The 222,482-nt window shown below is 39.0% G+C and overlaps 5 long non-coding RNA genes across 9 annotated transcripts; 3 read left to right on the top strand and 2 right to left on the bottom strand.

Moving 5' to 3' along the window:
- Window positions 1-25,325: 25,325 nt before the first annotated feature.
- Window positions 25,326-27,019, bottom strand: LOC145977352 (uncharacterized). Its single transcript, XR_014440485.1, has 3 exons — window positions 26,794-27,019; window positions 26,355-26,458; window positions 25,326-25,744 (listed from the first exon to the last, which is right to left on the bottom strand). It is a non-coding gene; the product is annotated as an uncharacterized LOC145977352 (long non-coding RNA).
- A 68,209-nt stretch (window positions 27,020-95,228) lies between these two features.
- On the top strand, window positions 95,229-222,266 carry LOC145977511 (uncharacterized). Its single transcript, XR_014440518.1, has 3 exons — window positions 95,229-95,256; window positions 221,170-221,381; window positions 222,156-222,266. It is a non-coding gene; the product is annotated as an uncharacterized LOC145977511 (long non-coding RNA).
- LOC145976939 (uncharacterized) lies at window positions 116,376-118,744 on the bottom strand. Of its 3 annotated transcripts, XR_014440350.1 has the most exons (4): window positions 118,502-118,744; window positions 117,901-118,104; window positions 117,216-117,827; window positions 116,376-117,112 (listed from the first exon to the last, which is right to left on the bottom strand). It is a non-coding gene; the product is annotated as an uncharacterized LOC145976939 (long non-coding RNA). The 3 variants fall into 3 exon arrangements; XR_014440351.1 differs by having other exon boundaries at window positions 117,216-118,104; window positions 118,454-118,744; XR_014440349.1 differs by having other exon boundaries at window positions 117,216-118,104.
- On the top strand, window positions 159,133-169,149 carry LOC145976944 (uncharacterized). 3 transcript variants are annotated; one of them, XR_014440354.1, is made up of 4 exons: window positions 159,133-159,274; window positions 159,501-159,612; window positions 159,761-160,012; window positions 169,041-169,149. It is a non-coding gene; the product is annotated as an uncharacterized LOC145976944 (long non-coding RNA). The 3 variants fall into 3 exon arrangements; XR_014440353.1 differs by lacking the exon at window positions 169,041-169,149 and having other exon boundaries at window positions 159,133-159,253; window positions 159,761-161,046; XR_014440352.1 differs by lacking the exon at window positions 169,041-169,149 and having other exon boundaries at window positions 159,761-161,046.
- Window positions 176,368-177,829, top strand: LOC145977435 (uncharacterized). The gene is made up of 3 exons (XR_014440502.1): window positions 176,368-176,559; window positions 176,728-177,061; window positions 177,434-177,829. It is a non-coding gene; the product is annotated as an uncharacterized LOC145977435 (long non-coding RNA).
- Window positions 222,267-222,482: the final 216 nt, after the last annotated feature.

The raw sequence follows: 222,482 nt of genomic DNA, 5'->3' as shown, positions 1-222,482 counted from the left end.
CAATAACAATAGACGAATTTAAAATCTTGTTATTATATATCGAGAATGTATAAAAGTGACTTTTTTTATATATAATATTTCTCTTATGTTATGTAAAGATGTTTTCCGAAATAATAATAAAGAGAAAAAAAGGGAGAAAATAATGGAAAATACTTTGATTTTGCAAGATCAAATGCATTTCGCGCTATCTGTAAATTTGTAAATCGATTGATGCATAGTAAATTTCAAAACATCGATTCTTTTAACTATATTAAATATACTTTTTTATCTGTTTTCCCTGTGTTGCCTTGTCACTATTTCCCTAGACATTTGATAAGATGCAATCACTTATCGAATACAAGGTACAATCCCGTTTATACGTACGATCGATCGAGCGAACCATCTGAGAAATTAATTTCCTCTCTCTCTTTCACGCCGCATGATGGAATATTAAGCGTCATATTCATGATCGTTGCAGGAACGTATTATATATTGAAATAATATGAGAATAGAACTCTCTCTGAAGATGACGTTTGCCGAATGTTATGCATGACGGCGTGCAAATAAGTGAAATGTAAGTTGTAGAAACAATGGGCGAATTTTAATTAACATATAATTGAATTGATGATGTTGCTTATTTCGTTTCATTTAAATTAGAATAATAAAAAGTGTCAAATAGAAATAAAGAAAATTGAAAACTTTTAGGACACTTAGAATTTCCATCAAAGCCTATTTGACACGTAATGTTGCAAACGCGTGCCAGAAAGCATTGTAAATAAATCATGTGGCACACCTGAGAAGGATACGAATGTTGGCAGAGAACGTACATCGAATTTCGACGCGTGCCAAATCCTAATCCTACGAATTTCCCAGCGGGATACTGAGAACACGTGCGACAATCGCTGTATATCCGTCAGTCGAATTCTAGATTAGTGCAGCGTGAGAGGAAAATGTAAAAAGATTTCCTCAAAAGTCCGGAAATAGCATAACACACAAACCGTTTATTGTGTTAATATTTTTGATCGTTTAACAATTACGCCTTTCATCTTCGATTTTATAATATAAATAACTTATTTAATGTATTAATGTTTCTCTCTCGAGTTGATAAAGATATATACGAGTTATGTAAAATCTATTACATAAAACCTTTCTTGCGAGATTCGAATCTTCACGTGCCGCAAAATATCATCGCGCGCTCGTATAAAGCACACGGGCTCGACGATTCGCGAAAGAACACCCTATACATGGCGGAGCCAATAATTCTCGTGGAAGGAATATGATCGAAGCAGATGCGTCTGCAGGCGGTTATACGCACACGTTTGCGCGCGTCCCTCTCGGTTCTCATACGTGTATTTCCACGTGCGCGTGTTGGTGACGCTTTACGTCGTAAACGCGAGGGTATTACAGGTCTTCGAAGATGGTAGATGGCTATGGCAGAGGAAAGGACGGAAAGAGATGTAGCGCACGGGCCTGGGGGCCTTAAAGCGGAGGCCGGTTTGCGTGGGCCGTACGGCACCTCCGTTCGCCATATCTGGCCCACCTGGACCCTTCTCGTTCCTACAGTCACCCTCATCTCCGCACCACTATCTCTCTCTCTCTCCCTTTTTCTTTCTCTCTTCTTTCTTTTTCTTTCATCTTCTTGAAGAAGCTCTCTTTTCTCGATCTCACACAAATATCGCATCATGCATTCCATCCTCTTTCAACGATATCTCGTTTTCTGGCTCCTTCTGTCTCTTTCCATCTTCGTCGTCACTTGTCCCGAAATCCTTCGTTTTTTGTATTTTTTTTTTCTTACGTATGTACACTACTTGCCATCATAAATGTATTCTTGGCCATGATGAGCGTCAACGCGATGGCGCGTCTGTACGCTTGGCGAGGACGTCTACCCCCCCTTCTGGCGGGGACGAGAAAGTGCCTTCCAATTTTATTACCCACCGTGGCACGATCTCGATAATGAAATACTTCGGGGAGTATTTTGGCCCCCGAGTGAACTCCATTCGACTATAATCGAGATAAGAATGAAGCGCATACTCTCGGAACGCGCGCTGCAGTCCCGCGGTCCTGTCGATGATCGAGGAAGAACGTGGGCGAAGCCTCCGGGCGCGGAAGGTGTCGGCAACTTTTTCATGACGGTGACGATCCTTTATAAATTTTTCAGAGAAACAGCCGTATTATCTTAAAGTCTATTTTAGATAACTCACAGAACGAAACTCTCCCTAGAAGAAAAGTGGAATTTTATAGGAATTAAAGATACTATAAAAAATTTGAAAGACTTTAAAGATAGAAAGTTTTATATGTGCAAGACTTGGGAAATTGTTGAATCCGCAGACATTTTAAGATTAACTATTATATTGATATATATGTTTTTTGAAAATGTATTTCATCTCAAAAAATTGCACTAATCGTATTATATTACGATCAAGAAAAGTATATATAAGTTTATGATTAAATTTAGTTAATTAGTTACAAGTTAAGATTAAATTTTTCCATTAAGTAAGATTTGATTAATTCATCTGATATTCCAAAATATCGAGCATTATACGATGTTAAAGATTTATTTTGCTAATGAGATAAATACATCGAGAACATAAATATATATCTCACGTTTATTTAGATCTCCAACAGCCATTAATCGGCTTTTGAATGTTGTTTTTCGATGCTAGTTATTTAAAACTCGAAACTCGTTAATTATTTCTACGTTACCTCAATAGGACCTTGTTAGAATCAGCAAACATGCTCTGTCACGTCCAGCAAAACTCATTATGGATCCCTTTCGACAAATATGGCTGCATTAATGATTAAAAACAGCCATGTTATGTGCAAAAATACCGAGACGGATAATAAAGTCGTGATGTAAAATTAGCGTTAACGTTATTCGCATTGATTCAAACGTATCGCCATCGACACATCGTTGCTCGGTTTACTTCTGTTTCGCTGCAAGCTTAGCAAACACGGCATTGTCCGATGCGCGGCTGATTTCTCTAGAGATTATCCAATCAAACTTGGTAATTACATTTCCATGATAGATTTTGCAAATTCTCCCACGCCACGCTCGTCCTAACATCAGCCGCAAATTCGAAGTCCTCCGGATTCGCGGTATGTTTCGTTTGTCCTGTCTGTAGCTCTGTTTTATTAGTTTCCCCGCGATCTCACCGGATAGCCGTCTAACCCGGAAACAAATACGACCATGGCAAATTAGTTTTGGCGGCAAAGTTTCGGCTTAAACATTTTATTACCCACGGGGTAATAATGTTTGATAGTAACAATCTAAAGTAAAGTATCACAGCAAGCATCAATACATGAGATTGTAATCAAATGTCGGTGAAAGTATACGAAACCAGCAACTAAAAAATAAAGCATTAGAGTATTTTAAAAGTATCTCGAGTATTTAATAAAAGGAGCATCTCGCACGAATATGATTTTTCGCTTACTCGCCTCTTTAGATTATGCTCTTTATGTGTGCAGAAGTTATCATTAAATAAAATATATTTTTTTCAGCTCGAGTTCAACCATAATTATGTATGTTAATTCGACGTCGTCGTACGTATATAATGAGCCAGTACACATATATCGGCGCTTAAAGTAACTGCGGGTAGCCTTTTCAAACCCACATTATCGTTCAATCAGAAACACCCGCGCGTAAGTACGTACTTTTTATGTGTAAAAAAGTTGCGATTAACACGAGGCCAAGATTTTCGCGAAATTACGCGAATCGCATGCGCTGTAAAATACGCGCGTTATAGTGATAATAAAATCGCACCTTGTTTGGTACGCCTCGTCGTCGTGCAGTCACTGCTCCGAAAATAGACAGGCAGGTCGAACGCGACTTAAATTAGATTCTTTAAAGATACTTCGAAAATGCAATTATGTCAAATATGAGACTTCATTGAAAGTAATCAGGTCGCAAATTAACGAGACCCCAGTCGCTCCACCACCACGTCCCCTGTACTTTCGACCTCGTTCACCGCGATGGCATCTCGAGCAGGCAACGATCAAGTTATTGATCCTCGCCGGACACATTAATTCCTTTAAACGAAACAAATCATGCGAATAAAGCATTGCAATCGGACGGCCGGGCAGCTATTGGTCCGGCCTAAGAACGTAATCCGTACTCGCTGTCGTGCGACCCCCCGGACTACAGTTGTCCGGGCCGTATTCCGGTCCTCGAAGCGGGCCTCGTTACACGGTGTAAAGATCTCGCCATATTTGATGTCATAATTATAATATTTACGAGCTGACACTCGCTACGCTTAAATCGTTTATACGTGATGGACGACGAGAGCCCACCGGGGTCCGAGGGTTCTCTCTCCCTCTCCCCCTCCCCCTCTTGGCCGCACGACCGTCCCTGCCCTGAGAGAGACCCGAGGCTCGCTAGCGCGCAATTTCAGGGCACGTTAGAGTTCGTCGAACTCGCCGCGATTCCAGGGAGATCGTCTTTCGGAGCGATACCGGGCGAGTCATCAAGTGTCATTATGGCGGAATAACAGTTTGTCCATACCGCGAATATCAAACGCTCGTTTAAAGCGGTTATAGGATACTAAAGCGCGCGGTTATTTCGGACAAGTCCTATGAACGCAGGCCGCTGTTTATCGTCGGATAAAGCGAGTGTTTACCCTCTCCGTTTGCCAGCGATACTGTTTCGCATAAAGGCCAACTTACACATTGAAGGAATCACGTTCTTAAATAACTACTCGTGTCTCACATATATATTTGTCAGATGCTTAAATTAAAAGACAAGATCTCGTCAAAATATTCCTTCGCGCAAAGGTTTTATCCTCTCAGATGCTTAAATTAAAAGACAAGATCTCGTCAAAATATTCCTTCGCGCAAAGGTTTTATCCTCTCAGAATCTTTATTTTCTCACCTAGAAAAAGTCTACTATCGCAAGAAATAATTCCGCGGAGTCGCTTGCGATGATGGCTAGCTATCCTAAATGAGACATTGGCCGCGAGATCAATCCTGTCTCGTGCAAAAGTCTTTGCGAGCAAACACGCGCGGCGAGGATGTATCCGGCCTCGCGCGAAATGATAGGATGTGCTCGTCCCAAGAGAGAAGAGAGCTCCCCCGCCGGTTATCTCGAATAACTATGGAAATCACTACGAGCCTCGGTTCTCACACCGTCGTTGCTCGCTTCCTTCGTCGGCTGTTCCGTTTCCACCTCGCACCTCCGATACCACACCATACCGATGATGTGTGTGCCGTCGTATTCTCTTCTCTTTCGCCGCCCTTTCGCGTGCGTCCGAAGGTGAAAAGTTGCACATGTACGAGCGGATACGTGAGAAAGCGAGCGATATATCTCGGCTCTCGTATGGTTCTCTTTTCTCGAGCCGCGGGACCTTTATGTTTCTCATTTCTCTCTTAATTCTTTTTTAAATCATTTTTCTGGCACCTTCGTGCCGAGCGCAAGAAAATCTCTGCGATATATCGTTTAAGTCTTCTTCGTGCGGAATAGAGTTGCATACATAATACAAGTATAGCCTAAATAAGTATAATGTAATAATCGCACCGAATTGCAAAAATATAATGAGCTGCCGTTCCGGGATAGAGATAAATCATTTCGTAGTATATTAACGTACCATTTGTCTCGGTACATCATGATTCATGTTGCGCGCTTGCGAAATTTGTTTAATATCGCGGCTAATAAATTTCACGGCTGAATAAATTGTGAGATCGATGGTCGTTATATTACGGCAACTATCTAATTGCTAACCATTAAAGCGGCATTTCTCGCGCGAGCGTTTATACGCCACTCGCATCGCATCTGAGCTTTGGCGCGCCATGTAACGCGGTGAACGTACAGAAAGTTATGAATCCTCGATCAAAAGGTATGAATAGAGCTCGACTAGAGAAGTTGTCCTAATTGCTGTTGCACTGAATTGCGAAGTCGGATTATGCTCGGTCACCGACCATCGGACCGCTCGCGATAGGGCATTCGCCCGAAACGTCAGATGGAGAGAGATTTCGAGGTCGAAGAATGTTTCGCGATACTTCGGCCTGGCTGGCGCGGCCAGATATTACAAGGCGTAATTACTCCTAAAGCGCGACGAACCGTTGCGAGCAACTGTCACAGCGCCGTTGCGTTTCGTTCGCCGATGAAAGTTCGAATTATATCTTGTGCAACGGAGAACGCCGTCTGTCGTGCGGCTGCTCGTAAAAGCCGTCCATAAAATGTCGCGAATTCCGCGTAATTATCTGTCTCCGCAGAGAGTACAACCGGAAGCATAATACAAACGTTGCTTTCAATTCCGCTTTCGGCGATGTGTCCGCGAGAATTGGGGGAGCTCTTTCTTCGCGACGTTTGGCGAGATAGATGTTTGCCGCTCCAAATGGAAGCTGTGTCTGAAAAGTAAACTTGAAGCAGTCACTTAAATTAGTTAGTACTAAAAAGTACAATGCTTGTGACGTTTGGTCGCGTCATCACTTGCATAATAATGTTATCAACATCAAACAAATACATTACTAATCATCTTTGCTAATAGTGTTAAAAAATATTTTCGCATTGTATATGTATTATAAAAATATATTTATGGTTCCACATTCTTTCATAGGAGAGAAAATATCTAATTCTGCAAATATAAATTTTTAGACTTGTAATCAGAATCTCGTAAATCATACGATATATATGTATATATATAGACTTGAAATTACAAACAATCATTTCTACCACTGCCTCTCTGTTGCATTATATATTGCACGTATCGCTGTAAACAAAATATCGAAAACAAATGATCTGTTCAAACATTGACGATGCTCTTTCGCTCGTATCGTTGCGGGAACTATTGTGAAACTTTCTGCCTACTATTTATTTAACGCACTTCATTTATTCTATTCAGTTGTCATGTTGCACGAGGATTTACCTATGTCATTGACTCAAGTTCAGATTACAAAAGGTCAGTTACATTATATCGCCTACGTACAATACATTTTGTGTACCTGAATAGATGCACAAACGACGTTGGTTGTTAATGACCAACGAATTGGCGCATAATGGGTTTCGAGTATCGGTATACATTTTCTTGAACTGTCTGCGATCTTGATCTTTTCATGGCAAATCTGCATCGTTTGTCTTGCCCGAGTATTTATAGCGCCGACATTACACGAAATCTGTTATGTTCGTAAGTCAATCATCCGCGTCGCGCGCGAACGTTATTCACGCGAGAGTCATTCATACGTTTGCTCACTATTCGACACACGTGACACGCGATATTCTCATGCGAAATGAATGTTAAATGTCGACCTGGCTTAACGCGATCATTTCGGAGCTCACCAGACGTCCCCTTCGAATTGTCACTCGAATTGTCGGTCGCGCTCTACGTCGAACAGCCTACCTGAAGTATTTATTGCTCCTGGTGTCCGTACAAAGCCCGTTACGCCCGATCGCTCGAATTGTACGACGTAATGAGATCGCGTGTTGCCGTGATCGCGTTTCGTCGTATGTGCCGTTGAATATACCGCGTTCAGCAATGTTTGATCAAGTATGAGATATCATTCACGGGAGGCAAAGCGCTCACGGAAGCTTCCAAGTCGATTCGATCCTGGCAAATTAATGCGGCCGAGATATCTCATTCAGTAGGTACTTACGGCATAACATACTTAACCGCAGAATGTGCTTGCCCGGTATCCCGATGTATTGTAGATTCAATACGACTGCGTATACATTGAGCTGGCAAATCGTGTATACATGCATCTATTGGCGTGTCGATCTATGACATTGTAGAACTTTCTATTAAAGCCGCATTAAATTCCCCATTTCGCGTGTAAATTTTTTTATATTCAATAATAATCTTAGAATATATTTATTGCACAATTTTAATATGATAATTAAATTGAAGAATTATAAATTAAATATTTAATTATAAATAAGTAAACTCATGCTTCCTTTCTCATGCCTCCAATTTTTTTTATTCTGTTTACGGTTATCCTTTTTGTATATTTCTCTCCTGTCTGTGTATTTTTATTTATATATTCCATGTTGTCTTAGTACTTTTCAATATTATATTATTTCTGTATTTCGTTATATTTTTAATTTATTGTTTTTATGAGAAAAAAAATTTATATTTCTAAAATAAAATTAACTACCTACTATCAACATTGCTTCTAATATGCGATAAAAAATCATATATCATCTATCATGTATATCTATAGGACTGCTTCGCAAAGTAAGGCAAAGATGGAGAGTATCCATAAATTACAACAAAAAATAATTATATAAATATTTAAGAGTATGTAAAAAGAATACAAAAAGTACAACAAACACATAAAATGCTATTCTCGAAACGCAAATCCAAAACATATCTTCGTATCTTCGTATTTCTTGCCTGCTCTTTCATCGCGGGTGTCTTTCGATCCATGATCCAGTTACAGACGTAAAATAAAGCAGGTCACGACTTAACGTAACGGGTAACAAACTATTCGCTCAAGATAAAAACGTTCCATCGTACATATGTAAATGCTCTAACAAAAAATCTCATTTAAGTAAAAGATTTTAAGCACCGAGTACATGTGTTTTTGCATCGGACGCTAAACGCACAATTATCGCTTCGGAAGCATCAATTAGGTTTAGCGTCTCGGATCGTGCAAATCGAATACGACCGCGTCGCAGACAAATGGGAATTCAGGTGCGCACGGTCGATTACCTGCAAGCGGATATGTCGCTTCTCCTAGGTGGTGTGTGCGCAGGCGGCGAATGTGCGCGGGCAAAGCTCGGACATATCACCGACATTCGTAGGAGCTCAACTAGAGGCGGTGGGTGCCATTGCCGCGCTATGTACACTAATTTCCGGGCTGTTTGATAGATCTTGGGTGATTGTTAATGATGTTTAGAGAGGCTGCCGACGAAGAGGAATCTCGTGGAGTGCTATGACGATGGCTCGATACGCTTCAAAGCGGTATTAAATGTACGGTCACCACGTACGGGTGCCTCGGCTGCGACAGGACAAATTAAACAAATACCGTTTAATCGCAAACGATTGCACGGCAAATGTTAAGCCTGCTGTCATGCTCGTTTGTCAAGGTATCTTACCGTGCAGTCGAGGCACGTCTGAGAGACCAACGGGACTAACTTTGATGCGCCGAGTTCGAGCGTAACGGCAAATTCGCTCTCAAGTCAAAGAGCTTAACGTGAGCTTAGTGTTTTCGTAATTAATTAGAGCGCTCATTAGCTTCAACGATAAATTCAGCAAATACGGTTTGGCTAAATCGACATATTACGCTTTAACGAAGAAAATCATGAGGCGATAAAATACAATCTAAAATGATGTAACAAATACTATTTCTGAACTTAAATTCCCCGCAAGAAACCAATAGACAAAGTTGCAATAGTTGCATACTATCGCGGGAGATCTGTATACCTGAAAATACTTTGCTCCATCTCCTAAGTATCTTCTCATTCTTTTTTCGTATCAAGCACATATCACGTGCGAACGATCGATGCGTGCAGCAGGTATATGCAAATAGAAGCAGCGAGACAATTGAACACTAGCGTCGATTCGCCGCGCTGCGCTTTCGATCTCGTAAAGTCCCATCGCGCGGTCGACGTGCAGAAGATATTATTGTCGGATGGGTAGGTGAAGAGAAAGAGAGGAAGGGAGAAAGAGAGAGTCCTCCTCGGAAGAATGCAGGGAAACGAGGAGGCTGCGTGTTACTACCGAGGTGCTATCCGGGCGCGATGGGTTATATTCCCGAAGCCGGTTTTACGAGCGGCAGACGCGTACGGGATGGAAGATAGGTTTCCAACGATCCACTCTCTCGGCTTGCTACGTGCAGCATTCGAGAGAACCAGCAGCGAAAAGCGGAAAGAGTATAAGGCGCGAGTAGCGCCTGTATTCTTATACAGGAAGTATATCCCGATAGTCTGCGCTCGAGACTTTGTCTTCGCCGACGATGTCTATGAGTCCCCCTCCCTCCGCCTCCCCGGGGACATTTTTACGGTGGAAAATGTCTCGCGATTCGTTGAACCCCACGGAGGCATGTTACGACTTAAGAGAATAACGCTATAGAAAATGTTGCGTCGCCTGAGAAAAACTTGGTCCAAGAAAGATTGCCTTGTTATATATGTATATTATATCGCTTCTCGGTTTTAATAATGATGGTAAAGGGTTAAATCAAATTATATATATACAATTTAGTGAAATGTATCACATACACATACAACACAAATGTTTGAAGACAATTAAATATAAATATTTTATATGTAATAATGAGCAGAGATTTATTAGCCTGCTACATTTAAGGATTAATTTATGTTATTTAGGTGTTTTATATATATAGGCCACCGTATTTTTGCCATTATTATACCGCATTATTTTTCTACTCCAGATAATACCTCCATCTTTCATAACGGCAAGGTACCTGTTTGGCAATGTATGCGCACACATTTTAACTTTTCGGTTAACTTTATATCGCTTTTCCGGGCGCCTCTCCCACGAGAAGAAGTTTTATCTACGAGCTCTTACACACATTTATCAGACATAAAAATGCCAGAGGGAAATACGTCAGTGCAGTAAGCCAAGCTCTATAGCTCTTTTCGACACGCTTAACGAGTCACTAGATCATTTTCCGAGGATACTGTTTTTGAATTAAAACGAAGCTGAAATAGGGAGATGTACAGAAAACAGAGAAAATAATTTACTATATATGCTTTAAAATCTATAAAAGTACAAAGTAGTCTTCTTGATTTAAAGCTCGATAAGAGACCGGAAATGTGGATATTTCACGTATAAATTTATTGTTAGCGTTATGGTCAATATTCTTATTCGAAAATATGAATAAATCTGCCGTGAAATTTTACACAATTTTTATTTTATGACAGATTTTTGCAGAGCACTATTCTTACCCAGGCACAATGAGGCACTCTGTACACACCGAGTATTTAAAAATTCGCTTTAAATCCCGTAATCTCGCGGAAGCTCGCGAAATGCAACGTAAAAGTGGATTAAATCGATGTCCTTCGAGTACTAATAATTAAAACGCTTCCTCTCCCTCGCCCGACGAGGCAAGCCCAGGGGTTCGAACATTCCGCTTCCACCATATCTGGCGCGTTTCTCCGACGCGCCCTTCGCGCGTACGGTAGTCGAATGAGGCGCCATTGTCGCCCGCGCCCAGAATGACCATAAATATTCCACACCTCATCTCTCTCCGCCGCGGCCGGCTTTCCCCTCGCACAAAGGCACGCGATATGCTCCCCACCGCGTTCGCGCCAACTCCCCATGGGCAGACGGGAGCGTCGGCGCAGCAGGTGCAAACGCGATATCTCTCCATCATAATCGTCGCGGATAATGGGGCCTTAGACGCCTCGAATTACCGAAAGAACGAGGCCGGAATCATTCAAAGTCAGCTGCGGCGCATCCGTTCGCGCGGCGCATCCTTCTGCCCGCCGCGCGTAGCAACGCTATCTTGTCCTTTGTGCGCGAGAGAAAATGATCCGCGAGCACGAATCACGAGGTATCAGTCGCAATTAATCGACGTCGGAATCTCGAATGCTCATCGGATCCGACCGGCTTTGGGTAGGTCGGCGCGATGCGGCGCGACGCGGCGCGGCGATTAGTTACCTTCGTGACATTATCGCGGTATTAAACGCCATGAGACGTAAAAAATCGCCGGCCGGAGGAAACGGTAATTAATGTTGGAGGCTCGCGTGACCGAGGGCGATTGCGTTCGCGTTACTCACGCGTTCGCGCGTTTCCGCCAGAAAATTCGACAGCGCGCGCGAGGCGGCATCGAGAGCGACGCGAACGCAAATCGCGAAGGGCGCACGCTCGTTTGCAGGGAAGGAACTTCATCGTGTTACTGCCAGTATCATTATTTCGTTTAAGACGAAAACGATGTTTCGTGCGGCCACGGAGACCGTGAAAATTGCCTCGAGGAGAATCGTCTTATCAAATAAAAAGACGGACGCTGGGGTGGGTGCCGGTCCTGGCGCGAGGAGAGACGAAGCGATGCGAAGAGAAGAAAGGAGGAGGTGCTCGGCCGCGCGGACGTGCGAACTGACAGGAGTCCATCCCAGATATCCAGCGGGATGGTTCTCGTTTTGCGGCCAGGCGGCCAGGCGGCCGGCACCTTTTTTCGTCTGTTTGCACCTTCACCGAAGGTATACTTACGCTGGGCGTACTCATTATTTCTCATCCGTTCCTCTCTCGGTACAGACCTCTCCTTTCATATTTAACCCGTCCGTCGCTACGGAGCTTTCGGCGTGTTTAATTTAATCGGTATCGACGCCCTCGACCGAGTGAACCGTGCGATCGATCCGCTCCAGTCGATAGCCGCGTATTCCGCTTGCGAAACGACCCTCTCGCTGAGGGCAATTGTTTTAAAACGCATTGCGAAAAAGACTCGCCTTGCTCGCATCAAGATCCGGGATAACGCGACATACCGTTCTCTCTGCTTTGATATACAAATTTTTTTAAATTAATATCGAATAGCTATTGTCGGCTTGATTTCGGCCATTTGATTTATTTTTAAATATTTATTTACGATAACGTTGACATATAAATAAAATAGACCCGGCGGTGCGTGGGCGTCTTTATCGTAATTGATTTAATCATGTTTTTTTACGAGCGCATTTAAAGGATAATGGAACGCTCTTATTTTCCACGAATATGTCGTATATTAAATACATGTGTTTTTCGATTTTAATACTCCGTAGGCCAGCTGTCCTCTTTCATGGAAACGACAGAGATGAAATCTTTTATCTCGACTTGTGCATAAAGCACCGCCTTTTATGACTGTCACTTTAAGGCCGAGGCTTTACGGCCCGGCCGCTTGCATATTTTACTCTGATCCAGCGCAGCAGTGCTGGGTCGCGCGAAATTGAAGAGCCGTATATTATAACGAAAGCCACTTTTGACATTCTTTCGCACGTTTCCGGAAATTATACAAACCGTTCGTTTTCCATATTATAACTCTCGCCTCTTGCGATTCGCGATACAACGCTTCCGTTGCATTAGATGTTGTATATGTAAATTATATTTAATATATATGTCGATTATATGTTTCATAATTACATTAAAAATATTTAATAAAATAATGCAAGTGTATACTACACATGCAGATTATTTATTTATAATTATCTATTGCATTGATGAGTGTCTCTTGTAAAATATACGTATTTTATTTTACACTCGCATATAATATTCACTTGTATGAGTAGAACGTAAAGATTCCATAAAAGTCCGGAGAGTGTATAAAAGATTGTCAAATAAAATCTATAATCGAGGCGGAACAAATTGCGAAATTTTGTCGCTTGAGCGCAACGTTATTATCCTGACATCGCGTAATATTCACGAGCTACGAGCGGACTTACGCAGCACTTATGAAATAGACGGCAGATTCGCTGTTCCGGAGAGGCAAGCGGGTTTGAAAAACGTTCCGGCGGCGCGGCAGTTATTACCGGAAGAGAATTCCGCGCGGAAGTATGTTACGTTGTGCCATCCAGGGGCATTACGATTAATGAGTTTGGACGAGAGCCATCCGAGGAATCATATAAGAAACATGCCGCTTAAACGGCAATTCCTAGCTGTACCGTTTGTTACGGATGAGGAAGTGGAAAGGAGAGGACTTGATAGAAAGCGAGCGAGAAAGGACTCGACAATCGCATTCTGTTATATACGTCAATTTATATCGAGAAATATCTCTGTCATCTGAATTTTATTTAATTTTATTAAATTCTTAGATCATGGTATAATGTTATGATTATAGTTCTTTAAATTATTATTTTTAAATGTATATGAAAGAAGATGTATATATCTATTTTTATTCACGCGCGCAAGAAATATCTCCATTTTCGGCAATAAAATAAAATTGCATAATTTACGAAACTATGACGGAATGAATTTTTATAAAAACTTCTAATTGACTCCGTGTAATTGAATACATTATACGGATGCCATTCAATCGACAATTTCGCAAGCTAGCTGTCGGCTAGCATGCCTCGCCTTTTTATTTTCCTGCCTCGAATGTGTCGGCGCGGAAACGACCATGGCTCTCTTTGAAGAGGAGAGACGGGATGGGGCATAAGAAAGGACATTCTCGGTTTTTAATAGGAGAGAGAGGGGAATTCTTTCCGATTCTGGCGCGTCGCCAGCTCGCACACGCGAGTTCGCCAAGACAGGAAGGCAACCTTGCGTGTAACTCGCTGCGACAAACTCAAATATATCCCGTTTGTGCGCGTACGGTTAAACCGTTTCTCGACCTATCTCGACGACGATTTTGCAAGCCCCTGTAACTGCCGCCACGATAGCACCGTAGTTTCAAGAGAGCTTTCGCAATGCCCGCGGGACTATTTCGAGATTTAGTGGCTTCGGCAAAGTTCGTTCCTTAAACCGCGAATAATGTCGACTTCGATGTAAACTATTCTATGTAAGAGGCGCGTTCCAGACGTCAAATTCGATCTGACGCGTGCGAGAAAAATTGCGAGATTCCCCGTTCGCGCAAAAAGATGCTGCTCGTTACCGATCGCAGTAATATTCTACGCTGTTGCGTAGAAACTGGTGTAAGAAATATAAAGTTGTCGCGGGAAATCACTCAGCCGGTTTCGTCCCACGTCCTCAAAGTTACTTGATCGCTTTATTAAGTTAACCCTCCTACGACATGGGGCAGCTATGTAATTATTCTCGCGCTAATCGCCGAGGGCATCAAATGTAATAGGAATTTTCCCTGACGTAATATACTTAAGAGAACGGAATGGCCTTACTATTTCCTCGCTCGCTCTGACGATTACCGTGTAACAAATCGTTAGTAGATTTCTGTTTCGAGCGTAACGCACTTAATTACAGGCTACTCACTCGAGATTATGCGTTAGACTTTGTTAGCTCACGATGTTAAACATGCGTTACTTTCAGTTGCAACATCAACAAACATATCACTCTCAACATACAACACATCTCTCGAAGAATGGCACGAAATGCATACGAGAAGCACGTTTCCAGTTAATTGTATCGACATACGTGAAATTCGTGACAAAACACGCTCAGACGAACATATATAATACCTACTTGGCCGCATTTCAATGATGCATATCCAGTATTTGAAACATCGGCCAACCGTCCAACCAGATATCGCATGGTCCGATGGTCCTCGGTCCCATCGATAGCACCCCACAACGATACACACACACACGCACACACACACACACATACGCGTGCTCGAGCACGGGGCCACTTCTCGAGTATAGCAGATATTTTGGTCCGGCCCAATATCTCCGCCATGCATCATTGCCGTCGTCGTGTTTCATACAAGGCTCGTATAACAAATGGAGGCCAAGGTGCGGCGGGAGAGGAAGGAGTCCCCTTGTCTCGCGGTGTCTTGTTCCATTTTCGCGCGCACCAATCATTTGCATTGACAGGGCCCTGTTCCGGGCAAAAACTCGCTTAAATTCTGCTGCCACCGGCCCCGGGTCCGCTTTCTAACCCGCTCGGGCATCTCGGGGCGAGCGCGACGGACGTTGGCCCCGAGCTTTTCGCCCGATGGATCGAAGGATGCAAACGACAGGCGACTGATTTACTCGCGCGTGATTTTTACTCGCTCTCGTTACCGACGTTCCGATCGTCGTAACTCCCCTTCCTCTTCCCCCCTCGATGGAAACGGATCGAACTCCGATGCAGAAAACTTTTTTCGTCGCACGGCCACGATCTCCCGACAGATCGCGAGCAATAAAGATCATTTGCGAATAAATTCCTCTCTCAGCGCCGGACAAACATTTGAGCGTACTTCTCTTTTTCGAATCTGGGATATGAATTTTATCATTTATCGTCTGTAAATAAATTGTCTATAAAATATTCCAAGGACTGACCAAGAAGAAACGAGCGAATAGCAAATATTTGCGAATTTGATGGCGTGCATTGTGGAACGACATCGAGAGCTCCGCTCGGGTTTCCTCTCACGCAACTTCCTTATCACGATCCATTATCAAATTTCGCTGATTTACCGATGCTGCAGACGTGCGCTAAGCTCACGTAGTTTCACGCAATTACGCTAAGAAGTAACTTGATCCATTTGATAGCGGAGTACACGGTCGCGGCAGATCGGACGGCTTGGTGAGTCGAGATATTTCCGAACTAATTGGTGGAGAGCGTCCTTCGCAACAGTCCGGATGGCCTCCAGTTGCTTTCTTCCTTCATTCTCGTCTCACGCTCACGCCGGTTCGGCCCGAGTTCTCGCGTAAATCCTCAGGTAAGAAGGAGAGATATCAGGAAGGATTTTTTGTATCCAAACACAGAAAGATACGCGTGATCGTGAATCATACCAGTTAGTGTCGAGAGTCTTGCTCGCAGCTCGTTAGATTTATCACCTTTTGCACTCGCAACGGATCTAGTTTTCCGCGTGTGCCATGATACGACGATAACGGTTGGACATACACGTTTTGCGTGTGCTCCCTCGTGTGTACGCGTGTGTGTGTGTGTGTATACGTACACAAATGCCAATGTTTATATGTCTGCTTCTCTTCTACTTCTCCCACTATTATCAGCGTATATAGTTGAATCTTTTGTTACGCCTGTTGTACCGATCTCTCCTGTAGGATCTTTGTAACCGGGTAGTGAGGAACCTAAAAAAAGAAGAAGGAGGTGTGCCTTGCTATCGAGATATCTCGGAGAGTACAAAGTATATAGCAACAAACCCGCCAGCGAGCAAACACCGTGATTCTCTCATTTTCTGCTTTTCTACATTCAACAATCCCTTCTCTCTCGATTCTCGTCGACCTGTCTTTAAACGAATTCAATCGTTGGCTACGATTTAACCGCGATTCGTGAATTGCCTTATCCAGGCAGATCCGTTGATCGTATGACATGAATCGCGATCGTGAGAGCAACGCGGAACAGACTGCAAGTTCTGTCAAAGAAGATGGTGAAGAGGATCCAGAGTATCTAGCGTGTATGGAGGGTAGAAAGGCGAGTTGAATTAATAATCGGCAGATTGGCCGGATAGCGGCCTCCCCTCGAACACGTCGGGGCGAGAGGAAAAAGAATAGAAAGGTAAAAAAGGAAGGTAAGCAATATGGGCTTAAGGGAGGCTGAAGCTTCTAAGAGTCGAGCATTGAGTTGATTTATACCAGATGGTAGATAGCTGCGGTGGCCATGGCTGCTTTGCCTCAGTACAGTCACTCGTTGAAGCAGCGAGAGCGAGCGAACCACCTTCAGGGCCAGGATATATTTGAAGCCTCTGTAATACCAGAGAGACGAGAGATCGAATCGAGGAAGAGGAGTAACAAAAGGAGGAAAAAGAAGAAACATAGAAGAAGAGTCCAGGAACGAAGGAGAAGAGTCCAAGGACGAAGGATAAAGCGAAGAAGAAACAGAATCGCGCCTTTGAGAATCGCACTTGTAGAAGATGCCGATGCCAAGTGAATTCTTCTTAAGAGGTCATTCGGTCCATGATTTCCTACCTCGATACATTTTCATTAACATCATAGAACCATCACGTTTCTCTCTTATATTGAAGCATTACTTAATCGCGTCGGTCGTTTAACATTCATAAAAGATAAATCGAGAAAGTGCGAAAGTAACAAAGTTGACTTGATCTTTTTCCGTTTTTCGCTCATTCGGCTTCCCGTCAATCGTGCTTTCCATTTATCCTTCTGTTTCGTCGCGAAAATATCATTTTTTTCGATTTTTATTTGAGAATTCTTTTCAACGATATCGACGAGAAAATGCGTGCGATATCGGGGCGCATTTAACGTATAAGTCTTTGAAAAGCGACTCAACTTGGAACCCGCTTATAGGTCGACGTCGAAAAAACGCCGACGAATTCAGGAAAGGGAATGCCGTGCACGTTATCGGGCATTCATACGTGTATATCGTCCCTAAAGACGAGTATATGACGGCTTGGCTTTTTGCGCGCATGTTCATTCGCAATAAAAGTCTTCTTTGTCATTTTCAAGAAAAGAGAAATAGAAAAAGAAGAGATTCCGACACATTTATCACCCCACGCTAGACGTGTTTGCGCAGCTAAAATTTAATTAAGTCGATTGACGCGTCCCTACTGAATGCGTCAAGCTACTTGGCTATGCGGCTATGCTAAATATTAAAAGAACTCGGAAAGATCCATAACAACTCCATAATAAAAGAAATAATTATACGTCACCTACAAAGATAAATAATATCAAATGAAGAATGATGTAATATTTTTGCATATTTTATGTGACGATTTAATATTATCATTCGAAAATTTCGCCTCTGATAAAATCCTCTGATAGATAAATGCAGTAGCAGAATATTTAGACGTTTAATAAACATCTTGCACGCAAACGTATCACTTGAAGCGACTTTATAGAACCCCTATCGTTTGAATTCGCTAATTCAATAGCATTTGTCCGCAGCGGCGAGACGGCAAAGACAGCCGGACAAACTCCCGCTCTCACGGTTTTCTGAAGCGTCGGCGTGCGCGAAAACGCGCCCTACTACTAGTGTCGTCATCCTTCGCGAATAGCGATGTATAAGTGGTGGAGAGAATTGTCCGTCGTGTCGGAACGGCGGCAAAAGAAGGCGAATGCGTCGAAAGTGGAGGAGGCGCGCGAGAGAAGCCGAAGAAACGAAGAAGCGGGCCGGATAGACGGGCGGGGGAGGTGGCAGTCGAGCGAAGGGGAAGATCGGGATAGCTGTCGACGGGCATTGAAAAATGTGCTAAGTCCAGAAAAAGCGGCTCCCGTGCCCGCAAGCGCCGCGCGGGCTCTCGCTCTCTTCCCTCTCTTCGTCTCCTCTCGTTTTCTCTCGCCGCCGTTCATCTTCCTCCGCTCTTAACTGGCCTCCTCTCCGTGCCCCATTACCTCGCGATCCTCGCTTCTTGTCTGCCTGTTAAACCGGCGGATACAGCAAAACGGTACAGGATCGGAGAATGTGGCGGAGCGGCCAAGGCTACTGTCGCCATTAACATTTGCTTGAGCTCGGTTCTTAACGCAATTTCGAAGTGTCTATATGTATGTAAATAGGAACGATGTATTCGCGTGTATGCAAACGATGCGACCTTGTTTCCTCCCTCTCTCTCTTTCTTTCTCCATCTATCTATTTATTTCGCTGCGACTAACTCATCGAAATAGACAAAGAAGATTCTGCAACTCAGAATGCTTTGAAGTCGATGAAATGCGATTTTTTCATGTAAATAAGAAACTATTTATAATAAAAACTACTCTACAGACGTTGCTGAAGCAAAACTTTTGGGAGGAAGACTCTATAAAAGAAAATGGCTCAAACAAGATTCTCTAATTAATACATAAAACTCATTGTATGCACGCATAATTGTTGCTCTCTCTTCAAATAATTTGCTTTTTAAAAATGAAATAAATTGTTTGAGAATAATTTTCTTCCAAATTTGGATGAAAGATTCAATTTTATTTTGGTTTAATATTTTGTTATACTTTGAAATTTTAATTGAAAACATTGATTATATATATGTGTTAAAATAAAAAAATTTAAAGATAAGCGCCGTTTCTTTGCAGCCTTAATGCACGTCGGCGTTATCTTCTTGATATTTCTTTCTCGACAATTAAAAGATCCGCCTAATCAGCCGCGAATTCTTGCTATGCCATTTTTTCGAGTTCCTTGCGCGACCTGATCATTATTTTCGATAATAATGCTAATATACAACAGCATGCATTAAAAGAAGATACGGCAAAGATCGGTGTATGTTTTTCGATATTCGTCAGTTATGCAGTTTTTCGGAAACCTGTTGCGATACTGAAATCACACATATTTAATTCTGCAAGGGAAGATAAAGTTCCAAGATTCTATTATCGTTAAATTTAAATAGCGATAATCTTAAATAAATAATTTTCACTTTGCTTACACTAATGTACATTTATTTTTTCTGTTTTAGGTAAGTCTCGATAGTCTTTTTTCGTTATAAGACATATCGGCATTTTTGTCTACATGGATGGACTTTTTGTAAAGATATCTAGGAGTGAGTAAAAATTAATTAATATAACATTATATAGAGTGACGCAATCTGCATGACATTTCATGTTTTTCCTTTTTTGCTAATTGCTCTACTTTATCATACTTCAATGATTGTTTTATTATCACGATTGGCGGAAATTGAGCTAATATAATTATTTATTTTGGATAATTACATCATTGTTTATTATGTCATAAATAATAAAAATGTAATGATGAAAAGATAGATAAACTCATTTATCTGTTTCTATCACGAACTTAATTTATAAAGAGATCAGAAAGAGAAGATACGCGGTCAGACTAAAAAAATGCATGTAACATGACTCGAATGCAATATGGCAAGAGTGATTAAAATCGATGGAGTTTTAACACGCGCAAGATAATGACGAATCATTACGAATGAACGTCAAAAGAGAACCGCTTTGAGATGGAGCTAAATAAGATAAAAATTTTACGAAATAAAGATTAGATCTTCCTGAGATAATAATAATTGCTATTTTTTAATAATTTTTAATTTTTACACGTACGATAATAATTATATTATAGTGAATATTAATTTTATGTATAATCTATGTTCACACATATTAATGAAAGATATTTATCTTATATTTCACTATTTTTTACATTAAATAAAATTGATAAAAGAAAGAGATAATTCATTGGCACAATTATGGATATGGAAAGTTACCCGAACGTGCTAAAAAGATTATTAACATCAGTAAAATTAATACACTTGTAAGATAATTACCGATCGCCTTTGGCGATCCATAATAACAGCTTCAAGCACGATTACACGTTCGTTTAATCACGAACGTGGCGCATTTCTCAGATATGCGCACCTACTTAATCGCAAAATGTAAAATATTATCTTAATATAAACATATAGAGATTTTTATCAATATATGTTATATTTATATAAACTACACAGGTATTTATATATATTTTTCTTATTGCATTGAAAAAGGATTGATAGGATTTTTTCAATTTATCTCCCTTACGATACCGATTATAATGAAATAAAAATTAAAAAACGGACTTATCTTTTTTCATGAAAAAGAAAAACATTGTCCGTTTGCTCGTATCTTTTATCGAACATTTGAATATGTACAAAACTCGAGTACGGAGCAACGATGGTAAGGGAAGATATGAGAGCAGATTTTCGATCGGCCTGAAGAGACGATTAACACGAACGGACTCGACGCGTTAGGGTAATTACGGGCACCTTCGTCGGCGAAGGTGCCATAACCGTTCGGCCGCGCAGCAGGGCGCCAGAAGAATATTGCCAGCGAATCCGAGGCGCTAACTAACCGACTGGTTAGCGTACGAAAAGGTCCCTCTCGCTCTCTCCTTTACCGCCACTCTGCTTCCCTCGGCTCTTCCCTGCGGCAAATGCGTGCAACGTACGCACGCACACACGCCCGTCCGATAATTGAGTCACAAATTTAGCGGCCAACGCGACAAATGATATATCGTTTCGGCGATTCGTTTCCGCCGAATATCAGGGGCGGTAGACGCACAGAATGCGCAACGTCTCGGACGATTTCGCGTTTGTCGTTGTCATCTACAAATTAAGAAACGCATTTCGCGATAGACAACTAATATCTGCGTCAAGAACGGAGATGTCTTTTTAAGTTAACTTTGAATCCATTCTCGATAACTTGTAAATAAAATGACATTTGAGACTCTCTCTCTTTTAATATCTGAGAGAATCACATAAAGAGTGATATTGATAATTTTAATTTCAGAAAAAATAATATTTTATTGATAATTTTAGTTCAAAAAAATACAATAATAATACATCGCACGACACATACATAGTAAATCATCCTCATATTTAAAGACAACTATTTAACTCGCTTTACATGGAGAACGACCTTATACAAAGACGGTATTAAATTAAACGGCATTACGCATGGCTCGTAAAATGTGCGCGATGTGCACCGCGAAATTTATGTTCGATATGCAAATGCGCAAGTACTCGCGGCATCTGAAATAATTACGGGGCTCGCGCGGAAAGTTTGACGTGGCACAATTTCCGTAAATCTGTCATTCTACGTTTTTCTCGCTATCATCGTCCGTGCCTCGCGGCTCCACGCATATGCGTCGATCTGTGCACGTACATCCCCCTGTCCGCATATCCATACACGTACATACTGGTGTATTCGATAATTGAGTCACAAGTTAGCGCTGAGCGCGACAAATGATGTATCGGCCGGCCGATTCATTTTCACCAGATATCAGCTGTAGTAAATGTAAATGTACGAGTCTCTTCTTGTCTCGCCGTAATTCCGCGCATAAATAATGACACGGCGATTTATTAACGACCGGCACACGTGATCGCCAACTCGCCACTGTCGCTTTAACGCGAAGCGCAATAATTATGCTAAAAGACGAGTCAACCGTCCGTTGAAATATTGACGGATAGATAATCCAGAAGCGATAATGTAATACGACGCGCGTCTGACCGTTGGTTAAACACGAATGATTCAGAATCTAAATGTAATAAACGCGTATTCTATCGATAACGTGTCATTTACACATTTGTCTATTTCGAGCTCTCTTTATTCGCCCCAAGTCGCACGTGCGGAACGACACATGCATAAACATATCGCGACGACGAAGAATGCGTCGGGCACGCGAGCGGCATACCTCATATGACGTGCGTGTTGATTATTCAAATTCTAAACAAATATCCCGAGTTTCCCGAGCGAGACTATTAGCTCCAACATCACCGTTAAACATCTTTCCGCAGCTTTCCGCTTATCCCGCAGCTCTCGCTCGCGCGTAAACGTATGCGGCCGCACGTTCCTCGGTAATTGAGAGAGGTATGAATTTAATGCCCAGGTGACAAATGATGTATCGTCGAGCCGGTATATGTATCAGTTCGAGAGACGATTCGTTCTCTCTCCAGATATCAACTATAGAAGATGTATGACACGTTGCGTTCTTCGTGCACTTGGCCGCGAGCTGGTAATAGCAGTGTCGATAGTGTATGAAGGATTGATAAGCGCAATTACAAGGCTCGTCGCGATTTTTGCCGCGATACCCCTGTCTCGCTTTATTAATCGCAATAAGCATTTTTTTCGAGCGATAATCGCGCGAGCGATCATGCATGTAACTTGCCCTAGAGAAGCTCGAGTTTGCGCGGAAGAAACGCATGCGAGCCGTTATGTACCTTGGCAGATTTTATAACGATCTTTCCAATATACGCTCAAATGTACGAAACGCGCGATGATTATCGCGAGCCCCATCATTTGTCATCTCACGTGTAAAGCCGCGGCTTGTTCCGTCTCTGGCGGGGAGGTCGCTCGAATCTCACAAAGAAGGGTATGCATCGCGCTAGACACGTGTACACATATGCGCTATAACAGAAACGCTAGTTTCGCGAGCGCAACGTGACAAATGATCCGTACACGCCGGATGATTCCAACTTAATAAATAATAAATCAGACCAAGGAGCGAGGGAGAAAGGGGTGCAAATGTTTCGCGCCATGGCGTGACTCCTGCCATGTAATCTGACTCCCGCAGAAGTTGTATTACAGCGCTAACCGCTGGTAAAACAAATTATGGTTTCTTGCGTGCGCGCGAGATAATGACGGGCAATTACGTCGAAATAAAACTTTTGTTTTCACTCTCGGTAGCGAGGCTAAGTGGTGTGTATTTACGCGCGTCGCGAAAAATTAATTTCGATAACATGTGTACGAAAAGTTACGATTCGCGTCAACTATATCGTTTTTCTTTTAATGCGCGAAAATGGAACATGTGCGCAAATATGTAACGAATGCACACGAGTATAAAGAGATTTACCGTGGATCGCTTACCGTGGGTCACAGTATCGCAATCTGCTGTATTGGTCATCGCGCGGTGATTTCTATTTCTGCATATTCAACATTGGCCTTAACCACTCCGGGCGATCGCGCGCCCACACATTGGAAGTGCACGCAGGTGCAAGACTGTCGGCACGCATGCCATACGTGTACGTGATCAGTCAGCCACGAATTCAACGTGCCAGGCGACAAATGATACATCGACCGGCTGATTCGGTTCCAGCTGATGGCGGATCGATAATAGGCTCTCTGACTAACTCGCAGATTTTCCTTGCATTATTCGCTCTGGTCAAATGCATAGAACGTTACTGTAGTATATTAGATGCCTGGATAATTTTACACGACGAAACATATGACACAGGTATTATTTCGCAAAATGCAAATTTGAATTTCGAGAAAGGCGTGTACGACATCATTAAGAATACTATTGTAGATAAATGTAAATGTAGTGTCGGCGGAAAAGGAAAAGGACGAAAATATAGGTTGCATCCTTAAATTATGCGCAAGTTTCTAAGTAGTGTGTATATATTTGATAAACACATCGTGAAATACTTTAACGAGATTTTAATTGAAAATGTTGCTACACTGTTTTATTAATTCAGTAAGATATATAATGCATATTTCTTTTTAGACTTTTTTTAATTGTAATTTCAATTAAGTATATTTAATTATGTATTTTTATTATATAAAAGTCATTTTATAATTAAAAATGTCACAAAATTTATATATTTATATTTAAAATTAATCAATTCATTTTAGAAAACTAATGAATTCGAAACTCAATTTACAAACATATTATTATCAACTCGTTATCGAGACTGATTATGCATAAAATAATTAAATAAAATAGCATGTATATATGTATATAAAGATTTGCCAATTTGCGCCTCGCGTTATTCCATCCGAAATTAATCGAACCATCATGAAACCGGTTCGTATCGTCCGTATGTCAATTCCTTAAAATCCCCCGACGCTAATGTACACGCGCACGCACACGCGTACGCACGTATTCGATAATTGAGCCACAACTTTAGCATGCGTGACGCGACAAATAATGCATCGACTGGTCGATTCGTTTCCCTCAGATAGCAGATCTATTCAGATGTACGACTCTGCGGTTTGCGCTCCGTATCGTATATGCGACTTCCTATCGTGTATATATACATGTATATGTATGTACGCGCGCATCCAGCAGGTGCATATCGTCGCACTCTCACTCGCCGATGCCCGCGCAAGCGGATACTATTAAATCGGCCGCTTGTCAACTCGCGAAAACTAACTGCCCGCATCTCGCATCTGCATACTATCGAGATACGTTCTGCAGCAGCACCTCTCAATTTGCTGTTTTGAGTTAAAGCTGCTCATGCATTTCTCTTCATCCTTGTATACACATATTTATATAGGCATTTTGATGATTGCTTCGATGTAGCGAAATAATCGACAATTGACAATTACGAATTTGGTATAGAAAAATAGAAAATTTTTATGAATATTGCTACAAAAGACATTTTTAGAAAACAGTTTTTGATTAATATTAAAGATTGTATTTTTTGCGAGGAACAAAAAAATTCTTGTATCTCATTTGCCAGAATTATAGCAATGATTTTAATTCAATTACAGATGTGGAAGAATTCCGTCAGTCAACGTATTTACTATTAATATATATGTATATGATAAAGAGAAAAGTATCTCTGCGAGACGTTATTTTATTTTACATACCGTGCAAAATCTTTCACGTACGAGCAAACGATCGTTCAACGAAAAAAATATATTATATATGCTTATACATCGTATTCTCGATGTGTTCCGTTATCGACACCTTTCCGATTCCATGAAAAATTGTTATGGACATGCGACATGTTTCAGACGATGATATCAAGCCGTGGCAGTAAAAGAGCTTAGTCGCATTCGCGTCACCAATCGTGGTCGAAAATATAGCGTGATGCTTTTAGCAGAAATCACGACGCCCACGATGATCGCAACGGCAAATGATCGTTCTTTCTTCATTTCGATGTGCCATATTCCACGCCTCGTATCAATCGTATTAATATTTCAAGCCTAATAAAGAATATTAGTAAGCTTATAAAAATATGTGTGAATTAATTTTATCTATTCTAGAGATTTTTTAATATTTTCAATTATTTTTGCGCATCTATCTAATGAAAAAAGTCATTGTAAAACTGATAAATTATCGTTAATTTGAAAATCAACACTGCCAGAAGATTTGACAGAATATGCAAATTTGATGCCTCGCATCTTTCGATCGAGAGACTAGTCAATATTATCACTATATATCGCTTCTGGGAAACGAATTTTCTACAATATGCAAAGTTGGCTGATGGAGATTGTTTCTGAGAGACGTCAAGGAGAGAGACACGGGGAATGACCGCATATATCTCGAGCAGCGGGTTAATGACAACCGTAAATACGTCGCAGCGAAATCTATAAAATAGTCATAATGATAGTAATGCCATTATTGTTATTATTGAATATTGCTCAATCGTAAAGCCCGGCCAATTTACGGAACGCCACGAGGCCGATCGCGCAAAAGGTCATTTAACCTTCGCGCGAAGAGCAGCGAGTCGAGGAGCGAAGGACGCCTCGTTGTATATTCGCGCCATTAAGATAACCGGTGGATCGTGAGATCGAAAACTTATCGCACGCGCACCGTCTGCTATCCTCCATCGTCCTCTAGCCTCTCGGACATCCATCCGCGAGAAACCCGTCCTGATATGTTCCTGGCAGAAGTAGGCACACACAAAGTAGTAGATACTTGAAATAGGAAATAAAAGTATTTATAAGCTATTTCCTTCTTGCTGGATTATGATTAATGTAATGTAAAATAATTTATTTAATATAATTTATTAAAATAATTTATTTAATATATAAAATATAATTTAATTTATAAAATAATTAATTTAATATATTAATTCTTCAATTCTTTCTTTAAAGAAATGTAACAATGTATATCGCGCTATTACGTATCATGAATACATATGTAGCACGTCCACGAAATATAAACGGCATATATTTCGATTTTCTACTGAGACTTCCTGTACGTAAATCTTTCCTGTTGTACAGCTATATCGCATAAAAATGTCGGTTACCTCCTGAAGCGATCGATCGTTCTTGTCTCGGATCTCGAGATCTCTCTCCGCTGCCAAAGTCGGCCATCTTTTTTGGCTCTTTCTTCGACTCCATCCAGCTCCCCGGGCGACGTAATAAGGTAATTCCCTTACATTTATTGCCACATCGCTCAGAGAACACATCGGACCAGCTGCTTAAGTTTCATCGTTGGCAGGTGCGGTTATCTCCCCGCAAAACCATCGCAAACTGTCATGATCGTCACGTATTTCGGCGGCTACCATGAAGATTCGCTATATCGTCTGTTGCACGATGATCGAATCTCGCGGATATATCAATCGTCGCAAAAGGGACGCGTGACATTTGTATAGAAGTGACGTAATTATCGTGAAGGAAAAGAAATAAACGAAGGATGATACTTGGTCGACCTGTGCGTTTTTGCGACCAGGTAAACGGCCGGTTCATTAAATAATGCGTCCATTAAATAAAATGCGGCCGCTTTCTTCGACTTATCGCGCGTCGAGGAGTGAAGTCTTTTCGATTCCTTGGATCTCCTTTATGGTTGCGAGCCTTTCTCCAGATCTCTTAAAGATCTCGTCGACAGTATGCGATCGCGATAACTTGTTCGCATACCTTTCCGCGTTTCTTTCTCTCTCTTCGTCTCGTTTTGGATCTTCATGGTATATTTATACAGCGATTCTTTATTCGCGAATTTGTGATCGAATGCGCGTGAGGCTTAAAAGACGCGTTAATGATGTTAAGGATATTCAAGAGAGAGATAGAATCTGCACACCCAAGAAACTGTCAAGATTTTTAAAATTGCGAATTGTAGATTCTAGGTTTGTGAAATATTCTTTGTAATATATCGATTATGATAATGTCGGAAAAAAAATGCACGAAACACTAATTATCTCCAACATTAGCAAACTAGGAGTTATAACAGCTTCTAAATTTTCTCACACTTTCATCGATACATGCATACATATATATATATATATATGTAAATATTATGCAACATATGTATGAGAACTAAATTTTGCAATTCACATCATTCTTTATTCAAAAAATAAATATAAATTTTACTATAGACATGTGCAGATATAAGAAACCTATAATTATTAAATTTTATTGAAATCGGCAACTAGACTTTCGAGAATTAACTTCAACAAATTTCTTTCTCTTTCGAAAGGACAGAGTAGATTGCTTTTAATTGAAATGAGAGAAAAGTTCGACGCCAATGGCAAGAACTGCGCGTTTCATAATCGCAATAGATATAGCGTTTCGTGCCATCGAGTTTCATGCGGCCCCAACAATGGCATCGCCGTGCCTTGCATGGCGCATTTTAAACCTTAGGCTATTCGTTGTATTTCGTTGCCGCTTGCGCTAGGTCGCCGAGTTCGCGGGAGGTAAGCCGGGTATTTTAGATATCGCTAAGTAGATTCTCACGTACGTTTCTCCGGTTGAGATAATTAGAGTTATTTGCACGATCCCATCGCGCGGCAAGTGCGATAATATTTTTCGCGAACTTTTAAATCCACGAATCACGTAAAAATCTTGAGAGGGAACAAGAGGTGTTATATATATCTCTTTAAATGCAGATTAACCGATAATCGAAAACATCGCCGAGCGTGTTCGTAATCTAGATAAAACTTCTATTTCCAGTACAATGATCGCGCTGAAAAAGCGAAACTTAAACTATTTCGGTATATCTAGCGAACCATTCGAACGTATTAGTACAATTGCCAAGGGAATAGTCCCGGTCGTGCTACGTGCACGCTCGACCTTTGGGCAACTAGACGAGACGAACGGCATCCTCCGTTGCAAGAGGTGTGTCATTACATGCAATGCTAACTGCGCGTGCCTAATAGCACCGCAACTAGGATTGTACTCGTGCTGCAATGCTCACCCGGAGCTCGTTCCTGTATAATCGATGTCAGGGTCGAGCATGCGAACATACAACGTTACTAAACTCAGAGAAAAGATGCATTCCTCTCCATGAATTTAGTAGGTAATTGGATTAATGATCCGCGTTCTAATTTAAGTATCGTAAATGTCGCAAGCTTTTAAATTTTTCTATTAGCAGCTCTCTCGATGGTCCGTAATAATTTACGCGAGACATTTGTAGATAATTTCTCACTTGTAGAGAAGACGACCCGATAAATTGAATGAAACGAGGCAAAAAGCACTCATTATATTCGCAGCATAATGTGATTAATAATAACAACGGTAATTTCGCGCGAGAGAAAAGAGAACGAACGTAATGATTATAAAGATTTCCATAATTGAAATCTGAGGCAAGTAAGCTCCGGAGCGTAAGCGCGGAGGAAATACGATAATGCGGAGGACAATTAACGAAGATGGAGCAGATATGTATAACTAACGATAATGAGAATAGAAAAAACGCGGGCAATGCGTTTATACAGGTCGTAAAACTCTTTACACTGCAACGAACGAGCGATTAACCGGCCGATCCGCCTTTCGATTTCCACGGACGTGGCATTCGAGATCGGGGCGCGGTGGCTTTATGCAACCGCGCGCTATAGTAAATCTCGGGATAGTAGACGGCAAATAGCACCTAGGGACCAAGTTGAAATTCCCCGGAGGAAGAATTGCGGAAAATTCGACTAACTTGGCACTCGGATGCGGAAAGGGCGGAGTCAACCCCGGCTGCGGAGTTCGTCTAATTTATATCCGGCTTACTGGCACGCTGTTTCTACCCGCGCGGATCCGCGATATAACGCCGGCAGATTCAATTCCCGCAAGTTTCCCCCCGCGCGCTTGTAAATAATATTCGATTATATAAGATATTGGATGTGCGCGTGTGTGTATAAGTCCGGAATGTCCGAGGGAGCACCCTGCGCGATACGTGATGTATGGGACTTCTGTAGAAACTCCGTCATAAAATCGCGCGTCGTACGCGCCGTGAAAACGAATCGAGGAATCATGCGATCGCCATAAATCCCTTACGCAAAGTTCATTCGCGTGATTTATCTCACGGTTAAATCTACCTTGATCAATTGAATCGATACATCGTCCGGTATTTGATAAGACTCACTGGTATGTTCATATTATTACGGTACACCATTCGAAGCATCGAATGATTTCGAGATTTTAGAGAGAGAAAGAGAGAGACAGTTTATAAATTAATTTAAATTCTATTGCATATATAGCGTTTTAATAAATTAGCATCTGAATTACACAAAATTTTTTTAAAATATTCTTGTTCTTTTTTAATTATTTTATACGATATTTTATATATTTCTTTTATCTTTAGGAAAAAGACTGAAAGAATTAATGGCGAAACATATTGAAGCTTTAGAAAGGGATGGAACATTTTATGTGTTTCTTAATGTTTCTTTCCGTATACACCGAATTGCTCGGATAATTTCGCAAACTGCAAGGACAAACGTACACTTCCTGCAGCCAGATTTACGATATGATTCTAATAATTCTGTCGCGAGGCATAAAAGTATCTCGGGTATAAGGTTAAAGCACGCTCCGGGAGTGCATCGCTTTCTGGACTGGCGATAAAAGCGGACTCGACATTGGGATGGTCGTGCGGAAGCCACAGAGGAAAAGACGTCGGCTCCGTAGAGAGAAGCGGTTTTATTGGCGTATTGGCACAGATCCAACGGGAGAGGCAAATAAAACACCGTCGTGATTCCCGGCGGAACGGAGATGTACAACAGAGCCGGCACGAGGGTCGGCCTTAAAGCGCAATTTAAACGTCGCAACTGAATTTTTGTATGGGTCTATCAAAGGTCCGGTCTCTCGACATGGAAGAAAAAGTCTCGTTCAATCTCCTGCGAATAATTGTGTGAATTTTCTTTCTCCTTTTTATTTCTAAAAATTTGCATGGATTATTGTTCCGAGTAAATCGAGCGTAAAACATTAGCTTGAAAAAAAAAAGCTTTTTTCCCTCTATTTCCTTATTTAATATTTTTCACTTGTATATGTTTATAGTTATATACTACGTGGTATATATAGTAGGTCACGCTAGTACCGTGTAGCCTATCTAAGAGATGATATAAGGATCCATTAACTCGCGCTGATGCATCCAACATAATAATCAGGTCGTATGTGCATTAATTACTATCACGTTTCTATTCATCCCCCAGCTGTTACGAGACCACACTTCCATTAAGAAACTATGCCTTGAGTGCACTCTCTGCTCTGTAAAATGTATTTCAGCTCGTCTTGAATTCAGATGTGATGATAAGAATCTAAGGATTCTATTACGAAAAGCGCACATCAAGATATTAGTTTGTGTTAATATTTTTTTAAATATATGTTCTACGAATATATGTAATTTTCTGTGTACTAGGTATATTAAAAATGCATTTTTATAGATGTATATTTCTCTCTTTTTCATAGTATATTTTCGGAAAAATCTATAGTTGCGTTTATATAATGATGCTATATTTTTAAAAAGATAGATTCGCTAAAGTAGATTACTTCTTAAAAATTTATCGTATATTTCGAACGAACATACTTGGACTATATGGGATGAATCAAAATACGGGACGAGCACAACTTCAGGCAAGACGCTAGAGGTCGGCGAGGTCAGCCATCGGCACCCGTGGCTTCTTAAGAACCGACAATGAGTACCCGAAGGCGCTAAGAAATCTCCTCCCGCCGTTCGTTGCTAAAGAAATTGTCTTGGCTCGTCCTGATACCCGGAGATGTACTCGACCGCTTGAACATGACATTTGTTCCCGAGACGTGCCAGTCGAGTCTCTTTGCCCCATTCGGACGTTAACAAATGACATCTCTTTGCGCGTTCATCTTTTAACTATATATGTCACGAGTTGAAGAAATTCGCTTAAGAAGATCTCGAACCTGTCTATTTTATCGATCAAATGCGATTTTTCTTTTCACATAATTCATTTTCACTGACTTTATTTATTCATTTCATCGTCAATATTTATATGTATTAACACAATATACGTTGAAATCATACAATCACAAAAATATTTATTTTGATATATCTCTTGTACCTTCTCAAAATTAAATTCCCAAATAAAATATTTTATTTATTTATTTTTAGCGAAACGCTATTTTTAAAAATAATTATTTTCGGTCTGCGCTTGAAATGTGCATCTCTGCCACTGTTTATGTATACGTGTATCGTGTTGAATAATACAAAAGCGGCGTTGCTAAGTAAGCTCATAATCGTCGCGTCGCATTAGGCTCTATTTTCGACGCTAATTTCTCCGCCGCTGCCAGTAAGGTTCCGTACAGTCTGGCTCACGATATGTTCCGGGGGACGGCTCTTCCTTTTTCACGTTCCTTCGTCTTTCTTTCTGGCTTGATAAATTCACCCGATGATCGAGAGGCGTGACTAACCGGTAGACGTCCGGCGAACACGCGCAATGACTTTGGCACGGGCACCGGGCCCCCTAATTAGACGTTTGCTCTATGGTCGCGAAGGGGATGGTTCGTAGTGAGGCGATTTTTCTGCGCAACCTATTCCACAGGGCAATTCATAAGCCCTCTTAACGACTTAGCGTGGTAACAACGTCCTTAATTGGCAAACGATTGCGCGTATCAAATATTCGGTCGGAGTACGATAACGCTAATTATTAGTGCAACATATATGCGTCCACTTAACGGCGATTTACCGAAACAGGGAGCTCTCATTAAACCGCATCTCAATGCACTTCCATGCATTCGTGTCTCATTATCAGTGTTCAGTGTATTACAGTTTATCAAAGATAAAATTATAAGTTAAATTCTACATTAACTTGTTAATTTATGTAAATAGAGTTTTGATTGCATACATTTCTATATATATATATCGGGCACAAATATAGCGATAATATTTATTTGTAATTAAATAATTATATAGTTATTATTCCCTTGTTCCAAAATATTTACACATTAAACATTTTTTATTAATTTTGTGTGTATGATATTTACTAGATGGAGATTAAGTGGGTCTTGACAATTTATAGCGAATATATTTTATACATTGATACGAGACAATTTTATATATGCGAACACACTCTCTATTATTTTATCCATGATATTAAAAGCTGGCACGCGATCGCATCTCATCGTCTTCTTTGCACCTCCTTCGGGCGTCGACCGTTCGATCCACGGGGCGTTACGTAATTAATTAGACTGCGGCGGATCTTCGATTTAACGTCTACGCCGACAAAAGGCGCAGCCGGGCGAGCTCTGTGTGCGAACGGCCCCGCAAGCCCGAGAAATGCCGAGACGGTCCGTTCTCCCTCGCCTTTGATCGCTGACAGATTTGCGGCTCTATTTTGCATTCCACGTGGTCTACCACGCGGCAGCGTTTTCCCTCTTCCCCGTCCTTTCTCTTTCCCGACCTCTTCTCTCTCTCTCTTTCTCTTTCTCTTTCTCGTTCCTCTCGCTCATCCGCCTTTAGAAAATTAAAACGAGCCTACAATGGCGTCGGCGACGACGGCAGCAATGGCGACAGGCGGACGCATTGTCAAGCATTGCCCTGCCGAGCAATTAGCTCTAGCCTTTACCACGAATGTGTATCTTTGTTCTCTCTCTGTCTCTCGACTTAAACAGTCGCTTCGCGATCTCTCTCACATTCTGTGTAGATTGTACAACACGGAGAATCTAGCGCCGAGAAACCTAGACGAGACGGATTTACTAGTCCGTTACGTCCGTGGCATTTCTCTTAGCGTCTCCTCTCGTCGGCTCTTACGGGTACGATCCCGGTCGTCGAGCGTACCCGACCGAGAAATCCCGCATGCACCTAGAAGCCGGCCTGACGCGGTCCCGACAGGAAATAGATTCGTGGACCGCGTGGTGTCTACGGCGCCCGACGAAATTAGAGTCCACGCGGATTCGCGACGCGTATTTTCGGCGCGAGCGCGACCGCTTCTCTCCCGAATCGTCGGACAAACACGCCGATGCCGGTGTACACGTGAATTTCAAACGCGACCATCGCTTGGCAGGGACGAATAACGCGAATAATCTCGCACCCCGAGAGAATAATTAATCAGATTGAACGTCAAAACTGATGAATGACTTCGCGCTTTTGCAAGCGCGTTTCGTTTGTGATTAGTGACTTTAGAAACCTTATAATCCGTTTAAAATAATGCGCAAGGAGACGTGCCAGATGATTTCTGTTTTTGCTTTTGAATTTAAGTCGGATGATAAATAAAATTAACATGATTTTTAAATTTATATGGCGCGTATAAATTGTGGGAGGGCAGTGACGTACTGGAATTCATGGAAGTTTAAATTGTAGCTTCGCTCAAGAGAGAAAGAGAGAGAGGATAGTAGGTTGAGACTTAAACTTGTCGAGACTTAAACCGTCTTCAAGTTTTTCCATAATTCTCTCATTCTTGCAGATCCCACATTGTCGTCAAGCCGAGTTCGCTTTTCAACTTTGTCTATTTTCGCGAATTCCTCCGTATCTTTCTCTTCGTGATCGTATTTCGCAGGTATATATATATTATATATATAAAATTCATGTGCACAAATTCGCGTATGTGGCTATTATGTGTGCCAACATGCGGCAAAGTTCCATTTACAATGGGACTCGGCGACGATATATCCCGGATGGAACGCGATGAGATTATTGGCCGCGAACGTTGCAGGAACCAGCGCTTTTTCTAATTACGAGATAAGGTGTATCGTGATATGGTTTGTAATCGCGCCCATAACCGATTTTCGCGAGAAAATTCGAATTACGGCGCAGAAAATATGAGACGCGCGGTAAAAACCGGCGGTCCGGCTCGCTATTAAGTATAAATTACACGTCACCCGGGAAAAATAGGACCAGCGGGAAAGCTAAAGGTGCGATCGGTTGGAAATACGATTCCCCGTTTAGCGGTGTTCCTGGAAAATTTACGATCGGCGTAATAGATATTGGAACTGCGGATTCCTTATTACGTACTGCCGTTAGATGAAAGATAATGATGATTCTCAGCCGCGAACTCTAGCATCGTATAAAACCGTTTTCTCTTATGCAACACATGCGTTTCGTTTTGATATATATCGGACGTAATAGATTTTATTCCAATATCGTCTATGACAGCCGTCCATTTGCTTGTAATTACATCGCTGATTAACGAATGTGCGATTGAACTCTTGCGATTTGCAAGTGAGTAAAGTGGCCAACTATCGCCCTATCTTATCGTAATATCACGAAATTATTATTTCTCACCATAATTTTGTTAATAACATGGGTCATAAAGAGAAAGCTACACGTAAATGTCGCTGTAAATGCAGAAATAAACAAAATAAATATCGAGATTTCTTATATTTCTAAATAATTAGATAAGCAAACATGCAGAATTTCAATTAAATGTCTTTCGTCAGCGAATAAACGAGCCTCAATCTGCTTTTCGCATTTTATAAATGGAAATTGCAAAATCGTAAACATATAAATGTCAAAGATATTAAATTATTTAAAATTAAATTATTTAAAAAATATCGCTGCTCAAGTCTCACACTTATCTATCAAGAATCTTATACTTCTGCGATATATATTTATTCTCTTGCGATACCATAAAACATATGTATAAATTTTTTTATGAAGACACGTATGAATTTGACTGGAGATGTCCAAGTACACTAGTCTAGGATTAAATTGGAAAATGATTGATGGCATCAACTCTTTTATCTCTGTCACGAACGTATGCATTTGAGATAAACATTTGAGATAGAGTTTCGATGCATCTTTCCCACAGTATATGATTCTTCAAAGATTCTGTCGATCGATTTAATAGAAAGTTCCACACACGAATCTTTACCAATCAACTTGCAGTTCCTCGGAATTCGCGAAACAAGAAGAAGAAGAAGACAACCACGGTACGATGGCGCCAACGTGTCGATGCACGCACACACCCACACTAGCCACTACCGCATTGCATCGCGTTGCATTGACTTAATGAGAATGCCGGTGAGAGAGTGAGAGAGAGAAAGAGAGGAACGAGTATAAATATATATACGGTGGCTCGTCAGAGTAGGCTTCGGTGCGGTTCAAAGGGCGGCGAACGATTTCTCGTTACGATCGAGCCGCGCGAGAAATGTATTATTTATTTGTGGTCTCTCGCGAGTGCGCTCCAGCGTGTTGGTTGCGAAAGAGAGAGATAGAGAGATAGAGAAACATCTTCCTGCACTATAAAGGTACCGAGAGAGGGCCTTGTTTGCAGGCACTACGTCTCGTGTGTACTCGCGATGTACTCGCAAAGAGAATCCGCGAGCGCGTTGCAGTGCGTCTTTCTCGCTGTAAACCAGTAAAGCACGATCCTTCCCGGAGGCCGTTATACGTGTTCGTGAGACGAATGTTCCGATTGCATTTCGCTGGTATGTCGTTTGTATGTTGAATGACAAACGCGCGAATGTTTTTATTAATTAGTTGGAACGTAAACAGTAACACATTAATTTTTTTCTACCAATTTGTTGTCTTTGTATTTAATCAGAAAACGTATGCAAAGCTATCGAATTTCATAAATAAATATACATACCTAATTATCCATTTTCACGAAAATATTTTTCTTGATGCAGCGAATAAATATTATGCAGAGAGCAACCACGCGAATCGATATCTTTCAATTGTTATGCGAACCCGAAGGCTTATTACGGCGCATCACTTATATAAGCGATCCATGTAATGTCATCCATTGTGAAAGCTCGTAACTATTTGTCACGAACGCGATAAGAAATTGCACAGTGATTTTCACGTGCGGCCGACGACGTATATCGGATACTTCCCGCCGTAACTTTGCCGCTATTACACGCGACGCGCTTTAAATAAGCACGGCAGTTCGCAATTCTTCATCACGCATAGTTACTAAACCATCGTCGAGATGGGATCGTTGCTCGTGTAGTTCCCGGGGAACTCGTTCTTCCTATCAACGAGCTCGCTCGCGAACGATACTATATGTCGTGGATATTTTCAACATAATCCTAATAATCTAACTTGACGAAAAAAATCAGTCACTACGCGCATAATGATAGGAAAGAAACGCCTCGTTTCGCTCAACCTTCGCATCAGGATCACCCACGCGACGCCGGCCAACCGCGGAAGTGACCCACGTGTCGGAAGCCACATGAGAGAGCCTCGTCGGCAACCTTCCTGGTGACGGTGCATAATTCCGCAGAGACGGTCGCGTGCACTCTCGTTGACATTTAAATACATTATCATAACAATGCGCGCGGGTGCATGTTAAGTTAATATCATCACTTTTTCTTTTTCGTCGACGACCGTGCTTGCGGTAGTCCTTCGAGGAGCGAAGAGACAGCAGCATGTGATTCTCTTCCCTGCGCTCGCCGATGATGCACTTTTTTTCGATGCACACATTCGCGATATCTCAGTGTGACGATGAGAATAATATATCTCACTTATCGCGCTAATTTATTTTTATTGCGAAATAATTGAACACGATTCTATACTCTAAATCTATGCATAATATATTTCCGAGAGAAACGCTTTATTTACTTGTCAATCTATTATTTATGGAAATCTATTATTTATGGTAATTTTATTGTCTTTCCAACTTTCTTTCGATATGTATTCTAAATTAAAGATCAATTCGTGAAGAATGCAAATTTTATCGTTTTGAGAGTTATGTTTATTTAAATTTCAATTTAATGCGGCAGAAAATTGTAGGAAAATTTCTTCTATCACATATGTTATTAAGTATTTTCAGCAACTCTCTATAGATATATATTTCAAATATTTTATAATACATAATACCTTTCTAGTTTAATTTATTATACTCTAGTTTCGAAGGCTTTGATATATTATTATACATTCCACTCGCTACCTCCATTTAATCCTCGCAATCTCTTCGCTTTAATTCACTCGGCGCGTCTTGGATTTGTCATCCAGAACAAGAACCGCGCGGCTCGTTTCGTTGGTTAGCAAAAGAATTCTCGGGATAGACGATACCCCAGGGCTATCTTCACCCTGTGAATGGTGGGAGGAGGAGAAGCGACTTTAGGTGCGGGGAAATGGTGTAGGGAATAGAGCAAAGAGAATGTACAAGCGTCTTGTAGCCGGACAAGCTCGGACGTCCGCAGCGGTATGCGTCACAAAGAGACCGCAAACAGCCGTAGTAAGAGAAGATTTTTAGTGCTCGGACAACGAGAGAGAGGATGACAGAGAATAACGAGGGGAGAGGGCAGTATTAAATCCATAGGAAATATATTGATATTTATTTATGACTGTAATAATAATTGATCTTACAGGTGCGTCTCTATAGGTTTCAAACATTCCTTCATGATTGGCTTATGATTTCTCTATTTTGCTTGACCATATATCAAAGCGTCAAACGAAACGTAAATTGTACACTAAATAAATACGGGCCTCAACTTTTAATCTTGCGCCAGAATTTTTCGGAACAGATGCCTCAGAAAATATAGAAATAGAATTCTTGAATAGGTATCTTATTTACTACCAAACGCTAATTTCAGTCCACAAAAAAATACAGCGAACTTTATTGCATGTCATAAAGAATAAATAATAAAAATAATATTTATGATATTTATGATCAAAATAATTTATATAATATAATATTAAACTATACATTTTTCTAAAAGTTCTTATAATAAAATGAAATCGAATAAATATTATTACAATTTAATTATTATTATTTATTATTTATTTCTCAAAATATGTGATATTATTTAAAAAAGAAATATCTAATTACTTTTATAAAATTTATATATATTTTTGTCTTAATTATCTATTATGTATGTGTTTTCGAGAACGTAATATTTTTATGCTTACATCACACCATAAGATCGCAGTAGATTGTCGGCGCAAAAAGATGATATTTAGATAGATGGCAACATTTCATATCATCGATTTGACGACTCCCCAGTGTCGTATAAAATCGCGCGTCACAATCGTGTTTATTTCGTGCTCCGATAAGTGTATTCGCCAATAATTCGTCAATAATGCCGCTCGTTAGTCAGAGAAACGTTAGGGCTTTAAACAGCGTCGTTTAATAAATATGTCGATCGTAAACTACTTCGCTAGCGAGATCATTAAATAGCAACATATTACAAAGGAGCCTCTCCTTCATCACGAATTCCTTCGCTTCAATTTTGCTTTTCTCTTTTCTCTTTGCTATTACATTCTCTATGCGGCACATTCGTAATAAATCTGCACCTTATATGTGTACACAAGGTACGAAAGTCATACATTACTTTGAACTCTAATAAATAATACATACAGAGACAAAATTAAAATAAACAATGTGTTAATATCACCGAGATTATTGCTAAAACTTTAATCTACTACGAAATTGAATTTGGTAAAATAAATAATAATCTAGCTATATACATTATTTATTATTAATTAAATTCAATTTCAATTATTTGGATGTAAATTAAAATATCTTCAAGAAAATCCTTCAAGGAAATATCTTTAAGGAAATAAATTAAAATAATCATTATATTTCAAGTATATAAGTTTATCCTCTTTTTATAATTTAGGATGCACAGATTTGATTACGAACGAAGTTTATTCTATTATAAAATCGAATGCAAAATAATAATTTCGCTCGAGACACATAAGTAGCGTCGAGATATAATCACTGATAGAATATCACAAAAATTCTGGCTCGGGCCCATTTGGTCGCACAGTGCTTCCCATACATTACGCGGAATTTCTCGAACGCGAATGCTTCCAGGAGGGTCGCGTCGGAGACGGACGAGTCGGTATATATCGCACCTGGATCTGGAGGGCGCGGTCTCTCGCCAGAGTTAAAAAGTCTGAAAAAATAGTCCCCTCCACATTAGAGAGTTATGTGCTCGGACACTGATAAAGCGGCGCGAACGCGTGGTGGCTCGCGGCACTCTCGCACATAAGTTTCGCCTCGCAATTAATGCCCGCGAGGATGTGCGATGGTACGATTCCAGGACAGACGGGCGAATAAATTGCCTTGCTTTAATAAAACTCCGTGTCTCTTGCGCGCGTTTGTCTACACGATCCAATTCCGCGTGAGCGGAAATAACAGATCGATGAAAGTTTCGTTAGATTTACTATTAATAGGACATATATAATATAGAGAAACAAATAATACTATTGTTTTTTGCTTAAAATTTTTTGAAAAGTTATGAATTTTCTTGAAGATATTTTCTATGAGATATAATTGATTTTTATAAAAGTGAAATATGCGATATGTGATTTTCTGAATTTTCACTTTAATGCACTTTTCATTTTAATGCAACTTTGCTTTGACTGATGTAGTCAAGTTATCAATCCATGGATTGATCGAATGACAACAGACGACTATGTATTTTAATAATAATATGCTGAGAAAAAGATTGTGTATATCAAAAATACTATGCAGTAATTAATTTGTTACATTGCCTCGAAATATTTAACAATTTGTAATATAAATCTAAATATTTTCCGTCATCTTGCATTTCAAATTAATTTCGATGATTGAGCCAACATCGCAAATAAAGTCTAATACACACACACACATTTATTTAAAAAATAAAATTTATCCTAGTTTGATCAAGAAATTATTTGTGTAAATTAATTTAATGTTATCATTTTACGCTAAATCTTCATATTCCGAGGAGACATTTGTTTTAGGATTTTTTATTATATATTATTAAATAATATATGACATAAGAAAGTAAATAACGCACGCTTTATAATATTCCAATGGTATAAAAATGCGAAGTATCTTCTAGTCAATTATTCCCAACCTTTTGTATTTACACGATATTCGTGTTGAAATATTATATTCACGATATTCGCGTTGAAATATTGTCGAGACATACCGTATATTTAAGCGTCATACTTCGCAATGCTATCTCTCGCTATTAACATATTATATTTTCGCGCTGTCTGGCGCATCGTCTTCGATCCCGCGCATTTTAATGCCATAGCGTCGAAGACAGCCCTTATATTCTCGGTATCGAGCCTCGTGCACAGCTGCGTTGTTATTGCAATAAATACTTGTGTACAACATTGTGCGTTAAATCGAGAGAGGGTCGCAATAAAAGTATCAATGCTTCGTGCTCTCTCACCACCTGCCCTTGGATCCTGGATTGAGACCATCGTCTCTACGTCGATGCTCTTCGGAAGAGCGCGTGCATTCTCGCAAGGTCGACGTATAACGTCTGTCGCTGCCGTTGCTGCTGCAGTCATCGTGTTGCATCGGCTGACGGCCTAAAGCGGACAATAAAAAGGTACCGCGCACGTGCAGCGCAAACTCCAGCGCACAAATCAAAAAGTAATGGCTAGTTAGTCGCGCTCGGCGCGTAAACGCACCTCATGGATGACCGAGGGCGGATATTTAACCCCGTGGCCGAGGCCGATTAGTCGACAAATTGGACGCGCCTGGTGCCTCCTCGCCGGCTGCGCGAGCGTCGACGCGAGGAAAGTTGAGTGCCGATGTTGAGAATGTCGATCAACCATAATAGATTAGGGTGTAAGCAATTACAAATTTTCTTAAGTGTAGCTCGAACTTATTACATCTTAATCGACAGAGTTGCTGAGTATGTGAAAATAAGTGCATATGAGAACGAGATTAAATGTACAGTAGAATGTAATGAATTATGTACATGGTATTGTACATGTAGCGAGAAGAAAATAAAAGTACGATTAAAATTAATATGAAACAAATAAGAAATCAAATTTAGATTCATTATTTTTACGATTTTAATAATTTATCTTTCATATATAAAAAAGATGTGAAATAAGGAAAAAAATGATCTTCATATTATAATTCTCATGTGATTTATTTAATGCATTTTGGAAGCGTAATGATGTCTAAATATTATTTTAGAATATATATATATATCTATATTTCTTTTGCATCAAGTATAAAAAAGAAATAAATATAACATATAAAACTTTCCCATCCCATTTACAATCACAAGCAAATTAATAATCTCTTTCTTTTTTCTCTGTTCTAGGTAAGTACAATATGGCTACAAATTTTTTTCATCCCTGCAAACCAATTTTTTCATCACATACGTAAGTGTAGTACAAAAATACTTAAAATATGCATAGTATCATATATACTTACGATTACGTTGTTAGATAAAAAATATATTTTTATGTTTAATAAAATATATAAAAACAAAATATACTGGAATTTAGATGAATAAATCAATAGATACGATTAGTAGAAAATATCTCAATTCTCATTTTGCAAAATATTTCTACATTCAAGCCCATAATTTATTTCTAAAAGAAATAATCTCTTAATTAATCTCGTGTAATTCTTAAATCTCGAATAATTATCGTACACGCGAATATTAATTACTGATATCGAAACGCAAGAACCGAGCGCGTTAAAATTTGCTCTCGGAGCATAATTCCGAATCGTGAATACGAATTAATACGCGAACGAAGATTCACGCCTCGCCGCAAGTGGTGCAAACGACGAGCGGACAGATTTTTCTTTCCTTCGTTAGCCTAGAGCTGATCATGGATGTCAACTATCGGCACTGTATTCACATACCGTTAAACTCGCCCCGATAATATTTTCATGATAATATTTATCATATCCTTGTGTCGCTTCAATAACTCCTTCGGGCTAACGACTAAGCGCCTCAAAGGCTAGAATGCATATCGAACTCAATCGCTAGGAACGTCTTTCCTTCTCTTTTCTTTGACGAATTTACAATCGGGAAATTGAGGAAAGAAAGGAAGAAAATAGATACTACTATGTTTGACGTTTTCACGCTCATTAATCCTCTATGTGAAAAGATTAAAATCGAATCCTCCTAAAATACTAATTATTTATCGGCCGTGTTTCGACCAGTTACAAACCAACAATTTCCACGGGACTTTCAATATGATCACATACATCGTCTTCCAGTGACAATCGAGACGATCATGCGGGTGTAACACAGTACGAGATCTAATCGTGATAGCTAGTGTATTGGTTAAACGTAATTCGTTTCAAAGACAGCCGCAATTGGACGCGTCCGGAAAATAACGAGCTGACGGAGAATGAATTAACTATTGCACGCAAGCGGCAAATAGGATAAAGCGTGGTGTATTTTTGATAAATATAGTTGTGAGATCATAAGACTTTCGAGGTTCCCCGTCTTCCGACTACTAGAGATGTACCAGTTCACGTTCATGGATCTTTAATGAATACCTAACGAGATAATCACATATCACGAATAGCTCGGGAACTCGACTCAACTTTATCACGATCAAATATTTCACGTTATATCGAATGATGATATAAAATATAAGTATAATATGGTAATCGTGGATTCTGATTGAATTTCTCGTTTCTCAATTTTAATATCCGACTATCGAAAGATAAATCGCGCGAGAAATATTGAATAAGGAACGTTCATTCGTATCGCTGAAGGCGTTTAAGCTGTGAAAGGTTGTTTAATTTTAATTGCTTATAACTTGGAAAATATTTACATCGCAAAAATCTTAAAATCTATAGATAAAAGTTCGAGTAAAGCTCTGAAATAATTTATGCGATATTGAAAAGCGTAGACAATGAGTTATTTAATCACTTGTTTGTAGAAACATATCACTAGCTTCACTGCACAGGTAAAAATATTCACGTAGCTGCGTATTCAATAAATATACCCATTGCTGGCCGACCTCGTAAATACGCATATTATGCTTCGTAAAATCGGATAATCGTTTACCGATACAGGACGAACGAGAATACAGCGCGTGATAACGTTTTATCCACGGTCAGCAGATTGGCGATTGGTACACGCTGAGCCATCGTTTCTATCTGCGAAAAACTCGCTACTATTTCCACACGTGGTCGCAATCAAAATCAAAGGTTATAACGCGAAATTTTTTGCAATGGTCGCCGTGTGCGTTAATCGAATCCACGTGCATCGATCGATCTCGCCGTCCATTGTCATCCCCCGGGCCGTACGAGCGTGTCATTTTAACATTTACTAGTTCACAGACTATATTTCACTCACGCTGTGTAGTAATTTTATGTGCCAGTTGTCTCACCTATCTTCGGAAAGCCACGACCACGTCAACCCGTCACGACAGACATCCAGAGTTTATTACCGTTTGGTGATAACTCGTGAAATGCTGCCCGTAGAAAACGGATATAAGCGATAGCACAAAGCCATCGTAATCTGCGCTCGATCGCCTCGCAAAGATGCAGGCAAGAAACCGATTTTGTCGGTCTGGCACTTGCATTGATTGGTATATGGAATCAATCTTTGCATGATCATAGGGTTCACTCATGTTAAAGCATTGCTGTATTCTCCATTCGCAAGGTCTCTTATAGGACTGAAGAAATTTAATCAGAAGAACTTGCGTTGTAAACAATCAAATTAAAATAGAATTTCTCGATAGTAGAAAAATACTGTCATTTATCAATGTATCAATGATATATTAAAAGTTTCAAAGATTTAAAGTAATACATTTCAAAAATTTAACAGATTTCACTGAAATATGCATAAAATATAGGATAATATAAATGTAAATCGGAAATCTAATTTGAAAAAGTAAAATTAATATGAATTAATAGCGAATTGTTGTAAGTTGTCAACGCTTCAATTATTAAATATTCAAAGATAATATTTGCGATGAATAAATATGAATTAATGAATCCAATTGCAGAGACGTATTTATTTTAGATTATTATAGAATTGATTCGATTTGGCAATGTTGGCCCCCAACAATTATTTTATGGCATTGAAGAAGGCTATTTATTCGCCGAATTAATCGCGCGCGAATGGTAAATAGGTTCGTTGCGAAAATTTTGTGAAAAAACGAGATAAAGCTGACGCGGGAATAATTAAACGATGAAACTCCGGCGAGTTTCCGGATTCGATTTGACGAAAAAATATGAAATATTGCTTTATTCCGTTTGTATTCATCCTATTTCGTTTGTATTTATTTTCAAATGTTATATGTATATGTGAAACTAGGGAGATGATAATATTTTTTATGAATTTTCGATTATCTAAATTGAAATTTTTCGATAATCTTTCTCCACGAAATTTTCTCTATTTTATCATTAATTAAATATGACGGGATAATTTGTTTCATTATTTCACTAACCAGATATAGAAGTTAAATATGAAAAATGTTCGTCGTTTATCTCCTCGCAATATTTTAAGCATTCCTATAATTCATTTACATTCAGAAATATGATATATGTGTAGTGTGTCATCGTGCAAGTTTTTTTCATTATACATATTTTTACCATAAAAAGATTAATCTTAAATTTATTACTGGAATATAATATGGAATTAATATGGAATTGAAATCTACATATTGTTAACCTAATTAATACTTCTACACAAAAGTATCTGAGATCTCAGATAAATTCAAGATGATATATACACATATATACACATTAAAAAATAATTTTTATTCCTTGATAATGCGTAGAATTTATATTTAAACATAATTATTTGAAACGAAATATATTGTGTACAAACGCCTTCTAAATTTTTCGTTATTTAACGAACATTTGACGCATCATGGATGAATTTTATTGCGAAAGCTCAACGATCGAATGTGTAATCGACCAATATGCGAGACACTTGACCCAATTTTATTAACGTCGTCGATTAATGACTCGGCTGGATTTAACTTGTGCCCATCGTTCGCCAATCAGTTCCACGATAAATCGATCGATCCCTGATGCCGTTGGCTCGTTCACGGAAATACGCATACGTATACGCGTCTGTACGTCTCGTTTTGATAGCATTGGTGTGATCGTGCATAGCGTATAAATTTTCATCCATGCATGCATGCATACGTCGAGATGTTCCTTAACGACGGAAATATATATCGAGACGATTGACACAGGAATTCGACGAGCGCCAACTCGAGGTGTCACATCGATCTGAACACGCACGTGCAAATGAAATGACAGAGTCGCAGATAAAATAAACTAGCGAACGCCGATGGTATATACGCTCGAGATTGATCAAACTTTGATCCAGAACAGCGTGATATTATGGACGATCTCTTTGATTTTAACGGCAACGCAATCTTCGCAAAACTGCATACATAGAAACGAGAATTTTATTCGCATGTAAATAATTCTATTTTTCATCAGATCAAGCTTTGTTCTCGTATGTCTATCCATTTTCGCATCAGTGATGATCACTACTTTAATGACTTTGCCAGTTTTTTTTTTGCAAAGATAGCACACGCGAAACTCTGATGGAGTTTCGAAGCGTCTCATTAAGTCGCAGCGCGCGCGCAAATTGTTTTCCTTTGCACAGGACCGTCCAATTAACGAGCAAATTTGCTTTGAGAAAAATAGACCACGTGTACCGGCTGGACAGGGATGAATAGCGAAAATAACGAGAAATCGCATGCGCGCGATATCAACCCGGGACAACCGCATTTCATGCAGCTAAAGCGTCATAACTACGTGTATACGCGGCTGTTTATGAAGGAATTTTCAAGCGGATGGCGCGCGCGCATACCGTATCGAATAATTTCGTACGTTCCAGAAATAACTTGGCTGACGAATTTCGCGTCCGACGAACTGACAATAACACGATGCGCAATGCAATTTGCACCTGCTCTGTCCCGACACGACTAGATTTTAATAATTTGTATGCTCATAGTCGCCGTCATGGCCGCAACAGTCGCGGCTCTTTAGTTGATTGTCATTACACTAATTAGTCACGATGACTTTCGCGAAAATTATGCGGCCACGGTGCGAGCACGATTTATTCCCTCTCCTTTTCTACGATTCGAATGTGCAATGCACATTGTGCATGGGTCGCTGACGAATCCTCTAACTCTCTTTTTCTCATCTATGTAAACACATGCGATGCATCTAACGCGCAAAAGGATACAAGAGAAACGTTTACTCCTTTTCATATGAAACTCCTGGTACATCATCGGTTGAAGGACTTGCAATATCTGAATATCTTTCGTGCTATTCTCGTTTTTTATTTTTTTAATATTTCCGCATACAGTTTTATTTCGCAATGAAAATTGAATTTAACGCTTTTTTTATGGCGCGAAAAATTGTTTTTTTATTTTTTTCCAAGTTTAGATTCTGAGTTATTGTAGGCGCGTTGGCCTCTCTGATTTCTATGAATGTAAAATCATTTTTCCGCATCGCTTGATATAGCCTCCTCTTGAAGTACGTAAGAAAAACTGCTGCTTGCATACTGAATGCAATTCAAGGGGATTTCTTCTCGCCGAGAGTTGGGATATGCGAAATGTCAAAACGAAGAACAGAAACGGATGTAGCTGACAGTCTTTGCCTTTTTTCATTCCGTCGAATAACAGCGCATCTAGCAATCAAAACTCACGCGCGATATGAATGTCTCCAAAAAATGTTTTATGAACGATTATGCATTTCCAAGTGCATCGCGTTCGTATGCACTTGGTCGATGTGTAATCTCCTCGAGGGCAGTTATCTCAATGTGGGGTTGCAGCCCGGTGGTACAGATGGTGCTACCAGTTTCAGGCGGTGGTTAAAATTCCACGGTTCTCAGCTGTTTCCTCTGTTTTCGAAGAGAAAAATAAAGTGCGATTTTTTTGGCATTCGTGAGAGAAACACAATTATCGTGATGTAAGCAAGTTATTACAAGTAGATACAAATGCGAGGAATTTTAATGTTTAAGAAAATCTAAATTTTACATATTATATTTTTTTATATTGTAGAGTGTCTTGACATTGTGATCGTAGCATATGCCATGCTGCTTACTTTCATTATTTTTATTATCATCATGACTATCGTATCATCATTATAGGCTGTTATCGTAGAAAAGAAGAAGTAGGCTAGATACATAGCTAGAAATATAACTTTAATGAATTGCACAGCTATTATCAAGTCCCGTTGTATTCATGACATATATGTACATGCATGAATGTGGTTATCCTCGAATACTGTTACACAGAAAAGTTACAATTTTGTTCCATTTTTTCATAGCAACATACATGACAAGAGACACATCGTCCGTCACCCTTTTCGTCTTTTGTTTGTGGCGAGAGAGTGCTCTTTCCCCTTTTTTTATCTCGTTATTACAATTAGACATAATTACACATGCGTCGAGTATTCGCTTTTCACGTGCGTAAGAGTACGCATCACCGGAATAACATAAATGCAGACCGTAGTAAATTAAACCCTCACGATGATTGCTTCATATATTAAAGAGACAGCCGTTTATTCTTCGCACTTGCATCTCATGTCATATCCGATATTTTTTTACTGTCATAAGCATAAAAAAATTTATCTCGAAATAGACTTAAAATAATGCTTAATATAATTGCATATGCATGTGTCATTCTCTTGTTGATTTCGTAATTTTTATATTTTAGATATTTTAGAATATTAAATAATTAAAAACAGAAGAATTTTTTATATAACGTATATACATATTCATATTCAATGCTATATTAATTTATAAATATTATTTTTAAATGAAACTTAAAAAAATATTAGGTTAAATATTAGAATTTTATTTATCATCGCATTTTTTGAATGATAAAAAATAATATGATTCTGTGTACATTCTTTATTGTAAAATTTTCTGTTCCTTTAATTTTAAAGTCGTTGTAAAATCGTGATTTTTTGTTTCTTCATGCTATCATTCGATGCTTTCACTTAGAGTATGCAGATCAAATCATATGCTTGCAAATCATTAAGCTTTGCAAATTTACAGAACTGTTGAATGATGGCGGCGTGTGTTGGTCGCACACGACACGTTTTTCATGAAACTTTTTTTGCTTCTCACGGTAGTATTTTAATGCGCAAGTTTCATTTTCTTTTTCCCTCGATGAAAGATAACGAATTTTTTATCAAAATAACGTTAACGATGTTTCTTAAACGTCAATTTTCCACTTGGAGGCGTTTTGCATCGTAATATTTGCATTCAAAAGATAATTAGAGCAAAAAGAAAAATTTCTCTTATTCACTTTCATGATGTAATATTTCCCTTTCATGATGTAATATTTTCCTAAGCTATCGATTAAAGTGCGAACTTAATCGATCTAGGCGTTAGTAAAATAATCTAAAGTACTCGACTAGAGACAAGTCGCGTGTGTATAGATACACGATTTGTCTTGCTGTTCGCTGCGCGTGAATTTGCGAACTTGGCATGAGACGCATGTCTCTCGATTGCGATCTATCTGGATTACAATCTATCTTGATTACTTTCTATCTGAAGAGATAAATAGTGAAAAATATGAAGAAAATGGCTTTTCAACAACTTATACATATATCCGGGATACATAGAAAGTACATGTGCACGCATGTGTGTATGTGTGTGTGTATGCGAGCATACTTCTCTCGATATCGACCGCTTAACAAACTTTTCCCTCACACCCTCAGGTTCGCATTGTTGACAGGGAGAGATCAATTAGACGAAATCTCGATGATGACATTTCGTCGATTTCCCTCGTCCCTCCTCTTCCTCCCCATGCATCATTGGGAAACCGTAAAGACGCCATAGACGAAATGAGGAGACATCAAACATGAAATAAGAAAGCGTGCATGTATCTCTGGCAAAGAGCGGTCGATTCTCCGCGAGAACAAACGAGAAAAGAAGAACTCGCTAATGTTATGGCGAATTACACCATAGTATCTAATCTCCTAGTAATGCCGCCGCGCAAGCGGAATCGTATGTACGGAGGGACAATAGGACTCCGCGACCCTCTTAAAGGGAGGTTAATTGGATCCCATCGATTTCGATCGCACAATGAGTCGGGATCAAATCCTCGCCGATTCGGAGACGGTCGCGTAACGGTCCTTCCCCATTCTCCTGTTCCCGGTGTCCCTTTTCCACGTTTTACTCCCCTATAACCTCGGTCCTTTTACCTATCTACCTACCCACCGGTTCGCTCCTTTTCACCGTAGTCTTGGTAACTCCCTTTCGCGCGAGTTTCGAGGGTCCTTGTCCCTCGCAATTTTGGTTTTCTACCACGACGGTCGGGCGCGCACTTCCAGGGATGCTACTCTCCTTCCTGCTGGAGGAGGACCGCCACCTTGCAATGGGCTCGATATTTATAGGATTCTGCAAATTAGCGAAACTTTACTGTATTCTTCCCATGTACCGCGATTGGATGAAATTCTGACGCTAGACGCGTTTCTTACAGATTGTTCCACGGATACGAAATAAGGAGGGATCAAAATAGTTCGTTAAAACTTGATCGAGAATGCTTGCGATTTCTCCCTCTAGCTGCTCGTCTGAAATTTAACGATGCACTCAAGGATGCTCGAAGCATAAACGAAGCATCGTTATACCGTTATGAAAACTTCATACGTTGTAAATCTGCGTATGTATTCTACGTTGGGGCTTCGCGATTCACCCAACTTGAACCTGACAAAACCGATAACTCGCTCGCAAAGTTATACGCAATGCGTGCAACGGTTTGATTATTTTTGAGCAAACAATGCGAGACGGTATGCCAGTTGTTTCTGGCTAAACTTTCGACGATAAGCTTCAGATTTCACGAGCTTGTCATGAATTTCGTCCGAGGGTACTAAACCGAGAAGATTGTTTCTCAAACAATCAGAAACGTTGATTTTGGAAATTGCCTTAATCTTCTCTTATTTTGCTTTTGAAAAATTAAGGAAAATATATGCTAGCGTTGCTTTAGATTTGTGCTTGTGTAAATATTAATTTTACCACTTTCAATATTTCGTAATATTATTTGATAATTCCAGGATAATTCGGTATTCATACGAAGAAAAATAAAATGCAAAAAATATTTCTTCTTTATCATATGATTAATTTCGAAATTAATGTAAAATTTTTAAGAGTAATTAAGTAAGTGCTAATCGACGCGCGTGATCTGCGACACTACGGTAATTTGTGCAATCTTCACAAAACAAAAAAGCTATTTCACGTTCTACGGCGCTTGCGATCGATAAAAGATACATTGGTTCCGACACGGTCTCGGGAGACACCGGGAGATATACCTCGCACGCTCACGACTCTAATTAAAGCCTAACTAACGTACTTTTAGTACCCTGCTACTTTCACTACTCTGCTAACGTATCCAGTTCTATAAAGTCATCTCGATTTCAAAGTAACGCACGACAGTTGGCAATGTTATACGACGGCGACCGAGAAAAATGAGCGCTCCTAAATCGTATCGGTCACGGTCCTTAAGTTCGCCATGCCCACTTTGTTGTGGTTAAAGTCGCGAGTTCTTGCCGCCAAAGAGGAAAGATGGAAAACGAGAAGGTACACGAAGTGGCCTCCAGAGAGTTGAAGAAGAGAGGAAGGAGGGCATTGTGGAATGGTGGGTTGCGGCAATTTTTACCTCGTTTCTTCGCCTTTTTTCCTCTCTGCTCGAACCTTCTTTAGTCCAAGACGCCAATTTTCTTCTTATGTGGATATGCGAGGGCACGCGGAGAGGTTCGCGTGTATATATCCCTTGTTCTTTACGTTCATGAGAAATGCGGGCGCATTTTCTTCTCGTTTAGTGTACTCGATCTGATTAGCACGCTCGTAGAATATGTCAGAGAATATTATTAAGGTCAGTAGGCAAATTACAAGCGGCATTATCTAAATATAAGTATGTAAAAAATGAGTGTATTTTCTCAGTATCAACTAGGTATCTTTAAAATCACTTTCCGAAAAATAAAAGTAACTTGCAAGCATGTAAACAAGATATTTAATATTTATATGTAATATTTATTAAGATATATTGAAATATATTTATTAAGATATATTGTAACAAGAAAAGTTTCTTTTTACATAATCTATATGATACATAGCATACTATAGTATCCTCATATCTTTTTCTTTATGGGAATAATTCAGGTTTAGTACACCATAATTTATGTTATGTATCATATCGCTTTATGAAACTCGGACATCATAGTACAAGAGAGCTCTCTTCTCAAATTTTATAAATTTTTTTCTTTTCTCATGTTATTTCAATTTTGTGGAATGCAAGCATACATTCATCATTCTCAAAATGTCACTTTTATAACTAAGCACATGTGTTTTACAGTTATGTTATCATGTTACGATATATATATATATTCCGAGATATAATATATTATATATTCGTTCAACACATCATTAATAATCATTATCTTAATGTCCTTCTGTCGACAGCTCAGTGAGTAATTAGAAATTGAAAATAGAAATTCCGATGAGATGAGATTATTTGAAATTCCAGAATATTTAAAGCTTCGTATAAAAAATTGCAGTCTAAAATTTGGATTTATTTTTGTGCTTCTCACGTTCTTTTTAATTATATTACACAATTATTGGGACGTTCTATATTTCGTTACTCTAAACTTACTTTTGCTAATGAACTATCAATATATCAATCACAAACTTTATTAAACTTCAAAGAATCAATTCATCAAATATTGGCATTCTAATTGCTTTGATGAAGAACTTCTACAGATATATCTAAATGAATATTATTTATTGATATCTTTTATACCTTTTTTAAAACTTTTTTAGAAACTAAGTTATAAAAAAATTTATTCGTAAAAAGAGAAAGAGAGAGAGAATGAGAAAGAAGGATATATATAAAATTCTTTTAAATTTATTTTATAATTATTTTATAAAATCATCGATAAAAAATGTTATAAAAGATAATGTAGATGTTATATATTTAAGAATGCAATTAATTTTCAATGAACAAATTGAAAATGATGAAATAGTACTATTTTAAAGCTGATAAAAGCTTATTATGATATAAACATCGTTTTAACATTGAACAACGCGCAAAATCGAGACAGCTACGAAAATGAAAGGGTCCGGAAGCGCGTCCCTGCGTCTCGTGTCTGACGACACGACGTCGCAGCACGTGCCAGACGACACGGCGGCACGTGCCGCGCACACGTGACCGAGGAAACCTATCCCATGTGGCATCTGGAAAATGTAGTACGTAAAGAGTAACATGACTATTCTCTTCTTGTTGATCGGGACGCTTTCGGGCTGTTACAAATTTATCGTCCCTCAATAGACATTTATATTTTTTAAATCGCATATTGCACGAGTATTATTGTGGAAAAAAAACCAATTCGTTTCGTCGTCTGCATTTTTCAGAATAAAACGTAATACCTTTTACATTTATACTTTGTACGGAAAGAAGATTTTTATTTATATATTTCTGTTTGATCGATCTACTTTAAATTATTTTATTTGATACTGTGTCGTAGTCTTGTCAAATTATATCAAGGGAATATCAGAATGGAAATATATTTTACAAAATGTTATTTCGATTCAAATTGTGTCATAACTTTTTTTGGTCAACGAAAAGTAAATGAAAGTAGAAAATTAATTTAATAAATTAATATTAATGATGTGAGAGAAGTGAAGATATAATCCTGGTTTATTTTTATGCTTTTAAGTTATACATATTTTCTCCTATGGAAATTTATCTTCAATCTGCGATGAAATATTCTTTTGCCGTGTTCCGAATATAAATATTCTATTATTTCGTTTCTTATGTTTTTTATGGCATTTTATCAGCGGTTAATGATGTAAAAATTTTATTGTGTTTTAATCGGCGTTTTTCGATTTGACATGTCGCGATTGCTGTTTTATGGTTTGAGATTATGGCGAAGGAAATTTGCACTTTATGACGACACTAACGATTGCACAGATTCGCTGACGTAGACCATTCGAACTAACCTTGGCTCTTCTCTTTCTCTTTTTCTCTCTCTGTTTCTTTAATGATTCCGACCATGCAAAGCTACTAAAGATAAATGCATTATAAGACTGTACGTACATCTTAGCAGCGGATCTCCACTTGATCCTGCGGGATTACAATCCTGATTCAACGCCGACTTAACGACTTACTTATCACTAACGTTCTGGGAGGTCACGATTAGAGGTGTTTCTCGAGATTGTAAGATTCTTGCAAGCCTCTTCAAATAGTGTGTGCAGCAAAAGAAGAGAATGCGTTAAGTTAGGCTCATTTTGTAAATCGAAATCGTCGGCGTCAAGATTGTCATTAAACGAATTGCATGAATATCTAATTAGTGAGTAATTAAAAATTTTAATTTTAGAAACATTTCGATTTCGTATTTTACGAAAAATAGATTTTTATTAATCTCTGTGTATTAAAGTTCTTGATAGGAATATTAAAAAACAAAATAATAAAATAATAACAAAAGAATAATAATAAAATAATATAAAGTGGAAATTTAGAAATATCCTATCCTACTAAGAACATTGACGCAAGTAATTGGCATGAAGTTAATAGACTAAATGATTATTACCTGTCGCTTATTATCATCTATAATTTTGCATTTTATTACTGCTATTTAATTAGTCAAGAAATTACGCCTTCTACGTGTTTATATGGAGACATTAAGAAAGCGAATTATATGTCTTATCCATGGATCATTATTTCGCGTTTCACTGCCTGGATGTCTGCCGGAAATATCTCATTATATCTTCGCGAATCAACGATCACGATATATCTGCCTACGGCCAGTAACCAAGCAATAAAAAAAATGCAAATCGCGGTTTACGACATACCTGTCGAGTTCTTCATCTACCTCTGACGATCTATTGATGGATGTTTCATAACGCGTATTCCGGTTTTGATAGATAAATACATACTGACTTATAGATGCAGCATACATCCGTTGTATGATGCTCGATAGATATACGAGACTTATACACATTTTACATATGTTGCATCAAGTCTTACATATGTGTTCCCGTTATGTAAAATAGCGTGTCAACAATTAAAAGAATCAGCGCTTGAGAACATTCGATTGATAAGGTCTCTCTTCTCTCTCATTGTCTTTGTCTTTTCTCGTGCATCGGTCTTCAAATCATAGATCAATGAAGATGGATCTGAGAGATTCGTGTGGGTGTCTCCATGTTTGATCATTAGACAGATACTATCGAGATTGAAAGTCAATCGTTCGTTCGCCCGATTATCGTGAAAGAGCGTATCTTGTCGAGATCGAACTTTGCTTTTTGGTTTGTCGCTACCGAAATTTCGCCAAACGTATGTTGGTATATCTAACGGATATCCAATGAAACTTGAAAACACGTTGGTGAAAGCTGTATTTCGATGTTTTCAAACTCACGTTATCAAAATGTCAACGAATTCGATGTCATAAAGATTTTTCTATTTAAATAGTCGTGCAAAAGTACGGAATCGTGTTTTAGTTTTTTCATTAAAATTGGCTGTCGTTAACCGTATATTTATATTTCAGTACGTAGTTAGCAGACAATTTGCACAGAAAGAAGTTCTGTAGCGTTTGCATTGCGTTCCCATTCCCTGAATGGGAATCGGATATACTTCGACTTTGGAAAGTGTTACGATTGTATATATGACGGTCAGTATTTAAGTCCCTTGCGGTTAATGAAAACTTCGTTACACAGTTTTTCTTTCCTCTTTAATTTCCTCGTAAATTCACCCACTTTTATCGCGTTTGTCATTTTCAATTAACAAGCGAAACGAAAGATCTACATAACGTGTTATTTTAAAAGAAAACACTGAAGAAAAATAAAACATTACAATTTTAATCTAAAAGTTTGATGAAAGAAAAATTATTTGGTAATCATTAAAATGTTTAACATTACAATTGTTTTTAATAGTTATATTATTCAAATTCTACAATGTTTCAGCAATATATTTTTGATTGAGTAGATCATTTCTGCTTTCTTTTAATAAATGTATCATAATACGAGCTTTTTTGTGTTCATCAGTTTGAATAAAATCATTAGCAACAAAGTAGTCTGAGGAAGCATGCGATTCGATCGCATATATTTCAACGCGAGGACCTTATTATTATTTCGGTAATTACCTATCATCTGTTATTTATCGGCGAATTAAGGGACAACAACACTTCATTGTGGCAAATATATGGGCAAGTAATAATTACGCAAATTGACAGGTTGCCCAAAACGCAGCACGTTAATTCGCGTTCGCTCTTCTCTCCCAACCTCTTCTTCAAATTTAAATTTCTAATTTAAAACATACATGGAGTAACAAAATTCAATTTACTCATAAATATGCAGCGTTCCTCCTTAATCTCCTAAACATTGTCGGTATCGTTACTTACGAGGTAAATGACTCACGACATGCGTGCATTAATCGTCATCCGTCATGATACCTACCTAGTTATTACGCTACGTTTATTATCATTTTATTGTACTTATATAGATAATATTATATATAATCCGCAAGCAATTACAAGTATTTAACAACTTATTTGTATTCGATAAGATAATCATTAATCATTCGTTAAAGAAAATTTAATGCAATTTTTCCTTAATCCATTTGCGCACGACGATTAACTGATTCAATAAATTATGAGATGCTTAATACTTTATAAGTACGTGAAAAGTTCATCTGCTTATTTCTCTTTTCTTAGTAAGATCGACAATTAAGTTCGCCATTCGCTCGTAATACGGATGCCGATCGCAGAGATTAAGCGCGTAAAATGCTCATTTGCAAGAAGTCTTAATTCACTGTCGAAATTAGCGCGCGTAATGGCTCACGGAATTAAATTTCGCTTGCGTATCTATGTCTGGTGTGCGCCTTTACGGGGGAATAATCTTTTGCCAACGAAATCATTAACATCGGCGCGGGCATGCACGTCGGGTATGCAATTTGATCGTCGCACATCTCAACGCGATCTCTTTTATTGTCGTAATCATGATTCTGATTATTACCTACCATCCGCTATTTATTGGCAGTTTAACAGGCAAAACAACACTTCGCGACGGACTTAATAATTACGCGAATTGACAGGCGGTATACAGAGTGTAACCATCTCCATTGCAATAAATTCTACTGTCAGCTTCCCGAGAGATCGTCATTAGGCGAGTATTTTTATTTGCTGACGTTAACTGTGTTAAATGAGAGAAAATTTTTTTTTTAATTTTTAATTTGCAGTTTCATGTGAAATTAATACAATATATATATACGATGTAAAAAAGTTTTTAATTACTAATAAGAAAATTTTTGTCGACAGATTAGATATGTCAAGGTCAGTCGCTAAAAGTTGACTCTGTATTCGAGATTGAGATAAAGTGAGGTTTGCGATAAAGTGCAGAGAATATTTCGCCGTTGGATATTGTGTGAGCGTCCCTAAGGGTGAGATATAACTCCCTAAAAGCGCTCGCCGTTATTAATCCTCGATAAAAGCACGTGGCAAGATATCGTGATTGCTGATCGTCAGTTGTCTATGTGATTTTTCGGAATGAATCATCGTGGCATGTTGTCCGTAAAAATTACGATCACACGATCCTATCCCTCTATCTCTTAGTCTCTCTTGTTTGTTTGCGGACTCATTTCGAAATTAGCGGTATGCTTTGCGGTTTTCAAAGCGAGCGAAGATCGAATCTAAAATCTACTGTAAAGCGAAATTCGAATGAGGTTTCGATGGGATTATCTTCCACGATATTTTACAAATAAATTGCAAAATTTCTAGATTAAATGTATATGAAGTTAAAGATATTAATAAATTAATGCTTAGAACAAAGTATGAAAACATCCATCATGTACCGTGCAATAACGAGCTCTTTGAAAGTTACTTATTCCGTAAGCTTCTCACTATCAAACAACTACGTCTGACTACAGGATACTCTACTTTGTAGTTTGATGTAAGAGATTGGTGGATCGCGTGCTTCTCTTTTAACTCGTTTTAAATTTCTAGCCTGTTCCTCTCTTGTCTATCGAGTTTTCTGACGGATACTGTTATGAGAGTATCCAGACCGCGGGTTTAATGAGTATACGCCATTATTTGCCTCAAAGAAAATTGTAATGTCTAAACTAATAACTGGGTTAATAAAATATGTAAACTCGGTTCACTCTCTTTGTAGCTAGTAAATCGACAAGTAACCTGGCGATTCACGGTTGATGCAAATAGCCATTATAGGTATTCGCGTATTAATTTGCAATTCTCAACACGACGTCAATATCGCGTATGTGCCCATCCGAATAAAGAAGAGCACATCCTTTTCGCGGCGCACAATGACTTTCTCACGTATCTAAAATTCCAATAAGCGGCGCTTAGTAGCGCTCTGACAGTGTCGCGCTAAAAGACTCAATCTGTTCGTGACCGTTCACATATGCACCTTAGGATGTTGCAAAATGGGAGTTTATCTCGATTTAACATGCATGTATTTTAGAAATCACCGGCGGCATTTATAATGACAGTGTTGTTTCGAACAAAGTGTAGAAAGGAATCTTGTCGGTGAAGTTATTAAGGCGAGCAACAATCGCGAAATTAACTTCTTTCAAGGCAGCATCGATGTAAAGCGCTTATATTGCATTGGACTTTAAAATGTGCCACAAGCTCGATACAAAGTATCAATGCGAAGCAAAGTATCCTTCGCAGAATCATCTGCATGTCTAAAAAGTCTTTGGCTGAGATAACAATTCATTACTGTTCAATTTTTTCCCTGTCTTTAGACAGTGCAACCTCGACGTTATTTTAGTTTATGTTATTTTTAAATAACTCCGAATGTCAATCTATTCTTATGATTGATTTGATCAATGCGATCATGAAACATGTAAAAACTAAATAACAGCATAAAATTATACACTTATGCGCTTATTTCCTCATAAAAGTGTCATTATATAATTTGACGTATATGAGATATGTTGTGAATTAAGTAAAATTTTGAACAGGATAATAAGATTTGCGATGGATCAAAGGTAGTCACAAATAGCTCTTTGAGCAATGAACCTCAAAAGCGCAATATAATTTATCGACTTGTCTATTAGATTAATATCAGCATTATCCTTTATTGCATGATAATGTAAGTAATGCACGACAATTTATATTATTTCAGAAATATATTCACTGCTCTCTCGAATAAATTGAGACTTACAATTAGTATAATAAAAATTCTTATTACTCTTAATATAAAAACTACACACATGTGTTTCTAGTGTATATCACGTACAATATATCTACGGGAATACTGCACAAGATTTTCGATAAACAAAATACAGATTTTGCAGGATAAATCAACGACTCGAGTACATTAAAATACATATTTGAACGATATTTTAAGCCAGTTGCAATATGCGATTTTTCCATCGATTTTTATATACGAAAAATAAAAAAAAATATTGGCGCTCTCTGCAAAGTCGATTGTTCTCCAATCATGATATTTTGATATCACATCGGCAAACGATCGGCGCAAATTGCGCACTATCATGATTCCAATTAAATTGCCAAAGGGAGGAATGGATTGTTTATTTCATCTCAAATGCTCGCGCGAGCGGATTTTACCGATTTGCGCGCGCCGGATGTATTCCCTTCCTATACTTTTTCTCCTTCTATCGTCACTTCGCACGGGGAATTATTAAAACCTGGTAGGACGTATATTTCGCGATGTCGAACCGGAACATACCGGGTGGCCGCCGGGCAGAAAACAATAAAGTCCGGGTATCGTCCTTCCCGGCGCTTCCATCATTTCAGCTCCCTTTCCCCCTTGAACCCCCTTTTACTTTGGTCTACGTATGGTCGGTATATGCTCTCCATTCAATTTAGATCCCACTTATGGTTCTCTCCGACCCATCGACGGGCCGCGCCGTACGTCATATTTATTCTATTTATTGTAAGCCGATCTCATCCCACGGCTTGAGTTAATATTTTCCTACGGGATCGCGCGCTCTCTATGCCGTATTTCGTTTCGCTGACGTCACTTCCGCGCCGTGATATTTTTTTTGAAAACGATAACCCCGTATAACGTATGTGTCGGATGTGGCAGCGTTCGTAATACCGGAGATGAAATTATTCGGTTATCGTTCTATCGACTGAATCGGTGAAACGCGGAGAGTTGTTTGCCTCATCGAGAACGAGATGTACTTAAAACGGGAAACGAACGCGCGAGAAGCGATATATTTATTTATATAAAAGTTATCTGCGTTTGCCGTAAATCGACGATTCGATGATGTGTTGCGGGTATTATGAGAGGAATAGAGTAGTTACGCTCTGCGGTTTTGGGAAATATTTGTCTAAAGGTAACCGCATTTAAATGGGATTGGGCAATCGTTCGGCTACGATTCGGTCAACGATATCGTTGAGTGCTAATGTTATCAAATGCCATCAACATCATTGATTTTCGAAATTGTCGAAATAATTGTGTCGATAACTTTCGTATTGGGAAATAAAGCTGGATAAACGTAACATCATTAACGATAGCGGTTAATTTTATCGCTTTCATAATTTGCATATAAATAAAGCTCGTATTTATATTTCATCAATTCTCTTGGATACAAATTAAAAATCGATTACTTATTTATCTATTACAAATTGATATCTCGATTGAATATTTTTATATGTATATCTAAACGCGAAACTACTTTGTCTATTTTCCTGATTAATACTTGCCTTGCTTTTCTTTATTGTAACTTAAGCGACTAAGTCATGCGTGTAATGTGAAACATGCATTTATTTCTTTTGCGATATGTTAAACGTCGCATGGTCCACTTATGATGTTATGAAATACTATGATCGAGTGCGCAAGCATTGCATTAAGCAGCACATTTAAAACCTGTCCCTTATCGTCTTGAAATCTGTCGTAGCTTATCACATGGTAACAGCACTTACCAGCAGAATTTATTGGCTTCTTGTCACGTCGTAATTGAAATAAGCTGCGATATAAATTCATCCATATTCTAGGCTGTTAAAAAAAAAATATTTCCAGTTAAAAATGTTATGAATTTATAAAATCATTTTCAATAGAATTAGTATCGCGTTCCACATTTTCTACTTTCGATTGTTGAGTAGACTCGTGCGACTTATAAATTTTAAAACGCGTTAAATTTTAAAATAATTCTATTTCATAAAAAATTGTGTAGGCGTGAAAATTTTAATATTTCACAAACATGGATTTGGCGCTCGGCTTATAGGGTCAATAATCGTAAAGATGTCGGGGTTAACGCAGTTGTACTCGTTATGGTCCATTGGTCGAGCATTTCACGGCATCGCGCATCTATGAAATTCCCCCTTCGATCCTCGTGCCGACGAGTTATCCGCGTTTATGCTTTCGCCTGGCTCTTCAAATTGGCGCGCATCTGATCGAGATTCGTATCGGCCGAGTCTTTAAGATAATGATTCGCGCGAAAGATGCGTTAAAGCGCATCGCGCTTAGCCACGAGGTACACACCGCCGGTGGTAACAAGATATAATAATCACTGTCATCAGAGCCGGCTTGTATATCTCATCCCGCACACCTCCGATCGAATATATGGCGTGCAACTAGCAGCCTCTCGACGATCAAATGGGAAACTCGCCTCGCGGTGTCGAGTAAGAAAAAGATTACGAGCCGTCGATTATCGTGCTATGAAGAAAGCGGATCGGCAAGCTCACTTCGAATGTACGAGATATTTTAACGGTCCACTTGGCAAAAGACGTAAAACTACTAGCGAGTGCCTCAATGAAGTGTCCCGCTCTATGTTATCCGGTTTATCTTTCCTGATGCAATTACTACGTATTACATGATGAGAGAAACTTATTGCTTTCCATTTCACCCTGTGTAAAAATGCTCATGTCTATATTATTTCTATTACATGAAGTTTAATTGACGCTGTGATGTATAATTATTAAAGGAGACATTTGTAAGCGAATTATGTTTTCGGATTTTATCATGTGTGATTGATATACTATATACAAGACTAAAGATTTTTACTTGTGTGCGGAATTTCTTGCGAGAAGTTCCTAATCACGAATACGTGTTGCATTGTCAGACGTCATTTTCTCGCATTGAGATTTTATCACAATTACTGACCATTCTCTTCACGATCGTGAGTCCAGATCTCTACACGTACTGCGGAAAAGTCCAGGGTTTTGGTCAGCGTTTCTTCGAAAGCTCGTCGAATTCTCTACAAGAGCTCGACAATAGTCTTGTCATGGTACTTATAGGAGTCAGCAGAGTTGCATTGTTACTTAGATGTTGAACCGCTACTCACAGGATTTCTGGATTAACCAAAACTATTGTCTTTAATTTGTGCAGTTCTTCTCGACAATATTGCCTTTTCCTTCATATAATAAATTAATATTCTCGAATCGAAATAATACATTTTATAGTATCTTGTATTTTACAGAATGTTATCCATAATATTATGCTTAGAGGATACTTAATTTAGTATGAGTTGTTTTTATAGAATATAAAAGCAAAATATCAATTGCAGCATAAAGTTAAAAAAATTAGATTATTGCAAAAGTGCAAACATATTTCGATAGCCTAATTCCATCAATAACAAGCTCATGTCACAGCGAGACGCTGTAAAGACGGCAGAATTGAATCGTAATCAAACTTGGACAATTCCAGTCGTTACCTCTTAGCGAGACGTTGTCTCGTTTCGTCGGCTCTCGTTATCGTGTCGAGCTTAGTTAGATCGAAATAACTTGGTAGAAGACACGCCTACGTCGGCGCCCTTGTTAATATCTAGATTCAACTAACATAAGCTCAATGCGATAACGAAGCGGGTAAATGAACGTCCCGGTATCCGAAGTAGTATTCAGTTTTGTTAAACCGAAATCATTTGTCACACGAGCGCGATGTCACCGAGTTGTATCATCGGTCGACGTAGGTGCCGGCGAGATGTCAGATTGTATCGAACCTTGAAATGAGGTCGACGCGTTCCCCACAATATGTTCGATTCGACTCATAAGGATGAAATCATGCGTGTCAAGGCACCTCGCGACGACCAGGCCGAAATACCCTTCTCAAATCGGTAGTCAGATCCCGAAAAGGCAGATACAAGCCAGACCGACCGTTCACATGCATGAATTACCAATGAATTAAAATTGATTGATATTGCTGCGCCACGGATAATGGCCAGCGTGGATACGTAAGTTAATATTAAAACGCTGCTACCGTTTTTTCAATCATGCATGACCGTCATACATATATATACACACATACACAAACACCCCTATTTTGAAACATGAAATATAATTAAGATGCGTTAGATAAGTATCATAAATGAAGATTGTAATATATAATCTGGAAGGGGATTTTTTTATCTAGCAATAAACGTCAATCAAATTACGAGTCGGCTCATGAGAGATGGTATTCGGCGATTTCCGAAAAGAAGAATCTCTCTAATATAAATACCTTTTATTATATAATCCACTATTAGAGAGATTAAATTATCTTTATTGCTGCAATCACCGTAAGTGTGACTTCAATATTCTTTATCGGTCATCGGGAAAATATATCGAGACATTTTCTCAATAGGACGTTAATGCGGTAAATATAGACGGCAACCTGATAAAGATGACCTCTCGCCTGGATCAGGGACTCGTTCTAATCCTTAAGTTTCTTCCCTAGTCACGTCTCGGGGATTTGTAATTGAGAAGGATAAGAATCAGCGTCGCCTGCAACAAACTACGAAAGGTTCGGCTTTCAAGCATCTTCATCGTCATTGTTTTTGACGATTCGAGTCCGTCTTCGCATTATTTACACGTGGAAAACGCTCTTACGAGCAGAATTTTTTGTACAAGCAGAATCCATCTGCGAATGTTTAAATAGCGAATTCGAACCGAATACAATTGTGTCGATATCGCCAACTATCGATTAATGAGATAAATTAAGTTCATATTGTGGAGCTGCTTTCAATAATAATCGATACTCTATTATTATAATTATTTCTCATGTCTCTTATCGTGACTTCTTCGCAAGTATATTATAGCGAGAATACTAAATTTATCTCCCGGAATAATAAAACTTGATACAGACATTATCCGATTACCCGCGGAGTCCGATCCGTCGAGATTTAATCCGTGAATTGTATGTCGGTGAGAGAGACAGCCGGTTGTCTTGTAACGCCAAAGGGAAAAGGTCAAACATCGACTCTCTTGGAGTTGTATACCGACCCTTTCGAGCTTCACTCGGTTCCTCGGGTTCGTTCAGCTCGTCCGTCTGGTCGAGCGTATGTCCGTTTGTCTAGTGGAGTCTCGTACATTGCATTCGTGTTCGAGTTACCGCTACAGGCGAACCGTTGTGTCCCCGACTTGAGTCGCGTTGCAGCGCGGCGCCGCTGCTTGAATACCGGTCTGTTACACGGAAGTGCATGCGCCAGAAGGATATGAGAGACAACGGATTGGCTGTCCGCGACCGATGACACTGAGAACCAAGTTAACAACTACGCGGAAAAAGCATTTTTCTTGCGTAATAAGATCGGCTAGTAAGAATATAGCCATGAAGGCATATGCCACCTTTTCCGTTTGCCAATTGAGAAACGGCACGTTGTTCGAGCGCGTTTAACTTTTCTGTCAATGAACGAGTCAAAGCGACTTGAATGTTAAAAATTTGTTGGTGTTTTCCGCTTGAAAAAAAAACTAAAGGGTTTTTGTATTCGAAAACCTCCTAAAATATAAAAAAATCTTCGATGTTCGAGCTGCTGTAAAAAAATTGATAGGAAGGTGAAATATTGATAGGAAGGTGAAAAATTATACATTGACGCGATGTTGTACGCGTGAATTGGCACATGCACGCGTTTTCTAAACTTTGACCCTTATATATCATCGACTAGCGCTTGAGTGATTGGCAATTATCGACACTGTCTCCGAACCATGGATGCATAACATAGCGCGGAGAAAATTGTTGGTTCAACCCGCACGCGCGGACAATCATTCATATGTCAATACTCGTCCGACAATTCATTACCGAAATCCTGTGTACAGAGGTTACACGCTCTGACAGTCTCGATCGTTTCGACTAGACTTCATGTTAATATAATTTACATTCGACGTGTTTAGAATCCTACAATAATAGTCGTTCCAAAAATGATCTGTTATGTCTACTAATAATCCTTCTAATCAATTTTAGATCGATGGCTTCTAAGGTTTTCCGATCATTCGCCTGATTCGCGATTCTGAAGAATTGCATTAATGTTTTACTCGAACTTAAAAAGTAGATAGATCAGATTTTTGAGAAAATTTTTAATTCTGATGAGAACTAATTTTTAAAATTTTTTAATGAAAATATAATAACACAATATATTTGACGCTATAAAATCTCGATAAAACAATGAGAGAACAATTAGAGAATTTTTTCCTACCGCAGCTTTCTATTTATTCGAATATTTATGATATAATCATGTAAATAAAGCAAAAAGCACAAGCTATTTGTTTCTGCGTGAACGCCGAGTTAATCCCAGCTCTACTATCTATTTCTGTCGGGTATTTATAGTATAATTATTTTGTGGTACTACAAGCGCTTCGTGACGTAGAGAAAGTTGGTCGAGGAAGCTGTCCCGCCGAGTAGAAAGAGCCGCTGGCGAATGGACGTTTCTTGCAAGAACTAAATGAATCGAGCGTGGCTCGCCTCTTCTTTCGCGGGTCCTCGAATATCACGGTAAATCTGATCTCGATTTATTTGAAGGCTTCCAGAAACTGACTCACTTGGCTATTTCAACCGAGATATAAAAAGCTGTCCATCGAGATAAAATTGTATCGCTACGAATACGATCTTTCACGGGTCCTCGCGAGCCGCGTTAAATATTCCTCTCCCCCTAAGAAAGGGGGGAAGAGGAGCAGAAAGTGGTAATGGGAAAAGAAAAGGCGCAAGAGGGAGGGAAGAAGTTCGGCGAGGTGGCTCTATGGGATGTCGAGGCTGTGCTTAGCCCGTGTCAGGAATGTAATTCACACGCCGCTGGCATTCCGTCACGTTCCATTCCGCTCGCGGCTTCGGCTTTTGTTGCAACGCGATGCGTTCCTCCGCGACCTACCAGCCGCCGCCGCTCACGAAACTCGAGAGAGACCACCTTTCCCACCTACGTGCGAGCCGAAGACGCGTCGTTTCACGACTACGACCGGTTAAATACCGCGCGGCGAAAGTGTAGGTCTGCTTCCACCTTTTGGGATTCCGACTTTCATTATCCCGCCTTGCAAAAACCGATCGCTCGAGGACGCGCCTTGATGCCGATCGACCTGCAAGTTATGGCACGCGATCCTTGATACGATTCCGCCGGCGGTTGCTCTCACTCTCATTGAGGAATCTTTATGCAGGTATGACAGTAAAGTACAGTCCGTACTAAAAGAAATCTCTTCTTTCTCTCTCTCAAAGCGTTTTCAAATATAAAAATTATATTTTATAAATATGTTTAAAGATATATGAGATCGAATAGATTTCTTTTTCTTTTTGCACATAATTCCATACAGCTGGATTAGAATTAATAAATTATTTATTCTCATCTACTTCTTCTGTTATGTTTCTATTTCAATGATTATAGAATGTGTTGTCTCTTATTGTATTTTAAGTCAAATTTAAATTAAATTTAAATTATTGTTTAACGAATTTTTCATATTTTTCATTATCTTGACAACTAATAATTTCTAACTGACATAAATATTTGCGACACATAACATTACTTGGAAACTAATTAACCGTGATAGTGTCACCTGTAGAAGAAGTCTCTGCTGCATTCCGCGCGGTTCTTCCTTCTACACTCGCTCCTTGTTGCGAGAAGGATTGGAGGAAGAAGGGCGGAGGAATGGCATAAAACGGTGTTTATTACGACGTTACTCCAGTTTAGCAAATTACTTGCATGCTCCCTTAATCACGGTGTAATGCATGCTCTCGCCACATTCTTGTCTCGTGTAATACCGTCCAATGTACAAACTACTTATATATTCTCCAGATTCACAGAAGTCATGGCAGGATAACAACTAGCTTTGCGTTTCAACGTCTTGCAATTGCACTTATTCTCTTTTAGAGAATGTACATGCAATTGGATGAATGTCTTATAATTGGCCGTTAAGCGTGCGAAAAATCGCCTTCGAGGGGAACAACATTTCAAATATTCTACAAACTATCAACGTATCGTTAAGTGTAATAGCCTTCAACAAGCTGTAAAACATCAAGAGAATTAAAAATATAAGATAGATATAATTTAACTCATTTAACAGTCTAGAAAATAACCGTCTAGAAAGGCATTTTAGCAAACTAGCTGAGTTTAAAGCTGTGAGCGAAAATCTTCGCCAAATAATGAAGATGTTGCTTCATTATTGCGCGAGACGGCGCGAGATAGTGCTTAATTCGATGTAAAGCTCAATAATGAATAATTATTACCGTAACACACACACACACACAGTGAATAATTTAATCTCGAGCGTTCAAATTTCCAATGAGGATGCTCTGGGCCATTCGTTTACCTACCACTCGACGATACCTTTCGACTTCCTCATCCTCCCCAGTAGTGTGTTCTTTGCATAACAGATAGATGAAGAATCGTCATGAAAAGAAAATTAAACTGCTTTTCCTGCAGAGATCCGGCCATTCCTCGCTTTCACGGGCGATACTGGCCCGTTGAACAAAATCAACGTTGAAGAACAAACGAGGTCTCTCGGTAAAGTTCTTTGGTAAATACGGCAGGCACGATACACGCGAATAGATATATTTAAAGCCAGTGCTATTATTATACATAGAAAGACATCTTTCATCCCAGCATTTCGCTCTGGATCTGTTTTAACGAAAAGAAACGACTGGAAATGTTCCAAGCCAACGGCTAAATGGCTACAAAACGCGTTGAATACATTTCAATCTCATTTTTGCGATTACTGTTTGCCGACATAATCGTCGTATCTCTGAGGCAACCATCCCTGATGCAAGCGTGGAAACGTTGCATGCTTATATAATAGAGAATAACGGTACTTCGCTTTATTATAATTATTATTACTTTTATCGCTAATATAAGTCTAGATAATATTTTTACATTCCTCGCGACGACGTTTTTTTCAAGCTTTTCCCTGACATCCTTCTTTTAACAATTCTTTTAACAATTTTTCTCTTGACTCACATTCATGTTTCTTTTTTCTTTCCTTCCATAGAATGAAGTACAAACTTGAGAAGAATTTGGCATCATTCAGGTTAATCACAGAAAGGGAAAAAATTATATGCTTACATAACTTCATTTATTCAAATTCGAGAAGAAATAATTTAATTATTCATTCAATTATTCAATTATATTACCAACTATCGCCAGACGTTGTTGTTGCATTCGAAATTACTGCATTGCCTTTCAAAATCGTCTATCTGGCATTTCGTTAACTTTGTCGTTACAAGACCCGCGATTGCCTTAGATGCGTATCACACTCGATCACAAGAATGTTGGAGAATAAAAATGTCGTGTAAAAGAACGTGTCATGCGACATAATGTTTCTGGAAAATGTACTTATAACGAATGTGTGCGATAAATTGTCTCTCTTTTTCGCGTTTCTACTAGTTTCTTAATTTCAAACTATCATTCGAAAGTTTTGTGATCGGCTAGTTTGACTTTTTTAAAATACTTAGAATAGTAACGAGAAAGTGTAGGTGATAATATGAGGATATAAATTTGTGGTGCAAGTTTTAAATATTGTAATCGTGCATAAAAATTGTCGTCGAATCGATACGAGTCTCGCCACGTTTTAATTTTATCGCAGATAAAACATCGTAGACAGATAAAGCCAGCGTCAGGATTATCTACATTGCTACCATGAAATTCATTACTTATATTTTTATACTGATATTTTGATATATGTAAAATTATTATCAGATTTAAATAGATTACTAAAATAATGTATGCATCGTCTATAATCAAACATAATGGTATATCTAATAACGTTGAACAATCGCATTATGAAAGTTATTGCAATTGTTTTATGAATAAAATATACTAACGATAATAGCTATTATAATTTATTAATTTGCGTACGTGTGTTGTTTATAAATTTATTTATAAATATAAACTACTTGAAAAATTGTTAGAAAAATTACTTTTAATTTAAATTAATATACAAGCTACGTTATTTTTATGAATTTCTTTCTTCCAAAGAGATAACTTGCAATGCAACGAAAGTGATTATATAAATAATATGCAACACTTGGATTTGCTCCAAGAAATCAATGACCTAGAAAGGAACGAGAATCATACCTCTTATTTCAAGAAAATTTAACTGTGAAAAGAAAAGATCTCTTAAATCACATGAACAAGAACAATATATGATTCTTTAGCGAACGCTTAAGCGCTTTCTTAAAATAAAATATGTCTATACTTATATGAAAACTAAGATAAAATCCTGTTACGTGTTAGATATAAAAAGGAATATTTTATTGAGAAAGAAATCAAAATCTGCAAGAAAAAGGAATATCATGATGTATTTTAAAATAGATATAAGCTTCTTAGCCGATCTAGCTTTGACACATTTGGATTATTATTCAATTCTAATATTAATTCACAACCTGAAATACGCTAGTCGGATTTTGCGAAGTTCCATTCTACTTCCATAAACATAACATCTCAATACAGTGCAGCAACGAAACTAAATCATGGCAGAAAGGCCATTTAATTGCACGATTAATTAGCAATGCGATTAATGAAATTCTCGAGGGAAAGCTGAATAGATTCGAGACAAGTTCGTTTCGGCCAATGTTGATTATGATTCCCCATCGACATGCTTATTGTCGATATATATATATATATCGACATGCTTATTGTCGATATATATATATATATCGACGTGCTTATTGTCGATATGTGTGTATATATATATATATATATATATATATATATATATATCGACAATATATATATATCGACAATAAGCACGCATATATATCGCGTATATATATATATATATATATATATATATATATATATATATATATATATATATACGCGAGATCTAACAATAAGTTGTATGTGTATGTTGTTTTATGTTTTGCTTGTATGTATATTTGCACGCATATTAATTGAATAACATCGGAGAATAGCTTGGTCCAAACGTTACTAATCCGCTTTTCTAGGATCTGCGTACGGTTTTTGTTGCCTGTTGGTTACGATGCCCGTTTTCAAGCACGTATCCGCGGAAAATCGTCCCGCATAGTCGGCGTAAACTTTGATATCCAATATTACAGCCGCAGAATCCGTTTTACACTCATAGTCGTATTAGTGCGCTCCTAATTGCTTAGAACGATAGTGAAATGGTCGAATTCGCACAACGCGCGATAATCACATTTCCAAAAATGTTCCAAAATACTTTTCAGAACAACATTTTTAAATTGTTATATAAATATTATTTTTCTGAAAATTGAAAATTCTAATTATTTTATTCTAACAATATTTTTTACAATTTGATGATAATTGTAGGTATATTGAGCGATTTTCAGGATATTGAAAAACGCGCAATCGACGTTACAATTTTTGCAACCGTGAGAGACAACATCTGCACATTACGAAACGCGATAAAATTACGACCAAGCGGAGGATCCAGAGAGATCCGGAGAGGAGGACGCACGAGAGCACGTGTCGGCCGAGTGGTCGAGGCATTATTCGGACATGACCTCGATATCGGATGTTCATGCTTGACAAGGAATCCGGCGCAATTAGGCGAGAGCGAGCGGGGCCGAATGCATCGGCGGCAATTACTCCCGGCACTGCGGTTACACTATGCTGCTCCGAGGGGAGAAGTGCATAGCGAGACGAGATGAGACGAGACGAGAAGAGACGAGACGAGGAGAGATGGGACGGGACGGGACGAGCATCAAAACAGCCTCATTAAGGTCATTAGCGTTCGTCCGGCTGCAAAGGACGCTTTCGCGTAAGAGTAGCGGGTGCAGTCCGGTGCATGCCTGCGCACATTGTGTCGTCAAAGGAACGCGTTCCGTTCCGCGTCTGCGAAACCTACGGTTTCACACGACGTTGCCTGTTACGAAGCCCTGCGGGCTGCATCTCGCGCGAGTCGCATTTGCACGGTGAAAGACGCCTGAAATGGCACGGGACCGCGCCGAGACGAGGTTTTCGCTAATTTGCATTCGAATGGTACCGTTACGCCAAGTTCACACTCCGCATTTGGGAGGAAATTATTGCCACTCTTACGGATAAATTGAGATGAAACTGCGCACACACATTAAGCGTGATGTATAATTTAATGTCTATATATTTATGTATCGTCGAATCGTAGTTGCATCTCGCAATTAAAATCTTAAAAAATATATATTTGAGATGTATAAAACAACATAAACAACATTATGTAAATATGAAGAATAATATGTTATTTAATATATGCATATCTATATATTTAATATATGCATATCTATATATTTAATTAATTGATAAACCATAATTATCCTCAAATTTATAATTAATAAAATTATAATAAATATTTAGATACACAAAATGTCCGATTCGAAAATGTCGAATAAATGTAAATCTAATGCATAATAAGACATCTGCGAATCAATACATCGTATTATATTTTCCAGTATTAATTGCAAACCCAGATGAGACTATGTAATACAAATAAATTTTTATTGAATAAAATAAATTGATTATACTCTTTTTGTTTCATGTATCAATAAAATAGCAAAAGGATAATTATTAGAAAGAGTATTTTATCATATCTTATATTTATAAAAACTATAAAAACTTATTGTCTAAATCAAGAGCGAGATATAAGGAAAATATTTTTTTGTGGAAAGTTATTTTGTTTGTTATTTCTCGTAATATCCCATTTAATATGACTTGGAAATGTACAAACATTCGCCCTGAATTATCGAAGCTAATCAAAACGTGATGAACGTTTCATTTCGAAAGGATTATACGTGTAATAATTAAATAGACTCCTTATTTCCTACAGAAACAATCCTCGCGTCGATTGAAAAATTTTTCCTTTATTCGGGAATTTCGTAAATGCCTAATTTATCAGACGGTGATGAACGAGCTTTTTGTCTTATGAGTTTATACACATGGCAGAGTGAATTTATAAATTAGAATGAAAAGACCCGTCTCTATTGTGCAATCAATTTTCGCACAGCACAGTGATTACAACGCCGACACTATTTTGCTGCGATTCTCTGGGCATAAAACTATTTTACGATCCACTATTGCAAATTCTATTTTTGTTATACGATACACGATAAAAACAAGTAAAAATAGTATCCAATCGCAATAAATCTTAATGGCTGAATTATTAAATGTCTGTCTTGTTTATTTAAAAGAATTACATGTAATAAAATTCAAAATAAGAATTTTCATATGCCTCTGCATATAAAAGATAATACGATAAATAAAATAAAATTCTTAGCCATATATAATATTTTTATAAAATTTTAATAATATTTTATATTTTTTTTATAATTATTTATATAATTTTTATAATATCTTTATAAAACCAGATGAGTGATTAAAAAAATTTGCAAAAGAGTGATTTCAAAGATCAGGACGTGGAGTGCGAAAAGAATCATCGAAAAGGACAGCGAGCGTTCAGAATGAGGAATGTCGAAATTACGGGATGAGTGTTCCGAGGGGGAAGTTACTGTACAGGCGAGAAACGAGGTATATTACCGCTCCAAGGTAGGCAGGTACAACATTTAACGGCGCGTCATCCCCGCGCCGTGAGTTTCCACGTGGATGAGAGACCCACGTCGTGTCATAAATTCCCAATTCCGCCGTCTCGTCACCGCGCTTGCTTGCCTTCCGTGACGCTGACTTTCGTACGGCCGTAGAAATCCGAAACTTGGGGCAGTATCGCGTTCGCGCGCGGGATTCCGCATCGCGTTGCAGTGCTCGGTGCCTCGCTAGAGGCCCGATCGTTACTCACGTCGCGCACGAATAACGCGTGCGAGTCGACTCGTTACGCCGAAATACGCGCACCGAAAGACGTGACGTATGACACAGCGCGGTCCGCACGAACGGTCCATATATCCGTCGGAGACGAGCCGTTAATTGTAGCCCCCTCGTGTCACCCTTGAACCCGGGATAGGCCCGCGGACTCGCTTACGAATCGAACGCCTGGAAATCGCGACCGCGTGACACGTCAACCTCGCTATAAATATACGCGCGTGTATGTTTTAAATCAGAGATGCGTTATAACTTATCCCTCGGCTTTTTCAGATCGGATACCTCGTCGCATGAACGAGTTTTGCGTCTGACGAATAGAAAAATATTTCAACGGAGGATATTTATTTTTGAACCTGCCCTATCGAATTATTTTTCACGCAATGACGGTAAAGTAAATTTTAAGCAATAGCTATCGAACGGTTCTTTCCGATCACATGCAGCTTCATCCGATTAAAATCCGATATTTATTTAACAAGGATCACGTTCAATAAACGTACCGCCGAGAAAGAGAGTCAAGTTTGATAGAGGGAACGTAACAACGTTCGCCTTCGATATAAATTGCTCGGGTAAATCGTGTTTCGACTCGGAGTAATTCGCGCGGACACGTTTGGTACGTTCTGGTTCGTCCCAGCGAACGAAACCATTTCGAACGGTCCAGAACGATAACCATATGTCAAGCGGAAGCATCGCTGCCGCTACCAGACGACCGAAAGATGAGAGAAAGAGAGAGAGAGAGAGAGGGAGGGAGGGTGAGAAAGAGACGGAGGGATGCGAGGGAATTCCATTTGGGTTCATGGCGAATACCTCTCTCTCGCGAACGCGTACGTTTCACGTTCGCGCGTAACGTGCGGGTTATGCGGCCTCGTGGGATTCGGTAGCGAACGTTTCCTATCGTTTCGCATCGAAAACGCCGAGGTCGAGGAGCGACGTGTCCCGTCTTGCAAGCCGAATACAAATGCGCGCCGACGATAGGACCGGGGGGAGACGCTCCGAAAATTCAGACATATTTGTTACGCACGACCGCGCCGCCCATAATAATGCGGCGCGAATCTAATCTCTGGGGCCCTATCGCTGATATACCGGCGCATCCCTTCGACCATGATTCGTGGCCTCCCCGGCTTGGTCCGGGGATTTCGGATTTCGTAGCACGACCGAGGGCGAAACGCTTCGTAATTTCCTTAGCGCGATGTATATTGCCGTGATTAGTTTCCCCGACTGTCTCGAATGAGAATTTTAAAAGAGATTTCGCTTTATTGGATGCGTGTCTCTTTTTCCCCCTGTATATTACACGATCTCGAAATAAACAGATGATTAACAGTTAATTATTTCGTACTTTATCATTCCTTGACAATTGTATGATTTTTCAATTTTGTAAAAATTTTTATTTTATAGAATAATTATTACATTATTAAATCGTATATAAAATAATTCATTTAACATACATGTGTGCAAATATAATGCAATGATATAATAATATTTGTTGAGAAGAAAATAATCTCTCTTGATTCCTTGAATTCCCTTAAACATAATTCTCTCTCTTTCTCCCTCTTATTGTAATTATACTCGTGTGTACAAATAAGTCTTAATTTCAAATAAAACGTTGTCCTTAATGAATTTAACCCACGGGTCAATCAAATGAAATATCTTGATACGTATCACCAGCAGTCATAAATATGAGAATCATATTTAGTAGAAATAATATCAGAGAGAGCGCAAGAGAGCAAAGTCCCAATAATAATAGCGCTGTATTTTCCACTTGCTAATTACATAGAAACGCTCGATGCTATTCCTAGTATCAATCGAGCATCGTCTGAAATGAGGTCGCCGACCTTCTCTTCTTGTTCTATCTTGAGGATCTCGCGGAAGGTCGGCTGTTTTGGCCGCTATTTCTGTCCCTGCCAAAGTCATTCCGATCCGTCTCGTTATTCCAGCCACGTTGACTTACTTGTTTGCGCAAATTAATGCCTCGATACTATCGGCCGTGGCAGGCTTAATGTCGCATAACGGGTAACCATCGAGTCGCACATAGGTTAAAAATAACGGCACGAATTTAAAGTGTCGCATTACACCGAGCAAATGACTGATGCGCGCGGCACGAGCATAAATGAGCTTCAACATTCTATAACAAGAATCTCAAACATGTGGATTACATCGTGGATCTCATCTTCTCTAAAAAGCGCAATTTTAATCAATCTTACTTTAATTTGGAGCTACTTCATGGAAGTGTAAGGAAAGAAAGCGTTCAAAACTATCTCCATTTAATATTTACAAACGAATTTATTACTTATCTTATGTGGAAATACAAAACAAATTTCTATTTTATTATATTTACAGGAAATTGTAAATAAAATAACGCGATGCAAACGTCATGTATAAGATGCAAATGTTTCGCAAAGAAAATAAAATCATATGCAAAGCCGATCGTACCATGAGTGAATTCAACGACAGGATTTTTCTGACGCGGCGCATCCGGGAAGTTTGCCTTGATACAAGTTTAATCATATTCACGCGCAGCCCATGTACGTATATATATTAACGAGACACGACTCGTCCGTCGCATTTAATATTTACCTGAGGATCATTTCCGCTCGTTTAATTAAAGCGTACCAGCCACCACTTTCTTCCTACAGCCACGATCGGCTCCCAGGATTCGCACGAAACGGTATTTACTGAGCGTGATTCGCAACGAAATTAAATCGGCACGTCCAATCTACCTCTCCCCTTTGCTATTACCCTTTTACCCCGTTGTTGCCGCAGGATATTTTCTTCTTCAACCTTTCAAATCAAAGAGCAGAAAAATCTCCATAATTTATTTTTCCTCTTCTCTTTGTAAACTATTTTTATAAATATGTATCGTTGAACATTTATTTTTTTTCTAAATCGCTTTTTAACGCTAAAATAAATTTTATATGTATTTTATCACCCACATTAACGTATACGTTTTCTTTCAAATAACATAACAAAATGAATTCAGGATACTATTTTTGTAATTTGGATTTTCGATAAGCTTTCCTAATAAAATAGAATGCGTGAATATAGATAAACAGTCCAGTAAACAGCTGTTTAACGGCATAAATGCAGCTTGATAACAATATAGTCCGATACGATGAAGCTGATGTGTATATTGCTCACGTAAACAAACAAGCGTGATGGTAAATCGTTGTAAATACTTGCCTAACGATTCGCCGCTTTTGCAGATTGAACAAAAGCACGGCATACATATATACGATGCTATTGGCTACACCGTCTTCATCTTTGTAATTTCAAGTCGAACATATTCGCTTTTTTATTTATTTTTTCGTCGCTTAACTAAACGGATTAATGAAAGTTTTTGTTGTGATGATGATATTTTTATAATGATAAATTTTCTCCCATCTTGCGATTTCATAAAAAACTGCATCATTATTATAGGCTTTAGAATCGCATAAATATAATGAGAAATGTCGCATATATCGAGAAATATAAGTTTGCATTTCAATTGTTCCATCATTGAAGCACTTTCATAAAGCAAACATGATGTTAATGCGATTAATCTGACTCCCAGTCGGTCGCAAATAAACTGATTTATTCGTCGACAGGTACGAAATTTTAATTGCGCGAAAGCTTCGATTTAATTAAAAGTCGAGAGACCGATGGGTGCGCTCGGCCCGGAAGCGCTTATCGCGACTACAGGCGAAAAGGATAGCGGTGGCAAAAGGCACGAGAGAGAAAGAGCGAAAGGGATAAGAGAAAGAAGTGGGGTTGATCGATAAATGGGAGGGAAAGAGGAGCCGCGATAGACAGACGGGCCGCGAGCTTTATCCGAACGTTCCAATTACCGGGTTCAGATCGCGGATCTCCGAGTTCATTTGTATATACACGGAGGGTTCTCTTCCTCTCTCTCTCCCTTTCTCTCTTTCCCTCTCGCGAAGCAGAACGGAAGACACACGCGAACGCAAACGTGAACGCGAACCGCGCGGGAGATAGCATCGGACGAGAGCCGAACCGTGTAATTGATTCAAGGGTAAAACAATGAGCCTCTATGTGGAACCGTGCTGCATACACACCGCACCTTGACCGAAAGGTACGACCAAATTGCGAGAACATTTACAGCAGAGAGGACGTAAGAGGGTGTAATCTATTACCGTGAAAGCACATAAATGAATAGTTATTGTTAGAAAATCAACGAAAAAGGGACCGACGAGCAATATTCAATGATGAGCAATTTTTTTATGTATTGGCACAAATAATTCAATTCTTTTTATTATATTCGCATACATAATTCTTGATGCTATTGCATATTTTACATATAACAAGACTTTCAGGTAGCGAGATGACGAGACATTTTCCATATATTACAGGCGCGACAGAAAAAGAACTGAAAAAGACGGGAAAAAGCGCGTTTCGTTATTTAGCCATTGACGATGAGCGTCTGGTTTCATATGCGTGCAATGGATGCAAATAGAGATGCAACGCGCGCGTCAAGCGGACAAAGCGGGTAGCGTTAGATAGGACAAAACGGACAAAAAGAAAGAGAAGAGAGATGGAGTCGAAAGGGAGGAGGAAGGGAGAGGAACTTTTATTATAATAATCTGCAATCCCCACGCGACATGCACCCGAAAACACGTCCCACGCTCTTATTTTTTTATCTACACCGGCTATCCATCCCTTTCACCATGCACAATCCCAATGACTGTCGGGGATGCATTTCATCTTTTTCAAGCACAAAATTGCAAATTCAAATTTGTACATGTTTAACAATTGCATGAGAGAAAAACATGATTTTAATCCTACGGTTCTTTTCTGATATCGCTTACGCGTATGAAGTTGTTAGATATATATCTCTTTAGTTTATATACATAATTTTCATAAATCCTCAAAATAATAATAATTAAAAATTTGGTAAGTTATATAGTCACTGATGTGCAATAGTAGAGTCGAATGCAACTCATTGTAATTTGTAACATATGATTTATATTCAAATATAAACATGTCCATAAAAATCAATATTTTAAAAAATATTTTTAAAAAATTGCATAACAATCATAATAATCATTAACTTTATGTATCATTATTTTTAATTCATCGTATTGATTTTATAAATAAAACTCACGTGATTTCTCCTTATTTCACGAAAATCATTTGAATAATTAAATAACGCAATTTTATATTAATATTTTATATTAATCGATATATGTAAATATAATAGCTTTACTTTGACAGTTTCACTTTGATAAAAACAAATTAAGGAATTCATGAAAAGAGACGCGTTAACCCTGCTTTTTACATATACTCACTCACAATTTCATTTCATCTATCATTTATAAATTATATATTTTCTTTTACTAAATAATAATAAATAAATAATATTTTTTTATAAATAATAATAATAATGATAACAATTAATATCATTGCAAACAAGTTCTAGTTAAATTTTTATGCGCTTTTTATTTTCGTTAAACAATTGCAATTTATCGAAAGACTCCACAAAACAAACTTTAAGACAGATGTTCAGTATTACAGATGACAGGCACAAATTAAAATTCTATAAATTCGAGAGCAGCGCAAGGCTTTTCCAACTCTAAATTCTCCTCGTGACGCTATGACGTAAATTCGAATACGTAATCGCATAGGCCGGAAGCGTCAAAATAGTGACGACGTCGATCGAAACGCTCGTGTGTATCGTCGTAGTAGCATTTCCAGCTTCATTGAACGTCTATTAAGCGATAAAAACCGCTGATGTATCGCGCGGGCTAGGAAGGGCATCTTCCATAACGTCTCTCTTCATTAATCCGAACCTCGCCTTTTACACCGACCCGCCCATACGATCCTATATCCATCTCTTCCTACCTCTTAGCTGTTGCAAATGACTTCGCGGCAGTTTCGCTTCTTCAAAGTGTGCAAGAAGAAATTGCCCCGTCCGGTTCACTTGTATAAACGTCCAGTCCATTAATAAAGACGCACGATGACGACATCGTTATCTGCTTGTGTTGAAACGTTACAATGTGCCGCGGTTATCCATTGTACAATTGTTTTCGCAGCTATAGATCCTTTATAAGAAATTTCCTGCATGAGAATCGACACGCGTGAATAAACAGTGCGGAATTGCATACCATTTATTTTATTATATCCAATAAACATAATAATTCGATCTCGTTTTTCAATCGTGTTCAATCTACTTTATAATTCTCTTAATAAATATAACGCCATGTTTTGTTCAAATATTTTTTTAATAATTTATTTTTTTTCGAATTATTCGACTCGATAGTTTGTCAACGTCATCGCTCTTCAAACCCGCACGTTGTGCGGTGCTAACAATAATAATTTCACTCCTTAATGCCCGCAATAAAAGCAGCAAACCGCTGCACGTTTTGTCCTCCACGGACACAAACGGCCGGTCAAGGCGCTGGTGACACGCCAATTGATGAAGACACACGCCAACGTAACTTGTCCGCATTAAACATTGTAATCCACCACGGTGATATATCGAGCTGGCGGCCCGAGAGGTCGAGAGCACGCGCTATTACGTACAACGCGCAGCACAAATCACTTTCGTTCCGCAAAATTTCTTTTGTCACGCTCGCGACGACTCGCTGCAAGACGTTCGCGCGTATAAAAGCATAGATTCCTTGCATAAAATTGCATCCTATCGACGACATCAGTCTCCTGCGTCACTCATTTTATCCATTTAAACCGCGAAGACGCGACATAAAAGTCAGGATTATCACCAGCCATCCTCTCGTTCAACGTCTCGCGATTACTAATTTGTTTACGCAATCTCGTCTTTCAGTTTCTCGCTGTCTTTGCCGTCCGCGACACCTATTAAATTCAATCTCGCGGTATTCCTCTCTATTTCGCTTTGATATCGTTCGCTCTGAACCTTCCAAATTTCATTAATTCGAGAACACTAAGGCGACAGACGTTAAACGTAGTTGGGCACGCGATGCTCGTGCAAACCGGGTTACGTGTACACAAGAAATTTCTGCTTGTAGCTGGGGAAATTTTCCCTGGAAAATTGTGACGATAAACGTAATTATCAATGCTAGCACGAACATATTCGGTATCTTTCCCCCATGCTTTTGTTGCCTAGTCAAAAGCCTGGGAATAATCACATTTCACTTGTAATTTCACTATACGTGTGTATGTTTGATGTCAACTAAAATTAGATCATTAAAAATATCGTAACAATTCCTTAAGTACGTAAATATAGAAATTTCTAAGGGAATTATTACGCGTAGAACAAAACTATTAATTACGATGAAACCAGATATGGAAAGTAATTTACGAAAATATGAGTGTTATAGAGAAATTCAGAAACTTTGTTCATTAAGTTTGTTGGGTGAATTTTGCAGACTTGGATGCTAAAATATTAATGATTTCGCAGCTGAGCGAGAGATGAAGAAGTTGAACGAACTCCCAGCATGCACCACGAATTATGTATCCTTCATTATGCCCGGTTCTACCTTGAACTCGAACCGCGTTGGATAGCATGCGAGTCGCTTTCAGTCGGTTTCAAGTGAACGAGGTCGCACGTAAGAAATTCCGCCGTTATGAATTGATAGCCACACTGCAACGTGACACCAAGAGCTGTCACGTGCGAGAGAACCACGAGGCTCGGGTCGAAATTTTCTCCTGTGCAGGTAAGGTTAACGGCCTTTCGTGTGTTTTATTGCTTCCTTCTGACACGCTTCCTTCGTCGCTCGTGACAGTTCCTTTGTACTTTCCGGAGCTACGGCGTCAGAATAAAGTCATTTATTCTCGAAATGACGGAAGCTATTTTTTGTAATGAATTTAAATAACGCTTGAGCACACAAGGTATTGTCGTATATTCTTGTCATTTACTCTTATTTCGGTAGAGTTCCTAAAAATATATTTCTCTCGTTATTTCGTATCATTGTATTATGTACTCCGTAATTAATATTTCAATCAAGTCACAAGAGTTAAGAAGGAGCCATCAAATTATCCGAAAATGTTGATTAATGCGCTTAAGATTTAATCATACTACAAGCGCGTTAGCACGGATATTAAATCTCATAAAGAAACTTTCGCGTCCCAAGCGATGCAGCGAAAAGTTTGCAGCATGCTATAACACAATGAAACAGAGTATGAAACAGAGTACGGGCTCGGTGTCCAAATCGTCGCATGCGAGATTACGCGGATAATCCACGCGCGAGCACTCATCTGTGGAAAAGCGACAGCGAGTTTAGCTGTTTAAACTCGGACTTTTTACGAGTCTCTGAATTTTCAACGAAGTGGTCTCCGGAATTTCTATTTCCAGCTCTTTTCCCATATTTGTACGAATCTCGGACATCTTCGCGGAAATCGCGCGTGATAAAAACTCTAGGAGAGAGGTAATGCACCTCTCGCAGCTGGTACGGATAATGTTTCCTGAGTATTTTTTATAGCGTCGACAAAACGCGGGAACACGTTCCGCATGCTCGTCAAACATTGTCTTCCAGCATCGATATTATAATGCGGCCTGATTCTCGTTTCAATTCGCTATTCGTAAATTCTGTGATATATCCAAGAAGAATTACAAGGAGTCTCCGGCAAGGAATATTGCAAGATTCTCTTGTAACAAGGCCACGAAAATCACATCCTCAATTATATCATCGCTCGAGGAGTCGACGACACAGTGATATCCTTCCTAGAAACAACGCGACATTATTAAAAGCACTCGTAAAAGCGATTGTGGATTCGAGCTTTATGGATCGCTAGGATTGATGCACGCAGCAATATCGACATTATTAAATTAATAATACGTCCATTATATGTTAGTCTGTTAATACTAAGTAGTCTAAATTTCTGAGTCTAAATTTCTCACATTAAGGTGACGGCAGCGATTTTGCATGCTCGACCGATCCGCAGAGGTGACAATGGGGAATCATCGAGGACGGCCTGAAACGCCCTCGTTTATCATGCCACGCGCATAAATAAACTATAAAGCCGAACGGGCTGCGAGTGGGAAAGGCGCATCGCGTTAAATAAAAGATGCGAATGCATGCCGAATAACTATGCGGTTTTAAATTCTCGTAATGAAACCGTAAAGCACGCAGACAGAATTCACTTTATGGCCGGTTCGAGCGCCGGTTAGAGAACGAAGAGAAGGAGAAAAGAGAAAGAGAGAGAAAGAGAGATAGACTGTGTGGCTCGTATAAATTTATATATACTTAAAGCGGATCTCTTCTGGTTGTTTCGATAAATATATCGCTCACTTTCGCGACTCGGTATTCCCATGACTCTCTCAGGGTCCGCTACAAGTACGTGCGATAACGTTTATGAGCTAGCGTTTTAAGAGTCTCCTGCTCAAGTCGGAATTATGCACATTAAAATCTTGCGCGTATATAAAAAAGATAAAAATTACAGAAATATTATTCAACTATATCATTATTGTTATGTATATGCATATATAAAAATTTGCGACCTTATTTAACCATTTTAAAAGAGTCTGATGGAATATTTGGTATTTAAAACTTATGAAAGTATATCAAGTGGTAAAAGTTATAGACTTGAATTTGTCATCTTTTAATAAAGAAATAAATAATATATAATTGAAATTGAATTATATGTATAATTGAAATGGGTAAACGACATAATTGCAAATTTTTCTAGAAAAAGCATTATACACGTATCTTAACTTGACATATCCGGTGGACACACGCGTTCACGCTAGGATGTCAGATGCATGTACGTATAAGCGGCGACAAAGCAAGGAGGATGACGCAAAGTGGAAGAGAATGGACGATAAAGAGAGCAGGTGTTTTTGCGAGACCGCTAAGGTGGACGTTGACTAAGGCGTTGTTGTTAGCGACCTTCGCCACCGTCGTCGTCGTCGTCGTCGTCGTCGTCGGAGTCGGACACCCTCAGGTTTCTCTCCCTCACGGACCGGTTGTTTCGCCGATCTCCTCGGATCTTCTCACACCTGGTTACGTCTACCTGCCTGCCTATACCTAGGCAGTTGTCTCGTTCGTCTCGATTCTTTCGCCTCGCTCGTACGTCCTCTCTTTCTCCGCTGTTCCTCTCCTCCTATCTTACGATCCTTGCTCCGGCTATCTGTCTTGCCTTGTCCCTCTCTTTCTCTCTCTTTCTATCCCTTTTCGCCTCCGTTTTGCTGTCGCATTGCCTTACTTTCCGAGCGGCGATCGACACGAAGGTCCGAACATTTTTCCTCCTCTTCTCGTTTCCATCTTTTTTACCCCCTTACCGTGCATTCCTCGTGCTCTTTTTCTCGTTCCCTGCGGCTCATTATGCAGAACTATGCGCCGGCGAACCGATTGCGGCCAACTGTATTGGCGGAAAGAGATTTTTCGAGCTTTCTCGTCGGCAACGATTGCGGTAACAATCTGCTCCGCCGCATGATCGATCGCGGTCAAATTCGCTCTCGCTCGCGGTATCGTATGATCAGCGATATTCTTCGAGGCGATGCGGTGATCCGACGAACGAAGGCGTGGGTGTGTTACACGAGCCCGATTCTCGGGCTTCGCCTTACAGCGACGAATCACGAAATACCGATGGAATTCTCGTAATCGCCGCGATTTGCATTTCTCGACGAGGAAAGATCGATACATTCTTTATCTCTCGATATTCTCTCTCACTGATTGAAAATTATCTTCCGTCGTGATTGCCGACAATTTTACTCTTCCGATGCGTCGAGCGCGAAAAGCACGATGGGAAATAACGCGCGGAAATATATCGCGATACGTGGGAAGCGACTTAGAGATAGACGCTGCTGAAAAGATCAATTTGCAAATAGCATCTTGACACGTGGAAATGTATTTTGAAAATTTCGTTTCGCATTTCATAGCTACAAAAGTATAAATTTGTAAATAAAAGAAAGTGACAGAACATTCTGACGACACATTCTCAATCAGCAATGCACGACAAAGAGATTATTTTTTTTTTTATAATTATGAAACGTGACATGCACGCGCAGATAGGTTTCTTGCTACAATCCCGCCGTAGATATTTTTCCGCGAATAGTTTCAATTTTCTCAATATCGATGAAATCTACGTAATCTTTTCAATTTGCATTCTTTTACATCGAGAAAACCAATTTTCCACTCTGTCCAGTTCTGTCCTATAATTGGAGATTCCCACCAACGTGATTGCCAAGGATAACATCATTCCTACGCGTTCCCGCGCCAGAATGAATCGCCAGACATTAATTTATAATGTATTACGCGAGAGATTCTTCTGCGATGTTTCTAAGAACATGAAGATTCTCACGAACGTCAATTATATGTCAGATTTATGTTCAATTCATGTAACGTAATTATAAAGAAAATTGCATCTAAAATCATTATTTGCAATGTCTGCTATTTATACACCATATAAATATATTTAATCGAGAGATTTTTTTCGAATTTCTTCGATCGCATTTGAGCTGTTGCATCGTAGTGGAAAGAATAATTTAGAACGTTTCGACAACTTCTCGAATTTTTGTTTTCGCAGTGAAAAGCAAAACTCTCGATACGCATTCGTGTTTTCACGCATCGCGAATTCATCTATAATCGACGTATTGAATGTGAGATGCATAGCCGATGCGAGAACGAAAAATCAGCATGCGAACTGCTAGGATAACTACGGTAACGAAAAGTTCGGCGACAATTTTTAATTGCGGTTGCTACGATCTGACAGGCGCATTGATCCTGACAATTCTCTGACATCTCTCTTTCGGTTCGTGAGTCATACACACCACGAGCGTGACCAGAAAGTCGTGTTTTTTACGCTTCTGTGAAACGCTTCGAATCGACGTGGCGTCGAAGCGATTGATGAATGAATCCACACTAGCAGCACACACGCGAGATCTGGAAGCATATCGCTGTTCCCAGGTTTTCGGCTTTTTTTTCCGCCTCCCCACGTATTTCGTTATGCGACGCCAATTGTATACTGTATCAAGGGGAAGAGGGAATTTTTGCAGGAAGATCGATCCGATGGTTTTTGTTTCCCAGAATATTGAAATATTGGAATTATACGTAGATCCAATTTGATCGAAAATAAAGGAGCAACTTTGATTTACGATCGCTCAGATATTTGTTCGCGCTATGTATTGATAGATCTACGTCACTGATCGCGGTCTGCTGTTCATACCTTAAAAGCGAAAAATCCCATTTTCAAATCGGCTTACCTTTATCTGACTTTTTCAGTCGCGCGGTCCAGTTTTTCGGAAAAAAATTGCTCTTATATGGGAGTAACCGGAGAATATTCAGAGTATTACTCGATTTTATATTCCATCGCGATATTAATTTCATAGAAATTTATCTATCATAAAAACAATTCTGTCGCTCGCTAGACAAATAGACTCTCTCATAAACCAACTTTGAAATACTTTATTACATTATAAAAAATAATAAGGTATAAAAAGGTATAAAAATGCGTATATGAATATGAAAGATATAAAAATGCATATATGCATATATGAATGTTTCAATGTTACGGATATAACTTATATGAAAGTAAGGAACGCAATAAGTAACTGTTGTTACTACCATAATCTCCTATGTTGCTTATATAATGCGATTGTTCGCACCATCTGTCGCGATATCGGGCGATAAAAAGAGGCTTACGAAGTTGATATTTGCATTCGCATTTACACGGTAAGTCAATGTAAATGATTCGCGGAGGCCGAGAATAAACGCGGATCGAGGCTCGTGAGAAAATAATGCGGGAGAAAATTCGCGCAAGTATTACTCGATTTTATATTCCATCGCGATATTAATTTCATAGAAATTTATCTATCATAAAAACAATTCTGTCGCTCGCTAGACAAATAGACTCTCTCATAAACCAACTTTGAAATACTTTATTACATTATAAAAAATAATAAGGTATAAAAAGGTATAAAAATGCGTATATGAATATGAAAGATATAAAAATGCATATATGCATATATGAATGTTTCAATGTTACGGATATAACTTATATGAAAGTAAGGAACGCAATAAGTAACTGTTGTTACTACCATAATCTCCTATGTTGCTTATATAATGCGATTGTTCGCACCATCTGTCGCGATATCGGGCGATAAAAAGAGGCTTACGAAGTTGATATTTGCATTCGCATTTACACGGTAAGTCAATGTAAATGATTCGCGGAGGCCGAGAATAAACGCGGATCGAGGCTCGTGAGAAAATAATGCGGGAGAAAATTCGCGCAAGGTGATCGAGTGGAGCTCGTTGTCATAAGCGCCCGCATATTACGAGCGGCATGTCTAAAGAATGTTCTCATCGCAAGTCGGCGAGCCCGCCGCCTTCGTCGAGATTATCCTCGATGCGTCGATTATCGACAAGGATGCTAAAAACATCACGCGTGGTCACGTTATGGCCTATCATCGTTTCCTATCTGTCCGTATCACACTGTATGTACTCTTGAAAATTACCCATGTTATTGCTTGTTAAGGAAGATATGATGATAGTCAATTGTTGCAGATATAAATAGACAATAGATAGATTATATCTATAGCGGAATAATTTTTTTAAATCTTAGCGTAACAATTTTGTTCCGATATTTACGTCATATTTTGTTATATTTTAACAAAAGAAGCTCATCGTTATTAAACTGAAATTAATCAATGCATAACAGTCTAAAGTTAGTGTATGATTATTTTTAAAATAAACATTTTTGCATAATTTTCTTTGTGCTACGATGGAATACAATGGAGCGTGGAATATATTTATGGAGAAATCAGTAAATTATGTTGCATAGCGGCAGCGCAAAACGGGTTAGAAATATAATATCAGCCTACGTTATTTATTGATAGATACGGTCGCTTGTAAATATTTACGAACTAACTATTAGTCATGAATATGCATTTTCATGGCGTAATAAAGCTCTTTTGTTTTTCCTGATTGTATATTAATATAACGTGATTTCCATTATACATAATATGTCCTATACTACTATCTATCATGTAGGCTATTATGTAGAAAATTAATTAAAAATTTGAGAAAAATATATTTATATAATTCATATAGCTAAATATTAAAGTTATTTTGTGTAAATGAATCTTTTTATACAAAAGAGCTCTAATTATTAAATTTTCCAAGATTTTGAAGCGCTTTCTAAGTAATATTCTATGAAGATTCATTTTCTTGTCGGTTGTACTGCAACTACCGAGACAGCCTGTATATCTCAAGGAAATGGACTTTCAGTAAATTGCCAGGAATAGTGTTGCATGTCTTTCGTGCACGTGAACAATGGCGGCTTACAATGAAGGAAGGATAATTACTTTGGCTAGCTCTGGCGATTTTTGGTTCTCTTTAGTCTCGTGCCAACATCAAGAACTTGCTTGTTCCTGGAAAGAAGTGACGAATGAAGCCACGTGAACAAAGACCGATCACCTCGCTGAAATGATCTTGAGTATTTTGAACTCCCCTGGGTAAATAAGACAATGTAATGACCGCTTCCACACTCAAACTGAATAAGTTGTCTCTTCTTGCGTTTCTAATTAACACGTGCGATTAACGGGTACGGGATTTTTTGTTAAAAATATATCTGCTTTATTTGTTACGAAAGAAAAACTTAAAAACGATGTATCTTAATTTTAGAAATGAAATTTTAACGATGATAATTATCTACATAATTATGTTTCTATGTTCTACGTTGAAAAAAATACAATGCAAAATATGACATCTATGACAGAATACAAAATACATATCTCTCAAAATATAATTAATTTCTTTCATTTTTCTACGAAATTCATTTATGTTTCGCATTCACGCCGCATGCAGTGATTTGTATTTTTCACAGCAGATTGCTCGGCCATTGAACGACATCCTGTCGAGTAAAAGTGCCGCCTTCGGCAAAGTCTCGTCGTGCAAAAAGCCTATACGTAACATTTCCATTCTTCCCCTTCTTCCTGTAGTCGCAATACCTTTTTCTATTTTGTCGCCCGTCGTCGAATTGCATTTTACAGCGAAACGCCTGAAACGTGTCCGCGAACAGACAAAGGGAGGTAGATAGAGAAATGACACAGTACCGCGAAGCACAGGTCGAGTTATTTTCACTGGTCGAAAGTGGAGTAACAGTGTGGCAGTGCCTCCTCCGAGAGTCGCGGCTTCGAGAGCTGGATGGGAAATTCAAAGCAGAATATATTTTTAGCGCCAGACAAGCCCATTAGACGCCAACACCGTCAGTGGTTAAATCCTTCGGCTTCAAATCAAAGTCAGATAGCAGTCTCACTGTCGACTAGGCTGCGAGTTCGATCTTTTTGAAGTTTAGCCAAGTCCTTGCCTTTTATCTTTCTCGCTCTCTTTCTCTCGTTTTCGTTGATTTTGTTTTAGATTGTGAGACTATGCGCGGTTAGCGAAATCTTTACATTCCAGACATGCAAATACTATGTTCGGTGGCTTTTATCTTCTAACAGATCACTCGAAATTCCGTGGAAAGCATTCTTTTCATAGCAATACCAATATATCATCCAATCATTTAACACACGCCAGATCCTCTTTATATTTTTTATTTACTATTATAAAAACGATACCGCAAGATTTAAAGATTAATCAGAAGTTAAATGTAACATTTTTAATCGTTGTATTATTTCGCTTCCGAACAACCCTCGTATCTTCCAATTAACTTTACTGATTTCGCGATTAATTTTACTGATTATTCTCTTGTCGATGTCACGACGAATAGACCGCAACGTCCAATAAACTGGCTTCTGCCGGATAGCTCCATAAAATCTGGTCTTTGGCGAATCTAACATTTTCATTCGCCGTCCACGCGGCACGACGACCGCAGTTTAATTTACGGTGCCTCGCTGCTAGTCGCTAGAAATGCTCGACCACAGAACCGCAGCGGGCTACAAATATGAAACTCGCTGTGAACGAGAATTCTCAAGATCTAGGTGGACCCCAGGGGAGCTTGTGGACAACGCCGTTATACAGAACGATGTAATTTAATTCTCATTGAGTGGAACATTTTCTATGATTTTTAGGAGTGCAAACATACATATATCGATATCACACGTGTTGCTCATGTGTTAGCGAACATTTCGCTTTCTCTATGAAATAAAGGAAATAAAAAATAATGTTTATAATAGTTATATAATAAAAGATCTTAGAAAACGAATTATATTAGAAAAAATATTTTTTCATGTGATCTTATTTATACAATCTCGACTTACAAAATTTAACAAAAAGATGATGTGAAAAATTTATGTTTTCTCAACACTTATTTCGCCAGGAATGAATCATTCGAACCTCACGCAGAAATCAACGAACGAGCCTTCTAAATAGGAAGGTAAATACACATTGTAATTTTGTCGCCCTTTCTTCTTGTCACGATTCTTGTCGGTTGACGACTGTACATCGGGTGTACACCGAGTACATTAGCAACCACAACATCGGATACCACGGATGCTAAAGGGATCGGACGGAAACGAGGCCGAGAGAGGCCGAGGAAGCTTTGACAGCTGTGTTGGTCGGGCTTTTGCTTCGCTGTCTACCACTGTACGGGATAGACGAGAACACGATGGGCTGCTATATAGACTCTGGTAGCTCTCCCGTTTCGAGTAACTCCTCGGGCCACTTCAAACGTCGCGTCCATTTTGATTCATGTCAGCGTTTCCATTCACTACGAGAACGCAGACGATCGAATATGTATACGTTTTTATAGTAAATCGTGATATAAAAAAATAGGCACGCATTTAAAAGTATTTTCGCGTTCTAATTATAATATAAAAATGCTCTTTCGCACATATTTCACAAAAAATTGATATGCCATTGAAAATTGTATCAAATTTTCTCGAATACTACTACTATTCCTCACTGTTTTCGTCTAGGAAAATAGTTGTAAAAAATGCAGAAGACAGGTCGCAGATCGATATCAGGTTCAAAACACGTTCTCGTTTTCAAGAATACTTCTGGCTACTTAAAATGTCACGTTCAGGTTGGTTTCCATCAGTGTAGCGCCGTCCAGCGTTCAACCAACATTAGTCTAAATGGAGAGTCGTCCTCAATTTTAAATTCAATAGTAGCTTCTATAGATATCTTGCATAATAACGTGCAGCGTGAAATATGATCTTCTGTTACAAGGTCAGAATAGAATGGTAGAATATTCGTGACGAAATATATTCTTGCATCTATTTAGTAATTACCGTTATTACGACATTGTGTTTTAGCATTATTAAGAATATTATTTATATATACTCTCATCTCTCTTATATGCATTGTGTATACAATTTATTATATATATTAAAGGAATATCTATATTATCTATTAATTAACTCTCTTCATTATTTTCGGGTAAATAACCCTTTGATCCTGATAAAGCGCTTCTTTTGATGCTAGATTTTACCTCAAGACGTTGCAATTATAAGACAAGATCAAAGAGACAGCTAAATCAGCTGTGACATGACGCGATGGCATTTGCACTACATATTTCCGCTTGCATTAAGTTGTGAAGTCAAAATCATTTTTTCTTTTTCGTTTTCCGAGCAATATAGTTAAATCCGCGAACGAATGCTCGCATCGATAACGCTTTTTTCCCGCCACTCCTTTACATCGTTCCGTCGACGAAGTAGACGAGGGCGGACGCGCGGCGTGAATGCATCTTCCATCAATTCATATCCGTCGCTTGGAAATTGAGCCTTAACATTTATGCTGGCACGCTTAATATCGCCGGGATCGTCGTCTCGTAACGGCTCGTAACGGCTCGTAAAATATTTCGGACAGTTCGGCGGAACGAAGAGCCCGCGTACGAAGCCGTAACGAAGACGAATGACCTTTATCGTTGAAATCAAGCGCGGTGCACCGACGATATATCCCGTTGTTACTGCTTTCATCTCCTCCCGCGCAACTCCGCGATATATAATACACGATCGACTTTCACCGCGCGCCGTTAACGGCGATAGTCAATAAATCCACACGTCTCGCCCGCGATGAAATACAATGGCGCGCGTACCCGCGTGTGACCTCTTCCCCCTGCGATTATGCGGCATTTATCGGAGGACGATCTTTTTCGCCGGCTTGCACCCTAATTGGCCCGACGCCTTGGGACGAGGAAGTGAAAGCTCCTGCCGCTGCCGCTGCCGCCGCCGCCGTGTCGCCATTTTTAATCTTCGCGAGATCATTATTAATATCCATCGGCGGCTCATGAGTCACGGATAACCCGTCTAGGTATCTAGCCGTCGTTCCTCGCGGAATTGAAGCTAGGTGTGTTCGGCATTCCGGTGGGTAGACCGCAGCAAGAACAACGAGACACGGACCGGAGAAAGTCTCACCCGGGTTCGACACACGCGCACGGGACACGCCGTTTCACGTGCATCACGCGACGATTGTCCGCGCAAACGAGTTTCGCAACTTCGCCGGGGCTGACATCATTTGGGACAATGCGCCGCATAGCATGCACTCCTGGCACAGATTCTGCACGCCTCGCGCCTCTGCCTGTCTCGTAGGACAATGGAGAACTTCCACTTCCGTCAATGCGATCGTTGCCAACCGAGTGGCTATCGGAGACACCGAGTCGATTCTTGCATCGAGAAATTGCCGCTCACGCCAATGTTGCAGTAGCAATAACTTACGCGTCTAATCGAGATCTTCAATATTTTTTTCCAGAATTTACAGGAAGCACTAAAATTATAATTTATAATTCTCTGGTGTCAACTGAAATTATTTAAAATAATTTGATGTTGCAAATGATACATTGTCATATATTAACAATGGTATTTCTTGTTCATTTCTCATTCAATAACCAAAGTATAAATATTGATTTATTTCGTATTATATATAAAAATGAGAAAAATTTGATATTGTATTTATTTTTAAATAAATTAATAACTACTTAGTTATCAGAGTCTGGCAGAAATAAATCGAAAAGTATCGAATAATTAATTGTTGCATGCTATTGACGCAATAGATTTATTTTTCTTTTCTTAATTAAATATTCTTACTAATATTTTATACTACTTATGATATTATATGTATCGATAGGTATATCTTTCGCTCCTCGCCGCCATCGTATTGCAAAACGAATGTAAATGATGAGAAATATAATAATAGAGAATTGAAAAAGGAAAAAGAAAGAAATTAAAACTGTTTCCCATCGCTCGGATTACGTTTATTGCACTTATATACGTAATACACGTCGCAACAGCCTTGAAATGGAAAAAATATCTAATAACGGAGAAATGAGAATGCCAGGGAAAAGAAGGAGAGGTAATCGGTAGTGATGTCAATGCGGGCTATATAGCATGTGTCTCGCGTCGTATTACCAAACGGTTTCCCAGAGATTTCTGTTCTTTCCCTCGTGCAATTCGATCCTCAATTCTTAACGAGCCAGCAGAATGCTGTCTCGATTCGTAGGTAAAGAATCAGCAGCGTGAAATCATTAACCTTTGTATTTTGCTGCGGCTTTTATTTTTTCTAAAAAGAATGAAAGCTGCGTTTTTCATGGTATAAATATCTTTTTTTAAATCATCTTAATTCATAATTCATTTTTTAGCATTACATGTTTTAAAGATATATTCACGACAGGGAGAATAATAAAATTATAATTTTAAATTCACGATGACTTGATACAAACTTGAGATTTCTTATTAGAATTAGAAAGTGAGAATTACAATATTACATTCATTAATATTAATTCCATTCAGCACGTATTTCTCACAATAGTTCCTGTAATGCAATTCTTTAAGTACAAGAGAATCGATCTAACACATATTGTCGGTATATTACTCACAATAAATTTAATATCGCAGAAATTGCTGGAATGTACGGATATTCGTATGATATTGAGTTGAATTTCAGAAAAATCTCAAGATATCACTTTTTCTCCGTTCGAAAGGTATAGTGGAAATAAGAAAGAGGGCTACTGGCATACAATGCCGATATAAGGTAATATATGCTAATACATGTGTCTATGTATTTATTCGTATATATTCAGACATACGTAGAGCCATGTACAATGGCAGCTTTACGTAATCATTCTATGTAAGCTATTATGTTCTGCTGGGATTCAATTACGCCCTCCATCTTGTCGGTCTTTCTTCTCACCCTTCTCGTACTCTGCGTCTTTACACCCACTACTCGTCGCTTGAGGTGCCGAGCAATGGTAACGCCTAAGGTTGCTCCGTGCTAATATACATCAGCTTTAGCTTTATACGTTTCTCTCGAGTTAAAATATTGTCAAATAAGATTAGTAATTTTTGAGAGAATTTGTGTAGAAAAAAATTGAAACGAGAGAGAAAGATAATATACAAAAGAATTATTAATTGTTCTCTCGATAAAAAATATTTTCTCGATTATAACTATTCCTGCTTTTTCCGCGTTGTTATAGTTTATTATACGATATAATATGCTAGCTCTCTCGCAACACGTGCTTTTAGTAAATATTGCGCGAAAGTACTCGAGTCCTCGAAGGGAAGATCTTTCGTCCGTGTACTCGAATTTGGGCGAGGACTTAGTGGCCAGATCGATGGCCATTGACGCAATCAAGCTACCAGCATGATCTCCCCGCTTTGTCGCGCAGGCGGCACCCATATGTGATTTTTTTTCCTAATTCCCACAAGCACGTGAGAGGGGACCGCAGGGGAGGAGCGACGAACCGAGGGGACGCGTGCGGCGATGCAAGAGACCGAAATCGGGGGACATCGTTCTTCGCGCTATTATTTATCCGAGCTGTCGACCGTCCGATCAGTCATGCCGACATATGCTTAAGTAAGATTACATTTCTACTAATGTCTGCGAACGTACCGCATCTACTTCAACTAATAGGTGCAACATAAGGGGAATAAAGAACGCTCTCGGTCGGGGAACCTGTAGGTGGGGATGAAAAAAACAGAAAAGAAGGGTAGACAAAGTTAGGTCGGCACCGAGTGATATATCGCGCTTCAACAGGGTGGGTCAAATTTTCTTTTTTCAGTCGCTTAATGGCCGCTCTCTCGACAGATTACGATGGCGCTGTCCCAACTGGGACGATCCCTTATAAAGATTAGTGGCTTATCGCGGAGTATTACTGTAATGCGTCGTGGAACACGTATAATGCACTGAATGTTTCGCATGACAGAACCGCGGTTGCATTAAATAAGTCTACCGTGTAATTCGAGACTGCACGCGTCACCTTTCGCTCTTCATTGAGTTTGATATCTATGAAAGATTGCAAGGAGAAACTGCAGTGAGAGAGAAAGAGAGAGAGGGAAAGTAAAATTCACTATCACGAATATTGCGCATGCGTTTGGTCTGCAACTTTCAACGAGATTAAAGCAAGCAATTCTCCTATGATTATCCCATATGAGAGATACATTTCACGTTCATTTTCATCTCTGCAAAATTTAAAAAATTAGCAACTCGATTCACGAAGTTGCATATTGAATAATATGGATAACAACCCTATTAATAGTTCTCTATCTTTTGGTCAACCATGTTTGAAAATGTTTCAATTGCATCGTTATCATCGAGTTGATAACAAGACTGTCTTAGACAATCACACAGTGAACAACAGAGAGGCAACTATTCTCAATCGAGGACAACCTTAGAGAAAGCCGGTATACCGGTTAGTATGGTAGTATCCACAACAATGTGTCTCATCATTCTTGTTGCTTCTATAAGAGAAACTTATTCCGACCTACGTGTAGCAGTTACAAAACGAAATGTAGCGAAACTACACAACATCAAGTAACAATAAAGTGGTACCGTTTCGCTCCAAAAAGTTTCTCCCTTCCCCATATTTGATGTGCGAATCGGTACACGTGTCATCGCGACGTCTGGATGCACCTGGTGCTTGCGTACGCACCTCCGAAAGGCAATACAATAGTCTGCTAATAAATTTGGTAGGCATTGAGGGGAGGGAAGTGTGATAGGAAACTTTATGACGAACATAAGCGATCTTTCTCACGCGATGCCGCGTCATCATACATATTTAGATGCATCATTTACGATCACGTTGTGTCTATGGTGAAAGTTTTACGCGAAATTTAACACGCTCGACGTGAAATAATATTGCCGGCTTATTTGATTTGTATGTGGTTTGAATTATGTTATATTCATTCTTGAATAAAGATATTTATACTTAATAGATTGCTGAATTAAAACGTATAAAATGTATGTGTAATAATACATATAAAGTTAATAAAAGTCATAAATTATTAAATAATCAGTTTGACGACTTAATAATAATATACAGTTATAGAATTTAATATATGTGTATAGGAATGTGTACGATCCTGAATGTCAAATGCAGTAGACATCGTTATAGAGATGATATGTATATTGACTGCACTTTACGTTGCGGAATGTATATTGCGCAAAATTTATTATGCAAGAACGACGAGGTTCTTTGAGAATTATTATCCGACGTATCCTTCACTTTTACTAACTAGATATTGTCATATTGTCGATTAATAATCTGTCGGAGATCATGTACCTGAAGATTATCAGTCTATCAGCCGCAGGATAATCGATAAATATTCCTTTATCAGATTCTTCACGTCCGTCAGTTACATATTTTCTACCGCTGCGAAAAATCTCATCAAACGCAAGTAAGCGTACCTTGCGTCATCCCGGAGGCATCATTTCTACGTGCCCGTTCACGTGCCCATTCGCAAAAGGATCGATACCTGTAAGGAAGCGGACACGTGACTTAATACTTATGCGATGATCGCGCGACTTGATAAGGGAAAGTTCTCTTGTGTTTGGCTCGTAACCAAATAGACGTTCAATCGATAGATTGCGATGCACGAAAGTCGATTCGAGTATTCATGGTGTCGAGAAGCATCGTATTTTTTCTCGACATAGAAATTCATCGAATTTATTTTTGAATGTAAAACTGCAGAATCGAATAAAGGGCTAGAAATGTGACGAAATAACCTTTTCTAAACATCGTATATGCGTTTTTATATAAATTTATAAAAATATTCTTCTTTTCTTCAAAAAAAAATATATATTTATAAAAAGAAATTTATATTGATTAAGTGAAAATTACTACATTACTTCATTGAATTTTTTTCTTTTTTCTTCTTTTATAATTTTCTAATTTGCAAATTTTTTATTATAATTTTTTCAGATCCAATAACTTTTGCATTAATGAATGTTAGAGACAGAACAGTTTGCAGGGCGTTCTCACAAGCTACGATCGTATACTTCGATTTACAAAGGTATAGTATAGAATGGCAATACAAACGTGCTAGCATGGACCCCTTGTTCTCTCTTATTCTTGAAAATCGAGACTCGACAACGGAATGTACGCTGCTAATCCGTGACTGCGCCCAACAGCAGTGCCTTGAAAAGTTAACGCGTTCTCGAACACGCCCTACGTTTTTTTTTTTTGAAGAGATATTTTCGAAAGCATCCATATCCCCACGGTTCCTTTCCTTTTAATAAACAATGTTATATATTGTGTCTTGGCATCGCGCGGATGTGCGATTGATGAAAGTGACGACGAATTCGAGAGAACGATATTTATTGTGATTTGAGATTGACGAGTGAAATAGACAATGCCATTTCCGAAATTGACATATCGATTAGTTTCTTGGGGAGGGAAACGCGAGAAGGAGAAGAGCATGTTGACATAAATATCAGTTACTGAATTTGTGGTAGCAAAACAAGTTTTGTCAATATTTAGTATATATTACTCTTCGTCAAAACTGTTTATATGTAACTCAGGCTTCACTGCAGGATATTTGGCTTGTAATAACAACAATCTCAAATTTGATTATTAAACTGTATATCAAGATACTTAATATTGGATATTAAAATATAAATAATAAATGAAATATTATTAAAAAACAATTGACCTAAAGTTTATCACGAAACTTAAAATATCGTGCGCAAACAAAATAGAAAATAAGAATTTAGTAAAAAATAAATATCTCCGTACTTTGTAATCGATCCCCTCTATTTTCATCGTTCGAAGAGGCTACGAGTTAAGACAGCTGGAGATATTCACCATAATTATTGATAAACATGATAATCCGAGTATTGGTGATGATGGTACGCGTGGACGCAACGATAACTCTATCACGTAAGTTGCAAAAAGGTAAGGCTCGTATATCCTTGCATTAAACCGTATACACGACGTACTTATACCCAAGTAACTGCACTCGCACGCCCATCCGACTTCCCGTCATTTCACCGACACGTCTGGAAAAGCCATGGCTTTTCGATACGAGGGACGCGTGCATGGCGTAGCCATGTCGATCACACGGCATTACCGCCGATAGCGATCGATGGAATCGCCATCGCGTAATTTCTTCAACATTTAGCACTCTTTCTTCGCTCGTTAAGGCCTGTCCGATCCGAATCGAGCGGGCGGACCATAAAGCGGCCTATATACGGCGCTCGCGCGGAACGCATACACGGTTCTTACATATACCCAGCACCTCCGGGCCCCTCGTAATCATTGCGATTACCACGCGGTAATGCGGCGCGTTCTCTCCCGTGAACTCTGCTTCGTGATATCCGTGTGGAACGGCGAGTACGTGACTCTGCTAGCCGGTGAAAACAAGGAAAAACATAAGGACATGTGTGAATATACGTGATAGTGACCTTAAAGTAGGAAAGTCGGCCGATATATATTCGTGCTCGTATCTACTACACATATTCGATCGCCACTTTATTTGTTTGGACAAAAGGACAAATTGTCGTTTTATTCATGTTATTCGCAGCTAGACCTTGAGCGGAGCTTTGTTATCCTTCAACACGATAATGCAAATTGTTCACATGATTCGCGTAATTCGTTATCAGATAATGAATAATGATATTATGTAACATATTTAATTTGTAATTATCATATGTAAAAATTCATCATAATTCATGCATGAATATATTGATTGATAATCCACGTACTCTGCTATCCGCTAAACTTTAATTTAATTGATCTGGTATTTACCTACATGTGTTTTATTCATGTCATGTCATTATCTTTATTGTAACGCGCCCCTTTAATGCGATTGGCTTCCATGGTTGCACGATTATTCATAAACGTTGCGCATTATTTATCAACTTACGTAACACAATCTACATACATTTCCATAAATTCTGTGTATAGTGTTAGAGCATATTTTCATTACGCAATATGCACATTTGAGTTCCGGTAACGCCACTTATCTGACCCAAAAAGGCGAAAATAGCATGAATAGTTTTATGACTATCACACATGTAGCATTCGTACAAATTTTGGCGAATTATGCTTTTCAATGCCTCTTATTTTCCGCTTGTACTACCAATTTCGCGATTTGATCGATCGATGCGGCGAAAGTTTGGTTTTGGAGTAAAATTTCATGACTATCTATGTGCATCAATACTCTAGTGTTTATCGAAGCTGTACAGCCAATTAGATAGCTACACTCAGTTTGTATTGCAGAATGGCTGCGTTCAGCAGGAAAAGCTGCTTTGCAACTGTTGTAAAATTCGTGAATCTGATTGGTGTATGCTCTTAGATTCAGTCAAAATTAAGAGCATACGCCAATCAGACTCACGAATTTTACAACAGTTGCAAAGCAGCTTTTTCTGCTGAACGTAGCCATTGAATGCATTTGTGCGTGTAAATACACAAATGTGCGGCGAATTTCAAATAAAAAAAGCGATTAAATCGAGATTTGTGAGCGTTTTTCATAGTGAGCGTGGACAGTCAGATTTATATATTATGTATGGCTGACTTTCACATCTATCATCAGTATGATATATCCGAGCTACGTGTATTTTTTCATCAATAATTTTTTTTAAATTAGTGTGTGTATATAATCTTATTATAATTTTATATAATAATCTAAATCTCTTAATCTTATTCTTATAATAATCTTAATCTTATAATCTCTTAATCTTATAATAATTTTTTTTAAATTTAGTAATATGTATATATTAATATTTTGCATATTATTTTTAAATTACAATGCGATATAAGTCATAGAATCTTCCGTGCATTATACAATCGGAAAATAAATACTATATAAATTTAATTTAAACATTATTATTATGCAAATTATTAAGAAAACATACTTCGTATTTTCGCTAATCTTCTTTTCAGCATATATTTGCAATAAATTATTAATTTTTGGCAGATGCATTCGATCGGTGATCCGTTTAGATACGCTAGCGTTCGAATTTAAGGAGCGCACACACTTGGGGTTGCGCGACTTTGCCCTGTAATCACGTGTACGTGCTTAATGGGAAAATAGACGAGTGCCAGCACTCGAGTGTCGCGATATCTCGCGCGAGCAGGGTCGACAGCACGGGGGTGCCGATTCGGAAGGGCGATGTCTGCTCCAGTCGCTTAGGGAAATTGACAAAGAGTCGACAACTGTCAGCGTGCAGCTGGGTCACCGACTTCGAATGCTCGCACGTCACGTACGCGTGTATTGTGTGCGCATTTATAGCGTGTATACACGCCGAAAATTCCCCCCTAAGCCTGGCGTCCCTACCCCGCCGGCCAACAGCAGCGCGATGCCTCTTCGACGCGCGTTCAAAAGGGCACATATCGCTCATCCCCTTTTCCGCGACTCGCAACCGTCCTATTGAATCCGTCCTATTTTACCCGGACGCAACCAGTTTCCTGTTTTGCGCGTTTCCATTTCCGCGACAGGCAGCCTCGAGTTATACCGCGCGTTTATTGTAGCGCACTTCATCCCTGTTCTCATTGCAAGATACCTTTTTCTTCCTTTTTATACTCCTCTCTTTTTCACAAAGGCAAGTACTTCCATTTAAAGACTCAAGAGTGACGTGTCTATCGATTAAACGACGATCAAGTTGAGTGGCACGCCAAGAAATTGTCTTAGAATCTATAAGAAAAAGGATATTGTTATTATTATCATCAGCATCATTATTATTACTAAATTCAGTCCTCGAATTAAATAAACAAAAATATACAAAAAATATCAAATAGATATGTATAATAATAAAAAGAAAAAAATATAAAATACCAAAAAATATAATGCATTCATATAATAATACATAAATATTAAGTAATCGCAGTGAAAAATCGAAAGATTAATTATTACAAGATTAAAATTATGAAAAATGTTTAACAGAATATTTTTTGTACAAATAGAAAAAATATTATTTAAATATTATGCTTGCATTATTAGAGCTCGATTTCATTTTATACATGAAAATAACTGAGAATGTGAAATACAGAGACATGATTTTCGACATGGTTTATACAGAAGCCGTTCTGAGTACGCAAAGAGGGTCGCAATTTCACATTGTTTTAATGAGATTCGCGAATTTTGCCGCGAACACCTCGATTCCCGCAAATGAATCCGAAAACTTCCCCCGATCCGAAGACGCTCGTTTGGTCGATCGCGTTTCCGCGAGCGCGCGATCTTGCTTGTTCGCAACCGATTATAAGCATTGGGAGTCGAAAGGCAAGCGAGCAACTAAAACGGAGGAGCGTTATCTGCTTCTACTCCGATGGATATCATTTCACGGGATCCTGAGCAACTCCATCCAATCACCACCCCTGCGAAAAGCCCTATCCGTCTCTCCTCCCTCCGATGTTTCTCCCTTCCTCTCTCCTTCTCTTTTGCGAATGAGTTGTTTCTCCGTCTTCACTTCCTCCGCCTCTTCCTCAACTTACTTTAGTGCAAACTATTGATTTGTTTCATAGCCTGCGGCTTCTGTAGCGAGACGTGAGGGCTTCTCTGTTCCCTCTGCAAGCTACGGTGGCTACATACGTACCACCCCTGTTTTAATCGTGGCAATGTTGAACGTTGCTAGCCAGCACTGCGTACACGCATACACAGTAACATACTGATCTCTTTTTGTATATAATACGCCCGGTTATGCGCGTAATCTCAATCGATGTCCGCTTACAGTTTCATCCTATCGAAGATTTTTTTCTACGGGTTGTCACGTCTGCCAGCGGCGATGATTGTTGCATGCATAGCTCGATGACGATGTATGAGATATAACCCGCATAAGTTTTGAGAGATAAATAAGTTGTCAGCAAGCAACAAATGTTCACTTCGTAAAATACCGTATTTCACTTTCCAAGTTTTCTTTCTATTGATTTCTATTGATTAATTATACAGGTTGTGCAATTCGGAAAATATAAATTCTGCGAGAATTTAAATCATTTGTTATTTATTGCGTTAAATCTATATATTAAATTATAATAGAAATAGGTAATTAACATAGAATATATTAATGCTATTTACCTGATAGTTTATTTCGTGTTACCTTACTATTGCCGAGAACTCGTAAATTATACAGGGGAATACGATGCCAATATAATGTCAATTTAAGTGATAATATGCATTAAATGCGCGATAATGCGACATGTGTTAGAACGAAACGTTTAAGAGCGGAGCATGATTTACAATTTGCTTTTATGTAATCACTTGAGTCATATCAAACGATTGTACTTGTCGCGATCCAGTCATTCACAATCAATTAGGCTTAATGGCGAAATTATCAGATAGCCGTTAAGTTTCTTCCTAGTAATGCAGGTAGACCGGTTTGAATCCCATGTGATGAATATAATTGAGATAATTCATTAGCGGGAAGCACCGTTAGTCGTATTTATGTTTGAAATGCATTTCCTGCTTGGAAATGGAACGATACATTGAAAATTCGATGTTATAGCTCTATATTTATAATATTTTTTCCGTTTCTTCTCTCTCTCTCTTTTTTCGTAATTATCTTGTAAATATTTAATGAGATGCGTAATAGATATATCTTTGTGACTAAGACACTTTTTACATAAAAATCTACTTAATAAAGAAAAACTTTAGATTATTAATTAATATCAATAACAACTTATTATTAATATCTAGTAAATATTTGTCAATGATTTTAAAGCTCAGTATCCCTTCTTTCTTTATAATTTATTTTAAATATATCAAAGCTTGTATTTTACTATGTTATTAATAAATTTACTGCCATATATTGTAGGAATGTTTTTAAAGAATAGTAAAAGACTCAGCTTTGATTTGAAAGTTTTCTTTTACGTAAAAATCACTCAATTATCTCGCCGTACAGGTATGTTTTGCCATTTAATGGACAGATTAAAATCTCAAGAAGGTTTTCATTTCTACGAGGACCACTTCAACGTTTGATAAATGAAAGGAAGAACTCATGGCCGCAGAATAGAAACGGAACGGCATGAAAAACGTTTGATGGCTCGTACTTGATTGCAAGGGGTGCATTCTGTTGCGGTGGATTTTCGTGGCAAGTCTGTTCGTCCATTTTCGGGATAAGATGAGAATTACAAGCGTTCCGTAACGGGATCCCCTTTCCCTTCGAAGAACCTCGTCATTCCATGAACACAATGGAAGATGTTTCATGGGGTGGAGTTGTTGCTGTCTCCTTTCTCTCTTTCTCTTCCTCTTTATCCCCTCGATAACTCGACATAGAATGTTACGTTCTTTCGATTTTGCGAGGGTTCGCATGCGCTTACACGGCCATTTCAGCAGGTCGAAGCATTTTAGGTAAATTGTTTCGCGCTAATGCGACTAAATCCTATGAAAGGAGATCGACGTCTTGTATTTCCGTTGTTGTAAATGTCTGTAATGGTTGTATTGTGTTTTCCACATCGACGGAATTTTTGAAGATAAAAGATTCATCGAAGACGCAAGGTCGTTAAAAGCTTTTATTGTTGCGAGAAACATTTATAAGTTAATTTTAATTATATAAAATACATATATATAATTTAGTGAAAAATGTTTTTTCTCACTACGCGTTCTCGATTATAATATCAAACGATGATTCGAGTAAAAAACATGATGTTCGTGACTGAAACTAATTCCGAAATAAATCCAGGCACGATAAAGCGTTAGATAAAAATAATAAATAGCGGACACCGAATTAACTAACGACTTCTCACAGCGACTTATCGCCAAGAATTTCCGAGCGCGACTATGACTTTTAGCTGCACAACTTTAACCAATCTTCCTCCAACGTCGACGTTATATAGTCCATCTGTGAATCGCGCGTCGCGTATTAATCTTCGTTTAACCGAGCACTAGGCTCGCGTATAATGTTTTATCGGCTGGCATTTCTCTGGATAGTCGATAACGGGCGATTAAGAAATTTTATGGGCTTGCTTGAGAAGGAAAGGACAAGAATCACGATCGACCTTATCGTGTAACTGCTGTACGGAACAATATTTCAGAAATCGTTTCACTTTTAGGGGGCAAGATTGTCCCGCGCGCCCCTAGTTGGGGTGATTCACTCCCGTATATGGCCATGCATGAACCCTCGACTTCGTAATTGATTGGTCCCGATACGCCTCCTTATCTCTTAATCCATCTTCCGCTCCCACGTTTCGCTCGTACATTCTGTCTGTTTGTTATGTATGTTAGGCTTTTTGCACAGGCATGGGGGTATCAGGGGAAATAAATGCTAAAAAGAAAAGGGGGGAAAGGGGGTTTAAAGAATCCCTTTGCGCGTTATAGTGAATTCAAATATTTGCTATGATTGTGTAAAGATTGATCCACACGTCAACCACCACTATTACGGTGTAAAAATGCAGATGAATATTGCTCTTATATTAAAAGAAATGAGGTATCGACATAATTTTGCTACAAAGGAGTTCGTCTGTCATCTTTAAGGCTATTATAATCGAATATTAATTATCGAATAATATACTGATAAATATATTAGTATTAGGTGAAAAAATAATGGTGCGAATTGTTTGTGAAAGTGCGCCACAGAATATCTATAATCAGAATAAATTGCAACTGGTTTCTCTTATATGCGCCCGGTTAATATAACTCAACGTCCAATGTAACACGTTTTACAAGAGTGTACGCCACTTTTAACGTATTTTATTAATCCTATGAACGTTTATACCCGAGCATTTACGATCGGGAAAAATGTACCCCAACATGATTAACATTTTTTTGCCAGCCATGCGTCTTAAAGAAACTCTCTTATTGCCGTTAATTAATAAAAGATATTTATATATTATCAATTTTCATGTGTCGTGTAACGAATACGTGGGCTGAAAAAATGATAAAAATATTACGAGATTACAATGTAAAAAGTATTACATGCTTCAGCCATAATAATCCATATAGTCTGCCATAATAGGCTGCTCGTTAGAGAAATCATTAGCTAAATTCGATTTCGCCAGAGAATGAATTTTAATCACAAAGCAATTCTTATATACATATTAATTATTTTGCTTGTAGAAATAATTATTATATAAGTACATAAATTACATAAGTACATGAATTTTGATAACAACTGATTAAACACGTCTCTACAATTGTTTTAGATTGTTTAGATTTTAAAACTTACTATATTTTTATAATTGAATAATCGACTATGAAATTTTTAAATGATTAAAACGTAATTTATTTTCAACATTGTCAATTGTCAAAAATATTTTTGCAAAAGTAAAGTACTTCAATTTAATTGATCTGTAGATTTGAATGTGTAATTTCCTCTTTTTCTTTGTTTCAGGTAAGTATTAACTACATACACATGTTTTATGTGTTTTTCATCTGACCAGCCATTCAGGTAAATTCAGTTCAATTTAATCCTGCGATGCAAGACCAACCACGAACTTTCTGAACTTCTGTTGCTAATGAAGAGCTCAGGACTAAGTAGCCTATAACCCATTCTGTTCTGGTCCTTAGTTACCATCCTCATCCTCATTTCGTATCCTGCCGTGCTGTCGCGTTACATATGTATTACGGTCCGTTCCTTTTGCCTGATACGATAGCACGCTATGGCATTCGCGTGCATTATACGTGTTTTCCTTCTGTGTGAGTGTAATCGCTAGTGTGCGACAGTCGTGCTTGCCGCGCGGTATCAATTAAATCTCTGATTAGCAAACCCTTCGCGACTTTGCTACGGACTCTGGTTTACTGCCTTTGAATCTCGCTGGCGATTATAGACTGTTAGCGTTAACTCGAAACAATCGGAAAGTTCGCTGGTTTAGTCGTGCGAGAATCGAGTTAGCCGAGAGTTGCACGCGACAAACAACGTGTTGCTGTCGTGTGTGATGAACGAAGAACTTGTATTGAATTCGTGTTCATCACATTATATCTAACAAGACATATATGTGCACTTTAAATTCTAAAATTTTTCAAGAATAATATTAATTTTATTGCTTAGATAATAAATTTTTATTCGATTAAATGTATAATTTGCTTTTATTTCAAGATATATGTTAGGAACATAAGATATACGTTAATAATGAACTTCAAGATAAATCAGCAAGATAATATCATTCATAGAATCCTGCAATTATCATTAAATTTACTACTATTATGTATTTTTTATACGTAGTCGAAGCAATTGTCAGATGGAGAAGAATTTTAATCTTTTTCTTCGTCATTCGCGCGCGCGAGAAGACTAGCGCGCTGTAAAAAATATCCAACGATATCTCTATACATATGTAAATACGATGTAGGTATTTTTCGCGTATCTTCGACAAAAGGTATCGGCGCGGCGGACGCGGATACGTCCGACGAATAATTTAGCGGCCCACAAACGGCACCTCTCCGCCTCGGTTGACCGGCAAAGCGGTGGAAAGGCCATAAATTCAGACGCAACGAGCGACAGAATAAAACGCAAATCGAGGTTCTCACCGTCGTTCTCTGTAGATCTCCTCGCAATCCGAGCTAGCCTGGAGGTTTGCGCTCCGCGCGCGGCTTTACGAAAAATAAAATAAAACGAGCGGTCGTGGATTCTCTCTCTTTCGGGCGCGAGGTCGAAGAAGTCGCGCGAATCGAGACGCGTCGCGGGAAAGCGACCTGAAAAGAGCGGCGCGAGTGCAGGATTTATGATTGTCGCTGTTCGTTGTTGGGGATACCGGGGATATCGAGACCCCTCGGGGCCCGCGGCTACCTGGGGAGCCCAGGGCGATCCCTCATGTCCGTCTGTGACGATGTATCCTACTACGCCGCGAATAGAGACCGACTGGAGAGTAATGGGCGGCCCTGGACGGAGCAGCCCGGAGGAATCTCGATTTCGCGTTAGTCCCTGTTAGTAACCGCGCTTGTTCGACACCGACTCCGTCTCGTCGGAGACGATTGTGCGACTACCGGCCGGTTATTTATGCGCCTTAGCCGATTCCACATTTTACGCGGCGGCCGCTTCGGGTGTAAAAAACGGATTTTCGGTCTACATCTGTAGAGATCCGCTTCTTACGACGGGCCGTTTTCGTAGTCGATCGCTGATTTCTCGCACGTAACTCTTCTGGACGACGACCAGTGACCACAATTTTATTGTTATCCTCTGACGTCGTTTATTCGCAATTTTACGTTGTCACTTATCTCAATATTTATGTCGCCGCGGCGAGTAATTTTTATATCCTCCAAAAAAATAATATATTCACATAGTAATATTTTACGATCGAATAAGATATGTTAATATTTTGCACAGGACATAAATAGTATTGAAAAATAATATTTTTTTCGCAATTATTTCTTGATCAAAATGCTTTATATTTTTTTAATATGCAGCAGCATATTTTATTTTTCTTAAAAGTACTTTATTCATGGTTATTTAAAATTTGACGTAGATTTATCGTTTTAAACTCTTTATATTTTCACTCTGTTGTATTTCGAAATTGATTTCGTTAATGCAATAAGAATTAAAAGCCAATATTATATGAATTGGTATATATTTATTCTTTATTACTGTATTATTATAGAAGAACACACACATTATACAATTTATTTCTTCATTACATTATAGAGCTTGGTAATTGAACATTTTCAATTATCTTTTTCATGTAGAGTTATGTATGTTGGGTCTTTCGGTATTGAACGACTTCTGCAGGAAACGACAACGATGCGACTTTTATTGCACTACATTCATGTGACATACTCGCATTCTGTTGTATGTCGCTCTGTTAAATACGCTTAAACGAGCGGTGTCGTGTCGAGTCACCATTTCTACTACAAGTTAGTTAAACTCTCTTTCAGTCGCTGGCACTTATTTACCTGTATGCACAATGAACACAAATAACTGCGGTGAAGCTTATGCAAGAATCGCGCGAATATTGTGCGCGAATTTTAAGTCGCGTTTAAGAAAAGTTCTCATGACAGCTTTAAATGCAGCATCGAATAACGAAAAAGCGATACGAATTTCTAATTATACGAATGTCAATATTTTAAAGCTGAATCTTATTTTAATCTGGAAGATCTTTTCTTGTAATTGCATTTTTCTCTTGTAATAATTTATATTGCTTGCAATTATTTATTTATTGCCTATCTTTCTAATCGATTAGCTTTCTATTTTTTATTTTGAAAAATAATAGTATTGTTATAAGAATAATAATATAACAACTTAATTGAAATAGAGTATACCATAGTTCTTCCTTTAATGAACTCGAAAAACATTACACGGTTAGGCACATAGCATAAAATAGTCGAAATTCGTCTAACACTTTAGCGAATATTTATATCTAAGACTCGTCAGAATAGAGATGATTGATGATACTATATCCTATATAATTTTGTTACTTCCTAAAGCCTAGGTCTCGGCATAATGAATGCCTTTAGTCGAACACTACGATTCATTATCAAAATTATAGACTTACAGACGTTATCCCGCGCAAAGTATATACCAAATAAAGCAAACTGCACGGCGTGTGAACTCTCGTTTTAACACCATAGCATTGTTTTTTGCCATATTTAAGTTTTACTTACAAGCACTTAACTATCGCGCAAGTAGTTCATTCATTGGCCGCATAAATTTCGATGTATCAACGATGATTTATTATCCTAGAAACTCATTTAGAAAGATATAAAGTAGAAATGCGATTCTTTGTCGATCTTACTTAATAAAATCCAGATTGCCGAGAGATACGGTCCAAGTTTAACTCCAGACTAAAGTTTTATTATAATAAATTTACGCCAAATTAAATCGATAATGCGCTCTTATTATTCCCCTCTGAACTTTAATTAATTAAAATTCTTTAACTTTCAATCGTACTTTAGTCAAAAAACATTGATTCGGAATCATTTTATTGAGAAATCAGCCATTCTTCTCGTTCCATAATATCTATGATTCAGAGAAAACAGACGACTTCTAAAACCTGTACATGTGTATCTCGCTTCCGCTAACTCTAGACATGACAATGAGATGAAACGCGAGCATACTTTCATTTTACGTGCACGAGCGGGCGATAACTCGAGCGTAACTGTAGAATGAATGGGTACAGGAAGATGTGCGATTTTCTCTCTCTCGAGTTACAAGTTTGCAGTTTAACGACAGCCGAGCCGACCGATTCGGTCGACGTGTTCTTCTACTCCCTCTCAATTTTCTATACAACAAAGAAACGATCATGTCATATATCAACGATTATAAAAGCCGGGACGACGAATCCGATGACGCGTAACTTCTTACGACAGCCGATTCGATTGTTACGCGGATTCTGTCGTTGAATAACTCTTGTTCTGTTCGTCATGAAACATGTTTCTTGTTCCTTCTTTTTTCTTAAGGATGGCACGACGTCTCTGCGGGAAAGAATTAAGAATATTTCAAGATATTGATTTAATGCGCCACTTTTTAAATTAAAACTTGAAATAAATCACTTTTGAAAATTGTAGGTATTAAAAGAATGTTATTTCTTTCAATCGGGCCAACAGTTTCTTCTAAAATATTGAAAATATTGAAAATTCAGAGACCTTTAAAATTTTAATTTTTAATTCACTGTTGAAACGATTAATACGATCTAAAAATAGAAGGATATTTGCAACCGCAACTGCGGAACATGCCTGCTAGATAGAAAATGCGATCAAATTTATCATCCTTGCGATATGTATTTAAAAATACAAAGTATCCACTTAAATACTTCCATTTACTGCTGGTCGATCTCGTTTCTCACAGCTTTTTATGATTCTCATTATCTCGGCAACGACTATCGGCGTCTCATAACGTTTATGCACCGCAGATGCGCCGGTAGTTATACCGAATCGAGTGCATCCCGCGTGTCATTAACATACGAATTTATCAGTAACGTGCATCCTGTCCTGATGGCGAAATTCAGCAAGTGATACAAACGCATCCGCGTATGTCGCATTCTCGCCGTTGGTGAACCAATATAGTCGAATGATTTACTAGTACTTTACCAGGTAACGACGCGTATATGGAACTCGCAATATATCGCGAATGCAATAAATAATGAATCATTTCGTTTGGCATCCTGCCCATTGATCGATGCCCACGCAAATACATAATTATTTATCGAAGAGATATAGTCATCCCGAACTTCTTCGATTTTCTTTCAAAAGCCGACAAGTCTTTATAAATCTTAAGTTCAATGATGTATAGTTTTTATATATTATCATCTGGAACATATATTATTTTTAACACGATAAATATACATGACATTATAATACATATAAATATTATTATTTTGCAAAATAAATATATAATTATTTAAATTATATTATTGCCATAAAATTATATATCATTTATTTCGAATAATAAATTACAGTATAAGGAATTTTTATAATGCCACGATAAAAATTCAGGTTATTTAATTGGTTGTTTAGTATATAATAACTGTAGTAAAAGCAAACGTTTTTGATCAATGGTCAATAAAAGCAACGACAATTATCAGTAATTATTTCTTGAAAAGTTAGAATTGGCTAATCAGCGATTCAATTGCATTCAATAGCGATTACATGTTATGCTACTAAAAATAACGATACCATCTCGAATCGTTGAATTACGGGAAAATTTTTAGCACTACGTGAAACGGTTTATAGTTCCCGTATATTGAACAATAGTCGATAAATCCTAGAGAGGAGTGATTTCTAATTGTACGATAAAGGCATTATGGCGCTATTTTTTCATCGCAGCATGAGGAAATTTCAATGTTAAAGGCTTTACTTAATCATGACTGTATGTACGCATTACGGCCACCGGACTTGAAGTTTTCGAAACCCCTTCGGGAGGCGAGTCTGCGACTTAAAGCGTTCCCGTAATAATCCGCGTGAATAATGACCAATAAATCCCAATTTTTTTGTCGCTCGTTCGAGCAACCCATTTGTCAATATTAACCATAAATCTTAGCGAGTGTACCAGTGATTCCCAGTATTTGCGCACGCGCCTGCTGTATCATTGATATGTAAATTCAATGCTAATACATATTAGTTTTCCGAATGATTAATGCGTCGCCGATACGTTTTTCTCTCGACGACGCAAAGTGCACTTCCGAGTCCTGTCTTCATGCTCGTCTGTCCATGATATGACAACTTTTGCGAATTGCAATCGACGTCCTGTCAAATCCAAAGTAAAAGAAATTTCGAACTACTCGGCCGCTCTTCGAATAAGTTCTGGCAGTATAGGTAAAGATGCAGCGATCCGTTGTCGGAGAGGAAGGAACATACATATATACGTACATATATAAAATGCATATACAAATACATATATATACATGTATAATATATACATACATAGACATCTAGTAAATATCTGCACTAGCCAAGCAGGTCCACTTCGAGTTAAAAACAACTAGCTTCTCCTGCCCCTTTCACGACTTCATCTTCTGCATCTTCTTACCGTTACAAGCACAAGTTACACGATGCGATGGCGAGACACGCGATGATCTTGCCTTTTTTCATTTATTTTTTAATAGGATATTTTAACTAACTTATGTTATATTTAAAAAATGTTAATGCGAAATTAGTTGATGAATTTAGAAAATTTAATTCATTCTTCGAATGTATTAGTAGTTATTTTACGAGTTATAATGTCGTGTAATTATATATATTTCGGAATCATAATATCTCGTTAATGAAAGACCAATATATTCATAATAAACGATGTACATATTTCGTAATGCAACATATCGATCCGTTTATCTATCTATTATCTATGAACTTGCTTTAACCCTATCGGGGGTAAGGTATGTACTCGATTAATATCTTTGCTCGAAACACTGTTGATAAGATAAGGCGTGGCTGTGGCTGATATCTCCGCATGCATGAACTTTGACTCGGTAAAGATGATATATGATTCCCATTAAACGTCTTTTACACAATTTCTCATCGTAGAACGTGTGAAAATTAATTGTTTTTAACTTTTTGTAAAATGATTTAAGAAGATCCAATTAATTTTCTAGCTTTTATTACTATTTAAACGTGTAAAAATACCCCTCAAGAAACGTTTATTGTTTCTATTATTTATTTACCGATTCTCACGCTTTTTTATCAGTTTCGCAGCAACCGATTTAGCTTTTATATTTATACTCTCAAGATACGGATTCGCAGGCACTTAAGGGCTAACTGCACTCGCAAAATTATTTATGAGATTGGCCTCGTTATATCAAGATAGCGTTGGTGCGATATAATTTTGTTACAAACAACCCTCTTCTGCGAAAATAACTTATGAATAAATTACTGAAAGTAGCGATGCTGCAATATATATATATATATATATATATATATATATATATATATATATATATATATATATATACATTATATATATTATATACTAATTATATATCGGTAAACAAGCGTTTAATTTGAAGTAATTGACAGCAAGAGAGATTAGAAGCGATGTTATATAAGTAAATGCAAGCCATGATCGTCCAGAGAAGATTCGTATTTCCGGCGCCTCTTATGTAAATTTTCAAGCTTGATTATCGTGACGTTAGTTTTAATTATTTCGCTAAACGAAACTTAATTAACGACTAATTTAACGCATCCGATGCGGCGAGGGATAATATTTATCTACGACGATGCGCGCGCCCGAAGTAATTATAATAATACGCTGCCTACCTCATTAATCCACCTCATTCGTTACTTCACCGCACTTATCCGCGAGGTGATTAATTTCGCGTCGACGGCGCGAGTACCGCGGCAGGCCGAACATGTGTCGGTATTGATAACCGAACGAGCGCCGAGTGGGGCGATTGCGGAAGCGCGGCATAATCCCAAACACGTGCACTTATGAACCTTGACCCTGACCGGAAGGGATGATGCACGAATGCACGAGACACGTCTGTACCCCTTAGTCCCGCCGTTCCGACCGACTCGCTCTCAGGATCCATGGGGTTGCGAGATAACCGGAAGGCTCGGGGCTAGATGAATGGCCACGCTCGTGGCTGGTATAACCGAATAATATCACTCATCGCTGGCGATTAGCATAATCCAATGATTCTCGCGGAGGGCGATACCGCCGCATTCATCCCCGATGGGAATTGCTTTGGATCTTCGTTACACGCTGCGTTCTGCATGTGAATGTGAAATTGCTGTTTTACTGTAACAACGAGCACGCGTTGCATTATATTATGCATGCATTTTTTTCTCCTGTGTAAATCTTTATATTCTAATGCTTACGAAAATGTTTTATCATTCATTAAAGAAATGTCAAGTATTAATAAAAAATAATTAAATACATATTTTTTTTATTTAGTACCCATCAAATTATATTTCCACAGATATAAAGAGTTTAAAAAGTGTTTAAGTAAAAATTATTTTAATTTATAATAAATATTTATAATACATTTAATTTTACATTAAATAATCTTTATTTAATCTTCAAGTATATGAAATTAAATTCGTTATAAAATCACTTTTAAGAAACATTATTTAATATTCTTATTCCTCATTTATTGTAAATTTCACTGAACAAATAGTAATTCCATTAATAATTATAATAGTATTCAAATATGCAAAATAAATAATTATGAATATTGCCAATGTCGTCAAATAACATCATTCATCGGTTGCAATTAGCATAATCCAATGATGTTCAGAACGACTAACAAATTTATCGTCGGTGAGATCATTTTTATATGGAATGAGCCACAGAGCACAGGCCAAATACATACAAAGTTTGGGGACATTAGGCGCATTATTACGCGACGATGCCAGCCACCAAAAGCGGAATAAATAATATATCGTCGCTTGCGGGGCCTTGGGCCTCCTTAATGTATCGTACGGTATAATGTATGTGAAATGGTGCTTTCAGACACTGGAAGCGGGCAAGCGGACCCAGTACCAATGGGTTATTTATTGATTTATGTGAATAATCAGTTTGAAAGCGCCTTGTCGGAGCGTTAAGGTTCTTTTCCGGCCAGTAGTCGTGCGCCCTTTTTTACTTCTTCGTACCTTTCTCTCCTTTTCTTTGAACGCAAATAAATTATACTTTAGCACCTATTTCGCAGTGTATTAAGGTGCAATAAAAAATTGAAAAAAACAGCAGAAGAAAAAAGCAAAGAGGAGAAAGGAGGGAAAAAGGAAGTTAATGTTTCGGAGAATATGCAAGAAGAGAGATTGAGATGAAAAGAGAAAAGACTCCGCGAATCAGAGGGCATCTCGATTTCGACTTGAAATGATTACATTTGTTCATAAAAAATACTATGTTTTCTAGACATTTAGGTATGTATCTACTTGTCGCAGTCTTTCTCTTTTCTTCCTCTTGCCAATCTCTTTTTCTCCGCCTCTTTTTTTTACGCATCATTCTGGCTCGCTTGTTTTCCACGCGCATACGAATTGCGGTTAGCGGTTTGTTTCGCTTCACGGTCTTTCCGAGACGAGAAAGGTAGAGGAAGTGGAAACTGTTTGTAACGATTCGAAAGTAATCGGTCGGCCCGCGGCGAGAGATCGACCGAAGCCCAAGCAGAATTTCGGGGGAGAGTAAACGAGCATCGATTGTGTTAAATGCATGAGTTGCACGAAAATTAAGGAATTTTTTTACCTATTTAACAAATGATCTTTCTTTTGTAAAAAAGCAAACATGGAATCAATATCGTATATCAAAACGTGAAGATGTAGATTGTATTAAATTATGTTATCCATAACCACTCTGCTATCATCAAAAAGAAATAAAAAATCAAATAAAAATAATCAAATGTAAAAATAATATCGATTATCAATAAATCCGTATGTACATTTCAGAAAAATATCTCTCATCCACCTGTAAAATTTCACGTAATATATATCTGTAAAATTAAACGAGAATCACAGTCCAAATTATGTTATCATTTATTCTTTTATTATTAACTGTAGTAAGCAAATAATCAGTGTGTTATGAAATTTATTGTTATATCTATTACATGAAGAATATTGTGTGTAACTGCTTGTAATGCTATTACATCAACATTACCTGATACATAGGGTCGACAAATAGATAACGCTATTATGCATATTTGCTCTGCGCACATTCTCTCTTGACGTTTGCTTTCGTCCATTTTCACCCTATATTACGATATTATGGTATTCAAACGTGCATGAAACCCATGTGGAATCACGGAAATACTCGCTTGGAGTAACCAAGTAAGTAGATAGGGAGGCAAGTTAGTACTGCAAGTAGGTATCGATTGCACATAGGTGCGATACCCACGGAAGGGCTTCCCACGATTCGCAATGGCTATTGTAGGCTTGCCTTCTTTGTTAATTCTTACAAATTGTATCCTCATGAAGAGGAGAACGATGCCACTTCCTCTTTTGGAATGACGATTTACTGATCACATGATGTATCAATAAAAAAATACCTAATTTTTTTATTACTTATTGTCTTATTTCTATTATAAGAAATATGATGTGTAATATAAAAAAAGAATTGAATTTAAATTGAAAGCGCAGCTTCTATAATTTTTATCGAAAATTAAAAACTGTACTTGGACTTCAATTTTTTTAATTATATCTAAGAGTTCAATTTATCACAAGATGTCTATCTTTATATTTATGATATATTTATGAAGATTAAAAGAAACAGTGAAAATACAACAATTTAATTTCAATATAATAATTAGGTAAATACAATCGCAAAGATTAAAATTGAAATTTCACAGATCCTTATACGATGGAAAAATAATGGTTTATCGAGAGAGATCCTGTATACATATTCAACCAAAGCATTTCATCGCAAATAAAAATCTGCAGAATTAATGGTTGCGTCCTCTCGCATTTTCAAATTCTACGCATTGAAGAGAAAAATAATTTGCTGGTTTCATGGTGCTGTGTCTGTCGGACGACGCGACGGCACGTGGTATGCAAAGGGAATCGGAGGAAGTCAGAGTTAATGAAATGCAAACGGGCGCAGGAAGTGGCGGATTTGCGTAAAGCGCGGCCGGCTGTTAACAAGCGCAAAACAAACGCGTGAACAAATACGCGGGGGATGCCGCGAATAAAATAGTTTGATGGCCCCTCCACCCCTCCGCGCAATCGGGAAGAAGGGCGGTAGAATGTGAATAACGAGATAAGGTAATTCGAGGGGGTAACAATCGGCGCAGCGCGACCAAAAGGGAAAATTAATAGGTAGATATTTATTAAATTGAACCGCCGCGCGCTCCGCACGGTCGAATGCATCGGTATTTGTTCATTGTCTCGCCCATTTAATTGTAAATATCAATATGTTTTATTTGCCGCTTAACCACCCTCTGCATATGCCACTCTCGTCGCTGACAATGCGAAATATCCGTAATTTTTTTCCTCTTACGAGCCGCCGATCGATCGAAACGTGCCATTCGAAAATTTAACGCGCTTATTTGGCTTTATCAAACATTTGTCCGCTCGTTTTACCAAAAAGTAGCGGACTTTTTGATATAGCAAACGTTAAAGTAATAAATCAAAGCTGGCCGAACGATTAATTTTCTCCCTTTATTGCGCTTCATGTTATTTTTTTCCTAGGTTTGTTTAAAAAAAAAAGTACACACATATATCTTTGTAACATCGAGAAAAAAATTCCAGAAATATTCTCCGGTTTATCCGCAAATTTATTTTCTCTCGTCGATTTCATCTACTATATTTACGCTCAGATTCGCACAAAAGCTTTCTCTCTTGATATTTTAAAGAACTTGTATCTTTCGATCATACGCCAACGCAACGTTTTGTAAGAGGATACTTTTACATCGATTTACCGGTCGATCTGTCCGATCTTCTGGCACAATCGGCGTGTAATTTTCACGGTAATTTCTTATGATTACGTATGGCACCTTTCACTCTCGTTCTCCGTCTTTGTTCGATTTATGTACGTGTAATTGTCGTCCTAGCTTGTGAGTACGCGAGCGATTGCGAATCATCAGCAGACTTCGATTGATTCTCATGGTATCTAGAAATTACGGGAAACATAATAGCGAGCAGATCGTAGATTAAAAATAAATGCATTCTCTTTGTAGGAATTCAAACCTGAGCACAGAGAAATTCCGCTTGACGATCAAAAGATATAAATCCTAATAAAAATAGGATATTAATAAAGAAATTTTTGAAAATATGAACAATTAATCAGTCGTCCCATGCATTTTTTTTTTAACTTTTAGTTGTGAAATGGCAATCCATCACTTGATTATTTACATAATTTGCTTTACGTTTAATTGAATTTCACTGTCGGAAATTTTGCACAATTTACAATAAACATATATTGGGACTTATTTAGAAATTAATATTGCATTAAATTAAATTAAAATATTGCATTAAATTAAAATTGCATGTATATTTAATATATAAAATCCATTTGATTCTTTTTTCGTTAGATTTCTGAATACCAGTAGCGATCAGCGGCGCGGAGAACAACATGAACATGGTGAAAAGTTCGGAAGGATTGAGAAACACGCGAGGGGCACCGAAATATTCGGGGTTACCGAAGAGAGAGTCGCGCGATGACGTCGTCGGCTCCTATTTTACGTCCATTTTCATAAATTAAGCCTTATATCAGGAGGCTCAGGCGCGAGAGAGGCTGCGCGGCCGTAACTTCGGGCATTACAATAATAAAGAGTCGAGTTAGGCCCGGCTGAGAACGCGCGCTACAGAAACGAGTTGGGGGACGCTGTGAGTTCGGACATTTCCATAATCCGACCGCTATGGTACCATCCAGTGCCTCATGAAAAGCTTGACTTTACGCGATGCTTCTAAACTCTCCGTTCCCCCTGCACTCCTAAGCGTTGTTATATTCGCGAAGCGCGCCTCTTCTCTCGGTTCCTAACTATTCGCGCCGAGAGTTCGGAATTTATATCGTTCGAAAGCTGCGCTCGACTTTGCCAAAGCGGTTGACATACATTGCATATTTGGAATAACGAGTCGCGAATAGCATCACCTTGTACACATATTCGACATATAATTTGGATAAATTGGTAACTATAAGTAATGTTATATGTACACACAAATAAAATTAGTATCGTGAAATTAAATTTACAAAAAATTCTATTAAAAAAATTGATTTACCATTGGTCTACTATCTTTTATATAAAATATATCTTTTATATAAAATATTTTTAATTAAGTAAGTTTTTTGTCTTTTTACGTGTATAAAAATTTTATGTTAAAATTACTCATGGAAAAGATTATTTTCAGATATTTTATTGTTAGCACATTATCCTAAGATTCGAAATCAATTATATTAAAATTTAATCGCCGTTCTTTCGTTTCTGAATGGCATGTTTCTTCGTTATTTTAATCTTGACGGAACCACGCTTTGGTAGCTCGGCTGTGCTTAATCCTTTTCTTTACGCGCGATATATTATCGATGCAGCGCCCACGGAATTCTTTATCGTAAACTTTCATTCGGGTTACAATCGAGTGGATGGCCGACGCGACGCGAGAAAGAGAAGCCAACTCGAGATGTACACGCACATTCGACTTAGCAACACAGATAACTTATTACCACGGCAGCACAATAGACGTTACTACGGAATTACAGCTCTTAGCGAGTGAATTAGACCGAATGCGACTGCAAGTTAAATCAATTAAGGATTCTCGATTCTCTCTGTGCATGCGCATGAAAGCAGCTATTACTAAACAGCAATGTATGCAATGTCATATAGAATGTTGCTGAGAAACCGCGTCACGTATTAAAATGAGCACTTAATTGAGTATCTGGATTAAACATTGCTAAACAAATTTCTTTCTTTCCCAATCTTATATTTTGTAATCTAAAGAGTAAAGTGAGGAATATAACATAAATCTCATGAAATATACATTTGAAAGTTACGAACATTAAGGGGGATTTGTATTTTTTCGTGATAATTTTTAAAGTATTTAATTTTTAAAATATTTAAAAATTATTCATACATTTAAATTTAAATTTCAACTCGATTAATTTTCATTTTAACTTTCATTTCGTTTCTTCAAATAAATTTTTTTTTAAAGTTGTATATATCTGAAATTAAATATATATGTGAATAAAAAATTATCACACTTTATATAATTTTATATGTATTATATATTTTATATGTATTATATGTATTTTTTTATTCACTTGCCTGCATCCAGATTTTTAGATACGTTGAGTAAAAGTGCGCGCAAATATCTTTTTTGTATGACATTCTTATTATTAGACATATAGTTTTTATTCCGATCACGTCACCATCACTGAATCACCATCAGCATTTTACGATAACGAAAAAGGCAGGAATTAAATTCCGTCTGCATAGCCGTTGTTCGTGTTTCGAAAAAATCGGTAGCCGACTGACGAACGGTCGTAGACGGTACATAAATAAATTCGATTGCCTTGACGATGTGGTCTCAGAAACTGATCGTTTCTTTTTGCATGACGAGTCGTGCAACGAGAATGTTTACGTCCTCCTAACAATAAGTCCCGCCGTATGTGGCCTTCGATGGACTGAAATTTCATCGCGCATCCGTTAGGTATGGCAGGATGCGACGCACATACCGATTTCAGCGGTGAAGGTCAATGCCGAGAAGGTCCTTTCGAAAGAATCTCCGCCAGAAGTTTGATATTAGCAGAAAAAAACTCAGATTTATTTATATATTTACGCAATTGTTTACGACGCGCTTACGCACTTTTTACGCATAATATTATGAGCTGCGATTGATACTGCAGGATCAGGATTGCAGCATCCGAGGAGAGACAACTGTAGACGAGAAAGATCGCTGGTTTGTATATACGTGACGGCATCTGACTCGGCATTCAGTGCACACATATACCTCGCAACCCCTCTTTTTTTCTATACATATATACTGGCACTCGTGAATTTTCTGTGTAAGCGTTTTTTAAGTGACTCCCACGTCTCGTTCTGGCGTTCTCGAATGCTGGCTAAACCGAGGGAAGTCAATGCGTCTTTAACGTACATTTTCCTTCGCATGATGTCAAGCAAAAGGATTATGTTCACATGAATTTTTTTTATGGTTCTGAAAATGTGAATATATTTCAATTTAATTTAAAATTAAATAATTAATTTTAAATTAATTAATTTAAAATTACAATTAAATTTAAAGTTATTTTTCTGTCGAGAGCAGATATTTTTTATATCGCCTTTCAAAATTTTTTTATTCCATGAAATACATTTGTACATACATATATTCTGTAATGTAATTATGATAATAATTTGTTATAAAGAAATTCGATTAGAAAAAATAATATGATAATTGAAATATTCTCACAAACCGCGTATTATGGTTCTAAAAAAAATTTGATTAAATTTTTTAAGACATATATCTTCTATTTTCTCTACATCTGTTCACCTATATCTATCCTAACCTGTCTATCTAGCTGTACGTTCGATCAGAGTTTATCAGATGTACATACTTGTATATGAATACCGAACGACACGTCATATCGAGTCAACGAGCGGCAGAGATGAAAAGACATCGAAAAGGGAAGATTTGATCATGACGTTCGCGAGTCAACGCACGTTTCATCACCGTCAATCGATCGCAAGCTTTCACTTTTGTTCTCTCTTCCGATGCCATTGACCGTTTAATATGAATATCGATTCTTGTTTTAAGGTGCTTGATATACAATTTGCGATAAAAATTGAAACAAAAATTTATTTATAATTTGATGTGTCGGACATATTCTCAGATACATGTACGTATTATAGATATATAGATGTGCGTAATTAATTATTCGAATGTGTATATATTTTATATATATATGCGACATAAAATTATAAATATAATTTCTCCTATTGTCAATCATTTTATCACACAAATTGTTAAAAATATTTTGTTTTCTTTGTTTATACATTATGCGTTTTTATGTTGCGATACTTATACTGCATCCTGTGTACTTAAATTGCAAAATATTTCGAAATTTGCTTAATGACATAATTTTATTGCAAACAGTGTTAAGTATGTGTACAAGTATGTATTTATCTACTTCGCATTATTATATAATTTACAAATATTAAAATATCTTTTATGATATTTCTACGGATTTACGAATTTTTGTATGATGCGCGATTACCTTACTGCATATACACATCTGAAAACGCATTCAGTACTATATCACGACGTGGTCGTGAGATTTCATCGACCGGTCAATATCCATCCTGTGAGGAGTCTGAATAAAAGTCATCATAGATTCAAGATTATCCGCGAGAAAGACGTCACCGACATCGGTGCGATAAAACGAAGGACTTCTGTCATGCGCATATAAATACGGTCTTACTTTATTTCCCACGACATTCGAGTGGCCACGACGTAATCCGCATTGAGGTGCGACCATTGTCTGTGCTAACTTTCTCTCTCTTTCTCTCTTCCTCTCTTTCGACGTAGCTCCGTCCTGTCCGCCACTCAAGCTCAGATTCTCTGTCTCGACAAGCGGATGGTGAATAGCTCTGCTCGCATCCTCGTACGAGCTAATTGCGGTTCTGAGAGTCTGAAACATTGCGCGAAGGTTTCGCCAGTTGCCTAGGATTACTCGGAGCTCTTGCCTTGAGAGGATATAATCAGATTTGCTAATGCCTTCCATAATTCATCGTCGAATGTCCCGGTTCGTAAGCAGAGTACTGCAGTGCTACGAATATTTTGACCCACACGATCGTATTAATTCTTGAATTTAAACGAAATAAAACCCATTATGAGAGAGCGAAAGAGAAAAAAGTGAGACAAAATGACTAAAGCTTAAGAATAGATTTATATGATAATCAACATTATCTCATTCGATTAGAATATTAAACCAACAAGCAGTATTTTTTATGCACTTGTAAAGATATGGATAAATGTAGAAGAAATATATTAAATTATCTAAAATAGACAGCAATAAATCTTTAACAATAATAATTTTTATAGCAATTTTATATCATATTATATAATAGATTATACTTTTATTTCATAATTTCTTCGACATATATTTCTAGTTATCTCTTACGAATGTTTGATCGTTTCTCTTGCTTCGTATTTGCAGTTTTCAATTAGAATACACAACTATACGAAATCTGCCACGCCATCGGGATCAGGAGTTTCGCCAGCAAAGACTAGCCGCATCTTCTCGATATGAATCAGGATTAGTTTTCTCGTTAGACAGCATCGTGATTTAAGATGAGCGCGCTAGTCGCGAGGATAATGATTATGCATGCTCACAGACATGCGGATGTCTCAGCAGAAGAGATAAAAAAAGAGGATTATAATAGCCAGGCCGCGAAGGCGGCGTCTTCCCTATCAAAACACGAGACGCGTTCAGCATTATTTATTGGTTATTAAAGTTGCGCGAGAGCCCGCGTGTGTTTCCTCAGCCCACGTTTTCGAATGCGTGGACGGACACGCGTGCATAAGACGCGCGTGTTACACAGGCCAGAGATGGGTGTTGTCATTATTTCGCCTTTGTCGTCGGGTGATCTACAACGACGAGTTAAATTTCTAGTTGATTCCTCTTTGATGGTAATATTCGTAAAGTATGGCAGGATTAACCGCATGCCCATATTCTGGCCTATAAGAGAACCCAATCAAGGATTATTTAAAAGAATCTTTCGACAGTAATTCGTGTACCTAAGAAATTTACCTATGAACGAATATTTATCCCAGATTTAATCTGATGTCAAATCGAATCTAAAAATTGTATCGGTGCTCGTATAAACTTGGATTTTTGTCATAAAAATGTATCAATTAGAAAGAAAGAAAGAAAAAGAGAAATAAACTATTATTTTGATATATTCTTATATTATTTGTTTATTGTGTTCTAAATATAATTTGAGATGAAACTTACTTAAGTTGTTTCTCAACAGCATTCAACGCCGCTCATTTATTATAGCCAGTGCATCTGTAGCTGTTTCAATTTCGTTAATTAAATTTTCGTTAATTAAAATATTTTATCGTTACAAACAACACCTACTTGATCGCGGTGTAAACGCACGTCGCCTGTGTATTCCAGCTTAATTGAACAAACCAGAGGGTAGGTTTGTACTCTCGAGGGGGGGGGGGGGTCTCTAGCTACTCTACCTCGTTCGCCGCCTTCATTTTGTCCCCTTTTCTTTCTTTTTTTTTTCGTCTTTCTCTTTTTCTTGTCGCAACAGGAATCGTTAAAAGTTAAACGTTCTCACGGCTTACTCCGTCAACGTCCTCATCGTCATCTTTTGATCCTCCGCGATCTCCCTCTCCGCGTAAATCGAGCTTAAGTTCATTAATTTCGCGAGGCTTTTGGGTGTTTTGGAGCGAAATCGTCTCGACGACTAAAGGATTAAAATTATGGGCCGAGAGCATCAACGGTGCCCGAACTAAACGTCAAATTACAATTAACGATGAAGTGGCCTCACAGCTCCGACCCTCTCGCGCAATCAACTTAAGGACCGTAGTTTGCCATGATGTTGCTCTCCTCTGGTCCCTCCCTTTTTCTCTCGCGGTTTCGTCCGCTCTTCTCCATATATAACAAGACGGAACGACAAAGAGTTCGTGATTCGTCAAGCAGCTATGAAATGTTCTCGAATTATGTTCAAGAAGTGGCCGACTAACTCGAACGACGTCGATAAATTTGTTCCCTCGCGTCTCGTAATTCGCGTTAATTGGCGTCAGTTCTAGCGCGCCTATAAACATTCTAGAATAGAGAGCGATGAAAAGTGGCGTGTCACGCCGGAGAAGAATTCGAAGAAACACCGCGAGAATCCGTTGAATTATTCGCGAACTTCGCCCCGACTTTATTCCAAGCGCATTCGTCGTCCCGGACAGTCGCGATTGTCGCGGAGTCTTAAATCCTTCACGATATAAGAATCACTAGTCACTGCGCGCGCCGGCTTTCAGAAGTTTATAGAATTTAAAGCGCCTCGTTGTGAAAGGGATTTTCAATATATTGCCGCGTGTAAGTGGTACTCGTCGCGCGAATACACGGAACCGAGTACCATCTATTGTACATGATATGCGCATTGCGCGAGATTTACGATGCGACTTCCACGGCCCCGACAAATTGGAGACACGAAAATAAAACCAGTCAATCGCATCCAATTTAACGGTCTTATTTCGCAGTAATTTTTATTCATGCTGTATTCATTATTAGAGAAATAACTGAATAAGGCGAACTTTGTCGCTAAACTTCTACTCTTGCTCGCTGGTCGCATTTCCCTTCTTTTCGATCGCTTCCGAAGCTACGAAAGACTGAAGACGCTCCGCAAATATCGAAGTGCAATTTTCTTGGGAAGTAACGAGCCGGCTACGTCTCTCACGATAATTGACTTCCGGTCGTCTCGTCTCGCGATGCTAAACTTTTCTCGAAATGAATGGAAAACGCGCGCGAGGACGAAGTCTAGCGGACTGGGACGAGGTGAGAAGTTCCGGGTTGAGCGTTTTACGGACTTTCTCTCACATTCCGGGAGAGACAGAAAAAGGGAGAGAGAGAGGAAGAGAGGACGGGACGCAGTTGGCGTTGGGGAAATGCAGTTCGGACATCGCATTTCCTTTTCGCTCGACAAAAGCGCCGCGGAGCAACTTCGCAAACGCGACGAAATCCGGTTGCGCCTCTCACTTACTGTCGGTCGCTGTGATATTGTTGGAAACTTTTGCACGCGTCGAGAAGCATTCGCTTAATTGCCGCCGGGAACGTCGGCTGTGATGACGAATCTCCAAACTAAGAGAGAGCTAAGAAGGCAGCGCATTCACGGTTTTACCGTATAACGAGCGATAATATTCTTGTAGAACGTCGGTTTATCCGCTATTCAAACGCATCCTCTCCTTTCGCTCTCTTGAGATGCGAAAACGCATTAATTATATAGCATAAACGTTCGACTTTTACTCATTCTCCATTTAGAGATCTTTGAAATTTCCCGTGAGCGCAAACTCATTCAGTGCTACGTTCAGTGGTTCTGAGATATAATCGTACATCGTCTGCGCTGCGTTTAATTTTATGAAAAAGAGCATATTAATAAGCAGTTGGTATAGCCTATAGAAGTCTCAGTCGATTTACCTCGTGGATTGAATTTCAAACAAATGGCTATAATTACGTCATCGAGCGTCTCTAGAATAATATTAAGATAATTATTATTCACATGCAGTTTCTTTTCGTATTTCAGCACAAAGATATTCAAAATATATACGATTGCAGGCGTCAATTTGGCATATTTAAATATAATTAAAATATATGATAATTAATTTCTTTCAGCATATAATTAGACAATTACTATTTCATCCTTCATCATTTTACAGTCCCAATCTCTTGGTCGTAAAGAGATATTTCTCACGAGACATTTCTTTTACATTCTACACCGAAGTCGTCCCCATCAAGGAAGAGGAGACGAAATCGCGATGACAGTCTACGAAGTTGGCGAGCGATTGAAGGAACAAGAACGGCAGCGGTAAAGAAGGAGAAAGATATCGAGGAGGCACCGACGAGAGAGTTTTAAGAGACTGCGAACACGGAGGTCCTGCTGCGAACGCGAGCTACCCTTGGGTGGCACGTATGCAGTACGATCGTAATGGAGCAACTTGTCAGCTACCGCGGCTCGTCCGTCAGAGAACAAGAGGTACATCCGACTCTACTCGCCAGGATAGGAAATGATACTCGGAAAGCAGTGCGCTTTTCCTAAAGAAAGCCAGTCCTTTGCCCCACCGAGCTCGCATACATGCTGAAGATATAAACGGCTAATACGAAGATCGGTGTTTGATATCCCGGACATGTAGACGCGAGGCACGGAGGCGCCGAGAGAAGAAAAAATGCCCGAGACGTGAGAGAAACGCGACTCGATGATGAAAACTTTCATCACTTTCGTTTCTTTTCTAAAGGCGAGCCTAGACTTCCCTTTAGACTTCTCTCTCATCGTCATAAACATAATGTTATTGCCATCGCGCTTTAAATATACGCAAAGATAACGTAATTTTTTGGGGAAAGAAATTGAATAATTAATCTATCCATTCGGAGAAAAAATATCAAAGATATAATTAAAATATTTAGAGATAACGAATAGTAATTAGAGAATTATTATAATTGAGTATGCAGTTTCATAAAAATAGTATAATGCTTATATCTTTCCAATTCTTGGAAGCAAAGTTAAAAATTATTACCGAAAAAATTTGTTCATTATTTTTGCAATATCTGCAACTTGTCGAAACATTTTATACAATTAATGAGGTATTTTTATCTATGCGAGTTTGCTTAAATATACGATTGTATAAAATAATTATTTTTTTAGCGATTCTAGTGAAACTTTGCTTGATATAAGCGCGAAAAGTTTAACAAGACTACCTATCGCGCATAAAATATTCTTTCGCACAACACTTTCGAGGAAGCGCGTGCGTTTATCAGAGCGCACACTCAGCGCGAGACAGTTTTTAAAGCAGCGCACGTGCCGTGATTTACGCGTCCTAGTTGTTTAACAGCGAGATTATCGAGCGCATCGTTGCTGGCAGCGTGCGCGTCGGGCAGTTTTATTTCTCTCTTTTTTTTTTCACCTGTACCGTCGATCGACAATTACGCGATTGCGATCAGCGCCCGGAGCCAATAACGCGCTCGCTCGTTCTCATTTCCATAATTCACACGCGTTTCGCCTCTTCTGTGCCTCTCGCGCATCATCCGGACGGCCAAGCAAGCACGTCTAGGCCTCGCAGCTGCGCTCGCGCCGCGTCGCACATCTGGTGCGTCTTCGAGATTCGCGTAACGCAATAATAATCGCGATATCGATCTAGCGATCTTCCGGAAGGAGCGCCTCGCTGAGAGATACGATTCAGAGAGACGAAAAGCGACGACCAATTACGATGGTCCGCCCGTCGCGAATTCCATCCGTTTCGCACGAGCTGTTTTATCCGCAAAAACGTCGGGCATTTATCTCATCCGAGAGCGAAACGCGTCGATCGACCGTGTATAAAACACGATTGATCGAATCAGCAAACGAGGCGAGAGGTGTTATTTATTTTCGCAGACGGTGAGCTCGCCGATTAAGTCCGATAATCATCCCCTTACGCGCGACTAATCTTCCATCCGACAACGACGTCACGGATTATCCAATTCACGCTCGCGCGCGCGCGCGCGCGCAAGCTCGCGCTCGCTCGTTCGCCTCGAACGGCGGAAAATCTCAGGGATTGCATCTATCTCTTCTCATTTTCTCCATCCTGCTCTCGCGGGCACGGGTACACCTCTGTCATTCTCCCGCGAGTACTATAGTGTACTAGTATTATGCTCGAGAAGCTCGAGCCTGACCGGCCATAACTTCATCCTCGACTTGGCTGACGTTAATTGGCGTATCGTGCCGTAATGCGGTCACGCCATTATCTCTACCTACTGCGAGAGGTTGATATTGCATTACCAAGTTGATCTTTCATCGTCAGCCCATTTCCTGAGCTCGGCCTGGACGATTGGCCGCGGGCGGCTTCGCAGCGAGCAGCGGAGCGGGATGAACCGGAATCCAGCGACCTTGAAAAACGTGACTTTGTCATGGCCGATTAGGAGGTTCGTTAACCTCGTCTCGACTCGATTCGCGATCGAAAGACACGCATCTTCGACGGATCGATCAATAACTGATTACGAAATGATAATTCTCGAAATGATAATCGTGGTGATTAAGAATTTTTGAGAAGTAGCGTGAGGTGTGTCTTTACGCTCTGCCAAAGATGAAATTAAAGATCGTGGCTTTTAATGACACTATAGACTAGAACGAGAGTCGATAGATCGTACAATCTGCGAGGACAAACGATTGGACGATGACGATGCTGCTGGACAAGAGCTGCTACAAACATCACCTCAAGGACGTAAGATTTATAAATCGCTGCCTTTTATTTCGAGTTAAGCCAGCTTTAGGACTTGTCCCATTAGATGGGGCTCTCTCGCTCGTCGTGAGTTGGTCGGACGTTGTTACGTCTGTATAAGCGCCGTTTATACGAGGGTAGATTAAGAGGTTCTTCGCGGCTCCTAAATATCTTATTAAACAGCGTCGCGATGGTCTATTAACTCGCCTATACCCGCTTACTCTTTTTCTTCCCCTTTTCCGACGTCGTCGTCCTTTTCTCGTCCTTTTTCTTCGTTCTTTTCTTCACGGTTCGCGATGTACACCGTCGCTAATACGTTTTCATCGCGCGACTACTTACGCCTGCAGCAGACGATTTTTCGTCGACCACTATTAATACCGTAAGAACGGGGTATTTAAGATCACTCGAGGCTACTGCGAAAACATATAACTCCTGTAACGTGAATGACTCGTCGGAAGTTGTCGATTAATTCGCGATTTTTTCCGATCGCGCCCTGAAATCGCTTCGACGGAAGCGATTCCGAGAAATGAAACCGCGTAGATTGCTTCTTTCACATAACGTCCTCTTGCTACGTATACTCTCTATTAAATTGCTATCCGCTTTGTGAACCTCCGAGGCATCAAGATAGAATCGGGTGAAGCTAGTCGACGCCGGCGACATCGCGTCTCGCGAAAGAGCATCTCGCGTTCCCTTTGATTTCGCTCGGAGCTTTGAACTCCATCACTTCGTGTGCTCTTCCTCTTGCTAGGGAACTTCTTCTCGTTTCCTTTTACGAGGGGAGAACGGTTCATGAACACGTATAGGTGTTGGATAATTTGTGATACAGTTAGAAACGCTGATGTAGCTTGTCATATATTATCAGCTGATTATTTCGCAATATTTCCTCGAAAAAAATAACGCGAGTGTAATCGTTTATGGTAAAAGATCTATCATCTTTTTAGAAGCATGCAATTGCTAAATAAAGTGACAGATCCTGTTAGTTCATAATTTAGTCTTCTGAATATGTCACTCGTCGAGAATGCAATTAAAATACAACGCCCCGAGTGACATATGTATAATATACTCTAAAACATAGAAACATTCTCAAACAATTAAACTGGAGCCGACTCGAAATACAGACTTTCAATTAACGCTTTCTTCTTTCATGAATTGACCAGTGCGGTCGTAAATAATTCACGACTTCATCCGCGTGTGTTCCCGCCTGGCTCCACTGTCTCGAAAGTTTTCGGACGGGCCGTCTGACGGCAATATTATACCTAGCTCTTGCATCGTAAACTCGTCTTGAAGTCTTGCAGACCCATGTTCACCTGAATGTTGTCGTCGGAGTAAGCCTCATCCCAGATGAGTAGCAACTTTCCCGTCGAGGTGACTTCTTGACACGTACATGAGATAGTTCATCATATGCGATCCACCATTATCTCTATTGATTAAACAGGATCCATTAACGTCTATTGTCGATTACAAGTTTAATCAAAAACTGTTGGAAGCTGAACCGCTGAAATGTAGAGAAATCGATTTAAACCATAAGGAACACATTCGTGGCATTGAACTACAAATTTTTTTTGTAATTTATACATTATATTTTAATATGATAACAAAAACATTAAGAGCATTTATATTTCCTCTCTCATCTTCTAATTATTAATTTTCACAAAGTCATTAAAGTTGTTATGGCGATGGGAATTGATATTTTAGACGGGGAAAATGAAGAAGTCAGTGTTGTAGAAGCTGGAAATATATAAACGGCTTCCGTTCTCCGAAATAGCGACCGTCTCGTCGTGAAATTCGATGCTTTTGCGAAAACTTGATTTAAAAGGGGCGAGTCGAGGGGCGTTGTCGAGCCATCGCGTCGGTATATTAATTATGAGCCGCAAGTTGCAGTTGAAGTGAACGGAAACCGCTTCAGCCACGAGACGAACATCGATGCTAAGTATTGAATTTCAATCATTTATCTGAAAGTCGGCACTAATTGCTACGAGAGTTTCCGCAAGAAACTGATCGCGTTCGTCTTTCAGAGCGGCGAATAGATGACTTTACCGTATCTTTTCGCGACGGCAAAAAGCGACGCGACGAAGAAATAGGCGAAGCCTTGGAAGACGACACCAGTCTACCTTGAGATGAAAACGCAGATTATCGAGGGATGCGCATACACATATATACACAAGATCGTACAGGAGGATCATTGGATACGTGGGTGTAAATGTGTTATCTGGCGAGACGCAGGATATCGCCGGCAGAATCGAACGTATTTCAGAAGCGTTGTGAAAACCGGATTATTTCTGGAAGGGGAGATCGTAGATCGGAGTCGGATTACGTCTTCCGTCGCGGATTTCTTCCTTTTATATAGTGAGTTATATAGATCGTCATTGACTCTAAATCACTTCCTTCATTCAAAAATTAAGTAAACTTTGACAAAACTATTTAACATCAACAAGCATCAGTTTAGTTATACTATATATATAATAATTATAAATAATACATATATATAATTTGTGTTATTTATAATTATTATTTTCAAAGCTAAGTGTGCAGCTTGATTTAGTTCATATTATTTCAGCATGCAAAGTAACAGTAACAGTCACAGTCGGTATTCAAGGTCGGAACGAATGCCCCTCATGTGTGCAACTGGCAATAATAAAGTCATCGCGCCTGTAAAGGGCAGCGCGATGAATCTCGCACGAGTTGCATCTCCATTCATCGGCTCACTTTGCAGGTGCATCCCCGGCGACATAAACCCAGCACGCGCGCCACCACGACACCAATGTCTATTCCGCAATAATGGCGGCCGCAAAATGATTCAGAAACATTCCCTTTCGTCGTTCTTTCGCTTGCCATTTTTGCGAGCGATTTTAGCTATGAAAGAAGCGTCCACAGTACAATATAATTTTAAACGCGAAAATAGTGTGAGATATGACACAACTAGGCGTTATGTTTGCCTCTAATAGGTAACACCAATTAGAAAATATCCACAAGAAGTGATTAAAAATATCACAATTTTTAATTCTTATGTATGAAAAGATAGAAGAAAAAAAGCATTTATAACACTTATTATACGAAAAAGAGAAATGCTCCGAGATATCTCTTCGGGATTGCCAACTAAGAATGCAGTATATTACATTAACATTAACACGCAATTAATAGATAAATTTGTTTTGTAATAATGCAATGATAATAACTGTTTTTAAGAAAATAAATAAATATATAAAAATTGTAATATTTTTATGTAAAAAATAGAGAGATATTATAAATGTCGTTTTCTTAATAATAATTTATTTTGCCGTGTTTTCAATGTCCAGGAGCTTTAGACAACACTGTAGTTCATGTACTTATGATTCACGAATAAAATTAACGTGGCGCCGCAATATTAGAATATATTCGTAGGCAGATCGCATGTGGTCGCACAATACGATGTAATGAAGGTCGCACATGGTAAGCGCCTTGCCGTTCTAGCAATGGTATGTCGCTGAAGTTAATTGTATTAGCTTCCTCGGCCTCATTCTTATTCAATCGTGATCATTACCCGACGTCGAAAGACCGTCCTCCTACGTGTAACTTGCGCGAGCGCGCGTGTTTACGTCAATCGAAAGTACACGGGTACAAATGCAGACACGCAACGAGTTCTCGTCGAACCTATACAGGATCTTACATTCACCCACCGGCGGCTGTGCTTCACCTATTTCAGTCACATATCCATGCGTGTCTCCACCCGTGAATGTGCTGCTTCGACCTGGCACGTTGGTGTATCGCGAAAGGTATAGACGCGACTTTATTCTCCATGAAGACTAACTAACGAACGTACGAGTGTGCATGGGCATTTTTCTCTGTTCTCTATCTCGATACAAATTAATAGCATTTGTTCGCGAGCATTTGTTCGCATTTCGAGCTTCAGAGTACGTGCATCAGAGCCCCTATTGCGGCCGAGCTGAGAATCGCATGGACGACGAGAACACACGTGCACAATCATACTCGCAATCGGTGAAAAATCAGAAGGGTAGCCAGGAGAGGGAGAAGAGAGGAGAGCGAAAGCTGAAAGAGGCTCTCGTCCAACGCCAGGGGTGTCGCTAACAAGACGCGCAGACTTTCCGCGAGGGATACTACAAACGGACGCGTGCACACGTACGCATGTATGCAGAAGGAAATGGCGGACCGATCCGCACATATTGCATGCGTAACGATGCTATGCACGATACTACACAGACGTACAGATATACACGTGCACACGCACGTCCAGTCCCTAATGACTTATTAGCAGGCGCGCGTTAGTTAACGACGCGACAGGATTACTCGCGCCCTATTGTAGTGCGGGTTCTGTCACCCTTTTTCTCACTTGCCTCTCCTCATTCGATATTCGTACTCCTGCCACGGTTGCGACACTACCGACCCTCTCGCACAGCAGACTTCCTTCGTCCCTGGTTAATGTCGACGTGTGCAACGCTCTCCCCTTTCTCTCGTCGTCTGCTCTTTGAATTTTTATTCCTACCGCACGCCCTTGCGTGTCAACCGAGCCGTTCACGCACATTACGTCGTATTTGTAATATTTAAGTCAATGTTAATTAATATCAGCGTGTAATAATACGTGGCTGTTAATTATTAACATGTGCATTTTATTAGATATGTTTATACGCATATTTTTTTTCTCAATGATTTGTCAACTGATGCTGACATTAATTAATGGCAAAACGATCTTACTTAACACTCCTTCTTCTCCTCCCACTCGTCTCTTCATCGTCTCCCGCAATTTCCCCGTCCTAATTCCTTTCTGCACGCATTTCCGTTTTCTGCTGATTTTCGCTCTTTGAATTTTTATTTCTATACCGTGCACACTTCCCCACACTACCTAGGTCTTTCCACGCAGGTGAATACGAAGGCGGCAGGAAATGCGCTAGCTCTCCAGAGTACAACGCGACGAGAGATGGGGGAATCACTTCTCTGCGTCCATTAGGAAAATTAATGATTTTTAATTTTTGCTCCCGTGAGGAGTCGACCTCCATCTTGCGCACCTTTTGCATAGCATGGTTCTAAAAACGTAGTATCAAACAATCTATCCACGATTATGCTTGACATTTGATGAAAGATCTTTATTAACGGAAATTCATTATTAAAACATCATTATTTAGTATTACGATAATTATTTAATTAATCGAAAAGACTTTTCAATTAATTTCTATTAACTGCATATCACTATATATACCTATCAGAATATAAATCTCTTCTATTATAAACTATTTTTTTAGAATTCAAATTGATGAGAATGTATATTTAAGAAGGAACTGAGACGGAGGGATCAGCTGTAAAATGTTGTTATGTATATAAAAAATTATATATATAATGACTCTAATTGTAAAACATTCCAAGTTTCATGAATTCGATATTACACAAAACACTTTTAACCTTTTTAAATATAAAATTAACTATTAATTCATATATGAGTTAAAGATTGGCACTGTAGAATTAAAATTTTTATTTTCATGAATTTTCATACAGTTAAAATTGCAGTTACAGTCGTTATAAAAAAGTTAATCGATGTGAAATAATTATATATTTACAACTTTGAAATTAAATTATACTCTATAGAATAAATCTTTACTTTAACTCACACTCAAATTAATTATTAATTTTATTATTTATTATTTAATTTAAAAGACTAAAAGTATTTTATATTAAATGTCAAATTCATGAATCTCGAAATATATTAGATTTATTAAATTTTGACGTGCTGATTTGTCTTTTCTTCTTAATGTCTAATCCAGTATCTTTTAATATGCTTCGAGAATCGTGCAGACAGGATTATGTTCTAATGTTTTGCGTCTCTTGTTACAAATATTAATATTTACGCATAAACGCGAAATCGCAAGTGCACATAAGGAATGCGTATGTGATTATCGATGCGATTACTAACTCGATATCTGATTTCTGTTTATCGATCGCCACGTGAGAGGACGAGATATGTAGTAGAATGGCAAACTGAGAGCGCGTTTCTGCGATTCGACGGCACGTATTTCACGTTGACGCGAAAGAATACGCGTGCATTCGGACACGCGGAGGCCTCTCGTCCCTCAGACGCGACTTCTTACAAGCGGCGAGGCTCTTTGATAGTGCCGGGACCGCTCAAGCCTCAAGTCCTCCGTGTATGTATGTACACACCAGGCTGGCGAGTTTCAATCGAACGAAATTGCGCGTAATTACGTGCAAGCGCGCGCTTAAGCATCTAAGATTTAAAGGAATCCGGCGCCCTATGCGTGTCGTGCTTATGCACATACGCATATACATACGTGTATGTGCATTTGTTTACGCGGGAGAGAGCGCGAGAGAGCGTAATTACGCATGCAAGAGCGATCGTTGCATCGGCGAGCGAACGGTCGGCTAAAGCGATGTTCAAATTCAATTGATATTAATTAAAATAGCGAGGGATGCTGAGAGAGAATGCGGCGGATATAATTATGCACACATCTCTCTCTCTCTCTCTCTCTCTCTCTCTCTCTCTCTCTCTCTCACCTGCCAGCGTTTCGAGAACGCTGCATTTGCGCTCGCCACGAGTTGCGAGCGACGTTTCTGACGTGCGTTACAGGCGTACGCGTTCGCTGCAGAAATGCAGAAATCATGTCGCGCGTTATTGCGAGCGTCGTAATAGCGCGTGTTCGCGTTCGCAATGATGCGAGATTATACGGCTATGCGATGTCTCGGAGCTTCGCCGACGCCATATTTAATTAATAGAGCCAAATGGAGAAAAATGAGACAGGTGCAAATCGGAAAGTGAATTCCCGTGTTCGTTTATTTGCTATTTTTGATTTTATGTCGATCCATAAAATATGTCCGCGAAGCATGTATGCAGATATATGCCTCGTAAAATAATTACGTGAAATGAATGTGTGATCGTATCTGTCATATAAAGTAGCGTCGAATCATTCGTTAGAAGTTAAAGTATTCAGTAATGAAATATGGTAAAATTTATTAAGTAATATAATCTTTATTTTTCCCATCGTGATATTTTAATACATATTATATAGTAATTCATATGCATTGCACATTTCGAAGAATTCTTAAATTATACTTGTCAGCTGGTGCCTTATAAATGATTTGTAATATTATAAATTATACAATCATATAAATCATAATGATCGATGGGCCGAAATCATAAACTATTCTTGTATTTTCTTTAACTTGTCAATTATTTTGGCTAATTTAATCGGATTGTTCCTAATAGAAAAATAATTAATATCAATTAATTATATAACTATTTGATATGATTATAGAAATCACAAGATATAATACAGAGATATAATCATTTCTCTAAGCGTCGGTCAATTTCTGTATTCATTGCAATTTTTATTAGTGTCATTAAATAGCTGTGAATTGATGTTTTATCATTCAAAGAAAGAAGATGCAATTTGTGTCATTATAAAAACTTCGCGATGTGCTAAAAATTTAGCTTGCCAAAGTATCGCTCCTTCACACACAACAACTTCAACGTTCTCGACTCGATGATCTAGATCGTGCGAGCGTCCTCGTGGAAAGCCGGAAGTACAGTCTAAGGTCTCTATCCGTCGTGTACAATTCCCAGACTCGTTATCGCGATATACGCTTTGTACAGCTGGTCCACTCGTGCCGTTCTAAATACAGTGGACCACCGGGGTTGGCCGAGCCACATGGCCGCCATACTTTGTGCAACAACACACCACACGGAAACCAACGCACACAAGTGTCGCTTATGCATCCACATAGACGAGGACATTACAGCGAAAGCTCACGCTTATCCCAGGACGGTACAAGAGAGGGCGTGGTGCGCCACGCTCTAATTATCAGCTCTTCATTTCCTTATCTTCAGGGTACGAGCGCTGCCCCCGTTGTCTCTTTACGAGACAAGCGCGTAACATTAGATACGCGCTGATCTCTTATTTGCGTCTGCGTGAATTTCTATCATACTCTTTCGAAAGTACATCGAAGAGAAATTTATAGCGCAAAATCCTATTGTGAAGGCGTGTCGAGATCGCTTAACGCACAGTTTTTGCGCGCGCTTTTCTCCATGTGAATTGCCGATCGCGATCGATTTCTTTCCCTCTTTCTCTCTCCCTATTTATCTCTTGAAAAAATATGATTTATGCGCCGAGAAATAGGCGCGTGTCCCGACAGAAAAACGTATATGAGATGTGAGGAATTGTCTTCGACGCGTGCGATGTCGATAATTCGATATCGCAAATTGATATGCAACTGCAAAAAATTGACTTATCACGTATGGCGTTCATCGTATATAACAGCAAATGATTTTTAGAATTCTCAAACGTGGGGTTATACATTGCGTACATCAATCGTTGATCGGTTTATCGATTTATCACTGTCATTTAACATGAGATGCAAAATTACGAACTAGTCAAGTAATGCAATAGTAATGCATAGCACCAATAAATAGTAAATTTCTGCAAATGTCATTTTTTGTCATAAATGAGAATTTTCGAAAGTAATATCATGTAATTATAGTCGACATTTTATCATTAATAATTATAACGTACGGTTCATAAAAGATATCTTCACGTGGCTATTTTGAAAGAGGTATTCGTGTAGTTTCTGACTGTAATACATATGATTATTATATCATCACCTTTCTACATCGATGTGCACTAAAGATTCATATTCAAATATATATTTTAATTTTTGTCTTAGTAGACTGCTAGTAAACGCATTAAAAAAAATCTCTTGTACGCGACATTTTCCTGAGCTTCTTAACATCTACATGTTAAATGCAATGTGCGCATATTTATTTCAACAAGTTTTGTTTTTGTCGCGTATATGCATTTTCCGCGTTTTCTCTTTTTTTCTCTTTTTCATTCGTAAACTTTTTCTCGATGCAATAATGGCGCGTATAAAATGCGAGCTAAGCGGAAACCAACGTCGCAACCATCATCACTTCGTCGTCATCAATGTTGACGACGTTGCGCGAAGGAAATCCTATATTTTTTCTCTGCGTCGCTTACCGAGGGGAGCCATGCATCTACCTGCCCCACGCATGTTATAAGTACACGCGACGATGCACCGCGTAAGTACGTAGGGTAGGAGAAATTGGAGGAGTGCGCGTAGCGCAAAGGGGAGAGGGACGAGGCGCGGTAGGAGGAGATGCGGAGAAAAAAACGGGGTAGCAACTAAGGCACCCTTACGCATAGCCTACGAGGGATCAATGCACCCGTCGTCAGGGTGCACCGCCCTGGCGAGTGCTCGCGCGCATCGCATATGCATCTTTGTATGCAACCCAGCCCGGTTTCATCCTCGTCAACCTCTTTTCCTTCATGCACCCTTCTTCTCGCTCTCTTTCTTTCTCTCTCTCTGTCTCAGCTTTCTTGTCTTTCTTCTTCCCTCGATCCTCGTACTTCCGCCTACATCACACCGTCTCTTTCCGTTATATTCTTTGCTCCGATTTCTCACCCTTTTCAGCAACGTGTACACCACACGTGTCCCCTTATTCTCTTCTTACCTTCCCTGCAGCGCTCATAGGCACTCCGCTTTTACTCCGCACACTTATCCCTGTCCCAAAGACTCTCCTCGTCTCGTTCCTTTTCGCACTTTTACATTGGCAAAGCCTACCCTATGAATAATCCCCACTACGGTATATCGTACGATCTGTATACGTATATAAGAGAAGGAAGAAAAGAAAAAAGAGAAGGAAGAACTCATTCTACGCGCAGTTACGAGCAGCCAACCGAGGTCGATCCGACTGTCGTTCTACTCCTTCTTCGGCTTCAGTTCCGTCGTCCTCCGTCTCGTCTCTTTACACGTAAACTGGTAAAGGGTGACGACGAAACGTTGAAGCACCTAAGGCTGCGTGTGCGTGCATCTGCAACCCTTCACGCAACCCGGTCGCTGGGTGGTCTAGATTTTTTTTAAGTACCCCGTATAGCACAGCAACTCGACTCGGTTGCCAAGGCGAGAGGGCGAGAAGCTAGGTAAGCGAATATATTCTTGGTATAGGACGTTGATCTCCTCTCCGTCACACGCCTTCCGCCTTCATTCCGCGCATATGTAGATCGAATCGAGAGGCTTCGTGGCACGGTTTCTGGCCACTCGATAGAACGAAGCTGGCGCAGCGCTCGCGTTTCTGGTGCATCTTTATCACGCTGATGTACGACACTTGACTTCTTTTCCTACGCGCTCAGCTGATCTACTCGACTTGTCTTGCAGTCAGCGAAGAGTGGGGAGGGGGACGCACTATTATGGAATGGAGTCCATTAAGGGGTGCATCCATTCCGTTTTTTTTTTTCTTATATTCCTTGCTTTCTGGAGCTCGAGGATGCTCTTACCTTTTTATAGAACATTGCTGCTACGTCCGTGCGACTTCCGTTTCCAACGAAAATTTATTATCCACCCGAGTCGAAATAAAGTGAAAGCAATTTCGACGACGTGAGTGGTTTCTTTCGACTCGAATTTCCGGTATTATTTTCTCTACTTAAACTCGCAGATACATAACTCACAAAAAAATAATATAAATTATATTTTTCTGGAATAATTATATTTGTATATAAAATATTTTACACGCAACATTTTTATTATTTGTATGTTATAATTTTTTTAATTAGTTAAACGGAAAAAAAACGATGCAAATTCTTTACAAATTATTCTCTAAACAAGATTATATACTCGCGATAATTTCTAATAAGATAATCTAAATCGATGACAATTTTTTTCCGAATAGATATTTAATTTCTATGGAAGATTTCGCGCCAAGGAAGATACTATGTCGTGTATAGATCGAGCTATAAAAGCATACCTATCAGTCCCGACATCACTCCCGCCAACAAATAAGGCAGAAGATGCAACGCATCAGGAAATCGTGACAGGCACGTTCCGCCTGTGACGTGCACTTCATCGTTACATTCGACGTTACTTCGGTAGTCAGTCTAACGACTGCGCCGCGGCTCGCTTTTAATCCGCTGCACGTTATCGAATGTCCACCTCTAGTTACCTCTGCGAATACACCGCAAGTCTTCTCTTGGAGACTCGACTTCTTACGGGACTCTCTCGCAGAATGTAACGTACTTGCTCACGCTCGTCGAGATCGTCGGCGTGAGATCTATTCCTCTCGAAGAGGAGAAGAGACGTCCAACGGCAACTCGGTGGTGGATCCAACTAAATCGGGAGCCACCAAGGATGCGGGCACTCGCAGGTCTCGCGTACTTGCACGTTTATCTGCCGATTGTGACAGGTGGCTCGAGGAGAACACCCCCTCTTGGCTATTCTTCGTGTTCGAACTATCGGACAGCCGGCCGAGTCACGCGAAAAAAAGGAGACACGGTTGATGGCGCGTTGGCGTATTCCAATTTATTGCAAGTTCGCTCGTCAGCTCGTCGAACTGGCCGGCTGGCTACCCGATCGACGACCGAACGCTATAACAGAATCCGAGACCACCTGAGGCGCGTCTTTCATTCGCGAGACAATCTCGACGGCATAAATTCTTTAAAGCTTTGCTTCTTTAGTGCTTTTAAAACATTTTTTTATTACTATGATATCAATCGAATTAGGTAGTTCATATAATATTGTTGCCGAGAGCACATATAAAGATTATTTATTTATTAAAAAATAAATTCTTTATAATACATTGCAATTATTACAATTGCAATCTTAAAAGATAATTTGTTTAAAGATCGCGAAATTAAATATAACCGCGAAATTGCAATTCGATGGGAAAGAATGCCAATGTGAATTTAATAAGTCTCGTAAGCATTAAATGCGACAAAATGGCTAATTCCGAGAGCCAATGTTATCTCGATAATATCGCATTCCTATCAAATGGAAGAATGGTTTATGATTCTCATCGAAGCCATTTAGTGTTATGAGTTCGACGACAAGGTTTCAACCAAGATACAACAAGTAATATAAGCGATCCGTAATGGCGCAATAAAGGGCGATAAAGACGCAGATTATTGGAACCTGCGTCATCGTGCTACTTTTTTCCCATTTTGACTTTCGCGTATTGTTTGCTAGTAAATTGCCGCTTCAGTGCGTGCAAACCGGCCCTTTTGCTGGTCCCGATTGCGTCGGGATTGGAAACTATGCGGTGGCGTTAAATCGTTCAACTGCAACTGTATTACGTTCGGAAATTAGCCCAGGTGTGTAATCGATTAGGCTAATGTGATCATACTGTTATCGTATTGTGTATCACTGTATTTCGAAATCGTACATACGATTGTATTGATTCTAGGTAGATGTACCGGTGATTATTTTTTACTGCTCTTCTGATTAAAAAATTCCTAATATTTCGCATAACGTCATCTACATTTAATGGGATTATTTTATTGATTTTCTCTTGATTTAGCAATAATATAGAAATATGTAATGAAGAAGGAGGAGCAGAGTGAGAATTTTTCATTTATTTTCCATGCTTCATACAACTCTGAGAAAACCAAAAAATTGAAATATAGTAAAATTTGATTAATATATATAATAATAATATCAATGATATTAAAAATAATTAACATTCTTTTTTTCTTATTTCTTTTTATTATAGGTTGAATCGATTATTTCTCTTTATTAGATTAGCGTGCTATATAATAAGAAACAGCAGCTGCTTTAAGTTTTTCGAAAGTTTCATTGCTTATTCTCTACGATGACATTAACAGTTTCACCTTATTGTTCAATTCTTTCTTAAAAATGTGAAAACCGTGGAACCACACACAATATACAGATGGCTGACATTTTATGAACGCATTCAAGTCTCCCGTATTTTATGCGTAATAATTTCATGAGAAACTGCAAACTATGCGCTTAAATACAATGTTTGCTTACATATTAAACTTGTATCACTGCGCAAAATTGCAGCGAAATCGCGTGATTCGATAGTCGGATAATTTATCGAATTATTGTATGACGCATATATGCTAATATTTCTTTCTTTTGTTTCAGGTAAGTAACGCTACTGTTTATTGCTGATCGTATTTCTCTCCGAGGTGCATAAGGTATTATAAAATATTATACTATATAGATAGATAAATATGAAATATATATAAATATAAAAATATATATTAAAATATAAATATATATAAAATAAATATAAAATAAGAATCCCACATTTTCAATCAAATGTTAAAAATAATTATCCGAAATCTCTTTATCATGACATTAATAATATTGTCGCAATAAATGTCTTGACATTCGTAAATTCACAAATGCATCTAACAATAAGTACGGCTTTGTTTCTGAAGATCAAAGATCAATGCCTACTAAAGTTGATTTGAGAAACGCGAGCCCGCACAAATATTATAATACTGTCGACTTTATATACTTGCTGCCGGTATACAGGCGCTTTCTGCTCCTTCCTTCTGCCTTTTCTGTCTTTCGCCAATCCCTTTGGACGCGCATACGAAAATGTCTCGGCGGGAATGTGCGTGAGCGCGAGCTTACGCGAAGGAAGCAGGAGAAGGGGAGGGAAAAAAGGAGTAGGATGGATAACGCGACGCGTTCCTGGTGCAACTGTATGTTAATGGAATGCGCATCCGAATACGGAATCAGGATGGAAGCCGTCCGGTTTGATATACCATTCTGCTTACGTTCCTCGCCCCTTCTCGACTCCACCTCTACCTCGTCATCTGGTCGTCTTTTCGTGTCCGTCTCTTTCCTTCCTCGCTAAGCTGAGCAACGAGAGCGGCTCCTCCGTCGACACTGCATGAGAATCGAAAACTATCCATGCTTCGTCTTATTCTCCGTTCCTTGAGACCATCTCTGAAGCTGTCCTCTTGGACCTCGCTTGCCATCCTCCGCCTCTTCTTCCTTCCCCATCATCCCTTTCTACCTTCGTACATATCGGCACGGCATGTATGTCATATCGATAATCCCTTACAAGATTTTGCTTGCATACATAATATGAGACCGCACGTACCTTTGTAGCGTATCTGCAAATTAATACGACACAATGTTCGTTTTGTCGTGACGATAGGAGTTAAATATTCGAGAAAGCTGTAGATATAATCAAATAATAATATGGATTTATAAACACGCTAGAAAAAAAGCGTAGTAAAATTTTATAATCTAAGTGCGATCGTCTAACTATTTGTGTTTAATTTAATTATATTGAGAAAATATCGCTGCATTTTAACGAGTGGCTTACTTGTTTCTGGAGCCATCAAAGAAAATGGTATATGCGCTCACGATCCGCAAAATAAACATCGAGCGAGATGATCGGGATACCGATCGATCGCCAATCTCCTTCTCCTTTTGTCGACAGAAATTTCGTGTAAGAAACGCACGCGGAATGCACAAACATGTTGCGGCTGCAGCAAAGCTGAAGGTGACTTTAATTAATTAATGAGGCAACGTTCATCGAATGTTTGACGTGCAGATGGACGCGTACTATCTATATACGAATCAACGTTCGGTTCAAAGCTGAAATTATTTCGCACTCATACATATTAATTATTTAGTTTTTTAAAATGTTATTATCATATTTATATGCAATTCTCTCATCGCATATAGCAATTTTACGTTAACTGATTACATATTTTTGATGGATAAAAAGCGAATAATGCATTTGTAATATAATTGTCTCGTTCCATATTAATTGCGCTAATGTTATCTCAAAGTATACATCTTCAGAATTAATAGGGAATAATCACAATAATAATGAAATAAATCTGGAAATATTACATCAGGCACTAACGACATAAGATTGTGGGGAAATTTCTCTGTCAGTATCGTGCTATTTATTTGATTAAAAAAACGATCTTAATTAATTAACATGGTATCGCTCGACAGATGGACCACTCTAATTGTGAGGCTGTCTAACAAATTGGTATTCTTTGTACAAACAAATAATCTTCTTAATTTCGGTCGTCTTTTGATATATAATTAACTTCTACACAAGTATATTTATTCTTAATCGCGATGGACTACAAATATATACATATAATAACATATTGTTACTTTACGATAGCCATAATTCACTCAGGGATTCTCTTTCATGTATCCATTTACGAATTATAATGACAGATGGACATGATTTAAAAATAAGAAAGCTTTTAATTATATTATAATTATATTTTAATTATGTTATTAATCAAATATCTCTGTGATTAGGTTTTTTACAAACAATTGCTATGATAATAGGCGGCATCTTTTTTTATTATTATCGTAAAAACTTGTCGCGTTTTTATACGTTACGAGCGCAGATTTTTCTGCCCTATCACGAACTAAAAAACAGACTAGTTGGAGTTTAGCTCGAGTGTGGCCTTAATTAATTAACGAGACGGTGCTCGACGGATTGTCGGAGCTCAAGGGAGCGGGTCGGACGGCGGAAAACCGGCGTTCCGTATGAGCAACCGACGCGTTCTTCCGGGCGTATCCGTGCTCTACGGTGTGCTAATTCGGTTAAATGCTTAATTGCTTAATTCCATTTAATACGTCTGCTTTCCGAGCGACTGCCTTTGCCTGTCTCCGCTTATCTCACCTTCCTTCCTCTCTGGACTTTTTCCGCGCACGTTTCTTCACTCGATTGACGTTCCCACCCTCTCTTCGCCTTCTCTTCTCCTTTTTAACCTCCAACTTATATTCCAGCTCCTTAACTTTGTCTCTGTCGATCGACCGGACGTTTCACCTTCTCGAGGACGGCCCGAAGGACTCGAAGAAAGGAGGATCGACGCGGACGAGTGTGCATTTCCGTCGCGACCGACCGGTCCATTCGCGACGGGGTCGATGGCCTCGCTAGGCTGGGCCATCATGGCAGAAAGAAATCACGAGCATAATTAGCGAATGATTGATCGATGCGTGTCGCACAAGCTATGCATGTGCATTGGCTCCTTCCCTCCCTTCCTCGGTCCCGGTAATGCATCTTCGTCGCTCTTCGGGTCGTCGTCGTTTCTGCCTTTTCGTCGCAGGCTTCGCCTCGCGCTCCCCATTCCGTGTCCGATCTCTTTTTCTTTTACCTTAATTTAGTGCCCATCCGCGGCGGGCATACGCTCTGAGAATCGCGTATATGCACGCGTATGTATGCACGAGAGATTCGTATGCAGGTACATATTCGGCGTTTTTTTGCCGCGACGACGGCCGTTAAAGTTCCACGAAGCTCTATGAGACGAGATCTAAATTAGGAATGAATTGCGGGATTGCCGTATACGATCTGCTCCCGCCGCATGAGCACTTATTTTGCACCGTTATCCGCGCCTTGTACCGTGAAAACTCGACAATTCGTCCGAAGTTTACGACGGCCTGCCTTATCCGCCCACGTGCGGTAATTCGTGTCTCGCATTTACGGAAGGTTGAACGTAACGCAGCAATGTAATACATTATCTCGCGAAATAATCGCGCCGCGACAGTAATGACCGACCATAAAGTAATTAACGATGGCGGTAAATATGGTCGACTACTGTGGCCGAGCAGACTACTCATCTAAAAGCGCTTAGAAACGATCTTACGAGACAGCGAGCAAAGATACTAGACGATTCTCTTCCGTCTGAGCTCACATAAATTGTGTGTATATATGTATGGAGCCATCTATTCACAATGAAAACATCCATATGTGGGACCGACAAGTTCTATAATAATTTAGCATGGCTAAGTTAATTGATAATCGTGAATAGAATGATAATTCTCCGACGATCGAATTTATAAATGACGAACCGATAAGACAGCTTATCGCGCGTTCACAAGCTTGAGAAATAATCATTTGAAGAATTCAGGACTCAATTATACCAGAGACACACACACTCTTTCGAGGTCTTAATTTATAATCCACCGAAACGAGTTTCCCGTCGTCCGGATGTCTATTATCAATTCCATTCGGAATTTAATTCGCGACGGCTTTGCGCTAGTAACGTCCGACCGATTCGCTCTAACGAATTCGATAAGAAAGGTACATTCGCACTCTTTATCTCGTTCGCGTCTCGATATAATACTAATTTTCGCGGCTCGATTCAATTAGCGCGACTGTCTCGTTCATCGTGCAATATCATTTTCATCGCTTCATCGAGCGATCTTCGATGAATTATTCTCGCGCGTCATTCGTGTCTCGGTGAAGGCGATCGCGCGTATAAATCACTACCCACCTATGATCGAGAAACTCACCGCGGGTGGGTTAACCATTGAAAGAGAAAGAGAGAGAAAAACCGTACCGGGACAACAATGCGTTTTACCAAGCGACGCGCACTCGCTCGTTAAAAGAATTTATCCCAGCCGGACAAGCCGGCCGGCCGGATCTTGTCCACAGTGTCGCTATCAATATTATCCACGAATTTATCGTCGTCCGTAGGAGAGCAGGACCGACCGACCGACCGACCCCGACCGACCAGCGGTGAAAGCGCTGGCGGATCGCGCGGATGTCGGGCATCTATCGCGATACACTCAATCTCGCAACGGCACGAAAAACCTCGTTGCTCCACTCGATATCATCCATCGACCTAATCTGGTTTGACAGAAAAGTGACACCTTGTTGTGACGGGCCCGATGTCGTCCCCTCTTGTCTGGTCGCTGAATCCTGTCCAATCTCTTTCTCTCTTTCTCTCCATTTATCGTTCTCACTCTCTCTCGCTCGTTGCTACATGCAAATCGAGAAGTGCGGTGATGTTTCTCTCACGCCGAGTATATTTGCCAATAGATATTATCGTGTATCTTTCTTTGAAAATAACCGTGTTTAATGAACAGTTTGTAAAAAAATCTATATTAAATAAGAAGGAACAAATAATATGACAAAATAATGTGATATCATCGGTAATAATTGGAGAATGAAAATATAAGCAAATGATTATTCAGACTCCATTCATTCCATCGATCGGAGCGCATCTCCGCTCGAAGGTTCAATTATCTGTTTCTGCTACCGCGAAGCGGCCCTTCCTCAAGAATTACGATAGTCGAGATCTCAGAGCCCTTAACCTGGACTGTCAGAAGGCTCTTTTGATTAGAATCAGCAGGAGCGGAAAGTTTCATGCATGGTGCACGCTTAGTCAAGTATACGTAATTTTCCGTTTCACGCGGCCGGATATGAACAATTTTATAGAAATAGAGTTGTCAGTTTGTATTTTCTCCTCCTCTGTTTTTCCCTGCTTTTAGTATCTTCAACGATCTTAAAATAATTTTGTAATTGACGATATGAAGATTAATTCAATGGGACCTCAATCTAAGACGGAAAATTGCTATTTTTATTAGTCATTATCATTATATTTTACTCGCATTTTTTGTGTTTATTATTAACAATAACTAATTTAAATAATCTAAATTAAATTAAATTAATTAAACTATCAGACGCTAGCAGAATTAAAAAAGGTCAGCTAACTCTTAACCTTTTCACGAGAAAAGCAGGTAATTTTTATTCCGTCTTAAACTAGTAATATCCCGTTGAGTTAATATCCATGTATCATTCTCTCTCTCTCTTCTTCTCTCTAAGACAAAGCGCAACACAACCAATAAACTAGAGACATTTCCGTTTCTCGTTTCGCACGACTCGAATAGAATATCGCCAATGAATTCATCTGGCAAAAGGCGTGAAACTCGTCTCGGTGACGTTCTTTGGATTCCACTCATTGCATCCGCCTCACTCACGATTGGTACCTTGTTACTACGTGAGCGTGCAAGAAAGTGAAGTCGCTGTGCGTCATGAGATAAAATTTTTAATATATTTGTCAGCCGACAACAGCCATTGCCGCGCGCTTACACGCTCTCTCCCAAGTCCCGTATGTGCTTCATGGGACACACGTGGCCGTTTCTCGCGATTTTGTCTGCGACACAGTTAATTAGTCCCGGTCCTGCGAGGCACGCCGACCGTTTGTAGATATTTACGTTGGGCCCTCGTCGGCTTAATGTCCTTTAATACACACGCCAAGCACACGTCATGATCGGCGTTAGATGTGTTGAGTACTCGTCGCGTTCGCGGAAGATGACGAGCGTTCAATTAACACCGTAGGCACGGCTGAATGTCCGTGATTGGTACGTTACGCTTGTAATTTGTTCTCCGCCGCTCGCTCGCTCGCACTCTCGTGCGAGTTGCACACGAACGACCGAATTGCAAATGCAAACAGGCCTGTAAATCGTGATTCCCACGATAATAGAGAGAACCGTGTAGAAAAAGAAAATAGATGTAAATTCTCAAAGAGTATAACATTAATGTACAAAAACTAATAAAATTTAATTTTTCCATCGCCAATATCGCAATATATCTCTGCTGACAAATCATCAATTTTTTTAACTTATATATTGCGTGTGTAAAATAGAAGAAGGTATTTCTTTTAATACATTTTTATCAGATTACATTATTGCTATAGATAAAAAATTACTTTTTTCAAAATCGCGAAATGCTGTTCATTCCAAAAACTGAAATATAGCGCACTTGATTTTCTATAAGATGAAAAAAGTTTTAATAAACACCGATGAAATTTTTAATAATTTACTATTTTTCTCCTTCTCTCTCATCTTTCTCTTGTAACAGATAGTTTCATGCGATTTCGCGAGAATTGATCGTTGAGAATATTGTCACGTCTGACGAAATAAGGGTGAGTTATGCTAATGGAGAATATCTATCCCCTTCTCTGCGCACATTTGACAGAAACTCGTTTAGAGAGTGTAAACTTTCGAGATGTGGGTCATTCGAGCGCGCACATAACATAGAGTTACCTGGCATAATTTTCCACATTCGCGATTACCTTATTCCCGCGGCGTGGAATTGCCACGCGGAAATACGCGAATAATCTCGTTCGTGGAGTGCACATTAATCGTATCTCGCCGATCTCCGTGTTAAATCGCATCATTTTAGCCGCGCGCTCGGCGACGATCAAATGAAAAACCTCCAACATCCGCCCGCGTATGTATATTTAACGAGAAAGCTCGATGAAGCGCGCTACGAGGGTTTAACTTGAGGTCGTATCGCGTAATAAATTGCATCGCGGTCCGAAGAGAGAGAGAGAGTCAAACATTATGTCCGCTTTGTTGCCCTTATCAAACATATGCCGCCGCGAAGGGCCCGTTTGCAACTACAAATACCGATTTCAATACCGTCTCCGACACGATGATGTACCTTCCTTATATCGTCTGCATTTCGTGTACTCTTACATCTGCCTCTCTGTTTTATCGGTTTTTGGACTTCGTAAAGGCTATTGCGTAACGTTCAATCCTCCTTATAAGTATAATGTATTTTCGAGATACAATAACAATGTGTCTGATGTTATATATATAGTGCTAAATATGGCCTTATGATTCTTAACTTATGTTAACGTCAAATGGGGATTTTTTATATTTGTGAATCTGTTATATAAACGACCTTATTCATATCAAACTAAGTCACAGAGATAAATTTTTGTATCATAAAATTATTATTTTTTCAAAAATAATCGATTAAAAATAAATATAATTATCAATCCATATGTGATTAGGATCACTCAAATGGTTATATCTATATACATGACATTAATTATAATTTGTTTTAATGTTCTATTTCTATAAATGCGTGGTGCATATACACCGAATCTTTCTCTGAATTGTTTCTCGCAGTATATTCCTAGAAAATTGCAGATATTTCTTCTACCTGAAGAAAACCAGCAGGTAACTACTAAAGCAATCCATTCTGCAAACAAGTTTAGTCCGATATGTTTCCAGAAGCATTGTCTTTTTTTGCGGACCTTGAGCGAGCGAGCGAGCAAAAAAACGAACAACTGGTGGCACGATTAAAAAACTTTAATGCAAACAAATGCAAGTTCCATTTTAACTAATTTGATTATTAAAACAAAAGTCCTCTCTACGTTTATAATGTTTCATCAACACGCGAACCTCGCATCCCAAAAATGGACTTGCACACGTGACATTTGCATCATTCGGTCCTCGTTGTCTCTCTTTCTCTCGCCCTTTTTCCACTCTGGTATAACGAAATATGAATTATGCCAATGTGTGTTTGACGCCCATTACGCGACCGAATCATGAGAGCGATTTATTTCATTCATTTTCTAGCGTGAGCGGAGTTTAGTTACCTTTGCATAATATGCTCGAGCCGACGTTTCAACGCGGACAATATTTCCCGCTTTTATTAAATAGTTCCTATATGAACGCTTTCTATTGGTGAAATGTATTGTTGCCATCCGTGTATAAATTGTTCGGATATTAAGCGAGAGTTTAAATGTATACGAGCTCGGATAGTGATTTATGCAATTCTTTCACTGCAAACTACTTTGTTACGAGCGATCGCGTTGAATGTATACTTGATATGCGGTAAGCGAAAATTCCATCTGATGTCATGATAAGAAATGCTACATTTAACAGGTAAAATTATTTCACGCCCACAGCACCCGCATGCCAATGTATTCAGTAAGTATATGAAAACGCGCAGATTATGTACTTCACTACAATATTGCTTTAAAAAAAATTAAATGCAACAGACACTAAAATAATATATCATAACAAAACATTACGTGTATGATAGAAATAAGTAATATATAAAGTGATAATCGAATAAAAAAAATTTCTTCATCTTTTTGTTTTTTATTCTTAGACTTTTCTATTAAAAGTCAGAGACAGTCATCTCCGACGAAAGAAAGAAAGACGTCGGAAATAAAACGGATGTATCTAGCATTTCTTTTATCTTTTATAACGATGCGTATACACGTCATGTAACGGTAATCATTTCCTTCTTAACTCTCGGGAAAATCCTCTTTTTCCAGAAGACCTTAGAAACTTTATTGATACCACTGAACAGCATATATATATACATGTATATAGTGTTGTTTGAAAATGCACACATACTACAGGTGCGTTTCGGGGCGATGCGATGACGATTCGAGACGGCCAATTCGTTTCGTGATGCTCGTACATAACATATAACAGACATTCATACATAGCATATAACAGACGTACATTCTTCAGGTTCCATCCGCATACTCTCTTCACGGTCGAAACATCTCTAATCCTCCCAGAGTCACACATATCCGCAGCTGTGTATATGAATTATGGTAAACGGGTGCATAATTCGCCCGTTTCTCATGCTTTCACTCGGCCGTCAAATTGTCGGAGACCACGACGACTAAGAGCATTGCCTCCTTTCACTCTCATACTCCGACTCAAAATTATACGCACCACCGCGACAGGCGATATACCGTCGTCAGCTACACCGGTCGGGATCTCATTAACCACGTGACGTGTAATTATCGGCGAGTGTTGTCATGCGGAATATTAATTTCCCGTTAATGATCGTGGAAAATGCGCATTTTCGAAAATCGATCGATTTGCAATTTCTTACTACCTGACGACTATGTTATTATTCACTTAATTTGACCTCTACTGAGATAAATCCTTATATATACTGTCAGAATAATTTATTTCTCATCTCTTATATATTAACAGTTATAAAAGTATTTAATTTTTCTTTTAGATTTCCTTATATTGAATCATTAAATTTTTCCTTAGCAATTTTGTTCTGGAAACTTATATATATATTTACTTATTCATTAAAAAATCTACTTCGTTAAAAAATTCTTCATTTTGGAGTCTCGCCTCATTTAACAACCGCCTTCCATCTTACTTTCGCGACATCGATATATCGCGACATTATAGGACTTATATTAAGGGAACGCGGCGTTCGTGCATGTGGCTTAGTAGTCACGTCTGAGAAAATCAGTAATTCTTGTCGCAACTGCTCTCCCGCGTAATCCCCGCACGAATAGAAAGTCTATTTCTCAACGACATCACATAATAATTTAATTGGATATAATCGGCTCGCTTATATGGCAGCGAGACATTCGTAATACCGGTCGGCGCCGTTCACCGAACGCATTTGTCTTTCGCGATGAAAGCCGCGAGTAATCACGGTATGAAGAAATAAGACTCGGATGCAGAGACCAAATGATGTCGTGAGGACCCACCGTCTACGCATAACCTGTAATTAATTGTCATCACATAATAGAAATCTTTTCATTTAGGTAGTAGTAGCACGCACGCGCCGTAAAATCTCCATAAACTTACTACTCACTGTCAAACGTGACATGGTAAATTTCTGACAATTTTGTGCGTTGGATTCGAGATAGGACAACGTACTACACCTTCACATAAGCATCTTTTCTTGTCTCTATCATAATTGCGAAATACAATATAATCGTGTCTTTGCTTCAATAAAATTTAACAGCATTTGTAAAGATTGTTTGATAATTACTAATTGGATAATTGAAATGTATAATTTATGAAAAAAAAAAAATTAGAAACAACTGTATGTAGTATTTTTTTCTAAATATTTTATTATTAATATCGAGTATGTATATGTGAGTACATAATCATAAAAAATAATTGTAATACTTGTTATATTTGTTAGTATAAGAGAAACTCTGGTATGTACTACAGAATCAATAGATATTGTGTTTTATGTATCGAATAGCTCTGCCAGGAATACTTCACAAGTGCTCTCGATAAATTAAATTCCATAAATCGATAGTCGGCTTGAGAGCAATCTGAAAAATGCGTATGGAATCTCGTAAAAATTCTATGAGATACTTGTTCCTCTCCGCATATTTCGCGGAAGCTCGACTTAGAAGTACCTGATATACACGCGGAAAAGATTTATATATTCGTTAGGTATACATCGCGAGCGAGCGCGAGAAACGATCGTGTAATATTCCCGATCGCGAATGCGGTCTATGTAAATGCGATGAACGAATGTCGATAGACAGTCGAAGCGGAAGAGATGCATTGTATCACCTTTTATATACATCACATACGTACACGCAAGCAATATGCAAGCAGAAACAGCCGGTTCAACGGTTCACGATCGTTGCTTTGCAGATAATATCGCAATTATCCAGTTGCTTCCCGAAACGCGCGTTATTAATGCGCGTTCGTGAACAGCTGAGAATCTTTTGACGTGCAAATACAAATAAAAATGGCGAAAGAATCTTCTCGAGCAGAGTTGCATTGTGCGCGTGATAAATGACTCTTCCACGATTTCGTAAACTACCGAGCGCAAGGACAGGTGAGATTAATCGTGAGTTTTATTAATTTGTCAAGCAACTTTGCGCCGCGCTGTAAATGGGTTCCCGCGGCAGTTTCGCTCCCGCTGTAATATTGTTCGGATGAACCGTGTAAAGGATAACGCGCGGCAACTTGGAAAGTCGATAATATTCGGCCCTTCGTCCTAGTTGCAAACCAAGCGAATATATAATAATTTCATTCGAGCACACATTATTCTGCTATACAGGGTGTTCTAAAAAGGTATGTCAAAAATTTAAGGAGATATTCCTCACACCTGAAGGATGAAAAAATGTTATATGGACATAGGTGCGGAAATGCTTATTTCAGGAGTTATGTTGAAAATACTGTTAGCTGTATTACTTACACAAGGAAAAATTTAGGATTAATTATTGTAGACGACAATCGTTTAATTAGGCTTATTTACATTTGGTTTTAATGTGACCTTGAGTATGTTACAATAAATGTTAAAAATGTTCACCATTTTCCTGAATACAAGCAGTGACACGTCGACGCATCGATTCACGGACACGTTCAAAAATGCTCTTTAATGTTATTGATCTTGTAAATAAGCCTAATTAAACGATTGTCGTTTACAATAATTAATCCTAAATTTTTCCTTGTGTAAGTAATACAGCTAACAGTATTTTCAACATAACTCCTGAAATAAGCATTTCCGCACCTATGTTCCTACCATATGACATTTTTTCATCCTTCAGGTGTGAGGAATATCTCCTTAAATTTTTGACATACCTTTTTAGAACACCCTGTATATGTGGCATATATATGTGATAATGGAGGATTCACACGACAAGTTCTAGCTATTAATCCTCATGAAAAGAGTATTTCTATTCTTGTATATCGGTCAAAGATATAAAAATATATCGTTCTCTTTTTTCCAAGTTACGCTTTTATCATAAACTCTTACATTCTCGTAGAGAAAACAAATTTAATTGCATCCTCTATCGATTTATCGATTGACGTCATACCAAACTTTAGCCTCTGCCCTTTATAGTTTCACCGCAAACTATCTCTGTCGAAATATTATTTATGCGTACCATCAAACATAATGGATTTAACCAGAAACACTATAACATCGCATTAGTGCTTTCCTCAATTCGATATCAATTGAATCTTTCAATAATAGAAAGTGCTGACCATTCTCGCTATTGAACATATTCAAAGCGATATAATAAGTTTTAAATAATTATTTTATATAAGCTTTAAATAATTTGTTCACATCGATTCATCGAAGCAAATTTAGTTTTTTAAAATCATATCGTCAATTTTTACACATTTTTTAATATATATATTTTTTGCGGGTCGAGCCAACTATTAAAAAATTTCTAAGACTGCATAGTATCGGTTATGAAAAAATGAGCGATTTCGATACATTTCACCGCCAAAAACTTGAACGAAATTCTATAAAATTCCATTATATCTCATCGTGATCGCGAAAATAAAAAACTGCAGCCTGCAACCTCTTTTTTCTCAACGGCGCCCCCATCTTGACGTATCAAGCTGGCACGTCTGTAGCTTTTTGTCGTTGCGTTTGTCTTTCTTTCGAAACTGCGTACGGTCGGACGGCCTCAAAAGGCGCGAAAGGACAGTGTATCCCGTCGCGATTGCGACACGAGAATCCTGAGAGAAGAGAGGAACCCTGTCCCGAACAACGGAGACGCGATATAAATGCGGCAGATTTAAGAGTTAGCGATCACGCTCGTTAGGACACGCGCGAAGAGCCTATGTCCTACACGCCACGCATATCTATAACGTTAATGCGTTACATACCTGTACGCGGACACGCAAAAGTGCAAGTATGCACATCGAGGGGGGGTACACGAATTCCTCCTCTCCTTCTTTCTCCAGTCGTCCATGTGTACACGCGTAAATACAGGTACATGCGTGCGTACGTTGTACAAACGGGGGTACATAAACTATCCTCGCATTATCGTTTCCGCGCACAACACGTTATATGTTTGTAAAACTGCGAAAACAAATACCGTCCCGACGACGAGGATGTTAAGGAAACGATTATGCCCGGCGCTTGGGGCTCGACACAGTCGTCTGCGGGTTTTATACGTACGACGGGTCATTAACGCGGACAGCTTTGTCAATCCGGCGCGGATTATCTCGTCGAAAGTCCCTGGACGTGGGCCCCTCTTTCGCAGCAGCCGCTTCCGTTCTCCGCCTGTAATAAAGTCACCGATGGCTTCATTCTTTCTTCAGCTTCTCTCCTCTCTTTTTTCCTTCATCACGAATTGGGTGCGGATTAATTTTTTGAAAAGTGAACCGAATGGAAATTGCTACGATGCAAATATAACGTTTCATCTCGTTTTCATCTCTACTCTCTTTGATCTAGACAAACATATATTTTCTGTGAGAAACGAGATTACATATCAATTTGATTCTGAAAAAAATATGATAAAATTTTCAAGCACCGAATTTGAACATGAGTGTAAATTGTAACATGTTAGCTATTCTTAAAAATATTTAATCTAATAAATAATTAATTTAATTTATTAAAAATATTTATCAAGAAGGAAGAACCTTTATAAAGAACATGTATTAAATTTATTAAAAATATTTATCAAGAAAGAAGAACCTTTATAAAGAACATGAATAATAATGATAGTTTAAATGTTTAGTATTGAAGTACATATTTTATGATTGTAGAAATTTCATTGCTTTTGTCTTTAATACAGCCTATTAAACAGCAATTCCGCTGTGTAAAACGCGCGTATTAATGTCATTCGAGAAGATATCGAATATTATTTAATATATTAAAATTCATCACACATAATTGACCTTACATAATCCGTGATTATATGACATAAAATTCTTTGCTATATAGAAAGATGTTAATAACTTAACTTAAGGAAAAGGCTTAATAATGCAACTAGCTAACGACAAGCAAAAGTTATTCAAACGAAAATACTAGTCATCAAGATCCAATCCGGACAATTAACGGCTCGAGTCCGTAAGTCGAGTCATTAGCGAAACACGCTTAGCTTTGTCAACGAGATGCGCGTGGATTATCTCGCCCCAAGTTTCGCCGTTGCAGCTCTTTCGCAGTTGCACGCTGTTAAGAATTTCGTGCGTGGCATTTGCATAGTTGAATATAGTTTTGTAAAGCACATGCAACGCTCATTTAAACTGTATAACTCGCAAGAAAAGTGCTTTCATAATACACTATTATACATTTGTAATTGATTCTGTGAGAGAAAAATATTTCTTTCAACATGATTTTCGTCGCTTTGTCGGCATTATTATCTGCGGTAATAATTCCCAAGGTAAGATGCCATAGATGGCTCTTAAGCCTCTCTTCGCATTTTATGAAGAACTTAAGATATAAGATACTAGGCCAAAAAATCAGTGTATTAAGCTGTTTTCGAAGGAGCCGATCAGGTACCCGATGGTTTTACGCGGTGGACGAACCATTAATGCAACACCGTTGCTTTTGCAAAACCGGTACGGATTATCTCTCGTCGAAAGTTTCTCAATACAGCTCTTTCCGCGGACCCGGATCCGCAGTTGTTATCGCTGCTCGCGATGCAACCAGAGGATGCCCTTGTATAATTAACTGCGAGCGCATAATATCCAGTACACTGCAGGACCACGTAATAATTGGTTCCTCAATTTTTGGTTAACGAGTCCTTTAAGTGCCGCGCGTGCATTCCAATATCGATAAAATTTGGATGAAGTAAGTACATGTTCGTGCCATATACATTCTCTCTCTATATATAATGCTCAGCATACCACAGCTGGTGATTATTATTATGAACAAAAAAATGCGGGCAATTTAATCAGCAACAATTAGCGCGCGACGAAGTGTTATTCATAAAGGTATTTTGCCTTTTTATCTCTATAATTCGATTATAAATGGAATGTATGTGAGAATGTGTGGCAAATAAATCGGGAAAAGACTATAAAGAATAACCGAAGGAATTATTGTCTACGTATTATATCTAAAAAAAGTGCCAAAAAATCTTTTCATGCTATATGTACAGTTTACCGTAATTATTTGAAATTAAATTGCGTGGCACATATTTAATGTAGGTGCATGATTGTACAATTTATTCTCGAAATATAAAATTCTCGAAATCTCATCTTTAGATTCTAGATTATCAAAATGAAAGAAAATCTACGATAAGTAGCGAAATATATGATATACATCAAAGCGTATTAGCTGTGCGTAACGAAGTCGTATGGGTCGTTTAATTAAGACGCAAGAATTAAACGCTCGGTGCACAAAAGTACGTAATTAATGTAACCGCTCACAATGGTTCTCCGCAATGGCTTAATTCGCGAGCAACGCTCTTATTCGAGTTACTTACAATTAGTTGGGCTTTGCGTAAATAAATCTTGCTTCAGACGTCAATTAAACCCAACGCAATGTCGTAGCAATTATCGAGTCTGTCGCGTAATATACGACGGCAATCAAAACGTAGATATCCAAGTCCGATACTGTGTGATATCCGCGTCCCGAGGGAAGTGAAACGCGTGCTCGAGAGGTAAGGATAATTTTCGCTAAGCGTTCCAAACGCATCTTTCGATATGGCTAAACGTGCCGACTGCTGCGAGCAATCGCGATAACGTAATACGTTATAACTCGGTGTACTCACACGCCCCGTTGAATCTCTCTTACTTTCGCACTCCTTCACGGAAACGAACTGTGCGCGCCGCTCTCCATCGGCGCAACCGATCGTTTAGATATAATTACTGACAATCCTCAAGGGCACCCATATCGTGATTGGCCATTTCCATGGCTCTCAGTGATCGTTAACAGGCATTCCGAGGCGTAAAGGAAAGCAACATACGGAGAAATTACACTCACGCGCGCGCGAGTGTCGACGTGTGTTGCTGGAGTACCCTCCGCCGTTTTATAAATTGCCAGGCACATCGGCCATACCATTCGGATTCAACGTGGAAATCAATTTTATTTCGAACGCTGATCGTGTTCCAGCCACGTACAGAGACGAGGTATTCTCACGAAGATGCGGCGAAGATATCGACACGCGGCTTTCTTAAGACACTATATAATTGAGCAGGTACGGCTATTTATGATCGCTACGTGGCATCGGTAGTTTCATTAACGATTTATAAACACGTGCCTTATTTCTTAGGATCCGTAATAGTGAGTTGAATTTTACCGATGGGATTGTGCAGTGGAAAATAATGGGATCGAAATAAAATGGGATCAAGATACACGATGATTACGTACATCTAACACGAGATAGAACACACGATCGACGTAGCGTGGTTATACTTAATACTTAGTCTCAAGTATAAATACGTGTAAATTTATATTTAATACAGTCTTGAGTACACGTGTAAATTGCGTTAACGAAACATACTTCTCCATCTTTCTCTTACATCGCTTACGTAATTCATTGTCCGATACACACGATGTCTAATAACGATGTTCGCCTCACGAAGCTCACGATTCTTGCTCGCGGTTCGCCTTCGTAAATTAAGTAAGACCTATCCGGCGAAGATAAACGTAATCTACCGACCATACCTTTCTCAGATCGCCGTCTCTCGATCTGTTCCGTCGCGAATCGAGATATTTAGGTTTCACGAGGTGACACGGATACCGTCGCCTTCGTTATATTTCCCGCCGAGATTAACAATTGCAGATTAACAACCGTAGATTAACAACTGCATCGCCAAGCGCACACAATTACTAACGGTCCGCCAGAAAGATATCGTAACTCTTACGGGCGGTCATATCCGCGCTTCTCTCTCGGGTGGTCATTAGCGAGTATATGGGTGCCATAATAAAGACGAAAGCACGGAGAGAACCTTGGTAACGGTGCGCTCTCTCTCCTTCTTCCTCTCTCCTTCTCTCTCTCTTTTACGAGGAACAACCACTCGCCGCTGCGCCGAGGGGATACATGCATACCATGGCACATGCAATGTGTGCATGTGTGTGATTGTACAGCCGCATCTGCATACATTCTTGGCCTCTATCTCTCGGAGGTGCTGTTCGGAGCACCGGCCGCTAGATTGGCTTAATAAGGATGATAAATCGGCGTTAACGCGGGAATTACGAAACGCACGCGGTCACTCTTCCCGCGACGGGGAGCACGGGACCTCCTGCACCGGGGTACGCGGTACCCCGGACGATCAGCAGGGTGTCTGGACGCGGGAAAAAAATACAGTCCGCGCGCTCCTATAAAAAGCCGTACAACCTGCGCGCCCTTGCCACGTATACGTGTACGTTTGCGCGTCATGCGAGCACGGTTACGTGATTATGTGTGCGTACATGCAAACGCGATTGTCACACGCACGAAAATCGGCAGTAAAGCCGACGGACGTCTTCATGCGGCGCCCCATCTCGCATCTCGATCGCGACTCTCGGGTCTCTCAGATACTCGCGCCTCTTTCGCGACACTGTCTCCAACGCTGGAGACAGCTTATTGGACTTAAATATCTCTATAAATAATCGATTATATGGCGACCGTTAAACGTCTTAATGAGCGAGACACCAGTCCGTTTCCTGGGTAGTCGAAAGCCGCTCGACGCTCATCTCTCTCTTCCTTTCCGTCCATCTGTTTCTTTCCTTTTACTCTTTCCTCGCGAGTTTACTTTTATATTGTCGCAATTTCGCGCGCGCATCATCGCGTCACTCCCGGAGATGCATTTTTTCCCGACACGGAATCACGTTGCTGGTATGCATGAGTAGAAGAGATGATTTAAACGTATTGCGTAAAACGAGGAAATATGTGAAAGGTGACTAGACAAATTTTTCGCGAAATATGAGAAAAGTTTTATTACTGAAAATACAATTTTATCACTATCTTTCGTACGTTTTATTGTTTGATAAATCTTTTCCTTATCGTGAAAAATTAGAAAAATAATTTTCGCTCAAAGATATAATATTAGACCCCGAAAGCACAAAGAATTCTCTCACGCGTGCCGTGATCGATAGGAACGAGAGAACGACGAGAAAGAGAGAGAGAGAGAGAGAGAGAGAGAGAGAGAGAGAGAACGTCTTCTCGTACCGTGAAATCGGATAAACATCGCCTAACAAGTGGTACGCGTTTAAGTACGCGGCAGTTTTACTTAATTAGCGGCGCCGGAAAGGATAGAGATAATACGGGACAAATACTCAGACGCGTCGGTCATTAGAGGAAGAATCGACGATGGGAGAGACCGGGCAGGAATCGGCACGAATTTCGAAGTTTCGGAGAAAGGCACACCCACGGATACGGTGGAATGCAGAGATGAGAGCGAGCTAACACATCGCGCGAATGTACACAAGTATTTGAGACGACACGCAAAGCCTCACCTTTGTTCCGAAATACCTGTGCACCTGTTATCTCGCCAAGACGATCTCTGTCTCAAACAAATACATCTCCGACTCTACTATTGCCGGGAAATTAAAGGAAAGCCGATGCGTCGGCGTTCTTTAGATCCTATCTAGATCAATGTTGCTCATCAAATATTTGTCTCGAGCCCTTTGTAGATATTATATCGATGCTCAGTCTTAATTAATATTCCCAAGCATTCGAATTCTCGAATTGTTCGAAAGAACTGTATATCGAATAAGTCAATGTATTACAAGAATAAATTATTTTTTCTGTTTCTAAAAAAAATTAGAAAAGAATATTGTAAAATATAAGAAAATGTTTCCTGACAAAAATTGATAATGGATATTCGCCTTCATTGGAACACAATCATTCCGAATCATATATTTAATAAATATGCACTATACATTGAGAATAGAGATCATTTCGTCGTTACGAAATCTCATAGCTAATCTGATACCCACCTGATCAGAATCGCAAAATTTTTTCTTCCCAATTTTAATGTGCCACAATCGATCAATGACGTACAATGACAAGTATAAAATATAATTGACTGGCCGGTGTAATGATAATAAATGTGCTGATATACTATTCGAAGATATTTCCGGAAGCAAGAACGTTCTATTAAGATGCCTCGACGATTCGGGTCACAGCTGATCGAGCGATGCACTCGAATGCATTCTGTCCCATCACTGCTTCTCTTTTTTTATCATGCGAACCCCCATCACTGTTTATTAGCTTTCTCACCTTCTTTACAACGCAGAAGTATAGAATGATTTCGGAGAAAACTGAGATTTTATCGGGAGATTGCAATCCGCGCAGCTATATCGTCATCGGTATCGTTTTTCAAGCGACGTGTCATCTGCTTTCCGTGTAAAGGACAGATAAGTGGGGGCGAGGATGATATTATTTTACATGCCAGGCGGAGCGACGTTAAGTCGCACCTCCGAGCGTCCCCACTTCCCTTCGCACATTTAACGTTTCACCGCGTTTACAATGGTTTCCTTTCTCGAGGGATCGTGCAGGTTACGAAAGAAGCGGTGGTAATGAAAGCAAACTACTAATGTTACGTAACTACATTATTTTTTTATCCTATATTAGTATCCTTCCAGTTTTATGAGAAGCCATATCTGTTAGTCCTTGTGTATAACGATGTGTGACAAAATAGTAAAAAATAATAAAATAATCAAAGAAATATTAAAGACATTATGAATACTAAATATAATATAATTTCGAAATTAGAAAATTGAATATCACGAAATTTTATAATATATGTATATGAGTTAAATTTAATGCAATAAAATGATTCTCTAAATATTTGTATTGTTTGCCTATTTATATAAGACTTCATTAATTAATAAATGGATGATTTATAAAAGTAATGTAGGAAATAATTTTTTGCATTCATTAATAAAAAATCTACCGTGATTCTTTAAAATACTAGGAATGCGTGGGTGATCCTGTACGTATACATATGTTCAGGCGGTCTCGTTGCGGCAAAAGATATTTTATTTCGCGAGTTTCGTTTCTCGTCAGTAGCATCAGTCCCTTAATCTACCTGACTCGGGCTACCGTATAGTCCAAGGAAGAAACTAGTCTAAGGGAGGAGATACGAAAAAGACAAAAAAGACCAGCAAAGAGGAAGGCGAGAGAAGTAAGTTAGGTCACTCTTGGCCGAGTCCTTTTTACGGAGATATCGCCTCGTCGCACTCGGTTTTTGATGTATCGAATTACGGTGGGATTTCTGGAGGTTCCGCCATTGGTCAACACGCATGGGTGTCAAAGGAAGGAGATCTGAGGAGGAGCGTATATGTACGTGCAAAGGATCCGCTTGCGTGCGAATAAGGTTATGCTAATATTGTACTCATGTTGCGAATGCATGTATGTGTGTACGCGTGCACACGGATTCGTCACGTTAGCGCACTCTTACAGTCCGCAGATCGCGCAACAAACACACGGAACGTGAGCGGGTCACAACTTCTGGGCAAAACTAATTATGAGCGTGGCATTTAGGCGGCGACACTACCTTTTGTTTAGACGAAATCTCGTTTGAATACATTAACCTGTGATGAGACACGTCTACAGGACGCGTGCAGTTCCTGCACGAATTGACAATTAAGTCCTCCGTCTTATTTTCTCCGTCATATTATTTCAGTACTTTTTTATCGCTTGAAATTTACATAGCGACGGTAAATTTAGAAGTTTCTCCGGTGCTTAAATTATTATTAATGCATTTTAATTATATAATTTAATTATTTTTATAATTTATATAATTGTTCTCATTTTAACTATAATATAAATTTAATAGAAATGTAGCCAAATTAAATCAATTATTTTTTAATAATACTAAGTAATTAATAATGATTTATTTGGCTAAATTTATATTATCTATATTATATTATATTACTTTTACATTATCTATTTTTATATATTTAGCATGACGTATTATTAGACTGAGAATTTACGATGAAGAATTAAAGACTCGCTCTTCTTCTTTATCACCAAAAAAAATAACAGACAAACTAAAATTCACTAATAATTATGTAAGGTAAAAAGTATTTTTCCCCAATAAAAATTCGCATTAATATTAATTAATATTCATTTTTTGTACTTGTAATTATAATCATAAAAAACATATGAAAAATATAAATATGTTTCAACGATTGTAGAAATTCCTAATAAATAATATATTACAGAATGACCCCTTTCGAGATCGACGCTATATCAATTAGTTGGCATTCTCTTCCTCAAAGCTTCCGCATGCGGTGACAAAAAGCCGATGCCTAACGATCTTTAGAATCACACGTGTTCCAAATCATACGCCGACGACGGAACGAAACTAAATACGAGACGCATAATGATCGTCTAGCAGCTAACCAGTGCACAGAGTATGTGTGTGCACTCGCGCACACATACACACAAGTCTGCGTATATTCTCCATATCCCCGGTACATAACCCAGCTAAGTAAACCCAGCCCACGTTGGGATCGTAAACGCGCTTACAGTGGCGTAGCGCGGTTGAATAAAGCTCGTAGACTATACGACGCGTACATAGCATTGTAATTGGTATTAACACTCGCCGTCCTGTTTATCTGGAATGCTAAACTCATGTCGGCGAGCTCGCTGCTGCTGTTACTAAAGTAACGTCATGTGAACAATTGACCCGTCTTACCAAAATAGTTTAGATAGTTAAGATAACTGCTATGTTTGTAGCGTTTGAAGACCGAAATGTTATTTAACACACATTCAAAACATATTCTCTCGTATCTCATGTTAAAATCCCTCAGCTCACGATTAAGATTAAATTTAATCTGGAGTTTAAATAGAGTTTTACATGTATCGCCTGAGGAAAAAAGAAACTCGATTACGTTGTTTTCATTGCGTATTAAGTGCGTATAATGCGTACAGGACGCGTATGCATTGAAACCGCGGTGAAACATTCCAAAGTGAAAGGGAATTATTTCGATTGATGTTTGAGTACTTCCGCATGACGCATACCATCTGCTCTCAAGTTTTTCAGCTACATATGGATGTCCTTTTAAAATAATTGTCGATCACGTAATGCGTATAATTATTTTCCGTACTAGGTGCCACATATGTTACGATGTATTCCGCGATAGAAAACCAGGAAGTTGACTTTGTATGCGAGAGTGTAACGCGAATTTGCTACCTGAGAAGTAATGGTTATCGCTGTGTACATCAAGTACTAATCTTGATGATTACTAATCCGTAGCACAACTTATAACTACCACTAGCTATGTTTACATATAGATAATTACATTCGCATTATCCAAGTTGTCCCGTTGCGTTAAACAAGTTGCATGATCAACTACCAGATCAAAAACACGACTATCTCTCTTTTTCTCTCTCTTTCTCTTGTTCTTTTATCTTAGTAAATTATATCACTTCTCGCATACAGAATGTTAAACATACACAATCGTTAAAAGAAATCTGCTGGTAATAAACAAACGATAAAAAATATTTTAATATGATAGAATATATCGTGTACAGTTTTCTCTCTGATATATAAATACAAATGCAAAAATTATTATAGATTATTATCGATTTACATTCATTACAAATTTTCAAAACGGAACTCTATCAATTATTTACAGCTGTTTATTTGAATTCGCGTGAGATGTGCAAGTTTGCGTAAGAAATCTTACATATGTTTTCTAAAATTTATCGACATTTCAATAATTGTTACGTCCGCGGATATATACATATTTCGCGAAAACTGTCAAATTTTACGACACCATCGTCGGAAATGAAAATTTTCGAGTCACCACAAATAACGATACCTTTGTGAAACGCATTGTTCCGCGCCGATTAGAAAGTCGAATACTGATAGTATAGTATTCACAAACACATACAGACCCTACTGTATCCTACGACATTTATTATTGCTAATATATATACGGCAGACTCGCAACATATCAGGATTGTCCGGGTAGAATAGCTGCTTGGTAAACGCGGGTGGGTGCTCGTGTCGGGAATAAATAGTAGTAAACGCGGACGCGAAAGATTTCTCCTAGGAGCCGAGCCTCCTATTGTCTTCAAGTTCGAAGGCTTGTTGCACATCACGCAAACTCGTACCTCAATATATGCTTGCTTTTGGAAGAAACAATATTTTACCTCTACTTTTCTTATCCTCATTTACCTAACATCTTCAAAGTGACTACCAGTGAGAAAAAAGTTGCTTTAATATCTAGATAATTATTACGAATAATAAGGAAAATTATTTATATTAATAACTAATTCAAGGAAGTCGCTATCGAGACTTTTTAAATAAAGTTGCAAATAAAGATGCAACTTGTCCCTTTAAATATTATTCTTAACTTTTAGCAATCTCTACCTAACTCTAAATTGAGCGAAACTTATATAAGGATTGAAAATTAAATTAAATTGATTGCTTCCGCAGACGTACAAAATTATCACGCGTTTAAAGGAATTTTTGATTCTCATGTAGTTTCAAATACTGTTAGATGACCGCTGAACGACGTGCGTTTGCGGAAACTAATTGCACTCTAAAGCGTGTAATTAGGGAGGTCGACGGGGTCGGTATTATTACATGCTATATTCCACTCCCGACGTTTATTCAGTTATTCCTACGTGATGTTTTACAATGTACATTAGCAACTATAGACAAATGTTGACTTTCGAACCGGTAGTCCTATCGAGTTTGAAACGATAAAAGCTATCAACGCGGTTAGTCAATGATACACTTTCTATTTCTCGCTTGTACACACGATATGTAGGTGGTAACAGTATCGATGTGCTACATATAAAGTGCTCTTTTGTAAATACGATTCGCTCTTTTGTTTTTCAATTCCCGTAATATATTGCACCATATTTTGTCGCCGGATAAAATATACATAGTATTGTATATTCAAGATGTTATATATAAATTTAACGCCCCAACAACTGTGTTTTCGTTGAATATTCCAACTACTATATATATTAATATATAAATGTATGATTGCGTACATGTATCTATAACCGCGAGGATGTTCATTAATTCAATTTTTTATCTTTATATAATATATAAATAGCGTTAGAGACGCAATAATTCAACATAATTTATACGATTCATATACGTGATATAAATTTTGCAAATAATAAAGATTACAATCCAGATCTTCTATCGTCTAAATCATAAACGATGAGAGATACAGATTATTGATTTTTTTATCCAATTAAAAATATGTTATATCAGCTGTAAATATGCATTTACAAAAAAACATTTGTATCTTAATTTTCCTAATTCTCTATCGTTCTATCCCTATCTCGTATCCTAATTTTCTATCGTCTAAATCAAATGGATGATGAGAGATACAGATTATTGATTTTTTATCCAATTAAAAATATGTTATATCAGCTGCAAATATACATTGAAAAAAACATTTGTATCTTAATTTTTCTAATTCTCTATCGTTCTATCCCTATCTCGTATCCTAATTTTCTATCGTCTAAATCAAATGGATGATGAGAGATACAGATTATTGATTTTTTTATCCAATTAAAAATATGTTATATTAGCTGTAAATATACATTGAAAAAAACATTTGTATCTTACGCCACTGTGACCGGGTCAAACAAAACGGCCGCGCAGTCATATGCAACAGTGACAAAATCGAAGGCAGGCGCGATCGCGGACGATGTCTCGAATCTCGATGCAAAGCTTTTTTAATGCGGTTTTGCTCGTACCGTGCTCGGGCCAATCACGTGGCAGGCCGTCGAATCCCACCGCGAGTCCTTGACGTTTATCGGCACAGGGAAGCGCAGCCGGGCCCCGATAAAACCTTGCGCGCCGGAGAGAGGAGAGTGCACCGTATTATAATGCCATTGCAGACGTGGCATTAGCGTATCGCCCGGCTGCATCTCGATCCCTTGGACCGTTCCGTTCCTTCATCAGTTACTTTGTAATCCCGTGCGCGCGGATACCACCTTCGTATACTTGCCTCGGTTACCGAAGATTCGAGGTTCGATGTAAATAACGGGAAGCGACTTCCAACTCCCTTTCTGATCTCGCTCCGCTCCTTCCCTCGACCGCGACCCGTCGTCGGTTGCGGAATATCTCCGGGGTACGCGCGGCGCCCGTCGACGTGATTTCCAACTCGACGGCTAGACGGTTTATCTTTACCTGTGCTAGAGCGTCGATAATTTCCATCGAATGTCGACGATCAGATCCCTCGGGCGAGCAAATTGCATTGTTCGTGCCACACCATCGGAACGTTGTCAGATATTGTCACAATTTGTGGATGCTCATCTTGAGATGTGGCGTAAGCTTTGATACCCTTGATAAATATACTCTTGACAAACATATTCGATTCATTGAATATACAAGGTGTTTCTCTCTCTACAAGATGCTTTTATTAAAAAAATAATAATAAAGGAAATATTTATCTTTTTCTTTGATTTTTTAAGCTATTTAAAAATTTTTATTAATTTATCGTAAAATGATATATATCGAGGGAATGATTCCGGATAACCACTCATCGAATGCGTTATACGAACCTCGCTATTAATTACTACGGAAATGCTAATTGGACGTTTGACAACCCTAATTTCCTGGCACGGTTATTAAATGCGCCACTCGTTACAACCCCGTTGATCGAGGATTGCGTACCGCGAATGTGCGAACTCGTTAACATTCGGCTATTATAACGTCACGTGTGACATTACACTCTATTTTAATATCGAATTTTCCCTATTATACGCGAGCACCCTTTTTTGACGGTTTGTTGCATTTGAGAGTTTTGTTAATAACTTGCAATCCACTTGTAATCCATGACAAATTTTCTCGATAATATTATCGCTTTAACATTTCATTATAACGAGAGTACTTTACTCTCCCTAACAGATTGTGTCACTGGCTCGTATAATTCTCTTCTCATGATCGAAAAATACGAGATATTGTTTAGAATGAATTTATCTACTGTGCAATTTGCTATAGTGAAATCCGCAGACATACTCGTCCCTTTTTCATCAAACACAAAAGTTTGTTCCATAGAAAATGTTTTCATCTCGAAACAATTATTAAACTTTACAGCGTTAAATTTTCACTTCGTTTGGCGTATAAAAACGGCAAACGTCATGTCGTAGCAGTGAAAATCTCACGTCATTTGTTGTTAAAATAATCCGAACAGTTTATAAACGTTGGCCGTTACCGTGAAAGATGGAGTCGTCAATATGCTTTTATCGATTCCAGATAGTTAGGATAGTAGGATTCGCGTGCACGCGGGAAACCATATTAGGGTTTCAGCTGTGCACACATCAAAACTAATCCAATGTATCTATATAATTCATACAAAGTCGGCAATAAAAATATAATGCACAATAAACGCGTGAAAACGTATTCTAAACTTTTTCCCCTTTCTCATCTTGTGTCACTGATATTTCTATCGGTCATTTTCGTGCAAAGCCTATTGTGGTCATATTTGTCATCCTATTTGTGAAAGCGCTTAACTATGTGTGTGTGTTCCAACGGTTGGTTGGCGAATCTCTCGTCTGATCCCTAATTCGAAACCGATTATTGGACAAACGTCATTCCTGTTCTTTAAATCCTTTTCCCTCGTTTTTTAAATTGCCTAGATAAGTCTGAAATGTTTTCTTTTCTCACATACTCGTGACGTGCATTATGATAAAGTATTGCATCTTAAATACGTGCATTTTAAAATTATCTTGAAGTTAAAATTCAATATACTTGAAGATTATTTATTTAATATTTTATATTTAGATTCTTATTAAAAATATTTATATTTTATAAAGTTTTTCATTTTGTTCGTATACATATAATTTATAATATATACATAATTTATAATACATAATTTCGATAATTTTCTAAAGGTAATAAAACTTGTCAAAGCTTTTTATGTTTTTCGAAAAACTATAAAAAAGATTTAAAAAAGTTAATATCAATTATAAGAAGTTAATATGTCAATTGCATACCTTTATATATTCTAAGTAATTATAAATATGTTTTAAGAATTTGAATTTGATTATGAATAAGGAAAAAAGGAATAAATTTTTACAACATAATTTTTCTCTCTAAATTAGGAAAAATATAGACATAACTCTTGCGCGATTTGTCATTAACACGGCAACTAGTTGTTCAATATGGCACGTATATTTTCTCAAACGATGTAATTACAAGCGTCGTTATCTCGATTCCGAGACGAGACGATGAAGTTCCCTTGGGAAACAGATCGCCTTTCGAGATCTGAGTTCGAGTATCGGCCGAGAAAGTAGCGGGTTTCCGAGGGTTTGGGCGACAAGATGTTAACACGTGTGTTCTCTCCCACGTGTTGGAGCCAGACCGAGCGAGACGAGGTGACACGATGTAATCTGAGACAGCCGAGTTTGACTCCAACTCGCGGCTCGAAGGAACCAACTCGCTCGCCATGGACTTTGCTTTCCTTTGCTTTACTTTGCTTTGCTTTACACGAACGGCCGCGGGGAGCGCGCTCCAAGGATCTGTCTTTTACACACGGCAGGATGCGCCTTGACAAAAGAGCAAAGTGTCACGAAGCCACGACCGAAAGGGCCGGTGTTGGGAATTTGCGTGCAATTTGTGCATACCGGCGAGACATCTGCCCGAGAGAGAGAGAGAGCGAGAGAGCAAGAGAGCGCACATCAAAGGGACACCGTAATAAAAAATGTGTATGGATGCTGCGTCAAAATATATCTGATTGTTATATTAATATATTCCGCACGTATCTCTTTCGTATTAAATTGTATATGTGACGTGCAATTCATCTTACTTGATTGCCGACAATTTTATAACATCGTAAGAGACATAAGTCGTTTTTAATTGAAAAATTCGCATAAAACGTTTATGTAGTTTTGATGTTCCCATGGAAATAGCCGAATTTATAAGAAGCAATTTATAGAGCGATAGTGGGTCAGCGAATTTTTCGTGAGTTCGAATAAGCGAGGATATAAAATATATACCTTTCACGTGTCTCCGACAATAGACAATGCCGTGTGATGTTAGTTGTTTCGTGAGACTCGTGAAACGCTAATGTGTGGGTAGAGGAATGACGGAAAGTGGGACTACGTCTGGATCGTGCAGAATGTAAGGGAAAGGACGTTCTATCCGCAGTAGTGTTAGTCAGGATATGCAGACACGCAATATGTGACGTTGCAATTTTTTTTTTACAACCGACTAAATCGACCGGCGCGAATCGCAGTTTCTTTGCTTTCGAAAAATTACCAATCAAGGTGGAATTTGTACGGTAACGTGAATACTATCGAGATGCTCTGGAGCGTAAATCTGCAACGTTGCATCGTAATTATTCTTTCTGGCAATTGCTGTTTCCTCTCGCTAATGACACGCTATTGTCCGCAGCGAAATAATGCGCGATATGAATAATGATGTCATGAGAAATGATAAATAAAGAAGAAAGTATATTTGTGTTTGTTTAATTTCTTCGGAAAAAGTTTAAAATTGAAAGATATTGTGTATATTTATTAAAAACAGCACATTACGCTATTATATATTACTTACTCGGTATTATATAATTATTCGCGCGATACGATAATCCTTTTACAGCAACGCAGCGTAATCATTTCTTATGAATCATGCGAACATTTGCAGTCATCACTTCCAACGTGTGACATATCAAGAACGTGCTTACTTTCCACGCAATCGCCTGCCTTCTTCGAACGCTCTTCTTATCGTTATCGTTCGCCGTAATTATTACATTGACATCATCGCGATAAACGACAATGACATCATTTTAATGCGATGAAAATGGTAAACTCAACTTCTAAAAGAGAAAAACTAGACAACAATGGGAGGTCGGACGTTAACGTTTTTTGTTCGAATGAAACAGAAAGACAAGCGCGAAGAGCTGAGTTGAGACGGCTAAACAAACATTCTCATTTGACTAATTGTAAGTGTAGACGTGTACCAGCAATCAACAATGCACGCATGCACAATGAGCGCGTGACGGGTTTCGATCGCGTGCACCACTCGCAAAACCTTCAGATCACTCTTACATTTCACACAGCCTATAAATATTCCGCGCACGAATTCTTAAATTTTATTTTAATTTTCAACAATGATTTTCTGAAATATACCGAACTATCCATCAGGATACAAAAATAGTATATCAGAAATAATATTTGCATATAAACTATTTTACATTATAATAATTCATATACAATAATAATTTATTTATATATTAATTAAAATTTTACATTTTAACTGATTTCAACTAGAAATAAATATTTCAAGTACAGTTTTCATCTAATGATGCGATTCTTCCATTTTTGTAAAAATGCTATCACATTCTTGCTATTATTAGACCTTGCAATCTTGCAATTTGCACGATGATGAAGCGATTCAACTCCGATCGTGAATGATTCACGCCCTGCCTTTTCCTCCCGATCTCGATCGAATCTTTTACGGTCGGACACATGAAAAAGAAATGATAGCGCCATCATGATCATGGACATCGAATGACGTGCACGTCATGCGTCATAATTGAATGATTATTGTTAGCCGTAAATGAGTAGCCCTAGGAGGCATCCATAACAGTCATTAAATGGTGACCGAAAAATTCTTCGCGTCAATTTATCCGCGACTGACAGAAGCCGTACACGTTTACGTCGCGCAGCCTGTAATTTTCATCATCGTGGAGAACGTCCTCCTCGTTTTCCTTCAGCACCTTCACCCCCACATATTTCACACAATTCACGTCATCTTAAATCATTAAATTATCGTTATCGTCTCCATATAAAAGCCACGTCTCGTCTTCACGGAATTCTCATTTTTTCCTTCCTTCAAAATTTTTCCGGATTTTTCTGTGTTATTATTTTTGCTCTTTTTAAAAGGTACCTTCATAACAATCAAGGATGAGCAACTATCTGTGAATAAATTTGCGGTAGTACTCTTTCTTTGTTCGCAAGAAAAGCTTCCTTGAAACAAGCCACACATAAATTGAAAACGTGACGTCTCAAGGTCAAAACATGTCTCGATACACATAAATAGCTCGCCATCGAAAACAGAAAAATCTAATTGGTTATCAGAAGTCATTACGAATACTGATTGATTTTATTCCTCTCCTGTTTATGCAATTATATCGTTATAGTATACTCGTTATCATTACAAGACGAAAATATATATAACGATACGATTTAATTGAACGTGAAGCTTAATTAACATCTATAATAAAGATGATTAAAGTTATCATCGAAATGCTGTGAATCGATATAATTTATATTTATTTTATTATTCCTGTTTTTCTCTATGTATTATAAAAAGAGAATATTTTTATTCTGTTTAAACAACAGAATTAAATATAAAATATAAAATAATTAAAAATAAATATAAATTATGTCGAAAATATCGATTTATAATAAATAATATATGCGTAATTTTTGTAGTTATGTGTAATTTCTTATTTATTCTTTTAAATGCAATACTAATCACAATCCTATTTCTGATTTCTTGTTTTTTTTTGCTTGCAGGTACGTGAGTCTATCTATGGATCTGAAGCATTTCATACGGATTCGTTAGCCAGAGCTCTCGCATTCTACTTTGAAAGACTAGAAAAGCGCCATGACTTGTATGTATGTCAGCGGCGAAGAAATATATTGTATAACTTTTAATCTTATCTTTCTTTTAATCTTATTTTTCACAATTATTTCTTTATTCATAGTATTATAAGCATCCAATTATAAATCTGGAAATATATTTTTGTCAAAGCCAAATCCGCACCATCATCAAAATTTAGTTCGCCAAAATTCCCAGAAAGCTCTCGCTAAAGAAATATCATTCAATACGTATTATATATATCACATGCACACGTGCGTATTCCCGATAAACTGCGGGAATAGTTGATCTATGAAATAGTTAGTTGGTTACACACACTCGGGGATTAATAGATAAAATTTGTAGTACGCGTAAAATCTGTGGTGCATGAAAATTGGTGAGGCGATGGCCATAAAAGTCGAAATGTGATTGTAATTTTGGCCATTGGCTAAAAAAAGGTTAAAAAAAAAAAAATTTATTGCCTTTAGCAATAGATCACAAAGCCCGAAGATAAACAACTGAATTGACAATAAAAATAGAATAGAATGTAACAATTTTCGAAGCTAACCAGATTGGTACTTAAAGTGCAAAAAAATAATAGCGACTTCTCTACAATTGATACGTGGAATAATTTTCCGGTTGTTTGTTATCTCTTTCTTCCGATTTGCAATTTCTCTCGCTCGCTACTTGCTTCTGGTACGTCTGTCGTACGTCTTCGCCATCGTTCCAATATTTCGTTTTTCTCTCCTTCGTATCATTCGCTCTTTTCTTTCGCCCTTGACTCTCACTCGCTCGCTGCTTCGCGTCTCGCGGTTTTACTCGTCTCTTTACATACCGCACTCACCTACCATTGGATGTGTACCAACACACATGTATATGCACGGAATTCGCAGATGTGGCGTAGCAGTAGTTGATTAAACGTTGTTTTAATCGCGAATACCGAGTTTCTGTCAAATGCGATCTTTCGTGTTTGTTATTAATCACAATCTCTTTTGAATTCGGTCAACACAATTATTCGTTGAGTACTATAAAAATCGATAAAGTGTCCAATGTACATATAATAAAGCAAGATATGACAATGTAAATGGAATCAGTAATGACGACCGGAAAGAACACACAGTTCTTCACACAGTTCAGTCACAGAGATTCGTTTTATATCTTTATCTTTGATTTTATATCTTGACAAAGTTAAGTATAGCTGATAATGTTATTATCGGTCTTCTTTTATCTCTGCTTTACGAGCAAAAATGATATTACTATCTGATCTTCTACAATAATTCTCGTCTCAATTTAGAAATAAATTTTATACGAAATTTCTTAAGAATTATTTTAGACTTTCTATTCTTACCGTCTTCAGGATCTATCAATTCATTTATTCATTTTACATGATTATAATCTAAACTCAACTTTAATCTAATTCTACCGGATATATGAATAATCTAAATTTATTAAATCATCTCTATTTACTGTTTATCAAAATGTAAAATTGCTTACACATAATATAAACCTTATAATTTTGTTGTTTTAACTTTATTATTGATTTTTGTTTCTTTCTTTTCTTGCAATTAATTTATCGACTAATAATACATTTTATTTATTGTTTTTTATTTCTATTCGTTATATTGTACACATATATCGTATTTTAATTCTATTCGTTATATTGTACACATATATCGTATACTTGAAGGGATATTTTATACTTCAAAATTACAATAAATATCTCATTCATCTCATTTATTTATTTATATGAAATTTAGAATCTTCATACTTGATTAACGATTAGAAACGGTGAATAATTTCTTTTGGCGATCTTGCTTGAGGGCGGATCTCATAAAAATCTTTCAAAGTAATTTAACGCGGATTTATTTCCCCTTGCATAACGACATGCAGGTGCGCGATCGATCAGCCGGCCAGTGTTCTTGGCGACTCCACGTCTCCGCGTTCGTATTCCACGCGAGAGCGAGCGGTTTCGCCGACAACGTTAATTTCAATGGGTTTCACGTCGCTACTTCCACCCCCAGTGACCTCCTGAAAAGTAATCTCATGCCCCATAAACTTCGCGGATTCGCGCGCCGAGCTTCGACGAATTTACGACGTCTGAAACCGGTGATTCGGGCGTCTCGTCGCGTTACGGCATACCGATGATTTCCTCTCGGAGGGTACCGTCAAGAAAAGATCGCGTACACAGAGGGGCATCGTTCCTTTAACCTGCAATATACACATATGTTCCAGAAATAGCACCATCCACGGGTCGGCTGGTTCTTCTCTTCTGTTTCAGTAGAGGCCCCGCGCGTATTCCGGCTTGAATCGCGACTAAGTTTGCTTACCTTTCGCCGCGACTCGCACCGCGTGTCTCTTTCATATTTCAGCCTCTTTCGTGGAACATATCGTCCGTTTACGAACCATATGTGTATATATACATTTAGGTCGTTACATGCCACACCGCCTCGACATATTACTGGAAACCGTAGCACTGACGTTTCGTATTCTTCGCTAAACAACGGGGCTAACACATCGTTTTCGGGAAAAGAAAATTATGGTAGTGGATGATATCGTCGAGTCGAAATTTCGAAATTAATTACATCGTCTTCAATGTTGCTATATATATACCACGACAATATTTCACTTTAAAGCTAAATATACACAGCTAAGTATACAAGAGCCTAATGTATACAAACCTACGTATGTGGTTTTCAATTTAGCATCCGATATCGATGATTGAAAAAATCTTTCATACATAAATAAGACCGTGCGAAGGGGAGAGCTAGGAAACTCTAATATAACGCATACATTTGGGAAAAGTATTACTCATTCCCGAGTGAATTTATTCGGGTGGGGCAGTAAAGATCGCAATATCCGTAAAAGATTATAGCGAGCTGGCAGAACGAATCGCGTTTCCGGCGCGCAATCACACTTTTCCCGGCTATTACACTCCATTTCCTTGTCCATCTCATGTACGCCTGCACAAAGCGGTCCTTTTAAGACTCGCGCGGTTACCGCGCGTTGGCCGTAGCCCGGATTTGTATAGACTTTAAGAGCGTGGCCGCGCCCGTAACACGGCGGTGTCAAGTCTCCGCACACAAAAGAGAAAAGAGAGAGAGAGAGAGACAGACATGCACACGCGCGGCCGATGTAAGAGGAGCAATAAAGCGAACGGCATCCTTCTGTGTCCACAAAGGGTGACGGATTCGATCCTCTCGAAACGAGCAACGGACCGAGATGTGGCCCTGTCGCTTCCGCCGTCACCGCGTCGTGCGAGTTTTTACTTTTATTGCGGCCACAGAGTGACGACGTTAGCTTGCGCGACGGACCCGGGGGCCCTACTTTCGTGTAAACGCGTGTGAAACGACGCTTTATTGGTTTATTTTTAAGACCCCGTGACTCCAGAGTCGCGGCGCGAAGCAGCACTGCCGTAAAACCCGACGTCGGGACTAAGCTGGACGTTTAGGAACTAACCGCAGCTCCACCGGAATGTCTTTTTTTATAATGGTCGTAAGAGCCATCCGGGGCCCGAGTACGCATAAATATTCTGACGCAATGCGACGGAATGAACATCGACATTAATAACGAATTCGACGATATTTCACTCGTCTAGATTATGTCTCTTAAAGTTGGTTCTCAGATTTTTAGCCATTCGTGTCCAATCTGTTCCCGTAACCGACTTACAGTAAGGTCTTTCGTCACCTTTGTGATATCAAGAAAATATTTTCATATTCTTTTTAATTTTTTCATATTCTTGTCGCAAGAAGAATGTTTGTAAAGTCTTTAACGCGAAATATATGTATGCGTCTTCTCGCTGCGCTCCCAGTTGCATTCCTCTCGAACGACCTTTCGAGACTAATGCAGATCTAATGCCTCACAGGGAACATCGCGCCGGATCCTTATATAGAAAAGACGTTTAATTAACATTTCCCGATGACCGCGGGCGGCCGCCACGCCGACTGCCTCACGTCACTCTCGTTCGCGCGCGCTCACGTCAACGCTAGAGGTTGCTCAACCTCTCGATCTCCTGCCATCGGCGTCGGCTTTCAGTAACAGCGCGCGTCATGCTATCTAACTGAAAGTGTCATGAAATCACATTCAATTTTACATGCTTAAAAAGACAGATGCATAATAGTAGAGTACTCGCACATATTCAGCTTTAGCTTTAAGGTTTGTAGAACTTGCAACGCTAAACTTGATAGAGTAGCTCTTTCTTCGACAAACTTGCGCCATTGTATATCAGAGATAGAATAATCGCTAATCTGTTAGCTGAACCTTTTCCCACATTTAGATACTGTAACGCGACGTGGTTAATTGATATGCCATGATGTTCAATATAAGATGAGGTACTAAAGTCAGCGTGCGTCGGGCTCTTTCGCGAGGCAAATATAGCCCTGTTCGTTACCGCACACGGTGACGATAGAAAAACGAATGTACGAACAACCATTAAGACGTTGCGACGCTTAATAAACACACCGTTGCTACTCGACGGACTCGCCATTCGCTGCGAGTAGTTGGCGAGGCGCGGCGAACCATGTCGTAACCTCGTCTGCGACTTCATCTGCTTTCGGTAATGCCAGAAGTCGCCGTGGAAGTCTTGATGAATAACAATGATCCGCGCTGTGTGCAACTTGCAGGCAATCAGTGTCAATCACGATGATTACCTTCGAGGGTAATTACCGATCAGCTCGAGGGAAATTTGCAAGTTTCGATACGCGTATGAGTCGGCAAAAGTTCGATACATAGAACGGTATAGCATCCTTTGTTAACACAGCGTGTATTCGTATAATTTACTTGCACAATAATGCAATGTGCGAAACAAATTTATAAAAATATAGACGAGATCGTACACGTGTAATTATATTTTACATTTCGTTCCTTTAGTTCGATATATATTTTGCTTTGCATAACATATTATTTAATATAACATGTTTATAAACACACTATATTATTTACGTCAATAATATTCCGATCGTATTGTTCACGTACACAAATGCGCGACGTAATGGACGCATTATTTCATCGCTTACGACACGAGAATTTCGGAGTAACTCAATGTCGCGTTGCATGCAATAACTTGCAATCGCGAAATTCATATTACATTGGCGTAATGTTATTTTGCCGCAAATCTATTAAACATCGCATGTGAGCCATTGGAGATGAATGACATTTAATTTCCTCCACCGTGAGGATAATCCCGTAATTCAATTAACTACACAGTTATGGATGATCTTACGCAATCTAAAATATTTCTTAGATAATAATCAGGTAAAAAAAGTAAAATACAAAAATGGTGATTTTAAAACGCTTTATAAAAGTACGTAATTTTTTTGAGACTCGAGATTTGATGACTCCATCGACTTAGAAAACGTTAATAATGAGTGAATAATGACTGAGTCGAAATAAAGTATTTCCAAAGTCGAAGCGATCGATTGTCGAGACGTCTCGCCTCGTCGTTAATCAACTAATTCAACCGCCGAATTTAAATTGCACCATTGGCGCGCACATTTGTCCGTCCATCAGGCTTTCGGTAATCGCGCGTGTCAGCAGATTATAGGATTCCTACCGATATTCAACGCTTGTACAAGCGGAACCAGGCATTATGGTAAGTGCGTGTTCTTCGTTCACCTTCTCGAGTCTCGATATCACACCTATTATACGCATTCTGGTCGACAAGAGGAACGAACGAGGGCGAAAAATCGGCGTGAACTCTAGTGCAGAAGAATTATTACAGGTGTATTATTAAAGAGAATTTGTTTGATTAAGGTTGTATAAAGAAAATATATTGAACTAATCAACTATACAATTCTATTTAAATATAAGATGTCAACTTTATCATAATTTGTAAAATTATTTCATTCATGATTACTTTTTGATGCTAGAAAATAATTAACATTAATAAACAAAAGTTGTTATGTATGAGAAGTTTAACAATTTTCATGAGTTTTGACAGTATTGACATATGAAAAATATAATCGTATGTCAAAACATTATCTTAGATAAACGCAATTATTATTATTATCATGAAAAATAGATCCCAGACTTTAGATATATAAAATAAACTATTTTAGAGATTTATATATATAAATATCTGAATCACACATCAATATTTAATTATTATTATTAACGTCAATAATGCTATCGATTTCACCAGTTTTCAACTAAATGTGGATTCGTCATGGCACGCTCGTCGCGGCAAATTAACCACATTAAGCGCTGTGTTACATCTGTTAGAACATGAGAATAACCACAAGTCCCTTTTAGTCCCGGGTTTTATAGGCCCTTCTCGAACCAGTTAAAACGGTTTTTTGCGACACTCCATCGGAATTCAGTCCCCCTCTTTCTCCCTGCCGCAGGATTCAAGAAGATTGTGAAGGAAGGAAAGAAGAGAGGAAATATTGTTATTTCTCGTCTCCTACTCGAAATTCGGACGAAATGTATTCCACTTTACCCATTTCATTTTCATACCTATGTGTGTTATTCCTAGAGAAAAAAAGAAACGTAGAATATAAGTGAAAAATAGAAATACTAGTACTTTAACACCTTTCAGTTATATTATATGTATCTTAGAGTACTCGATTTGATGATAAAATGCAATTAATCACATTTTTGTTATATAAATACAATTGTACAAGAAATACTTTTAATTTGACTAAAAATTGCATATACATATATATTTTCTTCCAATTTAATTATATCATCTTAATATTTTAATCCCTCAGTATAAGAATATTTAATAATTTTATGTCTCTTATGACATCTTTTAAGATTCTAAAAATTTTATTATATTTTAAAAATTTTATTATATTATATTTTCGAGAAGTTTTATTACTCTCACTCTCTGGATCATTATAACCCTGTTATCGAAATAAGATTAAAGAGACATCGAGTCAACAACTGTCCAGATGTGCAGGCAAAGTTTGGGGGCTAAATTATTTCACGAATAGAGACGAGTCTCAAGTATCTAAATCTGGCTGTTCTTTCGACACGTGCACCACGCGACGACATTACACAACGAGTTTACTTATGTTAGCCGAAGTCTGTTCATGTATATTCGAGTTGATTCTCATGTAGCCGCGATTTCACGATTTATTTCGGCGGCGTATCTTCGAGACTCGCTGCGTTCAACCGAACCGATCCTTAGTAAATAACAGGGTCGATCTCTCGTGGATGCCTGCATACTGCGGGGTGCAATCAACCGCGATTGCGATACGTCGATCATTGCAAGACCGTCGCTCTCATCGCGAGGATCGATTATTCGCTGTTACGTTGCAGATTTAGAGATCGGATCAACAGGTAACCCAAAATGATACGCTTTAAACGCGTAATGAAGAAGATGCCGGTACTTCTTCGCGGTACCACTTTAAGTATCAAATTTTAAGTCAATGTTCTCTCCATTTTACAAAAGGATCACAAGATGCAATTTTGCATTTTCTGTACATTTTTTCTTTCTCGATTTTCATTTGTAACAAGGTATTATACACAATAGAATCACATAAATATTGTATTACATTTCAAAATTAAAAATTGATATATAAAACAGTTATTTTTATTTCATTCTGTTCTTCATGTATTCAATCATTATATTCAAAATAACTGCAAAATTTTTTCACGCGGAACATACTGTCTATCCATTTCCAGTGTCACATTCGTGAGACAGAAAGAGAGGGTTATCGTTGCCAAATATATTTCACCAGCCTTATCTGGAGCTTTTAACCATGGATATAGTGCTCTACTTTAGATATATTCTCAGGCGTCGCAATTTTTACGAGGTAGGAGAGAAGGAAGGGAATTGCAGCCCCATATACCGGAAGTTTAGGGACTCGGAGAGCGTGGAGAATCCGGGCACGTTACCGTAATCGCAATCGACCAATCGCCGGGCCCACCAATGGAGAGACATTATTTCTCCGAGCCTCGAAATAGATCGTGCAAGTACTTTCGTGGCCCACATGCCCCCGACAGCGGACACTTCCAGGTAGATATTGCTCGGCGGAGAGAGAAACTAAAGGGAGCGTGAAAGAGAGGAGAGACACGAGAAAGCGAAAAGGAGGAAGGGGAAGGGCCTGATAGAGGCTCGAAAAAGCTGCTATCGCGCCGCACCTCGATCCCCTCCTCTCGCTCGTGTCAGCTCATGGAATGACATTCGTTCTGGATTATTTATCGCCGTGGAAAATACTTTCAAGTGTCCTCCGTCTTGCCTGGACTCGGTTAACCGCGCGATAAGAAGAGATACTTTTCTCCCATCTCTTTCTCTCTCTATCGCGTTCTTCGCCCAACTTGGTTTACGCTCTCTCGGTCGGTTTCTTCTACGCTCATTCTTATCTGAAATTTTGTTCCGTCCGACGAGGTACGCCATTCGCCCACGTTAACCCTCGGCGACGTATGAAAGAAGGATGTAACGGAGGGAGAGAGGACATTGTTCGAAGTGTATTTCTTTCCTTTCTCGTCCCCGTTTCTCGCTCTGACGGGAGATACCGCGAGCACGCTGATGTCTAGAGTTCCACGTGCACCTTCTTTCCCCGCCATGTGGTTTTCTGAGTTGTTTTCTACGTTTACCAGGTTTATCTGCGTGTACTGCATACATTGGTCCCCGCAAGATTAACCGGATATGTGACGTTTTATTAGAGCTTGAATTTATGTTTGAAACATGTGAAATAATACAAAAAATTCGAGAGTCAGTTCTCAGAGAATGCAAGCGTCTGCAGTTGATTATGTTATCAATAATATTGTACTTTCAAGTCTAATTTTTTTTTTAAATCATCTCTAACTCACGAATTTGAAATTTACTTATAATGTTCACATATCCTATAATACATGTGCATATTTTAATTATTCAAATGTCTATACATTTTTTGTATATAAAAAATTATATACTTATTATATAATAAAACTAACTATATCATATAAATTATAGATTGTTTAAAACGGTCTTCACCACTTTTTATGAAAATAATACGTCTTAATTCCAAATTTTTAATTTTAAATATGATGTTAATGAGTCATTGTTTGACACTGCGATATATTGATGCAATAATTATATTAAGATGCAATAATTATATTAAGATGCAATAATTTTTCGGATGTCAATCCGATTTAATATCAGAGGTTCACGCCTCTCATGTTTTAAAAGTATCGTTATCGATAAGCAATCACACGCATGCATAGATAGCGTATTAAATGATGAATGCCATGCACGGTCTTTTCGTCCATCTCTTAAATTCGCATCGATCCGATTGGTATTTCATGGTGGATCACGAATGTTTTCTCTTGAACGCGTGCTTGCGGTTAACCTCACGATCGAAAACCTGTTCGGTCCTCTCCTGCTGGAGATGGATCCTTGATGACGTTGCTGACGAGTCTCATCAATGGGATTGCTCTCCTCTGTAAGCCTCTTTCGCGAATATCTTCGAATCGACTACTAATTCGTGACGAGTTTTTTCCAAATGGAAGAGAGAAAAAAAATCGCTTTATATAATTTAAAATTTTTAATCTTTTACTTTTAATGATTATTTTATAATAGATTGTTTAATAGATGAACATATTATAGATATTAGAAAATAATTTTAAAATTTTATCCATTAAAATTTATGTTTAATATATTTATTAGAATAAACCTTGATTCGTTAAAATTTGATAAAAGTGCGAATTGAATTTGATAGAAAGGGAAGCTCGCGAATTAATATATGGATTATTTCAAATAGAGTGATCGACGTACGTATCAGAATTTTTTATGCTCGATTTCCTTCGTCAAGTATGTCATCTTTTGAGCTTGGCCAGACTAAATTGTCGAGTGCTCGCGCAGAGGATTAATGTCCTGCAAATCAAATCTGGAATTTGCTTGTCCCATGAACGATTTGGGACAACGTGCAAATAAGTCGTAGGATTCTTTCTGACCTGTATCTCTTTCGTTGGACGATCACGACAAGTCGGATTAGCATCAGTCCGTCGATTTCGTGCCAACCGTCTTTGTAAGATCTTTTTCAATGTTCTTCTCTTTCATTCTCGTATCTTCGACTCGTTTTTTATCCGATTTCGTTCGATAATTCTTTTCAACGATGTCTCTTTAAACTTGCCAAACACACGAGGCTCCTACCTTCCGATAATCTCATCAGCTGTCGCCTTCTTCGCGCTTGCTTCTCACGATTATATATTGTCTCACGTTATATTGCAGATTTCGCAATCAATTGCGCGTGCGTTTTTATCTACAGGTTTTATAATCAATTCATTTTTAATTCATGTGACGTATCTCCACATCTAAAAATTAAATTATAATCGATATATATCTATCACAAACGTAATGTATGATAAACATATTTGAATATGAATTATCCTCGTGACAATATAATCTTCAGCGATTACAAATAAGCATAACATTTTAGATAAAAACATTATATACGAATTGATTACGAGGAACCTACTATAAAATTTATTACTTGGATATTTTTAAATTAGCATTTACATAAAGATATATTGACAAAATTACATACTTATTTGCATGCAAATAACATATTATTAATTAAATTATAGCCACATTTGTGTCGAATAAATATAAATAAATATTGTTAATTATAATTCAGTGCGTTTTATGATATGTATAATTGCATTTATGTCGCAATTATTGCTATTTTGTTACCTACTTAATACTATGCACACACAAGTAATTACAAATATCATTTTGTTTCGCCGCAATTTACTATGCGGGGGTGAATGTTATCTTAACGGCGTGCAACCCATTCCGGATATCCTGTCGAAATAATCGTAAGATCAAAGACACTACTGCTCTCCCGAGACATCCCTACCGGAAACGAGTGCCGCTCGCACAGACGAGCCGCTCGCTCGCACGATATTATCTCGCTGATAAAGTGTCGACGAGCGAACAGATATACCAATTAGTGATACGTGATAATGATCTCGATCAAGATGTCACTCTATCGATTGAATCATGGAAATATCGTAGTTGTTTGACCCTCGCGCTATTATCGATGTATTAAATGTTATCTTACGGTAATCGCGTATAATCACACGCTGTAAAATACGCTTCTGAGCATACGAGTAAATACCGAAGTAAACGTGCGATCGCCGTAAAGATAAGTCACGTTTATAGAATCATAGTCGTTTAAAGATGCGATGATAGGAATATAACCGTTGAAAATGATAGTAAAATTAAATTGACCGGATTAATTAATACGAGTAATTAAACTCTCGGGAAGTTGGATGAGAAACACGGAATAATTTGATATTTACCTTTAAATATAACTTATTACTTTACATATTGATTTTACTTTTAAATTCATATGTAATGCAATTTTTATATTCAGAAAAAATTAAAAAATTTTTGAATAGGAGATTAAAAGAAGAAAATTTATTTCCTATGGAGAGTCGCATAATTAGCTCTTTATAAAAATAAATCATTTAGCTTTATCGGCAAACAAATACATTTTTCGACATTTGCCTAAACAAAATCATTAAACTAATAAAAAGAGACAAATATTGTTTTCTGCAACGAACGATAATCGATCGTTATCTAAATTTCAAAAAGACACACCGGAATGAAACATATGTTCGATAGAATTTCTACATAATAACAATGAGTTGTCGGTGACGGCTCATTAAGCGCGAAGTTGAGTTTGTTGTTATAATTACAGTATCTGTCGCGCGCAAATTGCGAATTTCCTGCGTTATAATTATGCGGATCGTAATTAGTATATTCTCGAATTTCACGAGGTTGAAGTTTGAATACACTGTAACATTATACCTATCCTTATTAACGCATAATTTATAATCGAAAACGTCTCGATTTCAAAGCCTCAAGCATCAAAGCTCAATGTCGATAAATTCAATTATACACAGGACGAGCAAGATAAATCGTCGAAATTATCACACGTGTATTAATTTTACATTGACATTATATTGTATTATTTTCTTTTTATTAAATAATAAATACTAGATGATTAATATCAATCTAATCAATATTAATATTTAATATTTTGTTGTTTAGAAAGATGACGATTTTTTAACAGCCACGGAAATATCTGGAATGTATATAAAATATTAAATATTTAATACACATAAATGTATAGTTTCCAAATTTTTAAAAGATTAAATTCACGCTTTCTTTACGCAACATCGTTTACTATGCGGTAGGATTTTTCAACGTAGGATTTTTCCAGCATCGAGACATGCATCCAGCTCGTAGAATCGCAGCGAACGTTTCCTTCTTGAGCCGTCAATAGGCACCGACACGCGTCGGTAGCATAGTTCGCTGCGCGTCCCATCCTCGCGCAAAAACACGTCTTTTTAGCGCGGCCGAAGGCGACAGGGCCGACGGACGACAAAACGAGCACGATCGAGATGAATTCGGAATATCGAACGAGCGGAAACGCTTTGTAGATCCTGCGCTCGTCCGCCAAGTTCCGAGAAAACGAGATTTCTTCTCGATCTCTCTCGCCCTTTGCCTAGCAGTTTCTCTTCCCTCCCGACTTCGGGTCCGCGATCCCCGACGCGACATGTCTCCACGTCGTTCATCTCGCTGTCGTTCTAGGATTCGCGCGATCCCGATGTCCGATTCGTCCCGCGATTCTCTTCTCCGTCCTCGTCCTCTCGTATGTATTCTCGCTTTCGCTCCGAACCGACGGCGATGTAACGGATCGCAGAAGGAACGCGAATGGCTAGGGATGTCGCGGGACGAGAGCAAAAAGGAAAGGAAAAAGAAGCAAGTGGATCCACACAAACACCGTTTCGTGCGATGCACGACTCCATCGCAAAGGCCATTCTTCAAGGTCAATCTGCACACGCGCGAAAGGGCCACCAACGGGCGCCAATGTTTGCCGAAATTAGCGAAGGACGTCGTCGATAATTCGGGTGCCTCGTCTCTCTCTTTTTTCGGGAGGGATTAGAAAATGCATAAAATTTTTACGCACGTCCGTATCGGCAAGCTGTGCTCGTTTCGTCGTTCATTAATGCTTATGAAATGGCGCGCGAAAAGACGCGCGTGTAGCAAAAAAACGGTTAAATATCCGGCCAAAATCCTTCCGAAGTAATCGGACGCTTCGCGAGCTATTATGCCTTAGCGAGCGGCCGAATATTTTATCGTATTTTTATGGCGATCGAGTCGTGACCATGGAACCATGTATCGTGTAAGCGAGTCTTTTTTCCCATCCGGGACGCGGCTACACATTTACGCCTTCTCGTGTAACATCCTTGTAGTTACGCGTCACGCGGTTAAATTTCTCCAAAAAAATAACGATAATGTAAAATGTCGGTATATTTTAACGAAAAAACATTGTGCTTGTGGATTTTATCTTTCAATTAGTTCAACGGGCAAAAAATTGTAAGATAATCATAGCTTTAATCCGCGGAAAAAATTAATTAAAAATTCATGCGGAATAAATTTTATAAAACTACAGTGACATTAGTAAATTAATAAAATCAAACGAGTTGAGACGAATTTAATTATTTGAACGAGCAAATTTTTAACAGTCTTAGTGCGATTAGACAAATTGACGAATTATTATCATGAGCATTAAGACACTTAAAGCGAAATGGAGAAGGACAATTTATCGCACATTAATCGTATTCAACAGGCCCGTCTCATAACTTAAAACGCCGTTAGTTCTTAATTTACATCGCCGCAATATAGCGACATTGTAATCTCGCATTGTACTGTCGGTCTCCTCGACGGAGAGAGAAAAATACCCCGCTTTGACGAGCGTTTCCTCAAGCGAGTCGACTGCGAACCTGAGTCTCGATCTTTTACTCTCTGCGACCTTGCACGCAGCGATCTCGCCTTGGAACCAGCGTTCTCACGTTATCGTACAGCGAATGCTGTCTACTCGATATCATGGCTAAGCGCACGATAATAGCAATAGGAATAATTGCGAAACGGGCAAACGATAATAGCACAAGCGTGAACGGATCGTCTACCCGAGAGCGATTTCTGTTACGCGGCACGTATATTCCGCTTAGTTGCGCCTTTCACGCATTAATGATAATGACACGAAACCCCTGGACGAAGGACAGTTGAGAACTGTGCATGGAATTCCGAGGCGTTGGCAAGATTTATCGCGATTTATCGCAAGCCCCGTTCAATGCATTTACACGATGTTCTCAAAGCGTGTAGTTGGCTAGATTATGATTGCGGTTTCGCGAAATGATCGATTCATCCATAAGTATTCATTAATCTAGCAGGACCAAGACCCGAGGCAATACGTGGACTATGGTTGGGTCAATTATTATCAATTGATAAAAATGCATTCTCTAATTGCGGTTATATGAGAACATATGAGAACAATATGGATCAGTGCTTTATAATAGCTGTAGAAATCATACACGGAGAATATTTTCTCGCTATTTTTATAACTCCAAATAGCGTACCTATTATTCAACATATGACATTACAAAAATGAATTAATATCAGTTATTTCATTCATTTATAAAATTTATGTAAAGTATAAATTTATAAATTTTTTTGTCCTCTTTTAAGATTATTCTTCACAGCTTAGTCGTAATGCAGAATTCTTGGTGTTTCAGTTAATTGTCTAAGGGTTCTTTTAAACAGCATAGCGTGCAATATACTATGAATCGAAATTACACGTAATGCAACCTATTATTGAAATTTCCATTGATCGCTTCCGGGACACGAAGTAATGCGCGTGTAGCAGGAAGGTTTCCTCGCTTACGTAACCAACTATGCGAACTCTGACCGAAACATCGTTAACTGCCGCTTTTATGCTCCACAAGTCGTACCTTTGCGATGAGGAAATAACGCGTTATACGGTCAAGACACAGACACATACATATATACGCAAGATGAAACATAAGAATGCTTTAAAGAAGCAAAAAGTGCTATGTAAGGTCACCAATCCGCGGTAAGAGAGCGAGAAAAAGAAAATAAAATTGTGTAAGAAATTATAATAATATTAAAACGTAGACATGATTGAAAAATGTGGAATGACTCCTCTTTTGTTAAGAAACGCGAGATATATTCTTATCTAGCATGTGTAATTTCTTATCTAAAATAAACACTATAAATGAGTATCTATTTCTGTTGATATAGAGACGCGTCGTTTTGCAGGGCAGTATTGTATATTCTTGCATTTTCTGTTTCTTAAATCCCTATTCCTATATTTTATTATTTCCTTGGCCGTTATCCGCGGCACATACGACTCTCCCGCGCCATTTTCGCGGCTAGATAAGACGCTAAAGTCGCCTCGTTTATCTTGCCGGCCCTCGAGGTCTCGGCTCTAACGACGGTACAATTTGTTCCGTGTATATTCGGACCGTTCAAACAATGGGAGCGTCATCGTTATCGACTTGAGCAAATGCAGAAAAATCTAGCCGCCAGTTTACATACCCGTGAGTCACCGGGAAGATGGAGAAAACGTGTCGTCGCGCGTTATTAGGAAAAATGTCACGCGCACACACCTTTATACACTCGTAAAAACATCCGCAAAGTCGTGTCGTAAAACGTTCACAGACGCGAGGCGTTACAGTTACGATTGGCCGTACAAGCGGCTGGCGTGATTATAGGTCCTTTTTATATAGAATCTTCCGCAGAGATCTTCAGCGCGCGTCCGATCTTTTGATGATTTAATTTGACCAAAATGACCTCGGTTTTCTAGATTAAGAGGACCGTCACATGGGACCGCCTTCTAACGACTTCTTTCGTCTTGCCAGCTTTTGCTCGCACGCTTCGTTTGCTCTTTTTAAAACAGCTGAAAACGGGTTCGACCGTGTTAGCGCTCTGGTTCTCCACAATCTCCTTCTTGTACCACGAAGATCATGACGCGTAAAGTTCTAGCGAAGCCGATGTTTGTATATCTTGCAGTTCCCACATGTGCGTCAGCGATTTCACACTTTTTTCCTCTCCCATCTTCTTATTGTATAAGCACGCTTTAATTAACTGGCAAATACAAAAAAGAAGATGCATTGGTACATCATATAACGTTGCCATAATAGTTGCGAAAATAAATTGGTCAAAATATTGAAATAAAATTAAAAATCTGAGAAATGTGTGTATTAGATATTTTACAAAGAGATTGCTTATTATTTTCATTTCATACTTTGGCATGTTTCCAAATGAATATATATAGAGAATGCGTGCACTCCGATAAAAGAATTATCACCATATTTATTATGGACAACTGGTCTGCTAAGCCGAGGAGAGGTCTAGAAGCGATCAAGCGCATGTGTGAGTCCGCGTGAGTCCTCGATTCACGCACGTTCGACAGCCTAAAGCGCTTAAAGTTTCTTCTTAATTTGCCGGCGCTCACTTAGGGGAATCACCCTAAAAAACACCCGGGACACCTTTTAGACGCACGTCTCTCCGCTGCTAGTTCTTGAAAGGGTTCTTTCAGATCTTCTTGGATTTCCGCACGACACGATCGTCACATTAAATGAGATCAAACGCGCAAACGCGCGTTGTTTATGCTCGCGTGCTGGCGTTCCATTAAAGTTATTATTTATCGCGCAAACAGAATTAAGCCATAAAAAGAATGTCGATGCAATTCGACTCTTGCTCTTCCTCGAACCCAGGGTCGAGAAAAATCAACGAATATCATTATTATTGCATGATATCATCTATTCTATAATAATCAAAAGCATAAAATAATTAAAAATTTCAAAGTTATAATTAAACGTGAAATATAATATAATCGAATAACTGGTAAAGTCTAAAAAGTTTTCACAAACTTTTTTATTATCATTCTTCTTAAACATTTTGATCGTTGTCGGAAAATAAATTCCAGTTTACTTTTTTTAGATTGTCCCTATAAACAACGCAATATATAATGTTCCGCTAACAAGATCGATAGATTTAATCGCTAATGATAGTCGATAAATATCATGGTGCGTAGCTAATTTGACATTTGTTTTCTTACTTTCTCTGTCAAATTATTAGATATATAACTGCCCAGCGGCAACATTAAGATCATTATTACAAGCCTCCGTACGTATTATTTACGATCGACGAATGTGAAAAAGGTGCACATATGATAGTTACACATATCATAATCGATAAGAAACGTTATGTATACAGAGAGATAGAGAACAAAATTGTGCAATCCGAGGTAAACCACAATTATTATTCATCATCACGGCGCAGCAGATAAATAATGGATATTGCTCGTGAGAACTATTTCAACTAATGAGTAATAGTCTTTATTGTAAATTATTGTGTAACGCCCACGACGTTGCAATTGATCGATTGAGTCCATTCAAAAAACGTTTCCGCATGTTTGCCGAGAGATCTTGAAATATTCATGTATTATCATTCGCATTTTTTTTCTTGGCGCGAATTACGCTAAATTATATGTCATTTCTACATCCCTCGCCGTTATAAATCGAATGATGGAATTTGCAAATATCAAATCACAACTAAATTCGAGATTTCATCTTTATTCCTTGCCAAACTATCAGATACGAGCGGACTCTACATTAAGGTCGCAATTAATTCGTTCAAGAAATCTTGATACACGCATATAATAGTATATAAATCAGTATTTAATTAACGTACGTTGTTTTACCGTCAAGATTAAATATAATATTAAATTAATAATTATTATTTAATTAATTATTATTTAATTTAATATTAATATTAATTTTATAATTCTTTAATTCTAATATTTTTGTCTTCACGATTTTAGAAATATCGTTCAACATAGAAACGCAAAAATAAAATATTTCCAATTCTATCTCTCTTCATCATCTGTTAGTTTCCTTTGAGGCAAGAAAGACATCTCCGATGAAATCTGATTCAGCGATGATTCAGCGGACATTCCGTGGGTGAACACTAATTTGTCGTTCGCCTTTACATCCCGTCGTTGAATTGTCACTTACGGAAGAGCGCTCCGCCGCGATGCGACGTTATGGCCGTCGTTTAATTTCGGGACGCACCGCATCCGTCGCGTCGACCGCGAGAAGTGAAAACCTCGATACGCGCACGTGTCGGCATCGATAAATCACGAGTAGCGGCGGCGGTGCACTTAGCCGGCATCTAATCTATTATTGAGAGTGTCATTCCAGGTTTCGCGCAGGGACGCATTAGCGCCGGGCGTTTAAATGTCGGGCCTCCCCTCTGATATTTCGAGTGTTTCCATCGGAACGACGTGCCCGTCGATGGTGGTCCGTGATTTATTTCGTCCGGTAAAATCGAATGGACGTGACCGGACCGTCAGTAAACGCTCGAACCAATGACAGGGACCGTGTCATGAAAAATTTAGTCGTTTGGTCGCAACGTCGTGCTTTAAGGTTTGCATTAGTAACAACGCAAACCTGTATAAATGCGATGCGCTACTTGCAAAGTTTCCACGACCACCGAGCTCGAGAATTCTAAACCACGAGCTATTAATGTGTAATCGTCTTCGCTGTATATGTCGCGGTTATTTATTCCGTCCGGAGAAAATTGTATAATGTACTCATGGAAACTATAACACCGTGATATAATCAAAGTAGTTATAAAATGATGCAAGATATTACCGGAATAAAATAGCAAGATTTCATTTGATCTTTTGACATAAAACTCTCGTTTACTATCACATTACATTGATGCACGCACAATTAATGCTAAATTTGATTAAAATCGCTAGCTTCTTCCATTTTATGGTAGGCTAATCATAATATATAAGTTATTGGATTTTTTCAATTTTAAATTGGAAATGTGGAATTTAGCAATCAGAATATAATTAGAATACGATAAAAATTTCGATTTGCAAAATTCGTAAAGAAACGTAACGACAGTGGAATTGGCTATCAAAGTGTATTTTTTCCGTGTTTCTCTATGCAAGAGGAATTTATCAGATGCTGGAGAAACGGGTCGCTATATCCGCGTAATGGCCATAATTTGTATGCATGCGCTGACACAAAACGCCAATATCGGTTAGTCGCACGGCCGAGAACTTGTCCCCGATAACGATTCCTAATAACGCAGGACGTCTCGAGGCACGGCGTCAGAAATGATCGTAATAAGAGCGATCGACAACGGCAACGAAGTGAAAGTGTACGAGTCAGGCGATCGAACACACACGCGCATACATGCACGCATACGCTTACGCATGCATATGAACATTGTCATTCTGCTTTCAATTTCAAACATGAAAACCTGTCGGACAGCGACGGCAGTATCAATCCGTACAAACACCACGAGTGTTGGCAGCACGCTATATTGCTAATCGATACTTCAGACGACAATTTATCTATCAATTATACTCCGTGTCATTTTTTTCCTTTTTTCTGCGTGACATTGAGCGTTCCATTATTTTTGTACATCGAATCTTGAATTTCGAGTTTGCGCTGATAACATGGACAGCTCGATTCTCGATAGTATATAATATCATCGATAAATATCTTTTATTGTGGCGATATATGCAATTTAGCTCAAACACAAATGGAGAAGTAACATTAGTAAAGATAGTAGAAACGAGAATATTATGGAGTGTAAAAAAAGTTGTAAGACAAGATATTAAACGTTGGACAAAAAAACGCCTGAGAAAGAAATCTCTTAAATTCCACAATAAAAACTCAACCTGAGTCAAACTTAGAATCAAATCTGTAAATAAGTGAATCTAAAAATCTCGTTTAGCTTTCTTTCGTTTCTGTTTTATAGCTTTAAGTTCTTTGATTATGCTATCGACCTTTACGAGAAGAAGACGTGTCGGCGTGTCAATGGAACGTTCGGCATTCCATAGAGAACCCATGAGAATAGTCCCGCCATAAGAACACCGTAGCTGCCAGAACGATCGGCTACGGTGCGAAAGGTAACGCACAGCCGACGGCGCGTGTCTAATAATAAATCAATGAGTAATTAAAGATTAACGGTACGCGAATAAGCGCGGACGCGCGCGCACGAGACGACGCGCGAGGCGGAGGACGCTGATATATGAATGATTTCATCAAAGGTTATCCATCATCGCCTCCATCTAGCAGCGGGATGTTTGATGGTGCCGCGGGTCTCTTAAACGCGCGCTTCACGCATGATGCTGTGCAACACACGCTCCTTACACGCGCGCGCTTGAATTCAGTCGCGCGTGCATTCCAAGGACTACCGATGGAGCACCACAAGCCCTGCACCGTCTATCGATGGAACGGCACTACTCGTGATTTCTATAGCGTCCGCGAAACGAGATGACCGGTGTTACGCGAGCACGTCTCGGTGACGAAAAATTGCTCGCGATGATTAATGAGAGGCGGAAGATAAAGCGACACATCGCATCTCTTGGCGAATTATCTCGATGTCCATGACGGTAGCGTAACAGCATCGGGTAGCGGCTTCTTTAGCGAGACTAATTCGCAGATCCGCCGATCGCGTATCTATCTATCGTGATAGCTGGATCTAATTCAGAAACATTTATCGCGTATCTATTCCGAGATGAAAGCGGTTGCCAACGAGATATTGCAGATGGTGCGCCAAGTCGTAGATACCTAGTCATGCCGAGGAGAGATCGTCAGCGAAGGCGCAACAGTGCGAGGCACGTTCTTCATAGGGAGTCGAGATTGAACGGCAACGTGCTCGTTTATAGCGTTTGACGCGGCCAATTATACGGTTCTTATGCCTTTCGCAAGCGTCGACGGTTGCCAGTTTCGCGAAACGAACTCGGCAACTTACGCATCTTTCGAGCTAACCGTTAGTATGTGTATTACGTCATTATCGGTAGCAAAATAATTTCTTCGCGAGCTTTATTTTCATCTTGCTCTTTATTAAATAAATTTTACATTCAATCCAGGATGATAAAAATAAAACTGTGATCGTGATTCGATTAATTAAAAGTATCAACTTTAATAAATGATGTCGCATATTACATTCAGAGATTTGTTATTTTGACTACTTTATTGAGAATATCTGGAGTGTGAATTATTCAATCTCTATTACAAATACCGATTGTGCTTTCGGGCAACGGCTCGAAATCAATAATTTCGCGGTCATAATCCAACGTTGCGCTTCATCGCGCGGCACGACACGGCACGGCACGAAATCTCAACCGTAATCGACGAGCGAGATATCGCGCGCAGTGGGTTGATAAAATCTAAAGCGAGGATCGGAGTTAGATAGAGTCCATCGATCGATACAGAATCACGATTGAGCAGCGTGCCCGATGATGTTGCTCTCGACAAACCCCAATGCAAACGATCGATCGGGCCGGACCGCGACCGATTTCATCTCGATGTAAGCTGAATCGATCGCATGACTGCGCGATTTCAACCCCATCCGTCCGAGATCGCCGCGCAGGATTACGTCTCCGAAGCGGCAACAATAATAATCTCGAGAGGCCTCAGCCCGCGGAAATAAATCTCGATCGAAAACCGCCTACGACGATTCACCGGAAATTCACCGCGACGTCGACTTAGCCGCTTGATTATCAACTCGACTGATATCCCGTGCTACGATGTCAAGTCGGCGCATATTCGAGTATCGCATTCCGAGACGCATTCATTTCGTAATGGGAGCGGCTCGACATTCGAAGTTCCATTCGTCCCTCATTCCGCTCAAATTGCAATAGGTAAATATAATGGGTATTTCGACAAGAGCAAGCTTGGATCGCGATTTCACATGATTCCGACACGATTATGCGCTACATCATCTTGATGCTGCCGATTACGCTTTGACAAAAATCCGCGACGTCATTTGGATCGTACGAGCAGAAATTGGAAAATTAATTGCGTGCCGATTAAATGGGCTCGCGAGCGTTGCCGATTTCCTTCGGGAAAGCTTGCGGGCTAAATTGCTAGAAATAGGCACCGAGTAATAGCTGTTGCGTAAACAGCAGTCGCTCACAGTATTGCGCATGCAAGAGGAACTCGCGTATAATACGATTTAGTTTACGTGAAGTTATTCCGAGCGAGATGAGAAGCTAAATTTCATTGTCGGTAGTGTTCTCTTCTACAATGATGTAATGTAATTACGATACATCGAAATGAGGAAGAGAGAGGATATAATTCTGTAATTTGCAAAGATATCTCTTTCACCTTTCAATGCGACATTGTTGTTTTAGTTGCAATATAATGAGATATAGGACGTATAGATTAGAATTATGAAAGATAAAAATTCGAGAAAAATATTATAAAATAATATTTTCTCGAAACAAGGATAATACACTAGACACGCACGTATTGGAATTTTTTTTAAATTTAATCAAAGATTTAATTTCTCTAAAAATATTTAAAAAATGTATTATATTCATTTAGATACTAGTATTAATATTAGTACTATTATCTTTTAACTAAAATATTTTTGCTCATCTCTCGCGTAATGTACTTATAATATTTCATGGAGCGTAAAAGTAACATTGCTCGCGACTTCCGGAATCACGATCAGCACGGCATGAAAAATTAATTAAGACAGGATTAGCCGAGCTTGGGTCGAGTCAGTAAGAGCGTGTCGATAAGTGACCGTACGCCAAGCGCGGCCTTAATTAGCATGCGGGCGATCCTATTTCCTTCGTGCACAGGATGTCGGTAACGAACTCTTCGTTACTCTTCGCCGCGACAAAGTGCATCTTTAGTCGACACTAAAAAACGAAGCCGTGAATTACTGAAGAGTCGTTAGCGCTCTATTGATCGATGAGTGAAAAAGAAAGAGAATAAAGGGCGGGGCTCGTTTAAGTTTGCATAAGCAACATAAGTCAAACACGTGTAAAATTCAAAATCCATTTTAACGTGACATTAAATTCTCGATAACGTTGGAAATTCAAGGGTTCATGACAGCAGTTCATTATTATTTTTCATGTCGCAATATCGTAGCGTTCTTTATGCCGACTTTTGAACCGTAACATTCGATTATCAACATGTTTACTGAAATTCATCATCTTCTTTAACGCTATTGTTAGCAGTTATACGTCATGTTTCCACAAATATCAACGAGTCTTGGGATTTAGCTGAAGCGACTTGTTCACACATTTTTCATCATACGATTTCCTTCAAATGTTTGCTAACATTGACTAGTGTACACTCGCTCGCACCCATAAGAATGAGTTTGTCTTAAAAGGGTTTCGTATTCAAAAACGGGGCGTGAAAAAGACTCCAGATGTACGTTTTGTTCCTAAACGTCGCGTCTGCTCAAAAAAAGATCATGAAAGGGGCTAGTGATGCAAGCAGTGGGTAATTATAATCGACATTGATTATCCAGACGGTTATTTATGAGATATTTATGTATAAGGTCCGAAAGTCGGACCGGAGCCGAACTGGAACACGAGAAGATACGTGCTACTACACATGTGCTCCAGGTACAAGCGAAGTAGAATCGATGGAAGGAGAAAGCGAAGATAGAGTACCCGAGGGAACGAGACACGAGCCACGCCTTCTCGGCTCTAACATCCTCGTTTTTCTAGCCTAGAGAAAGAGCTTCGTATGGGCGGGAAAGCTCTTCTCGAATGCCTTTGACAGCATATTTTTAATTAATCTCTCTTTCTCTTCTTTCCTCTATATATAATGGATATAATGGATAACGTAAGTTCGTTCATATCACTTTCATGCGGCGCCGGCGTTACGAATTCAGATTACTTGATATTTTGTCTATTAGCGTCCAAAAATACTCGACTCGAAATAAACGAAGAGAATAAATCATCTATCATTTCTCTGAATGATTTATGAATGTGCAGGTGCAAAGAATTTTATATAATAGAAGCATACCGTTAAATATATATTATCTCTAATCGTGTATCTCTAATTCGTATTATAATGAAGTAAAATAATTGAGCAGCTATTATATGGCTATCTAACCTGGCACAGGTGCTATTCTGTAATAGACTCAAGTAATAATTGATATATTGTGTAATAGTATTATGGAATAGTATGAATTTTGAAACTTCGAAATCCCCAGAGTGGCGCGCATAAATTCACTTGTTGCCATATAATATAATATTTCTCATATTAATCTTCTGAAGATATGATAATTTCATCCCGCTATATGTGTATTATCGCTAATCGTTGTATTCACATTAGATAATATTATTGCTATTAACAAAATTGGAGTATTTTTAAAATAACTGAATTAATTTGCATTAATTATTTAACATCGCGTATGTACACACAATGGAAATTTAATGAACAATAGCAACAGTTGAATTAACAGTCGATTAAATCTGGTAAAACCATGATAAATTATTGGAACATATATATCTGTAGCGAAAATCATACCGCAGTGCGGTTCATTATTAACGATTCCGGCAACTTTGGGAATCACATTTCGTAAGTATGTTGATTAATCAACGCCAATAGCTATAATTTTACTAACGCTTCTTGTTAAATCCACGCGATTGAAAATATCGCATTTATACTAGCACAACCAGTCAGTTACAAGTGATAGAAGATTAAATCAGATTTTGCGACATAATTTTTTAATGCGCCTCGCAAATATTACGTTAATTGGCAGATGCCAATCACGGAAATTGACACCGCATTTACATCTTTTATCGTAATAAAAACCGTATCCGGTCAGCCATATCGGTGTCAATCAGCTTGAATAACTGCCACAATCAATTCATCATCGATCGGTCGAAACTCGAAACTCTCTTGGATCTCATACGTGCACATGCATATGTATGTACATATGCGCGTGCACGGAACCGGTGTACCGGAAAGAATCAGCCAGGTCGCAGCAACGCAAAACACCGTCGACGACGCGGCCAAGGCGAAACGAGGTTAATCGATACGCTAATTTCGAGTAACTGCGGGATAATTGCGCGGCGTTTCTTGCCGGCCCTTTAGTCCGCCCCCGTGCCATCCTCTACGTTGCCTCTTTCGCACCCATAAAAACATAATTAATGAGCGCGCGGGAGGAGCGATACCGCCTGATTACGCTCTCAGCGCGAGGATTTCATTCTTCACGCTTCCGCGACGTGGTTACGCTTCCTCTTGCGGCTTCGTTTTCTTTGTCGATGGTTTCTTTCTTTGGCCGTGACATAATGTATTCGAGGGAACGAGAATGAAAGAAGGGAAGAAAGAAAGAGAAGCACACTTATTGCCATCTTGCGAAGACATAAAAATACGCGAGAATAAGTTTCCATTTCATACTGTGGTCATAGATAAAATGAGATGATAGAATTGCAAGGTTTTACAAAAGGTTTTCAGAATTTATCTCGTGTAAGATGAAAGAATTAATTATCAGTTAATTACAAAAAAATGAAAAATAAATTTTAAAAAAAGGTGTAGAAATAAAATAAAAAAGAATTAATACAAATAAAAAAGTAAGAGAAGTAATAACAATAATAAGTAATTATTATTAAAATGAGCTCGTGATGAGATATTATACCACTCGGTACGTTAGTTATAATACCGGTTATAAAATTCAACAGTTATTATGATTAGTTTTGCCAGTTGCAAAATTCAAAACATGTCACAGCGATTGTCCACACATCTCTCGGTTGCATTCTTGTCAAGACTGAGAACGATAATATGCGAATCGAAAGCGCTACATCAGTTAAAATGATGTGAAATATTCTATTTGTTTGATTCGCCGCCAATTAATGTCCGTTAAAAACGACATGTTAGCATATTGAGCAATTGCAAACTAGTTTTGTACTTCCTTGCTAAAGAATTGTGCAACTTTACGAACGATCAGGACGCTTTTCCCGTCAGCAATTAAAGTCCATTACGCGACTATAGCCACAAGAGGTATTGTCTTTTCTATGGCTGTAGCGAATCACCCGTCAAGGGCGATCAAGAACATTCGAAAGAGCTAAAAGTCATTAAGCGTGTCGTGTTCGACAAAACTGCGAGCTATTGCGATAAGGTCGAGTCAAATTGAATGTGTAATTAAATCGAGCGAACGAATGAAATAATAGGTGTCATCTGATAATGACTCCTTCTCTTTTTCCGCCAGTCATGATCCCGGACATCGTACGCCGGGACTACGCGAGATTAAAAGTTGTGTCCCTTTTGTGATCCGACAATACTTTGATCCCCACTCCACGAAACATGCTCGATAATTAATTGATCAGTACGCGCAGATATCGTGTATCGACTATGCCATTAGTTTCAAGTTCGATGAATCTAAGACGCTCGGCAAGGCCGACCATCCGCTCATTAAGTCGATGAAAACAATTCACGAGGAATTTTTACGCGTGACAAAGGATGCTTGTATTTCATATCAATTTATATATATATCCATTTCAACGACTTTTGCTATAGTACAGATTTTTCAGTAATTGTATGTGCAATTTTAACATTCATGATAATTAAAAATTATATTTTAATTAGTATAAAATTTATTTAAATTAAATTTAATTAGATATAATTCTCTTTTTTTAAATTAAATATAATGTATCTGCTGAAATATGTTTAAAAAAATATTTAGTCAGGTACAAGAAATATCAGATTTCAATTTTAACCGATACACAAATAGTCGGCAGACTATTTACGATCTCTGAATTATACAAAATGATAGAAACCGGTTTCTCGAGTGATTCGTAACGATGGACTATTGTTCCGTTTGAACGCGGATGCTTGAAAATCTGTGAAAGTCGCGAAGAGTTCCCGAACATAGCCAGATCAAAGCCGACGAGGCTGGTCGATCGATCGCGACCGTTACAGATCAGGGCCGACACGATGGCGAGGCCGTACGAGTGCCTCTGACGTTCGCAAGACAACGTGAAAAGAAGCAATGGTAGATAGTCCCGATGAGATAAGACGAACTGACACGAGCCATCACCTCCGCTCCGCCGTTGTCCAGCGAGAGGAGAGGCTTCGCCTCGTCGCGTCACATCGGGGGTTCTCGTTTATGTATTCGGTTACCGTGTGTTCCCACAGAACGCGTTCTCGCGTTTCTCCTGTCGGACCTGCTGGTCGCGTCTTTCCTAGCTCAATGCGCATGGAAGCGTTTTCCGGTAAAAGCTCGCTTTGCATCACGACAGCCTTCCTTCCTAATCCCTTCGGGCTTGCCTTCGCAGCCGTAAATAGGTGATGGTCGGATCACGTAAATGGCTCGACGTTTTTAAAGTCTCGGTACGATTATTCGCGAACGTGATGCAGGTGTATGCACTTTTCTACTTTTCGTAGAAATGTTTGCTGTCAATCGTGCGAGAAACTGGTTTATAATTGGAGCAATGACACGAGGGAATTTCGCGGAATTGTCCGCGGTGTCTTTCGATGATGCGTATCCAGGTCTATTCACGTTGACGTTTTCTTTTTCGAATCCAATTGTAGCTGTCAATCATCGTAACCGTCGATAATTCCGATCGGAGATAAAACGCAGAAGGACAGCGCGGCTCCTTCCAAAACAACGCGACTCGTAGAACTTCTTGCCGATCTCTGCCGGCAGTTTTGTAACAGCTGACTGTAAAGCCGCTTCGCGACTGGAAGAGACTCTCTCGTACTCTTTGTAATTAATGACTCATCTTTACATAATGCGCGCGGTGACCGAACGGCTTTCTTTTCCTTGCAAAATTACTATCTTCGTTTCATACCAACTGACATTAATTAATAGCTCTCAGTGATGAAAGGGATGCAATTACTATTTTGTCATCCTCGTACGTACAGAAGTAACCGCGCTGCGTTTCTTCACCAATTCTCAGCGCATTAATTCTTCTCCGTTATTATGCGCAACGGGAGTCGTTCGATAAATCATTCGTCGAGAAACGATCGCGAATCCTTCGTAGTTGATGCGTCGACGTGAGCGACGGTGAATATTCGAGCACACCGTGTATATGGCTCGACGCTTTCTTGCCCGCTTGGGCAACTACCACCGTCAACACCCTGCCACCGGTCAATCAGGGATTTTATTCAGTAAACTGCCGCGCCTTAACCAGCGTATCGCATTAAACGGGGTCCTTCTTGTAATTCCCCCCCTCCTCCCTTATCCTCCTCCCTTCCTCTCCGACGATTCACGCATGAATTATTCATACTCTCGACTCAATTCTGCACGGGGGTCCGACTCTCTGAAAGTCAGTCAGAAATACAGGTTCAGATTATAATAGCGTTCATCGCGCAGCGCGCGCTGAAAGCGATGCGCAAGGTGGCATCATTTCCATTTAAAAGTCTCGCCCTGAGGATTCTAGTATCTCGCAATAACGCGCTATGATTCTTTCTAGAATCTGCGTAGAGTGTCTCGTCGAGAGTGCAGGATATCCCATTGGCATCGATACATCTGATATTATTTCAGTAAACTATCGTTTAACTCAGCGACTTTGCGTTTTTAAAGGACTTTGCGATTTTAAAGTCTCGCAATAATATTTCGCGGGGATCGTAATTTAAAATTTTAATATACCCATGTGTTTTTCGAAAGATTTATTGTAGTCTGTAACAAAATTGGAATTGATTTTTATTTCTTGTCGAATATTTTTAAACGATATGTATTATTTATATAACGCTAGAAATTAAAGAATTTTCTAAAAATGCTTATAACAAATACAAATTTATCCTTTCATGAATTGACAAAAAAATCGATTTGAATATTTTAAAATTTTAAAAAACTTGCCTATCTTTTTTTACACACACCAAATATCTCATATGAAAAACTAAAATTAAAACTGAATTAAATTTTTACAGATAGAAATAGATTTTTCACCCTCAAATTTCACAAGAGAATATATTCCTCAAGATCAATATAAGCATTCTGTATTTTACTTGTATATATTTCTTCAATTAAAAGCCAATATGATAGAGAACCTTCAAAGTACCATTGTCCTACATATATACAAAGACTTATATCGCAGAATTGTTACGTTCGAAACGGAAATACGGCAATTTTTCGTGTCGACTTCGACATTCGGTATTCGAAACCGCGACTCGACTTTTGATTAAAAACGGAGATAACGTGGTGACACAGGAACGTAGAAAATATCGTGTCCACATCAATCGTCCGATGCCAAGGCAATAACGGCGCGTGGAACCGAGTTGCAACAAAGTAAGTGAAACTCGTTTCACTCGGAATTTCGGTTCGCGTATGTGAGGGAATCGAAACATAAACCTCGGCGACTCGATAAATGCCTCGCACCCGTCTTGTAACTTACGTCTACCTTTTCGTTCCGCGGCGCGGCGCGTTGTTTCAAATACGGTTTCCGCGTCGTAAAATTTCATTATTTACGAGATATATCGCGGCAAGCTTAAAGGGCTCCTCGCTCTGAAAGAGGCTCTTTGAGAACCTCGTGGTCGGGCACGGGGCAGGGTTCTAGTTACGATGTCACAACACGTCCCGCTAATAAAATTTACCGGCTGCAACCGCGGTTTAATTCGCGTTTAACGCTCGCGCGGCATATGAACACGCTGCAACTTATGGCGGTAAGCAATGCAGGTTAAAGCGGAATACATTCAACGCGAATCGTATTGAATTTCCGGTCCACGCTTCGTACGACTATGATCGATCGGCGTTGCCGTTCATCGAGGCGAAACCGTCGAGAGGAGCGAACAAATCAGAGAGAGGAGCCCACCTGCGCTATATGTTGTGCGGACAAGACAAAACAAGGAGCTTGAGTAGCAAGACGAACGGCCAGCTAAGTGAGTGAGAACAGATCGGTGATCAATAATTCCGCGCGAAAGGGCGCGATCCCGTTTTTGTGTATATTCGCGATATTTGAAGATTATGCTGCAATATTAATCCATCCTCGTTATCGGCGTTATCTATCTGCAGTTGTAAATTATTGTTTGTATTATCTCAGGCTCCTATTATTTGCGATAGTTTGTGACTTTACAATAAAACTGAATTTCATTTTCTCTCTCTCTCTCTCTTTTGTTTCCTCTATTTTTCTCGATATGATCACTCTTGTCGCTAATATTTTGTCGAACGAATTTAAGATCGTAATGTATTTTTCATTATTTCCGTAATAAAGAACGCGTGAAGGTTCATTTCGCTTTTACAGCACGTTGTAAATTCGCCACCTGGGTTGTATGACCGAGCTAGGTTATTACCTGCTACAACAAAATCTGCTATTGTCATTTCGCTGGCAATCGTGTTAAAATGACGTAAAATTTAGCTCTTAAACATAGTAATATTTAACAAGCTTTTCCGTAATTCAAGTAGAGTTATTTGTTGATAACTGTGTTATTTTATATAATGTAACGTTAATGTTCCGCTAAATAATTTTATTACTATAAATCCCTATTATGCTATAAACCTTTTAATTTTATTACTATAAACCTTTATTATTACTATAAACCTTATTATTTTGACAACGAGCAATATAATTTTTTAATCTGCAAATCTCTTGATTCACGACGCTAATCAAGATTGCAATAACAAAGTAGATAATATTTATTTTACTTGAATACGTGGAAAAACTTCAAAACCTCGTAAAATATTCTGTTTAAATTTTTATCATAACAAAAAATTTCAATTACACTATTTTTAAATAAATTTAATATATAATTAGAGGGGAGGGAGAAAGAGAGGGACATTTACGTTTACATCGAAATGCATCTCATTCCAATAAGACATTTCCGGAATAGAATGTATTCGGTCATCTAAGACGTAATGTTAGAATCGAATCAGTTTCTATTCTCCGGACGATCGTACTGAGTAGTCATAAAGAGCGTCATCTCTTCCTTGCTAGTAATGTTCACCGGTTCTCAATAGTTGCTGAGCGACTCACCACCGAGAGAAGGGGGTTATGCTAATTTTACGATTACATATACCTCGACCCAGTTCCCGCGCGCGGGATTTCTCCGCAAGAGCGAGACGCTCGCGCGTACGATCTCATACTGTTACCGCGACGAACATTAAGCATCATTGTCGGCATCGAACACAACAGGCATTATGACTATCGCCGCCCCTTCACCTATCTCTCCAGACGACGCTGTTGTCTCCCTTTCCGTCCATCCGCTCACTACCGCTTACTATATTGTCACGCTCATTACGTCACAATCGATAGTTCGAGAGATTCAATCGGGCGGAGGAAGGCGTTACATTTATGATCGAGAGATTTGCGAGTTAGGTTCGACTTGCGAATTTCCTAAGTAAAATTATGGTCGACAAGTTAGTTAAAGCGCTCGATCGAAAGATTGTCTAGGAAAATTTCAATTCAAGTTATATTACTCTCCTACCGGTATATTTCTCTCCCTCTTCTTAATATTTACTTAGTAATACACGTACTTAGAAAACTGACGCCAGTTACTGGCAAAATGAGAAACGAAGGCTCATCCATCATAGTTGCAATCAATGAACATGATTACTTACACGCATATGTACGAGCATCTATCGTCATTAGGATTCTGAAAGTCGATTTAGGTAAATAACATAAGAGAGAGAAGTAGAAAGAGAAGTATTTCGATATTAAACGATCGTCTTGCGTAAGTTGAATATCATGAATATATCTGCTCGTTAAATTCCGATTGTTTTTTTTTCCTCATATTAATAAAATTGCTGCGTAATAGATGGTGGCTAATATGAAACAAACCTAACGTGACTTAGCTTCTTGGGAATCTTCGAACCAGTTTTGTTATGCTGAGAGGGGTGAGAAGAACGCGAGGGGAAGCAATGCAAAGCTGGTTTAAGATTAGATCGGAATATATTCTTGGCAGGATTATCGTCTATAATTAGTCGCTGAGAGAGGAATTAGGTGTATTAAGTTATGCACCTGAATGTTATTTCACGTGCACCCTCGTGTCAGACGAACCCTCAGTATTGCCAATGTAAACAAGGTGTGTATATAGATATACGTGTGTATATAGGCATGCGTGTGTATGCATGTTTGTACATTACAAATTATTTAAATCTTTTGAGAAAAAATAGTCTTATAACAAATTAGCTCGACGAAAAACTTCTCGAATTTATGCATAAAATTGTGAATATTTTATAAATTGCTGATTGTTATTCTATTTACAATATTTTTTGACAATACTACTTATTAGTAAAAAAATTTTAATAATGTTAAATCTTTCTAAAAAAGGCACGTAATTTTTTGAGAATTATAATACACGAATATGTAAACAGGCGCGACCAAAAACTTTTAGAGATTGACAATCGAAATATTAAAAGAATCAAAATATTAATAAACCTCAACATATGTGTGTAAAGAAACGACGAAATAATGTTGTCAAACGACAAAATTAAAAATCCCTTTAATTTTAGAGTAGTAATAGCATGGTCCAGAATTCCCTTACTCTCTCATTTTTCCCTTCTGGATATTTCGTAGACAGATAATTGCAGCTATAAATTTAAGATTAATCGAGCCCAACGCTGCCTATCGTTACCTCCTTCCCGCGAAATCCATTTCGCATTATAAATCAATCGGCCGATTTCTCTCGTTTCGCGCGCGCTCCTCTCGTACCTCCTCCCGATAAAACTTCGACACTCTCTGGCGCGATCCCAGAATGAAGATGATGCTTGCGAGATAGGTTACATTCACGAGCATGGAACTTTGATATTAACCCACAACTCATTTTGTTAAGTGCGTGCAATCAGATCTCACACGGAGGACTGGTCGAAATTCTTGGAATAATAAAATCAATCCTACCGAGTGTATATCGAGAATTAACCGCGAAATATATCGACCTGTTATTAAACCGCACTATAAAATCGAATGATGCAACTTTGTTAAACGCAAAATGAGTAACTGTCAACTGATACTCAGGAAATATATATTAATATAAATAAATTTTTATATATATGTGAGTAGAATAAATAAATCATTAATCGATAATCGACGCGACATCATTAAATTGAAAACTAATGAATTGGATGCAAATTTACGCGAATACTTTCCCTTTGTGGCGCTTCTCCACTGTGTCATACTTCATCCCCATAAGTACCGGCTGCACATGTCCCGTTTGGTTCTGTCTACGAAATTAAAAAAAGATCCGATATGGCACGCCGCGGTGTAAGTTCGAGAGCGAGCCAAGGGTGAGCCAAGGGGAAGAGGCGGAATGGGTATCCGATAGCTGGTGAGATGGATAGGTGGTCGAGAGAGCGTAGCGGGCACGCCCTTCGAGGCGCGATCTCGCGCGATTTAGGGCTCTTAATTATATGTGCGTGGAATGGAATAGCGTGCATTCGAAGCGGGGGAGTCAGACTCGTGCGCATATATATATATATGTGTGTATGTATATTTGTATGTATCGCGCGCGCTTACATACATTTTCGCTCTTTCTCTCGCTTCGTTTCTTCATCTTTTTTTCCTTTCTCGATCTCTCTCTCTCTCTCTTTCTATACGCATTATGAATAAATATATACATATATGCCGTCTTGACGCGTGTGCATGAAGGGCGTGGTGCGCCCGGAGCGTTGACCAGACCCAGTCGAATCTGGACGATCTTTTTCTCTCTGCCCGAATGTATCTTCGTGAGAAGCGCGTCAGGAAAAGGTAACTATATCCATTTACTGCAGATGCTACATTTTGTTTCACTGTATTCACCAATAACAAATATGTATGACAGCTGCATTCAATAAAGGTGGACACATTCATTCTTTTTCCTAATTTATTTAGAAAGTGATATATATATATCACATTTTTTGAAACAATTATAAAATTAGAGTTGTTACGGATTTATATTTATAAGACACTTAATTTAATCGTTTTACTTCCTATCAAATTAAATATAACTGTCACCGGTTGCAATTTTTAAATTAACCGATATGGGTAGCATAATTTATTTGGGATAATTAACTATTGGTAAATTCGATTTTTGATTTCATGTTTTCAATAAAGTATGAACTATTCCGAAAATAAAAATAATTATATATCCTCGTTCGTACGACATATATCGCTTAATCTATAAAATTTCAAAGATAGTCCGATGACATGCGCCAACCCGCGTTTGCCTGCCGATCCCGAGATGGCCACGAGAGATATATAGCCACGAATAAGAAAGAGAGAGAAAGACAGAGTTATAAATATCTAACAATTAAGAACCACTTACCGAACGAACGGGGCACGATATCGACGATCGAGAAATCGAGCGCCCACCACCTTTACCACCCGCCTGCTATACGAGACGAAGTCATTCCGGGCTTGTATATCCGTGAAATTAAATCGTGCGTTTGCGATGATCATCAGTCACACATATCGACGCGCATCGGTTCGCGTGCGTGCGTGCATGCATGCGTGCGCACATACATGCATCGCATACGTGCGTGCATGCGATGCGCCGCGTGACTCGCACGCAGCGGTCGTGTTTCGTTTCCATCGCGCAAATCATCATCCCGATGGAGAACGCGCGCCGCACGGGTGGAAACGCTTAACTTGTAAATTGCGTGCCCGCAGCGGGCCGGCCACGCGCGATCGAACGCGCCCGATCTGGATCGTCGTGCGAGCTGGACGCACAATCGATCCGACGACACCGTTGCGTCCGATCCGCTCGCATTCGTCGCGTCGCATCCGCCGTACGATGGTAATCCTCGCGACTCGACGACTAACGCTCTTCTCAGCCGCAAACAGTCGGCTGGGGCTGAAACGCCTCGATAGCATCCGGTCACTTTGCTATCATCCCGATTCGCGAGGTAATGGATCTCTGCGGCGAGTCAGATTATAATAATGTCCCGAGTGATAGCGTAGAAAGACGGGAAATACAATGTGTGGGAGTCAAGGCGGTTCTCTTTCCCAAGGGCATGTGTAGATAGGGGATGTGTGGAGAAGTCTCTATTTCTATGAATTACACATAGGCAAAACAAAATTTGCGCTCGGAAATATTTACCACAAATGCTCTCGATCTTGCCTTTCTTCATTTACGTTTTCATTATCGAATTAAAGACGAAATGCGATGATATTTATCTGGCAATAAATAAAATCACAAATAGTTATCTATTTACTATCTCATAAATATAATTCTTTTCGAAATGTTACTTTAGCACATGACGGTTTTTTGCATCGGAGTCGAGAAAGATTATCGGTAGGCGATTATACGTTTAAGAGCATTCCAAGATTTTAAACGACGTTTACGACTTGCTGCTCATCTCTGTCGGTGTATCTCGACGATGCAACGTCCGTGCAAAAGCACGGTGTAATGTCCGCTCGAAGAGAGTACAAGGGAGAATACGCGATGATATTAACCTGTATCGCGCGCGCACATGTGCAACGCATGCGGTCTATCCTGGACAAATCACGTATTTACGACGTCCCGGCACAATGACGGGATTTTTAATCCTTCGAGCTCGCTCTCGTGTGATTTGCCTCTCCGCGTTATATTTCGTTCATCGTGAGAGCCGCGCGCGTTCAGCCTTACGCGGACACGCACCTCTCGCGCGTGAAACGGCGCGGCGGGACCCAAAAAGGTCCCGGGGTTCGGCAGGAAGGATGGAGACCCCGGTGTGTGTACATAAACATGTCAGGGAGCCATTATGCAAATTTTTAAATACGACGGGACCATATATTCATACGGCTACGCGCGTCGGGGTGCGAAAAATAAAATTAGTATTTGCCACAAATGTTTCTCGGCTTAAGAGACCGCTCGGCTCGAATAAACGGCGCCGAACGAGCCGCGCGAATAACTGCCACGAGAGATCAGCTCGGCCATGTGTCCGGCTCAGCTTCGAGCCCGAGTGTTAATGCCAGATCGCGATCCTGCCTTATTCTCTCGAGAAAATACGGCATCTCGAGCTTCGTACGACTTCCCTTTCTCACGAATTTCAAGTGGATATGAAATTATGATTCACGATAATAATAAAAACTATATACATATGCTTACATATTTGTCGGGGGAGCATTTATCATTTACAATTTTCTGATATTTTGTATTATTATATGTTTTTATAATTATGCCTCGAATTAAAATTCTATTCAAATATGAAATTAAATGAAGAATAATTTTGTTGTTTGCAAAATTTAATTTGCGATAAAAATACTTTCTTTATCTTTTTTTACTTAATTATTTATTTTACAAAATTAATGTTTTAAAAAATTTGACGTAACGATAATTAAAATATATTTTATATTAAAAATTGTATATAATAATATATCTTATAATAAAAGTTGTATAAATTGTATTCTAAGTCGCACAATTCTTTTTATTTTTATAAATTTTCGTAAAATTATTTATAAATCACTTGAGTTTCTCTCTTTTTTTTGTTCATAAATATCAGATTATTTTGAATTTTGAATTTAACAAATGTGTTATCAAAATTGCATTCTCAATTTTCGTTCTTTATTTTTTAATGTCTTTGGCATCAATATCACGTTATTGAATGAGTAAACGAATTCGATGGATTCATCTTTTAAAATAGACATTTCGCGGTGTGAAATCTGGCCTTGCGGCGTTTCGAAGTGTCGTTTTTGGAAACCGCACATTAATATCGCGCTTGTTGCTGCACCGGAAGCTTCGGAATTCTACCGGTGCAAACCACTGTTGTAAAAAGCGCGACAAAATCGACCACCTCGTAGACATTTATGGTCGTACGTAGCGACAAAGTTGTTGCACGAACGGAACTGATTTGGCACTGGTTACATCGAAATCGGAAATGCCTAAAATTCCATATAGTGTGGGCACAGTAATAAAATGAATAAACCTTCGGCGCCTTTCAATTAATTTAATTTATATACCTGTCTATCGTATCGCTTCTTATATATCTCTTATTTTAATACTGCATGAATAATCCCAAAAACACTCAGAGTTCGAAAAGAAATTGGAAAGATTTATTTATAATCTTACTTTTTTATTTCAATGTAATTTTGATATAATCTAATTGCCAATTAACTATTTAGCTTTGCTCAATTCATCAAAGTTTAAAATAAGAAATGGTAATGATGGTAATAAAATATAAACATGAAATGCATCTCGCACATCTTGTGCTATATATTTCCGTTAACAAACTGGTTGTTGCTTGAGATAATGCCTGCTATTGGCGTTATTATCTGAACTGAATGAAGTAATTATTATGAAGGAAGTAATTTGTATATTTCAATCAATGCAATGGGTTTCAGCTTCGCGCCAACTAATTTCCTGTTGCTTTACAATTTAAAAAAAAATATCAATTGTTCGCTCTCTCAAGATCAACAAGTAATGTTCTTCCCATCGATTTTGCAAATCGTTTTACTTTATCCTGGCTCTGATATCTTCATCCTTTACGCGAGATATAACACATCAGAGTGTTCTGCTATGCGAATATTATACCAATCGCTATTATTACCCCACGCATTGCGTAATTCTCGCTCGCGCGATCGCGCGAACCTATTCAATCGGATGTTAAACCGCAGTGCAGCGCATTTCCGGGATGGCAAGAAGTCAATCGTCCAACGAACGCTATCAAATTGTCGACTCGCGTCGTTCTCGGGTTCGCGCGAACTGGAAATTGCGAGCTGTCCGTAAACCTGTAAACGAACTCTTTGGACTTATTCCAACACGTAATACAAGCCCATCAGCTATAATACCGGGCTCGGTGCACCTCGCAGCAACACACGAAACCTCTCATCAATGGCGCGATGACGGGTTATTATTATTCTTCTATATTATTATTCTACAAGATTTAAAAAGTAATAGCATTTTTTCCCTTTCTCTCTCCCTCTCTCTCTTTTTCTCTCTCTCGTGAGTGTAAATAAGTTTCGCCTGTAGAATGTGTGTTCCCCGATGTTCGAGAACGGTTCGCGCGAGTTACCGCTGAATCACTCATAGACGTCGGACAGAAAGCGATTCCGGCGAACGGTATATCCGCGAACCATTTGCGCTCCATTTACATCCGAGCGCTTAAGAGTGCACGCGCCATCCGGTACGCGACGACTTACTGGATGGGAAAGGAGAGGAAGAGAAGAGGGACCGGTCCCGGTGGAAGTTGCCGTCGGGCCGCCGGGGGTGCCCGGTCGCGTCTGCGGCGGAAATGAAGGAGTTGATATATCAGCCCGAGAGCTATAACTCACTTAGTACTTGCATACGTACCCCCCGCCGGATCTCCTTCCCATCCCGTCTGGCGCACAGCCTCGCTTCTTTCTCTTTTCCTCCGTTCCTGCCGTCCCTCTATCCTTATCGACCCCATCTAAATTTCTCGTCCTATTCTCCTCTCTCGGCGAAGCGAGTCTCGGCGGTTACTCTTTCCCTTTACACTTTTCGTGCCCCTTTCGCATGGCTGTACGCGCGCATAATCTCGGAACGCGCTTTGCCGAGATTCCTGTCTAATTTTATTCTGATGTTTGCGAGAAGGGCGTGAATCGCGAAAGATAGGGGCATCGCAATTTGAGAGGCCCACATCCGCCGTGAGGCCACGAAGAGAGACGTATGATTATCGCGCCACACCGCTAATATTATGTCATTGTGGTTTCATCAACTTTACTCCCCGTCGGACGAAATACCTTCGAGGTTTCGGACTTTACAGTCTCTGCAAAGATGCTACGCTCGCTGTTCCGTTTATTTCTCGGACGTTACGTGGTTTGAGGGAGCGTGAGGATACGAGAGAACAACGGGAGGAACCGCCTAGAGAGGGTTCCTTAATAACACGGTTTGCTCTAACCTCTGTACTCCGAAGAATGGACCGCAACTTGTAGTCGGGCTGCGAATCGTCTGAATGTTTTCGATCGAATATATTTTCGAATCGCGCTTTCGAAAAGAATTTGCAAAATTCACGCGATGGAAACTTCTTTCGTAAATCTGCTTGATATATTATTAGTGTATGTTTGCATCCAAATATATAAATTATTTAACAAGTCAATTATTCCAATTTTTTTCTTTCTTCGATAACGCGTCCATTATTATCAAACAAAGACATCTAAAATCACGCTTATCTACAATTGTTCGCGTGCGGCTACTTGATCTCAAAGTAAGGGATTATAGTGTCAATGAGGAGAGACGACTCACTCCATATCCGAGATATATTTCATAATCACAGTGTACAAGGGTTTGAGATTCCGCGCGAGATCGTTAACGATCGACGCGATCAATATCTTTTTTGTTTACACATGATCAGTCTTGCGCGATATAATTGCACGGTGTGATCCGGCGCGTCTCATAATCGTTCGCCTTTCTTCGCTTCGTGTCCGCGACATGAAAGAAAAAAGAAAAAAAATATAAAAAGAGAATCAGATAGGATTAAGCACCGATACGAGTGACCTCGTGCACCTATCGAGCTACCCGGGATACCGATCGTAATTAGTTTTCGACCGTTCGGCGCGTATTTCTACAGGATCGGCCAATCAGCCCCGAAGCTAGACGTCTCTCCTTGTGCATCCAAGGACGATGCTGCCATAGACACGCTGTCTCTACGTTCCGTTTAAGGAAGATCTTTAATAATCGCACCTGACGTCACGTTCGAGCCCGGAGCGATCGTTCGATCGAAACCGACGACCGACACTCGTGCCAAAAGCGTGTCCTTCGCACGCGACCGTGAACTTGTCGACACCTAATATGATCCTCTATCGATAGAACACAAGATTATTAATGGCTTTAATGACAGCATGAGCTCCTATAACTATTATTTATGAACGGAATCGACGTGATGAGATTTTCTTTAGATAAAATGATGGGTTATCATGAAATCAAGATTTATGTTTCTCGTATTGTTTAATAATGTTAATCGTTAATCATTAGATTATTGAAGAAAAGCACTTCTCTCTTGCTCGAGAATAAATCCATCTTAAGGTATCATATAAGAGTAATTTTCTCTTGTATATGTATACAGTATATCATATGAGCGCAGTGTACACAATTATCCTGTATTTATCGAAAATTCATTCTCGAAAACATGGATTTTTTGTTCTATTTGTTTCTTTTGTTCTACAATAAAATTATACAATAAAAATAAAACTAAGACCTTAATAGATAATATAATTTAACGGGCTCTAACGTAAAAAACAGAACGCAAATAAAAAAGTCTAGACTCTATAAAAGATCCTTCAATAAAGTAAATGTTTTATTGTTAGTTTAGACCATCTTCAGTAAAATAATGATTAATAATTAAATGATAATAAAACAGGATTCATATAATATTGAAGATAGTCTGAAATTGAACCGTCTAATTTATTAAAGGATTTCTTATGAAGATTCTGGATTTTCTATTCACGCTTTATTTTCTGTCCTTATTAATCCGTTTCTTCGTTGTTACAAAAATTATAAAAATTATTAATTATTGAATCAACCATCTTTGTATTAACTCGATAATTTCCGTTTGAGGCTCATATCGATACATATCAAAATATGTAAATCAAAATCAGCCGATTCCGGTTTTGGATATTAATGAATTTAATTATAATTAATTTTATTCGCCAGACACAGTCGCTAATTCACATTAGCACATTCGGCGATCTATATCATCGAATTCATAAATTAATCACGGTGGGCGAGTAAAATATTCGCATAATTGATTCCCTGAGACATTATTGTGCGAAAGCGCGAAATTTATCCTTGAACTTGTCGACATCGTATCATTCCTCGCATCTAGTTGCATTATGATTATACGAACGCTGGTGTACATCACGGATAATCTCATCTCCCGATGCGTCCTCGGTACTCTGAATTTTCGCACTTCGAACCATCCATGGCGAGACAGCGTACTGCCGCGTAACGAGCCCATAAACATGATAGTACGTGCCGGTCTTCACCGTTAACGGCACCAGGAAGCGGCCGTGCAGACGTACCTTTAAGGGTTGAATCGTGATCGGTTGCCTCGCTTACCGCTCGATTTTCCCGCCGCTTGATTTACCGTATCGGACCGGTACGTTACCGAGGTGTAGAATGATCGTGTGATCGTTTCGCAGCCTCTAAGCTCGACATGAAACGAGCATGTGGAATCCAACCAATAGCGCTATCAGATTCGAGACGTAACGCGAAACAATTTCGCGAATGCATCAACCGCGTTATATCGATCGGGAAGGGGCGCGACTCGCTCTCTCCGCGGCTTGCGCGTCGCGATCACTATAATTATTTTGCTGCTTGTTAAGGCGTAATAGTCAACGGACAAGTATTCGACCAGATAGGGCGATCCACCGCCAATTCACGGGGAACGGAATCGTGCCTTCTACGATATTTCTCTCTTTCCTTCCTCCGGGTCTTTCATTCTCGCAATCTTTCTTATTCTCCTTCTCTCTTCATTTCATTCTTTTTTTTCGTTTAGCACGGATTTTATACCCGCAGCTATATCTCTCTTCTCTTCTCTTCTCTTTTCCCGTGTTATTCTGCTGCGTGACTCATCAACCTAATCTTTGCATCTTGTGTTTTGGCGGAGGAGCATTCTTTTCACCATGAAACTTCCACATCCCACGTTTCATCGAATACTTCGAAGTGTGTAACCTATACTCTTCGAGTTTTCGAAAGTGGCTCGCGTGCTTCAAGAACGAAATGAACAAGGCAACCAAAGTTCCGAACGCGCTTCGCGGTATATATTTATGAATGGAAATAAATCTATCGAGTGGCGCTATCGAGGCTCTCGAGAAATCGGCTCTCGGATTGCCTTAACCTACTTCATAAGTTGATTTTAGGCACCTCCAATTTTTACTTCGACCCTAAATTACCTGCAAGACGTAAACACGGTTGCAACATTGTGTTCTTGCAATATCGATGTACAAATATTATTATAAAATAAAGAATAATCACAATATTATAACACGTGCAGATTTATCCAAATCCAATTAGTACAATTATTGATATTAATTATATTACTCTACAATTATGCTTCAATTTTTATTTATTCAATAATTGATATTTATTTTTTGATAGGAGAAATTATTTTAATATATAAGAAATATCCTTCTCTATATATTATGATGTTGTAAGATTAGATTATCTCATCATCGCATAACTTCGCATTCGATTATTTTTTCCTGAACGAGGTCCCTCATTCGCGCCGTTTTGGCAGTTTATAAGCCCCATCCCACTAACGTATTTCGCATCAGAGAACACATCGTAACTTACCGTCGCGTATCTCCTTACACTTATCTGCCGGGCTCGTTGTACATTCTCGCGTGGACCCGGCGTGGTTATCTATGTGACGTATGTGCGTGGCTTGAAGCCGCGCTGACAAGGTCGGCTTTACGCAGGGACACCGCGAATTAGTCCCGTTGAATCAAGAACCGACACTAATATATGGTTAATGAAATGCTGAATTGTATGCATGTCAAGAACCGAAAATATTTTCTTCGAGGTATTGCATTTTGTGCGTACATTTCCAAACTTATTTATCTACCGCCACAATCTTGTAATTTACGGTGACAACCAACGCCTTCGGGTTAACGTTACACGATCACCCAGATAAGATTCCGTATCTATGATTTATGAATTGCGTCAACCGGTGTATACTAACGCGGATTAGGGAATTAATGGCGTAATGCAACTATTATTTATAAAATATAAATTAAACACACTTGGATATAATATTTACAGACTTAAAAATTTTTCTTGGAAACTCATTTATCTAACACCGCGATGTACTGTAAATATGTAATAACTTTAAGTATAGCACTGATACGTCTGATGTACTGATTTAGCACAAACTTAATTATTAAAAAATTTCTAATCTTATAATAAATCTCTTATAATAATCTCATTATTTAAAATTATCTACGATATTATATTAATACGTATATTGCATCATCTATAAAAATAGAAAGACATCATCTCATGTATCATCTATAAAAATAGAAAGACATGATCTTATTAAAGTCTAATAAATTTATTAATAAACATAAGATTTTGAAAATAATTATCAGCATTTATTATAGGAAACAGAAACACAAAAAGAAATTTGCATAAGTCACTTTATGTAGAATTAATTTGAAACTGAAATTGACAATATCCTTGCTGATATTATTTCCTCGGTAAAGCAACAGAATCGCGTAATTCGTGGCGGTTTTGGTTGTCTCGTTAGTTCGCGTAGACAAGGATGCGATTTGTGAATTACGATCTAGATACTCTGCTTGACCCGACGATAGGCCCCCGAGTAAGGGAAGGTCAAAGATTATTTTTTCGTCGATGTAGCGGCTACAGCAAGAACAACAGAAGCAACGACAGCAACAGCGGCGGAAAAGGATGCAGTGGGAAAGGGACGGGGAAGAGGGTGCACTCTTGGAGCGTAATTCATTGTCCTGGCTGCGAGCCATACGTATTTCCACGCGATGCGATGCATCTCGCATTATCCAGATAATAGCATCTAAGATGATCATCTCGGATGACCGCGCATCGGCTGACCTTACCGCTTGAAAACGACATATGCGGACAGGAATGCGCGCGCGCAGAGTGTATCCCCGTCTTATTTCAGATTCAAAAAAGGATGTATATATTTCATCTTTTATCCGAAGGTTCTTCGTAATTCAAAGCTGTGCGGAATCGTGCGCGCGCACGCGAGAAATTTGCTATAAATGACGGATTCTTGACGCTTCTATTCGCCGCCATCGACATCGCGTTGCTTCTTCGGGCAATGAACGTAAATCTCGCTATCTTACGCATAGTAAATCCCCGCAACATATTTCTCACATTAAGCCGCTGATTTATATTAATGCTATGTAGATACCAGCTTCCCCCCTTCCCCTCAATGATGCCTCCAATCTACTCTCGAAATTATTACGCGTTGTGCGTTACCCAGCGCGCGTAATCTGCAAATAATCCGCAAATGGAGAGAGGAAGAGAGGAAAGGATGGGTGGGAGGGAGGGAGGGCAAAACCTTTCAACATTTTCGTAATCCGCATTTCTCGTAATAACATCGGGAAGGAATTCAAACGTTATTTTTCATGTCACATTCTGTTATTTGCACGTTCCTTTCGCGCGGCTGCGCGCGAGTGCATTTGTTGCCTATCTCCCAGTTATTTCGCCAACCCTGAATGAACTGATGAAGATTATACGTTTTACATTTTATCCGAAGGCCCTTGGTAATTCAAGGCTACGCGCGGGAGTAAACGTAATATCGCACGCGGGCGTGCGAGTCGGTCCAGGAGAGGAGATTTCAATTTCCTCTCGCGCCGTATCGGTCGCACCTCCGTCTACGTACGCATCTTTGTGTATATATTTTCGAATATAATCCGATAGTGAATATCTAAATAATAAAATATCGGCCTAACAGATCCCCTAAAGTCGCGGAGATGCGCGTCTCTCCAATATTCAAGAATCAGAGAGATTGCATTATCTATATATTCTCGTCGCGCACCTCGAACATCCTCCTCTCTTGCCCTCTATTTTTGCGAATTCACCAAGAGAATGCGTGCCGCTCGTCGAATCGAGTTGCTTATGCTAAAACGTCTTCCCTTTTTTTTCCGAATCGAAAAGTAACAGGAGATCTTCCGACAAGAGACGATACCGCGACCGCTTTCAGAAATATTTTGGATGAGTTTACATAATATTCGCATAGAGGATCGCGTTAAGAGAAGTTATACTTTATATAACTGACAGTTTTATCTGCCACTAGCCACGTCTCTTTATCAGTTCTTGCCACGCAAATTAGCGAATCTACTACGAACCGGTTCGATCAGCTGTCCGCTAGTCGCGCCAACGGTATTTTGTCTGTTAACATTCTTGTAGAGTGCTCAAGTTGTGGTCTCGGTAACAAGACTGACAACTAATCTGCTTCATGGCGAACCGATCCTTCCATGCTCCATCGGCGCTTTTTGCACGCATAAATCGCGATTGAGCGAACGAGACGTTCTCGCAGGTCGTCAACGAAGTCATTTGTAATCGGCGTGCGAGATTGAATGAAGAATGCCCATCATTACCGGTTACATCGGCAACATCTGCTGTTACACGTTAATAGTCAATTCGTCAATGCACGATTTTACGAGGGGCGTACATACGCAAATCGCGCATGCCGATACAGAAACGAGTCGCAGTAACAAGCACTCCGATTGATTAGCGTATAAGGGAACTATGCACAAATAAATAATGCACTCGGAGCATTAGAACAGAATGTGCTCGCAAAGCGATGCGCGCTCTCGTTACGATAATTACTAAGTTAAAGCAAATATTGTGTACGCTGTTAACGCGCATACATATGTTAAATCAATCTTTCATTTGATTAGAAGAGCGCGCATCAACCAAGATACCACATCCACACGCAATATTGCATTTTCGTTCGCAATTTGCAGTTACACGCGAATGCACGTTCGCTCTCTTATGGAGCGCGATGTAGTCATTTGATAGGCAATTTTCTCACCAAATCAGTCCTCTTGTTTCGATACATCGTGGTGGCGATGGCGGTAACGCGGCCGTGGAGTTATAATGACACGCGCTATTGTAATACTATTCGCGGGAGTAAATAGTGGTAGTCATTGTATTCTAACAATCGCGCGGTGTAGCCTGGCGCGGTTTAGCCTCGCTCTGCGGAGCTGCTAGTATTATAGTAGGCAAAAGCATGATACGCGTCCATGATATATGCCGCTTGTGGGCTTTGGGCGAGAGGGATGCGAACCATGGTACACCATCGGATCACGTACGTACACGCGCACACGAACGCGCATTCGCGATCGCACTCGCTTTTTCGCTCGCCGATATGCAACGCGAATCTCTCTTTTACGCGTGTGCGTATGCAGGTGCGCGACGCGTCACGCACACGCACTCGCGCTAGTCGGGAGATGGTCTTCGGACAGACATAAAGGTAATTGCATAATTTAGTGCGAGACATTAAACATTCGCGTATCGCCTCTCGCTCGATTCTCTCGGAGCGCCGATCCTCTCTTCCGAGACTTCCTCTCGCTTCCTCTCGCTTCCTCTCCTCCTCTCCTTTTACTTCGTTTGCGCGCCTCACGATCGTTCCACACCTTCGCGGCCCGCGGGCGCAACGGCGGAATCTTTTTCCTCATCGCGCGAGCGCCCCTACGTTTCTTCGCCTCTTCCTGGTGCGAGCGACAACCACGTAAGCGCACGTACACGTCGTAGGGTTTGCGCGCGAAAAGATGTATCGCACACATGGATCTTACATCGAGGAAGAGTAAGTGTTCTCCTCGCGAAAGAGATGAGCCTATATAGACGCGAGGAAAAGGAAATGTGCGCAAGATTTGTGTAATAGTCGTAAACTTGCGCATTTTAACTGGAAGAATAACGCAATTATCATCTGACAATACGGTACGACCGAACACAATTAGTGACCTGTTAAAAAAAGATGATAAGAAGAATGTGTCGCGGAAATTTGCAATATTTATGTGAAGGCATAAAGGCTTAAATAATGTAACGTATATATATTCGCATACAATGGCTCATCAAGACTTGAAAAAATTATTTAGAAATGTATTATTTTTCAAAAGTATATTACTTTTACTCTCTCTGTCTCTCATTAATATACAAGCTGCAAAAATTCTTTATTGCATGCGTATATTCTTATTTCATGTTTCTAATTGCATTATTATTTTTAAATGGAAAATTTTATATTTGGGAGAATGTTAAATAAAAGTTGTAAAATAATTTTATATATAAATAATTAGTAGAGTTTTTAGAATATAATAGAGATATTCCTATTTAATTTAGATGAATATTTGTAATATTTACAATATAGCTTTAATGGAGATTGAAGATATATTTAAAGATACTCAATTACGAGAAAAAACATTCTAAAACGATAAATTGCGAGTTTTTTTTATTTCTGGTGGTACAGACCACACGTACAATGGATTTCTTTGCTTTCGACGTGTATTAGTCGTATCGGCTGCGTTAAACGAACGACCATTTTGAGAACAATGTTCGCTACGAATAGGCGTGTTGCTGCAATAGAAAAAGAACGTCTGAACGTTGAGCAAAAATTGATGGAAAGACCATATCGACATATCGTTTCTTGCCATTTTTGCTTCACTAACAAGCAGAGTTTCATGGAAAACTTATATTTCCGGACATTATATAGATTTTTTAACTTTTTATCACGCGGTTTTCTTCTTTTTCATCGTTGCTATTCTTGTTGTATAGTTTTATCCTTGTGCAGCTTTTTTGTATACAATTTTTTCAAGTACAAATAATATTGATGCATATATACAATATTTATTAAAAGCCTAAACAAAGTTTCGACGACACAATAACTTTGTAATTACAACGAGGACACGCTGCAAGTAAGTTACGGAGAATCGGGGGATGTAAAAATTGCTACACGGTTCACGGGAGGAACCTCATCGATCATCGTCAGTCATCGTGCGGACCTCGTAAAAATTCCGGGATATACTCCACCGCGTACGTTTCTCCCCGTAGTGTCGAGGTTACGGACGAGATAGTTTCTTAATTAAAGTCTGAGAAGGTACGGCGAGTTCAAGGCCGGAATCCCGGTAAGCGGAAGTAATTACGCTTATCCAGAGAAATCTATTAAAAGTTTAACTCAATACTATCTCTTTTCTGAATCCTCCGCTACGTCTTCTCTACGTATTAGATATCGTTACGTGGCTATCTAGGAGCGTCTTAATGAGTCAGAATAAATTTCAGCATAGAGGAATTTCTTACGTGGCCCGGCGCTTAATTTTCCACGATCCTTAGTTCTTTCAAGAACTAAATCATCAAAAATGCCGAAATAATAAAAAATTCCTACCACGGTTTTATCTCTCGACGATCTCTCGTAGAGTGGCCGAACGCCTTCGAGAACAAATTTTGTCATTATAGAGTTAACGTCTTACATACATTTTTTTCGTCCCTTCGCTGTCTCTGATATTAATTTGATTTAACGAACGAAGGCGAGTGCCGATTGCCGCAATTTCTTCGTGACAGGGATTTCCTGGCGAATTTACCGGCGAGCGGGCGCAAACTACAGTCCACCTCTCTCGTTCTTCTTTAATAATCGTCAAAGCAATCCAGACTACTTGCCGAGTAACTCGGTCGGGAGCGTTTTTACCGCAGTTCCGCCGCGGGTGCCGGCGCGTCGCGTCACCATCCCCCGAAAACTTTGGTCCGGGGTCCATTCGAAATTCGTGTCGCTTGCGGTAAGATCCGTTCTCTTCCTCTCCGTCTGGCTCTATACGCCTTTGTGTAATCGCGTCAAGACTCCCTGGCCTCCTTTGCCCTTGCGCCGCGGCGCTTATTCGCCGAGGCAATTCCCGGGATCCATCAAGAACCGCAATTCCAGGTTCTCTCTTTTCGCTGTGGCACGCCGAGTGCTGTTTCACTTCCAGTAGGAAGGCATTATCTTGGCGCGAGTCGCAAGTTTATTGTACACGGGTATATGAAGTAGACGGGTGCGACGAGGTAAATTCGCGCGCACGCACACACGCGTTGCGTGTGCACGCGTGTTGCCGAGGAGCTTCGAGGAGCTTCGAGGAGCTCCCGAGAAGAAGGAGACCGTGTGAATGAGCTACCGTTCTGCTGCGGTCTACCGGGCTTGTTCTTCTTATTGATCGGAATGCGTGCCGGTGTGTGCCGCGGCCAGGTCAGGATAAGGTAAAGATAGAAAAGGAAGAGAAACAGGGGAACGGCCGATCGACAGCTTCGGCTTCGGAGTAGAAGGCGAGCGCGCGGAGAGGCGCGAGGCAAACCGAACACCACATATTCTCCAACGGTAGATAACAAAGCGCAAAAGAGAAAGAGAAAGAGAAACCTCAGGGGTGTTCCGTTAACCATTCTCGCCTGGATTCGACCGCGATCATCCGAGAAATGTGCGACCGTAGCCGCGGCCGCCGACGACGATCCAGTTCGTATCGCGCGTTTGTTGTGGGAACTGGATGTCGGGAATAAAAATAATCGAACCGTTGATAGGGCTGGTGTAACTGATAGAAGATGGAAACACGCATGTAGTGCGTACGCGGTCGGAAAGAAGAGATATAACGGCATGAACTTGAGGTCTTAAATTTCCATAAATCATAATTCGCATACTGCTCCTTATGCATTGCGTTCTTCTTTATTTTTTTAAATCTTTTATTTAGTGTGAATCGCGCGAAATTAATTTCGAAGAACTATTGCACTTGCTACGCTACGTGATAATATCTATAATATATAAAAATTCTGTTACGCAATTATTAGGCTCTTTTTTTATGCTATCGTTAGCGAGCTAAACTCTCTTTGGCATTATTTGTGGAACTGCGCTCACTCTCCATCGCTTTCTATTCGACGTAATTCTCCAAAATCGCCATCTAGAGAATCATTTAATTGCAGTTGTAAAAGATTTAACCGAGAGAAACGAGTTGATCTTTCGAAAGGAAACAGGAGAAACCTGATCGTACGTAGCTGGCGAACATATTATGTCTCAACGTATCATGTTCAATTATGCATCAGTACAAAAGTGACAGCTTCACGATACGGTGTGAACAGCGTTTTTAATCGTTACGAGAGCAGGCCTAAGTGCGTATTAATCGGTAGTAAGCAAATTTGCAATCGGCTTAAGTACGAACGCCGATCGATATTCTCGAACTCGCTGTAAACCGCGAACGAAAGAACGCTCGAGATACGTATAAATCGATAGCCGAGCAGCGTGATCCCCTTAAACGGATATGTCAGTCAGTAAAAGCTACATTCCGCTGAGTAACGTTGTTCCCGGGCTCAGGGAAATTAAGGATACGATGTAGGCAGCGGGTTAAGAGCGATTAAAACCGATGATAAGCGTAGAAAAGGTACGTGGTACATAGACGGAGCGTTGTCGGATGCTGTCATGATAGGTAATATTGGCAGAAAATATGTAGGGAATAGAATAGACTCTCTTTACGCTTTTTTCCTTCTGATAATAACGAAAAACATTTTCAAAGCACAAGGATGTAACGGAGGAAGTTTTATAGACTCGAAATGCAACGCAATGAGTGCGGTTAGAGATTGATACTTTCAATCGCTGGAAACGATGTAACCTCATCTCGCGAGAAGAAATCCGGGACGGATCGGATAGTCAATCGCGATTTCTCGTTCGAGTCGAGACGCGATAAAGGGAAAACGTCTTGGATGGATATGACCGCAAAAGCAGAATCGTTCAATTTGGCGGAATCCATCCGACAGCGCGTCCATCTCATGCTCCTCAAAAGGATATGACTTGCAAGAAAACGCTAACACCCCTAAACGACCCCTATATTTGTATTTATCGTAAATTGTGCGCTGATCTAGTTCTTCGTAAACAATCTATCTTTGTCAGTTATTGAAACGCTATCGAGACGGGATTATCAAATCAACTCGACTTTATCGAATTTCGATTTATAAATCTCTATCTTTACATTAATAAATATTTAACTTTATTAAACTCTTCAAACTGAGATTATATTATCGCGATGTAAAATTGTGTAACAGAAGAGAAGCTTTTAAAAATATATATATAGAAATTTCGTGAATATATAGGAGGTATATATATAATATATCAAACATATAAAAATTTTTAGTTGTATAACAAGTTTGTCTTTTTAAATGATCTTTATTCTTACTGATTCAAATTCTATTTTAATTTATTTGATCAATTTTCATTATATTTCATTTCTTTCTCTAGAAATCGGTTATTTTGGATATAGTCTAGCTTTCCCTTCTTTCCGTATATATATAAATTAATGCTCGCTATTGCTTTTTTCGTGATCCGCATGAAAAGAATGAAAACACATCTTTTTCAGCCTTGGTGGCATTAGATATCAAGTCCCTCGAAATTCTATCCATTTCGATATCTACCCTTTTACACGTTTAGTTCCACGTTTAATCAACCAATGATATAGTCGTGGGTTCGAAACAACGAAATGTTTTTAAAAAGTATTCGATCGTCCAATCGACTCTACGTTCGATGTCGCTACGTTGGCGACCATTTCGAGCCACGAAGAAAGAAGTAAAGATAAGTATGCATTTGAATGAGTATGAATATACGACTCGGAATTATTCAATTTCATGGAAGGTGTCAAGCGACACATATTTATCTCGCGCTCGCTGAAAGGGTTAAGCAATGGATGACCGTATGGAATAGCGACGCCTCGCATTCCAAAGTGAGAAGTAAAGATAATGCGATAGTGCTGCGGTGTAAACTCCCGGGACCCGATGGAAAGGAACGTTTGCGTGACGAGAGTGACGATAAGGATTTACGAGGCCCGATGGAGTAGGAAAAGGCGGATGAACGACGGACTACGCTATTTTTACGAGAGTCGCTAGATCTTCTCATTGGCTTTTCCATCGTATAAGGAATTCGCACTATCTCCTTTCTTTCGGTAACAATTGTTCCCGGAGAATCCGAGACTAAGCCCGCACGCACAAAAATTACCGGCCTTTATCTAAGCACTCTCTTTTATTGCGATTGTCTACAGTGATTCATGGAAATACTCGCTCGATTATCGTGAAATCGTTAAATTTCTCTCAAAAAACTGGAGCGCGTACTCGCGCTAGAATTGAAACGATTCGAAAATTCGAAAACTCGAAAACCGCGAGAAAAAATGAACAAGCTATGAGATAAATTTTTTGGCATAAATTATCAATCGCTTTGTATTCACTTCGATACATCTCTGATGTCATCTTGTCGTTTTTGCGCTTTGACATTGAGCTACTAACGTGCCATAGTTTTCGACATGTGAATGCATCAATACATTCTCCTCGATGCTCCTTGCAAGCTTATGTTCCACTCTTTCCCAACCCCCATATTAATGGCAACGATCTCGTAAACAACGTAGACTCGATGGCGAAAAAGTATACCGCACAACTAGCCGTTTCTCGCGCGAGAAAAGTATCATAAAATCGGCGCAGGAGCATTCCACGTGGGGTTCTATAAACGGACACTGGCATACGCCGACTCTTAAATCAACGAGCTTCGGCATAAAGACATCTCCGCGTTTCCTTCGCATGCGAAAGATCGTAGAAAACATGCCCGCGCTCTGCACAAGCTCTGTACGCATCGAATGATCGCACGTATATATATATCGTGAAAATTTAAGGCCCGCCGCACCAGCTTAGACCGGATGTATAAAAGCATAAACAATGGTCTTGATAATCTGATCTCCGCGTGCGATGTTTTCGCCACACCAAGTGCCAAGAACGCCGACACGCGTGTGCGTACATACATATGGGAGACCAGATAGGCGGTCAGGAAGCGGGATCTGGTAAAGGGATAAAGGATGACAAAAAACATTCGCATCCTTTTTATTTTTTTCGTGTAAGAGCGGAGTGTGGATTTTCTCCGAATAAACAAGCATTAGTCATGCGGATTCTTGTGTTCCATGTCATTAACGTGGACAGACCACTGGACACGAAAATTATTACGTATCTCATAGTATGAACTAAGCATAATGTTAATGCGTTAAATCAACATGTAAGTTCTCTAAAACAATATTTCTATTCACGAGTGAATTCATGTCAGAAGGTTCCACGTATATAAGAGAGTTCAAATAATGAAATTTATTCGTCTCTTTAAATCAATGTGACACGAAAAAATAATCAGCTATTATTATAAACAAATTTATCTTTTTTTAACTAGGGGGAAAAACTTTTTTTCAGCTACGAATAATGAGAAATTGAGAAAATCATCATGTTCCATCTACAAATATTTGAAACCGGCAAAGAAGCGAACAAAAATTAGAGAAAGGATTGAAGAAACACGCTAACGGGAAAACGCGTGAATTGAAATTCGACATGCGAGTTCAGTTAGTCCGGACATCGGCGTCATTGTCTCGAAGGGAAGAAGACGACACGCGTTTCGGAGACATAAGGTGATTGGTATTCCGGCGCGACCAAACTATCCAGCGGTACTGTTAAGAGCGATTTACGATAGTAATAGACCGGCCCTCGGCGGCCGACCATGAATGCTAATACGCGTTATACGTGGGTGCTGCGTGGCAAATCCAATCAAAATCCTACTATGCGAACGGGCCCACATTCGGCCTTTCTAACGCGCTGTATTGTCCGGCGCCATCTCAAAATCCGCTTTCTATTTTCACTGTTTTCTTTGTCAGCGTTCACGTCTCTTCCTTTTTGATGCGACTTTGGAAGCTAATAATAGTACGACTTTGGAAGCTAATAATATCTTTTCCGCATCGTAAGCCACGATATTAATAGTCTTGGATAAATATTATAATATATAGCCAAACATATTTTTCGAGATATTATAAGTAATAAATGCGCACATTGTTATCTTGTCGCTCATTCCATATGCGAAATATTTCATTCTCTATCTTTTGTACATGGAGATTAATAATTTAACATGTTAATGGAGTATTTAAATGCAGATTGGAATATGATTCATATCAAGTTCGCTGCTTTGAAGGTAATTGTGCATGTTAATTGCAAGGGATTAATCAAATATTGAAAACGTCAGTAAACATTTCGCGTATGTAATAATATCGAGAATCGTTTCACGATAAAGTACGGCAGATACATCCGTGATGCGAGTGTAAATATCGTGTTGAAATACCGGTTTGTGTCGCCTGTCCTACCCGGCGTGCTTCTAACTCGCCCCTTTTTCATGCAATATTTATCTTTTTCAGTTTGTAGCTTTGTATTCCACATCAAAGAGATAGTACGGTATAAAGCACGGATAAGAGAAATTAAACCAAATCGTTATGTGAATTGGAGATAATTAATTTAGAATATATTAATAGGCGTTGAAACATAATTTTACACCATTATAACATGTTGCAATATATTATATACATATTTTTTTCTAAGATGATTCATTTAATTTTCTAATAATTAATCAGCTTTTATCTTTGATGTATCGATTATTTCTAAATACTAGAGAATTTTCTTTAAAATTTAAAATTTTCTCATCTGCTATAATCTGATTTTTCCAATCTGCATGTTGTAATGTTTTC

The sequence above is a fragment of the Camponotus vicinus genome, unplaced genomic scaffold, assembly GCF_025532165.1.
Source record: "Camponotus vicinus isolate PSW18456_S1 unplaced genomic scaffold, iyCamVici1.0 SCAF_9, whole genome shotgun sequence".
In the NCBI taxonomy this organism is placed as follows: Eukaryota; Metazoa; Arthropoda; class Insecta; order Hymenoptera; family Formicidae; genus Camponotus; species Camponotus vicinus.
This window is presented reverse-complemented; position numbering and strand designations above follow the sequence as displayed.